The 288358-nt window shown below is 31.9% G+C and overlaps 5 protein-coding genes and 4 long non-coding RNA genes across 9 annotated transcripts; 5 read left to right on the plus strand and 4 right to left on the minus strand.

The window, feature by feature from the left end:
* Positions 1-35862: 35862 nt before the first annotated feature.
* On the minus strand, positions 35863-155791 carry LOC143055282 (uncharacterized). Its single transcript, XM_076228416.1, has 13 exons — positions 155681-155791; positions 152775-152847; positions 151698-151863; positions 150534-150827; positions 149633-149699; positions 148939-148991; positions 148060-148110; positions 147264-147311; positions 56741-56779; positions 55808-56038; positions 49528-50151; positions 48344-48453; positions 35863-37071 (listed from the first exon to the last, which is right to left on the minus strand). The coding sequence occupies exons 2-13, from the start codon at positions 152799-152801 to the stop codon at positions 35863-35865; spliced, it is 2919 nt and encodes a 972-aa protein (XP_076084531.1). The 5' UTR covers positions 152802-152847; positions 155681-155791.
* LOC143055097 (uncharacterized) lies at positions 58691-70174 on the minus strand. The gene is made up of 8 exons (XM_076228245.1): positions 70073-70174; positions 67455-67536; positions 66268-66433; positions 64852-65145; positions 63942-64008; positions 63189-63241; positions 59533-59583; positions 58691-58811 (listed from the first exon to the last, which is right to left on the minus strand). Exons 2-8 carry the CDS (start codon positions 67473-67475, stop codon positions 58726-58728), a joined length of 738 nt encoding a protein of 245 aa, XP_076084360.1. The 5' UTR covers positions 67476-67536; positions 70073-70174; the 3' UTR covers positions 58691-58725.
* LOC143055121 (protocadherin-23-like) lies at positions 89735-93620 on the plus strand. The gene is made up of 4 exons (XM_076228264.1): positions 89735-89822; positions 91663-92229; positions 92723-92877; positions 93470-93620. The coding sequence occupies exons 2-4, from the start codon at positions 91768-91770 to the stop codon at positions 93618-93620; spliced, it is 768 nt and encodes a 255-aa protein (XP_076084379.1). The 5' UTR covers positions 89735-89822; positions 91663-91767.
* On the plus strand, positions 113945-118404 carry LOC143055383 (uncharacterized). Its single transcript, XR_012972011.1, has 3 exons — positions 113945-114052; positions 115146-115241; positions 117928-118404. It is a non-coding gene; the product is annotated as an uncharacterized LOC143055383 (long non-coding RNA).
* Positions 134263-146445, minus strand: LOC143055122 (uncharacterized). The gene is made up of 7 exons (XM_076228265.1): positions 146388-146445; positions 145899-145937; positions 144552-144782; positions 140117-140749; positions 139353-139462; positions 136470-137674; positions 134263-134284 (listed from the first exon to the last, which is right to left on the minus strand). The coding sequence occupies exons 3-7, from the start codon at positions 144667-144669 to the stop codon at positions 134263-134265; spliced, it is 2088 nt and encodes a 695-aa protein (XP_076084380.1). The 5' UTR covers positions 144670-144782; positions 145899-145937; positions 146388-146445.
* Positions 155792-176669: 20878 nt separating the features above from the next.
* Positions 176670-180475, plus strand: LOC143055283 (protocadherin beta-12-like). Its single transcript, XM_076228417.1, has 4 exons — positions 176670-176722; positions 177089-177288; positions 179134-179700; positions 180317-180475. The coding sequence occupies exons 3-4, from the start codon at positions 179239-179241 to the stop codon at positions 180473-180475; spliced, it is 621 nt and encodes a 206-aa protein (XP_076084532.1). The 5' UTR covers positions 176670-176722; positions 177089-177288; positions 179134-179238.
* A 625-nt stretch (positions 180476-181100) lies between these two features.
* Positions 181101-183177, plus strand: LOC143054555 (uncharacterized). Its single transcript, XR_012971730.1, has 3 exons — positions 181101-181193; positions 181908-182052; positions 183042-183177. It is a non-coding gene; the product is annotated as an uncharacterized LOC143054555 (long non-coding RNA).
* A 76701-nt stretch (positions 183178-259878) lies between these two features.
* Positions 259879-277692, minus strand: LOC143055108 (uncharacterized). The gene is made up of 3 exons (XR_012971955.1): positions 277588-277692; positions 264561-264682; positions 259879-261277 (listed from the first exon to the last, which is right to left on the minus strand). It is a non-coding gene; the product is annotated as an uncharacterized LOC143055108 (long non-coding RNA).
* A 9-nt stretch (positions 277693-277701) lies between these two features.
* Positions 277702-286066, plus strand: LOC143055109 (uncharacterized). Its single transcript, XR_012971956.1, has 3 exons — positions 277702-277835; positions 283417-283493; positions 285625-286066. It is a non-coding gene; the product is annotated as an uncharacterized LOC143055109 (long non-coding RNA).
* Positions 286067-288358: the final 2292 nt, after the last annotated feature.

Here is a 288358-nt window from a genome sequence, read left to right on the forward strand (position 1 = left end):
TATGACAGTATAATTAAAAGAAAATGGAAGGAAAGACCTATCAATTATTCAAGAAGAATTGAACTTTAATTTATGCTTATATCTATGCGTTCACAATAATGACAAATTAGGCATTTTAAAATCATGGGTAACGCGTCCTGTAAATTATTACGAGGCTGTAAATCAACATCAAATTGTGTCAAGTGAAACATATTTAATATTGTATGAAATCATTGCAAAGATAATATTTATGCAAGAAACGAGGACATAGTTCAAAGACAGCATTTGAGAAAGTGAAAATTTAAAAAGGATCAAAAAGTAAAATAAAAAAAAACTGAACTCCGGGGAAAATTCAAAATGGAAAGTCACTATTCAAATGTACATGGTACAGGCATTCTCAAATATAGAAAATGGTTGATTAAACGTGGTTTTATAGCGCTAAACCTCTCACTTGTATGAAAGTCGCATCAAATTCAATTGTATTTATAACGATGCGTGAACAAACAAACATAGTAAATGAAATTGTCAAAATAGGGATACATCCATCAATACCATGTCACAATCTCAATCAGAACAAAACAAATAATCATATAACAAAGAAGCACAAAAAATAAAATATCAAATTAAACATCAAAATGCATTAAAGGAATAACAGTACTGTAGTTGACGAGTTGCCACCGTCAATTGTAGATTTGACGGTCGCAAATGCAGTTTTACTGGCGACGCGTAGCGGAGACAGTTAAACGGAGATTTGCGACCGTCAAATCAAAACTGACGGTGGCAACTCTTCAACTACAGTACTGTTATTCCGATTCTAATGCATTACAAAAAGAAATATAACTTGGATAAATGTCTAACATGACAAATAAAAAAAAATCCGCGAAACTTCATAAACGATTTTGGCGCAAAGACGTCATAGGTAAACGTGACGTCATACAAATGAAAACTTACAAACTGGAGGTTATTACGTTATCTGTACGCTTCAAATTCGGATAAATTTACATAAAAACGACGTCGAGGTAGGTGTTGTTTTATTTTCGATTATGTTGTAGTAATCGAACATTTGTTGATTCAATAATTTCAAAATGGTTGTCCCTCCTTAGTTACGCCTGGTCAACTGTGGATTTGACGGCAACTTTTAGCCAATGAAAAGAAATGTTACATACAAATTGCATTAGAATACTACTTATATGTGTATTTGAAATCAACCCAATTGACCGCATGACGAGGTTCCATGTGTTTGATGTTGGAATATTACGTCACAAAGGAAGAAATTTTAAATATGTTGTCGTTCAAAGTATTTCCAATATTAACTAGAACAATAACATTATAAAATTATTATAGATCAAGAACATATATGGTGGGATGTTAAAAGTACGAATCTACGTCATATGTACCATAGAAATACAAAAAGTAGCACGTACAAAGCACACAAGCAAAAATAAAAGATATTACAAACAACACATTGATATAAAATAACCAAGAAACCTATGTTAAGGGACAAGGTATATTGTGGTGCTAATGAGACATATATTGCTTTTGAAAACAGAACAAGGACCCTTAAATATAACCATTGCATTAATACTCAATAAGTTAACATATCATCACAAAAACACTTTACCAATTTCAGGAGTCCGGAGATATCCGCGTCCTTACATTCAGAGATTTGTTACAGTGATATCAGTTTATATTTTTAGATTTTGGCGATAACAGAAAAGCCAGTGACATAATTTAATTAATCAACGTGATAGATCTTCACTCTTGCGAAGGGATATAAGTTTTCGTCATTTGTACAATCTCAATGATTATATTTCTATACGTAATGTTAAGAGTGGTTAGTTTAGTGACTCTAAATACAAGATAAATGTAGAAGATATGTCATACAGAACAATATATATACATGTTTATATCAATTTAACCCCGTTATGTGATACCTCTATCACAGTATGTCTACGGCTGTACTTTTTACATGTGCGAATAACATCACTCTCATTAGTATTTGTTTAGTTCAAAAGGACGTTGAAACAGATACCAGGGAAAACTGAGATAAATTACATTGAGGACAATAGTTTGTGTAACACACTTACCTGAATGAGAAACCAGTACGTTATAGAGAAGTAATACATTAAAAAAAAGGAAAGGGATGGCCTTGCTATGTATAACAATGGAAATGGTATCCGTTTCTATCATTTAGAATATTTCGTCGAATGTTTTAATTCCATTGTCCACTGTAATCGGATTTGTCAATAAAATAACCATGAGCATCGATATTGATATTTATACATTTTGAAAATCGAGACAGATGAAGTTATTTGATAGCAATGTATTATTGACGGAAGTATCCTATCAAGCTAATGTTGATTTCATTTATAAAAGTTTGATACAAATACGTTATGTATTTCAATAAATGTTAATACGGCCAATTATTGTTCACAGTATCAGATTCAAATAATTATTTTTATTACACCTCTATCTCTATGTTTAGATTTTTGGGTTTTGTACACATGTAGGCTAAAATGTTTTACATTGTATCAAGCGGCTTTTATTTTACGATATCAATGTGTATAAAACCCGATTATGAGTTTATCTTTCTATTACTGGTCTCTCGACAGATTTATAATTGACAAAGCTTAGTACCGTCCCCTCAAACATTGTGACGTCGCTGGTAACTTCTCATCAGACATTGTGATGTCGATTGTAATGCAAGCTCTCGTCTTAAAGACATGATACGAGCATTTTGTAACGACTGAGCTTAGAGGGGGAAGATAAATCTCAGTATTTGCATTTAAACTAAGGATTATGGTACGTAATTTGCGAGAACAATTACTGTTTTGTAATAAAAAAAAAAGACCTTAGTTAGACATATCTCTACTGTATTCAGTTGAGTTACAGACCCGCAATGATCTACAATTAATCTTATAATTACATAATTACTTACTGTTCCCATTGCCTGAAATCATGAAACAAATATTACTCTATTAATTATGTTACTTTGGAATATGAAAATTATTCATTACTTAGATTGACAAGTTGGCATATTATGTACACCATTTTGATTCCCTGAACGTTGATACTGAAATGATACTAAAATGATGCAAAGAAAAAGAGAGATGAACTAAGGTAATCGTTATATGGTATGACCACTTAGATTTTGCGTTAACTATTATCACAAAATTAGGCATACTGTATTCCGGGGCAACAATAGCTGTTAATATGGACGTAATTCTGCTGACCCGTATTTTTTTCTATTTATTCTTTTGTAGATTTAGAAAAAAATAACTACAGAGGGTTACATATCTCCCTGTTTCTGATTTTTGTTTAAAGTCTGTAAGCCTATTATCAACTAACAAACCTGAAAAACAACTTCCAACATGAAAATTATCAACTATACTGACATAAACAGCATTGAAAATGTAAACTGTGCAGACCATCGCACTTCAGCGTTTCGCCTAGCGTGACCATCGAGTTTTCGAAGGACCATCACGGTTCAGAGTCATACATATCTATATATTCATTTTACACCGTGATACAACTATCCCGATATGTCTCCAGCTGTACTGGAAGCAGAAGAAACTTAGCAAAGTTGCATTGGGGCCAGTATTTTAGTATGTACATTTGTTAAATTAGAAGCAATTGCTCTATAGAGCAGCAACTACGTTTGGAAAGGAAGGGAAAGATCAAACGTCGTTACGATCAACAATGGAAATAATATCTTTTTTAATTGTTTACATTAGCACGTCGATTGTTCGAATACCAATGCCAATCGTATTCTTACCTCTGTTATAAAAATAATCTTGAGCATCTACATTGATATTCAGACAATTCAACGTTTTCAATGTTGATGGAAATGATTCATCGATAGATAACTTTTGATAATCGCAATACGGTAAAAATATTGAGAATGTATGTTCAACATAAAAAGAAAATTATGCATAATCAAATGAGGGTGAAAAAGGGCTATGCAAATATTGACAACGCTGTCATTATTTATGCTGAGATAATTGCAAAGTTTTGAACATTACCAAAAAATCAAGTGAAACATATTTGATATTATGAGGAATCGTTTCAGAAAATATCGTCAGAAAGGAGGACATAGCTCATGTCCGAGCATTGGTGGAATTCATAACTATAAAAGGTACAAAACACCTCTGTTAAGGGAGAAAGAAATGTTTGGTGCTATCTTAACTTATATTTTTTATTTCTTATAGTGCAGGAACTTAAAATATAACAATTGTTTTTATGTGTAAGACGTTGGCACTTGACCAAAAAATACACATTTAAGAACTATCAAGCGTCACGAGGTGTTGAGGTCCTTACAATCAAAGAGTTATTATGCAGTGCTATTAATTTATGTCTACAGCTTAAGGAGGGTACAGAACAGCCTTAGACATAATGTGATGACTCATCGTGATAAGCGTAAAATGGATAGATCTTTTCATCTGTTGAACAAATCTGTAGCATGATTGCTTTAGTATTATGCATGTTAAGCGTGTTCGATTTGTTGCTCTAGGTATCCAATCAATTTTGAAGATATGTCATATCAGCATATAGAAAAACGAGATATAAATATTCCTAGAATCTCGATAGGTGGTACCCCTATCACGGTATGATTTTGGTTGTACCATATTTTCATGTAAGAATCACGACACTCTTATTAGCATATTAAACTAAATAGCTACTTACTTCCTATATCTCTGAAGCCTGGAATCATAAACAAAATATTGCATGATTTATATTTCATATCACGATATACCATACTTCATATGTACAATTTGATAACAAATAAACGGATAAAAGGATAAACGAAGTAAATTATTCATATGATAGACCAATCATCTTTGTCCTATTATAATATACGGTAAATTCCTTTTGTCTGCATTACTGATAGCCTGTGTATTTTCAAATAAACAATAAGTGTCAACAAGAACTTACTTTAGTAGTCATAATAAAGTATTGGGAAATGTTGCAGCACATCCTGTTTTAATTGTCAACTGCATCATGCTGATTTTAAAGAAATAGTATATACTTGATTGATCACATATATGCGGTATGGATGACAATGCGACATCTATTCCGACGGATCAATTCAGGTAGAAGTATGCAAATATAGGTCACTAATAACGCTCGTTTGCAAACGTTGACAAATTTGATTCCTATTAAAAAACTCCCTACTACAGATCGCCAAGCTTTACTATTTAAGTTTACCTTTTCAAAAGGTTGCACACACATTTAATGACTACTAGAACAACATTAAACTTTTATATTTGAAAAGTCCTAACATTGAGTCATAATAATCATTCTATCAATTTTTAGAGTAGGGTATACAATACTGTTATGCTTAGAGTTTTTTCAGCCCTGTTCAGTAGCAGTTCAGACAATGGTAAGTGTAGACAGGTAACTATATTGCGGAACAATCTATGGCAATCACAACACATCTTTATATTTTAAATCGATAAAACAGATTTAAATTGACAGTAGTCGAATGGTCTGAGCAATGCTGGAAGCTGGAAACACCGCAGAGGATATATCGTGAAATTAAATGAAAGACTATACATGACTTTAATCAGTCTGTATTTTGAACTTTCAAAATGACTGTTTTAGATTAAAATTTGTGTACTAATGGGATCTAAAATAAGTTGTGCATATCGCCTTAGATATGAGCACATATAGGTCAAGGTCCGGTATTACAAAAATTGACAAACCAAAATAATATTTAGGTACAAACGGCCCCGATATGACACAATGATAAACATAGAAAAAATCAGCGGCCTTATTCATGTACTATCTATTACATTTTAATCACACACTATCTTATAGATAATTATAAATATATTAGCTTAGTTTTAACATGTTAGCGCAGATGAAATTGTATATTGATTTCAAAGGAGTAGGTCCGTAAGGACCGGGTTTGGCCTAAAATTTCAGGTTCATCTGACAAAAGATTTTTGACGACTTTTTAAACACTAAAATGTCTATTTCATTTGATTTAATAAGTTTATGTGTAAGATTTTAACTGATTAAGTCATTAAAAACGATCCGATACAAGCTATAATGTGAAAAAAATCTACCAAATATGCCCAAAAATGTAACTTTTCTGATGGTTTTGGTCAAAAAGGAAAGTGGCCTCTTCCGTGTTCATCTTCAACCTTTATATATGTAATATATTATCATCAAATACAACTTACATTTCAATATTATAGAAGAACACGAATGCGGACACTTTCATTTTACACGGAAACCGTCTAAAATTTTGACTAAAATGCTAGAATTGTTAAGATTTCAGTAACTTAGCTAGCATGACTAAATGATGCTAGTTTCCGATATATGTGCATTGTATTGTCAAAAACAGACTATATTTATGTAGCAGAAGCATTCTTCTGTCCAATGATTATTTGTAAGAAAGATGACGTAACGTGCACACTAGATATACTTTGTCACTTTTTGTCGGGCTTTTACATAATTTAGGATGATTCACGAATTCACATTAAAAAAGAATTAAATAAACTCATCATAGATATCAGGAATAAAAATTCGATATTTACGCGTTCGGCGCGTTTTGTCTACAAAAGACTCATCAGTAACACTAGAATAAAAAATGTTATAAACTGACTTCTACAAATTAAACTTTGACAACACGGATATTTCATTTACAATATCACATTTCATGTATTTTTAGTAAACTATTCGAATTAGTTATTTATAGCTTTTAAAGGCTAATAACTTATTTACAATTTTTAGAGATAATACCGCTTGGTTAAATGCACATTTCTGAAAACTAGGGTTTGAAGATATCATGTATCAGTTCTTCAAGTAGAAGTAATATCTTATAAAGCAAAGTTACATTCACAATGGTATTGCTTATTTTGTAATGTGTCATCTTTTTAAGTCATGTTAATTAATAAAAGTGAAGTCATTGTCATTGGTTTTTTCTACATCCTAAATACTTTCCGAAAAATAGGACTATTTGTATAATTCTCTCCCTAAAGCATTTTATATGAACCATCAATCACACATATACATACGAACACTTAGTTTTTTTTTTCTTAAAGGTATTTGCTAAATACTTATTTAACGTGAGGGTACCCAAATTGCACCTATTTTGACAGTTTTTTAACCTACGTTTGCTTCAGACAAAAGGTTTCATTATGTATTTATTGTGTAGATGTATCATAATTTGCTATATGGTTTCACTAATTTGATGTTGAATTCATATGGAATCATAGAAAAATTGGTCTGAACTAACCTCAAAACCATTAATGATTCTGTAATGGGGAGTACCCAAATTGCATCCATGCTTAAATTCGCATCGTCAAAAGTCTAATAGCAGAGCCTTTGTTAAATTTCTTGAAATATTTTAAACAATTGGATACTAGTCCATGATAATTCTTCATTTTTTAGGAAATGAATACTTGTAACATTTTGTATTTGCTTATTTTAAAAAGATGACGTTTTGATGACGTTGTTCATGGTGACGTTTCCATACATTTTGCCTTTTAAGTTTTGTATAAAATTGACACCAAGCATCCACGTATTCCAACATCAGTCTGAATTCCGATAGCAAAAAACCTTACTCGGAAGACTCCATATACAAACTATAAGTATGTTATTGTAATTATATTACAAAATATTGATCACATGATGCTAGTATTACTAGACTTGCAATTGCTTTCCATCAATCCAAAATTTGTATAAAAGTGACACCTAACATCTACGTATTCCAACATCAGTCTGAATTCCGATAGCACAAAATCTTATTCGGAAGACTCCGTATACATACTATAAGTATGTTATTGTAATTTTATTACAAAATATTGATCACATGGTGCTAGTATTACTAGACTTGCAATTGCTTTCCATGAATCCGACATTAATATAATGTTTCGGCGGTTTTTGTATTATATGCGTATGCTTTTAGAAATTTCTCACCTCGTAAAATTTATGAGGAAGTGAAAGGAAACAATGGAAAATAAAACAGTCCTAGCATTCCAAGCCCCAAAAATACTTTGTGGCATGATAATCACTGTCATTCGAATTATTGTACCGAATGAACAACATCACGTTTTTAGAAAGAATGAATAAGCTATCTCTTAATAAGACCAAAAAGGAAGACATTCTTCCAACGCAAGAACAATTTGCTGCCCAACCCTTTGAGCAAGATGAAATAGCCTTGACTTTGTCTGTGACAAACATTAGTAACACAAAGAGGAAGGAGGAGGACAAAACTGTTGGTGATTTTGCCGACACAATCTCGACTCGAGGAATAAGATGGACACACGATTGGCCATAGCAAAAGCCAGAGAGGGTCTTGCCTACGCATTGCAAACAGAGGGCAACATTCCACCATTTTGCCGGATTAATCTCTCCTGCAGACCTGGCGTTAGTAGTAAAACAATTTATAGGGAGTTACAAGAGATGTGGATCACCAAGGAGTCCGCAATAAGTGCAAACCTGCTGACGGAAACAATAGAGTTCGTTGATGCCAAATTGGCTTATGTCACTGGTGAAATAAAAAAACTTTAGACAATGCAAAAGAGGTTATATGAAAAGCCAGCACAAGTGCCGGAGAAGCGCGTAAGGAGCTTCATAAAAGATTCATAGAAATGAAGGATAACCAAGAAAAAAACTTCTTGAGTTAAAAACTAACATTAGATCTCGAACTAATAATACAGAGCCGAAATGGAAAAAGGGTGCCAGCAGAAAGAATTTTAGAAAAAGCAGACCTTATTAGAGAATAAAAACATTTTAGCATACCAAATGACAAGATCCAACTTCACATCTTTTTGGATCTATGTTTTGATGAACGATAAATATTTTATTATTTTCATAAATAATGTATGGAATATAAATTTCAGTCATAATTAAAGGTATGGTAATTTGTATATTATTTTATTTATACTTGTCTTATTGACATATCATTCGGAAATGATCACCAATCAGATTTGTTCTAACACGCCCCGATAATAATATTAAATTTGTTGAGTCTGCGTTAATATCAAGTTAGCCACATTTACTGTGATAATAAAAGTTGCAATGCAATGTTTTAAATTAAAACATAAAATCAAGCAAGCAAAAGAGCATGTCATTAATTTATCGCAAAAAAAATTAACGGACAATGAATATCTTCTTCTGTCCAAAGGTCTGAAATTAATTTCTGCCCCATCCACAAAACGGGCAAAAAAGGATTTACTGACAGACTTTGATGAGTTTACAAGGAAAATGAGATGCAGATTTCTATTTCATCAAAACGAAAAGGGAGACATGCATCCTTTCAAAGAAAAAACAGGTTATACGCCACCCTATAGTTGCAACGCACTTGAAAATTATATTTTCAAAACCAAACATGAAATGTCTTCAATGCAGACTCGAAAATTTAGAGATAATTTGAGTGCTTTGAAAAGGTTAAGCATTTCAACACTTTTGAATGACAAATCGATCATTATTACAAAAAAAACTGACAAGAGCAACAATGTTGTGATTTTAGATAAAAGTATTTACTTATCTGAAGCAAATAGACAGCTTGTTTCTCACCATTACAAAAGTGTTGACCATTTTGATTTCAAGCGTCTTAGAAACAGTTTGAATGAATATCTAATAGGTATGTTCAACAGGAGAATACTTGAAAGTGATACTTTTAATTACCTAATAAATGGTAATAGAATAAAATATGGAGCAGGACATATGCACATACTTCCAAAAATTCATAAATTGAATCAATCTGACATATCTGATATAAAATACAATGGGTTTAATATTCTAAACATAGTTCCACCTGGTCGACCAATAATCTCTCAGATCGGCACGATTACAGAATATATAAGCCGGTATGTCGATTCTTTTCTTGTGCCTATCGTGCAAAACAGCAAACATACATAAAAGACACATCAGATTTTATACACAAATTGGAAACAATTAAACCACATGTTGATTGTCTGCTATGCAGTTTTGATATAAGCCAAATGTTTACAAATTGTCCAAATGATGAAATATTATCTGCAGTGAGAATTACCAATGATGATTTTGACAAATCACAATACAAAATAAAATGCCCACTCACAGAGGATCTTCTACACCTCCTTAGATCTGTCCTCGTAAACAATATCTTTGAATTTAATGGACTTCTATATCAACAATGTCTTGGTGCAGCTATCCGGCGTGCTGTTCCCCAGAATGTTGTAACATTTTAATGTACAATATTATGAAAGAAATTCTTTCTAAATTCCGTAATAGAAATAATATATTCTATTATGTGAGATACATGGATGATGGCTTTATGATATACATTGGCAACAAATAAGAATTGATTGATTTTTTTCGAGTTAGCTAATAGCCACCATAAGTTTCTTAAATTCACATATGACATTTCAAATGCTGAAACTACATTTCTAGATGTTCATTTAATTAAACGGAGAAGATTTCTCAATGAAAACATATTGGATTTGAAAACGCACTTTAAACCCACCAATTCATTTTTATACCTTCATCGGAACAGTTGTCACATTAGACATGTGTTTTCCGGTTTTATCAAGGGTGAGGTTATTCGATACATCAGAAACACATATAATATAGAGATGAATTAGAACAAATTCTGTCACAGTTCAAATTGAACTTGATTAAGAGGGAATACAAGGAGAAAGAGATAGATAATTGTGTAAATGAGGCAAGAACAAGGGATAGAAAATTTCTATTGAGAAAAATTTCTAATAAACAAAAAAAGGAAATTCCTTTAGTTTTATCTACAAAATACAACCCATGCATAAAAAACTGGGAAAATATATCATCAAACATTGGCATGTATTACAAAAATATGTGATTTGCAATAAGATATTCACAGAAAAACCTATTATAGCATATAAAAGGCACAAAAATTTAGCAGATCTGCTAACATCAACTAAAATTCGAAATTAGGAAATATAGGACAGTCCCTGATGATGGCGGGCCTATATCTAAAACCCATTTTAGAATCTATAAAAATGCCGAAACATTATATCAATGTAGGATTGATGCGAACAATTCTATTAATTTATCCATTCATTTCTAGTGATTTTCTAGAATATATTAAAGTATCACCAGGAATGAAATATTTTTATTCCTTAGATAGGTTAAGTAAGCCTGACATGAGTTAAATAAGGATGTTGGAATATGTGGATGTTGGGTTCCATTTTTATTTTCACTATTTTTATAATTCTCTTCCTAAAGCCTTTTATATGAACCATCAAACACACATATACATACGGACACTTAGTTTTTCTTTCTTAAAGGTATTTGCTAAATACTTATTTAACTATACAAGTTGCAAATATTATATAACGTAAGGGTACCCAAATTGCACCTATTTTGACAGTTTTTTAACCTACGTTTACTTCAGACAAAAGGGTTCATTATGTATTTATTGTGTAGATGTATCATAGTTTGCTATATGGTTTCATTAATTTAATGTTGAATTCATATGGAATCATAGAAAAATTGGTCTGAACTATCCTCAAAACCATCAATTATTCTGTAATAAGGAGTACCCAAATTGCATCCATGCTAAAATTCGCATCGTCAAAAGTCTAATAGCAAAGCTTTTGTTAAATTTCTTGAAATATTTTGAACAATTAGATACTAGTCCATGATAATTCTTCATTTTTTAGGAAATGAATACTTGTAACATTTTGAATTTGCTAATTTTAAAACGATGACGTTTTGATGACGTTGTACATGGTGACGTTTCCATACATTTTGCCTTTTAAGTTTGTATGGCGACGTTTCCATACATTTTGCTTTTTAAATCCTTGTATTATTTCCACAGACGATATGACGAGTTGACTGTATGAATGTATGTGTCAGAGCGTCATTAGGAACAAAGTGTTTGCAATTGAAAACATTATAATTATAATTATATACAGTTATAATATAATATGTAGAACCATACATTTTCGCTGCGTTACACTGCTACTTTTGCATTGGTACTGTTTCTGTACAAAATATCTGTAGTACTTGAGATATACCTTTAATATTTAGTAGTATTCCTTTACATTAAAATAATTGTAATATTTAGGTACCTGTATTTTAAAGAACTTGATTTGTACTAAACATTTTGCTACAGAAATAATATCAACAGTGATCGCAATATTTCATGTTTGAAAATCAATTTTTTAGAGATTTGAAATAGACAAACTGCTGAAAATGTAACGGTTTACCAAAATTCTGTAGTACTAAGATTTCAAGTACAAAATCAAGTACTGTAAAATACATGTACCTAAACATTACAATAATTTTAGGTTACAAAACTACTAAATATTAAAAGTAAATTTTCAGTACTACATATTTTTGGTACAGAAATAGTATCTATGCAAAAGTAGCTGTGTATATGTTGTCAAAGCATTGCAAACAAACTAAAACATTATTAATGAGTAAAAAAGGTTGCATTTCATTTTCTGCAGTTTTCGTTAGTTCGTAATATTTCAAAACTACAGAAGAAACATTCATTCACATATATTGTACTGTTAATGAGTTGTGGTGATAATTAATTTTATAAACACGTGTCTGACTAATACAAGAGAATAACATGTGGGCAGTACTTTGTGGTAATATAAGTCAATAGAATCATTTGATAGCTTTATGACCACTGACCAGCAATTAAAATAATAGTTATGAAAAAGAAGTGGATTAGGGATTAAATTGAAAAATGAAGATGTTCCAAATAAAAATACATTTTTATATTGGAGCTGACAGAAGAGAAACTCAAACCAATAATTTGGAGTTACAGAGGGAATCGCAATATAAATGTACAGGTATTTAACAAATGTAATTGTACGACAGTTAATGTTTCTGATGTTTAAACTATAACTTCTTGAGAAGAATTATTAAATATGAGTCCTTCTAAAAGAAATTTCAAATTGAATATTCAATTTTTAAACATCAAAAATGAAAAAAAATACTTTGTGTAAAACACCAAATTGTCATTGTATAAAGTCGAGTGACTTTAACCATAAAATTGAATTTTTAATGCACCCACCTAATACACGGCGAAATTATATATCATTTGAAAGCTACAAATCTGTACTATCTGTTTTGCCCGGTCGTAAAAAATTGTATGGTGCAATTTAGGTCAAATAGAGATCAAAGGTCAAAGACGAATAAGTGCATATATTCTAAGATTTCAGCTTGATTGCATAAAATGACTTTTAAATACTAAATTCACATATGCAAACACTTTAAACTTTTAGCAGAGAGATTAACAGAGATTATAAATTCTATATTTTCAATGATCTGGTTCGCTCATATTTGGCGTGGCCATAGATGGCGCTCGCAGCTTGAATCAGAACTTTTGAATTCCCATATAAGCTTGAATTAGAGTTTTGGAATTCCCGTATCGGGCTCTTGTTAATTTGCTGTCGACCAGAAAGCAAGTGTTACACAAATTAGTTAAACTATTTTAAAGAAAAAGAAAAGATGCCAAACAAGAGAAATGCCATAGGATCGCCATCAAGGACCATGGGAAGGAAGAGAAGAACGGTCAGCAGGACAGAAGGACAGATAGTGCAGAACGTAGAAATCCCCCAAAAGTAGGACGGAGCTGGCCGGAAAAGAACTGCCAAGAAAACACAGGAGGTCGGACACGTGGTGGCAGAAAACCGGAGGAAACTACTGATTTCTCAATAGGTAATGAGTCGGAGGAGGATGCACGGGCATTCCCCTCTATTAGGCACGACCCGTTACACCAAAACTTTGAAATTGCAACTAATTCCATTGATTTCACTCCATCTAAAGAATCTAGCATTTATGATGCAGTGGGGGAACACGTGCCTTTTGAAATTAAGGAAAAAAATTGGGAGGGAAAGTTTAGAGAGCTTCATTCTCTTTTGAGAACGCAAAAAGAAATGAAAGAGGTTTACGAGGGCGATTTGAAATTAAAAAGGGGGAACATTTGCATTTAAAAAATATCGTCGGGTGTTTGTTTGCCCATATATGAATAGACTTCAGCATTCGTGGTTTTTATGAGTGTCTACATTTAGAAATACAGCTCTAGGGCACAAGAATTGTTAAAATATATGCGCGATATAAGATTAGCGGCAACGAGGTCAGGAAACTGGGCAACCTATGACGAGCAACTTAGGCTAAAAATAGAAAAGAATCCAAGTTTATCTTGGGGAAATATACACGGTGAATATTGGCTATTCCACATCACATCTCCCACAGTACAAAACAGTGTGCCAGTGCAATCACAGGGTTGTAGAACAAATACACAACATCCGCTAAGCTGATGATTATAAATTCCTAACTGTCAGTAGTAATTATAAGCCAATTAAACTATAAAAGTGATATTGTATAATGTAAACATAACAATCTTTTCCCTTTTAATTTAGAAGATAAATTCAATTTGCACTCAATTAAACTAATTGGCTACAAGCTTTACTGTCTATGTATTAAATGTTCAATTATGATATCCTAAACCTACAGTTATATCACTAAGTCTCTCTGGGGCTTCTTCTTACTCTTTCTGAGCGGCGCGTAACGATAGTTTCATTAGCATTTTCAACTGTTTTATTTTTGGTTATTTTATTTTGTTCGGATTCATTGTTATTTTCAGAGATTTCGGTATCGCGGTTTGAACTTCATGTTGGTACTGTAGTTGATTCAGTGTCAATATCAGATTTGGTATTTTCAAGTATGTTTGGTATGTCTTGATTTTCCTGCGGTTCAAATTTACGAATCTGATCAATATGTCTCCTCCGTACTAAATCTCCAACTGGGACTTGATAAGTTACTGGTCCAAAAGAGGGACGAAAGATACCAAAGGGACAGTCTACATTTAGAAATACAGCTCTAGGGCACAAGAATTGTTAAAATATATGCGCGATATAAGATTAGCGGCAACGAGGTCAGGAACTGGGCAACCTATAACGAGCAACTTAGGCTAAAAATAGAAAAGAATCTAAGTTTATCTTGGGGAAATATACACGGTGAATATTGACTATTCCACATCACATCTCCCACAGTACAAAACAGTGTGCCAGTGCAATCACAGGGTTGTAGAACAAATACACAACATCCGCTAAGCTGATGATTATAAATTCCTAACTGTCAGTAGTAATTATAAGCCAATTAAACTATAAAAGTGATATTGTATAATGTAAACATAACAATCTTTTCCCTTTTAATTTAGAAGATAAATTCAATTTGCACTCAATTAAACTAAACGGCTACAAGCTTTACTGTCTATGTATTAAATGTTCAATTATGATATCCTAAACCTACAGTTATATCACTAAGTCTCTCTGGTGCTTCTTCTTACTCTTTCTGAGCGGCGCGTAACGATAGTTTCATTAGCATTTTCAACTGTTTTATTTTCGGTTATTTTATTTTGTTCGGATTCATTGTTATTTTCAGAGATTTCGGTATCGCGGTTTGAACTTCATGTTGGTACTGTAATTGATTCAGTGTCAATATCAGATTTGGTATTTTCAAGTATGTTTGGTATGTCTTGATTTTCCTGCGGTTCAAATTTACGAATCTGATCAATATGTCTCCTCCGTACTAAATCTCCAACTGGGACTTGATAAGTTACTGGTCCAAAAGAGGGACGAAAGATACCAAAGGGACAGTCCAACTCATAAATCTAAAACAAACTGACAACGCCATGGCTAAAAATGAAAAAGACAAACAGAAAAACAATAGTACACATGACACAACATAGAAAACTAAAGAATAAACAACACGAACCCCACCAAAAACTAGGGGTGATCTCAGGTGCTCCGGAAGGGTAAGCAGATCCTGCTCCACATGTGGCACCCGTCGTGTTGCTTATGTGATTACAAATCCGGTAAATAGTCTAATTCGGTAGGTCACATTCATGAAAGGGAAGGGGATTGTAGTTACGACGTAAGGAACATATCCGATATCATTTGTGAAACGGTTATTCCATAACGGTCAACCAACTCGTGATGGCGTCCGTAAAATTTACGAAGGGATGATTTCAACTTCACCATTTGGAACTCTTGGTTTAATAGCTTCCTTGTGAGCAGTAACCCTCTATCAAGAAAATCATGATAGGAAATGCAAGCACGGGAATATCGTATCAATTGGGAGATATATACCCCGTATGCAGGTGCTGCTGGAATGTTGCTACTTAGAAATGGAAAGTTCACAATTGTTCCAAGTTTATGAACGATAACTCCTTGTTTCCATAGGTTATTGTCTCTATAGTCTTTAACTAACACAGGTTCTCCTTTTACGCAGATTAAAGATTTGGAATGTTTTACCTTCTCCTCATTTTATTATTATTCAATGTGGAGCTAATGATTTGACCAATTTAGAATTGACAGGAAAGGGTTTAATATAAATTGTAAAATGTTCTATCCTCCGTTATCAGGCTTTATTTAAAATATTTAGTATAATATGGTCTTACAATGCTGCAGCGCAGATAGTGGCATTATGATCCGTTGAATGCGCGTGCAATAATCGAACAGAAGAGAAAAAGAGTGAATTCAATGGCCAAAAACGTTGTAATAGAAAGTGGGGGGAAGCTATATTACATAAGAACATTAGGGCAAGTGAGGTGTCTTTATACAAACAGATGGAACTCATTTGTCACAAACCGGAAATCAAGTTTTCTTGAATAATATACAAGGAGGGGTGAGTCTACGCACAACAAAATCAGCTTTTCCAATGATTCAATAATTAAAATGTTGAGGAGGTGAGATCCAAAGTCAGATTTGGTAGCAGAATTGGGCTCTCATGTGGCGGTCCAGGGAGACTGGTTGTGATTGGGGGATTATTTAACTCGGCCATTGCTCTGGGCCTGACAAGTTCTACAATTTACAGGTTTTGAAAATGTGGTAAGTGGTAACGGTGGGGTCTACAGATGGGTAGCTCTGAGACCTCCTCCACCTCATCTTATAGTAGGGAGGCCTACACCTGCCAACAGGTGGGGCACTGATAACTTGAGCATTGGTAATAGGAGTGTTTTCCCCGGTCACTCCCCATGTTCGGTGGTGGTGTAACTGTGTTTAACTAGGTTTTATGACACTATGTCAACATAGGTCAGCTGATAGCCATTGTGTATGAGTAATTGGAAGTCACCCTGGCGCCTCAACAAAATATTATAGAATACTCTGTGGCAAAAGTAATGCAACAAAGTAAAAATTAATATTCTAGTCAGGAAAATGTAAATACTAGTTGGTGTAATAAAATGTATGTTTAATTCAAAAGATTGTTTTTGTATAAGTTACCAACAGACAAAGAGATACAACTCTATATTAATTTAAATCACTTTGTCATTAAAGGAAGGACTTCAACATAGTTTAGAAAATGCGTCAACAACTCTTTATTGTTGTCCTTCATCTCATTGTTATTCGTTCAGTATTGATATATGGTCTTCTTCTATGAGTATTGCAATTAAGTCAAATGTTTTGTTAAATATTTAAAGCGTGTTTTTGAAAGACAGCACATGTTTCCTGAAATTCTAGTAAAAGTAAACAAAATGTTTGAAAACCGTAAATTTATTTTCTGATGCAACTGCTCATCACTTAAAACTAAGTAAAACCATGTTATCAAAGAAGTTTTTGACATCATGCATTTCCTAAAAGTATGCATATTTCTAATCAAACAGCAAATCATTACTACTCATACATTTGCCCATAATACCGGCATCTACGAATAAAATGCTTTTAATCATTTCGTCCTAATTAAACATTGTATGTAGTCAATATAAGATTTAATACACAAATTCATAAGAATATTTTAAAAATTCCTAAAAAAAGAATATGTGCGTGATTCATACTCTTGGTTCAAATAAGGGGGGCGAAACTAAGAGATTCCATTCTGCTTTGTAACTCCATGTACCAGACACAAATTAACATCTTTCGATTTTTTTAATTGTTTGATTTGTAGCTTCATTGTGAAAATTGATGTTCTAAAAAGATCTTTCATTCATATAATGGGAACAATAAAAAAGAAAGTGAAAATTTAGACAAAAATACATAAAAAAATTATTCGTAAAAATTGATAGAATTAAAAACTAGTAAACACATTATAAAACTTGACTTCTTGATTGCCTAAATTGCAATGTTCATTGTTTAAATGTATCAATTCATTAAATAAGATTAATCTTCATTCTAGTTACAACTAGACTTCCTTAATATCTAGCATGACTAGTTTATTTTTCATACGAGGATGACTTCATGCGAGAGCTTCTGATGACGACTGACATAAGCTACCATTATCTTAAAACTACACTCTCCGCCATATGGATAATGTCATTTCACTGAATAGTGCCATAATTGTGACAATGTTGGACTCGTATTTTCCATTGAAATTAAAAAAAGCCTCAACAGATATAGTTTACTCTATCACGTATCTGAAATTGGCGATGAGATTTGTGTGAGAAGAAGCTTTACGACAAAAGAGATGAGCATAAATCAACCCATAAAACTCTCCTTACTTCCCAATTGTAAACCTTTCATTGCTATGTAGCAACATTATAGCAATGCCTACATATCTATACTACTAAAGAAGAAGATCGATTTCATTGGGCCTCAATTTTTCTGAACCAATAACAAGTCGGAAATATTCATGATATGACGTATAAATGTAGGGTTTTGTATTTCCTAAGTTTGCCTTTGCATGCTCAATTACGTACTGCCCGCGAAATTAGATAAAACTCTTTATTTTAACATTTGCCCAATTGTAACGCGATTTCACGGCATCTTCCTGTTGAATATATATCTCCAAGTTGATACAATATTCCAGAGGTTGTATTTACTTTCATGATTATTGTGATAGTGCGCAACTGCTTATAATGAAGATAATAAATAAAAAATCCAAAATCAGATTAATATTCAATATATTTTCAATGAAAAACAGCATTTTTTTTTATTTAATGGTTTTAACACTGTTACCATGGCAACAATTTATTTGCAGATTTTTTTTAATGATAAATCATACTTTTACACTTAAATAGATAAGTAAACTACATTTCATACTAAATCTTAAAATTTCATTATATCACCATTTGCTTGATTCCTCAGGAAGACCTGTACTTAAAACATTGTTTAACACGGCGAAAATGGTAAATCAAAAAGAAAAAGCAGGCAAAGATATATTTTCATCAAGTATGAACATTGTTTTGTGAATAAACTTTTCTTACATTAAAATATATCCTACATGTTGGCCCCTTTAAACAGTAGTTTAACGTAATAAATAGACAAAAAGAAAGTACAGCTGAAGGTAAACAACATGCATTGATACATGAAGAATAAGACACAGCGTATGCGTATCATGATGTTTGCGTGCGCAAGGACTACTTATATTTTCCACTAATACTTTCCCTGATTACCTTTACACGCGTTTTGTGTTTCAAAATGGACAACGTGATTAAAGTACAGTCTTAATGCTAAAACTAAAGAAATGTCGTTATTAGTGATTGTACTGTTTCAAACTTTAGAATAAAATCAAATGTGTATTCAGAATCTATTTAGATACATTATTGCATTGTGGATTATAAATAGGATATAGTCAAAGCAGCTAATAATGTCAAGTTTTATATATATTATATTTCAAAATGGAGTCCTCTCCTATTAGTTTCTCGATTCTTTTGGGGTTTTATTTTTAACTACGTAAATGAGAAAACAAAGAATAGCATATGAAGAGAGGTTCTTACGGAACCATACCGAGTGCACCGCAGTCGATTTTATTTCAAATATATAATAAATATAAATCAACGAAGAGATAACAGCATGCAATCAGTTGTATTCTTTTATTGGAATTTTCAAGAGACTGTTAGTGTTTGCCCAAACGGGACCACCAAAATTACTTCCCACTTTTCTGTTTTCTTTTCTTTTTGCAAGGTCGTGTCGCTTTTTTGTTTATTATTGTATTGAGTTCATTGTACTTTTTGTATGTTACCGAAACGTAATTTTGTCATGATTTTCGTTAGAAAAATATTTTATAAAACGATCACTGCGAACAAAGTGGGAATCAGACACACGATCTGTTTGTTTGACAGATAAACTACGATAATGGCTTTCTTAACTCTGGTTTCCATATCCATCGTCGTTCATAAGCGATGAGTTGCATTATATTCATATGTGAGCAATAATATCAGACTTTAAAAACAACCCAAAACATGAGAATAAAATGTCTGTGATATAAGTATTGGTAGTGTTAAAAATCAATTTGAAAATAGATTTTTTTCCCTATAGAAACCATTTTGATGGATGACAACATTATTGTATTGGAAGGTGACTTTAATCAAATGGTGTATTTTTTTTAATTGTCATTTGTTATTAGGTTGTAGTTTTGTTAACTTGAAGAAAACAATTTGGGTAATTAAAAAAAAAATCAGTGATTGTACTATCATTTACCTGTAAGAATGAGTTATGCTACCTTTAGCTGTCCATTTTTTTAAGAAGTGGAGGGCTATTCTTATAAACATTGGACAGCTAACGGCAACATATTGGTTTCTTACAGGTAAATGATAGTCCAATCACTGAAATCAAGAACGGTTAAAACAATAGAATGACGCCACAACAATGTTTTAAATTGAAATGATGACGACTAAAGAATAATAGAGGAATGTAGATAATCGTAATATGATATGACCTCACATTGTGCGTTACATATAATCTCAACATTAGACATTCTATAATTCGGGATATCAAGAGCTGTGCATTATGACGAGCCTGTAATTCATTTCGTTCAGATAATTGCACAGTATTGTACACCAACACTTACAAGAGAAACCCTATGCATTGGTGTGTATAATTGTTACAGAATATATCATCTATGTCAGTAAAGAGGACGTAGTTCATCTTTTTTCAGGGACGAGCATTGGTAAATTTATGAATTTATGAATTGTAAAATTGTTACATATACAATTTACAAGAGAACTCTTGTAAGAGACATATTAGTGTACTTATAAGAGCTATCTTGTTTTTCCCAACAATGCACGTACCTAAAGGTTAATCGTTCCTGTAATTATGTAAACGTTGACACGTAGTGAAAAAACAACTAAATGTCAGGAGATGTCAACGTACTTACAATACGAGAATGATTACAGTGATATGAATTTATATTTGTTAATTTTGGAGGTTAGAATACAGCCAATGACAGTATGTGATGACTCAACAGGATAAGGGTATCGCCCACCTAGGGAGATGGCCATTTCTTTTCTTTCTATTATACCCATCTCTATTAATACTTGTGAATTCACCACACAAAACAGGTTGGTTTTATTGCTTTCAATACAATTTAAAAAATTACGAAAAAAGGCCAAATAGGAAAATATATTTATTCATTTTACCCTGAAACGTGAGAAGTCTATCATGGTATGTCTCCATCTATTTCTCCTGTACAGGTAAGTCCCATGTCACTCTAAAAAGTGACTGTTCAGTTCAAAAGACGTCATATTTGACATTAGAAGAAGTGCAAGAAGAAACCTAGCACAACGACATTTTACTTTATTGAGGAACCATTATTTTTTAGAGATTTAAATACACTCTTAAATAGGGAAGTGGTAAGGAATAACCTTGTTTCGAACAAGATGTAAATAATATACATGTCTTTCATTATTAATAGTACGTCTAATCTTTAAATACTAATAACAGGTGTGACTTCTACTTTATACAATAAAAAAATCGTGAATGCCGACATTAATATTTAAAAAAAAATTACAAGTTTCTGTAATCATACAAGATTTGTTTGAAATGGTGAAGTTTTGTAATGATATACTGATAAAGAAAAATTTTTTTTTTTGTTATTGCTCATTGTCCTTGACTACTTGGTTGTTATATTTGGTTCGTTGGCATAATGATATAGAATAATGTAAACACCTTAGAGAGGGACATAACAGAATTATACACCTTTGTTATTTGAAAGCGTCTAATGTATACCTTTGATAACTATGTATAAAATTGGCGTAATGCAACATTTTATTTAGATCTGCGTATACGATACAATATACAATTATATAATCATGGGAATCGTAATCACAATGACTGTCAGAATACTTGTTCATGTGAATTCAAGCAAAAACTTAGCTATCATATCAATATATAGGTTCAATTAACGTGTTGGTTTTTTTTTACTATAGAATGACATTAAAATTCTTGAACATTTCTATTCTCATCCTGATTTTTCAAATCCATTTGATTACTTATGTATTTTTTTTTCTCTAAATATGACTTATTGGCATTGAAATATTCTATATGAAAACGAAAAATTCAAACTAATATGAAAAAAAAACGTTTTGTTCTTTTGTGCGCAGTATCACAAAGATAAATAATTAATATCATTGATAGAATCATAACATATTTCTTGATGGACCAAAATTCCAGAGGATAATAGTTTGCCTTACACACTTACTTAAAGGATAAACCATTTAGAAAGGATGGCATAGTTCATTGTGCAAGTAAGCATTCTGAAAGTTGAAACATAATTTTGTTTAGAGAGTAAGGATATTGTGTTGCTAACCAGACCTATATTGCATTCACAAACAGTGCACGGACTAAAAGTATAATATCTACCATTGTTGGATGCACAACACTTTGACACATTATTACAATATCTATACTATTAAACGAAAAGAACTCATTTTGTGTGTCGCTTCTCTTCCTTCCACAATAAATCAATCATCATGCCTCTGTGTCATATAGGTAACATGCATAGTCGCATTTGTCATCCATTCTTATAATTAATCAGATTAAGTTTTTTTGGGAGAAAAACGACAAAAAAGGAGTCCGGATATGATTCCGTCATCAGACTGACTTTAAGTCATAGATATGATTTCCGGTTTGAAACATGCACTAAAACAACCAATCGTATGATAGATAACAAAAAGGAAAAATAAATAAGCCAATCAGAGCGTTCTCTATATAATGGTGTTTAGATCGCAAGAACCACAACTATTATATCTCCTTAATAGAGGACAATTATTTTTCGCTTTTATCTACATGTAAACCACGATTATACTACTTTAAATAAACTCATCATAGATACCAGGACTAAATTTTGTATATACGCCAGACGCGCGTTTCGTCTACAAAAGACTCATCTGTGACGCTCGAATCCAAAAAGTAAAAAAAGCCAAAAAAAGTACAAAGTTGAAGAGCATTGAGATCCCAAATTCCTTAAAGTGTTACCAAATACAGCTAAGGTAATCTATGTCTGAGGTAGAAAAGCCTTATTATTTCAATCAATTCAAAATTTTGTAAACAGTTAATTTATAAATATAACAATATTAATATATAGATACTCTCTGTGTTCTGTCTACTGTTTTCTAAGAAATGTTTACTATTTAAGGGGTCATACCAGTTGCATATATATTAAAATAAGTAAAACATGTGACACAAGTACAACCAATCGTATGATAGATAACAAAAATGAAAAATAAATAAGCCATTTAGAGCGTTCTCCATATCATGGTGTTTAGATCGCAAGAATCACAACTATTATACCTCCTTAGAAAAGACAATTATTTTTCGCGTTTCATATATATCATGGTATTTGCATCACAAGAACCAAAACTATTATACCTCCTAACAGAGGACGATTATTTTTCGCGTTTATCTACATGTAAACTACGATTATACTACTTTAATATATAGAGACTCTCTGTATTCTGTCAGGGACTTTCTATGTTAGTATAAAAAGTCCCTGATTCTGTCTACTGTTTTCTTTGAAATGATTACTATTTAAGGGGTCATACCACTTGCATATATATTAAAATAAGTAAAACATGCTCAACTTCAACTTAAACTACCTCGACCAAAAACTTTAACCTGAAGCAGGACAGACGGACGGACGGATGACCGAACGCACGGATGCACAGACTAGAAAACATAATGCCCATAAATTGGACAAAACAATTTATTGTTGAAAGGGAAAATAGTGATTTGGCAAAAATGAAAGTAAGGTATAGTTTAGAAGGAGACAGGACCTTTTTCGGTGCGTCGGGATTGGGTGTTTTTAAGCTCGGGATTTGGGGATTGATCCTTACGGGATCAGGGAATATATTTTTCGATTTCAGGATATGAATTTCTTTAAATTCTGCATCTCAGGATTTCATGGTTATAAGCCCGGGATTTTGGGATCAGGACCCCTCCGACCACCCCTCAAATTAGCCTTAGTCGGTCTTAGTCATTTATACATGATTCATATCCTACCAATGGCATGTTAAAAAGGCTCTTAAAAGAAAAAGCACTGATGGATTGTCCTAGAAGCATATTTTTTTAGACTCACTAAAAAACATAATGCCCATAACTGGGACAAAACAATTTATTGTTGTAAGGGAAAATAGTGATTTGGCAAAAATGAAGGTAAGGTAGAGATTAGAAGGAGGCAGGACCTTTTTTGGGGCATCGGGATCGGGTGTTTTTAGGCTCGGGATTTGGGGATTGATCCTTACGGGATCAGGGAATATATTTTTCGATTTCAGGATATGAATATCTTTAAATTCTGCATCTCGGGATCTCATGGTTATAAGCCCAGGATTTTGGGATCAGGACCCCTTCGACCACCCCTCAAATTAGCCATAGTAGGTCTTAGTAACCAATGGCATGTTAATAAGGCTCTTAAAAGAAAAAGCACTGATGGATTGTCCTAGAAGCATATTTTGTTAGACTTATAATGGTTTATATATAAGCAGTTCCATTAATTACATGTTTGAAACGGTGTAATTTTTTAATTTGATTTAACTCTTACCAAACGAAGCATTGTAGCAAAGGAGAAGAATAATTGTGGTCTAAGGCCAAAAACACAAATTGAATTTAACAGAAAGGAAATAAATATCGGACTTTGGAAACAGGGAGAGGGCTTTTGGTACCTTTTATGAAATTCTCCATACATAATATCTTTTACAAAAAATCATCCTACAACAGTTCACAGCTGTATATGCCCGCGATTTCGCGGGTGTGTTCTAGTAACATTGAATTTTTAAATGACAATGTCAAGTGTGAATCTTACTTATCTTGATAAATAACCATGCACATCGCCATTCATTGATATTAATAAAATAAATCATGTCTGAATAATAAAAATAATAGATTGACGAAAGTATAAAGTATGTTGTTAATTGCATTACATAGTGCTATATACATTTGAATAAAAGTGTATTGTATGTCTTTGAAATATCATTATTATTACAATTTATAGTTTTTAAATGTTAGCTTAGATTACACGTTATTAAGATATCTGTTTAGCTATATGTATATCCCGGTATTGACATTTAAACAAAGGTTGAAGGACCGTTATGAGTGAGATTGTTTCTTTATCCTTTCTAAAATGCATATGATTTGTTATAACTCAATGGATAGTTTTCATTATACAACTTTTTTCTGAAGAAAATTCTTTAATTTGTTCATATTTTAAAGAAGTTTACTTATTTTCCGTATGTAAAGTGAACTCAGTGTGACCCATCTTGTAAAAATCCGGTGATAGCAATACACATGAATGTCCTTAAAATAAACTATTATCGGATTGTACATGGTAAACACGTGTTCAATATCAATGCTTTTTGTTGATTTGCTGACAAACAGGTGACAATCGTTAAACTTCGGCTTCAAGACACGAACTTTAATTACCTGCCATATTTTCACAACAACACTGACCAATTGAAAAAAAAAATGACGATTATACGAAATGTATACGAAAATAAATAATAAAATCATGCACAGAAGACTAAGTTTATGATGTTGTATGATTTGGTTCAAGAATTGAAATAACATTATTTTTCACCGGTCACTCGTTTCATATGACTTTAAGACACGGCTCTCCATAATTAAATTGAGTTAAAGAATCAATAGTGAAAATAGAAAATAAACCGTATTCAGTAATCACTACTTACTTAAGTCTAAGTTACAAGAGAGCTCTATTAAAACAGAAAATGAACCGTATCAGTAATCACTACTTACTTAAGTCTAAGTTACAAGAGAGCTCTATTAAAACAGAAAATGAACCGTATCAGTAATCACTACTTACTTAAGTCTAAGTTACAAGAGAGCTCTATTAAAACAAAAAATAAACCGTATTCAGTAATCACTACATACTTAAGGCTAAGTTACAAGAGAGCTCTCTCTATTAAAACAGAAAATAAACCGTATTTAGTAATCACTACTTACTTAAGTCTAAGTTACAAGAGAGCTCTATTAAAACAGAAAATGAACCGTATTCAGTAATCACTACTTACTTAAGTCTAAGTTACAAGAGAGCTCTATTAAAACAGAAAATGAACCGTATCAGTAATCACTACTTACTTAAGTCTAAGTTACAAGAGAGCTCTATTAAAACAGAAAATAAACCGTATTCAGTAATCACTACTTACTTAAGTCTAAGTTACAAGAGAGCTCTATTAAAACAGAAAATGAACCGTATTCAGTAATCACTACTTACTTAAGTCTAAGTTACAAGAGAGCTCTATTAAAACAGAAAATGAACCGTATTCAGTAATCACTACTTACTTAAGTCTAAGTTACAAGAGAGCTCTATTAAAACAGAAAATAAACCGTATTCAGTAATCACTACATACTTAAGGCTAAGTTACAAGAGAGCTCTATTAAAACAGAAAATAAACCGTATCAGTAATCACTACTTACTTAAGTCTAAGTTACAAGAGAGCTCTATTAAAACAGAAAATAAACCGTATTCAGTAATCACTACTTACTTAAGTCTAAGTTACAAGAGAGCTCTATTAAAACAGAAAATGAACCGTATCAGTAATCACTACTTACTTAAGTCTAAGTTACAAGAGAGCTCTATTAAAGAAGTAAGCCATTTTGTTGTGTTCACAAGACCCCTATTGCTTTTTCCAACAGTGCACAGACCGAAAGTATAACAATTGCCTCACTGCTCAATACATTGCGACATAATGCAAAAACGGTTATGCAAATTTCAATGGAACTATGCTACGGGAGTAAGACATATTGCTGTGCCAATGAGACACATTTGTTTTTCCAAACACATGTTCAAAACAGCACACGGACCTAAAATATAAACCAGTGAATACTCGTATAATTATAAAACTATTTACACAATTTCAATCCTGAAATCATAAAACATATCTATCTCTATCAATAATGTTAGGATGGAAGATGGCTGGTTAACATCCAGCGGGAAACTGATACGGGCAAGAAAATGTTAATCTAATATTGATATCACCCTGCTGTTTAGACCGACATTAAACGGACTACAAGGTTCACAAGGTAACAAGAAAGTACGAAGTCAAATCACTTTCACCTGGACACAATGTTCATACTCCGTACTGACAGTCTTTGTTCTTACTCCTTAATAATGAGAGCTTAACGGAGAAGCATTAAATACCAATTATATTTTATTTTATTTCACCCGGCGATGGTTCGAACACCAAACCTCCCACACTTTAAACAAACATACTACCACGACACCACCGCGGCGGTTGTTATTCCCTTTTGATATATTAATGTGATTACGTATATGTGTTAATATAAACACATATTATATATACAACAATATGATTCCTTTAACGTTACTGTTCAAATGATAATGCACAAAGATAAATAGATGAATTTAGGTAGTCGCAATACTGTCACTTTGGTATCTTTTGCCCATTCTTCTTTGAAGACTATTTATTAGTATAATTCAGACTACTTTTGAGTCTTATCAAGTACATGTCAGACCAAATCAGACTGGTTTAGTTAATTTAGTAAAGTCTAGTACAGATATAGACCATTTCAGACTTAACTGGTTTGTAGCGCTTATAGTTTCAATGGTTTACAATATTATGTCAAATGTTTCAATACCAATGTCAAAGTTGAATCCTACTTCTTTCAATAAATTAACCATGAACATCAATATGAATGATTTAACTGTCTGTTATTTTGAAAAATTGGAAAGGCCAAAGCTGTTATTTGATGTCATTGTAAAGAAATAATGAATTAATGAAACCATTGTCTGTAATGTTGATTGCTTTCCATTTGTGATAAAGACGTTTTAAAAATATACATTATATAAATTTGAATAATCCAATCATCACGAAGAAAGATGATAATTATGTGGATATTTATTATGTACAATATTTGTTAATACCATCGTCAAGTGTGAATCTTTCAAAGTAAAATATGAATATCGATAGTTATTTTGAAATGATTAATAGGTTCTGTAATTTTTATAAGTCGAGAACGCAAACGTTATAATTTGAATCATGATAAATTCAAATATAATATTCAAGGAAGTAGTAGCAATCGTTTTGAATTAGTGATACATAGTTTTATAGATATACGTTAACATCATTACTATAGCAGACCTGGTTTACAATATTCGCGAAGAGTAAATGTTATATCGTTATATCACTTTTGATTTATCCTAGTATCGACTTTTTAGCTGAAGTTAAAGGAACAGTATGATGGAAAACATTTACTGTATACAAGAGCACTTATAAAAACACTTCTCATCTTTATTTAATTGAGTTACATAACAATAACAGCAAATAAATCGGATAATTATAGGAATACTTAGTCTATTTTTTTGAGCCGCCTGAAATCATCAATCAAATATTACTCCTTTAATATTGTTAATTCAACAAATACATTTTCTTTATTGAATGTGTTACATGTGATCAACAATCACAAGGTGGAATACATGTCATATTGTGCGGATTCTAAACATGTCAGAACGGAAACATTAGTTTATTATATCGTGGTGCTAACAAGATATATCTTGCTTTTCCAAAACATTGCACGGACCTAGCGTATAACCATTGACTAAATGTCCAGTGAGTAAACATACAACTACGAAGTGTAAGGAAACGTCCTTACAAACAGAAAGTTATTACAGTGTTCAGAATTGATATTTACATATATTGGTGATAACAGACTAGCCGTAGACATTATGTGATTACCTTACGTGGTGATAATATATATTTTCTTCTAATTAACCAATCTTTACGATTACTTTTGTATAAATTATGTTGAAAGTGGTCGGTTTAATCGTTTAAAATACAAAAAAACACATAAGAACCTAAGTCATTCAGTAAAAAGTATATATGATTCTTTTACTCCGTTAGGTGAAACGTCTATATCGGTATGTCTACGGGTAGACTGAATTTGCAAGTAGGCATCACGGCACTCTCATTAGTGAGTGTCTAGTTTTTAAGCAGTCAAAGTCTAAAGTTGGCGCTCGTGTTGGATGAATACAATATGATGTGGGGACCATCTCAAAAAGTAAAAACTATATATTTTTGTTACCTATATGAATAGACGTGTTTAATACCTCTGAGATTAATCTTAAACAATTATAGCTATTAAAGTACGCAGAAGAAGATCAAAATAACATTTTGTATTTTAAGAACCAGTAGATATTAAATAGATATACATGTATTTTAGATCAGTTAATATTAATCTTGTATATAATTTATAAACAAATGGTAAAAGGGTGTATTCGTATATCTAAATGTACGAAAGCCATAATGACGGATTGGTAATCCTGAACTAAATAACTACATGTATGACAATTCAATCACATTTTTATTTGATACAACTTCCATTTACCGAAAGCTAGATCAAAGTCATTGAAACATTTGGATGATGTTGTTATTTACTTTACGCCAGCGTGCGTTCAGTAACTGATATAATTACTTTGTGTCGACTTAAGAAATTAAAATTTTATCACGACATTCTGAAAAAGAGGACAAATAACTTTAGATTTAGTTGACACTGTTTCCCGCAGCTACAATCATTATCCTACAACGGGTTTCATTTATGTAAAAACATGAACCCTTCGTGCCCTTTCCAATCACCCCCACTCCAATTGCCATCATTTTGAATAAAATGTGTCTGCATTTCCGATTCAAATGGTATTTCTCCTCCCGCTAACAAAATTGTAACCTTGGGGATCTTGTAACGATACCGTCTGTCCGACCGTTTGTCAACTTTCGTCCGTAATACCATTGTTAACACTTTATATTCAATCGTTTCAGGATTTTTACCTCATGAATATCTAGAATCTTATAATTTTTTTAGGTCAAAGGTCAAGGTTACTGTTAGACCTAACTTGGAATATCATTTACCCTTATGAATATTTAGACGCAAACTCATTTTCAAGTTCAGCCGTCAAAAGGTCCGAGACCACAATTATTTCGTAGTGCATTTCTTTTAGAACATAAATGAAAATAAAAAAAAATCCCACCTGCGCTTTCTCAAAAAAACTTTTACAGTGTGTTGTACTACTTTTGGGACAAATGATATCAAAATTATAGAAAACTTCATCGGCTCTAACTCAAAATATGGACAATTTTATGTTTAGAGCGTCTTGAAATCTTTTGACAGCTTCCGAAGTGCTAATTTTCAACCTTTTTCACCTGGACCAAATCACTACTTTTCTTTACAATTCTGGACCCAAATTTTTTTAGAGTGTAATTTCACCCACCTTCTTGCAATTTTAGGCATTAAACATGGAAAAATAAATTTGCAAGGGGTATAAAAATTAATGGCAAGTAACCCACTGTCAACACTAGGGACTATATTCGTGAACAACGAACAACGAAAATCAAGGGACGATAATTGTGGTCTCGGACCTAATAGGATAGAAAGAGTTGACAAATCTTAAAACAACTTGGTATGACCAAAGTTTAATAAATTATAACACTGCTTACAAAGTTTCATGACAAGATGATGTATATAATAGACAATAATTTAAAATCTATACTCATCTTTGCGTGTAAAATTTTGACGTTAAAATTAAAAAATTTCAACTATCAACATTTGGGGCTTTAAAAATTAAAATCTTGCAAAAAACTACTTTTTAAATGCCTTAATAAATAACTTGTCATGTACTAAAAGCGATAGAGTACTCATTTGATTCATCAGACTTGGCATAATTGTTCAAAGTCAAATTTATATGAGCCTGCGCCTACAAATTGAGGTTTTTCAATGAAGGGGGGCCTTACATGAAGATGTAATATTTTCAAGCAATTTTAAATTTGTGAAGCTTTTTGGTTATAAATAATCCTTACATATGTATTGAAAGTACTTTAAATGGAAAGAAAAGTTACAAATAACATATCATATTAGTTTAAAAGAGTCTAAGGCCAAGTAAGACTGGAAAAAAATTAGGGTCAATTTAGGCCGTGCCACATATTTACATTAAAAAATGCAAATTGAGGCTATAAGTAATAAGTTTTTTTTAATCATTTCTATACTCATGTGACATGATACAACAAATCTGAGCACAAAAAGACTCTTGCAATTAACTTTTCTTACAAACAGTATGGTCTGATACAAAGATTTTTGCCTTTTTAGGGAAAAACTTGCATGCAATTTACTCTCAACAGGCTTATATTTAAACCACTTGCTATCCTACAGAAGAAAAGAAAGATATTATGTGAAATGGAACAGGTACAATAGACATTGTAAAGTGCTTTTGATACAAATTTAGTGAGGTCTTTATTATGGACTTCAAATTTTATGTACCAAGCTCCCCACTTTTGACTTCATGCAAACAGGGCGTTAGACAAGGGTCATTTACACAACACATTTTGCACATATTGTCTGAGATAATCTTCTTTTCTGTAGATTAAGAGTTCATAAATAAGTAAAAGAACTAGATAAAGGCATAGAAACACAAATATTGACACATGAAAACCTGTCAGATAGAAAGTCAGGATGCCATTTATGCATCAATATTGAAAAAGCTATAAATGCCTATTTTGACCATAAAATGCCAAAATTGGTCATTTTTGCAGAAATTCTATAAAATAAAAGTTTAAATCCTTTAGTTTCATGCTATCTGACAAATTGAAACCATCAAATCATTTAGGGAAGTTGCCAAAGTACAGATTCTATATTTACAGATTTCACCTCTTAGGTCAGAGACCACAATTATTTCGTAGTGCATTTCTTTTAGAACATAAATGAAAATAAAAAAATCCCCCCTGCACTTTCTCAAAGAAACTTTTACAGTGCGTTGTACTACTTTTGGGACAAATGATATCAAAATTATAGAAAACTTCATCGGCTCTAACTCAAAATATGGACAATTTTATGTTAAGGGCGTCTTGAAATCTTTTGACAGCTTCCGAAGTGCTAATTTTCAACCTTTTTCAGCTGGACCAAATCACTTCTTTCCTTTACAATTCTGGACCCAAATTTTTTTACAGTGTAATTTTACTCCCCTTTTTGCAATTTGAGGCATTAAAAAGGAGAAATAAATTTGGAATGGGTACAAAAATTAATGGCAAGTAACCCACTGTCAACATTAGGGACTATATTCGTGAACAACGAAAATCAAGGGACGACAATTGTGGTCTCGGACCAAAAGTCAATTGACCACAAATTGTTAAACCATATAAGTGACATCAATTATGGCGAAAAACGCCGAGCGAAAAACGAAATGTAAAATCGTTAATATTACAGTGTTGTGTGTATGTTGAACACGCAATGAGACGTTTAAGAATAAACAGGGTCGTCTGAAACTTTTGAAAGATAATTATTACAATACATGTAACTAACTTTGTGATTAAAGAATGCAAAATATAATAAAACAATTAAGCTATTGCCTATTGTTGGAAAGTGGGGCGCATGTTCTTCTTTTAGTTTCGAAATCAACAAATTCTTGCTAAAATGAAAGGAACAAGAGTTTGTCCCGCCTTATCGAAAAATAAATATCGTTTTACCATCATTTTGGAACGTTTTAGAAATACGAATAAGAATTTTTGGAATTTTGGAAACTAGTCACAAGTTCCCCAATGCTCGATAATTTATTCTAAAATGCAATATTTGAATTTTGTGATCACGTACCTATAAACATAAGCATTTACATGTGACAAATCACACAATTCACCTATTTCATTTAGTTAGTTCCTTTGACGTATCAGAAAAGTTTCAGACAACCGTGTTTAGTTTTAAACGTCTCATTGCGTGTTCAACATACACTCAACACTGTAATATTAACGATTTTACATTTCTTTTTTCGCACGCGTTTTTCGCCTCATTTGATTTTTGACGGCTGAAACTTACAATGAATTAGGTTCTAGATATACATAAGGGTAAAGGATATCCCATGTTAGGTCTATCAGTAACCTTGACCTTTGATCTCAAAAAATTATAAGATTCTAGATATCAAGGGGTACAATCAAAATCACGTGATGGATATACACACACCGGAAGTTACAGTCGAACTCGCCGCTTGAAAGGTTAGTAGTTGCATTTTATTGATTATATCAATTAAATTTTGATTAATAAGTTGGCATACCGAATGTCGGATAGTATGTAGTTTTAAAATACACAATTGTTTTTGCTAGAAAGTGTGCAGATATTGCAAACACTTCGACACAGTTCCAAGTTTTCGACGAATTTTTGTGTCGAAGTGTTTGCATTAACTGCACGCTTTCCAGCAAGGATAATTGTGTATTTCAAAGCTAGATAGTATCCGACATTCGGTGCACTACCTTATTTATTAAATTTTATTGATATAAACAAGTAAATACGACTACTTACCTTTCAAGCGGTCTGCTCGACTGTTACTTCCGGTGTGTGTATATCCATCACGTGATTTTGATTGTACCCCTTGGATATTCACGAGGTAAAAATCCTGAAACAATTGAATATAAAGTGTTAACAATGGTGTTACGGACGAAAGTTGACAAACGGTATCGTTACAAGATCCCCAAGGTTACAATTTTGTTAGCGAGAGGAGAAATACCATTTGAATCGGAAATGCAGACACATTTTATTTAAAATGATGGCAGTGGGAGTGGTGGTGAGGGAAAGGGGCACAAATGGTTCATGTTTTTACATAAATGAAACCCGTTGTAGGATATACGATTGTAGCTGCGGGAAACAGTGTCAACTAAATCTCAAGTTATTTGTCCTCTTTTTCAGAATGTCTTGATAAATTTTAATTTCTTCAGTCGACACAAAGTATCTATATCAGTTACTGAACGCTGGCGCAAAAGTAAATAACAACATCATCCAAATGTTTAAATGACTTTGATCTAGCTTTCGGTAAATGGAAGTTGTATCAAATAAAAATGTGATTGAATTGTCATACATGTAGTTATTTAGTTCAGGATTACCAATCCGTGATCACAGATTAGTAATTCATATAAACAGATAAGCAATTTATGAACACAGATATTCAATCCAAGATCACGGATTTCAATCCGCGATCACAGATTTTCAATCCGATGTTTACGGAACAATTGTTTGTAGTGTTCCTTTATCATGGCTTTCGTACATTTAGATATACGATTACACCCTTTAACAATTTTTTATAATTATTTACAAGATTATTATTAATTGATCTAAAAATGTATCTATTTAACCTGTACTGGTTCTTAAAATACATAATTTCATTTTGATCATCTTCTGCGTACTTTAATAGCTATAATTGTTTAAGATTCATCGCTTTGGGATACTCCTGTTTCCATATCTACCAACACATATAATCTAAGCTCAAAGTCTGACTTAATTAACTGCCCTAAAAGTTCATTTCCTCGCTATCGTAAATATAATCCGATTCGTCTTCCATTTTGTTTGTTAATAAACGCGTAGGAATATATGTGATACGGCTTCAAATACCCGATGACATGTCAACCCTGGAGTTGATGCTATGCAAATTATGGCATTTACAATGAGAATTAAAAAAAAAACGTTAAGACTGCATTAGAATATGTTTCAACTTTCGTTAGTACTTTACTTTTAATACTCGGTTGTGAAATTTTATAAACGCAATATCAACGGGTTTTCCCATTTAGTCAGAAAACACAATGGGTGACACGTGTAGAGCAGGAACTACTAATTGTTCGTAAGTTGCCTATTTAATGTTTTAAGGATTTGTTCGTCTTTTTTTTTTTTTTTTTTTTGCCATACATGCATGTAGCGTTGTCAGTTTTTTAACCATTGAATTAGTTTAGTAAGTTTCTCTGGTATTTCTATCTTATTTCTTGTTACAGCAACAAGGTTATGGTTTAATAAACGTATTACAATTATTTTCATGTCAATTCTCGTTACTGTAACAGAACAATTTCGTAATATATTTTTTGACTTAACCTGTCTCACAAAAACATTGGAAAGGATAAACAGATATCGAAATGTATCACATAGCAATCAACAATTACATGAATAACACTGCGATACAAACACAAATTAAAATGCTAAAAAAGTCAAAAGCATACTGCTGAATAACAAAACTGAGCAAAACTGACCCAAATAAGAGCCGGCTGTTAAAGGTTTTCTGATTCATAATGGCATCTATGAAACGTTCGAAGAAAAGATGTATTCGTCCATCACAAGGACATGTTATTCATATTCAAGCGCTGCGTATATATTGTTACATAGAACTAACCCGAAATAGTTTTGTCTAGAAGAGAGAGGCGAACGATTCCAGAGGGACATTCAAATCTGAAATCGAAAATAAACTTCAAAGATGTACGTTTCGCGGATTTTTAACTTGCTATAAGACCATTTTCTTAGAAAAATGTATGTACCAACTCAGGAAAGTTTAAGTTGATTTTTCTTGTGCCGTTGATTGATACAATTTGATTTTGTCAGATTTGTAGTGGACTTCATCTTTTGAAATTGTTTTTGTTTCCTCCACATCAGACATATGTGTTCATGAATAATACCATGGTATTGGACATTAGAAAGCACATTTGGCTCAAACAAATATACTAATTAAATGTCTTCAATGTCCACCTTGGTATTTTATTGTAAGTTTATTAAACGAGAGTCTTCCTTTTGTGCGATTGGGTTTAGGAACATTAGTGATGTTGTTAAAATCAGGACACAAAGCAAAATACTTTTAACGGTCAGGACTATGATGGTGGTATTAGATAGTTATAAGAAAATAAGAATAATACTATATTTTTGCACTGTTATATGTTGTCAGGTATGTTGCAATAAATAAATCAATACAAAAGAGTTAATGTTGTACTTACTCTAACTCATCACTTAAATCCCACGGCTTTACTAAATCGTCTGATGAGTGGTTTGTATCATGCTCTAAGCACCGGTAATCCGTAGTGAGTAAATCTCTAAATGTTTTTCGATTGATTGCAAAATTACCATCTTCGCATGTAAATGAATTTGAATATTGTATATGCAGACTGTATCGCTTTCGCAGTGTTTCTACGAATCGAAATAACTCTGAACTCAATTTTCCGTAAGTCTTATTTGACATTCGTGAATCCCATACCTGAAGGGCTATGGTATTAGGGCCTTCACAAACCACAAGTTGTTCACAACCAGACGAATCCAAATCAAAAACACCAACCTGGCGGAACAATGCATTTCTTTTGCGTCGATTTTTTTTATCGAGTATAACACTTACATCATACTGTTTAATGTACCATGCCATTATGTGGTTGAAAAAGGCTGGAGGAAGAAACTCAAATTCTAAACATAACCAACTTGTTTTTTTAGTTGATTGACTTCCATAAGAAAACTGTTTCTTTACTTCAGGGAAAGAGCATGACTTTATCATACATGGCATGTATAATTCAGTTGAATTTTTCAAGTTCATTATAATATCAAACCGCTTCATCACTTCAAGTAAATGTGGTTTGTTTTCCTCAAACTGCAATTCTGGTTCTTTCTTGAACAGGCAAGATAAAAGAGATTCTGTTAGTTGACCAAAGTTTATCAGTTTTTGCCAGTCATCTGAAACTTCTTCAACATTTTTAATTTTATCACTTACAAGACATCTAAATGCATTTACCAACCATTTAGGGTCCAAAATAACATAATCTGCTAATTTTTCCTCATCAAAGTAGACGACTGTTCCAATGTCATGGCAGTATTGCAAGCATCGTTTTACTTCATTATCTTCGCTGATGTTTATATCTGGATGTTTTGCAATTTTAAGCAATGTTTCAGTTGATGAAATTGGTACATTGCTATCTTTTAACTTCAACAAGACTTCTTGAAATAAAAGCCATTTTAACGGACAGTCTTTGCCCCAATCTTCCATATCCATAGCTTGGCGTGAAATATCTTTTCTGATCTCTTCAAATACAATATCAGTATCCTCAGTATTAGAAATAAAATATAAGTTTTTCAAGTGTCCTTTCTTTTTCTGGTCATTCATACTTTGTCCTAAATTTTCTTTAAATTGTTCTTGTCGTTGTTTGCGCTCAAAAGGGTCCTGCAACATGATAAAGGCATACTTTAACATTCATTGTCTTTGATTAAACATTTTTGAATAAGGAAATATAAAATTAATACTGTAATGATTTACAAGACATTGTTTGTTTCTTTTTTATATTTTAATTGTTGCATTGATTGATTAATAAATTGTTAACTGCGTAACGTCCAGTTGAAAATATGGCATGCAAGTTCAAATAGTTATCAAAAGTACCAGGATTATAATTTTATACGCCAGACGCGCGTTTCGTCTACATAAGACTCATCAGTGACGCTCAGATCAAAATAGTTAAAAAGCCAAATAAATACAAAGTTGAAGAGCATTGAGGACTCAAATTCCAAAAAGTTGTGCCAAGTACGGCTTATGTAATCTACTCCGGGGGTAAGAAAATCCTTAGTTTTTCGAAAAATTCAAAGTTTTGTAAACAGAAAATTTATAAAAATGACCATATAATTGATGTTCATGTCAACACCGAAGTGCTGACTACTGGGCTGGTGATACCCTCGGAGACGAAACGTCCACCAGCAGTGGCCTCGACCCAGTGGATAAATAGTTATCAAAAGTACCAAGATTATGATTTTATACGCCAGACGCGCGTTTCGTCTACATAAGACTCATCAGTGACGCTCAGATCAAAATAGTTTAAAAAGCCAAATAAATACAAAGTTGAAGAGCATTGAGGACCCAAAATTCCAAAAAGTTGTGCCAAATACGGCTAAGGTAATCTACTCCTGGGGTAAGAAAATCCTTAGTTTTTCGAAAAATTCAAAGTTTTGAAAACAGAAAATTTATAAAAATGACCATATAATTGATGTTCATGTCAACACCGAAATGCTGACTACTGGGCTGGTGATACCCTCGGGGACGAAACGTCCACCAGCAGTGGCATCGACCTAGTGGTGTAAATAGTTATCAAAAGTACCAGGATTATAATTTTATACGCCAGACGCGCGTTTCGTCTACATAAGACTCATCAGTGACGCTCAGATCAAAATAGTTTAAAAAGCCAAATAAATACAAAGTTGAAGAGCATTGAGGACCCAAAATTCCAAAAAGTTGTGCCAAATACGGCTAAGGTAATCTACTCCTGGGGTAAGAAAATCCTTAGTTTTTCGAAAAATTCAAAGTTTTGTAAACAGAAAATTTATAAAAATGACGTCATTATTGATATTCATGTCAACACTTAAACGCCTAAGTGTTGACTACTGGGCTGGTGATACCCTCGGGTACGAAACGTCTACCAGCAGTGGCATCGACCCAGTCGTGTAAATAGTTATCAAAAGTACCAGGATTATAATTTTATACGCCAGACGCGCGTTTCGTCTACATAAGACTCATCAGTGACGCTCAGATCAAAATAGTTTAAAAAGCCAAATAAATACAAAGTTTAAGAGCATTGAGGACCCAAAATTCCAAAAAGTTGTGCCAAATACGGCTAAGGTAATCTACTCCTGGGGTAAGAAAATCCTTAGTTTTTCGAAAAATTCAAAGTTTTTTAAACAGAAAATTTATAAAAATGACCATATAATTGATGTTCATGTCAACACCGAAGTGCTGACTACTGGGCTGGTGATACCCTCGGGGACGAAACGTCCACAAGCAGTGGCATCGACCCAGTGGTGTAAATAGTTATCAAAAGTACCAGGATTATAATTTTATACGCCAGACGCGCGTTTCGTCTACATAAGACTCATCAGTGACGCTCAGATGAAAATAGTTTAAAAAGCCAAATAAATACAAAGTTGAAGAGCATTGAGGACCCAAAATTCCAAAAAGTTGTGCCAAATACGGCTAAGGTAATCTACTCCTGGGGTAAGAAAATCCTTAGTTTTTCGAAAAATTCAAAGTTTTGTAAACAGAAAATTTATAAAAATGACCATAGAATTGATGTTCATGTCAACACCGAAGTGCTGACTACTGGGCTGGTGATACCCTCGGGGACGAAACGTCCACCAGCAGTGGCATCGACCCAGTGGTGTAAATAGTTATCAAAAGTACCAGGATTATAATTTTATACGCCAGACGCGCGTTTCGTCTACATAAGACTCATCAGTACCAAAACGAGATCATTTCAACAATACATACACTACAAACTCCTCAGAGTCTGAATTGACCAGTTTTTGTGCTCGACCAGTAAAATCGAGCACACATTTTACTCGACTAGTCTCGACATTGTCTCGACTGTACTTAACTGTACTTAAGTGTAATCGACTTTACTTAATAATTCTGATTCAGTACTTGATGATCTTTGTGGAGTCTGAAATGGTCTTGACCAAGGCTCGATCTGTCTCGACCTGTCTTGACTAGTCTCAACCTGTCTCGACTAGTCTCGACTCAGTCTTAACCAGTCTCGACCTGTCTCAACTAGTCTTGACCTTCAAATTTAGTTTTGACTGGTGTAAATCAGCCCATCTAACTAAATTAAATATTGATCTTACAAAATTCAAGCTTATTAGGTAGTTTGATTTATTGCTGTGAAATGAAAGAATTTAATTTTACAATATGTAAAAAAAAAATTATTATATAAAAATTCAGATAGACATCTTTAATTTTTTTTATAACTTTTTTCAAATCAACTTGGATTTTCATCAAACTATGCAGCTATCTTACTTATATATCAAGCTTACTGAATCCCATTTCATTTAGTTTTTTGTTGTATTGCTGTCAAATTTAAGAATTAAAGTAATCTTGGTATAAAAAGCTAGGATTTGCAATTCGGACAAAATAGAGATAGTACACTTTAATTTGTTTATTAACTTTTTCAAATCAACTTGGATTTTCATCAAACTATGCAGCTATCTTACATATATATCAAGCTTACTGAATCCCATTTCATTTAGGTTTTTGTTGTATTGCTGTCAAATTTAAGAATTAAATTAATCTAGGTCAAAAAAGCTAGAATTTGCAGTTTGAACAAAATAGAGATAGTACACTTTAATTTTTTTTATAACTTTTTAAATTCAACTTGGATTTTATTGAAACTATATAGCTACCTTGGTGATGTATTCTTCTTACTGATTCCCAGGTTGTTATAAAGTTTGTTGTATTGCTGTCAAATTTAAGAATTAATTTAATCTAGGCAAAAAAAGCTAGGATTTGCAGTTTTGACAAAATAGAGATGGTACACTTTAATTTTTTTCATAACTTTTTCAAATCAACTTAGATTTTCATCAAACTCTACAAATATCTTTGCAATATATTGATCTTACTGAATCATAGGTTGTTATTTTGTTTGGTGTATTTCTGTCAAATTTAAGAATTTAATTAACCTAGGTCAAAAAGCTACGATATAAGAAATATATCTTTTCTCATAATTTGGGAAAAAGTATATATAAAATATTAATATAATTCCTTTAATGTTTTATTCCTTTTGATATACACTATATAAATATATCAAAAAGGGATGAAACATTAGAAATTATTAAAATACATTTAGTTCTTCTGATTTGTGGTAAATTATAAAGCAATAACTTCTGCTTGGGGCAAACTTATTAAAAAGATCACATCTACCAGAGAGTTTTAAATTCTAAATAACATTTATTCAAAGTTGCAACATCCTGTCAAATCTAAATCGCAGGGCTTTTAATTCACTAGATAAGTAATATACGAGTTTAAGAAAAGAAGGGCTTTCTTTTTACCTGTAAAACTCATGTGTACTGATGTAATTAAATCATGTATAGTGTCATGTCATTAAATTTGACAAAAAAATATTTTAAAACTTCATAACAACCTGGGATTTAGTAAGATCACCAAGGTAGCAATATAGTTTTAATCAAATCCAAGTTGATTTGAAAAAGTTATTAAAAAGCTTAAAGTGTACTATCTCTATTTTGTTCGAACTGCAAATTCTAGCTTTTTTGACCTAGATTAATTTAATTCTTAAATTTTACAGCAATACAACAAAAAACTAAATGAAATGGGATTCAGTAAGCTTGATATATATGTAAGATATCTGCATAGTTTGATGCAAATCCAAGTTGATTTGAAAAAGTTATTAAAAAAATTAAAGTGTACTATAAAATTGAGAATGGACATGGGGAATGTGTCAAAGAGACAACAACCCGACCAAATTAAAAACAACAGCAGAGGGTCACCAACAGGTCTTCAATGTAGCGAGAAATTCCCGCACCCGGGGGCGTCCCTCAGCTGCCCCCTAAACAAATATATACTAGTCCAGTGATAATGAACGCCATACTAATTTCCAAATTGTACACAAGAAACTAAAATTAAAATAATACAAGACTAACAAAGGCCAGAGGCTCCTGACTTGGGACAGGCGCAAAAATGCGGTGGGGTTAAACATGTTTGTGAGATCTCTCTATTTTGTCCGAATTGCAAATCCTAGCTTTTTATACCATTAGATTACTTTAATTCTTAAATTTTACAGCAATACAACAAAAAACTAAATGAAATGGGATTCAGTAAGCTTGATATATATGTAAGATAGCTGCATAGTTTGATGAAAATCCAAGTTGATTTGAAAAAGTTATTACAAAAATTAAAGTGTACTATCTCTATTTTGTCCGAATCGCAAATCCTAGCTTTTTATACCAAGATTACTTTAATTCTTAAATTTTACAGCAATACAACAAAAAACTAAATGAAATGTGATTCAGTAAGCTTGATATATATGTAAGATAGCTGCATAGTTTGATGAAAATCCAAGTTGATTTGAAAAAGTTATTAAAAAAATTAAAGTGTACTATCTCTATTTTGTCCGAATCGCAAATCCTAGCTTTTTATACCAAGATTACTTTAATTCTTAAATTTTACAGCAATACAACAAAAAACTAAATGAAATGTGATTCAGTAAGCTTGATATATATGTTAGATAGCTGCATAGTTTGATGCAAATCCAAGTTGATTTGAAAAAGTTATTAAAAAAATTAAAGTGTACTATCTCTATTTTGTCCGAATTGCAAATCCTAGCTTTTTATACCAAGATTACATTAATTCTTAAATTTTACAGCAATACAACAAAAAAACTAAATGAAATGGGATTCAGTAAGCTTGATATATATGTAAGATAGCTGCATAGTTTGATGAAAATCCAAGTTGATTTGAAAAAGTTATTAAAAAAATTAAAGTGTACTATCTCTATTTTGTCCGAATTGCAAATCCTAGCTTTTTATACCAAGATTACATTAATTCTTAAATTTTACAGCAATACAACAAAAACTAAATGAAATGGGATTCAGTAAGCTTGATATATATGTAAGATAGCTGCATAGTTTGATGCAAATCCAAGTTGATTTGAAAAAGTTATTAAAAAAATTAAAGTGTACTATCTCTATTTTGTCCGAATTGCAAATCCTAGCTTTTTATACCAAGATTACTTTAATTCTTAAATTTTACAGCAATACAACAAAAAACTAAATGAAATGGGATTCAGTAAGCTTGATATATATGTAAGATAGCTACATAGTTTGATGCAAATCCAAGTTGATTTGAAAAAGTTATTAAAAAAATTAAAGTGTACTATCTCTATTTTGTCCGAATTGCAAATCCTAGCTTTTTATACCAAGATTACTTTAATTCTTAAATTTTACAGCAATACAACAAAAAACTAAATGAAATGAGATTCAGTAAGCTTGATATATATGTAAGATAGCTGCATAGTTTGATGAAAATCCAAGTTGATTTGAAAAAGTTATTAAAAAAATTAAAGTGTAATATCTCTATTTTGTCCGAATTGCAAATCCTAGCTTTTTATACCAAGATTACTTTAATTCTTAAATTTTACAGCAATACAACAAAAAACTAAATGAAATTGGATTCAGTAAGCTTGATATATATGTAAGATATCTGCATAGTTTGATGAAAATCCAAGTTGATTTGAAAAAGTTATTAAAAAATTAAAGTGTACTATCTGTCATGGTGTGTTATTTGGCTTATATTTGTGTTAGTGTTATTTTGGATAAAAATATGTTTTATTTTATGAAAGAAAATTTAATGTTTGTATTTTGTAAAAGTTTTAATTAATCTGTTTAATTAATTTTACCTATGCTGTGGCATTAGTACTCAAAATGTCACAGTTTGCTCAAAGCACTTTATTTTGAAATATTAATTGTAATTAGCATATGTCACTTATTAGGATTAGGCTTTGTTAATTAAAGTCTCTTTTTACTAATGAGAGTAATATTAACATCTTGTGTCATGTCGAGTTATTTTGTGTTTTAGTATAAATATCATTGTGAAATTTTGGAAAAGCAGTCACCTTTCGGAAACCTAACCTTTCACTACTAAAGTCTATTATACTGGATCTGTAAGACTGTCGATCAGTCTACTAGTTGACTTTGTAGTGCTTAGACAAAAATGTATTTTGACTCACCTTTTATTTTTGAGAATATTTTTAGAAAAACAGTCAGTGTTTCAGAAGCGTAACCTCACACTACTCATGTCATTATACTGGACCTATAAGACTGTCTACCAGTCTACCAGTTGACTGTGTAGTGTGAGACAAAATTTATCTCTGACTCATAATTTAACTTTGGAAATACTTTTGAGAAACTTTTATTTTTGAGACTTTTATATTTTGAATTGAGATTAAGTACATTTTATGATTTAGTAATTTTGGCATTTATTTTATATTTTACATTTTAAGGAGAAATAGTTTTACTTTGGATTTGTTATTTAGATTTGATACTTTATACTTTAATTAGATTATTATTATTTGGCATTGTTTATTGATTGATTTGTTATCATTCATTTAAATCGTTATCGTTAATTAAACTATGAAAACCTTCCTTGCGTTTTAGCTATGCCTATCAGAACATTAAGTCTAGCGATAGACTGACCCCCTGTCCCTTGGTTCCAGCACATAAGAGTTAGATCCCCCTTATCTAACAGTGCTCTCGAGTGGACCTTGGTGACATATCTCTATTTTGTCCGAATTGCAAATCCTAGCTTTTTATACCATTAGATTACTTTAATTCTTAAATTTTACAGCAATACAACAAAAAACTAAATGAAATGGGATTCAGTAAGCTTGATATATATGTAAGATAGCTGCATAGTTTGATGAAAATCCAAGTTGATTTGAAAAAGTTATTAAAAAATTAAAGTGTAATATCTCTATTTTGTCCGAATTGCAAATCCTAGCTTTTTATACCAAGATTACTTTAATTCTTAAATTTTACAGCAATACAAGAAAAAACTAAATGAAATGGGATTCAGTAAGCTTGATATATATGTAAGATAGCTGCATAGTTTGATGAAAATCCAAGTTGAATTGAAAAAGTTATAAAAAAATTAAAGTGTACTATCTCTATTTTGTCCGAATTGCAAATCCTAGCTTTTTATATCAAGATTACTTTAATTCTTAAATTTTACAGCAATACAACAAAAAACTAAATGAAATGTGACTCAGTAAGCTTGATATATATGTAAGATAGCTGCATAGTTTGATGAAAATCCAAGTTGATTTGAAAAAGTTATTAAAAAAATTAAAGTGTACTATCTCTATTTTGTCCGAATAGCAAATCCTAGCTTTTTATACCAAGATTACATTAATTCTTAAATTTTACAGCAATACAACAAAAAAACTAAATGAAATGGGATTCAGTAAGCTTGATATATATCTAAGATATATCTGCATAGTTTGATGAAAATCCAAGTTGATTTGAAAAAGTTATAAAAAAAATTAAAGATGCCTATCTGAATTTTTATATAATAATTTTTTTTTTACATATTGTAAAATTAAATTCTTTCATTTCACAGCAATAAATCAAACTACCTAATAAGCTTGAATTTTGTAAGATCAATATTTAATTTAGTTAGATGGGCTGATTTACACCAGTCAAAACTAAATTTGAAGGTCAAGACTAGTCGAGACAGGTTGAGACTGGTTGAGACTGAGGTGAGACTAGTCGAGACAGGTCGAGACTAGTCAAGACAGGTCGAGACAGGTCGAGCCTTGGTCAAGACCATTTCAGACTACACAAAGATCATCAAGTACTGAATCAGACTAATTAAGTAAAGTCGAGACCTAGTCGAGTACACTTAAGTACAGTTAAGTACAGTCGAGACAATGTCGAGACTAGTCGAGTAAAATGTGTGCTCGATTTTACTGGTCGAGCACAAAAAATGGTCAATTCAGACTCTGAGGAATTTGTAGTGATATATAGGACTTTAAAGCACGATTGTACTCTACACTAAAGTACGATGGTGTCTCCCGCTAAAGTATGGTTGTGTCTCACGCTAAAGTACGATGGTTGTCTGTTCGCTAAAGTACGATGGTTGTCTGCTCGCTAAAGTACGATGGTTTATCACGCTAAAATGCGATATACCAAAAGGGTAAGATTTGAGGGATTAAGGTAGATCATAAGTATGGACTTTTTGATACAAGAGTTTTCTTAGAATTTGACAAAATAAAGATTTTACTAAGCTTTTTTTTCAACAATGTAATAAAAGTATTGATCGCCGTGCTATATTTCAAGCTATGGGTCGTTAAAAATTGCCTAAAATTTGGTTAGATTGTTCATTAAAAAACACCTTTGTATGCATAAAAAAAATTCTATAAGATAGAATTATGAAATAGATTTTGAGAAGATAGGTTTTTATTATATGTTTTTAGAAAATAAAAATAAAAAATTGTGCCATTAGACTTGTTTTCTTTCTACAAGTAAATATGAAAAAATCCTCATTATAGGTCCTGGTATAATTTTTTTTACTAAAAGAGTTATATCCCCTTAAATGACTCATTTGAAAAAAATGATTCTAAAAACAAAGAAAAAAGATATTTGTTTAAATATTATGAATAATACAATAAATCACCAAGTTTTCTTAATATGAATACAAATGTAAATAGTCTAACTATTAAATTTCAAATCTGTCTAAAAATTCGTAGATTTGGGCAAATTACAAGAGCAATTTTGTACTGTGATAGTAAAATCAAAAATGGGATAAATCATGAATACAACTTTGTTAAAAAATATTCAAAAGATAATTGGTGTAACGAGGTGATGTTCGCTGACTTTTCTTCTTTTTCATAGTGACCACACAAACATGTCATATTTTCCTTCAATATAAAAAAACTAATGTTTTAGACGACTAAATCAAATTATAATTTACGCATGAAAACCAGTACTGACGTTACTTTCCAATAAAATCGACAATATTTAAACGGGAACTGCAAAGTAAACTGCGACGTAAATAATGATTCAAATGTATCTTTTCGCTTCTAACAAAAGCAGGATACATGATATCCATGCGAATACTATTTTTATCTATATACTAGTAGTAAAATGGACGACTGCAGAATACAAGTTCTTCCAGCTAAAAGAAAAAAATACATTTGCCTCAGTCGACAAAGCATGGTTAGGGTAAAATCAATTCAGTCATTGACATTTAGTTTCAAAGGTGTTAATAAAATATTTGAAATTTATCTTCTGGTCTGTTCAATTTATTGGTACATTAATTCGGCCGTTAATTTATCGTTTGATTTATTTTACATTTGTTATTTCGGGGCCTTTTATAGCTGACTATACAGCATGGGATTTGCTCGTTGGTTGAGGCCATGTGGGGACCTTTAACCTTTAAATTTCTGTGTCCTTTTTTCACCAAAATATTTAATTGGGTTTAAAAAAACGCCAGTTAAAAACTGCAAAAAAAAATCGTATACTTTGTTGCCCCAAGATCGCGAAATTTTACATACGCTAAAATAACCCGCTATAAGTTATATTAGATGTGGACACATTAAAGGCATATGTTATCATTCAATGTCTTTGAAAAAATATTCTCAAATTTGAAAATAACCTCAACGCGAATCATTTATTAATAAAGATTTAAAAGAAGTGTTTATTTTCATTATGTAAAGTGACTCATATTTACGTTAGTCTACGACATTGTTTCTGTAAACTAGCCTTAAACTATGAGCTCATGGGTTTAAAGGCGAGATTTTAAACTTAAAACCAATATTTATGAACAGTTTGTTTCTCAGTTTAAACAGCTTGGATGGATAACATTATCGTGAAAGTGGGTTCTTGCTATTAAATGCTATATGTCATATCTGCATTGTAATTTCATTTAGTTTTAAACACATACGTTTGCTTTTACTTGAAATAAAAAAACAACAAAAAGTCCATTTTATGCTGTCACTATTTGTTATTTGAGGTTGAGTATGTAGTTCATATTAAGATGCTATTTGCTTTATTGACACTGTATTCAAAATACGTCGATGCTGTTAGTAATAAGGCTCGGGTTATATATGTGAACTATTAATTTGATGGATGTAAGTTTGATATATTCATGCAACGCTGGTTGTCAACTACTGAATTAATTTTTAAAAACATATCGCTATAATAGTGTCCTTGATCAAACTTGATCGTTGAAATAAAAGTAAAGCTACGAAATATTTATGAAGTGTGCTGTTTTTTGTTTTTGTTTTGTTTTTGTTTTGTTTTTTGTTTTGTTGGTTTTTTTTCTACTTTATGGGGCATTTATGAAATGTATTTGATACATTAAATTGAATGTTCGTCGTAGGTGTAACTGTATTGATTTTAAAAAAGAGGGATGAAAGATAATAAAGGGACAGTCAATATCTTAAATCGAAAATAATCTGACATTTCCATGGCTACAAATGATAGACAAACAGACAAACAATAGTACACAAGACACAACATAGAAAACTAAAGTATAAACAACACGAACCCCACCAAAAACTAGGGGTACTCGCAGGTGCTCCGGAAGGGTGAGCATATCCTGCTCCACATGTGGCACCCGTCGTGTTATACCAATCCGGTAAATTGTCTTATTCGGTAGGTCACATTCATGAAAGGGAAGTGGATTGTAGATACGACGTAAGGAACATATCCGATATCATCTGATTAATAAATTGTAGTTACGACGTTAGGAACATATCAGATATCCGATTTAAAATACACATGAAGGACGCTCATTTAATACAATAAAATCCAAGTGAAGTGCAGAGTTTAAAAAAAATGTGGACCAAAGCACACCAAAACATTTGTCAAATAAAGCTATAATAATCCAATCCTTTGGGTAAACAATTATTGACCTTTGAACTCCTCCTTTAGTAATGGCAGAACAGGAATTAATACCTGCATTCCTATGTTCCATCTTTAATGTTCGGCGTTATGTTTCGTATACTGTTGTTTTGTCCATGTTTTTTTTTTAAATGTTTATACAAACATACTTCTTATTTCAAATAATGGACTCTTATTTGTCCAAAAGACATCGTATTACAATGTATTAATATTTAAAGATATTATCGTTATGTACTAAATTGTTTTACAGGAATTTACAAATTTACCTTAATTTTATCTTCGTGTGTACATACAACAATGATTGGAGGGTGCAGTGTGTCGTTCTTTGTGGTTGACCAGTAGCAGTGAATGGCGTCAAACCAGAAACTTACATATTCTGTAAATATACATTTATGTAAGTCTAAAACTTTGCACACCAAGTCCGACTGGGATAACTATTTTACATCCCAGCTGTTTTAGATAAGACGAAAACCATTTACAATTCATAAAATCTAGTTTAGAACGCCACACAACCATAACAATATACTTTATATATTACTATATGATGTATTCCCATTTTGAACCCCAAACACGATGAGTAGATATCAAACAATGTCAACTCGCCCCACTTGCCAATCGGCCCACACTATATCGCCACTTTTTGAAAATATCGTCCCACTCTTGTTTACCGACTTGCCTCACTTTGAAAAAGTGTAAAATCAAATTCAACAATCAGTCTGAAAACTCACTTATTAACGAAAATGGTTAAAACCCCACTGAATAAAGGTTTGACAACTCGCCCCACTTATAAAAAGATCTTGCTTCCTTTAAGTATGTCTAATTAGTATTATTTCGTATCAAGTCGTCCTGGTGTAGTGGTATGTGTAGTGGCTTGATATGCTAAAGGTCTTGAGTTCGAATCCCAGCATATACACTGGATTTTTTCTACGTGAATTTTAATAGATAGTCGTATAATTAATTATAAGTTTTATAGTGGATTTTACATTCCCGCCAAAATGTTACAGAACAAAGGAAAGCATGCATAACAAAGAAACTCAAACTGGGGTGATCTGGTAGGGGTGATCCGGCTCAGATCACCCCTGTTAGAACAAAGGAGCTGGGATGTAATATACGTGACTGTGTATATTTAATTTAAAAATGAGTGAAAAACAAAACTGTTAGTATATAAGTTCAAAGTTGAAAACAGTAAAGATCAGTTTTTACTATTCGAATCACTAAACATGTGTATTCAACATGCTAAAAATGGATACTTTGCATAAGTTTAATTCAGTTAAGGTTTGATTTAGGTATTCAATTAGGCTTTAAAACTGTATATTATAACCCTATCACAACATTTTGTAGGTGTAAAGTACTTTTTGTCAGTTCATCATGAAGAAACATGAAGAATTTGGAAGCAAACCAACACCATGACAACAGTTTTTATTGTCCATTTCTCTATTCGAGAACTTACGTGCCGAGCCTTCAACATCTAGCCCTTGGTTTGCAACAGCGCTGAACTCTAAATTATCTGTGACAAGCACATAAACTGCACATTTTGACAGAAAAACTTGGTGCGTGGCATAAAAATCCTTCTGACCAGCAAAATCCCACAACCAACAAAACGCTAACATATCATCATGTTTCTCTGTCGGAGATTGAAGATATGAATTCATAATTGTAGAGGTCATTTTGTTTATATTCTCATCGTTAAGAAGATCAGACTCATTTTCCGTTGAATAGTTATTAATTTTTGAGTCGACCATTTTTTCTAATCTACAATTATCCGGTTGCAATTCATATAAACCAGTGTCTACTGTTGCATGATCGTCTTTATCATCAGCTAGGATTAATGTTTGCATGTTTACTACGTCCACATATTCATCACTTTCGGTCTGAGGATCGTCATTAAAGCTATATATGTCATGACTTTTATCGGAAATTGTGTAAAGTTGTATGTCTGATTCTTTTCTTGATTCGTCTTCATTTGAACTTAAAGGTTTATGGTCATCAACAGTTGCAATTGATTTGCGTTCTTTATTAAGCATCTTCCCTTTAAACACTTGTCGAATCAATCTGCGTACATCATCGTCTGTCTCTATTAACATGAACAAAAATTAAGTTATGTAAACAGGTGCATCAAAAGTTAAAATGTTAAATGATTATATGCTTTTTTGTTTCTGTGTCACACAAAGAAGAAACGCACGAGCATATGCTCAATGCATTGTTTTGCTGCTTTGTAAATCTTTAGTATTTGAAAACAATTATAATGTGGACGTTTTCGTAAGTATCATGAACAGTTTCCAATCAAAGCTATGATTGGAACAATGTTTCTGAAGCTATTTGATATACCCTATGGTTTTCATATAGTAAATACGAAAAAGTAAATTCAAAAAGGGAAAATTCAAACGATTAATTTTGTCATACAACGTAGCGAATCAAAACCACCTGTCAAAGAGTACAGGCGTTTTAACAAAAAAGAAATGCGTTAAATATAATGTCAAACTTGCTTATCCGCCCATGTGAATGGTACTTGTTTAAAAGAGGGACGAAAGATACCAAAGGGACAGTCAAACTCATAAATCTAAAACAAACTGACAACGCCATGGCTAAAAATAAAAAAGACAAACAGAAAAACAATAGTACACACGACACAACATAGAAAACTAAAGAATAAACAACACGAACCCCACCAAAAACTAGGGGTGATCTCAGGTGCTCCGGAAGGGTAAGCAGATCCTGCTCCACATGTGGCACCCGTCGTGTTGCTTAAGTGATTACAAATCCGGTAAATAGTCTAATTCGGTAGGTCATATTCATGAAAGGGAAGGGGATTGTAGTTACGACGTAAGGAACATATCCGATATCATTTGTGAAACGGTTATTCCATAACGGTCAACCAACTCGTGATGGCGTCCGTAAAATTTACGAAGGGATGATTTCAACTTCACCATTTGGAACTCTTGGTTTAATAGCTTCCTTGTGAGCAGCAAACCTCATTCAAGAAAATTATGATAGGAAATGCAAGCACGGGAATATCGTATCAATTGGGAGATATATACCCCGTATGCAGGTGCTGCTGGAATGTTGCTACTTAGAAATGGAAAGTTCACAATTTGAAAGCTGAAATCATCTCTTTTGTCGTAAAGTTTTGTATTCAACCGACCCTCATTGTCAATTTCTAGATGTAAGTCAAGATATGAAGCCGACTTAACTGTATCTGTAGTATCCTTTATCTCTAGTTCGATTGGATAGATGCGTTCCACATAGTCACCAAATTTTGAATTGTTTAGTGAAAGAACATCATCTATATAGCGGAAAGTAGAGTTAAAGGATATTGCTAACTTCTTATCTTTCTTCCTAAGAAGTTCCTGCATGAAGTCAGCCTCATAATAATAAAGAAACAAGTCGGCGAGTAGAGAGGCACAGTTTGTTCCCATTGGAATGCCGACAGTCTGTTGAAAAACACGTCCTCCGAACGTAACAAATATGTTGTCAATCAAGAAATCAAGCATCTTGATAATATCAGTTTCAGAGAATTTTTTGTTTGAATCAGAGTGATTCTTTACAAAGTAGGATTTATCCCTCCCTAAGACAAGATACTTGTATCTACGTTGGCCATTCTTTTTTATGAAGCAAAGTAATATCAACTCTTTCAATTTGTCTTTTAGTTTGGAATGTGGAATACTTGTGTACAGGGTAGAAAAGTCAAATGTTTTAATACTGTTACAAGATGAAAGAGAGTTAGATTGTATGTACTCTAAAAGATCTTTTGAATTTTTAAGTATCCACATCTGATTCACGCCACCTCTAGAATAGGCAGTTTCAAAATAACTTTGAAGCCCGTCTTTGATTGCTGATAAAATAGATGTTAATAATTTAGAAAGAGGTTTCGTGGAGCACTTGGAAGACCCAGCAATATACCGTTGTTTGTAAGGACACTTATGTAGTTTAGGTATCCAATACAGTGATGGAAGATCCAGTTCTTCATCTTTGGTTGAAATTCCAAAGGAACATAGAACAGACCTATGATTATCCAGGATTTCCTCTTTGGTAAGTGTCGTGAGGGTATATGTTGAGTTACCAAGTGAATTGTCAATACCTAATTCGTTTATCAAGCAGTTGATGTAGTGACTTTTACACACAAAAACGATGTTATTTGGGGCTTTATCTGCAGGGACAACAACATATTTGTCATGGAGGTCGGATAGGTGTTTTGCAACATTTGGGTCTTTAAAGATTGACGTAGCATGGGCATTGATGGACCCATTCAGTTTCTTAATTCTGATTTGTATCAACGACCTCACTGCCTTAATCCATTCGGAAAGAGTGTCTACGTCTTCCTTCTCGCGCTTAGCCCATTGCCTGGCATCATCCTCGACTGAATCCATCAAAATTTTAAAGTTGTATTTCCAATTGATGGATTTAGGCTCACGATATTTGGGACCTTTCGATAACACATTTCGTAGAGAAGTGTTATTAACAATGTTAAGGTCACCGGTAATAACGTGGCCAGCAGGATTATATGTGAATTTGGAACTAGCACAAGTGCAATCAGGAGGTTTAGACTTGAAGTCGTCAATATCGAGATCCTGCAAAACTCGTTTGTAATTGAAAATTTTAGTTGCAATAGGTTTGGTATAGGTATAAGAAATTATTGGTACAGACTGGTCTTTGAAATAAGGAGGTATTTTCGATTGCACTAATTTATGATGAAGGATATTGCCTAGGTTGACGCCATCGAGACCTTTGTTGGCAAAGGAAAGATTAAGAAAAGATCTTTTCTCTTTTTCATCTTTTCCAATGCGAACTGGCTTGAAAAGTCTGTGACTTGCAATATCCGAAATTATAGCTTCAAGTTTGTATTGGTTTGAATGAGGGTTTGTAACAGTGGATTCCAAACATAAATTGAACAGAGAATGAAGTTTCGAAAGGGGTAATGAATAAAGTTTCGTGCGAATGTGATGAATACCTAACGGCTTTTGTATGAATGGCAGCAAGTCATTAATAGAGACATCATGCAGAGAAGGTGATGTATAATGACGATGACCATGACTGCGTCTACGTCGAGGAGTCGAGTTGAAAATATTCATCACATTCACCGAGTTACACGAAGGACTAGATAGAATACCTATACCATCAATTTTGTCATTGCAACCATAAGGTGTTGCAGTTCCCAATTGTCTAATCCAGTGGTCTTCTTTTTGTCTACGGAGAGTCGTTGAAAGATTAGGATTGTTAGAGCTATGGTATATCTTTTCGATAATGCGAACTGTCATAGAAACGATGGAATGATCGGGCTGATTGAAATGCTGGTACAGAATGTCGTTAGCATTAAGGTTAATGTCTGATCTATGACCGCACATACGTTTGTTAAGCCTTCCTTTCGTTTCACCGACGTATACCAATCCGCAAAGGTTGCACTCTAATCCGTAGACGACATTTATCGATTTACAATTCAGATCATCGTAACTTCTGGTAAAATATGACTTCTTGGTCAAATTGCTAGTGAATTCAGCATCTGTAATTAAAATAGCACAAGTTTTGCAGCCTTCGGTCTCACATTTTGAAATGCGACAGTGTTGTACTGTGTCATCAAACACCAAAATGTCTTTAAGGAGAACTGAACATGGCTGTATATGTGTAATATTGCTATTGTCACTAGGACGATGATCTGAATGAGTCGTGTTTGAGATATTTGTCATGTCTGGTGATGAGGGGACACCTGCCGTATCAGACGACACCGTGTCCATGGTGACGTCTGTTTCGGACCTTTTTATACTGGGCGACGTCCGAGCCAGTTTCCTGTTTAATCTTCGTAAGTTCATGCAATTGTAGTTTTGCTACTGGGCGGATGATGTCCTCGGGGACAAAATGTCCACCAGCAGAGACATCGACCCAGTGGTAATAAAAGAGGGACGAAAGATACCAAAGGGACAGTCAAACTCATAAATCTAAAACAAACTGACAACGCCATGGCTAAAAATAAAAAAGACAAACAGAAAAACAATAGTACACACGACACAACATAGAAAACTAAAGAATAAACAACACGAACCCCACCAAAAACTAGGGGTGATCTCAGGTGCTCCGGAAGGGTAAGCAGATCCTGCTCCACATGTGGCACCCGTCGTGTTGCTTAAGTGATTACAAATCCGGTAAATAGTCTAATTCGGTAGGTCATATTCATGAAAGGGAAGGGGATTGTAGTTACGACGTAAGGAACATATCCGATATCATTTGTGAAACGGTTATTCCATAACGGTCAACCAACTCGTGATGGCGTCCGTAAAATTTACGAAGGGATGATTTCAAGATAGCTTCACACAAAAAAGCTAAGGAACAGCACTTTTATTCCTGTTCTTTATTACGAAGATACAATAATATGAATAAAGATTTCAGCACAGAACACTATATCTCTCATCCCAATGCAATTTAGAGACAACCCTCAACGCCATTATAAGCGATATTCTTTGGAAAATGATTCAGATATACTATACATGCTATATGTGATATGTATACGAGGGTTGTCTCTAAATTGCATTGCTGTTCCTTAGCTTTTTTGTGTGAAGCTATCTATGACGCGGAATTAGTGTCATAAACATCGAATTTAGCATATGCTTTAATCATTTTAGCATATGTTATATTATAATTCAGCATATGCTAAAATGATTTAAGACCCTAGTTCCGCGTCATCGCTATGTGTGCATGTAATGATTTTGACATACTGGATAAAAGGGGCTAAACATACGAAAAGATCTTCGTAATTCGTAAAAAAATGGACTGTTAAAAGAAGGATAAACAACATCATCATCTACTGAAAACACGAGTAGATATGTAAACGTCTTCAAAACTCTAGAGCAAATAAAATCATTAATTTTAGTCCGAAAGTTTTAAATTTTACTGTTGAACTAGTATTAATGGCATTACCAGTATTTAGATCCGATAAGTAATCATCAGGGTATAGATCTGTTCATCAGATCAGACGTTATGCCCTTATTGATTTAATCATGTCCAAATTCACCAAACTATGGTACACGCCATGTTTCGAAAACTTCGCCATGGCATTATACATGTTATGTGCATGTTTTACATTTACCGATTTTAAAAGGCGTGAACTGACAAGACGATTCCTTAAAATACCGAGTTTCAATAAAGAATAATGACTTTATGTTGGGTAATGGGTAGCGAAGTCATCACATGTGTCCTGATGGAAATACCTTAGTATAGTGACCACTCAAGAAAAGAATGGTTAACCTCGCCAAATTCTATGTATGCATGTACCAAGTCAACATCATGTATGTAAGCTGGTTTTTTTTTTTTGTTGCTCGTTTATTTTTGTTAATGTTTGTTTTTAATGTTTTGTTTTTTTATCTTTTGTTATAATAATGTATCTACATCTAGTTCTGTGAAAGGTTTAATGAAGATATAAAAATGCTAGGTGTAACTATAGTTTGTATTATATATCTTTGTTTGCCATAAACCAATGAATTAATTCACTTAAATTCTACTACTGCCGACCTAGTATTGGCTCCCTGCAATTTATGTCAACGGGTTTAAAAAGCAGTTCACAACAACTTTGTTCAGATGCAAGCGGTTTGATGTCATGTGTAATGTAGAAGAAACTAACACAGCTGCGCGTTCTTGAGAGTGTTTCGAAAATGGAACCCAATGTTGTAATAAACAGTAACTATTTGAAAATTCTTTGAATCGACTGACTTTAACTTAAAACTGAATAAACAAAAGCGACTTACCATTACACGGGCTCCATTTCCCATCAGCAATATTGATATTGCATTTCTCGACCTCAATTCCGTCTGTACTCTGTGAAGAAGTGACATCTTTCTTGTTGTGCCATAGTAATCGCTTCATTAAACTCGTTTTTCCTACTCCGTGTTTTCCAATAAATACTAGTCTTGCAAAATGAAGTTTGCCGCATTCACCTTTCAGAAAAAGTTCATGTATAAACTTTTGTCTTTCGTCATCTAAAAGCAAAAAGAAAAAATACATTTCCTTTTAGTCCAAAACATGTACATGCAATTTGTGTATATGCATTTTGGCGTGGTTAGGTACATACCTTACATACAACCATAATGTAATGTTGTAATGGCGTTTTCAGTTTGTTTTTGATTTATGAGTTTTCCTGTCCCTTTGGTATCTTTCGTCCCTCTTTTGTAATGGATAGGTTATGTTTTTTGTCCTTCGTTTCCGATTATCTGCCTTATCTTTGTGTCATTTTGGGTTGCGTTTTGTTGTGTCATATTTTAGTGGGTTTTTTTTTTTTTTGGCTGATTAAGATAAAAAAAAATGTTGACTGCTGTACCACTATGACATTTTTATATATTTTGACTGTTTGGTTTGTCACGCATAGTTTTAAGTATACTATAATTATACACAATTATCATACAAATCAGATGTTTTACTAGCTATAAAAACTAGGTTTACGTCTTTATTTTATACATAAAAAATGCCTGTACCATGTCAGATATATGACAGTTTGTTTTTCAATTCGTTTGATGTGTTTGAGCTTTTGATTTTGCCATTTGATAAGGACCTGTCAAATTCGAATTTTCCTTAGAGTATATTTGTTGTTTAACTTTTGATGATAGTGTTGTTTAGTCTAATTATATTGATGAACTTAATTTTATATTTTTACAAAATTACGATTCATTAAAACTGTTGCATACCTGTGGTTTCATTTCCATTTAATTGCGTGGATATGTCATCTGCAACTATAGATAGACATATCTGATCAGAAAAAGTATGCTTGCTTAAGTGTCTCAAAATGTAATTTGTCTATTAGATGATTATGAAAATAAGGTATAATTGTCAATTAATCAAGGTTTAAATTAAATGGATGCAAGCAGTTATAGTCATCCGTACTGTCTTTTAACAATTAGACAACACCATACCGTATTTTCGGCTATAAAAGACCCAAACATACATAACATTAAACAATTCATTTAAAAAAAACGGTTTAATAGATAACAATACATTTTACTTAAAACAAACATCACAGATATGTACGAACGACAACCATCGAACTTTATCGGATAACAGATAAATTATCACGTTGTGATTGGTTAAACGCCGTCACGTAGTGACCCCCTATGAGACTGTAGGGGGTTCATGACGCGTTAATGGTGACGTCATCTATTGCTGTTGTTGTATTTCATTGTTTATTTTTTAACAAAACGCAGCAGCAAAAGTCCAGCGTCCGATAAATTCGTTATTCGGTTAACTACTGACCCCCTACGGATCCATAGACATGATAGAGGGTGAATAAAATTCACAGGGGATCGGCCTCCGGAGAGACAGCTTAAATACAAATTACGGTTGTATTGATGAAGGACGTATAAACAGCCTGCACAGAGATATCTTTAATCAAACTGAATAAACATTTGTATTTCGGATCTTATAACCTTTATTGGAATCAGTGCTAACTAAATGGATGTCTAACATTTAAATTTAATCTATATAGTTTATCATGTAATGTGTTTTGCTGGTCTCTTTATGTTCTGTAATTGTTCTAATAAAATACTGGTAAAAGAATTGTCAAATGCTCTCTACATAATGCGTGTAAAAAAACAAAACAAAACAAAAAACACAACTGATAAAAAACAAACAAACAAACTATAAAAAATACTTGGTTTTCTTATAGTATTTCTTAATCTTGTGATATCTATGAACTTTATCTTATATTCTAAATTATGAAGATTCAAATTATTTTACTTACCTATTGTTTCATTTTCATCAATGTGTTTGGATATAGCACCTGTAACTTTATATATCAAGATATAGTATGAATATGGCTCAATACATAAATGATTTAATAGATGAGTTTGTTCCAGAAGAAAGATGATTTTAAAAATGTATTTAAAGGCCGGTTGCCAAAGTCACAAATACTTCAAGGCTATATCAGATGTCATTCGAATTGAATATATATGTTTACTTTGAAATTCATTTGGTAGTTAAAAGAAAATATAGTTAAGTTTTTCATAAATCAAGAACAAAGGTCACGTGTCGTTTTCAAGGAAAACAAAGTTGAATATCTCATTATAATTTTAACCTTGTTTTAGCAGTAGAATAATTGAAAACTTGAATTTTCATCAATTACGCATACCGCCAAGTATTTATTTAGATTGGCATGAATCATGATAGACATGAAAGAGACATTGCGTTATACAAATAAACAATGTCATTACTTACTGCATCTTAATACTGGTATTGACATCCGCATCATTGTATTTGCATACAAATAATCATAATATGGCGTAGGAAATTTATCGAATCACTTTAACTAAACTTGTCTATGATTTTATATTTTGTGTTTTGTTTAAAAATTAGACATGCTGATACATGAAATAGCAGATAGCAGATAACTGAATAGACACAAAACAGAGATATGTGCTCTCTACAAATAGATGAATTGCTAACTATGGATACCAATTTCATTCCCCAGGTTATTGTTATCAATTTTTATCACGTTATCTTACTGTTGATTTTTATTTGTAAATAATCAATTTGCCTTAGTCTAGAATTTTAGTATATTGGAGGACTTTTTGTCTTATTCTAAAAATATGCCTTAAATTGTAAAAATAATCGAATTAGCTCTCGCGGCGATATAGCTTTTTTGTGCTAAAGTGGCGTTAAGCAACCAACAATCAATCAATCACTTTTTTCTTCTATATGTTGGGTGTCTTTGTAGCTTACCAAAGTCGCTGACGTTTAACACTACGACAGCAACGACAAAATAAACTAAAAAAAAGAGAAAACGGTGTAATTATAGAAGAATACACTATAAGTTGTATAACAATGTATAACAGGTATAATATCCAGGGAATTCCAAAGACATGATTATTTTTTTTAATTGCATGCCTTCAGTTTAACAACTTCGAAACTATTTCTTTGTATGTTACAAATGACAATTCAAGATGTTCAAAACAAAATCAGTTTAATAGTATTTTTCATAATGTTGGTCCTTTCGCTAAGTTAAAACAAAATGTTTGACCCTCTTTGTTATGATAAAAGGTACATTGATGATTCATTTCCGCTTAAAAATCAAATTTTCTTAGTATTAAAGCAGTACATGATGTGTATTGAAACAAATCTGCCCAAATGAATCTTGATAATTTCAAAAAGAAAAGGTTTAAAAGTAACATCAATGAGGCCTTTTAAGATATAGCGTGATGATTCTAGTCGAGTTCTATGAATATTTTTTTTCTTTAGGCAGCTCTGTTATTGTTGAAGCACGAACTGTTGCCTATGATTTGTTATATCCATTTCATTTGACATGTTTGACTTCTGGTGGATAGTTTTCTCTTTGGCAATCATACTACATCTTCTTATTTTTATGTTTTGCTTACCAAAATAGGTTACTTTGCATGTAATAGATATCACAAATCATTTACAGTCGTCTAGTAAACTATATTTTCCTCTCGATACAAAATTTGTTTTTCGCAGTATACAATGTACTTACCGACTATACTAGCAATGATGAAATATGCAACGTGATGAGCACTGGAGTAGCCTGAAATAATAATATAAACATGTCTTTGTTTAAATAAGATTCGATCTCCGACTTCAAGTAACATGAATAATGTTATATACCAAGTGCACAGTGTAGATACTATTTTGTACGCTATCCGGAAGTCGCGATTTTCGAAGCTAGAACTTTTTGGATCACATTTTAAATTTGATGGGTATACTGAATTAAACGGTAAGTTGATCATCTGTACATTGCTTAATGATTAATTCAGCCGACATCGATATTCTCAAATGGTTTAGAATTAAATTCCGCACATTCATTATTCGTATCTTTGTCTTAATCAAGAGATTTGCAAGTGCATCACTAAGAAAAATCAGTCGGCGAACCTAAAAACAATCTGTTTACCCTCTAAGTGTACAAATTAACGTAAAACCCTGACTTAATTAACTATATGAAGTACATTTCAAGTGTTGGTAAAAGTTTCAACCAGATCTTTAAAGCCAGAAATAAAAAAATTACACTTGTTTGAATTTCTCACTGTACGATCAGTCTCGCTTGTATATTTTAAAACTGTATGATCAGTCTTTATGTCACTGTATTCTAGTGGTGATTTCAAAGTTATTTACGATACATTAGAAAGTGGCATTTTTCTAAATAACACAAATATATTTCAATACATTCACATCCTGAAAACTTATGAAACATGTTTTAGCTTGATAGGGTGAACTCGACTTACTACATTAAGTATAAGGATGTTTAAATGTTGCTAAAATAAGAGGAAAATTTGATGTATACTAGTATATAAGTTTCAGAAATGTCCTCCGTTATTCTTAAAATTGTACAAACACACATATTTAGTTGTTATATAAAAATGCATGTATTTACACACATTCGAGGCCGTACTGTAGCCTATAATTGATCACAGTTCCTTCACTTTGTTTAAGATGTGGAGCTGTCTCTTTGACACTTAATTGTACACCACTTTGTCAAGCGGGGGGTTATAGTGATAAAGAATTCCGTCTTCCCGTTCGTCCGTTGCACCGGTACAATATGTTTCGCCGGTTTTTTAACGCATCTCCTCATAAACCACTTAATATACATTGGGGGTTCCGGCCATTTTTAAATAGAGAGGGGGTCCAATCCAGGAGAAAAGGGGATTCCAAATGTATGTTCCCATACAAATGCATTGATAGTTAAAAAAGGGTTTCAAACTGCCGGATCTCCTTTTTTTGAATCCGTCACTGATATAACTATTAATTAATCTAATTCGGTTTCCTTATCATAAATGATAATGACTGTATTGTGCACTGTCTATTTCGAATTTTAGTAAAAATCTTTTATGGGGTTACTTTATATAAGATACGGACTTGAACACTTTTTTGCATTATATGGCGGCATCCATCAGGTATTTCCAACACCTCCTAAACCAATCATTAAAGTTTTCTGAAATTGCTCCATTTTTACTCGATTAATGCATTATGGACCTTCTATTTCTGTAAAACTTACCAAAATTATATCACATGAATTATCCCACTACGCAAAGCTGTCTTTATTAATTTTTTTGTTATTTTAAAAGAGACAAGCTTGAGTTATGTTATCATCAATTGGTCAACGGTGGACGGTGTAAAAAATCTGTAAACATGTAATAGGCTAGCTAAACAGATAACTGTAAAGTTACACTATTACAAAGTCCACAAGCGAATCATGTATTACTTTTTAGGCATTTGATTTTGAATAAGACTGATGGAACAAAAATACAACTATTTTGCCGTCTAAAAAATTCATCAGAAATATATTTGTATTGTCTGATGAAAGTAATTACACGTTATAGTTCCCTGGATAGTTCATAATATCACATATACACGTATATACCTTCAAATTGCTGTTGTTTTTTCTTCAAAATCACGACTGGTCATACAGTCAAAAAATCTGAAATCGCTTCTAGAATACAGTCATTTCTAGACTGATCGTACTGTAATTTATTTTGGGATCCTCAAGGAAAACATATTTTGTATGGGAAATACGAATATTCTACTTAAATACGAAAAGAATATTGAAACAGTATATATTTAACTGTAAACTGATGCAAATATTTGCAATAAAAGATTATTTGCTTTGTACTACGAGGGCAAAATTGTCCATCGATTTCACTTTTTTGTACCAAGTTGATGTGATGCACAAGTATATTTTATATTCTAATGCATGTTTTTGTTACAGTTACTCATATGTATGATGCTATATATACCTTGAAGATGTTCAAATCACTTTGTAGATATAGGAGTAAACAAATGAGGAGAAAATTTACCGTAGGCAAAACTGTCCTGCTAGCCAGTTGGAAATCATCGCTTCGAAAATCGCGACTTCCGGATAGCGTACAGAATAGTATCTACACTGTGAAGTGTGTATTAGACCGTTGTTTTCTATTCGTTTGATTTGTTAACTTTTGATTTTGCTATTTGATAAGGGATTTTTTGTTCTGAAATTTCCTTAGAGTTGATAATAATAATTGTTAACGGGATGTTCCCTTCCTGTCACAAAGGATGCTAAGCACATTTAAAAAGTCTTGCAAATTGATAGGTCAAACATGCATTTCAGATTCGTATGACCTATAAGAGTTTCCCAATTAAAAACAAAGAAAGAAATTAAACTTCAATACGATTGTGAAGTGCATATAGTAGTTGGCAATAACGACTAGGTCTACCTTTGCGTTGTATTAGAAAACCTTTTAAGTTTTGGGCAACTCATTATTTTATAATTGGTCAATGAACATAAATGAACAAATCAATGTTATCTATGTCAATGCAAAAAAAAAAGACTGGTGATACAATTAAAACGAAATATCCACCCTCAGCGAGGACACTAAATACCGATACCATTATACAATAAGATAATTATTTAACATGTCAACATATTGGCATATACGATGAAGAATGTCGACTAAACGTCATAACCAAACATTGTTGGAAATTTAAAAGGAGATAAAAACTCAAGGTCATAGCTGGTGTTGGTAAACTTCAACAAGGTTAAACGTTTGTTTATCGGTATTATACAATGCCAAAAGTATCTTATTTGTAACCAATCATGGCAAGATAAAGTTTAATATGACAGCAACTGAAAGTTTCGAACAGTGTTTCATTCTGGATCCATCTTCATAGAGTCTAAAGAATCGCCGTTGATGTTTAAGTGGCTTGGTGAAATGTGAAATACAAAGCAATTTGAAACCGAAGCATACGTGGGTATCCTTTACTTTTACTTTTATTTGTTTGTTTTTATAGTAATTCAGATTATAACACAATTTTGACTGCAGTATCCGTATTTGATACATTTTAACCTATTATGTCTGTTTGTTTTGATCACAAATGGTTGTCAATATAATGGAATTTGATGCGACTGTCATATAAGTGAGAGGTTCAGCTTTAAAACCAAGTTTAATGAACCATTTTCTACAGAGGACAATGCCTCTACTAAGTCAGGAATATGGCAGTTGTTGTCCATGCGTTTAACGTGTTTTAGCTTTTGATTTTGCCATTTGATTAGGGAAGTTCCTTTTTAAATTTTCCTCGGAGTTCGTTTTTGGGGGGATTTTGCTTTTGACATGACAAGTTTTTGACCTTTTTTCAGTAAAAATATTATCTTTAAATGATAACCTTTTGTGTTGCTTTCGTTTAACTGGGCTGTATTTTCATCTGTGTTGTATGGTCTGCAAAAGAGTCATGTTAATAGTTCTAACAATTTACTCAATTGCATATATAAAGAGATCATCAATTCGGTTATCAATTTAATTGTTTTTCGTGCCTCACTCACAATTAATAAGATAATAAAAAAAAATATTTCATTATACCACAATTATATATATCTTCCGCAATTTTCTAAAATGTGTATTTTTGAAAACAAATTATTACTCAGTGGTAGGGAAGTGATTAGGCTGTTTCTACTTTTTAACGATTTAACATGATCATGATGATTAAGGTATATATATACAAAAAAAGGTTTACATCCAGATTTTATTCTTAAAGGAAAAAAGTATTAAATCAGCAAAATATTTCTTCAATATGTTTAACAATTCGCCGTTTCAAGTTCTATAATAATCTTTTAAATATATGTGTATGTTATATAATCACAATAAGACCGATTTCAGCCGACTGTATTTGCTTTCTTGACATTTTTCACCTATTGTAAAACATATAAAAAATAAAAAATAAGACATGAAACAATATCTGATCAGATTTAAAAATAATACAGCATAAGTAAATACATAGATATTGGATGTACAAATATACACGTCTTATTTCAATGAAAACTTTACACTCGTCAAAACAGTCATATTTAAAATTAAAAAAAAGATCTAATACAATTACATATCTTAGAGGATATACATTGCCAGCAACGATCTAACTTACATGTTTGGGAGTATTTCCTGACATGTTGAATTCACCATTATATCCCGGTCAGTAACGCATATATAATCTACGGAGAAGACAAATCAATTTATTTAATTATAATTGAACTCATCATAGATACCAATATCAAAACTTTAATTTACCCGAAATTCCGACAGATTTTGCCAAAAAAAGGTTATGTAACCAATGAAACTTCATAGTACTTCACGTTTTACTTAGTAAGTAAAATCCCAAACACACTTAGCTCCGAGGAAAATTCAAAACGGAAGGTTCCTAATCAAATGGCAAAAACAATTGATACTCAAGTCAAACGGATGGACAACAACTGTCATATTCCTGACTTGGTACAGGCATTTTCAAATGTAGAAAACGCGCTTAACCTCTCATTTGTATGACAGTCGCATCATACTCAATTATATTTACAACGATGCGTGATCAAAACAGACATAATCGTTAAAATTTTCAAAATAGGGATACAGCAGTCATCTTTTGTGCCATAATCTCAATTAGAACAAAAACAGACAAATATTTCATTTAGTAAGGGGAAAACATTTTAACCAAAAATGCTTGGATTTTGCTTCTCTTTAACGTTGATGTTAGCTTATTGATATGTATAAATGTGGCCTGACCATCAATGAAACAAATATAAAAACTTGTATCGGCTGCGTTATTGCTGAAATAATTTAAACAATAGCTTGTTTGTTGCATCCTATCAGATGCTTGAACGTCTTGACAACAAACGAATTGAAATCAACAATCAGCTACTTGTATCGGTAGTGATATTTTCGATTTGTTTATTTTACAAGGTCTATACAAGGGTACACATGTAAGAGAACAACACAAGGTATAGATGTTGGTTTTTTTTTTCGTTAACTATACATGTTGATCACTTTTTTTAATAAAAACTCACCTGCAGACAGTTTTGTACACGTAGATCTATAGCATGAGCAATCTGCGTCAGATGGGTTACAGAAACAACGGTTCGTTGGTCTCGTGACAAAAGTATACCCCTGTGTGTAGTCACAGCGACAAGCAGTATCGGCGCTAGAAGAATCATTGCTGAATACCAACTGTCCCTCATCAGCACATTTTGATTTACTGTAGATACAATCACTGTTTCCATGGGTGGTGAACACGATAGGTTGATATCTTCCGGCATCACACACTGCTAGGTTAAACAAGGGTTGGAACACTAGCTTACTTCCTTTAAATGCATAATTAAAATAAATTCATTGTAACACTGGTATCTTCAAGATGTAGTTTCTACTCACAAGAGTGACACATCGGGTGCCATATGTGGAGCAGGATTTGCTTGCCCTTCCATAGCACATGAGATGACGCCGAATTTTTGGTGAGGTTCAACATGTTCAAATTGCACAGAAATATTTTTTCTATGTTATATTTTGTATACTGTTGTTTGTTATTCGTTTGTTTTCGCTTCAGGCGCTTTGGCGTTGCTTTGAATTCTTTCATCTCTTTTTTATAACTAAAACACCATGATTTTTATTTTTTTCTCATTTTGTATTTTGTTTTATTTTTTTAGAAAACAAATCCAACCAATTTGTCGTTAATGTACTTACTAATGTTTTAAAAGAGAAATGCAAAAGTATGATAAATTATAAATTTTGACTCATATTAATAAGTTCCAAGCATGCGTCCAATTGTATATTCGTATATTCTGAACAGAATTCATGATAAGTCTACAGTTATGATTGTTGAACATGTTGACATCAACGTCTTTTTACGTATTAACAGTAAAAAGGAGTTGCATTTTAGCACCTGATTCGAATTCAGAGATTTTGACATCTTACATGTATTAATAGTTTACACTTAGATTACATTGTACTATTATATATGTATATGACAATATTTTATATATATGATGTTAAACGAGATGAGAAAACCGTATGGATATGTATAAACGCCATTTATAACATAATTACCATAGACACTGCATAACATTCAATAACTAAATCATATTTAAAAATGATGTATTCTGTTAGTATCTCACATTAATAACATTTTTATCAGTCGGAATTGTTGGTCCTCAAAGCTCTTAATTTTAGTCATTTAGTTGAAATATCAATTTTCTTGTCAATCCGAGGGTCACTGGTTAGTCTGTTGTAGTTAAAACGCGCGTCGGACCTACACAATTATAGCCCAGGTATCTTTGGTGAAAGTATCTCATTTTTATGATATTCTTCTCTTGAAAATTTAATACATTGCCAAACAGTTGAAAATAAATTAAAAATTATTGCATTTCAGAAGATACCTGACCCATACTCACTTAATCAGCACAAAATAAAATTCAAAAAATCAGTTTTACCTATGCTACTTCGATCTGAACCTGAACAATTTTCCATATATTTCTCTTCCAGTAAGTTGAACAAACATACATATTTGTCCTCCGAAGAACAGGAAATGTTTCCTTTTAATCTCCATTCTGCTTTGGCTGGACATTTTAAGTCGTATCCAGTCGCCGTTCCAATAATCTAAATGAGATAAGTATTAACGATTTTCTTCAATGCAAACCTTGTGAGAAAAATTTGTTTTCTGTAATATGTCATTGTTCAAGAAGTCTTCTTTGACATGCATTTTAGTCAGACTCTTTTACTGGACAACTATGTTAACATATATACTCTCATACAAAGGAAATGATCGTCATTCACGATGTGAAATGCTACAAATTATTTAGACAAGCAATGTATAATATATAAACTGTTTCAACTACTGTTGTGCGATTTACTCTTTGGACATTGTGTCTGCCGCTATTTCAGAATTAAGTAATTTCTAGTTTTGACTTGCGCAGTGGTATATTGAACCTACTGGTAACACTGGAGATATACTGAACTAGTAGTTGTATATCAAAGTTTGTATTTAATTATGATAAGACTATACATTTAAAATATGTTTTATTCGTAAATTCCATTTATTTATGGTAGATAATAAACTCTGTAAGAATGAACATTATTGTGTATTGGCTGTACTGTTACGGTATTGTCTTGGTCTACATGGACCCGGATGTATTTAATCAAAGGCATTCAATATAAAAAAGATCGACTTTAACTGAGATGTATGCATGTTATGTACCCATTATACTTGTTGCATTTAATTTGACTAGCGATGACTATTATATAATAATAATTTCAGACTTGTAAACTAATCAAGTATATTAGTGTGAACATGATACGGTAAAGGGGCAAATGTGACCTAATACATACATACTGTAAACAAATTTATTTCCGCGGATACTTTATTTCGCGTGATACCAAATCTACTCCACTTCGCTGCTTTAAAAATTCGCGATTATCTTATTTTCATGATGTAGATTAATTAAATTTACTCATTCCTTACGATTTGTATTTGCGTTTTTTTTCTACTTGCGATAGTCGCGAAAATAAATCGCTCGCGAAAATAAGTTGGTTTACAAAATATTTTGACTATGCATTTAGAGAAAGGGAGTTAAAGGGTTTACCAGTTGAAAAGTCTTATCACATTATGGTCTATATTTACCAGTATTAGGAGAAAAATCATTTTGCCGCATCACTTATCAATAAAGTAATTTACTATTTTTCTGTGAGATCTCAACATCAAACTACAAAAAAAATATACATTGATATGTTATTTATAAAGTCTCACACTATCCGCTCAACTGGACAGTTCATATTTCACATCAGAATGCGGTTATATATTATAATACCTAAATAAGGCAACAGTAGTATACCGCTGTTTGAAAGTCATAAATTGATTGAGAGAAAACAGAGCCGGATTACAAACTAAGACTGAGGTAACTTTTATGGCAATGTTGAATATAAAGTTAACATGACAACAATACATGACAGGACTACAGTACAAATAAATGCAAGCACATTCAGGACAAAGAATTACACATATAAACATTACAATAGGACATTTCGACATGTTAAAAGTTATCAGGTACCAAGCTTATCAGACATTCAATACACCATACGTGCGTTTCGTCTACATAAGACTCACCAATGATGCTCAGATCGAAATAGTTAAAAAAGCCAAACAATTACAAAGAAGAAGAGCATAAATGACCCAAAATTCTAAAAAGTGGTGCCAAATACGGCTACGGTTATCTTGGCCTGGGATAAGAAAATCCTTAGTATTTAGAATAATTCTAGAATAACTTTAACCCATGTATCTATTCACCGCAATAAACGATTCAATGTATGCATGTACAGTCAAACCTGTTTAAGAGACCACATGTATCAAGGAACGACCTGTGTTATAAGACCATTATTGTAGATTACTTCTGTAGTGCATTTCATATACATTGAACGAATTAAAAAACCATCTGTCTTAAGAGATTACATTTTTGCTCTCCCTTAAGTAGTGTCTTTAACCTGGTTGCACTGTATGTGATTCAAAACTGTGATTTTAACCTGAATGAAAAAATTAAGTAACCATATCCCTTGCTGCTATATTTTATTTAATATGAACTGAACATTTTGTAATCTGGTTGTATCAATTTTGAGGTCAACAATCTTTTTTGCAAGTGAAACTATTGTTTGTTTATCTTATTTCAAATCCTAGATGTAAACTGCATGTGCAGACGCTATGTTAATGTTGCAGTACATTTAAGATTTTGAAGTCAAATCATCTTTCTTGTCGCAATTTGTTCTAACTGACCATTATTTTCACTTTGTAGGTGTCAGTCAGGTATGAGACATACTAAACTACATGTACTGTTTCTCTTATTTAACTTTCAATAAGATAAACGTTTTATAAAATAGTCGCCAAACTAAATAAACTAGTGAGATACTATGCTCTGTATAATGAGACGTGAAGTGAAGGGGAATTGAAAGTGCTAGATTTTTTTCATCCGTTCTTAGAAGATATTGTTTGAATAAACAATGATAAAGGTACCAGTAGTATTCCGATATTCAATAGTCATAAATCGATTAAATTGAAAAAAATCCAGATTAAAATAGAAAACCAAGCGTAACACAGCAATTTTAAGAGGAAATCAAGAGAACAAAATCAATACTGAACTGATACAAAAACAATCGCAAAACACATATAAGTCTGCAATTAAGAAAATATGTATTACGCATCATGAATTGGATAACAGTTCTGCATATGGCTATGTCAATTGTCTGTTTAAAATACTTGTTAGTTCAAGTGTATTACAGTTTCGAATTGTACATGTTCTATTATTTACTTTGAAATCTTATGTTACTGTTAAAGAAGTATATGTCTAATTCATAACGGAAAATTCATACCTTAATTCAATAAATACATTACCACTATGTGACAAATGTTTACACGTTTAAGAAATGTCGTCTTACAAAGAAAAAAAAAACTATTTACATTTTCAATTCACACAAATAGTGTAAAAATATTTAACCGCATCAAGAGTTATAATTGCAATCTATATTTATGAGTTTTAAAACAAACAAAAAAAAAACCCAAAGGTTGACTGATCTATGATTAGCGAACCAATTTACCATCGCCAATCACTTTCAATGAATCAGATAAAAGTATAGTATTTTTCCGCTTATGATCTATTGAAGATACATGTATTTGTCACGAATATCAAAGGAAATAGAGCATGTGCTTCGTAATAAAATCTGTTTATTTACACTGAACATAAAACGAGCGTCCCATGTCAAGGTTGTGTTTAAATATTTAAATGTCCTTTATATAATACGTTCAGGTATTTTCATTGTTTGAATTTTTTCAAAACAACATTTAACCCCATTCTACCTGTAACTGGTAAAACCAAGTGTTTTCATGTATCCTTTAAAAATCTATTTCACAAATTTCTATCAGATTATTTAAGTTTGAAAGATCTAAATTGAAGTTAACGTAATATGAGGTCTTTTGTAGCTGAATATCCGCTCCGCATTCTATATAAACAATGAATCTAGGTTTTTAAAACTGAAAATACAACAAAGAGTTGTGTATTACCGTATCTTACCATGCTGACTGCAAGTTCAGCAAAACAGTCCATAAATCATCAAAAAAATATTGTTAATCGTTTTAGTCAAACAACTCACGTACTTCTATTTGAAGTATGTCATGTATATATCAAATGCTTTGCAAAAAAACGAAAGTGCAATACGATTAAAAGAAATGTTATTGACATATCATTAAATACTTACTATCAGATAGTGCATAAATTTGCATGATTCTGCAACGGTCTTTCGGTTCAATTCATGATTTTTGTACAATTACCATCCTAAAATTAATTCGTGTGTCAACTTCCGTTTTATGTCACAAAACAATATTTGTTATTTCCCTGTGTATGTTCATATTGATTGAATTGTTCCAGATCAGTTAACACATTACTGTGGTTAATACCGTAACCTACGTATTATTTAAATGGTAAAAATATTAGTGAAAATTGTCTAACCGATAATGATGAGTTTGTTTTTTAAAAATTGACATTATCATACTAATGTTGATCGCGGTGTCCTCGTATTAAAAATAAATTGATACCTTGGAGTACATTTTCTGCATTCAGTTGGCTTTTTTAATACAACTTGCTTCTTTTCCATGGTATTTCTAACTACTTGTTGTTGGAGAGTCGAGAGTGTGTACCTTTCGTAGTATGTTGTGCTGTCTAATATCATGTATGTGGTCATTTCCACACCTAAATATGTTAATTATTAATTTCATATGTTGTTGGTCTGATCGTGCATGTTCTTTGCTTTTCCAGTATTAAAGAAATTTCAACATTTGCGAAAAGCTAATCTAACTGTCACAACACTGTTAAGACGGGCCCTTACTCTGGTTGGAGCAGGATTGTTTACAAAACGATTCGAATAAACTTTGTAAAATTGATAACCACCAAATCCTGCCCGGACTTTGTTTTGATGTACAAATTTGTTTCGATTTAATCAGTAGTAGACACCTAAGTTATCCTATTGATGCATTACCCGATGCAGGCAATCGTTATAGCTGCAGATACATGGCCAGAAACCTTACATCGATTGTCTTACATATCACACTATATAACGAAAATGAACGAAAGAAAACTGACGAAAATTAACTAAAGGAAAGGCTACAATTGCTTTATTCTAATTTCTTTCATTTTATTAATTGTACCTCATTCGTGTAAGCTGTTGTGTCCCAACTTGTCACATTTTATAAAAGATGTGCTAAGTGTACTTGTCACAACATCTTAACAAACATTATCCTTATTTTTACAACGTAACAAAATAACTTTTCAACAGGCCATAACATGAAAGATGTATGAACATTATTATTATGTGCGCATCAAGTAGTCTGGTGAAATAGGCTGATGGCGTTTCAAATTAAAAAAACCTTGTATGTTTGATAATTTTACATAAACACTTAGTCATCTCACTGCTGATGATAGATGTGTTCATGAGGCATTCTCCCGTACAGTAATTTTAAAACACTTGTATTTTGAAAATAATATCAAAAATATGTTTCTTTTATGAACATCAACTGTTTATGAAGTGATGAATTTTTCTAAACCTTCATTTTTTTTCACCCATAGCCTTACTGGTGTGACATTTTTTTTGGTAGTTTTTGGATTGAAATCATTTTTAACTTCGAATTTGCTTTGATCTGATAACTACTTTGAGTTTAGCGTTATCAATCATAAATTCTATTATATACTTTAATTCAGTCATGGTCCAGCGATTTCACGCATGTGTTCTAACGTTATTTATGTGTAAACAACTTTGGTCTCGACAATGTATAAATCCATAAAACCTGATGCATACAGTCCACTTCGTTACTCTCTAATTCCGAGATCTATGAAGGGCAAATTTATATATTATTATATTAAAACGAAAGTTTAACGTAATATTTGTGAATGACTTTGAATAATGCTAACATTGGCCATGAATAGCACCGTTTCGATTGAGGTAACTCACATGATATGTATTTTCATCAGAATGGGAGTCAGTGTCATGTGTCATGTCATTAATCTTTTTAAACACGTTTTTCACTGAAGCTTTAAATTTCAAGTTCACTGACAGCATTGTGTTGCTACACAAGTTATTTTGCTCATTGAGGTTTAGACCATATGCTTTTTCATACAGGCATACATCTGGAAATGATATGATACCATATGGTGGAGGATCGACACCAGATAATACATACTATGAGAGTACAAGCGTGTAACTTGATTGGACATATTCCTTAAGTCTAACTATGACAACCTTGTTTATGCCATTGTTGCCGTAGTTACAGCAAGTAAGTTTATTAATCCAATCTCTTTTATAAATTCAACCATACATGCATAGTCAGCGCATAGTTTTATACCAGAGTCTTCAAATATGCTTAAATGTTTTGTTTAGTATTTATGTGTGTATACGGTAATGTGTAAGCATTGGTTCAACTACATGTATATATCTATATACGGCCGTCAACAATAAGCCTATACTATATAGTAATCCATAAAAAAGCATCGAAATGATAAAATGTAATAAAATTGAAAAAAAAAATCAAATGCGATAAACAGTGGCAACCAGCAACCATTAGAATACAGGCTCCCAACGGGCAAAAACAATATATGGAATTGATGAAAGAACACACCTGCATTTAAGAAAAGCTTCAATGTTTATTGTATAGGGAGCGCTGCTGGAGTAATTAATGTCACTTTTCAAAATTATTCAATTAAATTTATATGTAATTATTGATAAACAAATATATAACTGCATTCAAGAAACCGTTCAATGTCATGATATTTCCAATGATCAAAACACTTCAAGAAACCTCAAAAGTCTCAATTTCAAATTTATTTCTTTGTTTTCAGACAAGAAACCTTACTTTAATAATATTCCCTCTCAGATCCATGTGTTTGACCATCTGGCAATCAACGATGTTGTGTGGACACTTGATCCTCAAGATACTGAAAATGATCACATCTCAGTGTCGTTATCACAGACTAATATTTACTTCTCACTAAGTTCAAGTACGTAATTATCGTAATGATTTTCAAAACGCAGCATTAGTTTTTTATTGTCCTTCCCCTTTTTCCAACCCCCTCCCCTCTTCAAAAAAGATAGAGACTAATTTTCTGACATTTTCTACTTTCAGCCCCAGTCCCACTAGACCACGCTCACTGCGATCTTAAATACATTCAGATCGTGTGAGCTCGCAGTATGAGTTGCATGAAAATGTAAATTTTAGTTCCAATCACGTTGCTACTACGTTCTCGGTAGGCTTCTACAACGACCCCGTTACGATTATACCACGCTCTCATCACGCTTATTCTGCAACCTCACGATACCATTGTACAGGTTTGATAATACCGGTAACACTGAAAGCTAGTTCAAAACCAATACCAACTAAATCAACCACACAACGTATCAATCAGCACAAATCCAGTAACATGGATTTACTGCATGTAAACATTGTATCCGCAGTCAGAGAAAAAAGTTCTTGCATAACTGCTTTGACTGCACACCGACAACTTTAGGGAACATAATTTTGATGCAATATTAAAAAGGTATACTGTTTATGTAATATTTGCATCACTGGGAGCTATAACCTACATATGCTTCTATACATGATGTATTACGTCACTTTTTATATGATCGAAACAAATAGACAAAACAATCAAAAGGCATACGAAGAAGCGGTATCAACAAAATGAAGTAGAAAATTGAATAACAACGAAAACAAACAACATTTAAACAAAAATCTACTTCAAAACTAAAAACTTATGTTTTTTTGTGGTGGTTGAGAATTTCCCTTAAAATAAATGTGTATGACAATTTTCCATACAACAGTTTTAACAATCTTTCATGATCTTAAATTTTACCTTATTATACAGCTGTCAAAATTGAAAAATAAGAATAAAGAATGGAAGACATTTCTTATAATGAATCTAGTGTGAATTCAATGTAGGAAGCATGTATACCATAAGATTGTTTGTTTTTTCTTTCAAAACATGGCATGTATAAATGTATTTACAGTTAATAAATTTGACATTTGTTTGTAATAATTGTAGATCAAATAAAAGTAAAGTCCAGTTTGAGTACCACCACTTCATTCCCAACCTCCTTGTATCCACGGATCACAGACTCTTGTGGTGTCTACTCCGAAACAATTACATTCAGAATCATCGTAGAAAACGAGGTAAATCTAAATATAGATAGGCATTTTAACTGAGGATTCAATCATCAATAAAAAGATGAAAACGAATAAACAGAGCAACATACAAAAGAAACATATGATAAAGAACACCCCCTCCAAACAAAAACAAAACACCGATCACGAATGCAAAATTTTAACCTAAGGCAGCAACCATTTGATTTTCTGGGGGGGGGGGGGGGCTATGTTTTTTTTTGGAAAAAAAAGTTTGTTTCCAGGTTTTGGTGAAAAAAATTATTTGTTTTGGACCCTGAGAAAAAAAAAATGTTTGTTTCACCCTCAGCTGTCACTATATGTAATGCTAAAATTGAAAGAAACAAATTGTTTTCGGTTTGTCGCTAAAAAAATAGATTGTTCTTCGCCGAAGGCGAAAAAAAAAGTTTGCACAGAAAAAAAAAACCATAGCCCCCCCCCCCCCCCCCCCCAGAAAATCAAATGGTTGCTGCCTAACATAATTGAACATGGATTAAAATAGATTTCCCATCATCACGATTAGGTTTTATCATTCCAGTATATACCCCATGATCTGCGAAATTAATTGAACATGGAATATAATAGATTTACCAGATGGATAAGTAATCTTTAACCATCTTAGTATTCCCTCCGATTTGCGAAACACAAACCTAAGATAAATCGATCATGGAATTTAATAGATATACCAGATGGACGAGAAATCTACTTTAATTTAAATACACCATATGATCAAAGTTTAGTAATTTAGTAAAAAAAACGGCTTTTTATAAATAGATTAAGGGGTTGTTGCTTCCTTGTCATTCATTGGTTCTACTGCATAATTCTTCAGGATGACAACACAATACATAATGACTCAAAATGATAGATTCTGTGAAGTGTGGAAAGTTACTGCATTGTATCACCTCATAGGCCGGTGACCAAAGTCGGATTTATAAAATTGTAATCGTCAAAAATGGTACACGGCTATATCATATATCATTGGATTCGGAAATATGTGTACTTTGAGATTCTTCTGGTCGTCAAATGAAAATATGGTGCAGTTTTTCAGAAATCTTGATCAAAGGTCATATGTCGTTTTCAAGGAAAATTAAAATGGAATATTTAACTCCAATTTAAATACCCTTTTTACAGTAGAATGATTGAAAAATTAAATCTATTTTCTTCCTTATTCAATTTTTCATCCAAAAAGTTGAAATCCATCATTATATGAGATTTCCGAACACACGTATGCGACTGTACAAAAAGGGGGGTAGTTTTCAATTCTACATGATGTATTTTTTTCAAATAATAAGAACAACGTCTGTCAAAACTTAACAAAATTTATAGAAAATTATGAAAAAATATTTATTTATTCATATAACCAGCTAGTATACATCAATGAAAGTGAAAACTTAAGTTTTTGCCATATACGTTGAACTCGGTTCATGCAAAACAGACAACACAAATTATTTCAAAACATACTTATAGCTGAGTTTTGACAATGTCATGATTTCTATGAAATAAATTTGTATCAATAGGTAAATAAATCATTTTAAGATAAACTTACAACTTTAAAAAGGTATATTTTATGAAAGAATAGCTTTTTATTCGCTTGAAAATGAAGAACGTTTCTGTTATTCAATCCAAAACTAAGTGACGCAAGATCATATTTTTTTTTATGTGGGATATATTGACATAGCACTAAATATACCTAACTTTAATCAGTAATTCAGACCTCAAATGACTTTTGTAATGCGGGGACGTTATTACGACGTTCTGACCATTGGCTGGAATACGTATGTTCGCAAGTGGAAGTTTTAGCACATCTCAAATGTCAGTATTTGTCCGTAGTGTTTAAAGAACACGACAAAATTCTTAAGCCACGAATCCTATAATGATATTGCGAATATCAATGTTAAACTTCGGACATTTAACGTGTTGTGCCTTGCAATAGAGTGGTGGTCAAATTTTTGTGTACCACATATAGCGAGCTTTTATCCATCACCATTGGACATCATCGTCATTGCTAAATACACTTTGGCCATGTCAATCTATTTTATGGGGGACATAAAACAACTGAAACATCAGTGCACCTCTAGGACAAATGTCAAAAGAACCCTGTATTGAAAGAAACGTCTTGTCCTGCTGCTTGAAACGCAAAATATCTCTAAACAAAAGCCAAGAAAAAAACATCTGTGATCCGCATCGACAGTATACACTAGCCATAATCACATGACTGTAGTTTGTGCAATGTCGTTATGCCCTACATTCTGGTCTGTATACGTGATTTGATATCTGAACTAGGGATAGCATTTATATCACACTGCTGATGGTAAAAAAACTTTCTTCTGTGAATGATCTTGTAATTTAGAATACAACAGTTTGACTCCCAGTAAAGGTTCATAGTGGCTATATGACAAATAAGCATTAAACAGCCTTTACTTAAATGTTCTGTTTTAGAGAATGAAATTCCTCGTCTTGCATGGTTGTAGTTTTCTTTACAATAGATGCAAGCATATGAAAGAGAGACAAAAGATACCAAAGGGATATTAAAGTCATAAGTCGAAATAAGCTGAAAACGCCATGGCCAAAAAATGGAGAAAAAAAAAAACCCACAGACAAACAATAGTACACATAGCACAACCTTTGATAGCCGTGACTTCGGTTTCTTGACTTGAGCCGGCTGCCATTTTGTCTGTATGTCTCAAAGAAACACAGGCAATAGTACGTAAGTTACCGATGGTTATGTTCAAAACAAAGCATTAGGAATTCCAGGTAAAACAAAAAATAGTTCAGTTTGGTTGTGTCAACAAGATGTTACCCGTGTCATGTGAATCAAAAGTATCATTATATTACAAACAGGAATGGAACACAAATTAATTGCAAATTTTCAGATCTGATCTGACACAGTAACTCAAAATTGTAAACCGCAAAAAGACGTGCTAGTAAATTGGGCCACGACAGAGCTAAAATGTATCATTATTCGTGCATACGGTAATATAAAAACCTATTTTGTGTCTATTTCAGTCGCAAGTTCTTCATAATTAAGCACATGACACCAAAATTAAATTTCCACGTTCGACACTCAGGTGTTACAATTGAAACAGAATCTTCTAAACTTTCCGGGGCACACAAGATAACCTTGTTTTCAGTATATTTCGTGTTAATCTTTGGTGGTCTATGTAGAGTTTTGCAGAAATTTGTTTGTCATTTACGTCGTTCTCCTAATTTTACCATGCCGTTTTGATATCATCGTCGACTAATATGTTTGAATATCCCTTAAAATTCTGCGGCCTGTTTTAAGTAGTCGGGGTACACCCCTGTCCAAGAAGACTGTATTGACTCAACAGGCACCAGCATAGGGTATCATTTGAGATATGTGCACATTATACGATGGCGCAGAGGAGTGTAGTACATTGAGACCTAGCTTGGGAATTTACATTTGGAAAGTTAAAATCGCCCTCCAAAGTTTGTCATAGATTTTTGTTTGTAGTAGTCAATCCGTCTCAATATCAAAGAAAAAGGCCAAGATATGAAGCTAACATTCTAATTTCTGTAGTATCCTTTATTACAAGCTAACTGGGAAATGTAAGTACTGACTGACTAAAATGTAGGTAAAAAAGAGAAAGGCAATCTTCAATATATCTGAATTTTGAAATCATAGAACTAAGCAAAAAGGTTTACTTTAGGTCTTTAAAAGGTTCTGCATTTCAAATTGCAATGCGAACTGTAGATATCACTATGTCATGTAGACTTATGCATCATTCGTATCTATTTTTATTATAAACAATTTTCAAGCGAATAGAATGAACCCAATGATAGATGTACATCTATGAATTAAAGTCACAATTATATGCGCAATCTTTTGTATATTTTATCATTACACCAATCAACTGTGATTGTCAAAAGACCCCAATTTACTGTACGTTTGTAAAAATAAATCAGTTATTCTACTTCTGCATTTAATAAAATAACACTGTTTAAGGTATTAAAATGAATGTTTGCTTTTTTGAAATGATAACGCAAAGTTTCAACGGACTTTCTAGTTTTGTTATCTTTTTGGGATTTTGTCGGATCCCTATTTCTTAAATAAACCATTGAAAAACTTATTTGGCCTTTTACATAAATAAAATCAAAATAACAACCTTTAAAAAGAATTACGGACACCAAAATAATTCAACGAAACAATAAAACATCAACAAAAACAAAAACAAGTAATATCAAGTCCAAATATTACAGGAAAACTATGTCCCAGCCCAATCATGAACGGGACACAACTATCCGGAATATTTTTAAGTAAATGAATGATGAGAAGAGATTTTTGAAATAAAAAAAAAATAGCATTTTAAACAATATGACCTCATAAAAACATGTGTACATGAAAAGAAAAATTGTAGTTTTATTACTTTATAGTAGATACGATATAATCCATTCATCAGCGCTTTGTTGTATGATGTTGGAATCGGGTAAAACACAAAATTTCCCCGTTAACAGTAGTTTTTACCTTCATAATTTGTCATCAAAAGGCTTTGAGGATTACCCTTTTTGCCTAATGCATAGAACATTATGTTTCACGTTAAAATAAAACAAAAAAGAAAGATATGCGATGGCAGCTTTTGAATAAAAAGCCAAACTGCATGCCACTTATGATCTGCATTTGATGTCAAATTTGCTGACTAAAAGCTGAAATAAAAAAAACTGCACCATACGACTTTTTGACGACCAATCTTAAATTCAAGTAAAATCATTTTTCTAGGACTGTGCCAACTTTTAGCCGTGTACCATGAAGTGAAATTAAACTTCTTTAATAATCGACTTTTTCCTATTCTGTCACTGCACTATCAGTGAAATCAGTAAACTTGTTATATCTGTTTTGGTGGCTACCTAATGTTGTCCATGTAAAAGAACTATAAACAACTGTAAATAAAGGCATATCCAACAGTTTCAGGGGAGGTAATAACAAACGTAAACGTCGTCTTTTGTTTCCCGTAATTTAACGTTGTTTCAACGACGTCATAACGGAATCACCATTGGAATTGCTATGGCCTTCTCTGGAAAGGGCGGGTTCTTTCATCAATACAGTAGAGAACAACGAGAACAAATGCGTAATGATTTATTATTGCATTAGAATGCAAATTGTAATTAATTCTTTACCAAACTTTTCAGAGATTTTGCAATTCAGGATAGAAAACTCAAAGTTTGGTTTTACTTAAGAGAGATGAAAAAACTGTTTTCTTGAGAAAAATACGGCGTAAACTAACATTTATCATGCATCTCTTTATCTTAATAATGTATCAATGATTTACTTCAGATCCACTTTCGCCTCGTCCTAAATATGCGTGATATATTTGCCACTGGAGCACGGGAGTAATCAATTTATCAGTTTTATATAGTGATGCATAATCATCAGTTTTCAATGGATAATTGTCTAAAACAGTTTTCCAGTTTGGGTATTTTATTTTTATTTATATTTTGTTTTTAAACGAAAATTTTAGAATTTCTTTCCGCATCTTTCTCTTTGAATTCATTTGTTTGAATAATCAAAAATAATATACTAAGTAGCCTACATAAGTTGTTACATTGTATGCAGTCAAACTAGGTGGAGGGCAGTAGAACAGAAAACAATCTCCATTGTGTATATGCAGTAACTCGTATATTGAAGCGTAAAACAAGGGCAGTCAGGCTTGTTTTTCGGCCCTTTCGTTTATTCTCAAGCTTTTGTCTTACTGATCTGTTTTTTTTTTAAATAAAGCTGTTTTTTTACCTTCAACTGCAAAAGGCGCAACAAATGTGTTAAAATTAGGCATGTGACCTATTTGAAGATTCATGTGACCTTTGTTGTTGTTTGGAGATTTTATTCGAAGTTCGTATATTCCTTCAACCATTTATTTAGATGCTTTTTTAACGTATAGATAGCGCGAAACTCACTGCACTATGCATCGGATATACAGTACATTTTTATTTCAACTAAACGAGGCTGCAAATTTATACATCCGAGCAGCTAAACGGCCGCACCAAATTTTAGCAAAGATATATTGTCGGATGGGAGAAGTCCAGAGATGTGAATATTTCTATACCCAATCAATCCTTTTGTTTTGAAAAAGATTTTAAAGGTATACATTAATACGACAGCAACCCAACGACCCATATAATTCAAAACACTAAGAGTCAACATACAGATTTTTGTTATAGCTAGAAGCCTATAAAGAATATAAAGCCCGAAACTGCAAAACGAATTAATACGGAGTCAGTGAGTTTTTTAGTAACATTGTCTGCATTGTTATCTCGTCCAGATACTGGTTCATTATAAATAAGAAGATGCGATACGAGTGCTATCGAGACAACTACCCAACAAAGTCAAATTGTATAAATACATTAATTGTCTGCTGACACACCGTCACACTGACTTTGAAAAATTAGCGGGGATATATATCGTTATTTTCCGAAACGTCTTAACTTATGGCGCAATTTGTGAGGCTTATGGGAGGGATTGAGTAAACAGTATTATATTACTGAGTTTTTCTCAAAAACGAGTATGGTGACAAATATTTTTCAAAACGTTATGACGTTACATTTTTTAAAAAGAATAACATATCTTACTTTGGCCAAATCGACACCGTTAGAAATATTTCAAAAAATCAAAAATGTGCATTTCAAATGTTCATTTCTTGCCGTTGTTTGGGTCAACCATAACATTTTTGGCTTTATTTGAGTCAGAACTAATGCTTTAAATGGTAAAGTTAGATTTTTCTTACCATCTTGAATTATTTTGCTTCAATTTGAGCCCAGTTATATAAGTATATGTTGATTAAAAAATCGTATTTTTTTTTTTAATAAAAAACGTTTTGAACTCCAAAATTGCAAAAAAAGTTCAATTTTCAGCAGTAATTTTTGCAAAAACGAAATCGACAACATATATTTGTTTTGGCAAAATTTGATTCTCTGTCAACTGAAGAATGAGATATCTTAAAGGAAAAAATTCTCACCGTCAGAAATAAACTGTTGGATATGCCCTTAAAGGTTAGATTCATGTAGCTATAAAACCAGGTTTAATCCACTATTTTCTCTGAAAAAAATGTCTAAACCAAGTCAGGAATATGAAAATAGTGTTCATTTTATTAGTTTTTATGGAATCCCCTTTTTGAATTGGCCTTGGAGGTCAGTACTTTTATCTTATTTTTTTTTTATATTAGTTAATTAGAATAACATTTGTGTAAGCATCAATCATATTTCTTATTCTAGAAACCCATCATTACCTCGTTGCCAACGTCTGTTGAACTAAGTGAGAACAATAAAGCTGAAACGCTCTTACATACAATAGACGCTGTAGATGGCGAGACTTTGACCTGTGAACTTCACAGTGTTCTTCCATTCAGCAACGATACAGTATTTGAGGTTAAAGAAATAGCAACTTCTGGAGGTGTGTATTTGCTATAGGTAAAAATAAGAAGATGTGGTATTAGTGCCAGTGAGACAACTCACCATCCAAGTCACACTGTGTAAAAGTAAAACGAAGCTTTGAATAACACCGAGCAACTAGCTATATAGGGCCTCCACAGTGCCTAGTGTCTAGTTTTAAACCATTTAAACCGGAAAATCAACGATCTAATCTATATAAAAACGAGAAACGAGAAACACCTATGAACCACATCAGCAAACGACAACCACTGAACTTTAGGTTCCTTACTTATGACATGTGCATAAATGATCTGAATGTTTCAATGTTTGATACAAGATGTATCGGTAAAAGAAAGGGGTAGAGACTATAATATGCACTTAGGCAATGAACCAATCATAGAGTTGAAATAGTACAATAAATGTTTTAAAAAAATAGTTTACATTGTGTTTATTTTCGAATTTGAAATACATTCAATCAACATAAACGCAAGTTATTAACTTAAATTAAACTTTCCATTTATATAAACAGTTTTTTGTATCTAAGGACACTGACTAAATGTTTTGCAGTCTAACCAGAATAGTCGTCACTTCTGTAATTGATCGTATGTGTTCCCGATTGTAACATGTGGATTCGCATTAAGGTTACGCATGTATGCATTTTTGTCAATGTAATGGAATGTTATGCGGCTATCATATAAGTATATATATTTGAAACTTTCTTGAAATCATGTAGTTTAACTAATTTTGTTTTGTCATAGCAGAGGACGCTCGCCCTGTTTACACACTAGACTACGCGTGAACTGGAGTTCATTATATTCTCTCACTATTTATTCGTTATTATATTGATTTTTCTTTTTAATAATAATAAATACTTTATTTAAAGAGGGTAAAATCAGTTAGTACAATACTTATCTCCCCTGATGCCCTCTGAATACTAGTAATTCAAAATATACAATAATATAATCTATACATTTACATACATACTTTTTATCTATTTATTAGTAACTTCTTTTGGCTTAAATGGTTACCTCAATGGGTCCATTTTAACCTTAAGTCTAAGCTGGTCAAGCTTGTTCGGGTTTATTACAATGTGATCGTTAAAACAAAACTAGTATTACATTCCATTCTAATGACAGTTTTTTTTTAAACGAATCGTCTTCAATTAAACAACATAAAATGAAATATTTTGAATGCTACAACTCAAATAGTAATATGATCATTGGTTTTCTTTTGGATTTGCAACGAACTTTAACATGTTTAATGTCATATCCTTTTCTACACGTCTCTCCATTTTGTACACACCCACATTTATAAATAAACCAAGATCGAGAAAGCATTCAATATTGCAATGTACAATATATACAGCAGAATACTTTTTTATCCATTCGCCTTTGTTATGTTGATTTATAAAAATGTACTTGAATATAATCAAATTTGATCACCATTGATGTGTTTTTGTTAAGAATATGGCATATACTATGTATATATACCAAGAAACAGAAGCCTCGATTATGACAATGTAGTGAGATATGACGTCAGTGTCACGTGTACAGACGGGAGGCAACCATCCGATGAAGGACACTTAATGGTTTATGTAACTAAAAACATACCACCTGAATTTACAGACCTTCCACGTAAGTATTTATCTATCGCAACCAGAAACATCCCTTTAATTAAGTAGATATAGGAAGATGTGGTGTGAGTGCCAATGAGACAACTCTCCATACAAATAACAATTTAAAAAGTAAACCATTATAGGTTAAAGTACGGCCTTCAACACGGAGCCTTGGCTCACACCGAACAACAAGCTATAAAGGGCCCCAAAATTACTAGTGTAAAACCATTCAAACGGGAAAACCAACGGTCTAATCTATATAAAGAAAACGAGAAACGAGAAACACGTATATATTACATAAACAAACGACAACTACTGTACATCAGATTCCTGACTTAGGACAGGTGCAAACATTTGCAGCGGGATTAAACGTTTTAATGGATCCAAACCTTCTCCCTTTTTCTGAAACAATAGCATAACATCACAACAAAGAAAAACATACGATAAAATATCAATTGGCAGACTTAACTCAATCAAAAAACGTATGATTAAACAATGAACGAATAAATTTGATCTGCGATATCTGAATACAAATGCACAGTTAATTAAATATTAGAGACAAACATTCATGACCAAAAAGCTAACAAACAAATTCAAACACAGGACATGACTGAGAAATATTTAACCAATCAATGTTCACTTTAGAAAAAAAAAACAGTTTTTTATATAATCTTGAAGTATATACAAATGTTGTAAGAATAAGTGAAAAATTGAAGATATTACAAATAATCAAAGCTGGTGTACAGACAAGATCCATATAAATAAAAAATAACAAAAAAGCATTATACATTTAGGCAAAATTGACCATTTATTTTATACACAGAATAGTCATAATTTATTTTTGGCATACAAGAACATATCGGTGATTGCTTTTTTTTTCATGTTTTTGTAAACCCAAATAATCCAGTCTTTATTTTTCACTCACCTCGATTGCAACATTGGAGGACAATTACCGCATGAACCGTAAGGGGACGCTGTAATTCTTCGAGTTAATGATTTTGATGATTTGAACGAAAGACTACTGTGTCTTCGAAATTGACAGAAAAAAGTCATAAAGTCACTTTTGGAGAAAACCATTTCGAAAGAAAACATGGATATTATTTGAAGGATGTGGTTGATAATAAACTCGTTGTTCTTAATTGCTTGTCAATGAATACATCACTTGCAAAGTTCGTAAAACAAAGTTAAAATGTAACCATTATGCATCGTTTTTATTTGTAAAATATCCATATGATACCACTTTAAATTTAGTCAGACGCAATTCATCTGCAATAACATTTTACCCCGAAAATGGCACCGAATCGGCTTCAAATTCTGAAAGATGTTGAAATATACGACTGGCATGCGATATCATCCTGAAATTGCATAACAGAGATAAAAGAACCAAATGAGAGCTACATTCGGTGTTCCGGCCATTCTGTTTGCGCATGTGATTTCATTGTTATTCAATTTTTTTCTCATAACTGCATTATGAATCAATTTTAATTGGATAGGCAATCAGTAGTACGAGTTAAGTTATTGATAGATTTAAAGGTAACACACTCTCTAAAATAATAAACCTTTTTGTAAGGAATTAGAATTATAGTACTTTCGATCACTATATTTTATAGGTAATAATACATAATGTCTTTGGAAATAATTTCGTATTTACATTTTATATCTAGGTGAAGAGATCCTGCCTCAACAGTCAACAAGTTCCGGTTTTACGATTCCTATTGTTGTGACTGACGCCGATACTACTAGGACGTCACTGTCATATGTAATCACTTGCGAGCCTTCAGCGTCATGTCCTTTCTCCCAGACAACAAGTACGTATTTTAGGAGTGAAATGAAAATTTAAAAAAATCGGTTATTGTTTTAAGTTCTTTTTAGTTATAGAGTTCCATCCGTTATACATTTGGTCACCCACGGTTATTAAATGTTTAGGCTTGAGCGCACCATATGTATTTAAATCCAGAAAGCACGCAAATAATACAACGTTAGTTTCATTTTGCAAACCTAACATGAAATAACACGTGACTTTATAGATGTTTACTATACAATCATTATTCAAATAGAAAACTCTCTAAAATTAGTTTTCTCACATTAATACTCATTTATCAGAATTATAGTCGTAAAGAAATCACTGCATATACTCTAAGTTTTTCTTTACTGTACATTTTATACCCCTCCCCTGTTTCAATTTTTTAATGAATTTGAAAACAAGACTTTAATTATTGCCAGCTTACCCTGTTTGCATATTTTCTGATAAAAAATGCCTAGAACCTGTTTAAAACTATTTTGATAACATATTGAAAGCATATCAGAATACTATAAATGTAATATTTAGCAGTCAATCATTACAACATTCAAGATTATATAAAGTATCCAATCCAGCCTTTGTCTCCAGTCCACATCTTACTGTATGCCTATTTGTCAATTAAAAACTCATTTTCTGCCTCAAATAGTCAATTTAGAATTCCTGTCACAACAGTATCATCTGTAACCATATATCTGACACAATTTAGCTAATATATGTACTAGAAGTGATCAAACATAGCCATATTTGCAATAGTTGTATGTATGCAGATACCAGTCTGAGATATAAATTCACTTAAAATGTTGTAGAGATGACTGCTAACATCTGATTTTTGAATAACTTCCAAGCAAAGTTATTGTTTTATATATCAAGAACTTTAAAATCATAAAATCATAGCATTTACAAGTTAAAGTATTTGTTTTATGACCCAGGGGGTAGGCAATTTTCTATGTTTTTTGCCCCTAGGGCCTCAAATTTCCTGAATCATTCTGCTGTTTCTAGCAATTTGGAATATTTAGTACATATCCAGGATAGAACACACTATTGTTAGTTTTCTTGAGATATTTTTGTTTTTCTAACTTGTATTTATTACATGTATGCCGTGGTGACAAAAAAGCAGATTTAGGTGTTGCGGCTTACTTTTGGGTTATCGAAAGGACACACACTTCCAATAAATAATATTCAGGAAGGATCTATGAGTTTCAATGACTGCGAAGAGTAAATATAAGCACTTCTTAACAATTTAACTTACAAATATGCAAAAATTATGAATTAATTTTGTATCCAGGACTTTAAGTAAACTATGCATACTGTAAACTGTGAATTTATGCTGAGTCATCATATTTAAGGCCCAGGATTCTATCAATCTTCATTAAATATTTATAAAACTTCATATTTGTTTAATTTCTTTAAAATCTGTGAAATTAAACAAATTTGGTTAAATTCTGAATGTTCCCCTTTTTCATCCTATATAGGTTGCATTTCTGTAAATATTGACAATGTAATTTCCCATAGGAACTCCCTTTACGGCTAAAACTGTACCACTTTTACTATGAAGTTTTGAAAAAAAATCTTATTCTAGAATTGAAAGTTCATATGCACCACAATTCTTTTCAAAGGTCAAAATATAGGGTTATGCGGCATATTTTCAACGTTTATATTCCCTGAACTTCTCATAGTTTAAACTAACACTAATTTTCTTAACTACCCCTACCTTGAATGAAAGGTTACCACAGACTTCAATGTAAACAATATGCACATGTATATTTACTGGTAACATTCCCAAGTTATGTCTCTGTGAGATGGAACACAGAGAGCATAACTGGGAACCAGTATGTAAACAAAATTAATTTTCTATGAATATTCAAGATCTCCCAAAAAGAGGCGTGTTTTGAGAAACAGCTGTATTTACAAAGTGCAACCTATAAGATTACTCATTTCTGGGGATAATTTTCGCGTTTGTGTCCTCTGTATCCAGTTTATATGATTTATAATATAAAACATACAAATAAAAACAGATTACGGATAGAAAAAAAGAAAATAGAAGATACAAATGGTAATATTGAATAAATATTAAGTTCCTGCAACACGAGACAAGCAAAAATGCATAACAAAAACGAGAAGTTAAATAAAAAAGGAGAAAGTCCATACAAATGACGAAAGTGGACGTCGGATTTTGTCCGCTACATTAAACGGTCGTCACTAACAAACCTGCAATGGTTAATTCAACTGTCTTGTTTTAAAACAATTAAAATCTATTATAATATACAGACAACGAATTCAAAACACAGGACAACGGATATTTGTTTTTTTAAAACCTTTTTCAAACAATCATATTTTTATTTCAACAAATAATAAACAAACAAAGATTTTGATGTATTCGTTATCTTGTATTTCAAGCATCAACAGGAGCAGATATAAAAACCACTGTTGATTTTTCCACAATACAAGTACCTGCTTTTGATATCCATGTTACAGTGAATGATGGAGACACTACAGTGGGGTCAAACGTTCTTAGCGTTTATGTAGAAAGTAAGACATCTGATTTGAAAATTTTCATAAATAAGATATAATTGGTATGTGTGTGATCGTATGCAACATTGTTTTATAATTGGATAAACTGGAGACGTTTAATGCCATGAAACCTATCGTAAAGGTCATTTATATGAGTTTGGTCCTTCATATATTTATTTTACCGTTTTAAATGAAACATGACAACGGGTTCCACTTTGCTCTCTGGATCAATAACGATTTCATTTATCTTGCTAAATTATAAGATGCATTTTTTTTAAATTACAAACATCATTTTGATCAGTAGGTCACGAAAATATACTTGCACATGGATGACATTATTCTTTGCATAAGGTGTTTGCATTTCAAAGATCTTCAAGATTGTATTGGTTGTTGCTTTCCAACTGTTATAATGCGGGTTACATTTGTGAGTGTTGTTAAGAAAACAACGCGTGGTTTTATTACCAAAGTATGTCTTGCATCTCTGATGAGTTTTTAACTTCAGACTAGAACAAGAATAGTACTAGTATTCATTTGTGTCAGTATCACCTGTATAACACATATCTAAATATATTTTATTTTAAAGATCAACAGAATCCTGATATTAACAATGATTAAAGTTTATAATAAAAATGACTAAAACATTTTTACTTTCTATTTTCAAATAATTTGCGTTTTTTGTTGTTGTTCTATTCCTTCAATACTCACAATTTATCTTAAATGGCTAAGTAGAATGACTTGATGATTGGTCAGCAGCTCAATGGTGATGAGTTGTAATGTGTCTACATTATTCAGATATGTTGGGCACATTCTCCGATATTTCTTATACTTTGAAATACGATTTGGGTATGCTGACTAAAAGAGAGCGTGCATTCGGTTATGGTTTACGTTGATTAAAGCATTCGAGATTTGTCGAATTCACAATTGAGATCATTGTTCAATTTTCAATTCTTCTGAGTATGGTCTTTAACGTTTTCTATTGTCTTTTATTTCAAAAGAATTTATACCCCCGTCGAAATTTTGACGGAACGTATTGTGGTATACAAATGTCGTCCGTATGTTCGTCTGTCTGTACGTCTGTCTGTCCGGCGTAAACATGTCGCACCGTAACTTGAGAACCACTTATCCAAATTTCATGAAACTTAATATAGTTGTTTCTTATGATGATCAAATGATCTGTATTCTTTTTGGTGAAAAAAAACCTTCAACTTTTTGAGATACGGCACTTTATAACTAAAACACTAAAACAGGGGTGTGTTTATGATTTATGACTATTGCTTAAAACTTTACACATTAGTTATATTAATCTGAAGATTTGTATACTTTTTGGTTATGATTCAAAATTTTATTTTAGGTTAATGGAGGGTGTTTTTTTAAAGGGGGTGGGGGTTCACACCGTATATTAAAAACCATAAATGATTATTGCTTTAAAATTTACACACTTCTTACTTAAAGTTATAATAATAATAAGATCTGTTTACTTTTTTGTGATGATTTAAAATTTTATTATACAGTTATTGAGTTTTTTGTAAAAAAAAAAGGGGGGATTTCATGTGTCGCGCCGTTTCTCAGAAACTATTTATGATTATTGCATAAAACTTCAAAACAAGACGACGGGCGTATCATGCGCTCATGGCGCAGCTGTTTATTTTATTTCTAATTAAGTGTTTACCTCAGTGTCTTTTCTCCAATTGGTGCTTAAACAGAGATGGCAATTTTATTTTCTTGTTAGATCACAAGTTTTTCTTTCTTTCAGACATTAATGATATTCCGGTTTTCGCCAATACTGAATCTGACTTAAAAATTGTGGTAGAAGAAAATACCGCTGTAGATACACTTTTATATACATATTTTACAACAGATCTTGATTCGGTAGACGTCGTTACATATTCATGGACACCGACTACAAATAGTTACTTTGATATAGATTCAGCGAGTAAGTAATTCATTTAGTTAATATTATTATTCAAATTCTAGTGAATGTCATTTCATCAATAAAAATCGCCAATTTTAAATCATCTGCACGCGTTTGGCTTACATCCTTTGATACACTGATATTAAATAGTTAATTTATGGCCTTATATATATTCATAAAAAAACATTGACCTCATGAATGAAAAGTGACTCATTTATTACTCATTCTGAAAATGATTTATAGCATGGAATGACTCGTTTGTATTTGACCACAACACCATATTAGGGGAAATTCATCAAGTAAGATCAAAAACTAGGGAACTTCTCACCGTCTCACTGTTTCATTGGTAACTAAATTAACCTTGTGTCATAACATTACTTTTTTTCAGGTGGACAGATTTCAACTATTGCAGAATTTGACTACGACAATCTGTTCTATGTTGGGTTTGCTACCAGCTTCCGGTTCGTGGTGAGAGCCACTGATACTAAAGACACTGCAACAACGACTGTCACTATATCTATTGTAAATGTGAACGATGTTCCAACACTCAGTAATACCCATTACGTTTTAAATGACACAGAGAATGTGGTACGTACGATAATGTTTAATTCATGTCAATACCTTTTTACCATTTAATGCGGTCAAAGTTCTAACCAACAAATATGTAGAAGGTTTTATGTATCTGTTTATACTTTCCAATAATGTATATGGTCTTAAACGCTTGATGTTTTGGTTTGCAATCACTAAAAATGATTTAACACATACACATTTCCTTTATGCAATTCAAAAACATTGTTTTTCATACAGTTATGAGGGTTTGTATGGTGTACTTCATATAAGTTTCTTTTCTTTTATTGTGTAGACCTTTTTTCTTTACTCTTAATTTTTTTGTCAACTTTTCTCTATTCTTAATTCTTTTTTGTCCATTTTTCACTATACTTAATTCTTTGTTTTGTCAATTTTTCTCTGTACCTAATTCTTTTTCTCTATTTTTGTGTATTCGTAATTCTTTTTAGCCAATTTTCTCCATTCCGTATATATAAGCAACTTATTATTTTGTATTCCTAATTTTTTTTTTATGTTTTTCCATTCTTTATATGTTTTGAATTTTCTGTAACCCATCATTTATAGTTGAATCATATTCACCAACAACTGCTGCTTTGTCTTTGTTTGACTGTAATTTGATTAGCAATATTGATTGCATTTTTATAGCCCGAAAACTAGTAAACTCATTATTGAGTTGAAGTCTGATTGGTTTATACAGACAATTAGTATTTATGACTATAAAAGAGAAGATGTGGTATGAATACCAATGCGCTATATGTCACCTTACGGACTTCAACAATGAGCAAATCCAATACCGCATAGTCAACTATAAAAACCCGAAATCACAAATGCAAAACAATTTTTTAGAAGTGCACAATACAAAATATATTATAAGTACATCTACAAGTAACTGTTATCGAAGAAATAATCCATGTACAAAATACACGTAGCCCCAAATTGTGAAAACTAGTCAAAATATCCTTACGCCACTAGGTCGATAATTTTGCTACTTAGGTAAGGTAAGGTTTCAAACATATCACCAGCCAGTAGCCAGACCTTTGGTACTGGCAACACCTTACAAATAGTGTGTAATTTAATTTTTCTTATACACAATTTTGAGAAATTATTTTAAATTCATCAATGTAGACCCTTGCCCGGATTTGGCTATACATTTTGTGTTGGTTAAATAAGCCCTATAAATTTTGTATTTTCAAATATTGTGGCCCCAAGTATCACCAAAGAGATACCAATTGTCGAAATGCAGAACCATTTGTACCTTTAAGGTGTGTCATTGTATTTCAGACACGACAGACCTACATATTTGTAATCCTTTCCTTATTCAATGTTATGTTATTACAAATTTGATACACAGAGAACACGTTCCTTATAAGTTGAGACACACACACACACATACACACACACACACACACACACATTATTTTAATAAACCAATTCTTGATTTTGAAAGAAAAGAAAGGTATGTAATGTTGATTTCAGTTCTTTGTCATTCGAACCTTGCTAAAACAATCATTTTATAAGCAGAAGGTCACAGATTAAGGAAGCTCATAACCTTAATATTGATAGTCTCACGTAGCCTTAAAGCACCCTTAACGGTATCTACATTTTTGATTAAAAGGAAAACATTTTCTTTATAATGTGAATGTCAACATAGATTTCTCATTCGTTTATTACTGCATCATGAGTTTATCCAGCATATTTTTATTTCTATATTAATAGGAGTAATATTTGTGTAATTCAAATCCGATCTGTATTACTATATAAGTTATGTAACGTAGCAGTATATATCAAAAATAATATACGTTATATTGACTGTTAGATTATTATGTTGGTACAATGTATGTTAAAGAAATTTCCCTTTCAGGGAGAAACACTTCTGTCATCACCTAATATTGATGCATCAGATCCAGAAAATGAAACTTTAAGATACACGTTGGACTGTAATGGATATAATACTACATATTTTGAAATGGACGAAAGTGCAGGCGATGTTTATTTTGGCGGCGATTTTGATTCTGATATTGGTCATCCACCGGTCACTGAATGCAATGTCACCGTAACAGATCCAGGAGGTTTGACTGATACAGCATTTTTAACTATAAACATAGCAGACACAAATGACTTTACGCCGATATTTGAGCGAGATTACTACAATGTATTCTTATTTCCAACGGAAGATATTGGAACGATACTAATCAATGTATCGGCATCGGATGGGGACATTACAGAAACTTGGAATACAATAACCTACGGCTTGGATCAATCAGGTTTAGGGAATAGCTATTTCAATATCGATGAAAATGGGACAATAACTGTGGCCATGGATATTTCTGAATCCTTTAATTACGGCCAGACAGTGATCTTGACTTTAAGTGCAACTGATGGTGGAGGACTTGTGGGATATTCTACCTTGTCACTGATTTTCCCAGAGGTAGGGAAAAGGGAAACGTATTGTGTTCTAAACATAGAAACTATCTATACAAGAGGCAATAAATAAAATATGAACTAAAAATAAACTGACAACACCATGGCTAAACAGAAAAAAGACCACCACACAAACAATAGCACACAACACACAAAATAGAAAACAAAAGACTGAACCATCACAACAAGTTGGGATTATCTAAGGTGCTCCGAAGGGTAAGCCTATCCTGATTCACAGTTGGCAACCGCCATGTTGTTCATGTAAGTACAAACGCGGTTATAAGTGTAATTGACAGTCAACCAACTCAACACCAGACATGCGCACAGAGAAAAAAAAATATTTGAAAGTTAAATGCGTTGATTTTCTGCCCACCCAATACCCGTCCACATTATTTTCCTTACGCAAAAGTGAAACAAACAATTCAAATGGTCCGTTGTCACCATTATATATAGCTATTAATTTTTGAAATTCTCTCACATTGATGTGTTATATTTTTTAGACAACTACAACGTCATCAACTACAACTGAACGTCCTTTCAAGACTGAAACGTACCCTGACAATGGGTACTGGTATCTATTAGCAGGGATAGTTCTGATGATGAATGCTGTCCTGATAACAAAGCTGTGCATTAGATATTGCAGACCTTGTGCAGAGTAAGTAATAAGTTCTCTGATGAGACTCTCAAATAACTTTCAAATGGTTGTTAATACTAGTATATATATAACAGACCTCCATTTTGACATACAGAGCACACCGTGAACAAATATATAGAAAATATATAGTATAAGACTAATATAAGTATATACATCTTTCAAAACGTGATCAGGGTGGACTTTATGAAACCTTAGATGAGGTGTACTGTACTGTACATTTGGTTTTAAACAGGAGTCTGATATTACAGTCGTATGGGTGTTTTATTTTTTATTTTTGATGAAAGACTGCTTCCGGTTTGCTAAAAGTTTTGTGTATATCAGCTAATATACATCATATTTAACCGTGACGTCATCAACGTTTTTTTCATGATCAACTCTTTTGAAATGGAATTTAGAATTGAATTATAAGAATTTACTTTACTGTTTTTTTCTGTCCATATGAAATAAACTAAAAAATGTGATGAACACTTTTCAAAACGAGGTAAGCGGGCTTTTTAGTGTGCATCCCAAATTTTGAATTTATTTCTTCAAAAACAGAGAAAAAAAATATCACAGTAATTCATTAAATATCAGTTATGTTTGTCTGTTGTAGGATTGACAAAAGGACAGAAGTCCAGAAGAGAGCTGATAGAATAAAGGCTGCACAGGAAAGAAAAGCTAAAGTCAAATCTGATTTTTTTTCGACAGACGATCCTTGGAGTGTGAATAAGTATCAAAGTAAAAATGTGTCAGAGGTTAGTTAAATAATTTAGTGCTAAAGTATGAGTGTTCCTGGAAAGAGGAATAAGAGTACCGTTTAATGAATATAGACAGAAAGGATTGATTTAAAATGTATTGTAAAGATGGAAAAATTAAAACAATAATTTTAGTTCAGGTGAAGTTTAAAATATTTAAATGTGTCAACTTGGAAATAAGTCGAGTAACATTTTAATGAAGAAGTAGGTATTTCTTTGAATATTGAAATTAGTTATCAGATATCAAAATTAAGTAGACGCAATTGCATAGTAATTTCCGGATGTCCCATTCTGAAACGACATTCATTATTTGCAAGCAAACATAGTTATCAAAGGTATAGGCTTATAATTTGATACGACAGATACGTCTATATAAGACCTATCAGTGACGCTCAGATCAATATAGTTATAAAGCCAAAGAAGTAAAAGGTGGAACATGTGGAAGAGCATTGAGGACACAAAGTTCCAAAGAAGTTAATTCAAATAAGACTAAGGAAATATATACATACTAGAAAATACTGAAAAGAAAGTTGAAGACAAAACATCATTATACGTGTAACAAAATCAAAATGTATTAGTAATTGAAAGATATTAAACATTATTTTTGTTTTTAGTTTTCCTGTAAGTTGAAATCAGATTTATTTTTAAAATTAAACATTTGACCAATAAATGAAACTTTTTTGTAATAACAAGCTCAACTAGTATGGTTTTCGATGTTTTAAAACATTTTTGCAGAAGCAGTTAATCGTTCAGACCAAGGAAGTCAAGGCACTACAAACGCTAACAGATCGTCAATGGACTCATTCGATAGTTTAAGTTCTTCAAAAAGTAAGTAATTAGCGACTTTTTTCTTTCGCTACTAGACATGCATGCTAAAGTTTTAGTATAAACGTATGTTCCCCAACATCTATATATCAAAGAGAAACAACCTTAAGCTTCATCAAACCTTATAAACAAAAAGATGTCAGCTTAGATCTACGCACAGTGGTCAACTCAAAATACACAATACAAATGTTGAATTTGACGGCAGTATTATTAAAAAAAATCTAAATTGCTGTTACAAACATGCCTACTGTTGAATTGATTTTACAGTTTACATATATTTAAATTCCAATAGTAGTATCAAGTGCTGGTATCATAATTTGTAAATGTTAAAGGATAGGATCAACTACGTGCATGTAGTCAGTGATTCGGTATTGATATGATTTACAACAAAAAGTAAAATCACAAAAATACTGAACTCCGAGGAAAATGATAAACAGAAAGTCCCTAATCAAATGGCAAAATCATTTAATAAAACACATCAAACGCATTGCTAACAACTGTCATATTCCTAACTTGGTATGGACATTTTCTTATTTACAAATTAGTGGATTAAATCCTTAAATTATTCGTTGATAAATTAAACAAAAGAATAAAAAAAAATAGCTTTCCAACTACTTCAAGTAAAGTTGTCCTTATAGAAATTTGACTTATGCTTTAGGTCTATTTAGGTTACACAGCAACGCTTGTGTTTTAGTTGTATTTGTTTCCAAATGTTAACGATTGAGAGATATAAGACGAAGTTACGAAGCGACAAGAGTGTCAATTAGACACCTTTCAATCCAAGTCACAATTAGAAAAAAAGAAAAACCATTAAGGTCTTGAGTTTGTAATAAAAAAGGGATAAAGCATGCGAAGAAGGAATTGCATATTGGTGTCTGAATTCGACCTTTAAATTGCTTCTTGACCTTGTAAATATTTTGTGATAACTATCTTGGCTACCGGATGAGTCTACCTTTAAGTTGACTTAAAATATTAGAAAACACATTCTTTTAGCATTTATATGTTTAACGATATACAGAATAACAGAAACACTTGTAATAAAATTCATTGATTTTGATTTCTTTCTTTTAGATCTTTTTCCGTACAATCAACAGTCACATCATATATTTAATCCTGAGACTGGTAGGAAAATAAAAGGAATGTGGACCAAAAGTCTCTATGGTGAAAAATGATGCTACAAACAATGACAAGCTACATATCATTTCACCGACTACGTAATCAATAAAACTGTTACAAAATATCTTAATTGTTGAAGAAAATGAATAAAATATATGTTGTATGACATTCGTCAATTCAAAACAATAAAAGTGAACAAAAACATGTCTAAAGGATAAATATACTTTCTTTAAACATGTGTCTAGACAATTTTTTGTCTTCAAAATCGTTATTATCCAGGTTGAAAAGTAGTTGTGAATGCAATCAATTGAACAAAACTAACGATAAGGTACAATTGCAATGCGACATCTCTCAATCAGAGACAAATAACGTTGGAAATTATAACTTTTAATGATGATGTTAGTTCGTTCTATTTCTTCAATGTACATATTATAGAAATGTGAACTACTGATTGATAAGTAACTTTCCGTCACTTGTGATGTAAAAATATTAGCCAATGGAAACTTGTCTCTGACTTTTTTCATTGTTTCGTTCCCAACTTATTTAAATTGATGAAAATTGAATTATGATCATCTGTTGCGGTTGTTAAAAGTTTCTTCATTAACGGAAAGGTGAGGTTTATTTCAAGGCATAAGAGTTTAACAGATAAAATACATATTTCTCGTGCAACTTTATGAGATGTTTTGGAATGGTGAAAGTTGTCAAGATATAAAAACCATGTGTTTACTGAATTGTTTGTCATTATACAGATAAGTCGATTGTAGGTTGTAATATTTATTTTTAATCATTATGAATATACAAATGATGATGTGGACGTCGTGTTGCTAATTCACAAGAGACCAAATGACACAGAAATTAACAACAGTTGGTCACCATACGGCCTTCAGGTGAACGCAGTAATGGTGGATAAGTTTTCTGTCAAATATGTTTCATGATTCTATTGGCTTTGTATTACATGTACATGTATCATGAATTATAACTCCTTTTTTGTTTGTCCTTTTTGTCGAGATCTTTTACAGTTTGGGGTAATTGTGCAGGTTTTAAATAACAAAACGGGAATAACAATCCTTGTCAATATGTTTGTATACTAGTTTTATCATTTACAAGTACATGTATAATGCATAAGGTTTAGTCATGCAGATGTAGATTAAGCCCATGAATAGAACTACACACATGTAAAAGGACGAGGAGGGTAATTAAGATTGGCCATCAATATCGCACAGCTACTGCATTCAAAAGTGTGTTGCCTAGAAATGGTCATGATCATTATGGTTATGATGATAGTAATTTTAAAACCAGTTTCAATGCACTTTTGAATTATTTATGTAATAAAGAAAAGCACATTTTGTTCTAAATCATGAACGGTTAATAGCAAACACACAACACTCTCACAGCAGGTAAAAGATTTAGGCAGAGTGGTATTTCGGGCTTTCACCTAGAGTGCTTTTGCAAGTAAAATGTAGATTGCATACATCTTATTGAACATTAATCAATGATTTAGCCTTTTGTAATGAGTTAATAAAATCGAAAGATATTAAATGGATGTGACGGTAGATGAGAATAAGCGACGACAAGAATTTTAGTACTTTGCTCTATCAAACGTGGTTGGGAGTGGAACAAAGACTAACCAGGCTGTTAAGAAAGATGTTGAAAACTGCACTGGAAATGTTGCTGTTTAAATGATAAAATAGATGGCGAAAGTGCGTAACAGGTACTAACCTATCAAAAGTAAAACAACACTGACAGAAAAATTAACTAAAAAAAACCCGCATGATAACACTTAAAGCAAATTTAATGTGCTCGAGAATGGGGACGCCTGCCTTGTCACTCTTGTTTAAAGAGATTGATGAGTCATCATCCATACATTCTTCTTAGCTATACTTATCAGGGGCGGGTCCACGTAAGTGCGTTATGCGCGTACGCCCTACTTTAAAAAAAAAATAGATAACAAAAATAACGTAATCTGCTATTGAATATGGCAATTTATCATATTCATTAAATAAACATGTAATCTGATTTCTTTTTATATTTATTCGGAATCACAGGGATATTTAAATAGGGGACATTAAACTCCATAATGAAATTAGCGTGAAATGTTTCTTATGATTCCACTCTACTCTAACCATTCATTGGAAACGAGAGTCCGGCGGCCGTGTCTTGGAGTTTTGCGTTAATGTACATTAATACTTGTAGACAGTTATTAAATGTACCAAAATTATAATTTGTTACGTCAGACGCGCGTTTCGTCTACATAAGACTTCATCAGTGACACTCAGATCAAATTAGTGATAAAGCAAAACAAGTGCAAGGTTGAAAAGCATTGAGGGCCCAAAATTCAAAATAGTTGTGCCAAATACGACTAAGGTAATCTATTCCTGGAATACAAAAATCCTTAGTTTTTCGAAAAAGTTTTGTAGCAGGAAATTTAGAAAATTACCATATAATTGATATTCATGTCAACGACGAAGTGCTGACTACTAGGCTGGTGATACCCTCGGGTACGAAACGTCCACCATCAGTGACATCAACGCAGTGGTTTCAAACGTTATATTAATACTATCAGTTTAATTGAGGGTTGGACCTGGCATGTCAGTTAACTGCTAGTAATCTGTTGTAATTTATGTGGCATTGTCATTTTTTTTAATTTTGTTACATCTTCCGACATTGGAATCGGATTTCTCCTCAACTGAATTTTAATGTGCGTATTGTTATGCGTTTACTTTTCTACATTGGCTAGAGGTATAGGGGGAGGGTTAAGATAAACATGTTAACCCAACCGAAATTTTGCGCCTATCCCAAGTCAAGAGCCTCTGGCCATTGTCGGACTTGTATGATTTTTAATTTCAGTTTCTTGTGTAGAATTTGGAGTTTAGTATGACGTCCATTATCACTGTACTAGTATACACATTTTTTAATGGGTCAACTGAAGGACGCCTACATTGAAGACCCATTGGTGACCTTTGGCTGTTGTCTGCTCTATGGTCGGGTTGTTGTCGCTTTGACATATTCACCTTTTCCTTTCTCAATTTTAGAACATGTACTTATATATTTGGTATAGTATTTTTACCTCCCAATCTGGATAGCTTTTGGTAGTATCATATTGTTTCAATATGCATTAGAGAGTACCTAAGTGCCATCATCGGGTTTACGTTTTGCCATCAAGTTCAAGCACCATATTTATTCATGTACAATATACAATCTATCGGAACTAGACAGTGACATGATTGCTTTAATTCAGTATTGTTGTACACTAACGTCAATTTTTATCTTCAATCATGTATTCCACATTATATATTAAGAACGAACGACCTTTATACTTCAGTGTTTGTTTGTCTTGTATCATATGTGTTGTTCAATGAAACCAAAACCTAATCTAAAATAGAGAGATATTTATTAGTCTGGCTTCTTCATAATTTGATGCTTAATTGTTTTGAAGCATGCTTATTGCTATATTGATTTTTTATTGTATGACAGTTGTCCTAGTTTTTACCACCCTCGATATTAAGTGACTTTTAATCATTTTGTTTCAATAACAACAAAACGATAATTATCAGAACAAATACTTACACTCGTTTTTTTATCGTACCGAACATACATGAACTACCTGCCGCTATGAGACGGACTTCATACAGGAGCCTTTTTGTAAGACAAAAAAGAATTAACCATTATCCTGTAATTTTCTTTTCGCTATATAAAGTATTTACTCTCACTAAATATATAGATCAAAGTGTATTTATGTTGAATGTATTTATCCAATCGAACTTACGGCTAAAGATTCTACAGATACATTTAAGTCTGCCTCAAATCTAGAAATGTTGGGTCAGTTGAAAACAAAACAGTTCGACAACGAGGCTACTAAATGTAGAATATATCTCCCAGTCGATACGGAATTTCAGGACTTTTATCATCTGTCATAATTTCATTGACAGGATTGCTGTTTACAAGGCAGCTGCTGAACCAGGAGTTCCAAGTGGTCAAGTTATAATGATTATTTAGTAAATGATACAGACTACATCACAAGTTGGTTGGCCAATATTTGAAAATATCAAAAATATTTGACGAATATGTACCTATGTCATTGTATGTCGTAAGTACAATCGTGTCCTCTTTCTCAAATGCGACCTATCGAATAAGGTAGCAATACGCAGTGAAAAATATAGTATCACATGTTGCCCATAATGGATTTATCAAACATGAAAGTTATTTTGCAATACATTTCATTTTAGACTGCTGACGATTAGCCTTCAAAGTGGCTTGATAAGAACATCAAGATTAAGTAATGGCCATCAGGTAATAAGTCATTGGATTCAATGCAATTAATAAGCCTACTGACTTCATTTATTTTATAAAAGCTTCAATTACATTATGCCTCATTGTTCTCATACCACTGTCAATCAATCTTCTTTAGCTGGTTCCCTAGCCTTCAAAAATCTTAAAATAGAAAGATAAATAAAGTATAAATATACATAATAGTAGTTTGACTGTATACCTTTAATATATGTTAATAAATTGACGTATTTATTGTTGTAAAGGTCTTTCTGAAAAGTTTTGATATAACTGATATTCATACAAGTTCTAATCAACTGGTTTCATTTCTTATGTTGAGCGCATGCACTGGTTAATCAGATGATTGTTGTATGAGGCCGTTGATTGCACTCGAGCCTATAATGGGTGACAGTTATTATTTGGGTTTGAGTGTGATGTACCATGTCAGGAATATGACAGTTGCTGTCGATTCATTTGATGTCTTTTAGCTTTTGATTTTGCCATTTTACTAGGAACTTTCTGTTTGGAATTAACCTTAGAGGGTTCAGCATTTAAATAATTTTACTTTAATGCATATGAGGTTATGAAGCAAGAAAGTACTATAGATGAAAATGAAATATTCAAAAAAATCATAAAACTTTTGTCCTTCTCGAGACTGCTATTGATAGATGGGGACTTAATATCATTAATTAGAATCATGAAAAAAAAATATTTTGCTTTGTACATTTACTACAATGAGAAAACATTCCATTACATGTAAAAAGCAGCATTTAAAAAAGAGCTGAAACGGCTAGCCTTGTTACGAACAAAGATGAACATGTTTTTTTCATATCAATGTCAAGTGTGAATCTTTTCAAAAAAATTACCATGAACATCGACAGTGGAGTTAACAATAAATGGTTAATATTTACGTTTTTTAAAATTAAATTAAAACAGCTATGTTAATATTAAAATAAATGGAAAATAATATTATAAAGAGTTATAATCTATTTGTTGATATTAATGCAATATTGTAAAGATATGCGTTGTGTATTTAAAAATCGTTATCATATCAACAAACTATTAAATATTCGCTCAAATTAAACGTTAAAAATACATCGCTTTAAATACATGACGAAACAAGAATGTGTAAACTATACACAGATGCCCAATCCGCACTATCATTTTATGTGTTCAGTGGACCGTACAAATCGGGAAAAATCTCTAATTTGAAATTGGCATTCAAATTAAAAAAGATTATATCATAAGGAATATGTGTCCTAAGTTTCAAATTAATTGGAGGTCAAAATAATGAAAAAAACTACCTCGACCAGAAACGTTAACCTGAAGCAAGTAAGTACAAGTAAGTAAATAATTCAAAATTAAAGTTTTTTTAGCTTTTTTTGCGAAAATTGATCCATACTAACTGTTAAAAACGAATTATTATTTCACTATCTGCATTTTATTAATGATTGGACAAAAGTAATTGAAATGTAATTCATTCATTCGAAAATCAATGCAATTGTGATGCAATTAATTACTTTCAAAAATCAATGTATTTAATTTGTAATTAATTAGTAATTATTTAGTAAATGATACAGACTGCATCACAAGTTGGTTGGCCATGTAATGGAATGTTTTCTCATTACTCTGACATTTAATTGATCCCATGACCTGCTATCGCACAACTCAGGAGATTAGTATTTCCTTTTTACTACTAGACAAATCTCTATGTTTCTTATGTATTAACCACGTAAAAAACAGGTTGTTTTTATTGCTTTAAATATAAATCAAAGAAATTAAGAAGATAGGTCATACAGAAAATATCCTCATCATAGATAACAGGATTAAATATTGATTTACGCCAGACGCGCGTTTCTTCTACAAAATACTCACCTGTGACGCTCTAATCCAAAACAATGTTAAATGTGACAAATAAAGTACGAAGTTGAAGAGCATTGAGGGCCAAAATTATCAAAAGTTTTTCCAAATACAGCTAAGATAATCTATTCCTTAGGTAGAAAAGCTTTAAAATTTCAATATATATTCAGTCATTTTACCCCGAAACGTGACGTGTTTGAAAAATGGTTATATGACAAATCATAGTTTACAACATTTAAAATATCTGCTATGATTAAACGTAGTTAAGACAGCAATAATGATTTTTTCGAGTATAAACATTTAAAACTACAGGTAATTGAACTCAATGTGCGAGAACATTTCTTGTTTTTGTAAAATAAAAATACCCCTATTCAGACCGGTCTATGTAAAATCGATTTAAAGATCATTAATTAATGACCGTTAATTAATCAGATAATCATATCTATATTTACTCTTCATGAAACCTGGAATCATCAATCAAAATAATTCTATTAATAATGCAATTTTAATAAATACATGTTATTCATGAAATAATTTACATGTCAACATATTATTATGTAGAACTGTATGATTCGTTATTCTACTATATCCTTGTTATTCATTATGTACAGTACATGATAACATACTATTACATACAGTTTAATTCGCTGAAATTTAATGCTGACATGCTAACGACAAAAGATAGAGAGATGAATATAAACACTCGAAACATGGCACGACCAATAAGGATTTGCGTTAATTAAAATCACAAAAAAGCCATACTTAAATCAGGTTTTACAAAATCTAAGAACTACTCGACAAAAGAAAGATACACAACTTTTAATAATCAACAATTAATGATTCATAATATGGTATGACCACTTAGGTTTTGTGTAACTTATTTTTAAATTTGTTCAATTTGTGTATCACCAATAACAAGGGGGAAATGGTTTGTTGTATCATTACAGAAGTTATTATTTATGTCAAAACGGAGAACATTGTTAATGAACGAGCCTTGGAGAAAAGGTAATAAAAGTGACAAGAAAACTTTGTTACTTCAGCTTTTACGAACAGTGAACGATCTAAAGTATAACTATTGACTTACGATGGTATACCCATATTTTGACTATTTTATCTATTATGTCTGTTTTGTTCACACATCGTTATAAATATAAGTAAATATGACAGTTGTTGTCCATTCGTTAGATGTGTTTTGTCGTTTGATTTTGTCATGTGATTAGCAACTTTCCTATTGAATTTTCCTCGGAGTTCAGTACCTTTGTGATTATACTTTTTTATTACGTGGAAACATGATAAAAAAAACACAACCAAGTGTCTTGATATGTCGACGTCCTTACAATAGGAGAGTTATTACAGTGATATGAATTTATATTTGCAGGTTTTAGGGGGTACAGCACAGCCAATGACATAATGTGATTACTCAAAGATATAAGGGAATCAGCCACCTGTGAGATTGGTATTTCTTTTTGTTACTATAGGACCCATCTCTATCTATATTTGTGTATTAACCACACTAGGAACTGTTGGTTTTATTACTTTAGATACAAATTACAGAAATTGCAAAGATAAGTCATACATGAAAATATTTGTTTTGCCCCGAAACGTGATATGTTTGAAAAATCGTTATTATGGTTAAAATTGTTGACAATTAAATGTTATTAAGCCACCATTATTGATATATCTAGTATAAGCTTTTAAACTAAGATTGATCTAAAGCAATGTATGGGAACATTTCTTGTTTTCGTAATACAAAATGCTGTTATGTATTTATATTCAATTTATTTACATATCTTTAATCAATAACCGTTGATATATCGGTTAATCATATATATATATATATATATATACTTACTCTGCTAACTGCCTATAATGATAAATCAAAATAATCATTTAATGTAATTTTAATTAATGTTATTCATTACATTATTTACAAATCAACATATCATTTTGTACATCAGTTTAATTTCCTGAACGTGACCACCTATCAACATAACAAAATCCATTTCGTAGCATAACCATGTTATACTATATGGAACATTAAAATGCATCCCATTTCGTACGATATGCTACATTATTTTGCATATCATTTCGTACCATATGGAGGATTATAATGATTACCATTATTTGCACAATTTAATGGTGTTTTGTAATACAAATGCCCGTATTAAAACTTATATATTCTTATCAAATTTAGTTATAGATCCGTAATCAATGACATGATATTAATCATATGATTACAAAACTACTTACGGTTCCATATACCCGAAATCATCAATACAAATATTACTTTATTTATTATGTTATTTGATATATAATTCTGTATTAAATGATTAGCATATTAACATGTTTTTCACTACAACAGTATAAATTTCTGAACTTTTATACTAAAATGATGAAGAACAAAGAATAATAAATGAATGTATATAATCGTAATATGATATGACCTCTTAGATTTTACGTTAAATATAATCACAACATTAAGCATTCTATATCCGGGTAACAAGAGCTGTAAATTACACCAAAACTTACAAGGGCAAATCTATATAATGGTGTGTATAATAGTTACAGAATATATCATCTATGTCAGTTTATAGGACGTAGTTCATCATTGTTAGGGACCTAAGTTGGTGAATTTATGGATTGTAAGATTATTACATATAAAAAGAGTTAGCTTGCTTTTCTCAACAGTGCACGGATCTAAAGGTTAACCGTTACCGTAATTATGTAAACGTTGAAACATTTTTTTAGACATTTAGATCTGCATATACGATACAAACAAATATTATAATAATGATAATCACAAACAGAGTGACAGTCAGAAATCTTGTTCATGTGAACTCAAGTAAAACTTAGTTATCATATCAATATATAGGTTCAATTAACGTTTTTATTACTATAAATGACGTTATAAATTTTGAACATTTATATTCACATTCTGACTTTAAAATCCATTTGATTACTTATGTATTTTGTTTTTCTTAATACGACTATTGGGTATGGAAATACTCTATATGAAAACGAACAATTCAAACTAATATTAAAATTCATCAAACGTTTTGTCCTTTTCTGCACAGTCACTCGAAGATAAGTACTTAATATCATTAATAGAATCATAAATGTGTTTTTGTTGGACAACAATTCCAGAGGATAATAGTTTGCCTTACACATTTACTAGAAGGATAATTCATTTAGAAAGGAGGTCATAATTCATTGTGGAAGTAAGAATTCTGAAAGTTGAAACATCTTTTTTGAGATCTTTTTTGCTATATGTATATCCCGGTATTGACATTTAAGCAAAGGTTGAAGGAACGTAATGAGTGAGATTGTTTGTTCTTTATCCTTACTAAAATGCACTTATCAAGACACGGCTCTCCTACATTAAATTGAGTTAAAGAACCGATAGTGAAAACAGAAAATATACTGTATCAGTAATCTAATAACTACTTACTTAAGAGCCAATCCGCTAGAAAACCATGCAAAAATCAGAAAATCGTCTTAATCGACAATCACAACTTGACAAATTTTTATACATCATCTTAATCCTTGACATAAAATAAAAGAATTCGGCAACTTAATTTTTCCCAGAATCGTATCTATTTTTAGTAACAGCCTCATTTGCATAATTCTGTAAATTCATAATAAAACCAAGGAAAAATACAACTTTTTATGCCTTTTAAGAAATACCCAGAAGCATATTAAATGGGGTAGTTGAGTTTTTAGAGTAATGTCAGCTGGAACCCATCCATTTTACTATGTTATGGTCAATACAAATAAAAATTTATACAATTTGGCACATTGCCAGAAGCACGGACACAAAGGCTGGATTTTTCATACATGAATTTACATGATTTTTACTTGCTTCTAACTTGCAAGACCCATTCCGGATATGTTTGTAACTTACATTGGTTTTCATTATGGTGTATTTTTTTTTTATATTTGATCAAAATATTAAGCTTGGCAATGCAAATGACTATTACATTTTAATTTTTGCCTTGGAAGAATGGTGATTTTAGTCCCGAATTTGCAAATTTTGATTTTGATTTTAATTAAATTCTAAATACAATTGTAATAAAAATAGCTCATAAAATCATTCAAAAAAGTAAAAAAAAAATTGGTCTAAAAAATTAAATAAGACGTTTTTGTACTGCAAGTGCTAAAATCAATAAATTGTCTGAAACCAGGGAGTCCATCTTTTATGCTCTTCCATTGACTTATCTCCCTTGGGTAAAATCTCAAACATGATGGGCAGACAAAGTTTACAGCGAAATTTGCAACTTTAATAATCCAGGAGGAGTATTTGGGCTATCCCAGCATTATGCATCTACATATTACAAATAAAGGCAACAGTAGTATACCGCTGTTCATAACTCATAAATCCATGGACAAAAAACAAAATCGGGGTAACAAACTAAAACCGAGGGAAACGCATTAAATATAAGAGGAGAAACTATTTAAGATATCTCAATGCACTAAAGACCAAAATAGCATTTCCAGAAAGTATAATTACTCAAGGATCCTCAATGTTCTTCAACTTTGTATTGATTTGGCTTTTTAACTATTTTAATCTGAGCGTCACTGATGAGTCTTATGTAGACGAAACGCGCGTCTGGCGTATAAAATTATAATCCTGGTACTTTTGATAACTATATACTGCCTATGCAAGAATCTGCCAATCATAACAATAATTTACCTGTTTACCAGACAATTATCATAATTTAGTGAATAAACATGATGAATATTGATTGGAAATATAACTGAAAAGGTGTTTTTACATTTCAACTAGCAAAAACATTTCAAAATCATTTTTAGTAAAATAAAGTGAACAAGTGGAACCACCTTGAAGACATTGCATCTGCTTGCACCAAAATTGAGATTTAGAGTGTTAAAACTGTCTGGCGCATTATAAATAAACACGACACTTTCTCTACCGTTGTATTGAAACCAGCATTGGTAACTAGCATTGGTAACCAAATATATTCGTACAGATACAGACTACCATTCATCTCAGAAGTCTGAAAAATACTGAAAAACTATATATGGTGTAGAATTTCCACCAGGACTCCTTATTTTATATAAGACATGAGTGGTTTATTTTCCTATGGTTTTTATATCATCTTGTCTTAGACATGTTAGAATATGCTTGAAGTACAGGGACTTTTATGGAATTCATTGACATTATAGTCAAGCAAGATGTCAATATGGAACGCCTCAGCTGCCTTATGATAACAATAACCATATCACTAAGGGTAGAGATATATCATGAAGAAAATGTTCTATACAAAATGTCATTTAACTATAATACTCTGTCAATTTGCTATATCACTATATTAAATTTATATACTATAAAGGTATTTGACTATAATACTCTGTCAATTCGCTATATCACCAAGGTAAATGTATATACTAAAACGGTATTTGACTATAATACTCTGTCAATTCGCTATAGGTGTCAGACCACCAATTAAAAGTCCCTATCTGTTCAACCAAATTTTGCAATTTTCATAGCTTTCTAAATTTTTTATCTTAAGTTTAACCTCTTACAAACCAGGTATGTCCTGAATCGTACAGGTATCACCTTTCTTCATGCCAATTTTCAGCATACTTTTAAAGCCATATAAGAAAGAGGAGACCTTCCGAATGAATGTACCACTAAAAATAACCCCTTGTTTTCTTGAAATCTTAAATTAGTATACTATGGAGCGCATTAATCCTCAATTTTTAATGTCAACTCATAGACAGGTAAATTTGGGCTCAAAATGGTCTTAATATATTTCTCTTTCACCAAAAGTTTCATTTCTGCAAATGTGTTGGATAGTTTAAGTAAACAATGACACCAACTGCACTATTTTTTGTCCGAAAAGGCCTACTTTCACATACGTTCTAAATTTGAGGGAGTAATTAGTGGTGTGACACCTAAAGAGACAAAAAAAATGATTGGAAATCTTTTATTTTGCTTATTCTTAATCCTTAGTCAATTTGTAGTTAAAAACAGCCTATCTGAGCATTATGCTACTTATATTAAAAATTTCACAGCTCAATTTAAACTGACTGTTATGTATGACTTTGATAGAAAATACTTGAAAATTTCATTTTGGGCTACAGGAACATAAACTTTCAATATCAAGATCAGTTTTTGCTGATTTTTCCTTGTTTTTTCTACTACTTTAAAGACTTTCCACAATTTTTGCAATGAATTTAGTAAAAAATCCAATGTATTGAAGTGTCAAGGAATATTGACCCCCCTTTTTTTTTCATCTGGTGTCAGTAAAGTACAACAAATTGATCAAAAGTGCAGTCATGGTCATTTAACTGTGTTTATTTACATCAGTTAATAAAATTTAAGATATAAAAATTTCATTTGGAATAACAAATGGTACTTTTGTGAGTTTCTGCAGTGTTTACATTAGGCTATGCTATCTGCCAAGTACATATTATGACGCAATAATATAAGGGGTAAAAATAAAATAATTTCATTAAATCTGCATGACAAAATTTGTTTGGGGGTAGTAAACAACCAATGTTTCAATGTTTAACACCACAGAATAACTTTCTGTGCATTTATAATATTTTTTAGGACATTTTTTTTTTATATAAAAGCATATTGTCAGGGTTGGAAAAGCTAAAAATAGCACAAACTCAAGTTTTAGGCTCTTAATTTGCAATATGTGACATTTTGCCCCCAAAAAGATTGAAATGTGGCTACTATTATCTCAAATGATCAGTTAAGACAAAAAAAAACAACAATTGTTTTCTGATTTTGATGTTTCACCGCATTTTGCTTAAAGGTGTCAGACCACCAATTAAAAGTCCCTATCTGTTCAACCAAAATTTGCAATTTTCATAGCTTTCTAAATTTTTTATCTTAAGTTTAACCTCTTACAAACCAGTTATGTCCTGAATCGTATAGGTATCACCTTTCTTCATGCCAATTTTCAGAATACCTTTAAAGCCATATAAGAAAGAAGAGACCTTCCGAATGGATGTACCACTAAAAATAACCCCTAGTTTTCTTGAAATCTCAAATTAGTATACTATGGAGCGCATTAATCCTCAATTTTTATGTCAACTCATAGACAAGTAAATTTGGGCTCAAAATGGTCAAAATATATTTCTCTTTCACTAAAAGTTTCATTTCTGCAAATTTGTTGGGTAGTTTAAGTAAACAATGACATTAAATGCACTATTTTTTGTCCGAGGAGGCCTACTTTCACTAAATTTGAGGGAGTAATTGGTGGTGTGACACCTATATCACTAAGATAAATTTATATACTATAACGGCATTTGACTATAATACTCTTTCAATTGGCTAAATCACTAAGGTAAATTTATATACTATAACGACATTTGACTATAATACTCTGTCAATTCGCTATATCACTAAGGTACATTTATATACTATAACGGCATTTGACTATAATACTCTGTCAATTCGCTATATCACTAAGGTAAATTCATATACTATAAAGACACTTTGATACAACACGGAGCTACCTTTTCATACTATTCTGTCATATATTTTTAGTTTTTTAAAGAAGATAACTCAAGCCAGGAATTTTGTTACCAAATACGGATAAAAGGTATTTCTTTCTGCAATTAATAAGTGGTCACAGTTTGGGCTTAATTTTTTTTTATTTCTTAATTACATTAACTACTTGTCGAACCTTCATCGAAATTTATGAAAATTTGGAAGAAGATTTTTCTACGATTAATGTCTAAAGCAAAATTTTGAAAGCGTATGTTTTCGTTTATTATTCTGTGGTTTACTGATAGCTGGACTTTTCTTTGCGCAATTAATTGCTAAATTTATAAACCTTCATAAAATGTGATATATGGGCACACGTTAAATTCCAGATCAAGAAAATATAATAAAGAAAATGTTTGATTTTTTTAAAATTCCTGGAAAAGACTGGTAAATTGATTCACTTCTTATGGAAAGAAATCGTGTTCCAGATGTTATATTGCATCTCTAAGAAATATTTTGTTCGTGTTCATTAAAAGATGCTTTTGTCGATTGTATGCTCGCTCACTCACGACTTTAAACAATTTGAAAGTAATATTGGTTTGAAATTTTCTCTACAACCAATGTCCGTTAGCTTCCAATTAACACAATGAATATGTTCTCAAAATTAAACATAAGTATACCATTTAGATTCAAAAGTATCTTACTATCAATGATTTTTTACTGAAAGGAATGGTATGTCATTCTCGATAACTCGATCGCTTCCGGGGGCTCCGTCCCCTTGGACCCACTACCAGCAGGGGGGATGTCATTGAGTGGTTTGTCACCCCCTCAGACCCCTCGCCAAAGTTCGGGCGTACACGTGAATATGACCCAGCTACCCCACTCGTCGCTGTTACACTTTCTCTAATGTTAATTGCTTTGTGCTGTCACCAGAAAAAAAAAATTAATAATCAACTTGAAATGTTACTTATTATATACGTGTCAGTACAGTTAAGCAGGGAAGGCATGTCTGATATGTGTTGGAAAAATGAGCCCTGGAAGGATGAAATGTCGTCTTTGCAGACTGTTTTTTGTGCACTTGAAACGTATAAAATCCTACTATAAAGCATGTATGCCTTGTATGAAACATGCTCATATTCAAACCACCATAACTTACTCCTATTCCGATATGAATGTAATATTTGTTACTGGACCTTAAACACTAGCTCATCATTTTTAATTAACAATCCAGTCTGAAACTTAAAATTCAACGGGATAAAGTATAAATATATTTCGGATCGATGTTTAATATTATATATTTGATTAATTTTTATTTTGTTTCGTTTATTTCGGTTTCTTTCGTTCGTTTCTATTTCGTTTCAACCTTTGCAGGTTCCCGATAGTATTGGTGCGGGAATTATCGTTATGTTTGGGTACGCAAATCAAAGAGTAACACCGGAACACTTCTTTTTTGAAACAACTTCAAATAATAAAAAATAGAAACATAAATGCCTCCGGGTGCGGGGGTTTTTGCATTGAAGACCCATTAGATTCTTTCGGCTGTTGTCTGCTCTATGGTCGGGTTGTTGTCTGACACATTCCCCACGTTCATTCTCAATTTTATTTCAGCTGAAAAAGGTTACATTTTTCAGCTAAATAATATGTGAATAGGTAGATTTTATCAGAAATATAGGATATGACACAAAAAAACTTCCCAGTACTTGTTATTTAAAACGCCTGAATTTTTTTTTCACAGCCGAAATTGCATGGCTATGTTTCTATCCACAAATAGTCCCTCTTTGACACTTTGGTAGTCATTTTTTTTAACACACCAGATGAAACAAACCAAAATTTAAAAAGGTTACACTTTCATATACGCAAATGTTTAAAACCATGATTATACGGAAAGGATAGCGTACATGAACCCCAGCGGCACCCCTTATCAATTGAGTAATTAAGTGCACCCCACCCACTTTCTGGCCCGACGATGTCTTTGTAAAACGCTAGGAAAATTCGTAAAATGTAGATAAAAAAGTAAAGATTATTCGACTTTCAGCATTAATTTGTTAACTTAATTTTACAGATCATTATGATTTCAAAAATAATGTCATTTCAAACATATACCGATCCCAGTGGCGGATCCAGAGGGGGGCATAGAGGGCGTACGCCCCTCCCCTTCTTGCTCTGGCTTTTTTTTGGTAAAATGATTAATCAGACTAGACTTCGTGAACTTTGCCATTTCCCATGTGCTGTAGTATTTCATTTTTACGCGACAATTCTTTACTTATAAAGATATTTTTCGCTGGAATTTACTGATTGTCAAAGTCATGTCATTCTCTATGGTGGAGTTGAACAGTGCGTCGAAAAAAACGTCGGTTAGTCATTTTGAAATTCAAATTACAGTAACACATTGCTTAGGCTGAGGATGACAATCATGACACCTTCAAAGCGACACCGGATTGAGGAACAACGTATTAACTACTATTTCACTATTCCATCAAACAATCTATAGACTATAACACTCACATGAAAAAAAGTTCCACGGCAATATTATTTACCTACGAAAACATGTTTAACCCCAAACGCCGCAGCCAATTTTAAAATAACATAGCTGAATAATGATCCCCAGTCAGTATAAGCTCTAGATATATTTAAAGTCTAAGGTACGAACCATTTCATTTGAGGAGACAGTCTGAGATATTTGGAGAAAAAAAAATAACTCTGATTGTTTACCTTAAACAAAAATTCTGGCTGTATCTGGATTGACAACAATAATCATGTCCACTGTTTTTGCTATTAGAAACAAAAATTGACAACAGAATTATTTAGCATTAAATGAACATGATGAATAAAAACGGGCCTTTTTTGTGGCAGGGGATTGCATGTCTGAACGGAATGTCTGTTTCGCCGAACTGATATATTAAATACTTTTTTCAAGACCAGACTGCAACCTGCGTGCTGGGTGTGGCCTTTATTTCTCCATTTGTCGACCGTCATTCATAAATTTTTTGTCATTTCAGACTCATTCTTAGCCTTTGGTTGATTTGAAACCCCTCACTTCCATTAATTTTGTTGGGTGAAACATATCAACCAAACATTTGGATAAGAAATTGCTTGTTTGTCTTTTTTTTTACTTTTAATTTTTAACGGTGCCGGCCGTATTGTAATTTTCATTGAATACCCCGGCGTATATCTTGTTTACAACAAGAATTCTGTGACGTTTAATATGATAACTTACAACAAAACAGCGGTAATTTTCTATGTCTTTTTTCTATTGACAAGTGCACACATCAAATTTATCAGCTCATTCATACTATCATTTTATGATAGACAATTGATAGAGAGAATACAGCATCGAAAATATCCAACCCTTACACTTTACAGCAACTACAAATTATACATGTCTCAAGCCAGTAACCGTTTGAAAAGTGCATATTACACTTATTTTATGTTTTAGCCCCAAAATTTGTTCGACTCTCTCCGCTCGGCGATCTTTCAAAAATCCTGGACCCCCCTGGATCTGGACTATCTCTCAGCTTTTAGTTAATAATGATATTCAAGAATACGGGTACAGGGAAAATTGGTACAAGTTACGGATAACACATTTTTCATCGCATCTTTCAACATGATTTGATTATGCAAACAAATGCTTTAAGTAAACTTCTAAAAAATAAAGGTTACTCTCATGATAGTTAAAATTTGGCGAAAAGAATATAAGCCTGCATCTTTATGTTTTAAGCTTGTATGTCTTTTAGTTTTTGTTTGTTCATTTTTTAGGGGTACCAACCTATATGCGTTGCCTTTCGTTTTGCACTAAGTCTTTTCAACTCCGTATCGCTGTGGACAAACAGTGACGGATTCACAACTTTTTGTAAGGGGGCCATTTGAGCTAAGGAGATGCCGCTCCACTGAGTTATGCTTCAGTGATTCCCTATATAAGCAACAAATTTTTTTTCTCAACAAAATAGCCACCCCCACTTTTCCAGTCCCCTGGATCCGACTATGGCAAATGCAACAGTAGAGTCGATTAATTCCTTCATTTTAAAAGCGATTCCATATGGTCCGCAAAACGATTTCTTTCATGGTCTTTCTTTTATAATTACAATCGACATAATAGTATGACAAAATTGTTCCATGTTATTTCGAGGTGATTTTATAGTATACAAATGTATTGTTATAATATACTGATGTGACAAAGTAGTATGAAAAAGTTGTTCAATGTTATATTAAAATGTATTTATAGTGTGAAATGTATCTTGATGACGTAACAATATCACATAATAGTTTATTTAAATGACAAATCAACATGAAAATGTAGTTCCATGTTATATCAAGATGTCTTCATAGTATGAAATATTATCTTTATAACAAAGTGAAATGACAGAATAATATGAAAAGCTAACTCCATGTTGTATCAAATGCCGTTATAGTATATAAATATACCTTAGTGATATAGCGAATTGACAGAGTATTATAGTCAAATGCCGTTATAGTATATAAATGTATCTTAGTGATATAGCGAATTGACAGAGTATTATAGTCAAATGCCTTTATAGTATATAAATTTATCTAAGTGATATAGCAAATTGAAAGAGTATTATAGTCAAATGCCGTTATAGTATTTAAATATACCTTAGTGATATAGCGAATTGACAGAATATTATAGTCAAATGCCGTTATATTATATAAATTTACTATAGTGATATAGCAAATTGACAGAGTATTATAGTCAAATGCCGTTATAGTATAGAACATTTTCTTCATGATATAGCTTTACCCTTAATGATATGGTTATTGTTATCATAAGGCAGCTGAGGCTTTCCATATGTCAACATTTGGTCAAAAACATCTTCCAGCAAAGCCAAAGCTGACCAAAGATCTTCACCATTTCGTGACAGGATGTATACAGGACGAGTTATTCCACTAGAAACAGGTACAACTCTAACAATCAATTTTCATTAGTTCCTTATATAGTCAATCTGAAATAAGGGGAACAACATTTGATACATTAGCAAGATTTAAAAAAGGGGGCAGGGGGTTGAATTGGCATGTGAATATTCTTTTACACCTGACCTGTTTCTGGGACATCTTATTTATTTTCTATAGCCAAGTGCAAACAAATAATATACTGTAAATTCAGAAATTATCGCAATGTTTTTATTATTGCGTAAAATGCGAAATGGTTATAATTGCAATAATTAAAACTCACATTTTGAGATTTTTTTTATATGAAATTGAAACAAACAGGATATTTCTGAAAATCGCAAAAGTTAAAATCACATTTCAGTCTTAAATTATAAAATGGCAATAATAAATCCACGCTACAGTTTTTTGAATTTACAGTATATCCCTTTAATATATAAATGTACATGGCATGAGTCTTGGGACCATTTGATTATAAAAAGAAAGGGGGAGGGTTAGAATGGTCAAAATGTTTATGTCCTTGTCAGCTAAGGACATAATTTAAATTGTTAAGCTATTAACAAGGGTACAATATACATGTATTTTAATTTAAAAAGACAATTTATAGACCATAAGCATGATAAGCATGATAATAATCAAAATTTATTTCAACATGTTCAACATTAAGCAGGACAATATGTTTTTATTCCCTTACCCTAAGTTATATTTTAAGTTTTTAGTAGAAGTTGTACACGTTCAGCTCTTTGTTTATTAAGAAAGCTTTTATCTCGTGGCAAAGCCTAATTCCAAAACATGTTTTACATACAACATACTGTACATGCAACACTAGACAACTTTATCTAGAGAATAATCTTCTTTAATGATCTATTATACAATGTAGGCAATGGAGACTAAAAAATCAAAAGCATTGCAAACTTTTGTAAAGTTCTTTTTTAGGACCTTACATGTACATTGATGTATATGTATGTAATATATGTAGATTATTTATAGAGCCCTTTTTAAAAGAAACAAAAAGTACATGCACATTGATGCTACACTACCCTACATTTCCTGTGATACAGAATTGAAGAATTATTTTATAGTTTAACACTTTTCATTTGTAGGGCTACATGTATAATAGATGCAAGCAATGCTGATGATTTTTTGTGAAAGTGACAATAGCCAGGTCAAACTAAATACATGTATAGAACAAGATACTGGTAAGATTTTATTAACTTATATATTAATTTAACTGTTTGTAAAATATTGTAATGATGGTAATCAAACAAAGTATATGTAATCACCTATATAATAATTATACATGTTATACATCAGTTTTATTGAATAACATTAACGGTACCAATTTTACTGCACCAGATGCGCATTTCGACAATACATGTCTCTTCAGTGATGCTCGTTTTATACATCAGTTTTATTGAACATGTCTTTTGTTAACTTTGTTTTCCCACTGAAAAATCACTTTACTGATATAATTTGTAGTACTAATAGTACTATGTAGGGCGGCTTCTATATTTTCCATTCAATAACTAACAATGACTAATGAACTGTTGTTCATACATTGTACATTCCATTTTACATATAAATTTAACCATGTTATCTGTGTTTGATTTTAACAATAAATTTATATATACACATGGAAAAAAGTATTGCAACACCTTGATTTTTTAAAACTTGAAAAATCAATCTCTTATTTTGGATGGAATATGATAAAATATCTGTAAAATAATATTGAAACGTAGTTAATGATAACAATGGCTGTAAAACAAACAAAAAATGTATGAAATTTTTTTTTTTTATCTTACCAAAATTTCTATATCAAAATGAAGTGTTTTTTGTACAAAAACGTGCATTTTACAAGTTTCACTGTAGTCGAATTTTACAATGTCAGAAATTTCAAAATTAATCTTTAGATGATTGTTCACATCATGGTTGATCGTTATACGCCAAAGAATTAGAACTTTGTGCGCAGCCTCCATTCAAACGAATAACCGCATCTTAATATCTTCTGATTCCTGCCATAAGTCGACTAATTTGTTGCTAAGCTAGCAGCAACCATTATTGGCGAAGGGTATTGTTTATTTCATGACTTGTTTGAACTGGGGTGTCCATTCATGCACTTTACGCCCATTTGGGTCCTATATATGCTCGATATGGTTCAAATTCGGGCTACGATTGCGCCAAGGAAGATAAACCGAATTCCATTTGAACAATGGACCTTCCTCCACGACGCTTATTTTCAACTTTGGCGAGCTCTGCACTATATTGGATACGGGCATCTGTGTGTCTGTTCGTAGGCAAAGGTCCCCGAAATGATATTATCGCACGATAACCAGTAGCGATGAGCCGATCTCGAACAGTTCTTGTTTAAAGGCTCCTGTATGGTCATCCTTCTTTTTTAAGGATTGTATTGTTTGCAATGGATTTCTTCCTGACCAACCTTCATTATGCTTTATTTTCCCTAGCAGATGGTATAGGGGTCTTCTTGACCTCGGAAGGTCTTGAACATCGTTTCTTGCCTGATTTTTATTCTTAAAACGACTTATAGTATGGTGATGACCAAAATACGTGCAATTATCACAGCGACATACCTGCTTCCCTCATGCTGAATATCTGCCATATTGCTGCAGTTATGAGTTGTGGATGACCAATTACAAGGTGTCAATAACATAAATTTATAAACTTGGTTATTTTAAGTGTTGAAAACAATGAGGATCAAAACATCTGTTTTAGTGATAACGAGTACAGTAGCTGCGTGTGCAGATGAAAACTGATAGAGTCGATATTTATTGATTATACTCAGGTGATATCTAAATAATGTTTAACTAGTTCTATTTCAACAAATTATTTAACAAAAAGATAAAACGTGTTTTTTTAATTTGAATTTGAATTTGGTGTTGCAATACTTTTTTCCATGTGTAGATATGCTGAATCCAACCTGTATTTAGTTTTTATACCTTACCTACGATAGTAGAGGGGCATTATGTTTTCTGGTATGTGCGTCCGTTCGTCCTTCTGTCCGTCTGTCGTCAGTCTGTCCTTCCGCCCGTTCGTCCCGCTTCAGGTTAAAGTTTTTGGTCAAGGAAGTTTTTGATGAAGTTGAAATCCAATAAACTTGAAACTCAGTACACATGTGCCCTATGATATGATCTTTATAATTTAAATGACAAATTAGAGGTTTTACCCCAATTTCACAGTCCAGTAAACACAGAAAATGATAGTGCGAGTGGGGCATCCGTGTACTATGGACACATTCTTGTTGGGCAATGTTATGAAATTTATTTACATTAAAGTTCAAAGAGTCCAAAATTTAACTTAATTTGAAATCCTAATTTGATTGTATGCTGAATCTATTAAACAATATCTTTATACATGTACCATATTTATTCTGTGTTGGAAACCATATTCTTTTTCAAATATTTAATCCCATTACAAATTCAGAGCTGTATCATGCTTGAATGTTTTGTTCAAACTTGCATTTTTTCTTCATCTTCCACATCTTGTCCTTTACTGAGATAACTGGTGTTATCTTTTTAAATAAAACGTTAATGAAAATATTAGCACAATATGTGGATGATTATCTGATGTCAATCATTTTCAAGATGGCCACAAAGGATGGCAAAAAAAAAGTTGACATCTTTATTTCCTGTCAGTGGTATACATGTAAATGAAAATTAGAAATATGAAAAAAAATGTGGTATGATTGCCAATAGGAACAAATGACATACAAGTAAATCTATATGTCTTCATATGCCATATCTCCTTCAACAATGCACAAGACCAATACTGCATATCTTTTCAGCCATATAAGGCCAAACATTAGAAAATGAAAAAATATGAAAGCTAACAGTCTGATCTATATATATATGTATGTTTTGTGGTTTTCAGATCTAGACTCACAGCTAACTGAACTTTTACAACAGTCAACATCAGATTGGAAGACTGATAATGCTTCTGACAGAAACAATTTCAACCAACCAAACAAGCAACAGAAACTTTGCATCTCTAAAACACCACTTAAATCTTCCATGGGATGATGTCTCAAAAATTAACAGTTCATCATTTATGAATATTTTAATGTTATGGATTTTCTTTTACAAGAAAGATAATGTACACTTGTTTTTATTGTTCTTGCTGTTCAAGTATAGAAAACACATTTAACTTTATTTAAATTTGACGATTCATATGACTTATTTTAATTTTGTTATTTCTCAGGATGTGACGTTACTAGTAGCCTCATAGGTACAGTCATGACAGTAATCTTAACAGTTATCCAATTTCATTCAAAATTCTTTATAAATTTTGCACTAGTATATATAGACTAAGAAATTTGTTTTTCATCTAGTTATGGGATTTTTATGGCGGTGCCATTAGTTTAACCTTGTCAGAAATTCTGTAAATCCGTAATTCCATAATTCCATCATTCCGTCATTCCGAAACAAACTATTATATAGAGTTTTTTTTTATAAATGCCTTCAGATATTGGCCTGATTTTTGCTACGTCAATATTTGCTGTAATTTCTGGCTTTGGACTTTGATAAATTTTTGAAAATCACAGTTATATGGACCTTTTTTCTAAATGCTTTCGAATATTGGGCTGATTTTTTGTATGTGAACTAACCATGATGAGTTACAGATTGAGTTTCGTTCCACTGTGTAATTTTTGCAAAAATTAAGGGTTTACAACTTTGAAAATTGTTGAAAATCACAGTTATATGGACATTTTTCTATATGCCTACATAATTAGAGCTTTTTTTTATATGTGAGACAACCATCATGTTTGTGTCCACATGTTTTATTGAAAATGCAGATTTTCAAACCATTAAACTCGCTTTGACACATCTAGTTTTAAATGCATTTATGATTATCATGTTTGTATTGACCACATTGCAGCAGATGCATTTATTATTTTCATGTTTGTATTGACCACAGTGTAGCAACATAGATACATAGGTACCTGGCAAATATTACCTTGTTAGCATACTAGACTTAAAAGGCCATAAAAAAGTCCATCTCTTAGTGTCTTTTAAAATCATCTCTATATTGCAACTGTTTACAATTTTCTCTTTTAAACCATTATTTTGATAAAATTAAAAGAAGTATCATACATATATGTATATATATTGTAAAAACAATCAAAATGACAAGATCTAACCAGTAACCCAACATTTTTCTGAAAAATTGGGAGGTTACATCTATGATCTATGTCCCTGAAGTGTGAACATTTACAATTTTTCATAGTTTTCTGCTAATATCTGACAGCTATATCAATATAATATAAGAATAAATGGCACAAAATGGTCAGAAAAACTTATTTTTACAGTCTGAACTTATTCTGAATTGTTTAACCGCTTATTCTAAATATATCGCTTTTGAAATATGTGTTTTTTTTTATCGTTTTGAGGTGCACAATTTGTCAATTCAAGCTATTTCTGCTCCTGAGAGCCTCTAGATTTGTAATGAATAATTTGTATTTATGTTTGATCATTTTCTTAATGTATTAAATGAAACATTATTTATTCTTTTCCATTTGTTGTTATACTTATTTATAAGTCCAGATCCTATCATATGTCAGATTTTACAAATGAGACGGCACCTTGAGAAAATTTGAATATGCAGGCTACTCCATTTTGTTGTGGCATATACTAGACACCAACATTATTTGCCGAGCTTAATATTTTTTTTGATTGGGTATATATAGTTATACTTTGTAAGTAGATATGTTGTTTTACAATAATAAACGGGTCTTGGGATATTTTGGCTCTGAAAGATGACCAAAATCAGCCATTTAGGACATGAGGCTTAATAAGACATATTGAAACAGTTAGATTATACATACACTTTATAGACAGCATTGTTATTTTTATGCATTCTTACACTTGAAGTGATGTATTACTAGGAACAACAATCAAAAATTTATAAATGTTGCCATATTTTTTTATTTAAACCATCGACATATGCCAAAAAAGGCTTATTTTTGCTGTTTTCGAGCAATTTCAGCTGTTAAAAAATGGCTCCCCCAAAAAAATCAAGATCGGATCAAAATTTCCCCAAAAAATTTTGTGTGGTTAATTATATTACTAAGGTGCACCAATGTGCCAAATATGAAGTCATTTGGCAAAAGTGGCATTCGAACAGTTTTGGATGGTTTACTGGCAGATTGGCTCTTAAGTCTATTACAGCATCTACAGTGATATGAATTTATATTTGCAGGTTTTGGGGAGTACAGTACAGTCAATGACATAATGTGATTACTCAAAGTGATAAGGGAATCAGCCACCTGTGGAAATGGGTATTTCTTTTTTTTTACTATTAAACCCATCTCTATCTATATTTGTGTATTAAACACACTAGGAACTGTTGGCTTTATTACTCTAAATACAAATTACAGAAATTACAAAGATAAGTCATACATGAAAATATTTGTTTTGCCCCGAAACGTGATGTGTTTGAAAAATCGTTATTATGGTAAAAAATAGTTGACAACGTATACAATACCTGTTAAAATTAAATATTATTAAGCCACCATTAATGTTATATCTAGTATAAGCTTGTAAACTAAGATTGATCTAAAGCAACGTATAATTTATGAATTTCGTAATACAAAATGCTGTTATTTAGACACGTCTATATTCAATTGATTTACATATCTGTAATTAATGACCGTTGATATATCGGTTAATCATATATATATATATATACTTACTCTGCCCTCTTCCTATAATGATAAATCAAAATAATTTAATAATTAATGTAATTTTAATTAATGTTATTCATTACATAATTTACAAATCAAAATATCATTTTGCACATCAGTTTAATTTCCTCAACGTTACCACCTATTAACATAACAAAATCTATTTCGTACCATAACCATTTTATACTATATTGAACATTAAAATGCATCCCATTTCGTACGATATGCAACATTATTTTGCATACCATTTCGTACCATATGGAGGATTATAATGATTACCATTATTTGCACAATTTAATGGTGTTTTGTGATACAAATACCCGTATTAAAACATATATCTTCTGTATCAAATTGAGTTACAGATCCGTAATCAATGAAATGATATTAATCATATGATTACAAAACTACTTACGATTCCATATACCCGAAATCATCAATACAAATATTACTCTATTTATTATGTTATTTGATATAGGATTCTTTATTAGATGATTAGCATAGTAACATGTTTTTAACTACAACAGTATGAATTCCTGAACTTTTATACTAAAATGATGAAGACCATCGATAGTAAATGAATGTATATAATCGTAATATGATGTTGTTTTAAAATATTAATTTGACTTGAATTTATATGAGTATAATAAATATGTATGTATATACCAAGCTAAGTCAGTTTATATCTTGTTTCTCGTCTGACTATACAAAAGGCCAGGAGAGTTATTTTGATAGATCAGGATGACTGATAAACTGTCTCTATAAAGTAATGGGACAATACATGGTATGAAGACATCACCAAAACACCGTATGCAATATTCAAAAAGACAGCCAAAGCTCACCCACCAACAGACCAGGAGCTCTGGGGGGGCTCTTAACACAAATCCAAAAGCACAGCAAAATGGCAAAATATCCAATTCAAACTGGGTGACCTGAGAGGAAAACATTTAAACTTTCCAAAGAAATACAAGCCCCCCCCCCCCCACACACACACACACACCCTCTCAACTTTTTAATAAGGAGATGTGGTATGATTGCAAATGAGTCAACTATTCCCCAAAGTTCAAACGTAGTGGATGCAAGCAATTATATATAGGTAACCATATATTAACATTCAACAATGAGAAAACAAACATACAGCATAGTCGGCTACAATAGTACACAATGTTATTCTTAAATCAGTGTTTTAAAGTCGGGACAGATAATAACGATTTTTTGTAATTGCCAAAAAGAAATCATGTACTTAAGAATATTCAAATAAATGAAATCTTATTTGAATAAGTTTTAGACTCAATAAAATTCATTACGATTTTTGGCATATTTATTCCTATAAAGGGACTATTTGGGTATCGAATTTAAATTTGGGGTCGGGGTTAAAGATTGGAAAGAGAATCGTTGTGTCTGTTTATTTAACATTTTAAATTTATGTACTAACATCTTCCTCGGTTTATCTTCCTCTAAGCATATTATTAAGAAAAGAAAAGAAATAAATCTTTACTCAATAACACCGATTTGAAAGTACAATATCTCCGAGTATTAATCGTCACTGATTGCAAAAAAAAATATATATGAATAAATTTAACAGAAACGATAGAAAAAATTTACAATTAAATCGCAAATAATGTAACAATTTAGGAAGAATCCTAAATATAAAAAAAACATAATTATTTAAAACTTACCAACCTCTTACTACACCAACGCGTGTTTTCACCTTTCTTAACTCTACAAGAAACTTTACTAGGAGCCGTGGATCGCGGAATATCGTTTGCATATTTCTAAAACGTTCACGTTAATCGATGGCGTCATGTGTTAAAACAGTTATTGGCCAATCAAATCGGTATATTGGATTTAATCTGCACGGCTCTTCTGACCCTTTAACCCGAACTCCTACGTCGTTCGGGTTAATCAGGGTCACCCAAGCCGTCTGATTACAATAATTTTCCAAACGTTTATTGGAACCCATTAATTTGGCAAGGTGTTGCAACCTGTAATGTAAAGCATTACAGCCGATTGCATTGAGCGTGTAGGCAAAGGTAGTATCCTTGGTTAGCTTGCTTGCATTACTAGGTTAGGTAAACTACCCTCCTTTAAAAGTAGACTAGTCCGACAGATAACCAATCAATCTGTCTGTATAACTAGGCTACTTCTACAGGAGGGTAGTATACCTTTACTCTTAATTACTTCACGGTTCAGCTACAAGCAAGCTAACCAAAGATATTACGTTTGTCTACACACTCAATGCAATCGGCTGTAATGAAAATGCAGAGTTTGTGAGACCAGGCTCAAGCAGTCAGTCGGAAGCAGCCAGTTTTCAAATATTTATATAAACAAAAATGTTGCAAAGACTCAAACTTACTTCAAATGTTTTTATTAATATATAACCACTATATCATCAGTTTTTAATACATAATTAAGCAGCCAAAGACACTATTCAATGAATTTTGAAATTTCATTTCTGGTTCATTAGTTGTATAAAGGCAATACGAATCGCTTTCAATATATTACACAGCGTGCTGCACGCTTTACATTTTAAATTTTAAACACTTTTGTGGGTTTATAGAATCGTAAATAATTAATGATGACAAAATTGCACTATGTGTGAAATAGCTTTCAATATTCTCGACATTCTGTCAAATAGTTCATGAAAAATAATAATTGTTCTGCATTAGAAGAAAAGAAAGTTGCACTCGTGCATTAACTTTTTTTTGCCACACAAAACATTCGACATCTGAACTAGTAGAATTCTCTTAATTATGATTTGACGAAAGGTTTACTTTTTTGTATTCAAAGTATGGTGGGCAAGGAAAGTATTTATTAGCTTAAAAAAGATTAATCCGTGCTATACATTAACTTGTAATTTTGATCAAGTGGGCCATAAATCTCTAGCTTACGTTTTCACCTGGTGCAGATAAAAGTATTGCCGCAGAATATTTTTTATTAACTGTAACGGTTGGGTTGGGTTGGGTAGGGTATCCGACCTCAACTTTATACCTACTTTAGAAAAAAAACACTAAGTAGAACAACACCCTGTATTTTTTCTACTGTAGACCTCAGCTACCTACCTCAACTTTGGACCTATCTTTAAAAAAAAACCAAAAACAACAGCAATCTTGATTTTTTTCTCCAGTAGACATCAGCTATCTAACCCCCCTTTACACATTTTGCGGACAAAATTAGTGCCGTAGAAATTTGTTTATTTTCTTTTCTGTAATGATGGGATAGGGTGGGTAGCTGAGATCAATTTGAAAAAAAAAATTACATGGACTCCAATGTGGTTTTATGCAGAGCAATTATCGGAAATCTATGGCAGTTTTTTATTATGTGATATATGTTATATGTTGTCAAATAATGAAAGCTCGCATCTTAATTAATAGACATAGAAATGAAGTGAAATCGTATGATAAGCAATATAAATCTCCCAGTGACAAACTAACGTTCATTAAGGCAACTAGTATGATGGTCTGGATTCGGGGTTCTTAATTTCTGTTTTCTTTACTATTTTAGGCCATATTTCTCTTCTTTATACTTTTTGCAAATTATCTTCTTCTCTTTATATTTTATAACACCAATATTCTTGCTATTTTATTTATTTCTTGGTCCATTATTTATATTTTTTGTCCACTATTCTCAATTCCATAATCCCCCATCAACGCTCTAGCTCTAGTTAAAGTCACCATATAGCCTTCACAAATAAGCAAAACTTATACCAAATAGGCTACGAATGGCAAAATAATTGAATGCTTATCCCAGTTTGAATTGTGAAATTGCGGAAATCTGTTTTTTAATCAATTGATCAAGCAAAATTGTTCGTAAAATACTGGCAGATGGACCATGGTCATCAATTCTAATAAACTTAGATCAACCTTTCTAAACTTATAAGTAAAGTTTACGAACCCTTATTATTCAGATTGTTAAAGATTTTTGCATTCGTCGACATTTTCTTCGATTAAAGTAGTAGTGATCTGACAACCGCTGTACATGTATACTTTAACGACCGGGATAGTTTTTTTGTCAGTTTTTTAGTAGTTACCTCCCTTGTTAGTGTGATGTTGTCATCAATCTATTTATTTGTACCATCTTTATATAATATTATATTCACAAGGGAGGGGGGTAGGGGGTTACTTCGATATTTTTTTGGTAGAGGTGTGTCATTTATGCCTCAAAAAACGTACCCATTTTAATATAATATTCACTTAAATTCAGTACCTATAGTTATATAAATATTTAAGAAAGAATGACCTATACTTATATACAATATTTAAAATATGACCCATTTCCGGGGTTCACTTGGGAACTTATTTGAAAGGTGAACTTTCAAATGAATTGACTTAATTTAATATAATAATTGACCAGTAATAATGTAAGATTCTCAATAGCATACTTATATATGATATGTAGATCATACCCCAAATCAATATACAGTTATCAAACGTAAATGCATTTTAATATAGGATGTCATTAAAAAGGAGGGTCATTTTTATATAAAATCTCGCAAAATTATGACCCATATTTTTGGCATATCCGCGGATACCCAATAATAGGAAATAAACCCCCCCCCCCCCCCCCCGTGATTATATTGTACAATTTAAATTTGTGATTCGTTTAATATTTAAATGTAATAATGTAGTCTTTATCAAAGACATAAACAAGGTAATTTGAAAGTCTTTGATTATTTTATCACCGTAGTTCAATTCAGAAGTCATGCAGTCTATTTTGTCTACATTATGTTGAAAGAAAACCGCGGTGTTTACATTGGCAATATATTTACTATTAATGACTATGAAACAAGAAAGTAAAACATTTTACATTACAAATCGAGATATAATTAAAATTCTAATATGACGTGCTTCTTTCGCTTTGTAAACAACACCGTGATAAAATTCTCGATATATCTATACTTAGCGCAGACTCCAAGATGTACACAAATGGCTGTTTAAATATGCCTCCCAAGTAAATCCCCATGTATCGTAACCTATGTGTAAACGGTTGTGGATTTCGCTGTGTCAACAATTACAATTGAATAAAACCCTACAGAACATTTATTCTGATTCTGACGCATAACAAAAAGAATTTACACATTTATTCTGACTCTGACGCATAACAAAAAGAATTTACACATTAGAGAACGGAAAAAAGGACAAAAACAAAATAAATTAAAATTCCGCGAAATTCCAGTAATGATTTTGGCGCATTAACGTCATTTCAAAACATGACGTCATACGAATGAAAACGTCAAAGCTGAAGGTTTTTCTATTGCGTTTACCTTCTAAACTTGGATACAATTGCATTAAAATAAAGTATTGACTCAGAGGTAGGAGTTGCTTGTTTTTTGTTCTTTTGCATTATTCGCACATTTACTAATTTCAGCAAGTCAACATGGCGGCTCCTTGGTTACAACATGTCAACAGTGAATTTAACGGTAGCTTACGATAAAAAATGTAAATTTAAAATTGCAAATGTTGGGTTTACTGAGAAGTAAAAAAAGTAATCACATTTTTTTTCCTAGCGGTTAGTTAAGAAATCATTCATGCAGGTTTATTAGATTTGTATTACATTTATCGAACAGTGGGTAAAATAGAACAGCCACACACACGGTATACCCATCATCGCTTCAGTTTTTTAATGATCGTATTTGTCCTATTAGAATCGAAATAATTCATGGAAGCCATAGATTTGTTGTAAATTTACACATGGCCTGGGCCGTGATATTCGTTAATTTTATCCCTCGCTAACACTCAGTATAAAATTCGAATATCACGGCCCAGGCCATGTGTAAATTTCCAACAAATCTATGGCGTCCATGAATTATTTCTTAATTAAATACAAAACTCTTATTCAGTAAAATCAAAAACGAAAAACGGAAAAACTTTTGATTTTTTAATTTGGTTTTAGAGAAATCAAAAACAAAAAATGAAAACACTTTCGTTTTCCGTTTTTGTTTAAGAGAAATTAAAACGAAAAACGAAAACACTTTTGTTTTTCATTTTGGTTTTCTAGAAATTAAAAACGAAACATGAAAACACTTTTGGTTTTTCATTTTGGTTTTAGAGAAATCAAAAACTAAAAATGAAAACACTTTCTTTTTCCGTTTTTGTTTAAGAGAAATTAAAACGAAAAACGAAAACACTTTTGTTTTTCATTTTGGTTTCTAGAAATTAAAAACGAAAAATGAAAACACTTCCGTTTTTTGTTTTTGATATTTCAAAATGAAAAACGAATGGACGCAAATATACACGGACCGTGATCACATTAAATATAGAAATAGCAGATTTATAAACAGTTTTTATTTGCAAGCGTCTAATGTATGAATAGTTTCTAGACATCATGTGCATTATGCAAAATATAATGTGTAAAACAACATAGTCGGCAAGTATTTGTACTTTGATCTGCGTAATGGTACAAACAACAGGTCATATAATTACAAACATAATGAATGTCAGAATTCTTCTCATATCAATTAAAGAAAAATGAAATGTAGTCATATCAATATATAGGTTAAATTGGCTAGTTTTGTTTTCTGTACCTTTTTTTACTATAAAATTACCTAAAGAGTTAACACATTTATAAACACATTCACATTTTTCAAATCCATTTGATTAATTATGTATTTTTTTCTATATAAGATTTTTGGGCAAGGAAGAACTGTATATGAACACGAAAATTTAAATTTTATATCAAAATTCCTTTTTTGGACAGATGTTCATAGGTAAGTACTTTGTATATATATATATATATATATTAAATCCTGAAATATTTAAGAGATATGATTTGGTTTAGCACATTTACTCAAATGAGTTCCTTTAAAACACATACATTTAAAATTGACGGATTAGGGCAAGGTTTGTTTCATAGAACAATGCATATAATAAGAGCTTTCATCATTTACAATATATATTTTTTTTAAAAGTCAATACCGATGTCAAATGTGAATATTTCAAAACAACTATCATAAGCATCGATGTTTGAATAACTAACTGTTTTTTTTTTTTTTTTATGTTGGTTAATTAGAGACGTCCGAAGTTATTTTTTTAATCAGGATAAATAAAAATATCATATTGACGCAAGTTAAATCTTTAATTTTGATTTCATAGCATTGTAGATTAAAAAGTTTTAAAGATAAACGTCATGTGATTGAATAATCATTATTATAAAAATCATTATTTACACTATAACACGTTATTAAGACATCACTTTTTGATATATTCCAATATTTAGATAACAACGAAGGTTGAAGGGACGTAATCTCAAAGAACTTTTACTGTTTTCGAATTACAAAAACACTTATTTAGACATGTATAACCTTTGTAAAAATGAGTTATAAATCCTTAATCAGTGATAACAAATAAATCATATTAACTCATCACTACTAACTCTTTTTCCAATCTAAAATTAGAAAACAAATACTACTGTATTATTTATGTTATGATGATGATGGTGATGATTAACGTGGTTTTATAGCGCTAAACCTCTCACTTGTATGAGAGTCGCATCAAATTGAATTATATTTATAACTATGCGTGAACAAACAGACATTATAAATGAAATTGTCGAAATAGGGATACATCCATCAATACCATGTGACAATCCCAATCAGAAAAAAACAAACAATCATATAACAAAGAAACACAAACAATAAAATATCAAATTAAACATCAAAATGCATTACTACTTATATGTGGATTTGAAATCAACCCAAATGACCGCATGACGCGGTTCTATGTGTTTGATGTTGGATTGTTACGTCACAAAGGACAGAAATTTAAAATAATGTTGTCGTTCAAAGTATTTCCAATATTATAATAGAACAATAAAATTATTATAGACCAATACCATATATGGTGGGATGTACGTTGCATGTACCACATAAACACAAAGTAGCACGTACAAAGCACACCAGCAAAAATAAAAGATGTTTCAAACAACACATTGATATAAAATAATCAAGAGACCTATGTTAAGTGACAAGGTATATTGTGGTGCTAATAAGACATATATTGTTTTTGCAAACAGAACAAGGACTTTAAATATAACCATAGCATTAATACTCAATAAGTTGACATATCATGACAGAAACACTTTACCAATTTCAGGAGTCAGGAGATATCCGCGTCCTTACATTCAGAGATTTATTACAGCGACATCAGTTTGTATTTTCAGATTTTTGCGAGAACAGAAAAACCAGTGACATAATGTTATGAATCAACGTGATAGATCTTCACCCTTGCGAAGGGATATAAGTTTTCTTCATTTGTACAATCTCAATGATTCTATTTGTATACGTAATGGTTAGAGTGGTTAGTTTAATGACCCTAAATACAATGTAAATGTAGAAGATATGCCAAACAGAACAATATATATACATGTTTATACCAATTTAATCCCGTTAGGTGATACTTCTATCACAGTATGTCTACGGCTGTACTTTTTACATGTTTGAATAATATCACTCTCATTAGTATTTGTCCAGTTCAAAAGGAGTCTAACGTTGAAACAGGTAACAGGGAAAAAACTAAGATACATTACATTGAGGACAATAGTTTGTGTTACACACCAGCCTGAATGAGAAACCAGTACGCTATAGAGAAGTATATTCATTTCAAACAAGGAAAGAGATAGTCTTGCTACGTACAATAATTGAAATGATATCTGTTTCTATCATTTAGAATATTTCGTCGAATGTTTTAATTCCAATGTCCACTGTAAATCGGATTTTTTTTCAAAAGATAACCATGAGCATCGAAATTGATATTTACACATTTTGAAAATCGAGACAAATGAAGTTATTTGATAGCAATATATTATTGACGGAAGTGTCCTATCATGCTAATGTTGATTTCATTTATAAAAGTTTGAAACACATACGTTTTGTATTTCAATAATTGTTAATACGGCCAATTATTGCTCACAGTATCAGATTCAAATAATAATTTTTAATACACCACTATCTCAATATGGTATAAATATTGAGAATGTATGTTCAACATAAAAATAAAATTATGCATAATCAAATGAGGGTGAAAAAGGGCTATGTCACAGTTTTTAGGAAGTAAGAATTTGTTCCCTTACAATTCTACTATTCTTCGTATTCTCTGAAAGATACTACCCTTTACAGTTCCAACTTGCAAATTCTAAATTCAACTTTGAAGACTGGCAATTTTCCTAATTTTTTAATGACCCTACCACCACGAGTTTCTAGACTAGGAATAGTCTTTATAATTTTGTGAATGTTAGCTTCTTGCATACGTTCGTGTCTCGTTTTGTTAGATTCGACGTAGACATGACTGTACATAGGATTGTTTTCTTTTTTTCTGTAGAACGTTTACCCGTTGAGTTTCATTATCAAAGTTCACAAGTACCGTTTTGTTCTGTTGATTGGTGTTCGATCCAACTCATTGTACGGTTGTAACATTAAAATCCAGTACAAGATAGGTAATAATACCGTTAATAAGGGAACAAATTCTTACTTCCTTACACTGTGACATAATTGGAATATGTGAAACTCACCTGCAATCAAATCAATCTATCGATATATTTGGATACGAATGGTTTGGGAACAATGGGAAAAATATACTTGTAAATTTTTGGCGAGGCTCTGGTGGTGTGGGATTTTTAGTATCGAAAAGTATCCTTGAGAAATTCACGTGTAGCGTTTAGAATGATAATTATGAAGACATTCTATGAATATCTCTTTAGTGTAAAAATGACATAAATTTCGTTATTCACCTATGTGTGTGTTATTTGCAACCGGAACGCTCTAGTAGAGGCAACATTGCACAGGAGTATTATGATGTTCTGTTGTCGCAAATTTATTTGTACAGTGGTTGTTCTAATTTATTTGTATGTGGCGATTTTAATGGTAGAATTGGAAATTTACAAGATTTTGATGATAAAATTGATTTCATTCCTGAAAAGTCAAGTATTGACGACGTCCGAAACGCATTTAGAAACTATGTTTTTGGATGTTATCAAAGATGCAAAGCTATGTGTATTAAACGGAAAATTAGAAAAGGATTCCCACAACTATGCGTATGTTTCTAAGACAAGAAAATCAATGGTTGATTATATTGCGGTTCCATATGCTGACTTGAACAAGTATTCAAAGTTTAAAGTTAAACTAATCTCAGACATTCTTTTACTATATGACATAACTCCGGCCGCAAAAAAACAACTATTCCAGATCACTCTATTCTTTCATGTAGTCTTTCAATTAGTGATTATACAAGCAATTACAGTGAAAATGGTTAAGACAGTAATGTATGTTCCAAAAGACGCAAGTATAATGTATGTAATGTTCCGAATGATATTTTCGCAAATCAACGATGCCGTTAGCTATTCTAAGTGTTATTGAACAAATGGAAAATTGTCTAAATGTTAAAAACGAAATCGATAAATTATATGGAAACTTTGTAACTGTACTTCATAGTGAAATGGATAATCATTTACCCTTTAAAGATGCCGGAGAAATGTTACAAAAACGGAGTAAACAAATACAAGAACCATATTGGAATTCTGCGTTAAGAGAACTACTTACTAAGGTTAACCGATCTGAAAAGGATTATCTAAAATATAAAAGGTGTAAACGGACACGGGATTTTCTCAGGCGCAATTTTATCGAAAAAACAAAAACAATTTGACAAACGATTACAGCCGTGTGAACGCACTCATCAGGCATCGATCCGTGACAGAATTAAGAATTTAAATGATTCAAATCCGAAGGAATTTTGAAGAGAAATCGATAAGCTAGGGCCGCAAAAACATAGACCAGATATTGAGTGTCCGTATGGAGGATGGAAGCTTCTCTACTGACCAGGAAACAATCCCCAAAAGAAGGAAAAGCGAATACTACAAACTTTTTAAATTAGAAATTAGACAATACACTGGTAAACTATACATTCATTGACAATTTAAGCGAATTTACTGATCAATTGGAGCGCGAATTCAATAGCGTAACCGATGAAGATGATGAGAGTTTAGCGGTCGAACTTTGTAATGAAAATATGTCAGTTGAAGAAACAGATGGGACAATGAGACTTGTGAAACTAGGTAAAGTAGTAGGTGTTGACGATTTACTAAACAAAATTCTGTGTAACACAATTTTGACTGTCCCGTTACAAAAGTTATTTGATTTGTGCTTTACTCATGGTATAGTTCCTTCACCTTGGTGCCAAAGTATTATGTATCCTATATTAAAATATGGAAAAGACTATCGTGATCCACTTGGATATCTTGGTATAAGCTTAATGTCAACTGTTGCCAAAATGTTTAGCTCTATTCTTAACCGCAGACTTACCTCGGAATAACACTCTCTGTAACGAACGGATTGGATTCAGTAAGATGAGATCCTGTTTAGACAACATGTATACACTGTGCACAGAAAGCTAATGAAACTTGATACACACATATGTTTTATAGACTTTAGCAAGGCTTTCGATTCTGTTTACCATACTTACCTCTGGCATAAACTTGTTAAAGCGGGCATTTATGGAAATATGCTGAGAACGATTAAAAGCATGTATACAAACCTTCAAAGCTGTGTCAGACTTAACGATACTCTTACAGATTGGTTTTTGGTCGAAACTGGTGTTCGACAAGGAGATAATGTGGCTCCCACATTATTCGCACTCTTCATCAACTACAGACATTAATGCTTTGAATTCAGTACATTACTATATGCTGACGATATTGTACTTATGTCGGATACAGAAAATGAACTGCAAAAACAATTAGCAGCACTAGATAACTGGTCTGTGAAATGGAGCTTTAAAGTGAACTGTGATTAAACCAAAGTTATGCACATTAGACAAATTTCATCTCCGTGCTCAGACAGAGTATTTAAGATGGGGAACACAACTATTGAATACACACCAAGATATCGATACCTAGGACTTACACTATCTGAAACTCTTGAATACAACGAGTGCGTGAACGAACTCACCACAGCTAGTAGTAGAGCATTTGGTGCCTTATCATCAAATTATTTTCTGGTGGATGGTTATTATTACGACACAAACAAAACATTATTTACAAGTACAGTTGTTCCAATCATGGAATATGCATCAGGTGTCTGGGGTTAGAAGCCTTACGATAATATTGAAAGACTCCAATACAGAGCAATCAAGACATTTATGGGAGTTGGGAAATGTAGTCCGATTCCGGCTGTTTGTGGTGATATGGGTTGGACGCCTGCATATATCCGTCGCCAGTGTAACATGATAAGACTTTGGCATAGAATAACAAGTATGCACGTAGGTCGAATTCCAAATCGTATTTTCCAATAGGATTCAACTTTATCAGAAAAATATAAGAAAACATGGTACAACGAGCCTGGAACTATTTAACAACAACTACACAAACGGACTAAGTGTAAAATTTATTGCCAACTACTCAGAACTTTTGCTCCGTCAAAAACATCACGATAAATGGAAACTGGATATTGTGAACATGCCAAAATTGCGAACTTTTAGATGTCTAGAAATAAACTTTGAAACACAGCAGTACATTACCACTAATATGACACGACAACAAAGATCGACTTTAGCCAGAATGCGTTGTGGGACTTTTCCGTTGGAATTAGATCTTGGGAGTTACCGTGGTATCCCGTCAAATAGACGTTTTTGTAAAGTTTGTAATGACAATGTATCCGCTGAGTACGAAAAACATTTTTTAGTTAAATGTCCTTTATATTTGTGAGAAAGAAACAATGCCTTTCGGCAACGTAACAACAGACCTTTCCGTTCTTTCTGATGACGACATACTCATGAAATTGATAACTACAGTCTGTAAACTAGTGTCAAACTATATGTTAAATATTTAAAAAATCAGAACTCAGTTACTTTCTCATTGTGATATTTAAACAATCTTGTTTTAAAATGTTCTTGAAGTATTAATTTCATATTTTCTATATTAGCGCAAATTATAGATATTAATTGACAGTGCTTCGAAAGCCTTTGAAACTGGCTGATTGACTTTGTATTAATGTATGTAAATTAAATGTTATATCAGGTTGCACTATAAATAAAATTATATATATATATATATATATATATATATATAAAGTGCAGGAACTCAAAATATAACAATTGTTTTTTATGTCTAAGACGTTGCCACTTGACCAAAAAATATACATTTAAGAACTATCAAGCGTCAATAGGTGTTGATGTCCTTACAATCAAAGAGTTATTATGCAGTGCTATCAATTTATGTCTACAGCTTAAGGAGGGTACAGAACAGTCCTAGACATAATGTGATGACTCATCGTGATCAACGTAAAATGGATAAATATTTTCATCTGTTGAACAAATCTGTAGTATGATTGCTTTAGTATTAAGCATGTTACATGTGTTAAGCGTGTTCGATTTGTTGCTCTAGGTATCAAATAAATTTTGAAGATATGTGATAAAGAAAAACGAGATATAAATATTCCTTGTATCCCGATAGGTAGTACCCCTATCACGGTATGATTTTGGTTCTACCATATTTTCATGTAAGAATCACGACACGCTTATAAGCATATTAAACTAAATAGCTACTTACTTCCTAAATCTATGTCTCCTGAAATCATAAACAAAATATTGCATGATTTATAATTCGTATCACGATATACCATACTTCATGTGTACAATTTGATAACAAATAAACGGATAAAAGGATAAACGAGGTTAATAATTAATATGATAGACATGATAGACCAATTATCTTTGTCCTATAATATACGGTAAATTCTTGTTGTCTGCATTACTGATATCCTGTGTATTTTCAAATAAACAATAAGGGTCAACAAGAAGTTACTTTCGTAGCCATAAAGCATTGGGAAATGTTGCAGTACATCCTGTTTTAATTGTCAACTGCATCATGCTGATTTAAAAAAAATATTACATACTTGATTGATCACATATGTGCGGTATGGATGACAATGCTACATCTATTTCGAGGGACCAATTCAGGTAGATGTATGCAAATATAGGTCACTAATAACGCTCGTTTGCAAACGTTGACGAATTTGATACCTATTAAAACACTCCGTACTCCAGATCGCCAAGCTTTACTATTTTTGTTTACCTTTTCAAAAGGTTGCACAAACATTTAATGACTTCTAGAACAACATTAAACTTTTATATTGAAAAGTCCTAACATTGAGTCATAATAATCATTCTATCAATTTTTAGAGTAGGGTATACAATACTGTTATGCTTAGAGTTTTTTCAGTCCTGTTTAGTAGCAGTTCAGACAATGGTAAGTGTAGACATGTAACTATATTGCGGAACAATATATGGCAATCACAACACATCTTTATATTTTAAATCGATAAAACAGATTTAAATTGACAGTAGTCGAATGGTCTGAGCAATGCTGGAAGCTGGAAACACTGCAGAGGATATATCGTGAAACTAAACGAAAGACTAAAAATGACTTTATTCAGTCTGTAATTAAATTTCAAAATAGCTGTTTCAGATCAAAATCTGTTTACTAATGCATGGGACCTTAAATATATTGTTCATATCGCGTTAAATATGAGCAAATGCAGGTCAAAGTCTGGCACCCAAAAGTTAGAAAACCAAAATAATATTTCGCTACAAACGTCCCCGATATGACAGAATGTTTGAAACCGAGAAGATCAGCGGACTGTTTTGTGTACTATCTTTTACATTTTATATACTCAATATTTTATAGATAATTATAAACTATATAAGCTAAACAAGCATGTTAGAACAGATGGATTTTTTTACTTATTTCAAATTTGATTTATATTCATATTTATTTGTTAGAGAAATGACACTAATGTGTAACTAGAGATACTTCGTCACGATAACTTTTGTTTTCTGTCTTTTACATAATGTAGGATAATTCATGTATTCACATTTAAAAAGAAGCAAATGACTTCTACTAATTAAACATTGACAACAGGGATTCGCAATACAATAACACATTTTATTGATTTGTTGTAAATAATAAGAATTAGGTATCTATAACTCTAAAAGGCGAAAAAATATATTTACATTTTTTAGAGAAAATAACGTGTCACAGACGTTTAGGTAAAAAAACATTTCGGAAAACTAGAGTTTGAGATATCATGTATCAGTAGATAAGTAGAAGTAATATACTATAAAGCAAAGTTGCAAACACAGTGGTATTTCTTGTTATTAAATGTGTCATCTTTTTAAGTCATAAGTTCTCTGTCAAAATCTGCTACTCACTATAATTATGATAATCAATAAAAGTAAAGTCATTGTCATTGTTTTTATCTACATGCCTAATAATTTAAAATTAATAGGACTACTATTGTAATTCTCTTCCTAAAGTATGATTTTTTTCCCAAAGATATGTGAAGATTAATTACAGCAGTTATGAAAATTATCAAGCACAAATATACATACGAACGGTTAGTTTTTTTCCCCTAAAGGTATTTGATAAATACTTATTTTACTCTACAATTATCATTATTATATATAATTCTATGATTTATTTTTACAGACGCTTTTGCGAGTTAGTTGACTGTTTTGAATGTATGTGTCACAATGTCAAAAGAAACATGGCACCAAATAAAGTGTTTGCAGTTGACAACACAATGATTATGATTATGTACAGTTTTGCCGGAAAGTTAACCTCAGTACGTTAATGGTTTTTGTAACGAAAAAAGATGAGAATATGCAAAATCATACATTTTCGCGTCGTTATATGTTGTCAAATTTGTTGCAAACAAAACAAAACATTGTTAATGAGTTAATGATACACTTACCTTAATTGTCCAAGAAAATCCCACGGCTTTACTAAATCGTCTGATCTGTGATTTGTTTTATGCTCAAAGCACCGGTATTCTGGAGTTAATAAATCTTTAATTTTTTTTCGTTGGATTGTAAAATCACCATTGTAACATGTGAATGTTTTTATATACGATATATGTAGTCTATAGCGGTTTTGTAGTGTTTCAACGATTCGAAATAGTTCTGATCCCAAATCTCCGTAAGTTTTTTTTGACATTCGTGAATTCCATACTTGAAGAGCTATGGTATTATGTCCTTTACATACTACAAGTTGTTCACAACCAGACAAATCCAAATCAAATACACCAACCTGGCGATATAATGCATTTCTTTTGCTTCGACATTCTTTATCGATTATATAACTAACATGATACTTTTTGACGTACCAGGCAATAATATGGTTGAAAAAGGCTGGAGGAAGAAATTTAAATTCTAAACATAACCAACTGGTTTTGTGAATTGATTGACTTCCATCAGAACACTGCTTCTGAACTTCAGAGAAAGAGCATGACTTTATCATACATGGCATGTATAATGTTGTTGAATCTTTTAAGTTCACAATAATATCAAATCGTTTCATTACTTCAATTAAATGTGCTTTGTTGTCTTCAAATTTCAAATTAGGTTCTTTCCGAAACAGGCGAGATATAAGCGAATCTGTTAATTGTCCAGTGTCTTTCAATTGTTGCCAATCATCTGAAACTTCTATAAAATTATCAATTTTATCACTAACAAGACATCGAAAGGCCTTTATCAACCATTTCGGGTTCAGAATAACATGATCAGTTAAGTGTTCTTCATCAAAGTAAATAACTGTTCCATTGTCGTTACAGTATTGCAGGCATCGTTTGACTTCATTTTCTTCGCTGATACCAATATCGTCGTGTTTTGCAATTTTTAGCAATGTTTTAGTAGATGAAATTGGTACATTGTTGTCTCTCAACTTTAATAAAACTTGTTGAAATAATAGCCATTTTAAGGGACAGATTTTGCCCCAATCTTCCATTTCACTAGCTTGACGATAAATTTCTTTTCGAATCTCCTCAAACACAATGTCAGCATCCTCAGTATTAGAAATAAAATAAATGTTTCTCAAGTGTCTTTTTTTCTCCTGGTCTTTCAGAACTTGTCCTAAATTGTCTTTAAATTGTCTTTGTCGTTTTTTTCGCTCTGAAGGTTCCTTCAACACAATAAAAGAAATAACTGTTTCAACAAAGGGACACACAAAGGCAGATGAATAGAGAACATCAGTGAAAATAAAAAAACAATAACACAAAATAAAACGGCATAATTGGAAGTAACAAACATACCGTCTGTAGGTAACCATTTAGAAGTAAAAAAATGAAATACAACGACTTCACCACTGGTGCCACTTCCAATCTTACTGATTTTCTTATCGTTTTATGTTGTTTATAAAAGTATTTGTCTAATTTCAAATTATAAATTCTTATTTGTCCTTGTAGCGTTTTACTAGTTAGGGAGGCTCGGGGGGTATAAGATTTTCAGAAAAAAAACTTTAGTCTTTCATTACAAATTTTACTAATTACCTTTAGTAGTTGTTACTTTATCATATGGTACAAACATCATTCCAAAAAATCAATTTGTGTTGGCCCCCGGTGACTTTTAAAATGTATACTGAGCAAAAAAAATTTAGCAACAAAAATATGAAATTTTATTTTATTACAAAATCACAAAAACATATGATTCTGATAATAAGAAAATGGAATTATAACATGTCAGAAGCAACATGAATGTTAATTACTCATATTCATTGGGAATTTCTTTGTACGGAGCGCAGGAGGGTCAAAATGCGGAAAAGATAATAGCGTTGTTCAAAATCAATTTCTCGGCCATGTCCTAAGTGCATCAATGAAAGATTGGCAGGTACACCAGCAGCTGCCCTTATTCAATGCACTACTCGTGTGGGCGGAATAAACTTGTCACACGTTGATGTAAAGCGCAGGCAGCGCTCCTCCCTTGGCGATAGTTTTTTTGTGGTCTACGAGATATCGACCTATCCTGTTCAGTTGCTATTTGTCGATATATGTTCATTAATCTCTAAACTGTTGAGTTATGCACATTAAATCGAGCCACGACGTCAGCAACACTCTTTGCGCCGTCAAACATTCCAAGTCTTTTCTGATAGTCATTTTGGGGATGCCTGGTGACGCCCAATGCAATTTTTTCAAACGCTTACATGTTTTTCTTACCAATGGTGTGTGTCTGAACGTTAGTGAAAAAAGAAATTTTAATTTCGTTTTAAAAGTACAGGTACAAACGGTAAAACATTAATTTCACATGCAATGCTGGAATGGCAAAAATCAATTGACCGGAAAAAAGTACGACTGTCTAAAATTACAGGTAAACCTTAGGATTATATTGATGATGTTTAAATTTTTGGCTCAGTATAGATATCATTGAAAAAGCTCTAAATTATCTCCCTTTGGTGCAAAAATGCCATTTTTTGGCATTAAAATTGAAATATCTTATTTAACTGATCGGTGACCAAATTTTTTATTGTTGTTTTCGAATAAGTTGAACATAAACTAAATAATTGTAAAATTTAAGCGATTTCTGTAATTTTGTTCTTTTTTTTTTCGGTATTACGGCCTTTTCTCTTATTAGATCAACAGAACAAAAGGACATAAACATAAATGCATGCTTCTTTCGAAAGAAGATTGTGAGCGTAAATGAACGGTGACCCTAACTTGTTATTTCATTTTTCTATTAAGTATAAGATAAAGTTCATTTATAGAACAATATAGAGATATCCTATATTAAATTTAAAAAAAATATTTAGACCCGCGAGCCCCCTTAAGTTGGAAAATAATATTGTTTATAGGAATAAACATGTGTACCTTAAAACGATCTTCGTTTGTGCATACAACAATGATTGCAGGGTCTAGTCTGCCTTTCCTTGTAGTCGACCAGTAGCAATGAATGGCGTCAAACCAGAAACAGACATACTCTATCAATAATTTGAAAGTATAAAACGGTCAATATGAATAACACTATCAATTTACTTTAGAAACCCATAAAAATGTGTGTTCAACATATTCGAAGTACATACTTCGCAACACATGTACAACATGTCATTAACAAACCTGACAACCTAAAGCAGGATTATTCCAAACAATATCTTGAGAACAAATTTGGTTTATATGTTCGTCTAAAACACAAGTCGCCGAAAAAATTACCTGGAAAAACTATGTAATATCTTTTGGGTATACATATGACATGCAAACAAATTCAATGCCCTCTTTTTCCTGCCAAAATTTTAGTTTTAACCATTTTGATAATTAACAGAATAACACAACGGTAGGTTTCAAAAATAGCAATGTGTATCTGACTGTTACAAATATGTGTTACTATATTCAGAGGAAAAAAGGTTATACACACATGTTTCAAAACTCATGTTTGTACAATCACGGTAGCTTAACTATTACAAGTACCAAATGTATGATAGAGGTTTTGCTATGAGGTTTTCACACTGTGCATCCTTATTCTATCAGAACAATTTGTAGTTGTAGATTTCTGTCTGTTCCGTCATCATGGAAGAATTTAGAAGCATAACATATTGACAAATGTATTTTTATGTCAGTTTTTTAATTGTAGAACTTACCTGCCGAGCCTTCAAAATCTAGCCCTTGGTTTTCAGCAGTGCTGAACTCTAAACTGTCTGTGACAAGCAAATACACTGCACATTTTGACAGGAAGACTTGGTGTGTGGCATAAAATTCTTTCTGGCCAGCAAAATCCCACAACCAGCAAAACGCTAACTTATCATTCTGTTCCTCTGTCGTAGATTTGAGACATGATTTCATAATTGTAGAGGTCATTTCGTTTATATTTTCATCGTTCACACGGTCCGACACATTTTCATTTAAGTAGTTGTTAAATGTGTGACCATTCGCTTTTTCTGATTTGACATTGTCTTTTTGGATTTCATTTAAATCAATCTCCACTGCTTCATGATTGTTTTTATTGTCGGGTATAACTGAATGAATATCAGGTATTCTAGAATCTATCCATAAGGTGTCATCACTTTCATTTCTAACGCTGGAAGTATCGTCTTTTACGGTATCTTTGTAATCACTATTACTTGCAGTTGTAGAAAGGCTTTTATCTGCTACACGTCCTGATTCGTCTGTTTTGGAACTTGGAGGTTCTTGATCAATAACAGTTTCGGCTGTGGCGTTCAGGAGCTTATCGTTATACACTTGATGTATCAGTCTAGTTAGATCGTCGTCTGTCTCTGTTAGCATATACAAAATGAGATAAATTAACAGATAAACCAAGAGGTTAATATACTTTTTTTGTTTACACGAAGAAGATATTCAATGCATATATTTGCTGATTGATTAATATTTAGGTTTAGATTATATTCCGTTGACATGTATAATTTGATTTTGGATGTAACCCGTTTTCTGATTGGCGGACATTGTTTTGTTTATCAGCTCATACACAAAAATATGTTATATGAACGTGACATCATCAACGTTTTTTCATGGTTTACTGTTTTAAAATGGAATTGACCATTAAATTATAAGAAATGACTGTTGTATTTTTTATGTCTATTCAAATAACATAAAAACAGTGGTGCACACTTTACATAACCTTCTACACGGGTTAATCAGTATGCACCACATTGTATATGTTATTTCGTCATTTTAAATGGGAAAAGTCAAAGAAACTGACGAAATTCAACGATCAATTATATCATCAAATGAGCGAATTGAAAACAAGTCTCACTGATGCAGGGGGTACGTAAAATATGAATATATGAACTAACTACATGTATACCTCCCATAAGAAAGGTGGTTGTTTAAATGTCCCTCATATTGACAAAATTCAGGTAGCAAAACAAACAGACTTAGTTGAGATCTTTTAGCTTAATATAAACATACATAACACACATACGACAGATCTGATTCGGAGATGCAAAAAAACTTTACGATAAATCTGAAACAGACAGTTTGGAAGACGCCAACAAAAAAAAGTGTAGTAATAAGTACATACAGAAAGTAAAACATAATTACAAATGCACTTTCTATAAAAAGTTCAAATTGAGTAAAATATAAAGTAACGGGTGTAATGCAAACACCCGCATCGATTGCGAGATCCATACAACAAAAAGGAACTAAACATGTGTTCTATAAGGATCAATCGACTGTTAACTTTCACTTAAAACCATCATTTCTAAGTATATTCTAAATAGTATGATAATTACAGCTGTGACCATGGTGATTAAAAACTTTTCAGTTTTAAATGTATACTATTTTCAACATGGTCAAGTATGTTTTGTTAAGGCCTAATTTGCTGGTTGTACATCTACACAGTCTATCCGAAAAATTTTACTAAGAATTTCGCTCAAATCGGTGCTAGAGGCAGTTCTTAACTTACAGTAATATGAAAGTGTGGGTTTATTTTCACCTTGTAAGACTCACTAAGACTTTGAACTCATGTACTGGTTTAGTGTCAAAGTGGGATACCCCGTTTCTTTGATTTATAAGATCTTTTATATTACACAGACAAACCCAGAGAAAACTGTACAGTACGTAAACATGATAAACACCAGAACCAAGAAAATATAGCTTAATACAGTCTTTCAACATCTATGACTTTACAGATTGTGTGTATATATTTCAATGACTTCCTGTACATGTGTTTACTAGAAGCTCTTGAATATCATATCAATTGATGAACCTATGCTCCTTGCACGGGGGACATTTGGTTATTAGTGTTCAACTCAAAACAATTGATAATTTGAAAATAAGAAATTTCTAGTTTGTAGTAGAGATGATGGTTCTGAGATGACGGATATGGTCAAATTGGATAATATGACTGAAAAGATGCAGAGTAAGCTGCATATTTTGATTTTTCGTCTTACCTTCAGGAGGATATTATTGGAACTTATTCAGACAAAATCGTATTTGTATCTATATAATTAATATATCAGTATGTGAGATTAAATTATCCAACTTTGTTGATCTTCTGTTTATTTACAAGAGTCTGAAAGAATTTCTTCCCATATCAAAATAAGAAAAGGTCTGCAACGCGAGGCAACGAATTCTAATGGTTTATCGACAGTTTGCTGGGAAATTCTACAGCCAAATTCAACGAATATTTTGCATGTTATATCTACGAGAAACTATAACATTTAAATCACGTGTTTTTTGGTGGAGACAAGTTTTGTAAGGTATCTCTTTAGACAGGATTTTTCAATCGTTCATAGTGGTGTAAAAGTTATTCACGTCAGCGGTTACCGTAGAGTTTTTCATAGAATGACAAAGATACAAAATTATCTAGAGTTTCATTTTAGTTCTTAAAAATCAACATGTAGTTGATGTCGTTATTCGAGTTAATAGTATCAGAGTTTTATCTAACAATGTATAAATGGATTCATTCTTACAGGCTTTAGATGTACTATGCCATGGAAAATTCCGAAAGAACAGGTGTCATGTCAAGGTCATACAGAGGACACTTGAATTTTATATGAAGAGAGACGACCAAAAAATGAAAAAGAAACCGACTGCAATTAAACCTATTTTATTGCTAATTAACAGAAGGTTATTTTGTAAGTAGAATATGTAATATGAATTATACTCATTACGAGTTAAGTTTGTTATAATTCTCTAGTTGGATATAACCTGCAACTTAGAGGCCAATTTCATGAATTTCTTCAATTAGAATCTATCAAATATGCATTAGTCAGCACTGTATTATAAAATTGTCATACATAAACCAATCATACACAGTACCTCGATAGTATGTAGTTTGGATTCAACATTTTAAATAATAGCTTTATTTTAAAATAAATGAAATCAGCACAATTAAAATGTCGTTTACTAAAAGCACATCTTAACACAATAATTTCTTTTTATTTCAAACGTGATTGCAAAATTTTACACTTGACCGATTTGTTATGACTTAGTCACTGGGTCATTATAATAAGAAGGTGAACATCCAAATTAGATTAACCGCACCCCGATCAACTGAAAACACAAGAAAATATGCAACAGTCGTCAAAACACAAGAACAAATCTACCGCTTTGAAAACTAATAAATGATATCATAAATTTTAAAGTATAACATATCACGATTTTTTAACGGCCTCAGAAATGACAAAATTAGTCCTTATCAGGACAATATTGACATTAAAGTTAGTCTTTTATCAGATAATTGCGGCGACATAAGAATTATAGAGTACCGAAGTCCTTACTTCTTTCTTTAAGAAAAAGCCTTCGATAAACCGAACGTTCGCAAAAGTGTTCAATCCCGTCAAATTTTTACCCTGCTTGTCAGAAGCTTATATTCCATTTCATGTCATTGGGTGGTGTTTTTGTTATTGTTTGTCATATCGTCTCTTTTAATAGCTGTCTATGCGGTTTCTATATTCTTATTGATGAAAACTATACGGTGATAAATAGTAGCTTAATTTGTTTCATTTGTGCTGTGTTGGATTGCTGTTTTTATGACAGCTACACATGTGCCCTATCTCTTTGTTTATACCGAGTGGTAATAAGAAAATCAAGTGGATGAACAATCAATGTCAAAGATCATAATGGAAAAATACTCGTTACATAATTGAACTGTTTAGACAGGTGATAAGATAATCATTTTAATAAAAAAAAACACATTATCGAGTGTTAGATGTATTAAACAAAAATTAAACAGAACACTTTAAACCAATTAAAAATAAATTGTGTAACTAGTCCTGTAAAAAGTCTCATGAAGATATTAAAAATATTGGATATAATTAGTTTGTTTTATATATCTTTGTTTTCATTAAACGTGAATTCATTCCCTTAAGTTCTTCTAATGCTGGCCTAGTATTGATTCCTTGTACTCAATTTGAACGGTTTTCAAAAGTAGGTTTCATTCGCTCTACAAGCGTCTAAATATACGTGAAGAGGAGAAAAAACACGACTTTACATTTTTTAAAGTGTTGCGAGGATGAAACGTAATATCGAAAACAAATATTCATCTGACAATCCTTTCCATGCTTTGAATCGAATGATTAAAACTTAAAACTTAACAAACAAATAGCGTCTTACCATTACATGGGCTCCATTTCCCATCAGCGATATTTATATTGCATTTCTCAACTTCAATACCGTCTGTACTCTGTGTAGAAGTGACATCTTCCTTGTTGTGCCACAGTAATCTTTTCATTAAACTGGTTTTTCCTACTCCGTTTTTTCCAATAAAAACAAGTCTTGCAAAATGAAGTTTTCCACATTCACCTTTTAGGAAAAGTTCGTGTATAAACTTTTGTGTTTCATCATCTTATTGAAAAAGACAAAAAAACAAAACAAATACATTTTCTATTAGTTCAAAAAATGTACATTTTTTTTTTGCAATTTGGCGATGTTCGGTTCATATCATACATCTAGCCATTATATTATTGTGTCATGGTCAGGATTTGTTTTCTTGACTTTCATTTTTGCTTGTTTGCCTTATATATTCTTGTTATTTTTGGTGGGGTTTTATGTTGACATATTAGTTTGAGTTTTTTTTTTTTTTTTTATTTGTAATTAAGATTATAACACAATAATGACTTTTTCACATATGTTCTGTGTGTTTAGTTCACACATTCTTTTAAAGATAACAGAATTTTTTGGGACTGTCATACAAATGAGATGTTCAACTAGCTATAAAAAGAGGTTTAATTCACCATTTTCGACACAACGAAATGCTTGTACCAATCAGGAATATTACAGTTGTTTTACATTCGTTAGGTGTATTTGAACCTTTTATTTCTGTCATTTGATAAGGGATTGCCCATTTTGAATTTTACTTGGAGTAATTTTGCTGTTTAGTCTAATGATATTGATTTACTTCATTGTGTATTCTAACAAAATAAATATTCATTAACACTTTAACATACCTGTTGTTTCATTTCCATTTATTTGCGTTGATATGTCATCTGCAACTATATATAGATATATCTGCTCAGTAACGGTATGTTTGATAGCGTGTCTCAAAACATATTTTGTCTAACAGATGATTATACAAATAAGGAGATGTGGTATAATTGTCATTCAACCAAAGTTCAAATCAAATGGATGCAAGCAGCCATAAACCGTACTGCCTTCAATAATCACAGAACACCATACCGTATTTCATCTATAAAAAGCCCCAACATACATAACGCTATATATAATGATATAATTCAATTGAAAAAAAATAGCTTAATTGATAACAATGCAGTTTACCTAAAACAAATTGGACAGCTATAAACTAACGTCAACCATAGAACTGTATGCTCCTGACTTTGGTCAGAAACATAGATAATGTGGCGATGTTAAACATATTTGAAGGCGCAAACCCTTCCTCTAAACTGCGATTGTAGTGTAACGGCAAATTATAAGAACAAAAATGCTCATTGAATGTTTACATACCTGTCGTTTTATTTTCATTAGTTTGTATGGACACGTCATCTGCAATTACATATATGATTGATGTATTCTCTCATAACATATTTTGTTCTGCAAATTAGTTTTTGTCAGAAGATAAAGATTATTTTAAATAAATATAGTAATATTGACAAAATTCCTTATCGAAGATACTTTGAATTAAACAGTATTTAACGTTTGACTAATCGGATCGTTTAACTTTTATTCGAGTTAGCCATACCAAAATGGATGCCCAACATTTGAATTTAATCTAAACTGTTGCTTATGTATTGTGTACTGCTGCGCTGGTAAAGTCCTGCTATTGTTCTAATAAAATTGTCAAAGAATCTCTTATGAGGATTTATATATATATATATATATATATATATATGAAAAAAAAGTACGCGTTTTTCTTATAATGTTTCTAAGTCTAATGCTATTTATGAACTTCTTCTTATAGTCTAAACAATGAAGAATCGGAGATATTTTACTTACCTATCGTTTCATTTCCATCAGTTTTTGTAGATATTTCACCTTTAACTATATATAGAGATATGGTGAACATGTGGCTCAATACAAAAATTATCTAACAGATAAGTTTGATCGAGAAGACAGATTAGGTAAAAAAAAAACAAACTCATCTTTAATCGGATTAATATAAAAAATATCGTCAAAAATACTACTATATGTATCATATATCATTTGAAAATATGTGTACTTTGCAATTAGTTTGGGGGTCAAAAATCAAGATCAAGGTCAGAAATATGACAGTTGTTGTCCATTCGTTTGATGTGTTTTATCGTTTGATTTTGCCATTTTATTAGTGACTTCCCGTTTTGAATTTTTCTCGGAGTTCAGTATTTTTGTGGTTTCACTTTTTTCATTGACATGAAAAAGATATTGCAAAATAAATAAAACATTGTCATCACGTACTGCATCTTTATACGGACATAGACATCGGTATCATTGTGTTTTGCATAAAAATAATTATAAACATAAATCTTGTAAAAATTAGTGTAGCTGGTGATAATAAACACTTACGTTTTACTCTTTTTTGCAATGAAGATTATGTGAAGATTGTAAATATCTGTTTAAGATACAGGATACCTTCTACTTTAAAAATTAGTAATGCTGATACACGGAATATCATATTAACTGCATTTACAGATTTGAAACAAGAAATGTGTGCTCTTTACAAATAGATAAACTTCTAATTTATGGATACAAATTTCATTCTCCAGGTTATTGTGTGCGGGTAAGAAATGTTTGAAGAATCAAATGAACGCTATATCTGCCTATTTGACCGATTTTTCTACTTTTCTTCTATAAGTTAGGTTTCTGCGTAATACTAGTAGAAAAAGTGGAGCTTACCAAAGTCGCCGACCTTACACAACACTATCACAGCAAAGACAAAACAACCTGAAAAAAAAGAAAATAGTGCAATTGATCATTAAATTGTATTTCTCCTTCTCATCATTTTATATAAGTTCTTTTTTTTTACTCAAAGTAATAACTGAACAATATGATTTATGTTTGACGACAAAATGATTAAACCCAGTTTCCGAAAACAAAATATGTAAGTGATCATAGAAGAATACACTATAACCTGTAACTTCTAAACTCGTTCTAGATATGTTACAAATGTATGAAAATTCTGTCTTAAATAAAATCAATTATTAAAAACAAAAACACATTTTAACAAAATATTTGAACCTCTTTGTTTTGTTAAAAGATATATTGATGATTCATGTCCGTTTAACAATCAAATTTTATTTTAAATATTATATTTATTCTAAAAGAATTCAGCTTACTCAGTATTATAACAGTAAATGATATGTATTGGAACACATCTACTCAATGAATCATAATTATATAACAAAGAAAAGGCTTGAAAGCTAAATCAAACAGGCCTTTTTAGCTTTGTTGGTATTAAATGTATTGTAGTTGATTCGTATGGTGGTTTTTTTTAATTACTTAGCGTGTATGATTTGTTAGAATACTTTTCCTTTAAGCAGCTTTGTCATTGTTGAAAGCCATACTGTTTCCATACTTTATTTTATCCTCATAAACTTTTGGTGGATAGATGTTTCAGTGGCACACCTCCTTTTATTTATTTCTAAAATGGGTTACTCTGCGTGTTACATATATATCACAAACGTGTACTTACCAACTATACTAGCAATGATGATATATGCAACGTGATGAGCATTGGAGTTGCCTAAAATGATAATTTAAACATGTCATTTTTAAATAAGATTCGATCTCCATAGAGTTCAAACGGCATGCAAAATATTCTAGTACTAAGTCAAGAATATGACAGTTGTTTTCAATTCGTTTGATGTGTTTTGTTTGAACTTTTGTTTTTGCTGTTTGCATTGGTTTGATTAAATGAAGAATGGCGTCCGAACGTCATTATCAAACATTGTTGAATATTAAAAATGAAATTAAAACTCAAGGCCAATGGAGCTTTTTTATGCCGTATAAGACGTATCTTATTTTAAACCAAACATGTGTATATAGTGCCCATTGACAGGAACCCTATTTTTCATTCTGATCCATTTTCAAAGAGTCTAAAGGATCGTCATTGATGTATCAGTTGCTTTGTCAAATGCAAAAGACAACGTAATTGGAAAACGAAGCAAACTTGTATATCCTTTACTTTTAGTTTTATTTGTTTGTTTTTATAGTGATAGAGATTACAACACAATGTTGACTACAGTATCCGTATTTAACACATTCTAACCTATTATGTCTGTTTGTTTTGATCACAAATGGTTGCCAATATAATAAAGTTTGGTGCGACTGTCACACAAGTGAGAGGTTTAGAGTTAAAACCAGGTTTAATTCACCATTTCTACATACGAAAATGCATCTACCAAGTCAGGAATATGGCAGTTGTTGTCCATGCGTTTAATGTGTTTGAGCTTTTGATTTTACCATTTTTTGATTTTCCTCGGAGTTCATTTTTGGGGGGATTTTGCTTCTGACTTGACAAGTTTTTGACATTGTTTTTTTTTCAGTAAAAATATTATCCTTAAATGATAACCTTTTGTGCTGCTTTCGTTTAACTGGGCTGTATTTTCATCTGTGTTGTATGGTCTGAAAATAGTCATGTTAATAGTTTGCTAACAATTTACTCAATTGCATATATAAAAAGATCATCAATTCGGTTATCATTTAAATTCTTCTTCGTGCCTCACTCACAATTAACAAAAAAAAAATATTTCATTATACCACAATTATATATATCTTCCGCAATTTCTAAAATATGTATTCTTAAAAACAAATCAGTGGTAAGTAAGCGATTATGCTGCTTCTACTTTTTAACGATTTAACATGATCATGATGATTAAGGTAAATATACCAAAAAATGGTCTATATTACTGATTTATAACATTTTTAATTCTTAAAGGAAAAAGTCTTAAATCAGCAAATAAGTAATATATGTTTATGTTATATAATCACAACTTTAAGACCGATTTCAGCCGACTGTATTTGTTTTCTTGACAGTTTTCACCTATTGTAAAATATGAAGAAAGAAAAAATAAGATATAAAACCATATCCAATCAGATTTACAAATTATACAGAATATGTAAATACATGATTGTTATGTGTAAAAATGTACACGTCTTATTTCAATTTATACTCAGCAAAACAGCCATATCTAAGATGTTTTTAAAAAGGTCTAATACAATAACATTTCTTAGAGGATAGATTTTCCAGCAACGATCTTACTTACATGTTTGGAAGTATTTTCTGGCACGTTGAATTCACCAATATATCCCCGTCAGTGACGCATTTATAATCTACGGAGAAGACAAATCAATTTATTTAATTATAATTAAACTCATCATAGATACCAATATTTAAATTTTAATTACCCGAAAATCCGACAAATTTTGACAAAAAAAAGGTTATGTAACCTACAAGTAAAATCCCTAAAATACTGAACTCCGAGGAAAATTCAAAAGTCCCTAATCAAATGGCAAAATCAATTGATACAAAACACCAAACGGATGGACAACAACTGTCATATTCCTGACTTAGTACAGGCATTTTAGAATATAGCAAATGGTGAATTGAACCTGGTTTTAACGCGCTTAACCTCTCACTTGTATGACAGTCGCATCAAACTCAATTATATTTACAACGATGCGTAAACAAAACAGACTTAATAGTTAAAATTGACATAATAGGGATACAGCAGTCATCACGGTGTCTTAATCTCAATTAGAAAAAAAAACAGACAAATATTTAATTTAGTAAGGGGACAACATTTTCCAGAACCAGAAATGCTTGACTTTTGCTTCTCTTTGACGTTGATGTTAGGTTATTGGTATGTTTAAATGTGCCCTGACCATCAATTAAACAACTACAGGCAACTTGTATCGGTCTTGTTATTGCTGAAATAATTTAAACAATAGCTTGTTTGTTGCACCATATCAGATGATTGAATGTCTTGTCAACATACGATTTGAAACCAACAATCAGCTACTAGTGTCGGTAGTGATATCTTCTATTTGTTTAGTTTACAAGGTATATACAAGGGTACACATTTAAGAGAACATTTAAGAGGTATGGGATTTGTTTTTTTCGTTAACTGTACATGTCGATCACTTTTTATTTTAATAAAAACTCACCTGCAGACAGTTTTGTACACGTAGATCTAAAACACGAGCAATCTTCGTCAGATGGGTTACAGAAACAACGGTTCTTTGGTCTTGTGACAAAGGCATATCCCTTTGTGTAGTCACAGCGACAAGCAGTATCGGCGCTAGAAGAATCATTGCTGAATACTAATTGTCCCTCATCAGCACACTTTGATTTACTGTAGATACATTCACTGTTTCCATGGGTTGTGAACACAATAGGTTGATATCTTCCGGCATTACACTTGGCTAGATTAAACAACGGTTGGAACACTAGCTTACTACCTTAAAGAAAATAACGATTTCTGTTCCATATTTAGTTCATCGTAACAGTGTAGATTGAATATTCTAGTTTGTATTTACATGATCAGCACAACGAATGCCACATGTGGAATCGGATTTTCTTCCCTTTCAGAGCACCTGAGATATATCCCAGTTTTAGTGAAATTAATGTTGGTTAGTCTTTGGTTTTCTTCGCTATGTTTTTTGTAATGTTGTTTCTCAACTGATCGTGTATATTTCTGTTTGTTTTTTTAATGCGTTTGGATATTCTTCAAACATCTTTTATCTCAATTTCATAATTAGCAATACATGTATTTGTTATCAAATGTTAGATGAAAAATGACTTTATAAATCCGAAAAATTACTTATAAGATTAACTTTTACTTTAATCTTCATGAACATGATACTATTTCAAATGTTTAAAGCTAAATCAGACATGTCGATGTATTGATATCTTGACTATAGATTAGTTTTATTACTTTGATGAACATAATTACAGCCCATACTGCAACACATTCCATAAATGAGTCATACTAATTTATGGGTATCTTACTTTATGAGTATGTATATTTTGAAATAGAATGATCCTCAAAGGTCCTCATTTTAATATACTGTCTGACATTAATATTTCTTGATCAAATCGTCACTGATGTGTCTTCTCTGCATGGACGAAACTCGCGTCATGCGAACAAACTCATACGGCATGTATCTTTGATTATATAATTAAAATCACTATTATATTCCATTCTAAGATATCTCCTAAAATGTCGAACAATTAAAATTATAATTTTTTTTTTTTTTTTTTCAGAATGTAACTGGGTTTAAAAAATGTTTAACCTTAAAAAGTTGTATCATTTTTTAAATATGTTTTACCTATTCTGCTTAGATCTAAACCTAAACAATTTTCCGTATATTTCATTTCCAGTGAATGGAACAAACAAACATATTTGTCTTCCGAAGAACACGAAATGTTTCCTCTTAGCCTCCATTCAGCTTTGGCCGGACATTTAATGTCATATCCAGTTGCCGTTACAAGTATCTAAAAAAAATATAAGAAATGTGCGGTTTCTGTAGAGCAAAGTGTTTCTTCCCTTAATATGCTAATATTCGAGGTATATTTTGCAATACGTATTAGGTGTATTTTGTAATACATATATGGTGTATTTTGTAATAAGTATTAGGTATATTTTGTAATACGTATTAGGTATATTTTGTAATACGTATAAGGTATATTTTGTAATACGTATTTAACTAGAAATGTATTTTTGGACTTTAAATACACATGTTACATATATAAACTTATAAAGGAAATACTTATTTAGTCACGATGTGAAATAATGCGTTTCAATGTATAATATCTTTAATGTTTTCACTACTTTTGTGAAGTCTACTGTAACGATACATTTCGTCTGTAGTCATCTACTAAATCTAGTTGTCTTGGAGTTTGCAAATTCCGTGTTTTATTAAACTGCAAAGGGTTAAATAAAGCATTCTGACCAAACTTGCACCTATATTTGTAGGTGTAGAAAATAGGTTGTTGATTTCACTATATACAAGTATATAAAATATTCTGTTCCTTAATTACATACAATTACTTATTCAAGGTGAACAACTCTTTAATACTTTCCATAATGGTAAACTAACTGTCTTATTACTGAACTCTGTTGTTTTTTACAGACAGATGGTGAACTAGAACAAATATAATAGTATATAAGAAAAATAATTTACCCTTTTACTGAAGTGTAAGAAGTTTACTCAGCGTAACAAATCTCTTGATGTTATGTTTTATTTGTAATGACTATGACTTACTCTAGAATTTCTTACTACAGAAACTATCATGATTCATAGAATATTCTAGTATAAACATCATAAGGTAAATAAGCATATGATATCTCATATCTAAGCCTGATTATAAATAATTTCAAATGAAGTCAAAGTGATAATATTTACCAATAACAGCAGAATACTAGTAAACATTTTGCCTCATCACTTGTTAAACATCAAGCATTTCATCAACATGAACCTAAAAAGAGAAATACAATTTGCACCCATTGTGTTGTCTTTGTAAGTACAAAAGTGAAAACAATTAAGAATGTTTAAGAATAGTTTGTATTGAAAACTAGTGTTATGATTTTCAATTCAGATGTCCAACCTAGTAGAATCCGTGACAACTGTCTACTAGTGATGGACTACAGCTCATCCAAAAAAACCATGAGGATTTTTCTGAATGTCTGCTTGAACTTCGTTTAGAGAAAATTGTAATTACAAATTTTATAATTCTTTATTGATTTGCATATCTATACATACTGGAAACTGATTGCCAATGGTCAGTTAGAATTTTCCACTTCGATAAACCATGTTTTCGATACTACTTTCGTAATATTCATCTATTCATGTGCGATGTACATGCACGCAGGGATTACGTGATTTTGGACAATTAATTTGAAAAAATCATAACGTTTTATTTCTGTTCAAATGCATCATGTGCATATATAACTAAAATATATAATGCACTAAAGCTTTGAAAATGTATAAAATTTAAAAACGGCAATTAAGTCCATAGTAACAACATGTCAATTGTACATTTCATGGTATAGGCCACTACAAAAAAAGTTAATTAAAATTCACGCGAGTTTCCCTTAAAAAATTCAAGGACAAACACACATTATTTTTTTCGATATATTACTGATGTGCAAACCTTTGTTCCTAACAAATAAATTTCACTTAAAAGTCTTGTGATTTTTATTGAATTTGTGTGTTATTCGCCCAAGCTTACACACCGATAATCTCTAGACAAATGTGCTTAGGCTTATGGTAAACGTAAGCTTAATTGATGTATATGCATTTTAAACTCTTTGTTGAGTAGGTTCCTTGTAACAAGCGACTATTAAGGAAATCATTATTTAAAAAAGGAAACGCTGGAGTGTTGTACCAACTAAGAGATATTAATTCAATATGTAGTCGTTGTTGTAATGTAGCTTCCAAGAATTGGATTATTACCAAATTAGTAAACTGTAAATGTCTATTTTGTCGTTTAATTATATTTCTAACCTACCATAACTGTTTAATTTATAGATGCAAGTCCTGATGTAAAACACGATTGATTATATCTGTTCTTTCCTTTATGTGATGTCCAAGAAGATAGATTTATTTTCAAATCAACACATCTATTAATGGGCGATATGAAATTACCTTATATCACAACGTGAATGTCGATGATAGTGATAGCTATTTTCATTCTCCCTTAACAGCTCCAATATTATGTCTGCACCACAGGAATAAAGGTATAAGGCGACAAGAAAAGCAACACAGTTGGTTCTCATGGCAATACCGATTGCTGTTGAAAATCATTTTTTAGAAAGGAAATCATATAAGTCATAGAACCATTTGCATATACCCTAACCCCCACGAGAACGCATTTATAAATAGAATATCAGCATACACGTGCATGCATGTGCATATTGACTAATTCCACTATTTCCTCATTGTGATATTTGTTAACGAATACAAATGTCTGAATCAGAATTTATATATTTTAACAATATTAAGGACTTCGATGTGCGAACGAAATAGCCTGTCCTGTAACATTGAATAAATTGATTAATAACTATTGGTTATTTTTCAATCTTAATCGGTTAAACATATTTGCATTGCATTTATAGGGGAACGCGTGTGCTTCGTAACTTAAATATGTTTACATACACAAAGTAAAGGATACTTCCATCTTAAGTGATGTTGAACCTCTATGAAAAACAATACGTACAGGTAAATCAATTTATTTAACCCCTTTCCAGCGGCAACTTTTTAATCTTACACTTTAACAAATCTATGTCAGATTTGTTTTGAAAGAGATAACTCGAGGATAATGTTATCTAATGTCTGTTTAGAGTATGTTTACTAAATCACATTCTTTTCAACAATAGCAAGATAATAAGAAACAAATTTTTATATTAATTGGTTTTGAAAATCTTTTGAAGTCACTTTTGAAAAATCATTTGGAGCATTTTTCATTTTTCAATATAAAAAGTCAAAATGAAAAATGCTTCTCGTTAGAGCATTTTTAATTTTCAATATTTAAAATGAAATTGAAAATGCTTATGATCAGCAATTTTGTTATTTGCTTTTTAGAATGAGATTGAAATATGTTTTTTTTTTTAAACAAACAAATGCAAATGTTTTAATTTATTCGAACTGTTGATAGATTAAATCATTTAAAACATAAACTTAATTTATCTTTTATTTTTAATATCCTCGTGAAATAGAAAAAATATACAACGTCTTGAATGTTACAAATTTCACATTTCATTTTTTTTTCATAAAATGTACACGGACGATCGTGCGTCATGAAGTCTTAATACTGTTTTATTTTAGTTTTATTACTACAAAAATTATAATAATCATTACTTCATCAATGTGCATTGTTTAATCAAAGTGTGTAATTCTGAAACGCTTACATATGTTTAAGATTATCAAATGCGTTGGAAAACTGAAATTGTAAAAAAAGGTAGAAACTTATTATTGGCATTTGATAACAAGCGATAAGATTTTTTATGCTTCTTTAAGTCTTTTACATCTCAAATCATGTGATCTGTAAAAATCGGGTATCCATGTATTTGAATGTCACACGACTTTATATATTATTTCCCGTTCTCATGTTTACAATATAGATTTGTTCATTATCAGTAAACATATAACTGGACTCTGTACTACCATCTACGTATATCACTATGTTTACATGGAAATTATGTCATTTTGAAGCGCATACCTCTTTTTTTGAAGTTCACCAAATGCGTTGGATAATTGAAATTGTTACACAAAATATAAACGTATTACTGACATCAAATTTTAATACTTACGATTAGATTGTTCATGATTATTTAAGTCTTTTCCATCTCAAATCATTTGTATCGTAGTAAGTCCCTCATATGGACTTTCATTTATGTCACACGACTACACAGGTTATTTCCGTTATCATATGCACAATGAAATATTTGTTCACTATCAGTTACCACATAACTGGACCCTATACTATTATCTACGTGTAATTTAGATAGTAAAAATAAATGTTGGAAATTGTAATAAAGCACATTGTACTTGAAAAAGAAATCACATGTTTATTTTCATTTTTTACAATGAAACAAACGGTCATTGAAATACCCTAATACTACTAATATGTATATACTTTGAACATGTTGGATTGCAGTGTTTAATAACATTGTTTCTATGTTGTTTTTTTTAACTATTTGTTCCGGAAGAGTCGGTTTCAGTCGTTGACGGTGCTTTCGATTTTATTCCTGTTATGGTTGTCTTGTTAATTTCATATTTTGCTGCTTTCTAATTGGTTTGATTATATTTGTCCCTTTGCTGTTTAAATATTCCAACATCCAACAATTATCGAAACAGAAAAGTCGTTTTGAATTTTAAATTGCTGTGGCGATGAGATGGTATAGTTGTGATCACATCATTAAAGACCATTTGGCAAATGTATTTTGATCTAGAGATATGAAAACAGGTGCTACTTAATATTTTACATATTTGTTAATCCAATCTCTTTCGTTTCTTTGATGGTACATGTTTAGTTTTCCATAAATAACCCTTCTTTAAAATGTGTAAAAGAAGGATTTTTCATCATACTAGAAAAGAGTTCTCAACATATTTTTACGACTGAAAGTCAACTATAAATACACGATAGAGTTTTCTCTTTTGTGACAGATAATAACAAACAGGACAAACAGGTTTATATAATTGAATGCTACGGGATGATCAGAAAAATACAAAATGTAGAGATACACACAGAGGGCTTAGGATATCTAACAATGACAAATTGTGCTACATGGTTTTTATAAGACAAGTGGAGTTAACCGGATTATCAGGAAAAAGTATAGCAGCATTTAATATATCAGAAACCATCTTGAAATATGCTGAAGATTCATGCAATTTTTTTGTCCCTACAAGATGAATGCGAGATAACGGTTTTATTTACATATCTGATTTATTAAAATCTTGAACTGATGTATCTTGATTTGTTAACCCTTTATAAGAGTCCATCTGGTTTGTTTGTTGTAAATATATATATATCTGAAGATTTAATATAGTTCAATATGATATCAGTACATAATAACGAAAATATCAGGTAAACAAATAGCATACTTTCAAACAGTATCATGCTACATTGTATTCTACCGGCTACGTTTACATATGATTCCAAATAAAACTATTAGAAAATTTTTGTAACGAATGAATAAAATAATTTGTATGGGATTCGTCAATTCGAAACAACGAAAATGAACAGACAACAAATACAGATGATAAAACCTACATGTATACATGGTACACTTTAAACCCGTACATGTGTATTTTTCAGGGTCTGCATCATTAATGGTAAAAACTAGTTGTGAACATTAATATATATCTGCTATTATTAGTAATCAGAGATCCCAGGCTTATAATTTACATAAGACTCGTCAGTGACGCTCAGATAAAAATTGGTAAAAAGCCATACAAATATAGAGGTAAAGCGCATTGAAGAAAACAAAATTCAAAATGCGGCTAAACTAATCTATGCCTGGGTAAACAAATCCTTTAATTGGTTCATATGATTGTATGTGATTAAAATTGTATGTGTTTACCTCTTGTTTCAAATGCAAATGTGACAAAGTGTTTTTAAATTAGCATATTGCATTGTTAAATTGAATACCAAAAATTGTAAACGACACTTTGTCCATAAGTATGCCTATAGGAAAACGATCACATGTGTCTCATACTAATATAGATGCAAACACAATCGATACTTTTACAAACATTATTTTTGTAATCTGATTAATTAATGTTTCAACTGTATAGGGCAAGGTTGATCCTACAAAGTATTTTTGTCTCCTTTGGTCTTACATATGTTAAAGGTTTTTTTTTATATACACCCCCGTTTTCACATGTTTATGTTTCAGTTTTCAAGATGGACGTTTTTTCTGAAATGCGCTTAGGTCCAAATAATGATCGGTACGTTTGTTCATTGATGTGTTTTTAACTTCCCTAATCTACTCCTCAAGCTAATACGAATTGAATTGTGGACCAATTTGTAAGATACTTTTACTTGGCAGAAAGGTCAGGTTTATTACATTGCATACTAATTTTTAAAAACAAAATATGTATGTTTGTTATTTGTTCAGATGAGTAGATTTTATGTTGTTATCTCGATTTTTAATCAATATGAAATATACTATGATTTTTATTGTTTGTTCATTTGACAGATAATCCTGCTATAGATGGTATTGTTCATCTGATGAACTACCAAATACAGTACTCCGCCATAAATATTCGTAAAACAATAATGGCGGTCACGTCACGGAAGGGTAAACAAGATTTGACCGTCGTGTCAATGTCATAATCGGGATTGCAATGAATTTGTATATACTAGATGGTCATGTGGAAAAACATGTGGTTGTCATGTGACACGTGCGTGATGACGTCAGAGTCGTCTGCACTTACGTTGTAGCTGATGTAAACAAAATGGGTCGCATGGGAAAATAGCTGACATCTTATCAGAGAAGTCGTCTCGCTGCATTAAATGATGCAGGTTAAAGAAAAAGTGAAATATTCAGATTTATATTGTACCGGTATGAAAGAGAGTACTGTCTACAGTTTTTTAAGAGATATGAGCACCGGGGTGATATCGAAAACATTCGGCGAACAGGCAGACCAATATCATTTCATGAACGAGACATAAAAAACTTTCCGTTGTGTAAAAAAAACATCGTCGTAAATCTTTATCTGAAATTACTAATATTTTTAATGAGAGCATTGGTCGACCTTTCTCTAAACGAACTGTTACATTCTGATGGGTTCCACGTGCACAAGCGGTCAGTAAAGAAACAAATCCGTAACCGTGAGGTCAACAAGAAAAAACGAGTGGCATATTGCAGGGGAAATTTGCATAAAACTGTTAATGCACACTGTAGTAAAGTAATCTCCAGCAATGAGTGCAAGGTAGTAATTGGGCAAGATTCTAGTGTCAGTGTCTGGAGAACGGTCAGAGAAGAGTGGATGACGGATTGTATTTTCCCTCCATCTCAGCGCAAGTATAGTTAACTGATCTTGGGATGCATCACTTACCATGGTGTCGGAACTATTATTGTTGTTGAAGAGAACATAAATGCCTTAAAATACATTGACATTATTGACAATAACTTGTGACCAGTGGTTGTTCGTCATTTTCCAGATGATAACTTCTTCTTTCAGGATGATAATGCCCCCGTCAATCGAGCCCGATCTGTTCAAGATTTTTGTAAGGAAACAGGTCTAAAAAGCATGAACTGACCAGCTCAGAGTCCCGACCTCAATTATATTGAGAATTGTTGGTGGGTATTAAAAAGGAAATTGCAAAAACGAACTCAGAACATAAATAATACCAAAGACCTGGAACGTATAATTCATGACATATGGGACAAATTAATTGTTACTTACCTAAAATCGTTGTATAACAGCATTCCTAGGAGGATTTTACGAGTAATGAGGAACAAAGGAAACATAACTAAGTATTGCAGTAGGATTTTGTTATTTTGTTACTTGTTAAATAGCTCCAAGTTTTTTCAGGTGCAGATTTACATTGACTGGCGGCCATTTTGTTTTTACGAATACTTATGACGGACGACTGTAGTTCATATTTTTGCTTTTGGTGTTTCTACATGAGTAGGATGAACGCAATTATTGTGATTTAGTTGTTGATGATTTGTATTGTGTGTTTTTTTTATCATGAATTAAACCTAAGTTATTGTTTGTACGTTTTTCCAGAAGATGTAAGAATTGCTCAATTATTTGTCAACTTTATTCGATAAATCGTATGTGTTTTTTTTTTTAAATAGTCATGAAGTTTACAATAGGCTATATTTAGTCGTTTGCCTTTTAAACGGATGATAATGATTATGATTGACGTGTTTAACGACCTTGGATGTCTATATAGCTCTCTCACGGTCGGATCAGTGCCCGAACACGTTTTGTGAAGTTTTTTAATGTTTTTGTTGTTGTCAAATTGAAAACGACCTTCAATTATCTTTGGGAAATTAATTTGATTTTTACCTAATATGTACATCTAGTTTGGTTTGTTTACAGTCTACTTTCTTTATAGCGGCTGCTTTCATGGCCAGATTTTTCTGCTGTGCAACCCATAAACCATGACGATGACAAAATACTGGTCAATGAATCTGGAACATAATAATAACGATTACAGGAAGCATTATCAGGACCAAAGACATGTGACAGTGAAATGGCGGTCCATTATCAAACACTTAGGATACAAACCCTTGAACGTCAGACGGAGAAACACTCCCTCCCCTGGAGAGTATGCTGACGCTGGTGTTAACATTGACAACAATGTAGACTGTACAGCCTTGGATTGGTTTTTGTCATCGAAAATGCGTAAGTATGGTTCCGTCTACCAGTTAATCAACATCGTAAATAGCAGAAACAGAGAAGCTGACCCATCACGTCCTTTCAGTTCATATGATTAAGATGTGGAATGGATTGCATTTCAACGAAGTCAGATTATGGTTGCACATGTGAGGTATAGTTCTATTTGTGATCATTTGCATTGTCATGATGTAAACAATGAACTTTTACAATCTAAGATGTCGTACCTTTTGTTGCAGACCACATGTAAACTCTAAGATTACCTATGTTTATAGATAATTATAATATATTATTATGATCGTTCCATGTTGCAAATATATTCATCAGCTTATTTATATATCCAGATTTCTTCTGCATGTACGGTCGAGGAAAAACAAAAGTGCAGTCATTGGACAGTAAAAGACAGTTTTGTTTTGTTTAAAGTCCGTTCGTTTTTTTTTTGCCGAATATTTATATTTAGGATAAGTGTATGCAAATTAATACTAGAAAAAATAAACACTAGAAAATACTATTGGATTTGAGTTGTTGAAATTTATAGACTGACACTCAGATAGTAAATAAGAAAAGTCATAAAAGCATCGTACATTTCAACATCATAAAAGAGTGGCAAAAGATAGCAGAAGCACAGTCAAACTCATTGATCGTAAACAAACTGACAATGCAAGGCCTAAAAAGAAAAAGAAATTGGCAAGTTTGAGTGTTTAGGTCACTATACGTTATGGACCATCCTTGAAATAATAAAATGTAGCTTCACAATAAAAAAAAAAGTACAAGCAGATAATACAGCTGAAGGTAAACAACATGAATTGCTACATGAAGAATAAGACACAGGGTATACGTATCATGATTTTTGCGTGCGCAAGGACTACTCATATTTTCCGCTTATAGTTTCCGTTAATACCTTTACATGCATTTCTTGTTTCAAAATTGATAAGGTGTTGAAAGTATATTCTTAATGCAAAAACGAAAAAGGAGATGTCGTTATTAGTGATTGTGTAGTTTCAAACGTTTGATTAAAATAAAATGTGTATATCAGTGTGGATTACACATAGGATATAGTCAAAGCAGCTAATAATGGCAAAGTTTATATATATTATATTTCAAAATGTAGTCCTCTCCTATTAGTTTCTTGTGTCGTCTCGGGTTTGATATTTTACTAAGTAAATGAGAAAAAAGAAAATAACATATGAAGACACATTCTGCAGAGATCACAATGTGCAAATATTCTGTTGTTGATGATTCAAAGAGACTGTTGTTGTTTGTCAAAACGGTACTACCTGAATATCCCCTACCCCTTCGGTTTTCTTTCTGCAAGGTTTTGTCGCTCTTTTTTTTCGTTTTTTTTTCTGTGTGTTTTGAGTCCATAGTGTTTTTTAAATGTTACCGAAACGTTATTGGGTCTCCATTTTCTTCTGAAAAATATTTTTTTATAAAACGCTCACTGCGAACAAAATGCGAATCGGACACACGATTGATTTGTTTGACAGCTAAAATGCAGAATTGTCTTCCTTTTTTCTGCTATCATATTCATCGTCGTTCATAAGCGAACTGTTGCATTACATTCATATTCAAGCAATAGCAGCAGACTTAAAAACAACAACTTGTAAAACCAATGCTGTAACCTGCAAATGATAAAAACTATTATAAACCCCTATTTCATGACGGAAGTTCTAGACTCGTACTTTGTACACAGGATAAGGTTTAGGTTGTTCATGGCCCTTGTATTGCGGCATGATCTTTCAAATTTTAGAAGCATTACTTTATTGCTTTCTCATTTTGATTGTAGTTGAAAATGATGTAAGGAAGAATAGGAGCAACACCAGAGGTCAATTTTGATATTCCAAAGACGGACGAGGATAAATCTTATGAAATAAGAAATTCATAAAAGCAACAAAAACAAGACTTACAACGAGCAAAATTAACTTATTGATAAAAGAGGTAATCCAAAATCATGAGAAAACTGGCCGTGATATGATAATATTGCTTTAATTAATGCTTAAGATATACTTAAGATTCTGTTATACCATCGAAGTAGTACCTATTTCATAATTATATTTTTATTTAACTTTTTACTTCATAAATGTCGCAGTTTGTTTTATGATATATACAGATTAGATATTTTTTGTTCCAAATTAGACCCCCAGGTGAGAAATCACAGTACACTCTATGATACAAATACGAATTGAAGGGGTGTAAGGGCAGATCCAATCAATTTTAAAAGGAGTATCCCAACCAAGAAGGTAGTGCAAAATGGGGGTTCCAACCATATGTCCCATTCAAATACATTGATCGTCCAAAAAGGGGGCTTCCAACCCACGAAACCCCTCCCCTAGATACCCTTGAGTAGAGACGATTCTGTGAATGGGTGGTGTTTAGGTACGAGGGAATTGAGAGTCGTGCAGGAACCAGATGACGACGGTAAAAAGGAATGATTTCTGCTTCTCCTAAAAAAAGGTAAGGGGAGGCAAGAGGTAATCATTCCATGTTCACCCCTCCATTACAAGGGTCAGTGGATTAAATCACTTAAATAATTGAATAAATCTTAGTTTAGGTTTCCTGTAATAACTTAAAACAGTTTCGTTGAAAGTAGTACTTTTTAACATCACAAAAACTTTACATGATTAAAAATTTCAGCTTTATCTTATTTTTTTACGACTATGATGTAGACGGGACAAATTATGGTATGCCGTTGTTTGACCATCTGTATGTTGTCAACACGCCGTACAATAACTACAACATGTTTTATGAATTTCTGAATATAAAAACAATTGATATTATTACAGAAACCTTCCTTTTAAAATTTGTTCTGAGATAAAAATGTAATAGTACTTCTCTTATGCCCAGATACTACTTCTGCATGAAGCCGCACTGTACCTGCAGTACCATGAACCTCTGATACTTTGTTAAAAAATGTAGTCATCACTGCAATTTATTACTACAAAAGAATGATTTACTTTATAAACAGTGAATTTAACTGATTTGAAAATAAAATAAAATAAAACAAATTGGTCAAGAAACGTCAAATACACGATTGTGTTGTCATATAATTTATTAAGTTGAAGGAAGGCTAATAACTTAGTTTACATGCGGTTTTTTTCTATTAACTATTACTTTTTTTTATTTCAAATCATGTCGAGAAAACCGGTAAATCTTTTATAATAATTTCGATAGGAATAGGGATTTTTTGTACGGGTGACACACAATAGAACAAGATAATTATGAATTGATTTCAAGCTTTTGGTTAATCGTTACACCTAAGATTGCCTTAACCCGAAGGCCCCGTAAGTAAGGTTACGGATTTTTTTTCTAATTTAAGTCCAATGTTGGAATAGGATGACCCCACCACCTCCCAACTTTAAATCATAAAAAATGTCCATTGACAAAGCTTTTATAAACACTAGAAAAACATGATAGCTATAGGCAATTGCCTTAGGTTGCCTGAACCAATGACCCAGGTGGGAAAAGTAACGGAGTTTCAAAATTTAGGTAAGTTGACCCTACAACCTCCCAATTTTAATTCATAGAAAAGACCCTACGGCAAATCTTTTGTCCACACTATGTACCATTGATAGGCAATTGCCTAAGGTGTCCTTGGTTAAAAAAACCCAAGTGGGGAAAGGTACGAATTTTTATTTTATTGAAGTCTAAAGTTAGGGTAGGGTGACCCACCAACCTCCAAACTTCAATTCATAAAGAAGTCCCTACGTAAAAACTGTAGTCCACGTTAGGTACAATTGATAGGCAATTGACTAAGGTTGCCTGGAACCAAAGTCCTAGGTGGGTAAAGTTAAGGATTTTTTATTGAAGTCCAAAGTTGGTGGAGACTGACCCAACCAATCCCAAACTGTAATTCATTATAAAAGTCCCTACACTAGAAACAAATGATAGGCAATTGACTAAGGTTGACTGAACCCAAAGACCCAGTTGGGTAAATTTACGGAATTTTTTGGATTGAGGTCAAACGTTAAGAAAGGATGACCCTACCATCCCCTTTCTTTAATTCATAAAAAATTTCATTGCGGCAAATTTTGTGTCAACACTAGGTACAAGTGATAGGCAATTGTCTACGGTTGACTGGACCCAAATATCTATATCTACAGTTACGTATTTTTGTTGTTATTGAGGTTCAAAATTTGGGTAGTGTAACCCTTCTTTAACTAATAAAAAAAATATACGGCACAGCTTTTAATCACTAGGTCCAAGTGATAGGCAATTGGTTAAGGTGGCCAGGACCCACAGACCCAGGTAGGAAAGGTTAAGGATCTTTTTTCTACTGATGTTCAAAATTCTGGTACACAGCTATTTTTGTATAGGTACTATTTCTGTACCAAAAATTTGAAGTACTGAAAATGTACTTTTGATATTCAGAACTATTTTGTTACTTAATAATAATTGTATTATTTAGGTAAATGCACCACCTGTATTTTGCAGTACTTGATTCGTACTTGAAATTTAAGTACTACGGAGCTCCCTTTCGATTTTAATAAATTTAAGATTTTACTTTTCCGAGTTACAGGGGTTTTGTTATTCATAAAAGAGGTGATTTTCCAGTTTTATGTCACATTACTAAAAAACGCTTTCAGTAGTTCACTTGAAATTTTGGTGAATTGTTTATAGATGTTGATGTAATCTTCCATATTGATTTTCATAAATTTCAAATATGATATTGAGAAGAAATTGAATTTTATTTGTTTATAGTCTGACAACAGATTTACTAAGTATTGTGCAACAGCACAGTGTATTGCACAACAACAATAGATCTTTAATTAGATATAATCTTTTATTCATCAAACCAATTTATTTGACTACATTTATTCAGAAACCGTTAATATGTTAAATATTTTATCACAATCCAAACTCGGACCTATATCAAGCTTGATTAGTGTGTCTTTTTTGTCCCAACTGCAGGGTTGGAGTTCTACGGGCGTATCCAGCTGCTCTCGGCGAAGCAATTTCTTATTTTAATTTTTGACAATTTTTTAAAGTATATGGTGCACCTAAAATTAAAAAAATGCGGATTTAATTGCGGCTACATGTAGTATGTAAATCAAACATCAATGTTCTTACTTCAAAAAGAGGGGCATACAACATATGTAATTAATGTGTGCATGAAGTGACAACAACTTGCTAGAAACTGAAAGTTGTTACCACAACTAAATATGTTTATTTGGAAAACATACAGGAACGTATATTCACGAAGCACTGAAAGCACATTGGCCAATATGAAGATGTTATATTAAAAGCACTGTCTAATAACTAAATAAAATCTATGAATGGTTGGCGCTTATTTAAATTAGTGTCTCCTCCCTCCATGACAATCTTGGAGACATTGAATAAAGGACACTGCTATTTTAGTGTTTTGTACAGTTTTGCTGTCACTGTGCACCACATGTAAAGTTCATCATTGTACCCTAAATGAGAAAAACAGAGACCTCCTCATGTCAGAAAAACCTTCAAACCTCCAAACATACTATCCACATTGATTTGTGTCAACACTTGTTATCAATAAAATAGATATTTCATGAAATAACACAAACCTGGTATATCAATTGAAAGTCTCAATATTTCAAATGTTATATTTTCCCCCGATTTAAAATAAATCAGTTGACACGTTACAAGATTAAATTGATGCACACAATATATGACTAAAATCATTAAAATACCAAACAGCACAGCATATTACATCAATCAGTTTAACCTGACTTCTCCGAATTGTATATCAGACATACAAACAAAGACAAAAAACACAATTGTATATATGATTTCAAAAGATATATGTGTTGATCTTCTGTTCCCAACCCCATTCACTCGATTTCCCTCAATCAAAAGAGAAAACAAATCAATAATCGTATTCTTCCAGCGTTGTATTTAGCTTTCGAATTTAAAAATGCTCTCACTTTGTTGTGTCATATGTTTAAGACAATTACAACGTCTACTACTACTACTGCTCATCATTTCAAGACTGAAACGTACCCTGAGTACTGGTACTTATTCGCAAGGAAAGTTGTTTTGATGAATGCAGTATTGATTATTAACCTGTGCATGAAATATAACAGACAATATGCAGAGTAAGTTATTAAGTTTTTTTTTCTTGTGCAGACTTCAAATTAGCTTTTAAATAATTGTTATTACTGTTATAGGTATAATAGACCTCAACTTTGAAATATAAAAAACTCTGCGATTATATAAAGTAAGATCATCCCAAAGAATTGAATATGGAATGGAGGAAATATAGATTCTAATACTGATATATGATTATGTTAAGGTAACACGATACCGAATGACGTTATATGCGACGAGTTATCGTTCCTGACGATATTGAATAACGTTCACACATACAAGCAGAGTCTAGATTCTGCAATCACAATTGATTAAATAATAACAATCCTTTTTTTTTTTGGTAATTATGTGACATTTTGAACGGTAAATTTCTCAAGATGTAGAGTGCCGAGAGTTTTGATGCAATACGTAACGGTTATTTGACAAAGATTGCTTTATCGCTCTCGGGTAATTCTCCTGCTCATTGTTAATCTTTAAAAAGTGTTATTCTACTTTTTAAATATTCTGTTTCTTTGATATTTAAGAATCTGCACGATTTATCTATATATGTTCTTTTGCATAACAGAGTTTTATCACTTTATGTTATTCTTGGTTTATTTTTGCGATAAAAACTTATTCATGATTGACGTCGTATCCCCATGCAATTTTGATTTTAAAGTAGAATTCTAATTTATAGAAGCTTAAGATGATGTTTGAAAAAACGGGTAATACATACAACTATGAATTCGTTTTAAAATTGTCATAAAAAAATCCACTCGGACAAAATTGAAATTTACCTGGATGAGAATGCGGATATAATTAGGCGAAAAAGAACAAGCAGACGTTGAAAATTGTACAGAAAATATTTCTTCCGACAGGCAGTAAAACGCTTGCCAAAGTGGGTATCCGTTTGGCTGTGCTGGATGTATAACGTTTGCAACCACGTCTTGTCAGACAGGGGTGCGACGCTCTTTGCACTTTAAGGACCCGTAGGGATCCGTAGGTAGCCTGTTTGCAAGACAACATTTCTGTCCCTGTTCAATTTTCCAGTTTCGGTCCAAATGTCCCTGGCCATCATCCCGGATGGCCTGCCTGTATTGCAAAACCTTCCTCTTGTATTTATTGTTAACTTGTTCTCGTCCTGGACATGCATAAAACATTTACCACTGGACGTTAACCAAACAGCAATTCAATCAATCAATCCTACAATTTACACCCGTAGCTTGAAACTTAAAAGTTGTTAAAATTTGAATCATTTCCTCTATTTTTTCAAAGAAATCGACATAGTTTTAAAAACGTAGACCGCGTGATCTCAAGATTTTTTTTGAAAACAATTTTTCACAAACGACAAAATGTTGACTTTGTGAAATTTTGCATACAGTTTGCAAGATGTATCCGACTTGCTGAGCAAACAAGTCACACATTTACACCACACAGAGTACACTATAACAATGTATCTACCAAGTCAGGAAATATGACGGCTGTTTTTCATTCTTTTGATATTTTTGAGCTGATGATTTCGTCATTTGATAAGGGACTTTTTCGCTTTGAATTCTTCTTGGAGTTTTGTTATTCTACTTTTTAGAATGTGTATTTTATCTGTATCGTTTTTTCCCTCATAATTTACGCAAATAACATAATTTTAAACTTTGTTTGACTGGTGAATCAAATGTATTTTCAAAAATGTATTGTATCGTCTCTAAAATTGCATGAACTATATGCCACTGAACGTAAAACAACCATCAAAACGAACAATTAAAAAACTGAATCAAATTGTTTGAAGTGCTCTATTTTTGGATGCAGCGATGATACCTCCATTGTCTAAAACGATGGAGTTAAAAATCAGTAATAAGAATGAATCTCAAGTGAAATTTTTCATGTAATTTTCCTGTAGACTTTACAAAAATCTGAAGGTATTTTTCATGATTTTAATTAAACTTTAGAATAAAGACATTATTTTAATAATTTTATTTAAAAAAAAAACATAACGTGAATTTAACGTGTACAAATTCCTTGATGTATGCATGAACTATTATCATATATAATATTCACGTGGAACCAACCAGTTCAAGCAAGTTTCAAGTATATGCTCGTTTGATGTGAAAATCAGACGAGATTAATGTTATTTCATATGAATAAAATTCCATGTGCAGGACGAAATAAATTATATCTGTAGAATTTTATATTGCACAACTCGAAAATTTACCACGGGTGTTATACAAAAATGAAATATACTCATTCACATCCCGACACATAATTTGTTTATCATTTCTCTGAAAAAGGATAACGCTGTATTATGTATACTATAACGTCACACGTTTTTAGTCACATTCTAGGCCTATCGGTCAACTGTAAAGCCATTTATCTTAAAAACAAGGATGGTGACATATGAGTTTCTATACGTGTATGGATTCAGTATGCAATCCTGGATTTTATGTTAGTTTTTTTTTTTTCTTCGTATATAAGAAAATAGACATCCATTGGAAAATTTTAAAAGGTAAGCCAATAAAAGGCATTTTCCCTATATTATTATATACCTAAGTAAATTGTCGCCAAAATTGACGTTTTCCTATGAAAATTACAAAGAAAACAAAAATGGTAACCCACATTTGTTGTATTACATATTACATATTCCGATGTAACTCGATTCAAAGAACATGTATGCCAAAAAGTTTGGAAATCGGGAGATATGCCATTCGGTATCGGGTTACCTTAAACTGAGATGGTTGAAGTAAAACACAAAAATTATCAAAGCTACCTTGCTTATAATTTTGTACGTCAGGCTCGTGTTTCTACATAAGACTTATCATTGACATTTAAAAAACGAAAATTTAGAGCATGTAAAGAGCCAAATCGAAAATACAAAGGTGAAGAGCATTAAAAGCCGAAAATTCCGAAAAGCTATGACAAATAAGACTATAGTAATTAATGCTTTTCGAATCATTTGATCTTTTATAAACACATGAAACAGTAAACAGACAAATAATATTATATAAAATTCTGATCAGGGGTGGACTTTATGAAACCTCAGTTGAGGTTTACTGTACTTACATTGTTTCACAGGAGTCTGATATTTTAGTCTTATGAGCTTTTTTGTGATTTAACAAGATCACTTTTTTTTTCTCTTTTAGAATTGACAAAAGAACAAAAGCCCAAAAGAGAGCTGACAGAATTATGGCTGCACAAGAAAGAAAAACTAAAGTCAGTTTTGATGTTTTTTTGACAGACGATCCTAAGAGTGTGAACAGGTATCAGAGTACAAATGTGCCAGAGGTTAGTCGAATATTTTGCTACAAAAGAATGAGTATTCCTGAAAAGATGAATAAAAGAGGAACCAGTTGATAAATATATAATGAAATGCTTGATTTAAATTGTATTTTGTTTAGCTCTACTAATGGATGTATTAAAATCAAAGGTACCAGTATTATAATGTAGTACGCCAGACGCGCATTTTGTCTACATAAGACTCATCAGTAACGCTCATATCAAAATATTTATGAAGCCAAACAAGTAAAAAATTGAAGAGCATTGAGGATCCAAAATTTCTTTAAGTTGTGCCAAATAATGCTAAGGTAATCTATGCCTAGGATAAGTAAGTCTTTAGTTTTTTGAAAAATTCAAAGTTTTATAAACAGGAAATTTATAAAACAAAATGACAACATTATTGATATTCATGTCAACACCGAAGTTTTGACTACTAAGCTGGTGTTATCCTCGGGGACGAAACGTCCACCAGCAGTGGCATGGACACAGTAGTGTAAATAGTTATCAAAGGTACCAGAATTATAATTTAGTACGCCAGACGCGCGTTTCGTCTACATAAGACTCATCAGTGACGCTCATATCAAAATATTGATAAAGCCAAACATGTACAAAATGGAAAAGCATTGAGGATCCAAAATTCTTTAAAGTTGTGCCAAATAATGCTAAGGTAAGCTATGCCTGGGATAAGAAAATCCTTAGTATTTTGAAAAAAAATAAAGTTTTATAAACAGGAAATTTATAAAACATGACCTCATTCTTTTTTTAAATGTAATTAAATTGAAATTTTAAAGATTATATAAATATTTCTTAAAATTTGCCCATTCACAAATAAGCAGTAAAATGAAATAAGCTTGAATGATGAAGATGGAAAGTTCTTTTTTCTATGCATTTTGAATATTAGAAAAGATAGTTTAAGAAAAAAAAGATGATTTTGATTTAGTCGTTATCTTTTATTTCAAGCATCAACAGGAGCAGATATAAAACCCACTGTTGATTTTTCCACAATACAAGTACCTGCTTTTGATATCCATGTTACAGTGAATGATGGAGACACTACAGTGGGGTCGAAGGTTCTTAGCGTTTATGTAAAAAGTAAGACATCTGATTTAAAATGATTTTCATGAAAAAGATATCATAAGTATAAACAAATTTTTTATAGTGGATTTAGTAACAAGTTATTGCAACTTAAATTAAACCTTTTCTACTTTGCAGATGCCAGAGCTGCCTTGTAGCATCAATAGCCTGCTCTTTGTCGAAATCTACAAGGGTGTCTTTTACTTGCAAAAGACATCGCTCTCTTTTTTAACGCGAGTCAGACATTTATCGTCCTCTTCCGACTGACAATCATCGCTTCATCAAGACCATAATTGCAAATGGTGTCAAGGGAGAGCCGAAATTCAGTCTCTGAGATTTTTATTTGTATTTCTATGCTCGTATGCAACATTGTTTTTATACTTGGATAAACTCAGGACGTTTTGTGGCATGAAACCTATCCTAAAGGTTATTTATAAGGGTTTGGTTTATCATATATTTTTGTTTACCGTTAATCCCCTTTTAAATGAAACATGACAACGAATTACATATTGTTGCCTGGACAGTGCAATAACGATTTCATTTACTTGCTTAATTATACGATGCATTTTTTTTTAAATTCACAAACAGTCTTTTGATTAGAAGGTAGTGAAAATATACTTACACATGGATGAAATAACTTATTCTTTGCATACGGCTTTTGACTTTCAAACATATTCAAGATTGTATATTAGTTGTTGCTTCCCAACTGTAATAATGTGGGTTCCATTTGTGGGTGTTGTTAAGAATACAACGCGTGGTTTTATTACCAAAGAATGACTTGCATCTCTGATGAGTTTTTAACTTCAGACTAGAAAAAGAATAGTTCTAGTATTCATTTGTGTCAGTATCACCTGTATAACACATATCTAAATATATGTTATTTAAAAGATCAACAGAATCCTGATATTAAAGTTTATAATAAAAATGTCTAAAACATTTTTCTTTCTATTTTCAAATAATTTGTGGTTTTTTGTTGTTGTTATATTCCTTCAATACTCAAAATTTATCTTAAATGGCTAAGTAGAATGACTTGATGATTGGTCAGCAGCTCAATGGTGAGGCGTTGTAATGTGTCTACATTTGCAGATATGTTAGGCACATTCTCATTGATTTCTTATACTTTGAAATACGATTTGGGTATGCTGACTAAGAGAGAGCGTGCGTGCATTCGGTTATGGTTTATGTTGAGTAAAGCATTCGAGATTTGTCGAATTCACAATTGAGATCATTGTTCAATTTTCATTTCTTCTGAGTATGGTCTTTGATTTCTGTTGTCTTTTATTTAATGAGGATGTATACGCCCGTCGAAATTTTGACGAAACGTATTGTGGTATACAAATGTCGTCCGTATGTTCGCCTGTCTGTCTGTCCGGCGTAAACATGTCGCACCTTAACTTGAGAACCACTCATCCAAATTTCACGAAACTTAAGATGGTTGTTTCTTATCATGATCAAATGATCTGTATTCTTTTTGGTGAAAAAAAAGCCTTCAACTTTTTGAGATACGGCACTTTATTCATTTTATTACGGAGCACCGATAGGGACACACAAAGAAAAAAATATATTATGCGCACAAAATAATATAATGTGCGCACAAAATAATATATTGTGCGCACAAAATAATATATTGTGAGCACAACTTAAATATATTGTGCGCACAAGATAATATATTGTGCACACAGTTTAAATATATTGTGCGCACCAAAATAATATACTGTGCGCACAAAATAAGTAGAACATTTTTTCACTTGACCATGACCTCATTTCATGGATAATTGAACAAGGTTAAGTCTTCGTGGTTAAGTCGGAATCTCAGATACAACATGCAATAGTTCTTCTATATTTGGTTGTATGGAACAATTGTAATGTCTACATGTCCACATGGCAAGTGTCATCTGATTTTGAGCTCATTTTCAGGGTTGAGTGGACCGGCAAAGTAAAGTTATTATGCTTGGGTCTATTTCCATGATACTATAAGCATTCAGTTAGATGTATTTGGTGTATGGAATGTTTATTTGGTGTACATGTAATTGTCTTTCTTGCAGTAACAATCTGACCTTGATCTTATATTCATGGTTCATTGGTCCATGCTATTTGATTTTTGTTTGGTCTGTTTTTCAGATACCATAAAGAATAAGTGAACTATATTTGTTTGGTGGAATAATTGTAAGGTATAAATATGTGTGTGGTTGGTATTAACTGACCTTGACCTTTTTATGTATGATTATTTGTCAATGATAAATATCTCAGAATTGGTCTATTTTTTAGATACGAAAGTAAAGGTATATTTTAACTATAATATTTTATGTACAAAATAATTATAAGGCGCGCGTGTCGTAAGAGTTTTTTTCTAAGACTCTATTTGCTATAGGTTAACTAAGTTCGTTGCTTGCAATGATTGTATAGCCTATATTGCTGTCTATAGGCGTTTATCTCGACTTGCCGCCCTGTACATTGGACACTTAATCGTAATGGTCATTCAATGTCATGCTTGGGGTATAAACTTCCTTTTTTACTTTAACAGAAATTCAATTATATATGAACACAAGAACAGACGAGACGTGTCAGTGTGTAAACTCTTGTTTGTTCAGTATATCTATGCAGACTTATATATGAGCAGTCAATTGTATGTGTGTTGTGTGGGATGATATCCTAGACTAAGGAATATGATTTTCATTTTTTTGCAATTGAATTTAAACTAGCTTCCAGTATTCGAACCGCGATACTTTGGTGTTTTGTGTCTTTTCTATTCTTTATTTTATAAATATATACATTTTCAACTATTTTTACACGTTTATCCTTTTTTGTGTGTTGTTTCAGCTTTGTCACAGTTTTGTTAATGATTCTCGTTCATAATCATGTTTAAACAATGACATTTTTTGTTTGCCTGTTTCAAGTCAGGCGTCCGTAATTTAATGCTTGCATCAATACCCGTCTGTCAAATTTGCTTTCGTTGATTGTATAAAATTGAGAATGGAAATGGTGAATATGTCAAACAATCCGCCAAAACAACAACCAACAGCCGAATGCCACCAATGGGTCTTCAATACAGCTAGAAAACCCCGCAACCAAAGGCTTGCTCCAGCTGGCCCATAAACAAAATATGTACCAGTTCAGTGATAATGGACGTCATACTTAACTCCAAAATATATAAAAGAAACTAAAATCTAAAATCATACAAGATTAACAAAGGCCAGACGCTCCTGACTTGGGACAGGCACACAAATGTGGCGGAGTTTAACATGTTTTTGAAGATATTAACCCAGAGGCTCCGTTTATACCACTAGCCAATGCAGAAAAAACAAACACACAGCAATCAGCACAGTAAAACTCTGTTCAAAAGAAGTCCGTGTCCGATGTCAGAATAGGAATAAAACTTGAAAAAAATGATAATGATACATAAATTAACAACGGACTACTATCAGTAACTGAATAGCCAGCACCAGACCTCAATTAAACTGATTAAAAATCTATAGCTATGTCTTAATCATATGAATATCAAGAACAACCCTTCCTGTTAGGTGTTGAGTATCATACCATCATAAAATATATGAAAAGAATTTGTATGAACTATTGTGTATATGTAATTGTCTCATCGGCAATCGCACTAATCATGATCAATCTCGCCACAAGTTTTTGAATAGATGATGCACCAAAACGGACCATATTTGGGAAATATCAATCATAATTGTTTTGTTTGTTTTCAAAATATTCCACTGAAGAATACATTTACATTTAACATTCCTAAATTGCTTTGTAACATTTCTGTTTCATAATGTATACGAACAACATTCTGTAAAATTGTAAAACGAAATCGATTATCATCAAAAATAGATGTTAATGACCTATTGTCCTCTCTTCTATTGATCAGAATGAAACTAAAACTTGACCTGAAACATTTGTACACAACTCTTAAAAAATTTAAATCATAATAAGCATACTGTTCTATGTCGGGAGCTTGTCGTTCAGTGTCTGTCGTTTATTGGTGTGGTTCATATCTGTTTATCGTTTTGTTATAGTCATTTTGGGGCCTTTTATAGTTTGCAGTTTGTTGTGAGCCTATGCTCCGTGATGAAGACCGTACTATAACCTATAATTATTAACTTTTAATAAAAGAGGGGCAAAAGATACCAGAGGAACAGTCAAACTCATAAAATTATAACTTTGATAGCAAGCTGTCTCATTGGCACTCATATTGCATCTTCTGATTTATATATGTACTCAGTTTTATCTTTAAATTATTTGATCACAACTTCATGGTGAATTTCTCATCACACCGTCACATTTCAATAACGAGCAATACATCTTGGATCAAAACCGTACTTAATCATGATCCAACATAGTCATATTTTATAAAGATATTGTACGTGTACGCAGTTTTTAGTGGACTGACTTGACTTACTCTTCACTTTCACAATGATATCTCAAAATTTAGACAAAACCACATAATTCATTTAAATTGATGACACTAAGAACTAATCATAATCTATAACCAAAACATGTACGGACGTAAAAACATTAAGATATAATGACCATCTATATCGTCGACGGGGCATAACAAAATCAAAGTCGTGAATTGAGCAACATGTCAGTCTTGTGCGAATCAACTTAAACAAAATCTTGAGATTTGCAGACATGAAGTATAATGCATAAGTGCCAATAATAGTTTTAAATTTGTTACAAGAAAACACGTAAAACAATATTATCAAAGTCTACATAAGTTCGATAGTGTCCTCGCTCTATTGCGAGGTCTGTTTCAAACCGTTCCAATAAACACTGCCCGATATGATATAATGTGGCAGCTTCCAACACATCTGTTAATAAACCAAGTTTCAGACGAAATACACTTATTAAGTATTCATGTCAGGTGCCGATAAAAAAGCAGTGATGATTTTGGCCAAAAGTTCGAGTATTTCCATGAAATCATGGTAATCTATCCCAATTTAAAAAGAAAATCTTTTGCATTTCTCCATTATGTCATGTTAAAAAGGAGTTATTAAAGCCCCGTTCCATGTATAAGGTCAATGAATTTAACGCACAATATATTTAAGTTGTGCGCACAATATATTTAAGCTGTGCGCACAATATATTTAAGCTGTGCGCACAATATATTTAAACTGTGCGCACAATAAAGTGTTTTTCTTTGCATGTCCCTATCGGGGCTCCGTACGTTATAACTAAAACAGGGGTGTGTTTATGATTTATGAGTATTGCTTAAAACTTTACACACATCTTAGTTATATTAATCTGAAGACCTGTATACTTTTTAGTGATGATTCAAAATTTTATTTTAGAGTAATGGAGGGTTTTTTTAAAAGGTGGAGGGGGGTTCACACCGTATATTAAAAACCATAAATGATTATTGCTTTAAAATTTACACACTTCTTACAGTTTTATTAATATATTTTAGAGATAAGGCACTTTATAACTAATACAGGGGTGTGTTTATGATTTATGATTATTGCTTAAAACTTTACACACATCTTAGTTATATTAATCTGAAGATCTGTATACTTTTTGGTGATGATTCATAATTTTATTTTAGAGTAATGGAGGGTTTTTTTAAAAGGGGGAGTGAGGTTCACACCGTATATTAAAAACCATAAATGATTATTGCTTTAAAATTTACACACTTATACAGTTATATTAATAATAAGATCTGTATACTTTTTTGTGATGATTCAAAATTTTATTTTACAGTTATTGAGTATTTTGTAAAAAAAGGAGGATTTCATGTGTCGCGCCGTATCTCAGAAACCATTTATGATTATTGAATAAAATTTCACATACAAGACGACGGGCGTATCATGCGTTCATGGCGCAGCTGTTTATTTTATTTCTAATTAAGTGTTTACCTCAGTGTCTTTTCTCCAATTGGTGCTTAAACAGAGATGGCAATTTTATTTTCTTGTTAGATCACAAGTTCTTCTTTCTTTCAGACATTAATGATATTCCGGTTTTCGCCAATGCTGAATCTGACTTAAAAATTGGGGTAGAAGAAAATACCGCTGTAGATACACTTTTATATACATATTTTACAACAGATCTTGATTCGGTAGGCGTCGTTACATATTCATGGACACCGACTACAAACAGTTACTGTGATATAGATTCAGCGAGTAAGTATTTCATTTGGTTAATATTATTATTCAAATTGTAGTGAACATCATTTCATCAATAAAAATCACCAATTTTAAATCATCTGCACGCGTTTGGCTTACATGTTTTGATACACTGATATTAAATAGTTAATTTATGGCCTGATATATATTCATAAAAAAACATTGACCTCATGAATGAGAAGTGACTCATTTATTACTCATTCTGAAAATGATTTACAGCATGGAATGACTCGTTTGTATTTGACCACAACACCATATTAGGGGACATTCATTAAGTAAGAACAAAAACAAGGGAATTTCTCCCCGTCTCACTGTTTCATTGGTAACTAAATTAACCTTTTGTCATAACACTACTTTTTTCAGGTGGACAGATTTCAACTATTGCAGAATTTGACTACGACAATCTGTTCTATGTTGGGTTTGCTACCAGCTTCCGGTTCGTTGTGAGAGCCACTGATACTAAAGACACTGCAACAACAACTGTCACAATCTCTATTGTAAATGTGAACGATGTTCCAACACTCAGTAATACCCATTACGTTTTAAATGACACAGAGAATGTGGTACGTACGATAATGTTTAATTCATGTCAATACCTTTTTACCATTTAATGCGGTCAAAGTTCTAACCAACATATATGTAGAAGGTTTTATGGATCTGTTTATACTTTCCAATAATGTATATGGTCTTAAACGCATGATGTTTTGGTTTGCAATCACTAAAAATGATTTAACACATACACATTTCCTTTATGCAATTCAAAAACATTGTTTTTCATACAGTTATGAGGGTTTGTATGGTGTACTTCATATAAGTTTTTTTTTTTATTGTGTAGACTTTTTTTCTTTACTCTTAATTTTTTTGTCAACTTTTCTCTATTCTTAATTCTTTTTTCTCCATTTTACACTATACTTAATTCTTTGTTTTGTCAAGTTTTCTCTGTACCTAATTCTTTTTCTCTATTTTTGTGTATTCGTAATTCTTTTTAGCCAATTTTCTCGATTCCGTATATATAAGCAACTTATTATTTTGTATTCCTAATTTATTTTTTATGTTTTTCCATTCTTTATATGTTTTGAATTTTCTGTAACCCAGCATTTATAGTTGAATCATATTCACCAACAACTGCTGCTTTGTCTTTGTTTGACTGTAATTTGATTAGCAATATTGATTGCATTTTTATAGCCCGAAAACTAGTAAACTCATTATTGAGTTTAAGTCTGATTGGTTTATACAGACAATTAGTATTTATGACTATAAAAGAGAAGATGTGGTATGAATACCAATGAGCTATATGTCACCTTACGGACTTCAACAATGAGCAAATCCAATACCGCATAGTCAACTATAAAAACCCGAAATCACAAATGCAAAACATTTTTTTAGAAGTGCACAATACAAAATATATTATAAGTACACCTACAAGTAACTGTTATCGAAGAAATAATCCATGTACAAAATACACGTAGCCCCAAATTGTGAAAACTAGTCAAAATATCCTTACGCCACTAGGTCGATAATTTTGCTACTTAGGTAAGGTAAGGTTTCAAACATATCACCAGCCAGTAGCCAGACCTTTGGTACTGGCAACACCTTACAAATAGTGTGTAATTTAATTTTTCTTATACACAATTTTGAGAAATTATTTTAAATTCATCAATGTAGACCCTTGCCCGGATTTGGCTATACATTTTGTGTTGGTTAAATAAGCCCTATAAATTTTGTATTTTCAAATATTGTGGCCCCAAGTATCACCAAAGAGATACCAAATTCGAAATGCAGAACCATTTGTACCTTTAAGGTGTGTCATTGTATTTCAGACCCGACAGACCTACATATTTGTAATCCTTTCCTTATGCAATGTTATGTTATTACAAATTTAATACACAGAGAACACGTTCCTTATAAGTTGAGACACACACACACACATACACACACACACACACACACACACACACACATTATTTTAATAAACCAATTCTTGATTTTGAAAGAAAAGAAAGGTATGTAATGTTGATTTCAGTTCTTTGTCATTCGAACCTTGCTAAAACAATCATTTTGTAAGCAGAAGGTCACAGATTAAGGAAGCTCATAACCTTAATATTGATAGTCTCACGTAGCCTTAAAGCACCCTTAACGGTATCTACATTTTTGATTATAAGGAAAACATTTTCTTTATAATGTGAATGTCAACATAGATTTCTCATTCGTTTATTACTGCATCATGAGTTTATCCAGCATATTTTTATTTCTATATTAATAGGAGTAATATTTGTGTAATTCAAATCCGATCTGTATTACTATATAAGTCATGTAACGTAGCAGTATATATCAAAACTAATATACGTTACATTGACTGTTAGATTATTATGTTGGTACAATGCATGTTAAAGAAATTTCCATTCCAGGGAGAAACACTTCTGTCATCACCTAATATTGATGCATCAGATCCAGAAAATGAAACTTTAAGATACACATTGGACTGTAATGGATATAATACAACATATTTTGAAATGGACGAAAGTACAGGCGATGTTTATTTTGGCGGCGATTTTGATTCTGATATTGGTCATCCACCGGTCACTGAATGCAATGTCACCGTAACAGATCCAGGAGGTTTGACAGATACAGCATTTTTAACTATAAACATAGCAGACACAAATGACTTTACACCGATATTTGAGCGAGACTACTACAATGTATTCTTATTTCCAACGGAAGATATTGGAACGATACTAATCAATGTCTCGGTATCGGATGGAGACATTACAGAAACTTGGAATACAATAACCTACGGCTTGGATCAATCAGGTTTAGGGAATAGCTATTTCAATATCGATGAAAATGGGACAATAACTGTGGCCATGGATATTTCTGCATCCTTTAATTACGGCCAGACAGTGATCTTGACTTTAAGTGCAACTGATGGTGGAGGACTTGTGGGATATTCTACCTTGTCACTGATTTTCCCAGAGGTAGGGAAAAGGGAAACGTATTGTTCTAAACATAAAAACTATCTATGCAAGAGGCAATAAATAAAATATAAACTAAAAATAAACTGACAACACCATGGCTAAACAGAAAAAAGACCACCACACAAACAATAGCACACAACACACAAAATAGAAAACAAAAGACTGAACCATTACAACAAGTTGGGATTATCTAAGGTGCTCCGAAGGATAAGCCTATCCTGACTCACAGGTGGCAACCGCCATGTTGCTCATGTTAGTACAAACGCGGTTATAAATGTAATTGACAGTCAACCAACTCAACTTTCATTGAAACCGACATAAAATACGAATATTTAGTTGAAATAGATATTTTATGAAATATAACCAAAAATATTATAAAAGAATAACATATCACATCGAACCCCGACTTCTCCAAAAAATACACCAGACATGCGCACAGAGAAAAAAAACCATATTTGAAAGTTAAATGTGTTGATTTTCTGCCCATCCAATACTCGTCCACATTATTTTCCTTAAACAAAAGAGAAACAAACAATTCAAATGGTCCCTTTTCACCGTTGTATATAGCTATTAATTTTTTTGAAATTCTCTCACATTGATGTGATATATATTTTAGACAACTACAACGTCATCAACAACTACTGAACGTCCTTTCAAAACTGAAACGTACCCTGACAATGGGTACTGGTATCTATTAGCAGGGATAGTTCTGATGATGAATGCTGTCCTGATAACAAAGCTGTGCATAAGATATTGCAGACCTTGTGCAGAGTAAGTAATAAGATCTCTTATGAGACTCTCAAATAACTTTCAAATGGTTGTTAATACTAGTATATATATAACAGACCTCCATTTTGACATACAGAGCACACCGTGATCAAATATATAGAAAATATATAGTATAAGACTAATATAGGTATATACATCTTTCAAAGTGTGATCAGGGTGGACTTTATGAAACCTTAGATGAGGTGTACTGTACATTTGGTTTTAAACAGGAGTCTGATATTACAGTCGTATGTGTTTTTTTTGTATTTTTGATGAAACACTGCTTCCAGTTTGCTAAAAGTTTTGTGTGTATCAGATCATAGACATATTTAACCGTGACGTCATCAACGTTTTTTTCATGATCAACTCTTTTGAAATGGAATTTATAATTGAATTATAAGAATTTACGTTACTGTTTTTTCTGTCCATATGAAATAACTTAAAAAATGTGACGAACACTTTTCAAAACGAGGTAAACGCGCTTTTTAGTGTGCATCCCAAATTTTGAATTTATTTCTTCAAAACAGAAAAAAAAACATACCACAGTAATTCATTATATATCAGTTATTTTTGTCTGTTGTAGGATTGAAACAAGGACAGAAGTCCAAAAGAGAGCTGATAGAATAAAGGCTGCACAGGAAAGAAAGGCTAAAGTCAAATCTGATTTTTTTTCGACAGACGATCCTTGGAGTGTGAATAAGTATCAAAGTAAAAATGTGTCAGAGGTTAGTTAAATAATTTAGTGCTAAAGTATGAGTATTCCTGGAAAGAGAAATAAGGGTACCGTTCAATGAATATAGAAAGAAAGGATTGATTTAGAATGTATTACAAAGATGGAAAAATTAAAACTATTAGTTCAGGTGAAGTTTAAAATATTTAAATATGTCAACTCGGAAATAAGTCGAGTAACATTTTAATAAAGAAGTAGGTATTTCTTTGAATATTGAAATTAGTTATCAGATATCAAAATTAAGTAGACGCAATTGCATAGTAATTTCCGGATGTCCCATTCTGAAACGACATTCATTATTTGCAAGCACACATAGTTATCAAAGGTACAGGCTTATAATTTGATACGACAGATACGTCTATATAAGACCTATCAGTGACGCTCAGATCAATATAGTTATAAAGCCAAAGAAGTAAAAGGTGGACCATGTGGAAGAGCATTGAGGACACAAAGTTCCAAAAAAGTTAAGGAAATATATGCATACAAGAAAATACTGAAAAGAAAGTTGAAGACAAAACAACATTATACGTTTAACAAAATCAAAATGTATAAGTAATTGAAAGATATTAAACATTTCTTTTGTTTTTAATTTTCCTGTAAATTGAAATCAGATTTATTTTTAAATTTAACATTTGACCAATAAATGAAGCTGTTTTGTAATAACAAGCTCAACTAGTATGGTTTTCGATGTTTTAAAACATTTTTGCAGAAGCAAGACCCTGCTCCTGCAATAAACAGAAAAAATAAACGTAGTGATGACAAATCAATCAATAGTTCAGACCAAGGAAGCCAAGGCACTACAAACGCTAACAGATCGTCAATGGACTCATTCGATAGTTTAAGTTCTTCAAAGAGTAAGTAGTTAGCGACTTTTTTTTCTTTCGCTAGTAGACATGCATGCTAAAGTTTTAGTATAAACGTATGTTCGCGAACATCAATATATCAAAGAGAAACAACCTTAAGCTTCATTAAACCTTATAAACAAAAAGATGTCAGCTTTGGATCTACGTACAAACAATGCCTACTGTTGAATTGATTTTACAGTTAACATATATTTAAATTCCAATAGTAGTATCAAGTGCTGGTATCATAATTTGTAAATGTTAAAGAATAGGATCAACTACGTGCATGTAGTCAATGATTCGGTATAGATATATGCTTTACAACAAAAACAGTAAAATCACAAAAATTCTGAACTCCGAGGAAAATGATAAACAGAAAGTCCCTAATGAAATGGCAAAACCATTTAATAAAACTCATCAAACGAATTGCTTACAACTGTCATATTCCTAACTTGGTATGGACATTTTCTTATTTACAAAATAGTGGATTAAATCCTTTAATTATTCGTTGATAAATTAAGCAAAAGAATAAAAAAACTAGCTTTCCAACTACTTCAAGTAAAGTTGTCCTTATGTAAATTTGACTTATGTTTTAGGTCTATTTCGGTTACACAGCGCCGCGTGTGTTTTAGTTGTATTTGTTTCCAAATGTTAACGATTGAGAGATATAAGACGATGGGATAAGAGTGTCAATTAGACAACTTTCAATCCAAGTCACAATTTGAAAAAAGAAAAACCATTAAAGGTTTTAAGCTTGTAATAAAAAAGAGACAAAGCATGCAAAGAAGGAATTGCATATTTGTGTCTGAATTCGACCTTTAAATTGCTTCTTGACCTTGGAAATATCTGGTGATAACTGTCTTGGCTTCCGGATCAGTCTACCTTTAAGTTGACTTAAAATATTAGAAAATACATTCATTTAGCATTTATATGTTAAACGATATACAGAATAACAGAAACATTTGTAATAAAATTCATTAATTTTGATTTCTTTCTTTTAGATCTTTTTCCGTACAATCAACAGTCACATCATATATTTAATCCTGAGACTGGTAGGAAAAATAAAAAGAATGTGGACCAAAAGTTTCTATGGTGAAACATGATGCTACAAACAATAACAAGCTACATATAATTTCAATGACTACGTAATGAATAAAACTGTTACCAAATATCTTAATTGTTGCAGACAATAAATAAAAATATATGTTGTATGTCATTCGTCAATTCAAAACAATAAAAGCGACCAAAAACATATCTAAAAGATAACATTTACCCTCTTTCAACATGTGTCTAGACAATGTTTTGTCTTCAGGATCGTTATTATCCAGATTGAAAAGAAGTTGTGAATGAAATCAATTGAACAAAACTGACAATATGGTATAATTGCAATGCGACATCTCTCAATCAGAGACAAATAACGTTGAAAATAATAACTTTTAACGATTATGTTAGTTCGTTCTATTTCTTAAATGTACATATTACAGAAATGTGAACAACTGATTAATAAGTAACTTTCCGTCACTTGTGATGTAAAAATATTAGCCAATGGAAACTTGTCTCTGAATTTTTTCATTGTTCCGTTCCCAACTTCTTTAAATTGATGAAACTTAAATTATGATCATGTGTTGCGGTTGTTAAACGTTTCTTCATTAACGGAAAGGTGAGGGTTATCTCAAGGCAGAATAAGTTTAACAAATAAAATACATATTTCTCGTGCAACTTTATAAGATGTTTTGGAATTGTGAAAGTTGTCAAGATATATAAACCATGTGTTTACTTGTATGTCATTTATACAGATGAGTCGATTGTAGGTTGTAATATCTATTTTGAATCATTATGAATATAAAAATGATGATGTGGACGTCTTGTTGCTAATTCACAAATGACACAGAAATTAACAACAGTATGTCACCATACGGCCTTCAGGTGAACGCAGTAATGATGGATAAGTTTTCTGTCAAATATTTTTCATGATTCTTATTGGCTTTGTATTACATGTACATGTATCATGAATTATACCTCCTTTTTTGTCCTTTTTGTCCAGATGTTTTACAATTTCGGGTAATTGTGCAGATTTTAAACAATAATACGGGAATAACAATCCTTGTCAATATGTTTGTATACTAGTTTTATCATTAACAAGTATAATGCATTAGGTTTAGTCATGCAGATGTAGATTAAGCCCATGAATAGACTTACGCACTTGTAAAAGGACGAGGAGGGTAATTCAGATTGGCCATCAATATCACACAGCTGCTACATTTAAAAGTGTGTTGCCTATAAATGGCCATGATCATTATGATAGTAATTTTAAAACCTGTTTCAATTCACTTTTGAATTGATATAATGTAATCAAGTAAAGCACATAATGTTCTAAATTATGAACGGTTAATAGCAAACACACAACACTCTCAAAGCAGGTAAAAGCTTTAGGCAGAGTGTTGTTTCGGGCTTCCACCTAGAGTGCTTTTGCAAGTAAAATGTAGATTGCATAAATCTTACTGAACATTAATCAGTGATTTAGCCTTTTGTAATGAGTTAATAAAATCGTCAGATATTAAATGGATGTCACGGTAGATGAGAATAAGCGACGACAAAGAAGTTTAGTACTTTGCTCTTTCAAACGTGGTTTGGAGTGGAACAAAGACTAATCAGGCTGTAAAGAAAGATGTTTAAAACTGCACTGGAAATGTTGCTGTTTAGATGATAGAATAGATGGCGAAAATGCTTAACAGGTACTAACCAATCAAAAGTAAAACAACACTGACAGGAAAATTAATCCAAAATAAAACGCATGATAACACTTACAGCGGAATTAATTTGCTCGAGAATGGGGACGCCTGTCTTGTCACTCTTGTTTAAAGAGATTGATGAGTCATCATCCATAAATTCTTCTTAGCTATACTAATCAGTGGCGGGTCCACGCAAGTGCGTTATGCGCGTACGCCCCCCTTTTAAAAAAAATAGGTAACAAAAATATCGTAATCTGCTATTGAATATGACAATTTATCATATTCATTAAATAAACATATAATCTGATTTCTTTTTATATTTTTCGGAATCACAGGGACATTTAAGGAGGGGGCATTAAACTCCATAATGAAATTAGCGTGAAATTGGTCTAATTATTCCACTCTACTCTAACCATTCATTGGAAACGAGAGTTCAACGGTCGTGTCTCGGAGTTTGGCGTTAATGTACATGAATGCCAGTAAACAGTAATCAAAGGTACCAAGATTATAATTTAGTACGTCAGACTCGCGTTTCGTCTACATAAGATTCATCAGTGACGCTCAGATCAAAATAGTAATAAAGCCAAACAAGTACAAGGTTGAAGAGCATTGAGGACCACATAGTTATGCCAAATACGGCTAAGGTAATCTATTCCTGGAATACGAAAATCCTTGGTTTTTAGAAAAAGTTTTGTAGCAGGAAATTTAGAAAATGACCATATCATTGATATTCATGTCAACGACGAAGTGCTGACTACTGGGCTGGTAATATCCTCGGGTACGAAACGTCCACCAGCAGTGGCATCAACCCAGTGGTTTAAATACGAAAATCCTTGGTTTTTCGAAAAAGTTTTGTAGCAGGAAATTTAGAAAATGACCATATCATTGATATTCATGTCAACGACGAAGTGCTGACTACTGGGCTGGTAATATCCTCGGGTACGAAACGTCCACCAGCAGTGGCATCAACCCAGTGGTTTAAAAAGTTATATTAATACTATCAGTTTAATTGAGGGTTGGGCCTGGCATGTTAGTTAACTGCTAGTAGTCTGTTGTTATTTATGTATTATTGTCATTTTGTTTTTATTTTGTTACATCTTCTGACATCGGACTCGGACTTCTCCTGAACTGAATTTTAATGTGCGTATTGTTATGCGTTTGCTTTTCTACATTGGCTAGATGTATAGGGGGAGGGTTGAGATTTCATTAACATGTTTAACCGTACCGCAATTTTGCGCCAATCTTAAGTTAGGAGCCTTTGGCCTTTTTTAGTCTTGTATGATTTTTAATTTTAGTTTCTTGTGTATAATTCGGCGTTTAGTATGACGTCCATTATCACTGTACTAGTATACATATTTTTAAGGGGCCAGCTGAAGGACGCCTACGAGTGCGGGAGTTTCTCGCTACATTGAAAACTCATTGGTGGCATTCGGCTGTTGTCTGCACTATGGTCGGGTTATTGTCGTTTTGACACATTCCCCATTTCCTTTCTCAATGTTAGTAACATGTACTAGTATATTTGGTATAGTATTTTTACTTCCCAATCTGGATAGCTTTTGGTAGTATCATATTGTTTCAATATGTATTAGTGACTACCTAAGTGACATCATCGGGCCTATATTTTGCCATCAAGTTCAATCACCATATTTATTCATGTACCATATACAACCTATCGGAACTAGACAGTGACATGATTGCTTAAATTTAGTACTGTTGTCCAATAACGTCAATTTTCATATTCAATCATGTATTCCAAATTAAAGCCTACAATATTAAGAACGAAGGACCTTTATACTTCAGTGTTTGTTTGTCTTGTATCATATGTGTTGTTCAATGAAACCAAACCCTAATTTTAAAATAGAGAGATATTTATTAGTCTGGCTTCTTCATAATTTGATGTTTAATTGTTGAAATCCAGGAGCTTCTGAGCTTCCCCGTGGACCCTCTACCAGGGGAAACGTAATTAGAACTCCCGTTCATAAAATTCTGACCTAGGACATTGAAATGTTTAGTAACGCCTTATACCGTAGGATTTTAAATTTCTCATGATTGGTCTTCTGCTATTAAGATCCATCCAATCATCTTAATATACCATAGACAATGAATGGAGAGAATTCGGCATAAAAAAATTCAAACCCTGACATTTTAACTGTATCATATACATGCTCCAAGTCAGGAACCGTTACCTTAGTGCATATTGATTTAATGTTTATTTGCAAAGATTAGGTCCAAAAAAACTTTCGCCTCGCTCATCTCGCCAAAATATTTCATTTCCCGCCCCATCTTTCAAATATCCTGGAAAAAAACCTGCTGATTATTAAAACAGTAAGATGGCAAAATTTGCATAGACATTTTCCAACTTCAGAAAACATCTGACATTAAAAAAAAATCGTTGTGTTGATAGTAGTTTACTTACAACGCATTAAAAATAGTTTCTTACTTCTTTAGAAATGAGTACATACCACAGAGAAACGTTTGTATCAAAATATGATAAGAACAAGTTTTGAAGCATGCTTATTGCCATATTAATTTTTTTATCCTAGTTTTTACCACCCTCGATATTAAGTGACTTTTAATCATTTTGTTTCAATAACAACAAAACGATAATTATCAGAACAGATACTTACACTCTTTTTTTTTTATCGTACCGAACATACATGAACTACCTGCTGCTATGAGACGGTCTTTATACAGGAGCCTTTTTATAATACAGAAAAGAAGTAACCATTATCCTGTAATTTTCTTTTCGCTTTATAAAGTATTTAATCTCACTAAATATATAGATCAAAGTGTATTGACTATGTTGAACGTATCTATCCAATCGAACTTGCGGCTAAAGACTCTATACATGTAGATACAGTTAAGTCTGCCTCAAATATAGAAATTAAGGGTCAGTTGAAAACAAAACAGTTTGACAACGAGGCTACTAAATGTAGAATATATATCCCAGTCGATACGGAATTCCAGGACTGTTATCATCTGTCATCAGGAGTTCCATGTGGTCACGTTATAATCATTATTTAGTAAATGATACAGACTGAATCACAAGTTGGTTGGCCATTATTTGAAAATATCAAAAATAATTGACGAATATGTACCTATGTCGTAAGTACAATCGTGTCCTCTTTCTCAAATGTGACCTATCGAATAAGGTAGCAATACACAGTTAGAAATGTAACATCGCATGTTACCCATAATGGATTTATCAAATATGAAAGTTATTGTATGTTCAATACATTTCATTTTAGACAGCTGACGATTAGTTTTCAAAGTGGCTTGATAAGAACATCAAGATTAATTTAACGTGTTTTATTGGCTATTTTCTGTTTGTCTGTCGGTATTTTCATAGCTAGATCAGCGGACCTCCTTGTAATCGGTGATTGATTATTTTATACCATTATCTAAACAGAAAATTCTATCGTTAACTTAGACTGTATTTATACATAGTTACATTGGCCATGTTTGGCAGAGCTTTGTGGATTTGTAGGTGTATTTCTAGTCAAGTAGTCAGTACTTCGGTATTTACATGAATATCAATTATATGGTCATCATTTATAAATTTCCTGTTTACAAAAGAATGATTTTTTTCGAAATACTAAGAATTTTCTAATCCCAGACATAGATTAACCTCAGTGTATTGTCCTTAATGCTCCCAACCTTTATACTTGTTTGTCTATAGGTACCAGTCTTGTATTACAACTCCAGTTTCCGGTGCATATCAAATCATGGAGGGAAAGAAAATAGTTTTATGCTGAGTTGAAACCAAGTACTAGTATCCAATTGTGTATTCAAATGAACACTACTTTACGTCGTTGATAATTAGAAAAAGGCTTCATACAATTGCACGCTCTGGACTAAGTAGCAAAATTGCGCATATGCTGTATAAGTTTTAGGTTCCACGGATTTGTCAATGTGTAAAATAACACCTTAGAAAAACCTCAAAGTGCAATAAAGTAACAAGAAAACCTTATTGTGCCCTTATTATTATAGGTGTAGACTTAACAGATGCTTTATGTACAAAAGGACAAAATAACATCGAGTTGAAAACATGTGATTTTGCTGGTACACCACTATCCATGGCTATGAATGTATGAACGCTCAAAAACGTTGTTTAAGGAAGCACAATACAAATCAACTAATTGTTTTCAGAATTTCATTTTCAGCTGTTTTTTCCCTTAAATTCCAAAATTACAGGAGCAAAACAAATTTACATATATACAATCTAATTAAAAACCGATCTCTCATCGCTCCTGTTTTCTGATATGTCGCGTGAGAGATCTAAAGAAACCCGCTCTGAGGTCACATTGGCTAGAAGTATATGTATAGGGTAGGGTTAAAATCTCAAAAGCATATTCAATCCCGTCCAATGTTTATCCCTTGTGCCAAGTCAGAAGCCTCTGGCCTTTGTAAGTCTAAATATTGTATGATATTTTTTTAATTTAGTTAATTTATTTGATTTGGAGTTTAGTATGACATAAATTTTCATTTAACTAGTTTACATTTTTACCAAGGGACATCTAATTGCAACCTCTAGGTGCGTGGTTTTCTCGATTTGTTGACGACATATTAGTGGCCTTATCTGCTCTTTGGTCAGGTTGTTGTTGTTATCTCTTTGACATTTCTCCCAATTCTCAATTGTACTGTAATTTGTTTTATTGTAATACCTATGGATTCATTTTGGCAAATAGTTATCAAAAGTACCAGGATTATAATTTAGTACGCCAGACTCGCGTTTCGTTTTCATAAGACTCATCAGTGACGCTCATATCAAAATATTTATAAAGCCAAACAAGTAAAAAGTTGAAGAACATTGAGCATCCAAAATTCCAAAAACATGTGCCAAATACGGCTTAGGTTATCTATGCCTGGGATAAGAAAATCCTTAGGTTTTCGAAAAATTCAAAGTTTTGTAACAGGAAAGAGATAACTTTTTTTTTCAGCGAGGCCGGCTCTTTTTCCATAATAACACTGACAGAGTCTTATTAAAATAAGGTATCTGTTTTCTTTTCCACACTGCACATTGAAACTATTAGAGAGCATATATTTCTTTATTCTAAAATGTATCCCAATATTATTTCGCGTTTATTATATTCCAATCAAACCTTATTAAACACATTATATTAAAAAAAACTTTAATCATGTATTGTTTATAAAGTTTACAAAAATTCGTGTTATCAATACTAAATAAGAATGAATATAATGCAAATGAGACAGAGGATCGACATCAAGTTATAATTCAAGGTCCTTTATATGGTTTACAGATAGAGAATAATAACATAGAAAGAAGGAACAGATAAAAATTAACAAAACATACAAAAAATTGAAAATAATACGCGAAAACATATAAAGAATAGCTGTTGATAATAACATACTTATGTACATTGTAGTACAAGACTAATTAGGGAAATGTGCTAAGTACAGAATAAAGAGATAATAAAATTATATGATCATATTTTTGGAAGTTGCATATACGTTCGAATTATTATTTTTATTGGCCATAATGTATACAATTCTATTTCTATTTAATATACCAACTTCACCTGCATATGAAATATACATTTCCCAACTTATTCGGTATTCAAGAGCTTGCAGCTCCTACTCAGACTTTGTAAAACGTCACCAATGTCTGAGCAGAAAGTTGATGAACCAGGGGTATGTCAAAGAACGTCTCGTCCTTTTTCTAAAAAAAGTTCATCGAAGGTACCCAGAACTTGTTGATAAATATTCCGTATCAACTTCACAAATAATACACGATGGTCTTGAAGTATAGATTTTGCGTACTGACGTTGTTTATCATCTTAATAACGTGTTATACTATTCTTTTATTTGTCTTTATTATTATTACTTTTACTGTTAAGTCTGTTTTTGGAGATATCCTTTTTGACGTAACTCTGTGCTTATGAATCCCATCATACTTGGAACGAGAAAAAATAATTTATGATGGGACTCTGTATCTATGTATCTTGTCATACTTTGAATGACAAAATTATTTTATCTATTAATAGTACTTTTACTGTTAACCCACTTTTTTTGGGATACTCCCAGATCCGGACATCCTGGCATTTAAATTTTCAAGGGGTGATGCAGATAGGATTCCTCTAGATTTGTCATCTATTTGAAGGTGATAACTGATTATTTATATTGTTGATTAGTTTTTTAACCAGAGGATATAGGATCATATAGTATGATAAAAATCAAAATGGAGATATGATATAGTGTCTTTAACAATATTAAGGGGGTAAAATTACTAGATTCAACTGGCGTCAATATATATCAATTAAATTAATTGCATTGAAGTGTATGGAAAATCTAGAGGATTCTTATCCGCATCACCTCTCAGCATTGTTTATATAACACATATGCTAATCATTGATTGGTCAGTTACATGTTGTGATATCACTGCAGATCTGAGAATACATTTGACGTGACCCTGTACTTATGTATCCCGTCATACTTTGAACCACACTACTATTTTATTTATTATTACTTTATACTGTTTAGTCAGTTTTTGTTATATCTATTTTGCGTGACTGTATTTATGCATCCCGTCATACTTTGAACACCAAAATTATTTCATGTCTACCTGTGCGAATTTCAAACGCGCAATTTTACACCAGTACTCAAAACCCTCCTTCATTGATGGGTGCATTTTACATAGACAAATAAAATCGTATAATGTAACCAAAATGAGGATGTTAATTTGATGTATGCCTTTTTGTGCTTCTTCGTTACATTTGTTGTTTTTACAGTGATTAAGATGATAACACAATGTTGACTGCTGTATCCCTATTTTTGACATTTTTAACTATTGTGTCTGTTTGTTTTGTTCACGCATCGGTGACAATATAATGAAATGTGATACGACTGTCATACAAGTGAGAGGTTTAGCTAGCTATAAAACCATTTGAAAATGCCTGTACCAAGTCAGGAATATGACAGTTCTTGTCCATTCGTTTTTGATGCGTTTTGTTATTTGATTTTGCCATGTTATTATGGACTTTCCGAATTGATTTTCCTCTGAGTTCAGTATTTTTGTGATTTTACTTTTTTTCAATATATTGACTGGTCTACCGTGAAAATGTATAAATAGATCATTCGATTCAGTACATGGATTTGAAAGAAATATCGTTTAAGAAGTAATGGCCATCAGAAAATAAGTCATTGGATTGAATGCTATTAATAAGCCTACTGACTTTAATTATTTCATTTATTTTATTAAAGTTTCAATTACATTATTCCTCATTGATCTCAAACCACTGCCAATCAATCATCTTTAGCTGCTTGCCTATCCCTAAACCACCTTAAATAGAAAGATAAATAAAGTAAACATATACATAATAGTAGTTTGACTGTATACCTTTAATATATGTTAATAAATTGACGTATTTACTGTTGTAAAGGTCTTTTTGAAAAGTTTTGATATAACCGATATTCATACAAGTTCTAATCAACTGGTTTCATTTCTTATGTTGAGCTCATGCACTGGTTAATTAAATGATTGTTGTATAAGGCCGTTGATTGCACTCGAGCCTATAATGGGTGACAGTTATTATTTGGCTTTGAGTGTGATGTACCATGTCAGGAATATGACAGTTGCTGTCGATTCATTTGATGTGTTTTGGCTTTTGATTTTGCCATTTGACTAGGGACTTTTTGTTTGGAATTAACCTTAGAGGGTTCAGTATTTAAATGATTTTACTTTAATGCATATGAGGTTATGAAGTTAGGAAGTACTATAGATGAAAATGAAATATTCCAAAAAAATCATAAAACCTTTTGTCCTTCTCGAGACTGCTATTGATAGATGGGGACTTAATATCATTAATTAGAATCATGAAACAAATATGTTGCTTTGTACATTTACTACAATGAGAAACCATTCCACCTATGTATAAAGCAGCATTTAAAAAAGAGCTGAAACGGCTAGCCTTGTTTCGAACAAAGATGAACATATTTTTTTCATATCAATGTCAAGTGTGAATCTTTTCAAAAAAATTACCATGAACATCGACAGTGGAGTTAACAATAAATGGTTAATATGTACGTTTTTTAAAATTAAATTAAAACAGCTATGTTAATATTAAAATAAATGGAAAATAATATTATAAAGAGTTATAATCTATTTGTTGATATTAATGCAATATTGTAAAGATATGTGTTGTGTATTTAAAAATCGTTATCATATCAACAAACTATTAAATATTCGCTCAAATTAAACGTTATAAAATACATCGCTTTAAATACATGACGAAACAAGAATGTGTAAACTATACACAGATACCCAATCCGCACTATCATTTTATGTGTTCAGTGGACCGTACAAATCGGGAAAAATCTCTAATTTGAAATTGGCATTCAAATTAAAAAAGATTATATCATAACGAATATGTATCATAAGTTTCAAACTAATTGGACGTCAAAACCATTTAAAAACTACCTCGACCAGAAACGTTAACCTGAAGCGAGTAAGTACGAGTAAGTAAATAATTCAAAACCAAGTTTCTTTTTAGCTTTTTTTTGTGAAAATTGAACCATACTAACTGGTAAAAGCGAATTAATATTTCACTATCTGCATTTTATAAATGATTGAACAAAAAACAATATATATATATATATATATATTAGATTTGTTTTATATATCTCGTAGCTAGTGCCCCTTTAAGATGGATATTATCTAAACATTGTTCACTAAATTGTAAAAGCAACAATCAAGACATACAAGCATTCAGTTTAATTTACATTTTGTTTGTGCTTGGCAATTTTCACTTGCCAAAAGATTATACTTGATTAAGGCTACCATTACATGTATTCTGTAATACATCGACACTTGACAGTTTCTTCAAATTTCACTTGTGGTTTATAAAAGAGGGACGAAAGATACCAAAGGGACAGTCAAACTCATAAATCTAAAACAAACGGACAACGCCATGGCTAAAAATTAAAAAGACAAAAAAAAAAAACCAGTAAACATGACACAACATAGAAATAAATAAAGAATAAATCACACGACCCTCACCAACAAACTAGGGGTGATTATCCATTTACACCTAGTTAAATTTTTTTCAAAAGAAACTTGAAATTTTCAAGAAAAAGCTTTTTAAGAATTAAAAGTATATTCGTCTCAATATATAGATTATAACACATTCTTCCAATAAAAATATGAAATGCAATCAAATAATTCATCACAGTAAAACTCTTATGGTGATTAAATGTAGCAACAACATTTGTATTTTTACAGATGTTTTTACTGTTAAAAGTGTATGTCAATATAAAAATTTCATTTTATTCTACCCATTGCCATTTTTATAATTTTAATTGTGTAGCTCTTACATTTTTTGGACAAAAGTAATTGAAATGTAATTAATTCATTCGAATATCAATGCAATTGTGATGCAATTAAATACTTTCAAAAATGAATGTTATTAATTTGTAATTAATTTGTAATTAACTACTCTGACATGTAAGTGATCCCATGACTTGCTATCGCACAACTATGGAGATTAGTATTTCCTTTATACTACTAGAGAAATCTCTTTTTTTCTTGTGTATTAACCACGTCAAAAACAGGTTGTTTTTATTGCTTTGAATACAAATCAAAGAAATTAAGAAGATACGCTATACAGAAAATATACTCATCATAGATAACAGGATTAAACGTTGATTTACGCCAGACGCGCGTTTCTTCTACAAAATACTCATCTGTGACGCTCGAATCCATAAAATGTTAAAAGTGACAAATAAAGTACGAAGTTGAAGAGCATCGAGGACCAAAATTATTAAAAGTTTTTGCCAAATACAGCATTACAGCTAAGGTAATCTATTTCTTAGGTAGAAAAGCTTCAAAATTTCACTATATATTCATTTATTTTACCCCGAAACGTGACGTGTTTGAAAAATGATTTTATGACAAATTATAGTTTACAACATTTACAATATCTGCTAGGATTAAACGTAATTAAGACACCAATAATGATTTTTGCGAGTATAAACATTTAAAACTATAGGTAATTGAACTCAATGTGCGATAACATTTCTTGTTTTTGTAAAATAAAAATACCCCTATTCAGACCGGTCTATGTAAAATTGATTAACAGATCATAAATAAATGACCGTTAATTAATCAGATAATCATATCTATATTTACTCTTCATGTAACCTGAAATCATCAATCAAAATAATTATATTTATAATGCAATTTTAATAAATACATGTTATTCATTAAATGATTTACATGTCAACATATTATTATGTATTATTTATTAAAATGTATGATTTTGTTATTCTACTATATCCTTGTTATTCATGATTTACATGATAATATACTATTACATACAGTTTAATTCGCTGAAATTTAATGCTGACATGCTAACGACAAAAGAAAGATAGATGATTATAAATAATCGAAACATGGCACGACCAATAAGGATTTGCGTTAATTAAAATCACAAAAAAGCCATACTTAAATCAGGTGTTACAAAAGCTGAGAACTACTCGACAAAAGAAAGATACGCAACTTTGAATATTCAACAATTAATGATTCATAATATGGTTTGACCACTAAGATTTTGTGTAACTTATTATTAATAACTTATTTTTAAATTTGTTCAATTTGTGTATCACCAATAACCAGGGGGAAATGGTTTGTTGTATCATTACAGAAGATATTATTTATGTCAAAACGGAGGACATTGTTAATGGACGAGCCTCGGAAAAAAAGGAAATAAAAGTGACAAGAAAACTTTGTTACTTCAGCTTCAACAGTGAACGATCTAAAGGTTAACTACTGACTTAAGATTGTATACCCATATTTTGACTATTTTATTTATTATGTCTGTTTTGTTCACACATCGTTATAAATATAACGGAATATGACAGTTGTTGTCCATTCGTTTAATGTGTTTTGTCTTTTGATTTTGTCATGTGATTAGCAACTTTCCGATTGAATATTCCTCGGAGTTCAAAATTTTTGTGATTTTACTTTTTTGTTACTTGGAAACATGATAAAAAAAACACAACCAAATGTCAGGATATGTCGACGTCTTTCCAATAGGAGAGTTACTACAGTGATATGAATTTATATTTGCAGGTTTTGGGGGTACAGCACAGCCAATGACATAATGTGATTACTCAAAGTGATAAGGGAATCAACCACCTGCGGAGATGGGTATTTCTTTTTTTTACTATTAGACCCATCTCTATCTATATTTGTGTATTAACCACATTAGGAACTGTTAGTTTTATTGCTTTAAATACAAATTACAGAAATTTCAAAGATAAGTCATACATGAAAATATTTGTTTTGCCCCGAAAAACGTGATGTGTTTGAAAAATCGTTATTATGGTAAAAATTGTTGACAACGTATACAATACCTGCTAAAATTAAATGTTATTAAGCCACAATTAATGTTATATCTAGTATAAGCTTTTAAACTAAGATTGATCTAAAGCAATGTATAATTTATGAATTTCGTAATACAAAATGCTGTTATTTAGACACGTCTATATTCAATTGATTTACATATCTTTAATCAACGACCGTTGATATATCGGTTAATAATATATATATATACTTACTCTGCATACTTCCTATAATGATAAATCAAAATAATTCAATATTTAATGTAATTTTAATAATGTTAATCATTACATAATTTACAAATCAACATATCATTTTGTACATCAGTTTAATTTCCTGAACGTTACCACCTATAAACATAACAAAATCTATTTCGTAGCATAACCATTTTATACTATATGGAACATTAAAATGCATCCCATTTCGTATGATATACAACATTATTTTGCTTACCATTTCGTACGATATGCAACATTATTTTGCATACCATTTCGTACGATATGCAACCTTTTTTTGCATTCCATTTCGTACGATATGCAACATTATTTTGCATACCATTTCGTACCATATGGAGGATTATAATGATTGCCATTATCTGCACAATTTAATGGTGTTTTGTGATACAAATGCCCGTATTAAAACATATATATTCTGTATCAAATTTAGTTATAGATCCGTAATAAATGACATGATATTCATCATATGATTACAAAACTACTTACGGTTCCATATACCCGAAATCATTAATACAAATATTACTCTATTTATTTTGTTATTTGATATATTATTCTGTATTCAATGATTAGCATATGAACATGTTTGTAACTACAACAGTATGAATTCCTGAACTTTTATACTAAAATGATGAAGACCAACGATAGCAAATGAAAGTATATAATCGTAATATGATATGACCTCTTAGATTTTACGTTAAATATAATCACAACATTAAGCATTCTATAATCTGGCTAACAAGAGCTGTGACTTATGACGAGCCTGTAATTCATTTTGTTTAGATATTTGTACAGTATTGTACATCAAAACTGCCAAGGGCAAATCTATATAATGGTGTGTATAATCGTTACAGAATATATCATCTATGTCAGTTAATAGGACGTAGTTCATCTTTTTCAGGGACCTACATTGGTGAATTTATGGATTGTAAAATTGTTACATATAAAAAGAGTTATCTTGCTTTTCTCAATAGTGCACGGACCTAAAGGTTAACCGTTACCGTAATTATGTAAACGTTGACACATTTGTTCAGACATTTAGATATCTATATACATGTACGATATAAACAAATATTATAATAATGATAATCACAAACACAATGACAGTCAGAAATCTTGTTCATGTGAATTCAAGTAAAACTTAGTTATCACATCAATATATAGGTTCAATTAACGTTTTCATTACTATAAATGACGTTAAAATTTTGAATATTTATATTCACATTCTGACTTTCAAATCCATTTGATTACTTATGTATTTTGTTTTTCTTAATACGACTATTGGGCATAGAAATACTCTATATGAAAACGAAAAATTCAAACTAATATTAAAATTCATCAAACGTTTTGTCCTTTTCTGCGCAGTCACTCGAAGATAAGTACTTAATATCATTAATAGAATCATAAAACAATCATAAAACAATTCCAGAGGATGATAGTTTGCCTTACACATTTACTAAAAGGATAAAGCATTTAGAAAGGAGGTCATAATTCATTGTGGAAGTAAAAATTATGAAAATTGAAACATCTTTTTTGAGTTATTTGTTGCTATATGTATGTCCAGGTATTGACATTTAAACAAAGGTTGAAGGAACGTTATGAGTGAAATTGTTTTTTTCTTTATCATTACTAAAATGCACTTATCAAGACACGGGTCTCCTACATTAAATTGAGTTAAAGAACCGATAGTGAAAACAGAAAATGAACCGTATCAGTAATCACTACTTACTTAAATCTAAGTTTCAAAAGAGCTCTATTGTAAGTAAGCCATTTTGTTGTGTTAACAAGACTATTATTGCTTTTTTCTAAGAGTGCACGGACCGAAAGTATAACAATTGCCTGACTGCTCAATGCATTGAGACAAATTAAAAGAAAACATTTCAAGCGAACTATGCTAAGGGAGTAGGACATGTTGCTGTGCCAATAAGACATATCTTGTTTTTCAAAACAATACACGGACCTAAAATATAACCCAGTGAAAACAAAACATAAATCGTTAATTATACCACTATTTACACAATTTCAATTCTGAAATTGTAAAACAAATCTACATGTATCTCTAGCAATAATATTATGATGATGGATGGCTGTCCAGCAGGAAACTGATACGGGCAATACATTGTTAATGTAATATGAATATTAACCCTGCTGTTTACTAGACAGACACGATGAGCCGGACAGTTAACGGACTGCAAGGTTCACAAGGTAACAAGAAGGTACGAAGTCAAATGACCTTCACCTGGGCACAATGTTCATACTCCGTACTGATAGTCTTTGTTCTTACTCCTGTATAATGAGAGCTTAAAGGAGAAGCATCAAATACCAATTACATTTTATATGATTTCAGCCGGTGATGGTTCGAACACCCAACCTCTCACACTTTAAACAAACATACTACCACGAGACCACAGAGGCGGTTGTTATTCCCTTTTGCTTAATCAATGTGATTATGTATATGTGTTGTATATAAACACATATTATCATATACAACAATATGATTCCTTTAACGTTACTGCTCAAATGATAATGAACAAAGATAAATACATGAATTTAGGTAGTCGTAATACTGTCACTTTGGTATCTTTTGCCCTCCTTCTATGAAGGCTATTTATTAGTAGAATTCAGACTACTTTCGAGTATTATCAAGTACATGTCAGACCAAATCAGACTGGTTGAGTTAATTCAGTAAAGTCTAGTACAGATATAGACCATTTCAGACTGGTTTGTAGCGCTTATAGTTTCAATCGTTTACAATATTACGGCAAATGTTTCATTACCAATGTCAAAGTTGAATCCTACTTCTTTCAATAAATTAACCATAAACATCGATATGAAACTTCAAATGATTTAACTTTCTGTTATTTTGAAAAATCGGAAAGCCCAAAGTTGTTATTTGATGTCATTGTAAAGAAACTGTTGATTGCTTTGCATTTGTGATAAGTACGTTTTCAAAATATACGTTATATAAATTTGAAAAATCAGATCATCACGAAGAAAGATGATAATTATGTGGGTATTTATGATGTACAATATTTGTTAATACCATAGTCAAGTGTGAATCTTTTAAAACAAATATCAATACCGATAGTGATTTTGAAATGATTAATAGGTTCTGTAATTTTTATTAGTCGAGAACGCAAACGTTATAATTTGAATCATGATCAATATAAATATAATATTGAAGGAAGTAGTAGCAATAGTTTTGAATTAGTGATACATATTTTTATAGATATACGTTACAATCATTACTATAGCAGACCTGGTTTACAATATTCGCGAAAAGTAAACGTTATATCGTTATATCCCTTTTGATTTATCCTGGTATCGACTTTTTAGCTGAAGTTAAAGGAAAATTATGATGGAAAACATTTACTGTATACAAGAGCACTTATAAAGACACTTCTCATCTTTATTTAATTGAGTTACTGAACAATGACGGCAAATAAATCGGGTAATTATAGGAATACTTACTCTGAAATCTTAAATCAAATACATGTATTACCCTTTTAATATTGTTAATTCAAAAAATGCATTTTTTTTATTGAATGTGTTACATGTTAACATAGTATTATGTTCAGCAGAATGATGTACTAAACAGTATTACTGAAATGAGGGGGAAAAACATTTTATATTTAATCGTTTCAGGATTTTCACCTCGTGAATATCTAGAATCTTATAAGTTCTTGAGGTCAAAGGTCAAGGTTACCGTTAGACCTAACATGGAATATACTTTACCCTTATGAATATCTAGAACCTAATTCATTTTCAAGTTCAGCCGTCAAAAGTCAATTGACCATAAATTGCTACACCATATAAGAGACATCAATTAAGGCAAAAAACGCCGAGCGAAAAAGGAAATGTTAAATCTTAAATATTTCAGTGGTACATGTATGTGTATGTTGAAAACGCAATGAGACGTTTAAAGATAAACAGGGTGGTCTGAAACTTTTTGAATACGTCAAAGGGACGGACTAAATAAAATAGGTGAAAACCTTTATAAATTACCTACTTAAATAGTAGTATACACTTTTAAAAAGGAAGTGACGGTGACAGCCTTGCAAAGAACAACAATTGAAATGATATCCGTTTCGAAAATTTAGAATACTTCGTCAAATGTTTCAATCTCACCTATTTAAGTAAAATGATCACTAGTATAGACATTCATATTTATACATCTAATTGTGTCTGCTTTAGTGAAAAATCGCAACATTATTTGATATAATGATAAATAAAAAAAAATATAATATTGATGGAAGGATCTTGTGATGATTTCATTGATAAAAGATTAAGAAAGATATGGCTTATGTATTCATATAACCTCAAAGCTAATCATAGTTTACAATATCCTCTCCAAACAATCGTTATTAGCACACCACTATTTAAATATATAGGGTATATGGGATTGTCTATCATATCATTCATATCGTACAATATCGGCTGCAATCCAAAATGTAAACTGTTTTGGCATGGGAGTGTGTTTTACATTACTTATGTGAAAAAAAAACGATTAGGAGTTTATCTTTCAATTACTAGTCTTTTTACTATACCTACAATAGGTGTATGCTTAACGACAGCAACCTTGATAACGTCCCCTCACACATTGTGACGTCGCTGATTACTTCTCCTCAGATATTGTGACGTCACTGATAATGCCCGCTCTTGCCTGAAAGCCGTGATACTAGCATTTTGGCGGCTGGGTAATGTGATGTATAGGCATAGGGAAGGACTATACATCCTGGTATAAGTATAAACTGAGAATTAAAGTACGTAATGTGCAGGAATCATCACTATTTTGTAATAGGAATGACCTTATTTAGACACATCTTTTCTGTTAATATTTGAGTTACAGATTAACAATAACCTAAATTCATTCTTGTAATTACATAATTACTTACAGTTCAAAATCCCTGAAATCATAAAACATACATTACTCTATTAATTATGTTATTTTGCTATATACTTAAGTAAGTGTTTTACATTAAATAATTTACATGTTAACATAGTATGAGTCCTTAACATTGATACTGTAATGATGACGACATAAGAAAGATAGATGAGGTCAGCTTAACCTACATAATCCTTATATGGTTTGATTACTATGATGTTGAGCTAAATATAAGGACAAAATTAGGCATTCTATAATCCGGGATAACAAGAACTGTAAATAAGAGGACTGAAATCCATTTGCACAGTTATGTACACCAATACTTACTAAGGAGGACTTATGTAATGGTCATTAAGGTGGTAGTAATCATTACATATAATATCATCTATGTCAGAAAAGTGGACATAGTTCAGCATATTCATGGACGACCATTGGCTAAAGTATGAATTGTAAGATTTACAAGAGTAAGGGAGTAATACATATTTCTATGCCAATGAGACATATCTTGAATCTCCAAACGGTACACTGACCTAAAATATAAAAATTCTCTTGATATTGTATATCAGCAGACGTCGATGTCCTTACATTTAGAGAGTGATAATAGTGATATGTATTTATATGTACATATTGGGAGAGTACAGTACAGCCAATTCCAGTAGATGATGACTCAACATGATAAGGATATCGCCCACTTAGGGAGATGGGCATTTTCTATTAGACCCATCTCTATTATTTCTTGCGCATAAACCACGTAATACTGGTTGCCTTTTCTTGCTGCTATTGATACATATTAAGGAAATTACGAAGATAGGACAAATAGCAAAATATATTTTTTTCATTTTAAACTGGACGTGAAAAGTCTATCATGGTGAGGACACCTGTTTCTCTTGTACATACAAGCCCCATTTCACTCTCAATAGTGACTGTTCAGTTGAAACGACGTCAGATTTAACGTTAGAAGAAGTAAAAGGAGAAACCTAGCACATTGAATTTTTACTTAAAAATCTTTATTTTTTTAAAGCTGTACATACATTTTAAAATGGGGAGAGTCGGACAATTAACGGGCTAGTTGACAAGGTCACCTTCACCTGAACACATTATACCATACCAGTCGTTCCTCTTATTCCTTAAAGATGAGAGCTTAGCGGAGAAGAATACCAATTATGACGTATTTCATTTAACCCAGAAATAATTCCACGACCTCCCACACTGTAGGTACACATGGTACAACGGGACCACGAAGGCGGTTGTTATCATTACTTTGATTTAACAATGTGCTTACTTTTAACATGCTAGTATATAATTATATAAAACAGTATGATTCCTTTAAAGTTAATACTCTAATGATGATGAGGTACATAGATAAATTTTGACAATCGCAATATGGTATTACCACTGAGATCGTGCGTTCAGTATAATGAAAAACTATGCATATTAAAATCATGGGTAACGCGTCCTGTAAATCATGACGAGGCTGAAAATCAACACAGTTTAAAACATCAAATTGTATCAAGTGAAACATATTCAATAGTGTATGAAATCATTGCAAAGATAACATTTCTGCTAGAAACGAGGACAAATTCAAATGTACATGGTACAGGCATTCTCAAATATAAAAATTGACCGATTGAACGTGTTTTTATAGCACTAAACTTCTCACTTGTATGAATGTCGCATCAAATTCAATTATATTTATAACGATGCGTGAACAACCAGACATTATAAATGAAATGGTCGAAATCCGTGGTGTAGTGGTTAGTGCATCGGACTACTAACACAAAGGTTCCTGGTTCGATTCCCGTCTCGGATCTATCTTGACACCATTTGCGAGTATGGTCTTGAGGCTAAGATGATAGTTGGTCGGAAGGGGACGATAAATGGCTGACCCGTGTTAAGAGAGAGCCATATGTCTTGCACGTTAAAGACACCTTTGTAGATTTCGAAAAAGAGCAGGCTAATGCCGCTACAAAGCAACACTCGCACCCGCAAAGTAGAAAGGGTTTAATATAAGTTAAAAAATCCACTATAATTAAATATGTTTAAACTAATTGTCGAAATAGGGATACATCCATCAATACCATATCACAATCTCAATCAGAACAAAACAAACAATCATATAACAAAGAAGAACAAAAAATAAAATATCGAAATAAACAACCAAATACATTACTACTTATATGTATATTTGAAATCAACACAAATGACCGCATGACGAGGTTCTATGTGATTGATGTTTAAATGTTGCGTCACATGGAAAGAAATTAAAAAATAATGTCGTTCAAAGTATTTCCAATATTATAATAGAACAATAAAATTATTATAGACCAATAACATATATGGATGGATGTTTAAAGTACGAAACTACGTCATATGTACACCAGAAGTAACACAAAAAAATAGCACGTACAGAGCACACCAGCAAAAATAAAAGATATTTCAAACAACAAATTGATATAAAATACCTAGAGAGACCTATATTAAGTGACAAGATATATTGTGGTGCTAATACGACATATATTGCTTTTGCAAACAGAACAAGGACCTTAAATATAACCATTGCATTTGTACTCAATAAGTTGACATATCATGCCCGAAACACTCTACCAATTGCAGGAGTCAGGAGATATCCGCGTCCTTACATTTAGAGATTTATTACAGCGATATCAGTTTATATTTTTCAGATTTTTGCGAGAACATCTTAGCCAGTGTCATAATGTTATGAATCAACGTTTTAGATCTACACCCTTGCGAAGGGATATAAGTTTTCTTCATTTGTGCAATCTCAATGATTCTATTTGTATACGTAATGTTAAGAGTGGTTAGTTTAATGACTCTAAATACAAGACGTAGAAGATATGTCATACAGAACAATACATATACATGTTTATACCAATTTAACCCCGTTAGATGAAACCTCTATCACAGTATGTCTACGGCTGTACTTTTTACATGTTTGAATATCATCACTCTCATTAGTATTTGTCTAATTCAAAAGGAGTCTTACGTTGAAACAGGTAACAGGGAAAAACTGAGATATATTACATTTAGGACAATAGTTTGTGTAACACACCAACCTGAATGAGAAACCAGCACGTTATAGAGAAGTACATATATTTAAAAAAGGAAAGAGAAAGCCTTGCCACGTACAACAATTTCATTTATCTAAAATTGACTTTCTGAAGTTTACCATGAACATGATGAAAGAACGTTATGTGAAAAAACATAAACTGTATCAAAATACACTTATAAAGACACTTCACTTCTTCATTGAATTGAGTTACAGAACAATGACAGCAAATAAACCTTACAAATATAGCAGTACTTACTCATCAGGTTCGTACACCCTGAAATTATTAATAAAATATAATGATAATTATTGTTAATTTAATAAATAAATTTCATTCTTTGAATGTTTAACATGTTAACATTTTATTATGTACAGCAGTATGATTTACTAAACATTATTACTGAAATAAAGGGAAAATACGATAGGTGAATTAAGATATTCGTAATGTAGTGTAATAATTTAGATTGTACGTTGAATATGATCACAAAATATGGAACTCTTGAATCAGGGGAAACTAGAGCTGTGAATTATGACGAGGCTGTACTTATTTTTTTTTTAATTTGAACAGTTTCGGACATCAACACTCACAAGGTGGAATATATGTCATATTGTGTGGATTCTAAACATGTTAGAACGGGGGCCTTCCTTTAGTATATCGTGGTGCTAACAAGATATATCTTGCTTTTCCAAAATGTTACACGGATCTAACGTATAACCATTGACTAAATGTCCAGTATGTAAACATACAACTCAAAAGTGTCAGGAGGTGTCGACGTCCGTACAAACAGAAAGTTATTACAGCTTAGAATTTATATTTACATATATTGGTGATAACAGACTAGCCGTAGACATTATGTGATTACCTTACGTGGTGATAATATATATTTTCTTCTAATTATCCAATCCTTATGATTACTTTTGTATAAATCATGTTGAAAGGGGTCGGTTTAATCGTTTAAAATACAAAAAACACATAACAATCTAGGTCATACAATAAAAAGTATATATATTTCTTTTACTCCATTAGGTGAAACGTCTATCTCGGTATGTCTCTGTGTAGACTGTATTTGCAAGTAGGAATCACGGCACTCTCATTAGTGAGTGTCTAGTTTTGAAGCAGTCAAAGTCTACAGTTTGCGCTCGTGTTTGATGAATACAATAGGATGTGGGGACCATTTCAAAAAGTAAAAACTATATATTTTTGTTACCTGCATTATGGATAGATGTGTTTAATACCTCTGAGATTAATCTCAAACAATTATAGCTATTAAAGTACGCAGAGGAAGATCAAAATAAAATATGTATTTTAAGAACCAGTAAAGGTTAAATAGATAAATGTTTAGATCAATTAATATTAATCTTTTAAAAAATTTATAAACAAATGGTAAAAGGGTGTAGTCGTATATCTAAATGTATGAAAGCCATGATAAAGGAACAATACAAAAATTGTTCCGTGAGTATCGGTTTAAAAATCTGTGATCTCGGATTGAATATCTGTGTTCATGAATTGCTTATCTGTTTACATGAATTACTAGTCTGTGATCACGGATTGGTAATCCTGAACTAAATAACTACATGTATGACAATTCAATCACATTTTTATTTGATACAACTTCCATTTAGAGGACAATTTGTCTGCATTTCCGATTCAAATGGTAGGTGTCCTCTCGCTAAACAAAATTGTAATATTTGGGATCTTGTTACGATACCGTCTGTCCGTCAGTTTGTTAACTTTCGTCCCTAATACCATTGTAAACACTTTATATGCAATCGTTTCAGGATTTTCACCTCGTGATTATCTAGAATCTTATAAGTTTTTGAGGTCAAAGGTCAAGGTTACTCTTAGACCTTACTTGGAATATACTCTTATGAATATCTAGAACCTAATTCATTTTCAAGTTCAGCCGTCAAAAGTCAATTGCCCATAAATTGTTACACCATACAAGAGACATCAATGAAGGCAAAAAACGCCGAGCGAAAAACGAAATGTTAAATCTTAAATAATACAGTGGTATGTTTATGTTGAACACGCAATGAGACGTTTAAAGATAAACAGGGTCGTCTGAAACTTTTTGGATACATCAAAGGGACGAACTAAATGAAATAGGTGAATTGTGTGACGGACTTGTCACACAATGCAACTGAATGCTTATGTTTATAGGCACGTGATCACAAAATTCCAAATTTGCATTTTAGAATAAATCATCGAGCATTGGGAACTTGTATTGTAATAAGTATCTTTAATACTAGTATCCCACATAAACTATTTTCAAATTCGCATTAAGTTATTAATGTTAAATAAAAGAACGGTAAAGTATTTATACTTTTGGAGATGACCCCCACATCATATTGTATTCATATTCTATCCAACACCAGCGCCAGCAGTAGTGTCGATTTTCCTAACACGTTTATTAAATGAAGACAATATATTGTATTTCACACTTAACTAAATAAGAAACCTTTACGTTAAATAGCAGTAACACTTTAAAAAAAGGAAGGGACGGTGACAGCCTTGCAAAGAACAACAATTGAAATGATATCCGTTTCGGAAATTTAGAATATCTCGTCAAATGTTTCAATCTCACTTATTTAAGTAAAATGATCATTAGTATAGACATTGATATTTATACATCTAAACGTGTCTATTTTATTAAAAAATCCAGACATATGAACTTATTTGATATCATGATAAATAAGAAAATTCAAAATTGACGGAAGTATCTTGTGTTGATTTCATTGAAAAATGAGTAAGACAGATATGGCTTATGTATTTGAATAACATCATAGCTAATCATAGTTTACAATAATCGTTATTAACACACCACGATTTAGATGTATAGATTATTGGATTTTCTACACAATCATATCGTACAATATCAACTGCCAGCCGCAATGAGAACCTTTTTGACAAGTGAGTGTTTTATAAAATCAATGTGTATAAAAGCCGATTAGTCTTTGAATTACTGGTAATTTATCCCTGACTAAGACAGTTTTATGCTTAACAACAGCAATCTTGATGACGTCACCTCACTCATTATGACGTCGCTCATTACTTCTTCTAATACATCGTGACGTCACTGATAATAACCGCTCTTATCTAAAAGTCGTGAAACGAGCATTTTAGCGGCCGGGTAAAGCGGCATATAGGCTTAGGAAAGGACGATACATCCTGGTATAAGTATAAACTGAGGGTTAAAGTACGTAACGTGCGGGAACAATTACTATTTTGTAATAGAAATGACTTGCTTTAGACACATCCATTCTGTATATATTTGAGTTACAGATCCACAATGACCTACACTTATTCTTATCATTACATAATTACTTACCGGTGAATCTCCCTGAAATCATAAAACAATCATTACTCTATTAATGATGTTATTTTGACATATGATTATTTTTCATTAAATGATTTATATTTTACCATATGATATACAACATTATGATTCCATGAACTTTGATACTGTAATGATAACGACAAAAGAAAGATAGATGATTTCAGATGAACCTAGATAATCGTTTTATGGCAGGACCACTAAAATGTTGATTTAAATATCATCACAAAATTAGGCATTAAATAATCAGGGTAACAAGAGTTAGTCAAATTGTCAGTTTGAAATACCAACACTAACTAGGGGGACCTTATGTAACATATGTAATGATGTGTGTAATCATTACATAATATATCATCTGAGAGACGAGCACTGGCGTTAGGATGAATTGCAAAATTTACAAGAGAACTCTGTTAATTCTACGGACGCCATCATGAGTTGGTTGACCGTTATGGAACAACCGTTTAAGAAATGATATCGAATGTGTTGCTTACGTCGTAACTACAATCCCTTTCCCTTTCATGAATTTGTGCTAACCCTCCCGGAGCACCTGAGATCATCCCTAGTTTTTTGTGGGGTTCGTGTTGCTTATTCTTTGGTTTTCTATGTTGTGTCATGTGTAATGTTGTTTGTCTGTTTGTGGTTTTCAGTTTTAGCCTTGGCATTGTCAGTTGGTTTTCGATCTATGAGTTTGACTGTCCCTTTGGTATCTTTCGTCCCTCTTTTTTGAAGGAATAAGTCATAATAGTGTGCCAGTGAGACAGTGGATGTATAACCATTGCCTTAATAATGTATACGTTGACACATGATGAAAAAAACTATCAAATGTTAGGATATGTCAAGAGTGATATGAATTGATATTTGAAGATTTTAGAGAGAACAGTACATCCAATGACACAATGTTATTACTCAACGTAATAAGGGTATGACAAATCTTATGTGATGGGACTATGTTTTATTCTATTAGAATTATCTTTATTATTACTTGTGAATTAACCACGTAAAGAACGTTGGTTTGTATTGCTTTGAATACAAATTAAAGAAATTAAGAAGATAGGTCATATAAGAACGAACTCAGTATATATTTGTTAAGGGGCCAGCTGAAGGACGCCTCCGGGTGCGATAATTTCTCGTTGCATTGAAGATCTGTTGGTGACCTTCTGCTGTTGTCTGCTCTATGGTCGGGTTGTTGTCTCTTTGGCACCATTTCCATTCTCAATTTTATCTTATTTATTTCACCCCAAAACGTGAAATATTTGAATAATACATGTAATAATTAGTAGAGCAAATAATAGTTTGCAACATTTACAATATCTGCAAAGACCAAACGTTATTAAGGCACCAATATAAGTATTTAAAACAACGGTTGATTGAATGTAATGTGCAAGGACACGATAACGACAAAAGAAAGCAAGATGAAGTCAGATGAATCTAAAACTCGTTATATGTTATGACCTTTGGGATCTTGCGTTAAATTTAATTACAAAATTAGTTCTATAAATTGTGGTAAGACGAGGCTACAATTCAATTTGCTGTGAATTAACACAGTGTTGTCAACAACACTAACCAGGGGGGAACAATGTTACATATAATATTTACAGAACATATCATCTATGTCAGAAAAGAGGACGTGTCATGCATTTTCAGATGCGATTATTGAAAAAGATATGAATTCTAAAATTTACAAGAGAACTCTGTTAAGAGAGTAACATATATTGTTATGATGATTAGACCTATCTTGCTTTTCCAAACATTGTCCGGACCTAAAATTTAACCATTGCCTTAAAGACACATGATGAAAAGACTTCAAAATGTCAGGAGATGTCGACGTCCTTACATTACAAGAGTGATTACAGTGCAGTGCTATGAATTGACAAATTTTGAAGAGTACAGTACAGCCAATTATATAATGTGATGACTCAACACAGTAAGGGTATCACCCACTTGGGGAGATGAGTATTTCTTTTTTTTTTTCTATTAAACTCATCTCTTTTTATATTCAATTATTAACCACGTGCCGAACGGTTGGTTTTATTGCTTTAATTGCAAGTTACAGAAATCACAAAGATAAGTCATACATGAAAATATTTGTTTTACCCCGAAACATGAAGTGTTTAAAAAATCGTAAGTATGGCAAATTATAGTTGACACCGTATACAATACCTGCTAACTAAACGATTAAATACTGACTTGATTGGTCGTAAAATATGGAAACTGGATTACTCAAAAACTATTCAATGTAAATACACAATTTTGTCACAGAGATATGTTTGATTCTTAAAATTGTAAATTCATTGATATTTTTTACTTGCATCACATGTTTTGGAAATAAGTCCAGAAAGCGAGTTGAATGAGACTGAAACATCAGAAGAATACATCCTTGAGATATATTGTTGTGCTAATGAAACATAAAGTATCACCATTGAATTATTACTTTATGCGTTAACACATGGTGAAAAGACTACCAAATGCCAAGAGTTATAACAGTGATATGAATTGATATCTACATATTTTGGAGAGTACAATACAGCCAATGGAAGAAAGTGATGACCCGACGTGATAAGGGTACTTACTATCTACCTGGAGAGATGTTTTTTTTATTAGCCTGTCCTTAGTATTACGTGTGTATTAAGTCAAACAGGAATATATATTTATTAAGTTTACCCCGAAACGTAAACACTACACGAAAAGGCAGATTTACAACAATTTGGGCAATCATGTAAATGTTTGACAAATGTAACTACTTTTCTGCCAGATATATTTGCGGACCTACTAATGTATATGTAAATGCATTATTCCTTTGGCATTATATATGACGTTCTCAAAGATATGCTAAAGATAATTATTTTATTTCCATATCTATATTCATATTCTAAAGATATGTAAAGATAGGCCTTATATTTGCATGCACTTTCCAGGATAGGAGATCTATGCAAAGTTTAAAATTTACATAAATGTTTTACAGAGGTGTGGGCAGTTTTGAGAGACCGCGGTTTATAAAACATTTACAACCAATGTAAATGCTGTCAAATGTTTATGTTATATTTGCAAACGTTTTTCGATATCGTTCATGCTTGTAAAGAAATGTATTTTATTTACTAATACTTTCCAGTATTATAGTTATTTTGAAAAATATCGATATTTGCAACATATGTTTACAGACGTATGCAAAGTTTTGAGAGACCGCGGTTTATAAAACATTTACAACCAAAGTAAACATGGTAAATGCTGACAAATATTTGCTTATTTTTGCAAACATTTGTCGGATGTATTTATGTACGTAAAGAAATGCATTTTATTTACTTCATATTTAGTATATGAAACATTGATACTGTTAAGTTGTCTTCACACAGGTATAGCTTTGCGAGACTGCAGTTTATATCTCGCATGCACAACAAACGCAAATGAGGGTCTTGATTAGAGCTAAAAGAAGAAAAAAAGAAAATAATTTCCTCCCAAAAAATTAGATAAAAAGGGTCTAATATATATACAGAATAGAAAATAATCATAACAATGGGCATAAAATATAAAAGAAATAGAGAAATATGATCTAAATTATCATAGAATACAGATATGAAAGACCCCATCCAGACCCTAGTAAATGCTGTACGATGTGTCGATTATTTCGCATTTACGGAAAAAATAAACCCATATATTGTATAGTACTTTTTGCAGCAAAGTTCACGTATTGATGGTTTCAGAGAGTCACACCGTGCGAATATTTGAATTGAAGTAGATATTGTTCTTCCCGATTCAAAACAGAACTGCTTGAAGATATAACTAACGATATTAAAAAATGGCAAGGTGCTTTTTATATGTCGGACCGATGATATTTTTTTTCTATTTGAATAAATAAGGAATCTCCAAAGCTTTACTCCAGAACCATGGAAAAAATTTTAAACAGTAATGTGATTTTTTTATTTTTTAAGATCTTGCTTGCATAACAAAACACTGCTTTAAAATGTTCATAACTTTCCTTACAGCAGATTTTACAATTCGCTATGCTTGTATCAGAACGGAAACTTTAACTAAGACGATGAATTGTAACAGTAAACTGATTTTTTTTTTACATCTTATAGCCACATAATAAATGGGTAGATGGATTGTTTGTGTAAACGTCCAGTTGCAAATACTACATGAATCTCAGGTGTAGGAAGAAATGCACTATTATAATAACACTGTACTAAATTGTAAGCAGCTTTTCCTTTTGTACTTCAAAATATGAAAACAACGATGTCATTAAGAATGAACTCTAAACTAGAATAAATAAGATCAAATCGATGAACACGGTACGTTTTCTCAACCCAAGCTTAAGTCTACCAATCTTGATGTGGACTTGGAAAAAGTTAGTTTAGCTTCTTCTTATTTGTGATCTTTTTTTCATTTTAAACAAGAGAATACAAAATAATTATTTCAATATAACTTGATCCAAGGCGTGTGTTTTGTATGATCCTATAAATTGAAAATACACGATTATGCACATACATGTATTTTATCAGAATGTTGTCAGAATGTTTATGTTTACAATAAAAAATGTCTAATAATACAATGAAGAAAGAGATGATGATGATGGGAGTTTTTAACAACCTCGACTGGCTATACTGCGAAGAAAGAGCATGAATTAACTATCCCTTAATAGGTGGTAAATGTGTCACTTGTATGTAAATGAAGGGATGTTCCTGACCGTGAAATGGTCCATCTTTTAACACTACAGGGTACTTTAAAAGGAAAACTGTATGTGTTAATTACCAAAATTGATCAAATACAATGTAACTGTTATTCTGAAGATATATATGGTAGTATTCAATCAATTCAAAATTTTAATAAAATATATTGGTGCCCTTTGGTTTCCCGATCTTGACTTTATCCTATTTAAAGGTATAATGATATAAAAAAAAAATATTAGTACATGTATTTGTTCTAATCGAAGGCTCAAATTTTTAAAAATATTTCTTAGCAATAGCATTTCAAATCAAAATAATGTTATTGCTGAATGATGTACAGTTAATCGTCAATATCGAACTCTTAACCTCTATTTTCTCACCAGTTACAACATATCAAAATTTGAAAACCTTTGGATGAAAGGTTCATAAGTCATCGCACGGAAACGCCTGAAGCAGTCCGCCTGATCGTCCGCAGTACAACAATAAATCAATAACGGGACTGGAAATCCGGTAATAAAAATAGCAAGTCATTAATAAATGTAAAATAAATCTGGTTTATTGTCACATTCTGACATCCTCATTTTTATGTCGTATACTTGTAAAGTTGTGTTTGTCTTTGAGTCGCTTTTTGTTTTTACTCAATGCAATAAGCAGTTAGTCGGCACTGATTTTTGAAACTTGTCAGCAACAAGGCTGATATATACCTGATATATAAGTTTTATAGAAATCTGGCAAGAATTGTACACGTTAGACAGCTAACAAGACCGGATGGAAGGACGGACGCCCGATATTTCAATGTCCACATCAACGCGTCGCGCGGGGGACAAATCTTAAAATCATTGTGAATTTAGATTCATATTAACTTGCACTTTGCTCTTCGGAGATGGGTGTGTTTTTGGTGTTTTGAGTTAGATATGATATACAGGCCTGGTACAGCTGGTAAAAAACGCACCTTTTCACAAAGTGGGGAGACAAAACGACTCACATGCGATTAGCAAAGGTGCCTTTTTGTGGGGGGCATATTGGTCACATGGGCGTCGGGAAAAGCACGAGAGTATTCACAGTCTTATAAGGAGTTTTTCTAACAAGTATACAAGTGTTTATGTAAATTAAAAGGGTTGCTATTTCTTTATTTGCAAAAATGAAAATGTAGGATATACACAGCAACCGGCCAATTAACGACAATCAAACCAAAGACATATAGATAACACGTGACTAATGCAGAATGGACAAGTATTTTTCTACTGCTAATCTGTTACGGTAGTTTTAGTAAAGATTTGTTGGTTTCTCATGAATATGAAAGTTTATAATTATAAAAAAAGAAGATGTGGTATGATTGCCAATGAGACAACTCTCCACAAGAGACCAAAATGACACAGAAATTAACAACTATAGGTCACCGTACGGCCTTCAACAATGAGCAAAGCCCATACCACATAGTCAGCTATAAAAGGTCCCGAAATAAGTATATTTAGTATAGCAAGTATTTAATCTATCAAATTATAACATCACATGTTCACAACAATAGTAAGATTTAAGCTATAACAGCAACATAGTTTATTCTCCTAGTACGTATTTGTTAGTCTTGAAAAAACTCAAACCATTATGACATAAGGAGATGTGATATGATTGCCAATTAAAAAACTTTCCATCAAAGTCAAAATAACGTACATGCTAGTTTGCTATATTTGATATCTCCCAATTACCATCCACTATGAACTGCTTATACAAAAAGATATTTTGTCACCAAATGCTTTATAATAATTTATAAAATAGAACATCATTATATATGCTAATATAAATTGTGTGCCCTTGGCTAAATACTGGGATCATATTGCTTTACCAGTTTCCTTTCGACTGTCCCGCACTTGGTTTACTAGTATAGGATTATACGGCTGATTTCGTAGGATTATGTACAGTTTTTAAGCTTAAACTTTTAAATGATGAACCTGGTGTTAGTACATACACTAACGATTCGCATCTTGTCAATGTTTTCTTTTTTTTATGACAGGTTGCTAAATTTGACATTTTTAAATATATTGCGCCGATATATCTTTTTACCTATATTGAGGGTGCATATATATTTTCGGGATCAGTTTTTTCTTTAATAATTTTTCACGAACGACAGAATGTTGAACTTGGTGTATTTAAGTGCAATTTTCCATACAGTTTGCAAGGTTTGTCCGACCATGGAAGTATATAATACTTCCACTTCCATGGTCCGACTAACTACGCACACAACCCACACGTTTACATCATACAAAGTATGCTATATTAAGATTGTGTATTGTATTAGGATGTTGATTTTCTTTTTAATTTCCACAAATAACAGAATGTTTAACCTTTCTTGACTGCTGCATCAAATGTGTTTTTCAGACACAACAATTCAAATTGCACTGTATCGTCCTGTAAATGCATGAAATATTTGCCACCGGACGTTGGGCAACCATCAATCAATCAATTCAAATTGTACCTCAATATCACTGTTTACCAAATTACTTTATTCTGTAACGTCACACGTTTTCTGTCAAATCCTAAGCGTATCGGTCAACTTTGAAGCAATGTATATAAAACACAAGGATGATGACATATGTGTGTTTCTATATATATAAAAAAAAATAAGAGGATGTGGTATGATTGCCAATGATACAACTCTCCACAAGAGACCAAATGACACTGAAATTTACATATATAGGTCACTGTACTGCCTTCAACAATGAGCAAAGCCATACCGCATAGTCAGCTATAAAAGGCCTCGAAATGACATATGTAAAACAATTCAAACGAGAAAACAAACGACCTAACTTATGTACAAAATAATGAACGAAAAACAAATATGTTACATAGCAACAAACTAAATTACAGACTACTTGACTCGGGACAGGAACATACAGAATGTGGTCAGGTTATAAAACTCGTTTAAAGGCGCCAACCCTCCCTCCCCCTAACCTGGGACATAAACTGGACCCCTGTTGTGTTCCCTTATCGCTACACTAACGGTGCGAAGCTTAAGATGGAATGACGGACCAGTTTAACTTGGGACAGTGGTGTAACAGTACAACATGAGAATAAACTGTAGAAATCAGTTTAAAAAGACTTAACTCATCAGATGGATACAAATAGAATACATCTTACAAAAACAGAGTGGACGTGGAAGGGTACCTATACATCCCAACAACCAAAAGACTTTAAGTACAGAGTACTCGCAGTTACTGACAGCTAGTTGAAAGCTAATAACAACTAATACAAAAAGCATGCATCTGAGAGGCATAATCCGGGATATTATGTTAGTTTTTAGTTTTCTCCGTATATAAGAACAAAGCCATCTATTGAAAAATCTTTAAGAAAAAGAAAAGTTAAAACAAAGCATTTTCCCTGTGTAAATTTGTCGTCAAAATTGACGTTTTCAAATCAAATTTACGAAAAAACAAAAATGGTGACCGCCATTGTTTTTATTACATATTCCGATGTAACTCGATTCAAAGTACAAGTGTGCTAAAAATTTTAAAAAATCGTGAGATATGCCATTCGGTGTCGTGTTATCTTGAAATATAAGTACACAGTTTTGGATTATGAAGAAAAATTGCCCACTTAGAGGGGAACACGAATATGCAATGAAAATGAAAAAAAATCTGGAGCAAAATTAAACATACAAATCTAGGTTAGAAAAAGACACTACTATTAAAAAAGAAATAAAAAAAAATAACATTAAGAGATACAATCATAATAATTTAGTGAAATAGAAAAAGACGTAGATAACTAGAATGGCATCTTCTATAAAGAATAGAAAAGAAAAGGATAGGCCAAAAATTTAAGAATAGAGAATAGTGGGCTTCTAGAATATAAAAAATAGAGAATAATGGGCAAAATTTATATAGAATAGAGAAAAAATGGCGTAAATAATATTAAGAATTGAAGAACACCCAACTTCCTCCTTTTCCAGACCCTCTTTTATCCTATGACTGTTAAAAGAAAGAAGCGCCGTAATTCATAGGAACAAATAGATTTGAAATATATTATTTTTTCTCATAAAGTCTTTTGTATAGTTGGAAACATTGTCAACTAGTTATACTTATTATTACAAATGATATTGATATCTATTCGTTATTTTACGAATCACAGAGTTCAGTTTACTAGTGCATTTTACGAATAAGGGACAAAAAATAAAAGGACAGGAAATCACATGACAAACAAGTCACGATTTACAAAAAAGTTACGTACATATTAAGTTTGATTATCATTATTTACACCTACCCCAAGGGTGACTGGGGTATAGAAATATGGTCACTTGGTCTTCTCCCGACCGGCAGTAAAACGCTTGCTGGAGTGGGGCGTCCGTTTGGCTGTCCGGGATGTATCAAGTTCGCAGTCACGTCCGGTCAGAAGGGGGACGTTAAATCCGATGCCTCGTGTAAAGAGAGTGCCACACTCTTTGCACGTTAAGAACCCTTGCAAAAACTCTCTGAGGGGTCCGTAGGTGGCCTGTTGCAAGGCAAAATTTCTGTCCCTATCCAATATACCCTCATTTTCCAGTGGCAGTCCAAATTTCCCCGACCATCATCCTAGATGGCCTTTATTACAACAACCTACCTATTGTATTAATTGTGAACTTGTTTTCGTCCTGAATATGCATGAAATATTTGCCACTGGACGTTAAGCAACCAACAATCAATCAATCATTATTTACAAATGAACAAGATTTATATTTGGGTAGTTCATTTTATGACTTTCATTTAACATAGTTCTAGTCTTAGGTTATTTTTTACTTTTGTGGGCCATTTCGTTCATTGTATTCATCCGCTGGCGTTGTTGCATGTCTCTTCTCTACTCTGACGTCCTGGGTAGCATTTTTTATTTCTGTACTTTTGTCTTTGTGTTGTAAACGTTCACACTTAATTTTTTGTGTAAATGCATAATGAAACTTGGTTGATAAAAACGAAGCACTCAGTCTGTCATAAATTAGTTTTGGCACAATCTTAGTGCTAAAGATTAATCTCATCTGCTAAGAGTGTATCTAGTAGCAATCTTAGAAGGATTGACAGCCTTTAAACTCATGGTGCGCTTGCAACCCTTAGAGTACCCTTTACCCTTCTCGGAAAGTTCGGTTAATTTTTATTTGCTCTACTTAAATCGTCTTTGAATTCTCATAGCATATGATATTTGTCAACATTTTTTTTTACTGAAAACTTTACAGAAAATTGTAAGAGTGGTTAGGGGCACCCCAATCTTTATCTTAGTTAGTGAAAATAGCAACTGCAGTTGTTTTTTTTTCCAGCGCATAACTGTTGTTCTTACAAACAAGAACATACAAGTTTACGAAACATAACAAGTAGATGCATTACAGGAAAGCAGTATTTCACATACCCCCCACCCCCCCCAAAAAAAACAATAAAAAAAAATTACTGTTTCTAGTACCTGGACTATGACCTGCGACCCCCAATGTTAGTCTATACGGGTGCAGTACTAGTACATATGAACGCTGTAAAATTTTAGGATAAAATAGGCGGTAAATGAGATTTCGAATGACTGATAGTGCGATAACTTGTTTTAAGTTTTGCGTATTTAAAACAACACAATCAAATGACAACGGGAGCATTGTTTTAAGACAATTTATAAATCATAAAGAAATGATAATTATTTGTGCCTTATTATATTGATGGATATTGATACTAGCGGTTGTCTTCTATTGATCTTTTCGGATCAGATCTTTCTGTAAAAGGTGATAATTGTCACACTTAACTGCTGATAAACCCCGTTGATCGGAGGAAGGGCAACATCTCGTCGATGGAATGATATTATCTATCGATTTTGTTTGATTTCATTTGTAAACTGTGTGTCAATTATGACACGTGACTCACTGGTTCTTTGTTTGTAATTTTTAACTTTATCAAGAAAGTTTTTTTCTGAGGACGCTTCATGAAGCACACGGAGTTCAAGATCTCGTGACAGGACTAACGGATGAGGAAAATATTCAATAGATTTAACGTTTATATAATTATGTGTGCAAACTAGCCGATTCTTTAAAAAAAAAAGCATTCTCTCAAGATGTGTTTTGTGTCAAATATTGGCAATATGTGGCAACTTTACTACAGATGAAGGAATATTTCTACACTATTTCAGAAACTTGGACTTTTTATAAAAACTTGATCTTTGAAATCGCTCGATAACCTTCCGAATGCTACCGATTTTAAATTTGTTACTATCTAGTATTGTTTTGGCTTAATTTGTGTATGTGTATTATTTCTACCAGTAACAAGAGACATATATATATAGTATATATGTCTCTGCAGTAACATATAATACATATTGTAGTATATGTCTCTTTTAAAAAATGTAAATTCTATGTTTTATAAACAGAGTGAATTATGACTCGTGCAATTCCAGAAGTTTCAAAGAGATACTCAAAGGAAACGATCGTCTTATGCTACGCGAATGAACCATCATAACTTCCCGAGAGTAGAAGATTTTGATGGATAAAGAAATTCACGCAGTACATCAAGAGATCAAGAACCGATTTTGTAGACCCGATTTTTTTTTTTTTATTAAAACGAAATTATTAAAACACATGTATAATAAATGATATTCCCAATATGCCAAAACTAATCCCAAAGCAGCTATATTTGTCATATCATAGCTTTACTGGTAAAAGCTATGGCAATATTTGTCCATATAATCTGCACCTTTCAAATATATCAGCAAACTAAAAGCAAATATAACTATTTACCATACATTTCTAGCTGTCTTAAATATCTTTCTTTATAATATCTTTGCATACATATTCAAAGTTACATATGCCCAATATATTTACACATGTCATTGATATTATCATTTGGCCACATTTCTTAATTAAACAAATTGTCTGCAAATCTATGTATTTACCATACATTTAGGAATATGCTCAAAGGCTTTTGATATGTTCTGATTTGACATACATTTCAGCCGACTATAAAGACTAACAGAAATATTCCTTTACAAAACATTTGACAGGTCTCTGCAGATTAAAGGAAATGATGCTTTACACCCCTCTATAAAGTTCTCGTTTTCAATTGGTTTACATACCAGGCAAATGTAGATGCACCTTACACTTTATAACCCCTATAAACTTATTTAAATGATGATGCTTTGCTACCTAGACAAAGAAACACATTTGCGGTTTAATTTACATCATAGAAACATACATGAAAAAGATTTCCATTTGTAGAGGTATACAAATACATAAGCAGTCGGGGCACTTAGCGAACTCCATAATATTATGGAATTCCGTAATTTTTGTGGAAAATTAAAGTTGTCTCCCTTTGACTAACAGGCTAAATTTAAGATGGGAGATAACTATATTTTGAAAGTGATTCTCTAAAAAAAAACAAGGGAGACAAATGAAATCTATTTATTGTTTTCTTAACTACAATGGAAAAAAATATATAATAACATGAAGGGATGTTACCTCGGTGAAGAGTACTCGCTCGGTAAAACATTTACAAAATGGAAACACAAAATTATATCCATTTTATGTATTGTGGGTCTTTCATTGTTTTATATATGATCATATATATGTAAACTGTATATTATGTATAATGTTTTAAGCCATTGGCTCATACTGAGGGCTCATATGGGCGTAAAGTGCTTTTCAATAAAGAATTTAAGGACTTATAAACGTAAAACCCTCAACATTATAACAATGGACTAGATAATATGAATTATATACCATATAAATCATAATTAAAAGCTTATTTAATACATGCCATACATGTTCTTATTTTATTATGTAAACTGACAATTATCTAATCCAGTAATAAAGTGATATCTATAGAAAAATTATTACTCAAACAACAGTATTAAGGGACCGTAAAAAACACATTTTTAAAATAATCAACAAAGGGGTGATGTTTGAACTAACTGATGATCACTGATGACTTTAATAATTTTCTGAGGATCGACATAAGGTGCATTGAATTTGTCTGATCTAAAAGTAGTATCTTGACAACTGTGCCTGGGATGAGGCTAATTCTCAACTTTATTTGTAACTAACAGTCCTGCTGATGAAAATATATGCTCTGACGGTATAAATGGAGAGGGAATGACTTAGATTAGCTTAAAGTGTAAGATTTTGAAAACTGATCTTGTTCATGGCATACCTCTGTTTGGGAGAATTTTAAATGAGAGCTAAGCGGAAATATTCGATTCGTATTTTAATTATCGAAAAATATTAGATAGTATAATTGCAGGACATAAATACAACTATTGACAAATTGTTGATGCAATCACATTGACGTATGCGTATCTGTTTCCATATGTGTGCTATAAATACATTATAATCTGCAGAGATATATAAACTGTGTAATTATAAATCGTCTAAGCTACAAAATATTGTGTTTTATCAATGAAGTGAAATACGATACTAATACATCTGTGCACTGTAAGCTACAGTAACAAGGTATTTGATTTTTAATGGTTCAAGTGCATCAGGAAACCTCATTATAACTAATGATAGTTCAACGATTAGACATTTCTCTTAAGCTAGAGGTCACATTGGTACGCTGATCCCTCAAATTGCACTTGCCACTTTAATATATAATATTTTGTGATAAAAGTTTAGAGATTTATAATCGCCAACTTTGAAAACAGACAACGCATCATAATACACAAGCGTAGATATTAGTTAAGGTCTTTCCTCTTCCCGAGGAAAGACTTATTGTTTTTCTAATGTTTTTTTTTCTTTTTTTTTTCCTTCCAGCATTTGTTTGGCACGCCCTCCTACCGCTTCTATTGGAGTTATCAATACCAAATTTGAACCATCGATAGACCTCATCATGAACTTTTACCAGATGAACTTTTGTAGGATTTCATCATCCCCTTTAGAAGTAATCTCCCTTTTATTGATTTTTTTCAACATGGCCCCCCCTAAATGTTTTAAAAGATATCATGACCTTATTTAGACAATAGGTAGATATTATCATGATGTATTACCATATGAGGCTGCATAGGATTTCATCATCCCCTTTGAGAGTTATATCCCCTTGAAGCAATATCTTTTATTTGTATTTTTCTTTAAAAGTATTAGAGATAGAATCGATTTGAAAATGGCAGCATGTACAAGAACAGATGGCAATGTCTATAAACATAAACAATTAATTTGTTACTAAGCCTGATAAGGAGTTATTTCCCTTTAAAAATTATAAATATTTTTTGAAAAGTTCTATTTCGAGAACCAGAAGTCATAGAGACTTGGAACCTTCACCAATAATCTTGAATTCATATGACCTTTAATATGCACCTAAGGTCAAAGGTCACCGAGTGCAAAAAAAAATTACGCTGCAATTTCAAGCTTACATATTAGGAAAACGATAAGACTTTGCTGCATACATACAGCACATAAAATGTTCTTCTCGACGAGCTCTACATTTTATACATTAAGCCCAAAAAAGTCCGACCGTCTGTTCAAAAGTTACAACGGGATGATTCTTAAAAGTATAGTATTGTGTGTATATCTTTTTAAATGTCACAGATATCAACCTACTATAAAGTGCAAAGATGATCAGTAATTCAAGACCTTCAATTTGAGGTCAATGTCAGGTCATGATGAAATTTCACATTGACCTTCACAGTATACAATGACCTTGACCTTGTGATAGTTGAAAGGTTAAGTGGTCTTGAGTTGAATGGTGCTAGTCCCATGTCTCTACGACTTCCGGTTCTTAAGTTTAATATTGCATCATATATTTGATGATTAATTGTGACCTTGGTGAACTTTGAAATTGTCCCACTTCTTTTTTTATAATGTTGTCCTTTAACTGTAGATCATTTATCATTTAACAGATTTGAGATATCTATTGTCGTTTAAGAGATAATGCAGTTTGAAGTTTTGCGAGCGCAGGCGTGTATTTCTGAATCAACAAGAGCTTACCACTTAAAATATTTTAGAAATTGAAGAGGTTTATATAGTTATATGTTTGCCCAAATACCAAAAATATTCCATGGAAAAAAACACCAAAAAATTAATTTGAAATTTTCAAGTTTTGCATTGACTTTGTAAGTTTCATAACTTTTATTTATAGAGTTGATATTGCATCATTATTTGCACTTTGTCAAATGGGGTCATTTGATATATCAAATTGAAGGTCTTAATGAAGTCTACTTAAAAATGAAAATTTTAAACCCACTTTTCATCCCAGGGGGACGGGTGGGGTCATTTAGTGCAAACATTCAAATTTCTCAGATGGTAAGGTTGTCGCATATCAAATGAAAGAACATAAAGCGTAAATTTCAAATTGACGTCTCCCAAAAATGGGTTGGATGGGGTTATTGAGTGCAAAAAAAAAATTCTTTTAAGATAGGGTTGTTGTATATCAAATGAAAGGTCATGATGTGTACATTTGAAATATTAAATTCCTGACCTCCAAAAATTAGTTGGATAGGGTTATTAAGTGCAAAAATCAAACTTTCTAGAACAAGGCGTTGTCGCATATCAAATGAAAGCTCATGTACTCTATGTTACATATATGATACTTCCGATCTTAAAAATGTAGCCGGATGAGGTTATTAAGTGTTAAAAGAGAAAAGTTTCAGAAGGTATGCTTGTCGTATATAAAACGAAAGGTCGTACAAAGTACATTACGAAAACATAAATTTTACAGGAAAGACCTTTCAATTGTTTTACAAACAATTGAGATACTAGTTATAAATTATTATTTTTGTTTTAACTTTAATTGTTAATATGCTTCTGAAGGAAAACAAACTAATCGACGACACAAAATAAAATAAAACTAAATTAATCATTTGAAAAAGTCTATATAATAGAAAAACACTCGCAACAAATTTATGAGTTTGTTTGAATGTTAAATTCGTTTGATTTTTTTTTTCGTATGTTCTAACTTTCACGGACTTCAACGTGAAAGGTTGCTGGAATTTAAATTAAATTTATAATCAATGCTAAAAGCTTGTGAAATACTAGAACTCTTTTCTTCTCGCGTTTGTTTGAATTATATGACTAATGTTATGGCATATTCAACTAAACTGGGAAGCAGCGCTGTATTTTGTTTACGTGCTAATGTACATGTAGATTTAAATAGTCAACAAAACTTAATATGACTCCGCGAGCTCTTTCCTCTGACATATAATACAGGGGAGGATCTAGCCATATTAAAAGCTTTAAGGGGGATCCCAACTCAGGACAAAAGGGGGGGGGTCCAACTATATGTTCCCGTTCAAATGCATTGATCGGCCAAAAAGAGGAGGGTTCAAACACTCGGACCCCTCCCCCTGGATCCGCTAATGTAATAGTTCTTATTAATTGCCTCGAAAAATATCACTCATACGAAAGATGTCTATGCCAGCACGAAACTGACGGGTCGGTTTGAACATGACATGACACATTTAATTATATTGCAATACATGTATTGTAATCTTTCTTTTAACATAAGCAGTATTGTTCATATGTTCAATTAATTTATTAAACTTTTCTAGGAGTTTTTGCTTAATTTCATTCTAATAATACGGTAGAGAATTAATATTTCATGCAGGAAAAAAATGAGTAACAAGTCGACCTTCAATATTATTGCATTCATCACACAAAAGAACTACAAACAAGCTGTCCCAAGTCAGGATCATGTAATTCAGTGGTTGTCGTTTGTTGATGTATTACATATTTGTTTTTCGTTCATTTTTGTACGTAATTTAGGTTTGCATTGTTTTATATTTGTCATTTCGGAACCTATTATAGCTGACTATGTGGTATGGGTTTTGCTCATTGTTGAAGACCGTACGGTGACCTATAATTGTTAGTTTCTATGTCATTTGGTCTCTTGTGGAGAGTTGTCTCATTGGCAATCATACAACATATTTTTTATAAGATAAAGTTTAGTTCATGATTTCTGAAATCTTTCAACATCAAGAATCACTTACACAGTGAAAATTGTTTTTCTTGAACTTCGGGTGAGTGATATTTTCCCCATATCGAAGTCCTAACTAATATTTCATGTCGAGTTTTTAGCATTGCATACTGAAAGAGGAAAAAAGGAATATTGCAGCTAGACAAAGTCTTTCAATTGCAGCTAGACAAAGTCTTTCAATTTTATTTATTCATTCATTGTCTGCACTGTAATGAAAGATTCGAATTACCTCTATTTTCACTACTGTTCCGGAATATTGTGCGAGTTAAAACAACACAAAAAAACGCCAGTTTAATAATAACAAGAGGCTCAAAATAGCCTGTGTTGCTCATCTTGGTCTATATCATATTAGACAAAGACACACTTCAACATTGTAGACGAGAAAAGTATTATTAAATGACAAAAACAGATATGTTTTTTTTTTATCTTATATTGGCGGTCATTAAAGTCTGTTCAGTTTCTCTCATTTATATCTTATTTAGGACTAAATGCTTAAGTTTCAGAGATATAAATCAAACACTGCATCCCCGCTTATTTACTATTTAGCCATCTTGGTTGATGTTTGGTCAATGGATCCTTTTTTTTGAACTAGATACCCTAGGGATTGTTTATGCAAAGTTTGTTTTAATTTGGACAAGTAGTTTCAGAGGAGAATTTTTTGGCAAAGGATTACCGAAATGTAAGACAAATTGTGGGAAATTAACTGTAAAAGGCAATAACTACTTTTTGTAGACCTTGTTTTGCTGAAAAAGTTTGCTGTCATCAGTTTTTCTTCATGCATGGTAATATTCAGGATGATAGCCAAAAACTGCAAAATTTTCTTTCAACTATCAGTTCAAGGGGAAACAACACAACAACGGGTTGTCTACTGCATTGGCAGATAACTTTTGACTGAACGAACATAAGATTTGCTATAAATGCTTTAGTTTCAGAGATTTATACGCTAAAAACTGCATTTTACCCCGATGTTCTGTTTTTAGCGATGACTGCCATCTCGGTGCACAAGCGTGGTCATATGCATCGGAATGAAATTTTATCTACATACCCTAATAATGATTTAGGCCGAAATTGGTTTTATTTGGCCCAGTAGATTCAGAGTGGAATATCTTTGTAAAAGCTATCAGACGACAACGACGGACGAAGGACGACAATTGATGAGAAAAGTTTAATAAATAATCGCACTTTGTCACTTTTGGCCTGGTTAGCTTAAAAGGAGATATTGGCAATTTGTAAATTTTATATACACAGTTATACATATTTTCTTGGAATGAAAAAAAACCAAACTAATCATAATGCATCTCGTTTGAATTGTTTTATCATTTGTAATTTCGGGGCCTTTCATATAGCAGACTATGCTGCACGAATTTTACTCATAGTTGAAAGTCGTATCATGACCTTTATAGATATAAGGAGATAACATATGATTGCCAATGAGACAACTCTCCATTAAAGTCATAATTTTTAAAGATAAACCATTGAAGGTCAAACAATCTAATTAAAATATTGATCTTTGATTACGTTATACTACTCATATGTAGTATAACGTAATCAGAGATCAATATTTTAATTAGATTGAAGGTCAAAGTACAGTCTTGTACATGTATGTACCATTTACTAGTTTTCTGGATCTTGAGTTGATTAAGAGAGCATGAAACTAAAAAGACTCAATGTGTCAGTGGCAACTCAGGTGCGGATCCAGAGGGGGGAGGGGGTCCGGGGGTTTGTTGGACGAACAATGCATTTGAATGGGGACATGTAATTGGACCCCCCCCCCTTTTGTCCTGGGTTAGGACCCCCTCCCCCTTTTTTAAAATGGCTGGATCCGCCCCTGCAACTATTTGATACCCTTTGATAATTTGATTCACTTCATGTCAAACCACCTTTTAAAAAGTCACACTTACAATTTTGTAAATATACACGTGGCTTAAGCATAGTTTTATCAAATTTATACCGTTGGTTTTCCCGTTTGAATGGTTTTACACTAGTAATTTTGGAGCCCTTTATAGCTTGTTGATCGGTGTGAGCCAAGGCTCCGTGTTGAAGGCCGTACATTGACCTATAATGGTTTACTTTTTTTTAAAATTGTTATTTGGATGGAGAGTTGTCTCATTGGCACTGCACACCACATCTTCCTATATCTAAGAGCTGGTCTTGAGAGACTTCCCCTGGAACTACATATTAAATTTCAATCTATATTGTATGGTATACGTTTATATTCTCATGCCATTTATCCTCTTGTAAAGGAATCATTTTTTTTTTGTCTCAAAGCTTAGACTCTGTGCGAATTTATTCTTCAGTTGGTTCTCATTTGTAAAACATGTATCAGAAGAAACTGGTATGGATTTAGACACTTTCAAGAAATATTCCTCTCATAAGATAAATAAAACTATTAGAGAACAAATAAAATTAAAATTGAAGGATTTTTATGAAAAGAGAGTAAATGATAAGATATGAAGGATAACAGCAAACTCACTATTTATAACCTTGTAAGACTAAATAATACAAATGAAAAATATTTAACTTACTCAAAATTTTAATTTAGAAAACTAATAACAAAACTAGAATAAGAGATCATAATTTATTAATAGAAAAAGGAAGATATCGTAGAAATGTAGAATGCCAATATATATAGAAGAAAGATTAACTGCAACCAATTTGAAGATGAAATTCATTTCTTTTCTATTTTGTAATAGTAACAGTAATAATAGAAAAGTGTCTTTTTATTTAAAACCCAATCCAAGATCACACATTCAGGTAAATATAACAGGTGTTTTTGTCTTTCCTGTTATTTTTAGATTTCGGAGATAAAGCCACTGGCTAAAATCAAAACAGCTATAAGTTAAGCTTTACGATGTTTTATATTATATAACTTCCTCAATAGTGCAAAAGAATTACAATGAAAGTTCAATGGTAATGTTCCAAAAAGACAGAATAGATAGTTATTTCAGTAAATGGTCAATACTAAATATACAATGTATACATGTATCAATGTAAATGCACGGCATCTCTTCAGCTTGCCCGCTGTTATTTTATGAACAAGTGTAACACAATTTGTGTTTCATATCATTAATTGTTAAAATTATTACTGGAGTATTAATTAGGAAATTCATTAAAAAGGAATTAATTATAGCATAACCGAACATTCTATGAAATGTACTCTTTGGACACTTAATAACGATCTGTACGAATATTATAGACATATAACCTGCAGCCAATAAATGACAATGTCTACTGTGAAATAACATGTATCCTTCAGGGCCGTTAATTGCATGTTTTGACAATTAACCACATATTACTATTACTCCATAAACAGACGACTATGTAACCGGCCTACAGCTATAGACATTTGTATGGACCACTGGACTATATAAGATCCCTCAACGGACTACAAGGACGGAATTCGATTAGACCAGAATTCGAATAGGACAGCTTGGTACAAGAGATTGGTACCGGAGATTCCGCCAAGGTCTCCCCCCTTGTGGGTAGGCTGCATGGAACTAATGTGCTTACTATCCGAAGTACTCTAACATGAACGAACAGTTATACTATACGATCACGTGCCCGTGTGAGATATTGACCATTCGAACAATTTAACTTTAAAGACAGTTGTGAACATTTGAACTTTAGAAACATTCTTGACTTTGTAATTACGTAATAAAATATTTAATCATTATTGACTTCGTCACATAAGTCACGATTTGATGCCGTTTGACCACGATCGACTTGGATTGTCTAAAATAACGCGAAGGAATACAAAAGGTAAGAACTCAGTTACTTTCATTTTTCTTAATGGAAAATCAAGATATTTCTATGTCAGTACAAAAAGAAGAAAAGGCTTTTCAAGGGATGTTACACATATTAAGTAAAGTTTTTAATTTTAAAGGGATTGAGGCTGTACTTTTAAAAGGCTTAATATCTGATGTTTTTTTCACGAAATGTGGTTGGCACGATTTTTGTTATTAGGTATTTTTAGGTACTATATATATATAGGTCAATTTAAAAATTATGAATACATATTTTTTCATGATAAGAATGAAAGGTTATTTTTTGTGTTATTTTTTATGCTGTACGTGTTGTTTAAGGGATAGGATAGATTAAACTTATGATTCTTCAAAATAAACCGTTTTTTGTGAAGTTCAAGAGAAGCTAGTTTTTCGTTTAAAATAAATTTGTAAAAAGATAAAATGTCTGATACATTAGCATTTTTTGTTCCGTATTTAATGGTGGTTTTTGGTCATATTATGGGTTGTTTTTTTGAAGATACACTCAATTATTCTTGAAAACATATGTTTTACGTAAAATTAGTAGAGCACCGGTGTAAATTAAGGTTGAATTAGAACCTTTGGTAGATGAAGTTAAGGGTACATTGAGGATACATTGTTTGCGTATTTTAGCCATTGATAAGTATGGATTTACGTAGGTTGGTAGTGTGTACGCACATTTGTTTAGAGAAAACAAATAGTCTATAATTTTAGATTCCAACCCCTTCTTCGGTTGATTAACATAAGTGATGTTAGTAATTAAATGGTGCAAGTTTTTTTTATGGTGTTAGATTACGCCATATTTACATATTGTTAATAGGAAAAGAGACGTATCTTCAGAAAATAGCACATAAATATGTTTTGCCCTAAGGGATTTACATACTAGTATTGTTGTGGTAGATTGATATTAAATTAAAAAAAAAGAGAGACATACGAGCGTAACGAGAAAATTTAAGTGAAATAGATAATTGATATTAAAGGAAAACTAGCTTTACAGTAAAATTGAAATTTTTCATGAACACCTTAATATGAGGATTAATATTAGAAATTAAGATAAGAATAAGGAAATAATTAATTAAGGAGTTAAGAAAGAATCTTAACGATGTGTCAGTTTGTTCATAAGTAGGCATAGATTTTTTTTTAATTGTTTTAGTTTTTAAGATGTTAGTTAAGTTTTAAAATCAGATTTCAATTTATACCCTAACGCTGAGCCGTATTGAAATGTATAAATAGGATAGGCAGTAGGTTGGAAATTTTAAAACAAATAAAAAATTTTTTTTATTAGATATATAAAAAAGGAAGGGATCATTATGATAAGGACACTTTATACTATTTTTGAAAACATGTAAAAGATTAAGGAGAACAACATTTTTTTTTGCAACAAGATGTTGTTGGTGTGTTGTTGTCAAATATGAAAAATAGTCAGTAACAAGACGTAGTTGAAATTTTATCAAAGGAATCTTAAAATGGTGTTTTTTTTAAAGAGTGATGAGAATAAATCTTTGGTCTTTACTTAGAGTTAAGATTAAATAATGAGGCACTAAGGTTAAAGAAATAAAAGTATTACAATTGGTAACAAGGTAAAATATATTTTTTTTTATTAAAAAAAATGTTTCATGTGTATCATGTAGGTGTAGGGATTACATTTAATGATTCATTAACTTATTTGATTGTAAATTTATACATAATTGTATATCTTAAGTAATGAATAAATAAACATATCTTGTTTTTATTAGGTAGATTTTCTCAAAATTGTAGACGTTGTATACAAGATTTATTTATTTTTATTTATTTTGTTTTTGTTTTAACCAGATAACTTGATAGTTTTTTTTTTGATTTATACAAAGAAAGTGTTTTATCAAATTTAGCTAGGCTTGAATAATCAAGAGAACTAAAAGATTTACCAGACGATTGATAATAAAAAAAAAGAAACAAAGGGGAAGTTGACAATTTTTAGTTTTCCAAATTGAAATAAGTTTTAATTTATCAGTGGGGTTAAGGTGCGATCTTCATTGGAATAGCCATATTTTTGTACTGTTAATTTATTAAGAATATATCTTGGTTAGCCAAAAAGAAGGGTGCGAGTTCTAGTTCTAATGCCACGAACCGTTGGCACAACATGGTGGCAACGCAATTGGTTAGAACATATGTTACTGCTTCCAGAGAGACTGATGTTTTCCTCTGCGCCATTGCTCAAGGACGAAACTTAACCCAATGACGATGTTATTAACAGCCTCTTAAGAAGGACGAACCAACCAGCTAGATGCACCAACTACTTCGTAATGAAGATGATGATGACTGACACTTGTACAAAGATTTGCGCCCTTTCCAGTAGTTGATGAATATTATACTATGATGGTGACGGAAATAAAACATGAACTATTTATACTGAAATATTGAACTTATGATTCGAATGAACTATGTGTAAATATATCCAGATATTGGACTTGATGAATGTAATGAACTTATTATATCCTGATATTGGACTTATAAAACTTTATAAACTTTAGATGTGTGGTGATGATAACTGGAAACCTTACAATGAACTATTAGATAATCTACAGGAAGAAAAACTACCGTATTTTATTGAACTTTCGTTCTATTTTGGATGGAAGGCATAATATGTAACACAATTTGTGTTTCATATCATTAATTATTAAAATTATTACTGGAGTATTAATTAGGAAATTCATTAAAAAGGAATTAATTATAGCATAACCGAACATTCTATGAAATGTACTCTTTGGACACTTAATAACGATCTGTACGAATATTATAGACATATAACCTGCAGCCAATAAATGACAATGTCTACTGTGAAATAACATGTATCCTTCAGGGCCGTTAATTGCATGTTTTGACAATTAACCACATATTACTATTACTCCATAAACAGACGACTATGTAACCGGCCTACAGCTATAGACATTTGTATGGACCACTGGACTATATAAGATCCCTCAATGGACTACAAGGACGGAATTCGATTAGACCAGAATTCGAATAGGACAGCTTGGTACAAGAGATTGGTACCGGAGATTCCGCCAAGGTCTCCCCCCTTGTGGGTAGGCTGCATGGAACTAATGTGCTTACTATCCGAAGTACTCTAACATGAACGAACAGTTATACTATACGATCACGTGCCCGTGTGAGATATTGACCATTCGAACAATTTAACTTTAAAGACAGTTGTGAACATTTGAACTTTAGAAACATTCTTGACTTTGTAATTACGTAATAAAATATTTAATCATTATTGACTTCGTCACACAAGTCACACTAGACCACGATCGCATCACGCTCAGCACGATCTAAAAAGTATTCAGATCGTGTTGAGGTCGCGGTATGGGCGGCATGAAAATGTAAATTTTGGATGAGTTCACGATGCTACTACGACCTCATTACTTTTCTACAACGATTCCGCCAAGAGTATACCCCGTTTTTACCACGCTTGTTCTGCGACCTCACTACGATAATCACGATCTTGCTACGCTCATCACGTTCTTACTACGATTATATCACACTTTATCCGATTAAAAAACGATTTTAGCACGTTTCTTCTGCGATTAAAGAACGATTTTATCACGATCATTCTACGATCTTACCATGTTCATATGGCGATTTTACTACGCTCTCGGTAATATAATAACGTCAATATCATGTTGTCGGAGTCAATATAAATACTGTTCCATTCCTCCTTATTTTCATTTATACGTAAAATTCTCGATAACAACACAGACAGGCCACCAAAATCTACAATATTTTGTATTTGTGCATGATATGGATAGCGGTAAAGTCAGTGGGGCCTCTGATACGAATCCTGATCCAGATGAGATGTCGGATTAACCTATCACAACGTATATTGCTGATCTATCAAGATCAAATGAAGATATTTTATTGAACAATTAATAGTGGGATGATACAAATGTGTCAAGCATGGCTGAGCTGTTGGAGACTAGCGACATTAGGTCCAAATTATATACAGACGAATAAAACCTGGAGAGCTTTTACATGCTTTATTTGACAATGAGAATGAGCCCGAGCATGGCTATAAGTAAAAATGGTCGTAATATGAACGTAGTAAGGTCGTAAGACGTGCGTGATTAGGACGGCATGAGCGTGCTAGAATCGTTCTATGATCTTTAAAGCGGGGTTTACACAGGGCGATTATTGCTCCCATTTGAGATCAGACTGCGTTTAGACTCGAAAAGTTAAAAAGTCGGATTACTATCCTCAATGATATGGAATGTCCTGTTATTGCCTGAACGCTGTAGTATACGTTCGTAACACTCGGACTCCTACGGATCGGAGAGTTTGGACAAGCACCCCGACAGTAAGGTGCGTGCCTTAACATTCGGGAAGTCTCAATCAATTTTGTCTAGTCGAATTACAATCGTTATTATGTCGTGACAAATTCTCTAGTATCGCGATGATCAAAATCGTAACATTGATCTGTGACTAAGAATTTCATTATCCCAGGAATTGATCACCTTAGCCGTATTTGGCACAACTTTTTGGAATTGTTGGTCCTCAATGCTCTTCTTCTTTGTACTTGTTTGGCTTAATAACTATTTTGGAACTTAACGTCACTGATCAGTCTTATGTAGACGAAACGCGCGTCTGCCTTAAAAAACTATAATCCTTGTGTCTTTGATAACTATTTTCTGGACAGTGTCATGTGGAACGGGCATGATCTAGAAAGATTTACCATTGCTGTTTTTTTGCCGATTGAGTCCAGATTGCATCCCGAATGCGAACAGTCCAAGATACGAATGAGTCCAGCATGCCGTCTTATGACGGCAATTGATATATGAGGTTTGAAAATTTTCAAAACTTTGTACTACAATGACGCACTGGGTCAGTTTATTAAGCGTGCTAGTTCACAAGGCAAATATAGAAAAAAGAAGAAATGGTATGATTGCCAATGCATCAACTCTTCACAAACGACCAAAAATGGCACAGAAATTAATAACTATAGGTCAACATACCGCAATGTCAGCTATAAAAGACCCCAAAATGATAATATAAAACAATTTAAACGAGAAAAATAACGTCCTAATTTATGTACCAAAAATTGAACGAAAAACAAATATGTAACAGAAACAAACGACAGCCACTGAATTACAGGCTCCAGATTTGGGAGAGACACATACATACTGGATGTGGCGGGGTCAAACATGTTTGCGTAATCGCAACCCACTCCCTTACATGAAACAGTGGTGTAATAGTACAACATAAGAACGATCTATAAAAATCAGTTGAAAGTCTTAACTCGACAGATGATTAAAGATACAAATACTACATGAAATTACACGTGGACGTGTCCGGGTACTTGTACATCCCAAACAAAACCAAATAGACACTAAGTACAAATATGAGAGTACTCACAGTAAGCCTAATAAACTCATCGTAGATACAAGGATTTAAATTTTGTATTTGAGCCAGACGCGCGTTTCGTCTACAAAAGGCTCATCAGTGACGATCGAATAAAGTTCGAAATTGCAGAGTTTCTACTCGAATACATTATTCTGACTCCTGGCAGACAAGATTTTCTTTTACACCTGTCAAGCAGCAAATACTGATTTTAAATTTATATGTTTGATCAGGCACACGTCTTAATCCACGATCTTTTTCCCCCAAAAAAATCTATAACTTTCAGAATAAATCATGGTAGAGCTAAACAATAAATATTTTGTGAGAGATGCATTCATCTGTTTACTTTTCTGTTGTTTGTTTTGTAGGTGTTTTGTTACTCAGTATTTAATGTTGTTTTGTGTACTCTTTGTCTTTTTGTAGTTTTGCAACATTTCAGTACTAGGGTTTATTTCCGTTGGGCAGCCTCTTTGTGGGTGTGTCACATGCGATACGTTTTTTCGTGGAGTTTTGCAACATTCAGACATTTGAATGTGTCCCTGTCGAGCTGACACAATCACAATAGCCGCCTTTCGAACGTGTCTTAAAATATTCTTGTGTTACCTATTCTAAGATCGGTTCCGGACTTCTTTTTACTTTGCATATTGCTGTGTGTTTGTTGATTCCACATAGGATAGATGTATACATGGGGGGGGGTAAGATTTCACTAAACAAGTTATATATAAATTGAGGTCTAGCAGGACGGCAACAGTGCAGGCGATTGGGTGTCCCGGCGAGGGAAGAACAAAAAATTTGCGAAAGCAAGTTTACAGATCTAACATTGTTGGGTTGATGTTAAGACGAGTTTTATATATATAATTATATATATTTATACGAGTCTAAATTGAAAACTACGTTCAAACCTATGATTGCGTTGGATAACGCATTTGTGCGGCTATTCTAAGTCGGGATTCTCTGGCCTATGTTAGTTTAGTATGGGTTTTTTTTACTACTTATTTTGGTTCCTTTATATGTTTCGGAGATATTTTTTTTTTATTAAATTTCATTTGTTTGTTTTGTAGGTGTTTTGTTACTCAGTATTTAATGTTGTTTTGTGTACTCTTTGTCTTTTTGTAGTTTTGCAACATTTCAGTACTAGGGTTTATTTCCGTTGGGCAGCCTCTTTGTGGGTGTGTTACATGCGATACGTTTTTCGTGGAGTTTTGCAACATTCAGACATTTGAATGTGTCCCTGTCGAGCTGACACAATCACAATAGCCGCCTTTCGAACGTGTCTTAAAATATTCTTGTGTTACCTATTCTAAGATCGGTTCCGGACTTCTTTTTACTTTGCATATTGCTGTGTGTTTGTTGATTCCACATAGGATAGATGTATACATGGGTGGGGGGTAAGATTTCACTAAACAAGTTATATATAAATTGAGGTCTAGCAGGACGGCAACAGTGCAGGCGATTGGGTGTCCCGGCGAGGGAAGAACAAAAAATTTGCGAAAGCAAGTTTACAGATCTAACATTGTTGGGTTGATGTTAAGACGAGTTTTATATATATAATTATATATATTTATACGAGTCTAAATTGAAAACTACGTTCAAACCTATGATTGCGTTGGATAAAAACCACAATTATTATACTCGTGCATGTAAACCAAATTTCGTTGTAGAAGGGTCTAAAAACAGCACAAACAACATTTTCCAAAAGACCAAAATAGTGAAAAAGTATATTTAAACAAAACGCATTTGACTAACAGGTCGAACAACTGATATTCTTTAACCCTGCTGACTGCCATTATATATATACATGCCGCATTTGTGCGGCTATTCTAAGTCGGGATTCTCTGGCCTATGTTAGTTTAGTATGGGTTTTTTTTACTACTTATTTTGGTTCCTTTATATGTTTCGGAGATATTTTTTTTTTATTAAATTTCATATTTGCTGAACTTGGATACAAACATACTGTTTAGATGCAAGCAAAACCTCACTTGTGGGATTTCCTCACTGTGTCGAACAATTGGTGGCCCTGTGCTGTTTTCTGCTCTTTGGACGGGTTACTGTCTCTTTGACACATTCCCAATTTTCATTCCCAATTTTAAGTTCTAAAGTTTCCAATGAGAATAATGTCATGCTTTATACTATTCTAATATTGATAGACATTATATTTGTCAATATCTAAATGGTCAGAGTCAGAATTATTTCACAACAATTAAAATTGTGATGTTTAAACTCCATACAGTTGCATAAAGGACCTACATGTTGTACTTATGATTTATCTGTTCTTGTCTTGAACATGTTCGAAATATTTGTGACTGGACGTAAAGACAATAACAATCAATTACAGCGAATCAGTTAAAAGTAATATGTAGTAATATAATAATGTTTTAGAAAAAAAATGTATAAAGCTAGTTCTTTATACAGCCTCACCCTACACCTGGCTACACTGGTATTATAATACTAAAATGAAACTCGCATTTTATAACGTCCAACACATGCATTTCTTCTTTATATAGCGGATAATTATTTCGACAGGAAATCTCAATTGTTGACAGTTTAGTTGGAGCGTTTGTCTGAGATTTATTATCGGAACTCCCAGCCTGTTTATTTTAATTAGCAACAAGCCTAACTTTAACATTCCTATCTTGTTTGATAATCACATTTGATTGTTTCAACAACGCGCCTTTTTCTATCTGCGGTAAATATTGGTGAACTTTGATATATATTTTCAAGGTTGTATAAAATATGTTGTTTTAAAATGCTACACAATAAATTTGCAATGAAACCTAACATAACGTATACTTGAGAGGCGGATCCAGCCATTTAAAAAAAGGGGGGTCCAACATATGTCCCAATTCAAATGCAATAATAGTTAAGAAAAAAAAGGGGGGTCCAGCCCCTAGAACCTCACCCACCTCCACTCCGGAATCCCCAAACTGTAGTAAAATTTTAATTTACAAATCTACAAAAGTTACTTGCATGAAAATTGTTTTCCATTTTGTTTATAAAACATGAGGAAGTCATAAAATTGAGAAAGGAAATGGGGAATTTGTCAAAGAGACAACTACCCGACCATAGAAAAGACAACAGCAGAAGGTCACCAACATGTCTTCAACGTAGCGAGAAATTCCCGCACCTGGTCCTGGTCCTGGTCCCTATTAAATAAATATATACTAGTTCAGTGATAATGAACACCATACTAAACTCCAAATTGTACACAAGAAACTAAAATTAAAAATAATACAAGACTAACAAAGGCCAGAGGCAGCTGACTTGGGACAGGCGCAAAAATGTGGCCGGGGTAAACATGTTTATGTTTATAACATACATGTATGTACATGTTTATATAAAATCTGCTATTTTCGGTCGTTAAATTATTTATAAAAAATACGTTTGGCGTTACAGAAAAGAGGGATGATTCCTACTTTCAATTTTCTTAACCCCTATACGAAAATCCGTCAAATCATTTTCACCAGAATATCACATCTTTTACCTCTTCTCTTCATCCAGTTCCTAATCCCTTGACCCCAACTGCCCGCCCGCTAACCCCCGCTTCCCTTCCCATGTTCCTTTATCTCTGTCCGTCTCTCAGGAAATAACGGGTTATGTGGGATCGCTTCATTTTTAAGTGATACATGTATGTGTTTACCATAAATATGTGTCTTTTAAAAGGTGTGTGGGTTCCCTAGATAATTATTTACCAAACTGTAACTTGTACAATGTAAATGTGTTCTTAGTGTAATATTTCTATGTTCCCCTAACAGAACACTTCAATGGTGAAAATTGGCATATTTCACTTGAAGACCATTTAATATAAAATCCTCAAAGAAACATTGTATTCAATGTTAAGTTGATGTGTTTTCCTATATGCAAATTTATATATGTTCCTCCCAATATTGTTTCGCTAAATAATAATTTTATTAGGTGTTCCACATGGAATATTTCACTAAATGATGTATTTGTAATTCTTGTTTGATATTTTTTATTCATCTTGTTTTTGGTAATCAGTTTTTCTATTTATATAGTATACATATATATAGGAAGATGTGGCATGTGCTAGTGCCAATGAGACAACTCTCTATCCAAGTATCAATTTATAAAAGTAAACCATTATAGGTCAAGGTACGACCTTCAACACGGAGCCTTAGCTAACACCGGACAACAAGCTATAAAGTGTCTTAAAAATTACTAGTGTTAAACCATATACAAACAGGAACGGTCTTGTTTTTTTTTTTTTTTTGGGTGGGTGGGGGGGGATTGACAGTCAAATGATAAAATCTGAGTCAAAACGTAGCAGAACTTTAGCCGTGTTTTTATTTACTTGATGTATAGTCAACCCATTGTCCTTTAAACTATCGATTTTCTAGACGAAAAGGAAATATTAAAAAAAAAATTGTCACTCTCTCGTAATATTGTAATTGTAATATTTTCAAAAGTACACAAAGTCATCATGGTCACATGCAGTTGTGATAATACTAATTTGATTGAAAACCTAATACATATTTTTCTTAAAAAAATTACAAGTTGAGAAAATTTAAATAAAAGATGATCTAGTCTTAAGGTGGTATTAGTTTCTTCCTCCATCTTGGATTGTAAAAAACAGAGAACCAAAGATCTAGATTTTCCATCAAGATAGCAAAATTTGATGCAGGAATGCAGATATTTAATGTGAATTTTCATTTATAAGAGCCAATTTATAAGAATAGAACTTATAAATATTGATATTATTGCAAATGTTAACTATTTTGGCTTGTTTTTAGGTTTTTTTAATTGTCATTTTAGGGGGAGGTATCTCTAAAACAGTGCATTTTCTGAAGGATTCATGGAATTTTCCTATTTTGTATTTTAGACGGAAAAAAGTACGGTGACCCTATCTTTTCTTTTGATATTCTCAAAGCAGTGTCTGAAATCTATATGTTCCTGAAGTATTTAATAATTCTATTATTTTGTTTAGTTTCTAATCACAAAATGGTGTTTTTTCCTGTATAATCCATACAAAATGTGTCATTTTGTCCCGTCCTGTAGCTTGAGAAAATGCGCGTTGACTTATCATTTTTATTATATTTTTCAACATGTATCAATAGATACTACGTTTTGGCAAAGTAACGAACAAATTCTATCATTTTTATTTAGACTCCCATACCACCTTAAGTATTTTCTAGACTGATTTAACTCATTTATATACAATAGTTAGTACAATCAGGGAGAATCCATGAAATGTGAAAAGGGAGTGTAAATCCCAAAAAGGCAATTCATACTGGCGAGAGGAGCTAGGTGAAGGACTACTTTATCCTTTAGATACATATAACTGTGAGAACCATACTATTTTCTGTCTATTTCGATGAAAGGAGGGGGTGAACATCTTGCACACGCCCTATCATAGATCGCCACTGGCAATGACAAGACGCGATTCTTTTATGATTAAGTGGTAAAGTTGTTAAAAAAACCTTAAAACATCAATTCTTAAATTTCTACACAAATATATTTGAACAAAAATTTGAAAAAATAAATAAAAAAAGTAAATTGTATTTATATAAAAGTTTAAAGCAAAATTTAGAAATGGAAAACTACTTAAACTGTAAATCTTTTGAAAAGAGAAGTAACATAACAAAAATGAGAATTAGCGATCATAATTTAATGATAGAAAAAGGCAGACATTTAAAAATACCTAGAGAAAAAAGACTATGCACATCCTGTAGTACAATGGAGGATGAAGCCCATTTTATTTTATACTGCAAAAAAATTGCTAAACTAAGAGAGAACTTTATAGGAAATGTAATTAAACATATGCCAGATTTTATGTCCTGGCAAGAAAATGAAAAAAATACATATCTTCTTTGTCCATCAACCTCAAAAGAAGTAGAAAGCTTAGGGTCCTATTTTAAACAGGCATTAGAACTGAGGACAGGGGACTCTTGATTTATTTATAAAATATATATTTATATATCATATAGATAGATTGTTTTGCTTTTTTGCTGTTTTTGTTTTCATGGTTTTGTTTGTTAAATGTATTTTGTGTATGTTTATATTATTTGTCACAAACTTATTGTTCAGAGTTTATATGACAATAAATATTTGAATTGAATTGGTAAAAGATATGACATGGGTATAATCTGTTCTAATCTTCATAAGTAGAGTTTGAATATTGATTATATTTTTTAGTAAGACTAGACATCGTGGTTTCGTCCTTGAATCAAAGTACCTAGTATGCTTATTTTTAGACTGGACTTTAAGTACACGTATTGACGACTAATAAACCCATGCTGATCTTAAGGTGCACAGTTATCTTTGATTTCAAAACCTTTCTGTTTGAACCCGTCTTTGTTTTCTTGATACATTACACTTACAATAAACGAAATTTAACTTTTCAACTTATTAACCAAAATCGAGTGATGTTATGGTGGGAGAGGACTGACATGTAAGAATGGTGTACCAAAGATTAACATAGATATAAAATAACTACTGGAAGAAGTCCATAATTAATAATAAATTACGTCTTGTGTGCATAGAGGAGCTTTGATACTACAGTTTATAAAAAAAATATTACATGTAATTAGTCACTTGATATAAACAAGCTTCAATCGATTTATATATACTAGTCAACAAAGGAAACGATTTGATTGGACTCCAGTGGCAAATAGTTCATGAATGGTTCCGGACGAACACGAGAAACAATACAAGACAATGTATATCATTAAATTGAATACACTGTAATAAGGAAAATAATAGGCCAATTGGTCCTATATTTACAAAGTGTTATGTTCTTATTAAAACTATTGAAGACAAATACGCGATTTCTGTTGTTGCAATAATTGATATTTCAAAAATCTTATTTTCACCAAAAAAATTCATGAATCGATTTTGAACTGAAAACTTCCAACTTAATCAAAGTACTGAAGTACTAAACATCGGATGACTCAAGTTCTTGTGGATGGTCAAAAGCAGATGTCACAGAATAAGATCACAGTCACCTCTGTACATTTGCTATTCCTGAAACTGAGTTTAATGTACAGAGTATATTTTTTTCTGAGACAAGTTCTTGCGTGGATGATGAATAAATGACAGGAAATTCAACCGCATCGTAATAACTATGATATTGTTGAGATACAAATCAGTTTACTTGGTACTATTATACTAATATGGAGACGTAGTCCCCAATAACAGTAGAAATTTCAATAAAAAAAAAAAATACGGGAAAATTTCCCGAATTTTTCATTTTTCTAATGAACTCAAAATCGTTCAAATTTTTTTTTTTGTCGTGTTTTGAAATCCCGGACCTGCGCAGAAATGTACTATGTACTTCCTTTTTCCGGTCTCGTTTGCATGAATCTTTGAGTAAAATATATATTTATCAGTCTAGTATAAAAATAGGAAGGAACGCGCAATACCAATTTCATTTTACATAATTCCTTGATATGAAAAAACGTTACCTGATGATAGCGTTTCTTTGTTTACATTGTATATGACGTCATAATTTAAATAACGTCATAACTAAAATCCCTAACAACAGAACCAAAATCGGAAACGTTACGGTATTTCCGTTTTTTTTTTTTTTTTAACAAATATTTAAGTTACAAAATAATAATTCATACAGACTTCGTCCCCATTTACAGGTAATGCCTGCCTCATATTATAATAAACGTCACAGATTATGTACTGGTTTGTTGTTATTTTATTATTAATATAACAGTTACATGTACAGTCCTTGGATGGTGTAAACTTCCCACTAACACTATACACCATTACACCATACACCTTACAGCATTACACCATACACCTTGTACCATTACACCATACACGTTACACCTTTGCACCATACACCTTACACATTACACCATGCACCATTCCCCATTCTATCTACACGATCCGAAATTACCCATAATGCAATTAAATTTCAAATATTAAGATTATTATTATTGAGTATGTTTACAACTCGAAAAAATAAAATAAAAAGAAATTCGTTTCAACCAATGAGATGTCGTACACCATCATTCACACCATTCCCGATCGCTAGTTACACAATCATACCATTCCTCAAACACCATTACACCATTCCCCTTACACCATACACCACAGCACCATACACCACATCACCATACACCTTACACCATTACACCATTACACCAGTACACTATACATTTTTTTGGAAAGTTAACACCATCCAAGGGCTGTATATATAATTTCCACATTGTTTATGTATATGCCCGTCCCAAGTCAGGAGCCTGTAATTCAGTGGTTGTCGTTTGTTCAAGTGTTACAAATTTGTTTTTCGTTCATTTTTTAAACATGAATAAGGCCGTTAGTTTTCTCGTTTGAATTGTTTTACATTGTCTTAACGGGGCCTTTTATAGCTGACTACGCGGTATGGGTTTTGCTCATTGTTGAAGGCCTTACGGTGACCTATAGTTGTTAATGTTTGTGTCATTTTGGTCTTTTGTGGATAGTTGTCTCATTGGCAATCATACCATGCACATCTTCTTTTTTTATATTTCATCCAATTGTATATCAATATATTCTACTATGCTTTTAATAGTGCAGTGTAAGTGCATGGTGGACACTCTTTTGTAAGAAATCGATTTTTCTCAAAGATTAGATATGAGAAGCCATTCATATTTTCCCGCAAAAAAATACAGAGTTACCGGTCCTTATCGGGAGTGTCGTAAAACGTTTTTGAGATATTCTTCAGCAAGCTTTAACACAATTTACAACTTCAAACGTTTAATGTTTTGCATGTTATTTTCTGTAATAAAGCACTAGCATGCATTTTATTAAATGGCGTGCATATATATTTCCAATTTCCTTACTATTTCCTATACCTTTCCTAAGATTATAAATATAAGGCGATGTTGTATGATTGCCAATGAGACAACTTTCCACCAAAGTTCATATTTAGTAGATGTTAGCAATAAGAGGTAACGGTACGACTTTCAACAATGACAAAAGTCGATACCTTAAAGTCGATTATGAAAGGCCAAGACATAAATAAAAAGTGAAACAGATAAATTGAGAAAAATAACGGCATAATTCACAAATCAATTGGGAAAAACAAAAATTAATGACATGAACCATTACAACCACTAAATTGCAGGTTCTATACAAAAGACAGGCGCATACATAATGTGGCGGGTTTAAACATGTTTGTGAGCGCTCAACCTTCTAACATATGAACAAACTATAGAATCCAGTTGAAAATGGCTTGTCTCATCAGAACGATACAAACAGAAAAAAACTGACTAAAACATAGACCGGACGTGACAGAGTATTTATACATCTCTTACAACAAAATATAAAAAGTAGAGACCTAAGACTATATATATTGATGTTTCAACTCATGATCGGGTTCAACTTGATTTCTTAGACTTAGCCTTTTGAATATATGTTTAGGCTACAACAGTGAACTAATGGAAGAAATAAATGTCTAAAAAAACCGAATGATATAAACATACAACAAAAGTGCCTAACTATATAAGTTTAACATAGAAAAGTATACGACGTATAATTGATTTTAAGACCGAGAAATATTTTCCAGTTAACAAACATATATACATAAGTACGTGTACGTACAATTGAAATTAAAATGAGATTTATAGAATAAATTATCGAAGAATCCAAAAAGAAAAATATTCAACGAGTGACCGAACAACACATGAATTTGCTAATGCGCGCAGCCTATTTGAATTCTTTGATTCGTTATTCTTTTTATTACATTGGCAAATGGCTTTTTTTTTAAGTAAAAAGGGTAAGAAACTAACATGTATATCTAAATGAGATTTAAATTTCACACACATTATTTGATAAGAAGATACCAAGTCAATAGCTGATAAAGAAATTAAGAAAACAAATGGCACACATACAGGTGAACTCGTTTGGACCCTGCAAGATGATTGACCAAAAGGAAAAATGTAAATCCTATAATGCACTGGTCATTAGTCATTTCTCTGCATGTCTTCTGCCATAATCATAACAGACTAAATGCACTGATCCAGGGTTTGGTGTTTGAAGGCTCTACCAATGTTGGGAGTTAAAGAACCATATTTTACCCCCAAAAAATGAATGTAGTCTAATCTATGAAATATATTCATTTCTTAAAAAAAAGAGGGGTGGGGTAAAATTGAAGAAAAGAAAATAATAAGCAACTGCGCATCCAATTTAGGATTTCAAGCATGTCAGTCATTGTGATTACAATTTCTAAAAGATATCATTTATTCATTTTTTTTCTAATATATTTTTCGGTGTTAAAGAAGTTATCTTGTCCTCCCCTGAGTGCTCCGTATAAAAACATTTTGGGGGGAAAACACAGATACATTGGATTTGACAGTTTGACACCACCATTTATTTGTTTTCATGCTGCTACTCGTTACTCGACACGTTACTAGGATAACCTTGGGCTGATATGTATAAAACTACTTATCCGAAAGGACGGATTTTTTTCTACATGTCCTACGATAAATAAATAATACGATAAGATCTGTCCTACTAAAAAGCGCTTGGGAACGCCCGAGAGCGCCCGAGAAAAGAAAAAGCGCCCGAGGAAGAAAAAAAGGCCCGGGAGAATAAGTGATTTCCTGAATGAAAAAAAAAACATTGCGTGTTTCACCCGTATAAATGGGGATATTAACGATGCTAAATCTAAAGTGTTTAGATAGTGTTGTTGCACTTTTACATTTTAGATTTAAAAATTGTATATAAGTTGGTAAATATAAGTATATAGAAGAATCATGAACGATATTGTCCTCGATCAAAACGTATATTTAGTTAGTTTAAAAAAATTCAGTTCCCGAGGTCTAATATTCGCAACTGCATAGTGAACACTTGTTCAATTACTTTTACCGTTCTTAAATAATTTTATAAAATTAATATTTATCTGGGAAATTTGAGAAACGTATCTGTCGGTGTTTAACGATTTATAAATCTTCAGCATAAACTGTGATCCATTATTAGCTTTTCGAAATAGTATTCATATATTATTGTTAAAATTGAAACATTCATCTCTATATATTTTCCCCGGGCGCTAATTTTTTTTCCACGGGCGCTTTTTCTTCATCCGGGCGCTCCCGACGCTTTTTAGTAGGACCCGATTAGATATCTTAACTTAAATAGTTTTAAATTATTGAAAAACAATAGTTAATAGTTTTAAATAGTTTTAAGAAGTATGATTGAATTTAAGTAGATTAGAACTCGTTTTTATAGTTTTACTTATAATTTTGCAAGTTAAATTAATCTAATCGTTATTTTTCAGTACAATATGAATTATGTTGAAACAAAGTCAGTCCTAGATCCATGCACAAGAAAGTGAAAATTTCATATCTTCTCTCAATTATAAAATGGTAAAGTAGTACTATAAATCTGTCATTTCATACTGATAAGGTGACTGATAATATTACTTAACTAACAGATGTTTTAAACACAAAATTGTAAACTTTGAAAGTTTTAGGAAAATGCACAGGCACATTTGGGGTTGACCTTCCCCCTTTTTTTCTAAATTTTAAAAGAAAAATAAATTTGGAAATATTCTTTGATGTATCCTGCCTTTCAAGATTTATTTGAAAACTAATTATTTTTATATATGGTTTTTAAATTATTTTAATCTTGCAATTTATTGAAAAAATTAAATTTTGTATAAAAAATCAAAATCACATATTATATACATGTACTAGTATATAATGAAAAAAAAAGATACTTTTCTTGATTGGTATTGTGTATTTCATTTGCATCCCTTCTTGCAACAATTGTCATCTATAGATTGAGAGAAACCATGTGGTGTCCGTGAACTGACATAATATAATTGATGTGACAGTTTAATTTGAAAATATGGTGTTTTCTAAGTGGTGCAGGAGATAAGTTCACTTTTTATTCAACATCATTTTGATGCAAATTATTGGGCTTAGTTCATAGACTGAAAGTTACAATTTCTTTTAAAAATAACAGTATTTTTTAAATAGCTTATTACAGTGTAGAAAGTTGAACGTTAATCTTTACGGGATTCCTAAATGTTATGACACCTTCAGTAGGTCAGTCTAGTCATTAAGAGTTCAAATAATAGTCGTCTGCAAATACAGCTGGTGGATATTTAATTACATTGTTTTTATCATCTCTGGGAATCAGGTTAACTTAGTGTGAAATTTTCTGTCTAATGTTGCAGACGTAAACAGTTCGCTTTTATTACAGCGAAAACAATGTTGTGAAATTATAATAAATGTTGTAAATATTGGATAAAAAAAATTAGTTATAAGAAAACATTCGATGTCACTGCTTTAGAGGAGATGATACTTTTGCAAATTTAAATGTGAAATTACAAAAAATCCTAATGCAATTGTTATAAAATATATCATATAACAAATACTATGAGAAAAATATAAAAATATTCATAACTGTCATACAAGCGCGGAATATAGTTTCAATTGGGAGATATATTCTCCGTAACACATGCGAATATCAACCAGAATACAGGTGCGCCTATACATGCGATTTCTTTATAATAAATAACTAGAGGCTCTAAAGTACGAAGCCCTGTTGGTCTCACACAGATTATAAAGTGTATTTTAAAGTCCTGCGCTGATGATGTGTAAAGTCTAGCGCTGGAGATATAGAGTCTAGCGCTAGAGATGTAAAGTCTAGCGCTGGATATGTACATCTTCAGCGCTGAAGATGTAATGTCTAGCGCTGGAGATGTAAAGTCCAGCGCTGGAGATCTAAAGTCTAGCGCTGAATATGTAAAGTCAAGCGCTGAAGATGTAAAGTCTAGCGCTGGGGATGTAAAGTCTAGCACTGGAGATGTGTAAAATCTAGCGCTGGAGATATGCAAAGTCTAGCGCTGGAGATGTAAAGTCAAGCGCTGCAGATGTAAAACCAAGCGCTGGAGATGTAAAGTCTAGCGCTGAAGATGTACTATCAAGCGCTTGAGATGTAATGTTAAACGCTGGAGATCTAGATGTAAAGTCAAGCGCTGGAGATATAAAGTATAGCGCTGGAGATGTAAAGTCAAGCGCTGGAAATGTAGACTCCAGCGCTGGAGATGTAAAGTCCAGCGCTGGAGATCTAAAGTCTAGAGCTGGATATGTAAAGTCAAGCGCTGTAGATGTAAAGTCTAGCGTTGGGGATGTAAAGTCTAGCGCTGGAGATGTGTAATATCTAGCGCTAGAGATATGCAAAGTCTAGCGCTCAAGATGTAAAGTTAAGCGCTGGAGATGTAAAATCAAGCGCTGGAGATGTAAAGTCTGGCGCTGAAGATGTAAAATCAAGCGCTGGAGATGTAAAGTTAAGCGCTGGAGATCTAGATGTAAAGTCAAGCGCTGGAGATATAAAGTCTAGCGCTTGAGAAATAAAGTCAAGCGCTGGAAATGTAAAGTCCAGCGCTGAAAATGTAAAGTCTAGCGCTGAAGATATAATAAAATTAACGGTATCAATTTTCTTGCACCAGATGCGCATTTCGACAATACATGTCTCTTCAGTGATGCTCGTGGCCAAAATATTTGAAATCCAAAGCTTATAAAAAAGATTAAGAGCTATAACCCAAAAGGTCCAAAAATTATAGCCAAATCTGTGAAAGGAATCAGAGCTTTGCATGAGGGAGATACATTCCTTTATTTATAACAATTTCTATCATTTTGTAATAGCAAATTTTAATAACACATAAAAAATCCGTATTTTCATGCCAGTACCGAAGTACTGGCTATTGGGCTAGTGATAGCCTCGGGGACTAATAGTCCATCACCAGAGGCATCGACCCAGTGGTAGTAATAAAATTAACGGTATCAATTTTCTTGCACCAGATGCGCAATTCGACAATACATGTCTCTTCAGTGATGCTCGTGGCCAAAATATTTGAAATCCAAAGCTTATAAAAAAAAAGATGAAGAGCTATAATACAAAAGGTCCAAAAAGTATAGCCAAATCCGTATAAAGTGTAGCACTGAAGATGTAAATTCAAGCGCTGTAGATGTAAAGTCTATCGCTAGAAATGTAAAATCGTGTTTTATAGTGTGTTGCAAATAAGGATGCAAGAAAAGCCTCGGTCACATCTTACCGGATATCTCGAACGCACGCCTAACGGAAAACCTTTTTTCCATCCGTTCATGTCCGTTAGACGTCCGTTCTTATTCGTAAGACGTCCGTCCATATCCGTTGCATGTCCGTTAAGCGTACGTTTTATCCGTCGACGTCCGTTCTGTCCGGTCGAAAATTGTGAGCATATTCAAAACGTTGAACGGACGTCCAACGGATAAAATGTCCGTTGAACGTCCGTTGAACGTCCGTTAGGCGTCCATTTTGTACGGTACTCGTCCGTTTCGTTTCCATTTTGTATACGTTACGTGTCCGTTATACATCTGTTGGTGGTCTGGATGATAAACTCACCAACGGACTTCTACCGGACGTATAACGGATAGAACGGATGTTGAACGAATGAGATCGGACTTCTACCGGACGTATAACGGATAAAACGGATGACCAACGGATCTGAAACGGATATATGCCAATTGAAATTTTCGTCAGAAATGCCAATTATTGGTATGTCAGATTTCTTAAGGTTCATGAATTCTTATTATTCATAATCAACCTTAAAGTAAGGGCGATTCTTCACAATCAAGCAGCTCTTATTTCAGACGCTGACCTTATGCGGTATTTTGAAGAATAAACCAAAAACAGTTACACCTAAACATTTTGAATATTTATGCGATGTAAATGTATTATTATTGTTGCCTTTTATTTTTCCATATATATTGTTCATCCGTTTTATCCGGTACGCTTCCGTTAGGTGTGCGTTTTATGCGGTACTCTTCCGTTGGATGTACGTTCGACATCCGTTCTGTCCGGTACGTTTCCGTTTCTCGTACTTTGCATATCCGGTATGTGTCCGTAAGGCATCTGTTACACGTCCGCTGTATTCGGTCAGTACATCAACGGACTCCCAACGGATAACAATTCTGTCAACGGACAACTTTTATTTTCATTCGTTAGACGTCCGTTCGTGCTTCGGTCACACCTTACCGGATAGCACGAACAGACGCCTAAAGGATGAAAAAAAAAAGATGTCCGGACAGAACGGATGTCCAATGTATATACGGATGGTATGCTGCTTTCACGAAAAAATACTTTGGGTAGCACTTTACCAAAGAGAATAAGTCTTCTGCAAATCTCTTCGATCATAAGCTTAAGTTTTATAAAAATGTCCATGAACCAGAGTTTGAATGGTGTCGAAACTTTTATATTGACTGCTTTATTTGAATGAACGAATCACTACATTGCTTTAAAATTAATGCACTTATATAATAGAATCGATAGAGTATGGTTATTAAATTGGGTATGTTGTAAAGGTTAGATGAAATTGTCTACGTTTTTTTATTCTTCTGTAATGTTTACTGTTTTCAGAGTGTTTTTTTGTTTTCTTTTTTAGCCATGGCTTAGTCAGTTTATTTTCGACTTGTGGGTTTTTATGTCCTCTAGGTATCCTTTGCCTGTTTTTTAGTTATGATTTTTTTTTAAAGTAAATGAAATAGCGGATAAATGGTTTATTTTTAAATAAATTGTTACCTATGTCAAATTCAAAACATTGCCAGTGTTTATCTTATGAAAGCACCAAATGTTAGACATGTCTACCGAAACAAAAACATATTCCAATAAAATCGTTATCACGATATGATCGGTTTTTTAATATCTTGATGCATTATAAGCATTTCCAAAATTATTTGATTTCATAATATTAATCCACACATTATGCTATCTTATAATATTATTGATTTTTATAATATATCTTAAATTATGGTGTACCATAATATTCGTTATGGTGTAATGTAACTAGCACTTTACCAAAGAAAATAAGCCTTCTTCAAAACTCTTCAATCATTAGCTTTAGTTTTTCAAAGATGACGAGAGTTTGAATGGTGTCGATAGAGTATGTTTATTAAATGTGGTATTTTGTAGATGATAAATGATAGTTATGGATTAACCGTTTTACAGATGATATCGGATATGTTCCTTATTTCATAACTAAAATCCCCTTTCCTTTTCACGTATATGACATACCGAATTAAAGTATTTACCGGGTTTGTAATAACATGAGCAACACGACGGGTGCCACATGTGGATCAGGATCAGCATACCCTTCCGGAGCACCTGATATCATCCACAGTTTTCGTTGGGGTTCGTGTTGCTCAGTTTTTACCTGTCTGTGTTGTGTATTGGGTTCTATTATTTGAATGTTTGTCTTTTCTTTTTTAGCCATAGCCTTGTCAGTTTATTTTCGATCTATAAGTTTGACTGTCCCTCTGGAATCTGTCGCCCATCTTTCACAGAGAGTGGTTATATTGTTTTAGTATTTTGTAAGCGCGACATTTTTGTAAACTTAATAGGAAGTAACATTCATATATGTAGTATATTATTGTATTAGTTTAAAGCAATTCAATGGGACGTCATATATCTTATATAAATTTACTGGTCTAAACTTAAATTGGAGAAAAACAGCTTCCTTACGACAAATCACGATAATACCATATCAACCCGGCTTTTTACTAGTCTTAAATGTTGACCAGGATTCAAGTCTTGCTAGTTCACAAAGTGTCAGTCTGTTGTCTGCTCTCTGGCTGGAGTGTTTTCTCTTTTACATATATTCCCTATTTCGATCTCAATTTTATGTAATTAGACATGACGTCCTACTCGGACATATTATTGTGAATCCGGAGCAATAAGTCATTACTCTCAATAAAAAAATACTACTTAATTCGGAAATTAAGGAATACAGGTGTTATAGTTTTAGAATATTAGCCGAGATAATAGAACAATTTTTAAACCTTTATACAACATTTCTCGTAGCTTTTATATTATATTTTATTGTTTGAATCAACTGATTTACCATTCAATGAATTGTGATTAACACGTAGTGATTGATATTTGTTTGGAGTGTTCAAATCTCTATATTATAAATATTTAATATATTTATTTATATTATTCTATATTATATTTTGACTAACAAACTTCGTGTTTTGACTAGTATGATGTGCAAAGAAGTCAACGAATAAATTTGGATAAATAGAAATAGAATTTTTTTTTCGATTTTAATATTATATATTAACAAACAAAAATAAAAGTCTTATTATAAATGTCGTCATGCATAAGTCATCATCCACATTTCATACAGTACTTATATATTTATTTCCAAAAGATTATTTTGACAGGTTGCACTCCCATTAGTATGTTGTGATATAATTTCAACTAGGCATTAATATTATGAGTTCATTCTGCAATGTGTATACATTTTCATATCAAACGTAAATTATGTCATCTGTTTCTTACCAATTAATCATACTGCTGAACTAAATAATATTGTATTACATGACCTTGCTTCGCTTTGAAATAGTTTAATATTTACAATTTATTTCTTCTGCTGTTTTTATACTTGTATATAAATTAATTTTGTGGTTCTCAAGAACCAATATGTTATCTTAATTTTTTAAGAATTTTTTTCTGCAGATATATAGAAGTCAAATGGACAATAACTGAATTTTGATATGCAACGTGTTATGTAGGAAAATAACAATCATACATGTCATAGTGCTGTTTTAAATACTCAGGTGTATCTATATCAAATATTGACCGACGTCGAAATAAATATGTATTGGTAATACATCAAAATGAATATCTATTTTCTACCTGCCTATGTTTATAGATTATGATTTTTTTTTAAATTCTGTCTTGATGTCTCGATTTTTATTCTAAGATGTAATTTTTATTTACATGTAAGACAACACAAGAGACTTTTCTTTTACAGACACAATTTTAATTTTAAAGGGTTTGAAAAGAAACATTTCAAATTTGATGGTGACAGAAAAAATACGTTGTATGCATGTGTATTCGAATTAATGTACCCACCTTACCCAATATACACAAATACACATAAGCAACATTAAAACGGTCTGCAACATAAACTGAATTTGAAACAATAACAATTGCATGTAATGAGTTTTTGTGGATCTGACCATTAATTAAATTTCGTCAAATCAAGACATATAAACACGTGAAAGTAATGTGTTTCTATACCTATTGTGTACATAGTCATTTATAATTTATAAAGACGTCTGAAGGATGTGTACTATTTTTTTGTAACATTTCCCCTTGATAAAACTAATGTATTGAAAACGAGGTCAACTGACACACTTATTTTCTACATTTATTTTCTAAAACACGATTTATTCATTGTTTAAGGAACGATAATACATTTAAGAAAAATATGGCTTATAAGACGACACGATTTGTCTCCCTTGTACAAAATACTGTCCTAGATAAAAGACATTGAAGACGAAAGCATTTTAAATATGACGCGAGAAAGGCGACGATTGTCGGATGAATATAATCAATAGATGATCATAAAAATAGCATTTTAAGATTAATAAATTACGGAACTTGTTAGCAGTACCCAAAACATTGTTTTTCGGACACATCAAATTTAATTTTTTCATGCATAATTATGAAATTCAATAATATTCAAAATTATGGATACGCATAATATAACTGGAAATATTATTTAATCTCATAATATTATGGATTTTCATAAAGCAGTCAAATTTAGCCAATTCCATAATATTATGGAGTTCGCTAAGTGCCCCGACTGATAAGTTTGCGAAAGTTTTGAGATGGTTATAAATATATGCAAATTCTAAACTTTAAAATGGTTTGATTAGGTGTTAATATATTTTATAAACCGCGGTCTCTCATAACCGCCCATAGGAGGGTATAACACAAGAAATGTTGATATTTACTACATGTAAAGACAAGATAAACTAAATGCAGCGGTTTGTAAATATATGTCAATGTAGGTCTCTGAATACATTTACATAACATTTGCACACCTCTTCAAATCCGGGATTTCGTGTAGTGAAAGTATTTGAAAAATCAATAATACGGGAAAATGATATACAACATGTACAATATCTGCTGGAACTAAACGTTATTAATACACCAATTATGATATAATCAAGTCTAACCATTTAAACTTAAGTTGAAGAAACATGACGTGCGAGAACATTTCTTGTTTAATCGGTAATGTGTAAATATATATATATATTTACTCATGCGACCTCCGTAAATAATAAATCGAAATTATTTAATTACGTAATATGTAATTTGATTAATGTTATTCATTAAATAATTTATATGTCTACAGATAATTATGCACCTCAGTTGAATTGCCTGAACGTTGATACTGAAATGATGACGACAAAACAATGATAGATGAATCAAGATAATCGTAGTACGGTATGACGACTAAGATTTTGCGGTAAATATGATCACAAAATTATGCATACTTTAATCAAGGTTAACACGAGCTGTGAATTATGACAAGGCTGCATTTTTTTGTTTGTTGAAAAATTTGCACAGTTTTGTTTATTAAAATTTATTAGTAAGAACGATGGTGAGTGTATTCATTATAGAGTATTTCATCTGCTTAGTACAAATGTAGTATGTCAAAAAAGAGGACGTGGTTAAGAATGTTCAGATACGAGCATACGATAAAGTATGAATTGTTAAAACAGGCGAACTATGTTATGATATTTTGTTGTGCTCATTAGACCTATCTTGCTCTTCTCAACAGTGCAGGGACCTAAACTATAACCATTGATATAATACTGTTCAAGTTTAAAACATGATGAATACACACACCGAGTGTCAGGAGATGTCGATGTCCTTACAACGTGATAAGGGTTTCATACAACTGGGGAAATGGGCATTTTTGTTTTTTATTAGACCTATCTCTATAATATAACTTGCATATTATCTACGTCGAAAACGGTTGTTTTTATTGCTTTAAATACAATCCAAAGAAATTAAAAAGATAAGCCATATCGGAAAATGCATGTATTAATTTTACCAGGAAACTTGAAAAAAGAGAGACGAAAGATACCAAAGAGACTCAATTCTAGTATTACTTGTGTATTAACTACGTTAGGAACGGTGGGTTTTATTGCTTTAAATACAAATTACAAAAATAAAGGAGGTAGGTAAAATAAACTAGAGGCTCTAAAGAGCCTGTCTATCTCACATTGGTCTATGTGCATATTAAACAACGGACACAAATGGATTCATGACAAAATTGTGTTTTGGTGATGGTGGTGTGTTTGTATATCTTACTTTACTGAACATTGTTGAAACTTATATTTGTTTTCTATCTAAACTTGGCTCATTAGATACAGAGGAATATATTTTGCAAAAATTTACAAAAAAATTACCAAATTAATGAAAAAAGTTAAAAATTGACTATGAAGGGCAATAACTTCTTAAGAGATCAACTGACCATTTGGATCATGTTGACTTATTCTTAAATCTTAACTTGCTGAACATTATTGCTGTTTACAGTTTATCTCTATCCATAATAGTATTCAAGATAATAATCAAAAACAGCAAAATTCCTTTAAAAATTACCAATAAGGCGGCAGTAACCCAACAACCAGTTGTCTTATTCATCTCAATATTTCTGGGCAGATAGATAGTGACTTGATCAACAATTTAACACTGTCAGATTTGCTCTAAATGTTTTGGTTTCAGAGTTATAAGCCAAAATCTACATTTTACCCCTATATTCTATTTTTAGCTATGACAGCCATCGTGATTAGTTAGCTGGGTCACCGCACATATTTTTTAAACTAGATATCCTAATAATAATAATAACGAAGTTTGGTTAAATTTGACCCATGAGTTTCAGAGGAGAAGATTTTTGTAAAAGATTTTAAAAATATTACGAAAAATTTGCTAAAAATGACTTTAAAGGGCAATTTCTCGTTAAGGTGTCAACTGACCATTTCGGTCATGTTGACTAAATTGTAGATCTTACTTTGCTGAATATTATTGCTTCTAACAGTTTATCCTATCTATAATAGTATTCAAGATAAAAACAAAAACAACGACAAAATTGCCTGAAAATTACCAATTCAGGGGCAGAAACCCAACAACCGATTGTCCAATTCATCTTAAAATTTCAGGGCAGATACATTTTGACTTGATAAACAATTAAACCCACATCAGATTTGCTCTAAATGCTTTGGTTTCAGAGTTATAAGCCAAAATCTGCATTTTACCCCTATGTTCTATTTTTAGCTATGGTGGCCATTGTCGTTGGTTGGTCGGGTTACCGGACATATTTTTAAAACAACTTACCATTATGATGATTGTGGCTAAGTTTGGTTAAATTTGGCCAAGTGGTTTTCAGAGGAGACTATTTTTGTAAAGTTAACGACGACGGACAACAACGACGAAGGACAACGACGACGACGGACGACGGACACAAAGTAATGAGAAAAGCTCACTTGGCCCTTCGGGCAAGGTGAGCAATAAAAGGAAATACATTTTTATTTTAATTTTACAACGAAACGTAAAAAGTCTATTATGGTATGTCTCCAACTGTACTTCTTTTACAGGCAAGCCCCATGTCACTCTCATTAGAAACCGTTCAATTCAAAAGAAGTCAGAGTCTCACGTTATAATAGGTCACAAAAGAAGCACAATGACTTTTTACTTAAATGAGAAACCATTACTTTAAAGACCTAGTGCATTATATTTTTACTTATATCTGCGTTACAATACAAACAGAAAGTAATATTACTACAAACACAAAGAATGTAATGATTCTTTTACATATTAAGCCAAGTTAAATTGAATTGTAGTTATCATATTAATTTATTAGTTTAATTGAAATTGTTTTCTTTGTTTGTGTTTTTTTTTTTCTCATGAAATGAACTTAAAGAGTTTTCACATTTATACACATTCTAACTTTTCAAATCCATTTGCTTACTGATGTATTATTCTTTATTCATAATATTATGGGACATGGAAGTACTGTATATAAAAACGAAACATTTAAACTAATATCAAAGTTGTCCTTGTATTGCATAAGTACTTAATATCATTAATAGATTTCTGAAATATGTTCTTGGCGGACAATATTCCAAAGAATAATAGTTTGCCTTACACATTTACTATAACAAGAAACCATTCCCTCATAGAGCATCACATATATTTGAAAAGTAAAAAAAAATAATAAGCCTTGTTGCAAACAACGATCGTTTATATAAGCTCCCATCATTTACTATACTGCTCCAAAAAATGTCAATACCAATGTCAAGTAAGAATCTTTCAATAATATGTCCATGAGCATCGACAATGATGTTTAAATAACTAACCATTTTTCTAATTGTGTTAAATTAAATCGCCGAAGGTGTTTATCAAAATCTTGAGAAATACAAAGTATATCTGAACTGAAGTATTATGTACTGTTAATATCATTGCATTATTGATAAAAATGTTATAAAGATGTGCGTTGTGTATTTGAATAATCATTCTCATGCAAATAATAGTTTGTTATTTTAGCTTTATTTTACATGTTTTAACGTTATAAATACACCACTTTTGATATATGACAGTTTTGTCATTTAAACTGAGGTTGAAGGAAAGTGATATGCGAAAACATTTACTGGTTTCGTAATAAAAACACTTATTTATACATGTACAGTAAATTGTCTGTTTATGTAGTTAATAAGTTTCTCGTTTCTCGTTTTTATATATATTAGATCGTTGGTTTTCCTGTTTGAATGGATTTACAATAGTAATTTTGGGGGCCATTTATATAGCTTGCTGTTCGATGTGAGCCCAGGCTCCGTGTTGAAGGCCGTACCTTGACCTACAATGGTTTATAGATTGTAAGTTTGAGGGAGAGTTAGCACTCATACCACATCTTTTTATATTATATCGAGTTACATATCAATGATCAATGACAGCAAAAAAAACGTTTAATTAAAAATAAAAATGTTACTACTCACCTTTGGAAGTCCCTGAAATTATGAAAACAGTTATTACGCTAATTAAGTCATTTTATATAACAACAGTATCGATTCAGGTGGTAGTAAAAAATTATAGAACTTGTACACAATTTACCAAAACGTAGTTAGTATATGTTGTGATAAGTTCAAAAAAATTATAAAAATGATAGGTCACAGGACATTTTCTCAAACAACAGGTGGTGACAAAATGGCACATTTTGTTTCGATTATACAGAAAAAAACATCATGTGAAAGGAAGCTAAGCTATCTCATAGAATTGTAAAAAAAAATACGAGAAAATAGCTTTTCGTAAATGCTTTGATAAAACCAAAAGAAAAGATAGGGTCACTGTGCAGGTAATTTTTTTTCGGGTAAAATATACAACATTAACCAGGGGAACACATGTTACGTGCATATTGTGTAGAATCATTACTGTAACAGAATATATCACTTATGTAAGAATGGAGGTCATAGTGCATGAACGATCAATGGAGGAAGTTAGATTTCTGGAATTTTAAACAGAACTTTGTTTAGAGAGTTAGGAATAATGTGTTGCTAACAACACCTGTTTTGCTTTCTCAAATAGTTTATGGTCTAAAAGTATTATACCAAGCATTATCGTAAGTAATGCTCAAAACTTGGCCACATTATAACAATATTACAATATTACGAAAACTTTTCAATGATATTTGTCAATTGTGGATGTTACTTCTTTTAATAAAATAACCATACACATCTACATACATTGATCTTAATACAATTAAACATATCTGTAATAATGAAAATAATGTATTAACGAAAATAGTATGTACACTATTAATTTTATTGCATTAGTAAAAAATGAATTTAAAAAATGTATTTCATGTGTTTGAATTATCAATATCATGACCAATTTTAGTTTATAATATTAGCTTAGATTTCACGTTATTAAGAGATCTCTTTTGCTATATGTATATCCCGGTATTGACATTTAAACGAAGGTTGGAGGAACGTTATATGTAAGATTGTTTACTGTTCCCGCAACAAAATGGACATATTCACACACGCGTCTCCTGTATTAAATTGAGTTGTAAATACATAATAAAGACAGAAAATAAATCCTATAATTATATCATTACTTAATGAAGTATATTCCTGATATCATAACAAATATATATGAACGAAATTTACCTAATGAAAAAGTAAAATCACAAAAATACTAAACTCAGAGGAAAATCAATTCGGAAAGTCCATAATCACATGGCAAAATAAAAAAACAAAACGCATCAAAAAACAAAACGCATCGAAAACAAATGGACAAGAACTGTCATATTCCTGACTTGCTACAGGCATTTTCAAATGGAGAAAATGGTGGATTTAACCTTGTTTTATAGCGCTAAGCCTTTCACTTTGATGAAAGTCTCATCAAATTCCGTTATGTTTACAATGATACGTTAACTAAACAGACACAATAAATAAAAAAGTCAAAATATGGGTACAGCAGTCATTATCGTGTAACAATTTTAAATGGAACAATTTAACAGAACACAAAAAAATCTATCTACAAACACATCCATTGATGTGCGTGTCTGACGTCAGAATATTTTATACGTCACATATATTTGTCGTTCAATGAACACACAAACAATTTAAAAATTTTACATAGGCAATGTTAGAATACAGGGTTAAATAAACAAAAGTCAGAAATAGACCGAGATTTAAAATAGTCCAAAAGTTATATAGAATTTATAAGAACCCATGATTTATAGTATGATTCCTTGGACGTTAATATTATAATGATGATAACAAAAAATATAGATAGATGAATTTAGATGATCGTAATATTTTATGACCAGTAAGATTTGTCCTTACTTAAATCATAAAATGAATCACACTTTAATCAGAGGTATCTCGAACTATCTATTATGACAAAGCTGTCATGTTGAAAGAGGTCGGTTTAATCATTTGAAATACAAAAATATAGGTGAAACAGAACAAATATATATATATAAATATATATTTCTTTTACCCCTTTAGGTTAAATATATATATATATATATACGTCTGAGTCAGTGACAACTCTACAACAGATGAATCCATCGGATCGCCATCAATGATGGTGATACATGGCTGTGTACATTTTGTATATACAACTCGTCCAAACATCAGACGGCTGCAGTGCAGGCGATATGGTGTCATGATATCACAGTAGCATGGGTTCGAATCCCGGGGAGGGAAGAACCAAAAATTTGCGAAAGCAAATTTACAGATCTAACATTGTTGGGTTGATGTTTAGACGAGTTATATATATATATATATATATATTAGTATACCCCTTTGATTGATATTATGTGGTATATGCTTTGTTCATTGTTGAAGGCCGTATGGTGACCTACAATTTCGTATCATATGGAAGATCATTATTTATACCATTTCTAGCCACATGGAAATTTCTAATGTTTATCATAGTTTGTACTATTTACTGCTGTTTTGTAATAAAATGTCCATATTGAGACACATCTCTTCTGTATTAAATTGGGTTACAGATTCGTTATCAATGACCGAAAATAATTCGTACAATTACACAATTACTTACCGTTGCCATAATATTGTATACGTTGATACATGATGAAAAAAAAATGTGGGGAGGTGTCGACATCCTTAGAATAAGACAGTACAGTACAGCCAATGAAATAATGTGATTAATCAACATGATTAGGGTATCATCCATCTGGGGAGATATGCATTTCTTTTGTTCTATTGAACCCATCTCTATTGCAACTTCTGTATTAACCTCGTACCAAACGGTTGATTTTATTGCTTTAAATTCAAATAATAGAAATTAGGAAGATAGGTAATACGGGCATATATATTCATTCATTTTACCCTGACACGTGAAAAATCTATCATGGTATGTTTCCACATGTATCGTTTTTTACAGGCAAACACCATGTCACTTTCAATGGTGACTGTTCAGTTCAAAAGACGTTCTAGTTAGACGTTAGATTAAGTAACAAAAGAAACTTGAATGCACAATGACAGTTTAACTTGCATGAAAAACCATTATTTTATAGAGCTGTATATACACTTTTAAAGGGGGAGAGGGATAGTCTTGTTCCATACAAGATGTAAATAATATACGTGTTCATCATTATCAATATTACGTCAAATGATTAAATACCAAAGACAAGCGCGAATTTCACTTATAATAAAATATTAATGAACATTGACATTGATATTTGAAAAAATTGAAAATTTCTGCAGTTGTACAGGATTTGTTTGATATGGACTTGGGTGTGATATACTGATAAAAAGAAACTCCTTTTTATTTCGTTATTGCTAGTTGTCCTTGCCTCTTTTGTTTTTATGTTTGGTTCGTTGGCATTAAGATATATTATTATGGAAACACCTTAGAAGGAGAAATAACAGACATATTAAAGGTTGTCATTTGCAAGCGTCTTATGTATAATCGTGGATAAAATGTGAGTTATGCAAAATTAAATGTTCAAAATGACATAGTCGGCAAATGTCTTTTTTATATCTGCGTAACGGTACACACAAAACGTCATATAAATACAAACTCAATGAATGTCAGAATTATTTTCCATATCAATTCAAGTAAAACTGAACTATATTTATCATATCAATATAAAGGTTCAATTGACGTAGTATCGTTTTTTTTTTTTTTTTGTTTTTTTTTTTAATAAACTTACCTTAAAGAGTTTGAACATTTATATTCTGACTTTTCAAATCCATTTGATTTCTTCTGTAACAGACTCTATTTTAAAAGAGTAAAATCCATTTTATTCCTTTTTATAATCTTTTTCAATGTTTACTATAAATGAATGCAGATTTCATAAAGAAATACACAAATTTTACAATATTCCATGTTTTTATTCTTATATTTGATAAAACTTACATTAAATGTTCGGGAAATTTCCTAAAATATATGAAAGTAATGAAATATTTGTTGTAAAAAAATGTATATGACAACTATTTATTCGGGAAATGTCCCGAACTCATTTTCAACATTAAATTTTAGGACATATATGTTGGCAAAGCGTTTAAAAAAAAAATCTGAAACAATTTTCGGGAAATATCCCGACAAAAATAAACTAAGTACAAAATGTATAACACAGATGTCTGCAAATATTTTTGGGATTTATCCCGAAAAGTTCATTGTATATGCTCGATCTCATGACTAATAATTTCTTTTCACATTTCGGGAAAAATCCCGAAAATATAAACTAAGTACAAAATGTATAATACAGATGTCTGCAAATATTTTCGGGATTTATCCCGAAATTCAATGTATATGCTAGATCTCATGACTAATAATTTCTTTTCACATTTCGGGAAAAAATCCCGAAAATATAAATCTAATATCATGTACACACTTTATTTATTTTGGTGCATAGATTTGTTTTTCCCATTTCGGGAAAAATCCCGAAATAAAATCTACAAGCCAAAATTTAGAATTTTGATTTCTTAAACATATTGGGAAATATCCTGAAAAAACAAAATCTTTAAGATTTTTATACAACACAGAATTTTGATACACAAGAAAGTTTTTATGTAAATTTGTTTCTAATATTTGTTAAAATATTATGATTCATAGAAAATAAGTCTCACTTACAAAAAAAGTATTTTAAGTATATAACCATACTTTTCATTACAGTTCAGAAAAAAAGTATTTTCTAAGAAATATAAAGGTTGCTCTCTATTGCACCACATTTGCAACATATTTGCTATATTTGACAAAGTGCATATAATAGGTTAGTCTGATTAGAATAACTTGTTTTAAAAATTTCTTCTGAATAAAAAGACTAAGATTGATGATAAGTATGATATATAATAATGCATGTATATATGCAATTACTACAGTCAATGACAGTCTAGTTAACTAATATGCTCACATATAGAACTATAATCACAACAATGTTACTAAATAGTGGTTGCATTTAAGGAGCTAAAAGGCATCAACAAGATTTACAGGATGTATGCCTATACAAATAAGATGATATTGCATTATTACATTTATACCAAAAGAACAGTTTGAAAGATATCAGGAAGTCTTCAGTCCTTTAAACTATGTTTGTCATTCTTTTTCTCTCGCTTATCTTCAAATCTGTGTCTTTTTAGACTCACGCCAATTTGTCCTCCAAAAATTTCTATGCATCCTACAAAGAAAAGTCAATTCAAGTTCAATATTTTAAAGTCCTTCAGGCATATTATTCATGATTTTTTTTCCAGCATATTTTGTTCTGTCTTATAATCATGATAATAAATGAATTTGTTAACACATGTCTTTCATGGCTTAATGTATGTCATTTGTTTTGTTCAATAATTGAAGACTTACCACACTAATGATATTTAAATTTTGTTTCTTATTATGGCGGTTGTTTCCTTAAAGCAATCATACTGAATCTTTTTTTTTCTAATCTGGTGTTTTAATTTTTTGATATATATATATATATGTGTGTGTTACTTTACCGATTCTTCATGTTTTTACTTACAAACAAATGGGCATTTATTGGCTCCGACACCAAAAAAATCAAAATAATAACAAAAAATTAAATAGGGAATGTATCAATGGATCACAGATTATGCCCCTGCTTGTATATCATATAAAGTTATAAAAGGACATAACTGAAGAACGGTAAAAGTGACTCCACCAAAAACACTTAATCTGATTTAGTGGTAATAGGTATTGTGTACAAGTTCCATAAAATATGGTTTATGCAAACTTAATTTAGAGAACGGAAACAAAAATTCAGTAATTTTTCCATTTTCAAAGGCGCATAACTAATGTCCTAAAATTTAGTGACAATCTTTAAAGTCAAACTTGATCTGTATTTTGTGGTGATAAGTATTGTGTACAATAGCATAGGATCAGATTCCCCTAGTTTATACGTCATCTAATAAGATGCAGATTTTATAGATATTCTTATCTCTGAAAACCCGGATGTTGCGGACAAACACTCAGCATGATTGTATTACTTATGACATGTACAGCAGCAATGTATATCAATTTCTAAAATTGGAAAGTAAACATTTACATTGTGTTTAACATGTTAACTATATTGATATATTATAATAAATAAATCAACAAAACATCTAACAAAATGTACAGTTAAATAGATTTTTAGTGTTTTATATTAATTAAGCGTTATATTATCAATCTTAACAAATTTTTCCTTATTCTAAATTTTCCCTTCAGAGAACGGATTTTACTTTATTTTTTGTTGTTGTATTTTTACCTGCTGGAAATGTAAACAATTATAAGTCCATACTTTAATGAATAAGTTTCACAATAATCCTACTAAAAGAGTCTATATCATATACTTGAAACATTTGTCAACAATTTTTGTATTTTGGTATGTTGAAAATGTTATCCAGCGCTATTAGGTGCTGTTAAAACCATTTTGATATGATATTGCGAATGTTTTTGTACAATATTTCATCAATAGATATTTCAAACCAAAATCAAATTAATTTCTATCCGGAAAAAAAATTTAAAACTAAAACTTCCAACACATTGTTGTTTTGGTTGAAAAGGCCCTTCTCATACAGTTTTGGGATGAATTTTTCAAAATTGCGGTTTTCTGTTGTCTTTAGTCTATTATTTATTTTTATTGAAAATGTCATTTTATTGCAAGACTCTTAAAGTACATAAATGGAGCTGTAAAACTGTCAATTTGATTATAAAGAATAAAAAACTATTTGAAAAAGACTCTTGTGTGAATTAGATTCAGAGTAAATTGATTCTGCATTCATACAGTGCAAGATGCATATTTTCTTTATGAGTCTTATTTATAAAATAGTATACAAATATGTAATTTTCTATAAGATGCTGTCCTTTTTTTTTTTGGCTCTAAAACTGTAAATATTCATCTATAATATTCTTCCAGGCTAAGTTAAAATAGACTCTTATAGAAAATTTAAAAAGAGTTTGTAGAAGATTTTGTTGCAAAGGGTACCTTTATTCTTCTTTTTATAGGGAATTATGTAAGAGGACTTTGTGTGGGTTTCTTTTCAAAGAGTACTTTCCATTACTATTTTAAACTAATATTTAAACCAAGAAAGAATATTCTTCAATACTTTTTTTCCTATAGACAAGAAGGGATGGCCTTTAAGTGTATATTTGTTTTATAAACATTCAGAAATGTTACTAGTTATAAAAGAATGTTGCATCAGTCTTTACTGAATCATAATATAAATAAAAGACCAAAAGTTACTATTTCATATTTCCTAGTAATTGTTTGTTTAATACACTACTGGTATGGGAACAAGTTTGTCCGCAAGTGAGACTGATTAATCAGTGAGTAGATAAGGTTAACTATAAATACAACAATCAGATAATCTGAACCTATGCTATATCATAGCATTTGGTTGAGGCAAGCTAACATTAGAGAATTGAAATGAAAATTCCAGCAATCATTCAATTTGTGAAGGGGCATAATTCTAGAACAGTTAAAGTGACCCCCTTAAAATTCAAACTTGATCTGTATTATGTGGTAACAATCATTGTGTATAAGTTTCATTGCATTTAGTTGAGGCAGACTAAAGTTAGAGAACAGAAACTATAAATATAAGCATCTTTTTCATTTGTTAAGGGACATAACTGCAGAACAGTTAAGTGACGCCACCCCCTTAATTCATACTTGATCTGTATTTTGTGGTAATAAGCATTGCTGTGTATTAGTTTCACAGCATTTGGTTTAGAGGCAAACTAAAGTGAGAACATTGAAATAAAGTTTCAGCATTTTTGTTTGTTTGTAAAGGGGCATAACTCTAGAATGGTTAAAGTACATGACACCACCAAAATTCAAACTTGATCTGTGTTTTTTGGTATATAAGCATTATGTATCAGTATCATAACATTTGGTTGAAGGCAAACTGAAGTTTGAGAACAGTAACCAACTTTGGGAGGTATGGAAGGATGTACAGTCATACAGAAGGTCAAGGGTAAAACTACTGCGGGGGCATTAAAAGGTCGTCCTTAGCATGTCCCTTAATTGCACAAATAGTTATTTGTGAACATGGATGCTAATAAACAATTGGCCAGCTAATGTGTGATTGCAATACGTATATATATATATCAAATGCAACATTCAAATGTCATATAAAAAAGAAGATGTGGTATAATTGCCAATGAGACAACTATCCACAAGAACCAAAATGACACAGAAATTAACAACTACCAAGCCTGCTTTACTTATGATTGAAAGTTTGATGCTTTTTTCAATAATATTACATAAACTAGATCCATAAAAGATCCATGAAAATGACAGCATGGTCAGTTTAACCGGTCAGGCAAATACAGCTTACAATCATTTCATACACCAATATAGTGGCCATATTGCTACATAAGTGTCTAAGAGACAGAGTATTTTATTTGTGAAACAGCACATTTTGTTAGAAATAACATATTTTTGAACACTTACAAACTTTAAAACTTACCTTTCACATCTTCCCATTATAATTTAGATTAAAAAAGACCTTGAACTTCAAAGAGAACTGAATCAGAGACCTTTCTCTTCCTGTTTGTCTAGACTAACTGCATGTTCTATGGATATGTCAATCTGAAAAAAGAACAGAATGTCATAAAACTTCATCATTCATGCTGAAAATGTTTACTGTGGAATCATTATTCATGGGATACCAATTTTCTTGGTTTTCATTGAAACAGATGAACCATAATTTTAAATGTTAAACGAATTACAAATGTGCCATCAGGTTGTATACAGACTTTGACAAAACCATAAAACAAATATCCGTGAAATATACAAAATCTCTTTAATCTACGAAAATTGATACCCTCGAAAATAAATGAATCCACAGTATCATCCTTAGTATTTTTTTTTACACATGAACTGCTTGAAGGCACATCATTAAAATTGTGATTTGCACTAATGGATATAGATATTAGATTAATTTCTATGAAATTCTGTCTATGAAATTATGATTTTCACCTAAATAGGTGATCTTGGATCAATTTCTATGAAATTAGGATAGAGTTATGATTTTCACCTAAATAGGTGGATCTTGGATCAATTTCTATGAATTTGTGTCTAGAAAAAGAACACAGTTGAAAATAGATATATAATATATCATTCATTACGAGTAATCAATCGAATTCTTAAGCAGAAAAATTCAAACAGTATTCAGCAAATACTGGAATCGTATATCAAAATAGATTCTAAAAATGTTAGTAAAAATTTACAAATTTTATGAAAATTATTATAAAAATTGACTTTAGAAGACAATAACTCCTTAGGGGGCCAATTGATCATTTTGGTCATGTTGACTTATTTTAAGGTCTTACTTTGCTGTACACTATTGCTGTTTACAGTTTATCTCTATCTATAATAATATTCAAAATAATAACTAAAAGCGGCACCATTTCCTTAAAATTACCAATTTAGGGACAGCAAACCTAACAACCGGTTGTCCGATCAATCTGAAAATTTCAGGGCAGATAGATTTTGACCTGATAAACAATTTACCCCCCCCCCCCCCTCCGTTGTCAGATTTGCTCTAAATGCTTTGGTTTTTGAGTTATAAGCCAAAAACTGCATTTTACCCCTATGTTCTAGTTTTAGCCGTGGCAGCCATCTTGGTTAGAAAACTAGATACCCCAAAGATGATTGTGGCCAAGTTTGGCTTAATTTGGCCCAGTAGTTTCAGAGGAGAAGATTTTTGTAAAAGATTACTAAGATTTAGGAAAATTGGTTAAAAATTGACTATAAAGGGCAATAACTCCTAAAGGGGTCAACTGACCATTTCAGTCATGTTGACTTATTTGTAAATCTTACTGTGTTGAACATTTATTAATTTCTGTTTACAGTTTCTCTCTATCTATAATAATATTCAAGATATTAAATAACCAAAAACAGCAAAATTTCCCTAAAATTACCGATTCAGGGGCAGCAAACCAACAACAGGTTGTCTGATTCATCTGAAAATTTCAGGGCAGATAGATCTTGACCTGATAAACAATTTTACTCTGTCAGATTTGATCTAAATGCTTTGGGTTTTGAGTTATAAGCCAAAAACTGCATTTTACCCCTATGTTCTATTTTTAGCTGTGGTGGCCATTTTGGTTGGTTGGCTGGGTCACGCCACATATATTTGAAACTAGATACCCCAATGATGATTGTGGCCAAGTTTGCTTTAATTTGGCCCAGCAGTTTCAGAGAAAAGATTTTTGTAAAAGCTAACGACGACAGATGACGCTGACGCCGGACGCCAAGTGATGAGAAAAGCTCACTTGGCCCTTAGGGCCAGGTGAGCTAAAAATAAATTTCTTTCTATCTATCGTGATCATTACAGACATTTTTTGGTAAAATAATTTCTAAAGGACAAACCAATACTACAATGTACCATAAAGGATCAATTAACTATTTTGGTCATAATGTAAGCTTATTCGCAGATCTTTAACTTAGTTGAACATAAATAAAGTGTCTCTACATCTATCATATTTTCTGCATGAAACTTGAAATTCTGCTAAAATTTCGTCTTTCAAGGGCAATAACTCATATAAGGATCCACACTACTGTTTTACCGTTTTGCTGTTTTAAATTTATCTTTAAGATATCTATAATTGTTTTCAATATGACAATCATTGTTAACAAAAACATATATAGCATGTAAAATTTGTGGGAACTTGCTTTTCAGGGGCAATAACTTCAAATAGCCAAGGGTTGTCAAGATTAGTCTTAATAATTAAGGCAGATTAATCTTAAAATATTAAAGTTTGTTTACCAAACTATGCAGTGTTTCTTAATTAAAGGACAAGATAACAAGATGCTCTCAAGAGCCTGAATCGCTCACCTGTATTTTAGAGGAAAAGATTTTTAAATGTTATAGCAAACTTGATCAACACATTGTGCATGTTGTGTAAAATTGACTTAAAAGGGCAAGAACTCGTTAAGAGGTCAATTAACAATTTTGGTCACATTAACTTTTTTGTAGATCTTACTTTGCCGAACATTATTGCTGTTTTATTTATTTTGTAACAGTTTATATCTATCTATAAATTATAATAATAACAAAAAACAAGATACCCTAAGGAACATTTAGTTAAAGTTTGAAGGTATTTGGCCCAGTCGTTTCAGAGGAGAAGATTTTAAAAATAGTTTACGATGTGATGGCGTAAGATCACAATTAGGGCCTTTCGGGCCGCCATGAGCTAACCAGATGCTCCGCAGGGCGCAGCTTTATATGACCACAGAGGTCGAACCCTGAACAGTTGGGGCAAGTATGGACACAACATTTAAGCTTGATACAGCTCTGAATTTGGATTGTGATTAAATAGTTGACACAACATAGGTTTCTGACACAGAATGAATGTGGTCTATAAGAACTTAAACTTAAAAACTTAAAAATTTTTAATTGGACATTTACCTATTATGGTCCAATATCAGGCCTAAAAAAAAAAAGATTGTGTTTCCGGTAACATCATTTTGAAAAATAGGGTCGGTAGGTCGGAATTCTTTTTTTTTTTTTATTTTTTTTTTTTTTGACATTGTAAATGAAATCCGGAAAATTATCATGGTTTTTCCAAGTCCGGATCCGTAATTAGCTTCAAAAACCGGAAGTGTGCCATTTGCAATGTTTTTGAAGCACCTGCTGTGCAAATTTCTTGGATTTTAACCTATTTGGAATACCTTTTGACATTAATAAAATGTTTTACTGGCTTTCTATGCAAGTAGAAGCAAGAGAGAAAAAATATTATGTCATCTATCAGAAGCCTGTGTCAAAAACGGGGTCGGTTGATACAATTTTTTTTTTTTTTTTGAAGATCCAATAAAAAAAGTTAGGGTCGGGGCTAAAAAACAGGGTCGGTCGCGTTACCGGAAACATCGATCTTTTTTTTTCTCAGCCTCATGAATATCAAAAATCTAAATACATGGTTAGATTCAGCATATCATAGAACCCCAAGAATTCAATTTTTGATGAAATCAAATAATGTTCAATTTTAGAACCTTTAGACCTCAATGTGGACCAATTTGATAACTGGGCTCAAATATTAAAAATCTAAATACATGGTTAGATTCAGCATATTGAAGAACCCCATATATTCAATTTTTGTTGAAATCAAACAAAGTTTAATTTTGGACCCTTTAATTTGGACCTTAATGAAGACCAATTTGAAAACCGGACAATACTGTGCAATTAAATATTTCTTGCTATTGCGCAAAACTGTGCAATTGAAAATTTCTTGCTATTGCGCATTATTATGCAATTAGATATTTCTTGCTATTGCACAATACTGTGCAATTGAAGATTTCTTGCTATTGCACAATACTGTGCAATTGAAGATTTCTTGCTATTGCACAATACTGTGCAATTGAAGATTAATTTCTTGCTATTGCTGAATACTGTGCAATTGAAAATTTCTTGCTATTGCACAATACTTAATATAATAATTTTGGACCCCGATTTGGACCAACTTAAAAACTGGGCCCATAATCAAAAATGTAAGTACATGTTTAGATTAGCAGACCAAAGAACCCCAAGAATTCAATTTTTGTTAAAATCAAGCAAAGTTTAATTTTGGACCCTTTGGACCTTAATGTAGACCAATTTGAAAACAGGACCAAAAATTAAGAATCTGAATACACGGTTAGATTTGGTATATCAAAGAACCCCAATAATTCATTTTTTGATGTTCATGAAATCAAACAAAGTTTAATTTTGGACCCTTTTGGCCCCTAATTCGTTGGGACCAAGACTCCCAAAATCAATCCAAACCTTCCTTTTGTGGTCATTAACCTTGTGTTAAAATTTCATAGACTTCTATTAACTTATACTAAAGTTATTGTGCAAAAACCAAGAAAAATGCTTATTTGGGACCTGTTTTTGGCCCCTAATTTCTAAACTGTTGGGACCTAAACTCCCAAAATCAATCCTAATTTTCCTTTTGTGGTCATAGACCTTATGTTAATATTTCATAGATTTCTGTTTACTTATACTAGTTATTGTGCGAAAACCAAGAAAAATGCTTATTTGGGCCTTTTAGGCCCCTAATTCCTAAACTGTCAATTGGAACCAAAACACCCAAAATCAATCCCAACCTTCCTTTTATGGTCATAAACCTTGTGTTTAAATTCATAGATTGCTATTTACTTTTACTAAAGTTAGAGTGCGAACACCAAATGTCTTCCCACGACGACGACGCCAACGGGATACCAATATACGACCAAAAAATGTTTGCGGTCGTATAAAAATTACAAAACATATACTAGATACCCTAAGGATCATTTAGCCTAAGTTTGGTTAAAATTAATTAATTCAGTAGTTTTAAAAGAGAAGATCTATGAAAAAGTGTACACCAGACAATGGATGTTCCAAGGGATGGCAAAAGCTCACATGGACTTTAAGGTCAGCTGAGCTAAATAGAAAATAAAACTTTTGACAAACAGAAAAAAAATCATAAGTCAGGGGCATTATTTAAACAAGTCACATTTGAAATTACCTAATCCTATATAAGATATGTTGAAAACAAGGCTATTTTAAATATTATTTTAATAGTCTTATATAGGTAACTTTTCTAAATATCATTTTTATAGGTGTCCATGAATAATGCAGATTTTACTAGCTTTAACAAGTTTTCACAGTCATCTGGTTATTTTCCCCATGAAATGTAACACTAATCAACTTACTGATGCACTTATCCCTTATCTTTCATAGGATGCTTCTTGGTTAAAGATTGGTCTCTAGGGACTATAAAATTATCATTTTCCTCCTAAATCTTGAAGATAGACTGATATAAATAGAAACATACTTGTGAATTAATAAAGATTTCAAGTTATTTATAACTGCTAACCCAAATCAACTACATGTGTTCCTTCAATAAGTGTTATTATTATTTTTTTCAGAAATATATAAAATAACTTATTTAAGTAATATTTTTGTCATGATTTTTAACTTAAACCTTTATCTCCATTCTCTTCCAAAATTTATCTAATAAAATCTTTATTTCATGATATAAAATGATAAAAAAAAACTCATTCAAACTACATTTAATCTATGATTCTTGTAGAATTTAAAAGAACTCTATTAAGTAATTTTATCATTTTTAAAAACAAAAATTACTTATATATAAATATATTTTTAAGTAACTCATAAAAAACTACTGGTTTAAGTAACGCCCCTGACTGGTTATAACTTTTTGATTTGAGATTTTAAATTTTGTATTTTATGTATGAATCATGTCTTTCTCAGTTTTTTTTTCAGTTTTTCTTTTTTTATTGGAGAGTTACTAGTCTTTTGCAGACAAACTCCTGTCTGACCTAAACACAATTATCAGAGTATTTGTAATTTATGTGTTTATATGGCTTGATTTATTTAAGGTCTATAGATAGGGGTTCTGTATACATGTATCTTTATTCTTTAAATTATTTTTTTAAATCTCTATTTTTTATATTTCATTTCAGCACCCTAGCTGTTATTCTGTAATAATCTAATTTTGGATGTAACGCATCTTCTGATTGGCTGACATTATTTTGTTATCAGCCCATAGACATAGTTCAGTCATGTGACTGAGATGTCATCAACCTTGTTTAATGGATTTCTACCGTTTAAAATGGAATTTAGAATTAAATTATAAGAAATGACTGTAATATTTTTTCTGTTTATTCAAAATAATTAACATAAAAGAAGTGGTGCACACTGCAAAATAACCTGCTACACGTGTTATTCAGTGTGCACCAAATTTTTTATGTTATTTCGTCATAGACAGAAAAAATATTACAGTCATTCCTTAAATATTTATTTAGTTTTAGTTTTCCTTCTTTTCCCCCCTTTTTCCCCCCTTTATTCTGTACATTTTGCCTCTTATTCCCTATTTTGTAAACCCAATCTAAACTCTCATTCATGTCAAATATTCTTTCAAATGACATACTTGTACAAAATTCTGAAATTTTATATTGTAGGCAATTATCAATTAACTGGTGAAATTCAGAAACTATTATTCTTAATACTTTGCATTTAAATCAATAACAATAATGTGTCCTTTAAGTGAACTAGCATTATCATTTTTGTATGTTAAGTGGACCATGAAATTGGGGGCAAAAAACTAATTGGATAATAAAATAAGAAAGATCATATCATATAGGGAACAATAATTATTGTCCTAGTTTCAAGTTGATTGGACTTGAACTTCATCAAAAACTTAAACTTGAAGCCGGACAGACAGATAGGAACAGACGCATACTTATGACTCATCAGAAAGCATAATGCCTAAAGGTAGGACATAATATCCTTAGGTGACAGATTATTAAATTTATCACTAATGCTTATATCAATATAAATATTTTTTAATTGATATATATATCTATCATAGAATTTCTTAGAATTATAAAACATACTTAATTTCTGTATGTCTGTGGCGGATCAAGAATTTTTTTAAAAAGGACCCGCTCAAAAAATCACTAATGATTTGATCCCTAAATAAATTAATCAAACAAAATTTTATCAAAAGGGGTGCCCGGGCCCATTAGCCCCACCCCCCTTAATCCTCCTAAAAATAAAACTTTAAAGAGACAATACACAATACAAAAAAATAAACAATTATTGGCACTAAGTATGAAATTATTACTTACAATAAATTTTTCAAAATTCTATCCTTGTATGCATGTCATTGTGCACATATACAATACTGTGTATTCTAATCCTTCTCTAATTATTTCACTTTTATTCACATTAATACATGCATAGATGTAATGTAATAGATCTCTTCCCATTATACTTAATTAAGTCCATTGAATGAATGACATTGAATGTGGTGAGAGTATATTATATGTATAACATTTACTTGTGTTTTTATATTTAAGTACAATACACACAACATGTACAGGTAAATGTGACCTGTTTTTATCCAAAGATTTTAGGAAGACATTAAATAAATTTCTCTTTTGTCTCATTGGTTACTATATGGATTTATATTGATGTCATGACCTCATTACTGGACAACATAAAATGTGAAGAGCAACATAAATGTATGTTGAAAATCACACATAGTTGTGCTACTCTTATATCTCTTCAATTTATTACAATATTGTTTTTGTGGTAATTTTGTGAAGAACCATGCAGTGGAAGAAAACAGTTCAAAGAAGAAAATGGCAAGTTAATTAATTTCACTTTGAAGTTTAGTTACAGTAATATAAAATTAAAAGATAATGTCAACAATTCTCTATGAAATATTTCTTTAAAAGTTTAACAACAGTGGGTTTGAAGTTTAACAGTAACTCACCATTCCCTAATTAATGCATATTATGACTATATATATATATACAATACAATACATGTACATGTACATGTATATATATACAAATATTATTGCGAATCCTATCATAGTTTTCCATAGATTCACCTGCAAGTTACCTGTCCATTTAAACTTTTGTAAGTTCTATTGTCCCATTGAACAAATACAACAGGTATTGTGCTCTGTATAGTTTATTTGATGGGACCTTTAAATTTCTTCCAAGAAAAATCTATCACTCATTGATTAATTTGCCTGACCAAAAAAATATCTTCTTTGTTCACTGAAATACATGTATAAACTCACATAAACTGCATGTGATACAGTATTTATTCAATATCAATAATATATTTTCAATCTGTTCAATATAAGCACTGATTTAATTATAAAAAGTTTATTTCTGATTTTTTTTAACTACTGCATGCATTTATGTTTTAAAGAATTTGCATGTTTTTTTGTGGTTGTTCAGTTATAAAGAATACATTTATGAAGACCTTTATTTAAACATTATCAATTCAAGTTTTTACTTATGAACAGACTAAAAAAAAAAGCAAATTTTAATAGGTAAAATGTTGAAATTTGATCAGAAATCAACTTTTAATTTTTAAATCAGTGTTTATATCAAACAAATTGAAAATGTGTTATTGATTGAATGAATACAACATCACATGCAGTTTTATAATGACTTATTTGTACATGTATTTCCATCATTGACAGTTCAATTTTTTGTTCAGGTAAATTAATCAGTGAGTGATAGATTTCTCTTGCAAGAAATTTAAAGGTCCCATTGAATAAACTAAACAGAGAACAATAGCTGTTGTATTTGTTAGATGGGACAATAGGACTTACAAAAGTTTAAATGGACAGGTAACTTGCAGGTGAATCTGTGGAAAACTATGATAGGATTCGCAATAATTGAAAACTACGTTCAAACCAATGATTGTTTTGAATAAAAAACGCAATTTTTATATGTGTGCAATGTGAAACAAATTTCGTTGTAGAAGGGTCTAAATACAGCACAAACAACATTTTCCAAAAGACCCAAAAAGTGAAAAAGTATATTTTAACAAAACCCATTTAACTAACAGATCGTACAAATATATATCCCATGTTCATGCCTTATATATCATGTACTGTATTACAATGTTAAATAAAAACTGTGGAGAAAAGGTAACACAGGGACCCGGCCACCGAAAAACTTTATTTTTGTGAAGCCTAGGTGGTCAAGTGGTCAAGTGGTCTAGCGCCTCAGATAAACATGATAAAGTGCAGGGGCCAGTTTCCCAAAGCTGTCTTAGGGCTTAGACATGTCTTAGGATGGTCTTACGACATATCTTAGTCCTAAGTGGGTTTCACAAGGCGGTCCTAAATTAGGACATCTCTTTATATTGGTCATAAAGTTAAGACTACACGAGAGGTGTCTTATGATCATGTGTTAGGATAGTGGTACGTTTATTTATACAACTTTCACTCATTTTTATATCAATTTTGCCAATTTTCTAATATTATTTTATTTCTCTTTTCCTTTTCCTGCTCAGTATACCTAAATATTTATAGGTTGACAGATCAAATATAACGATTTGTCAACATTGAACATTCAATTTATTGATATCAAGAATGCATGATTTTATCCTTTAACTTTTTTATAACCGATACAGTGTTGGGTTAAATTTAGAGGAGTTGTATATACATTTGCATACCTTCTCTTGATGATTTAAATTATCTTACAATATATATGTGTATGTTTTTAATAGATCTTTAATAAAAAAAAAATTGTATCGTAAATATATTGCTGATCAATAACGTCTGTTTAGTTTCTCTCTATCTTCATGATCTTATTTAGCTCTTGATCCAAACGTAAGAGTTTTTTTTCTGATCATTTTTGCATTTTAAAGTTTCCCTTTATCTTTCTTAGTTTTCAAGATAATAGGCAAAATTCAATCGAAAAAAAAATGACCTTTATTGCCCCTACTCCTTTGATTCCATATTGTATAAATATTATATATTGTATTGTAATGTATTGTATTGTATTTCATGTATTTGGACCAGTAGTTTCAGATTACAAAAATTTACCAAAAAATTATTTAAATAGACTATAACTCCGGTCATGTTGATCTAATTGTAGATCTTACTTTGCTGAACCTTATTGCTGTTAAAATTTTTATCTCTATCCATAATGATATTCAAGGTAACCAATGTTGTTTTAGTAAATCAGCTGATTATGTGCTTACCAGCTGCACATGGTCAATCAATTAAAAGCAATAAATTTCTTCAGTTTAAGTGACCACAAATAATTGCTCCCAATCAAGCATGAAATTTGTCTGACCCTAAAATGTTGTGGAACACTGTATCATTATAAATCACAGCTTTATTCTGTTAAGCTCCTGTGCATTTAGCATGTCAGTTAATACATGATATTGAATTATGCTGGCTGAAATTGAAGTTATCAGAATAAACATAATGTTGGAAGAAAATATTTTAGAGGATGTAGGAACTTTTCTACAAAAACATCACAGACACTGGACAAAAACTATAAAAAAATCCCTTGAAAACACATAGAGAAAATATAATAAACCGCATCAAAAACTAGTGCAAAGAATAAATAAAGGTAGTTTTGTTACTCAAATATTAAATAGTTGTTTCCAGATTATTAGGGTTGGTGATAAGATGATATATTTCACTTTATTCATCTAATTGTCATAATATTAATTTTTGTGTTTATATATTCAATAACAGATTTTGATAAAAAAAAAAAAAAAGGGCCAGTTAGTCCTAACTAGACTGTATGAGTACACTCATTAATATTGGTCTGACCGTACACATATATATGGTCTGACCGCACGAATATAGGTGTACGGTCCAAATACTCATATGGTCTGGAACATATATACAATATGAAGTTTAGGATAAAGATTGAGGTTTTATTAATAATAACATTATGCAAAAAGACTATAACATAAAAAAATCAGGATGAAAGGAGTAGGGGCATTAAGGCCTGGTTTTGGCCCAAGAAAACAAAATGTCTGATAACTTTCTCAAATTGGCACATACTGTTGAGAAATGCATATGGTCAAGAAATATCAATGAAAAACATTAAGATTTTTATGTAATGACATCATAATTACGTCATAATATAAACTGTTTTCACAAAAATGAATTTATGCAGTTTTCTATCTTTAATTCTGTTGTAGAAACATTGTGCACAGCCAAGAAACAACAAAATAATTTAACAGAAACTTAATTATAACTATCAACATAATCTCACTAGTATAAAGTTGTTTCTTGGGTGCGCACATATATTTACTTTTTCAATCTAAAATATACTTAAAAAGTTGATGAAAAACAAAGAAAATCACGAAATTTAACAAAATATGGTAACTTGTTTAATGTCCAAAATTGTTTTGTTTTTCTGAATACTTCTAGTAGTCTACCTAGTAGATATTGTACAGTAATTTAAAAATATGTATGATAACTTTTAAATTTGCAGAAATTTTTGGACCAAAAAAGAAGCCTGGGGAAAGGAGTTTGGAGAAATAAAATAGGGGATGAGACACTTTGCCAAAAAAAAGGCAGGATGACTTATTAAGATCTATTTACATGCATGTAAAAAAGGGGAGGATAAACTAATGAACTAGACAGCACTAGTACACATTTTTGTTTTGGGGCTAGCTGAAGCACGCCTCCTGGTGTGGGATTTTTTTGTTATGTTGAAGACCCATTAGTTGCCTTCTGCTGGTTTCTGCTCTTCTGGTAGCCGGGTTGCTGTCTTTTTTACACATTCCCCATTTCCATTCTCTATTTTAGTACAAAAAAGGCAGGACCGAAAAGAGTGAAAAATACATAACAACTAATAGAATGCAGGACAAAATTTTTCATCCTAGACCCCCATAAAAACCAATTGGTGGGTCCCTTATCTATACCTTTCAGAGACAGAGGGTGGATAATGGGTTATTTTTGTGCGACATGATTGCCGTGTTTTTATTTTACTTTCTATGTGTTTTAACTTTTTAATTTGACTTTCTGTCTTTAATACAAGACTGGTGCCTCGTGCAACATATTCTGCTTATTTAATTTTATGAGCATCTTGATTTTCAAATGCTTATTTTGCATGCTCACTATAGTTCAAATAAAATTCAAACGCTTAAATTGGCAGGGATCGTCAAGAAATACTTTTTTTTAAAAGCTGTAAACCAAATTGAATTATATCATAAATGTGTATTATACTTAATCGAGGGTGGTAAAGGGTTATTTTCGTGCAACGTGATCGCCGTTTTTTATTTCACGTTCAACATGTTTTTACTTTTTTATTTGACGTTCAGTCGTGCAAGAAGGGTGCCTCGTTCAACGTGTTCTGCTTATTTAAATTTACGTGCATCGTGATTTTCAAAGTCTTATTTTGCGTGCTCGGTATTTTTCAAATAAAATTCAAACACTTGGCAGGGATTGTCAAGAAATACTTTTTTAAAAGCCGTAAACCAATTATATATCATAAATGTGTACACTAAATCGGGAATATCAAGTAAAACAAAGAGTTAATATATACAAGACAGTGACTCAGTCACAAAAGGTTCAAATAAAAGTATTTATTTTTCGTGCAACGTTCATTACAGAAATTATTTCACGTTCAACGTGAAATTTTGTCTTATTTCACGTTTTTTTCGTGCAAGCACCCCCCCTTTACCACCCTCTTAATCGAGAATATCAAACGTAAAGTTAATACAAGTGGGTCTCATTGGGGTCTAAGCGTGACGCGAGATTGCCGATTTTTTGTAAGCATGACACGTGAAAGTCAAATTATTGTGGCGTGAAAACGGGAAATTAGGTCTTACGGGACCCGGGAAATGACAAAAAAATGAGAATTGCTTATGTACATAGTGTAAGCGGGATACGGGAATCTGACAAAAAAGTAAGTGGGATCCGGGATCGGAACCCCCCAATGAGACCCCCATACAAGGAGGCAGCAATTTCTCAGTCAGAAAAAGGTTCAAACCAAAGCATTTATTTTTCGTGCAACGTTCATGACAGAAAACGTTCAACATACACATATGTCTTATTTCATTTTTATTCCGTGCAAAAAAACCACCACTCTTACCACTACACTGCACTGTAGTGACCTACCCTTAACCCCCCCCCCCCCCCCCAAAAAAAAGAAACAAAACAAGAAACCTAGCTCTTTAAACGTAAATTATACTCTCACACTTGTTTTAACTAAATGTTTACCATATAGGACCATATTGAAATAATTTCAACAACAGGCTACCGCCGTACTGTCAAGTTTTCATTCAGAAAAGCTCTGCATCTTCAAGTTCAAGGTCACAACAAGTTTGTCTTGTACCTGAACTGGTTCCCTGATTGCATTTGGATAACAGACGTTCTTCTATCTCACTGCTGATGGGGTCTTGAGAAATAAAAAGTTTCAAGCATGTCTGGACTGTTAGTAGTAGAAGTTGAACTTTACCAGTTTGAAGGTGAGGATGTTTGTTTCGTTCACAGACCTGTTACCCGTCACCTATTCTGTAAATTCCAACTTTTTCAGACGAACCACTTCGGTTTGGAAATCCTCAGGTTACCTGACAGTGACAGGTATATGAGGAAAATCTGAATTCAGAATATTATTTTTGTCATTTGCTTGACCACAATAATTTCAACTGGTCAATGCTTATTAGATAGAGCAATGATTTCTCTTACACAGTTTAAAAAAAAAAACAATTTAAAATTCAGAAATAAAGTTATTCATTAAAACAATACTACCAAATTTTATATAGACCAATTCAAGTACACCTTTGGCTTTGGGTCCAGGGTTTTCTTGACTTTTAATTGTATTTAATTTCAAGTTCTGTAGACTCTTTGTAAACAATAAATGCTGGCATTAACATATAAATACTTGTTTTAGTGACTTAATCACAATGAAAATCTGCAATAAAATATTACTCTGGACTTACTATTATTATTGTATAGCAATATAATATTTCCCACAGAAAGCAGTGGTGTAGCTTGCCTTCAGTTTATACCGAGGCAAGGGGCCAGGGGGCGCAGCCTCCCATAAACTATTGAGGTTTTTACAATTTGAACAGGAAAGAATCGTTCAAAATAGTTGCTGTTCAATGTTATTTCATCATAATAATGTTAATTATATGCCTTACTGTCTATACTCAAAGCTATAAAAATAACAAAATACGTGAAGGTATCACTCTTTTTCATTCACGATGAACATGACAACCGGCGAATAACTAACATTTACTTAATTCTGAAGTTTTCATTATAAATAAACAGTATTTGGTTGATTTTTTTTTTATAAATAAACTGACATTATGTATTAACTAACAGACATATTTCTCTGGAATTAGTGATTCCTTTAAATATTTTAAATTCCCTGCTTGTGAAAACGTACTATGAATTTAAAATAGCGAGAATAAAACTTTAGAACCACAACATATAAATTATTTTCTGTGCACTATGATATATATTAATGCATATTTTGTTTTGTTTGGTACCAGAGTCAATGAACATGCATGCATAGTCGTAGGGGAACAAATTGTCAACGGTTATAAATGAGGGTTTTAATGCTTAGAGTGGGATTATCAAATATTTATTTTTTAATCATTGTCGCCCATAATTTGATTTTCCTTTATTTTATAATTAAGCACCATTTTAAATCCATATTCTTTTAAATTTAAATTAATTTCAGGGCCGATTTTTCTGTTTTCTTAAAACCTCACCAGGCCCTCATATACTAGAAATTATTCTGACGTAATCAACGACAAGATCTTAGTTTTAACCAATTTTTACTTAAGAATATTTTTACTCGCAGAACATATATTGCACTAGCAAGGTTGTGCAATATATATATAATTCTACTCGGGACAATATTCCCTAATATTCATGCAATAACCCTTATTATTGCATCTATAGCAATATAATATTTCCCACAGATAGTAACCAAAAATAATAAAATTGAGAATGGAAATGAGAATGGAAATGAGGAATGTGTCAAAGAGACAACAACCCGTCCGTAGAAAAAACAACAGCAGAAGGTCACCAACAGGTCTTCAGTGTGGCGAGAAATTCCTGCACCCAGAGGCGTCCTTCAGCTGGCCCCTAAACAAATATATACTAGTTCAGTGATAATGAACGCCATACTAATTTCCAAATTGTACACAAGAAACTAAAATTAAAATAATACAAGACTAACAAAGGCCAGAGGCTTCTGACTTGGGACAGGCGCAAAAATGTGGCGGGGTTAAACATGTTTATATGATCTCAACCCTCCCCCTATACCTCTAGCCAATGTAGAAAAGTAAACGCATAACAATACGCAAATTTAAAATTCAATTCAGGAGAAGTCCGAGTCTGATGTCAGAAGATGTAAGTTAACCAAAGAAAAATAAACAAAATGACAATAATACATAAATAACAACAGACTACATGGACTACTAGCAGTTAACTGACATGCCCGCTCCAGACTTCAATTAAACTGAATGAAAGATTATGATTTCATCATATGAATATCAGGAATAACAGTAATTAAGCGTGCAATGCAATAAAAGGGTTATTGCATGAATATTGGGGAATATTATCCCATGTAGAACATATTCGATTGCACTCGCAAGCTCGTGCAATATTAAATTCTACTCTGGACAATATTCCCCATTATTCCATATTGGTAATATTTTAGTAGGCTTTTCTATATGAATTGGATTTTGAATAAAAAAGCATATTCACCTGTGAAAGTGTTATTCACCGCGCTAAACGTCACGCGCTTTTACATGCAACGTCATGGTAAAATTTCATGTAAAAAAAAAATTGGTATATGTTTGTCATTAGATACATTTTCTTCTCTCGGACTATGGAACAAAACAATTACTGTCTTTTGTTTCGGTAAATATGGGGTTTTATTGACTTTTGAAAAACTGATATTCACTTCGGCCGTCGGCCTCAGTGAATATCATTTTTTCAAAAGTCAATAAAACCGCATATTTACCTCATCAAAAGACAGTAATTGTATAATATTCATGCAATAACCCTTTTATTATTAACCCTATAATATTATTTTAATTTATCGGATGCTGTGAAAAAGTGTCCTTTAATTGGACATTATTTCATGATAAAGTACATTTGTACTATTAAATTCAAGGTTGACTAAATTCAATAAGAGGACTTTTTCACAGTGAAAGGTGTCCTTTAAAGGGAGATAATAAAAAATTCACTGATTCAATGAATCACAGCTTATTGTGAGCTGTCGACAAGCACCAAATCTGAAGAAACTTCTTACATGAGCAAAATTCAGTACACAGAAGGTGGCAGAAATTTACAAAAATGCAAGGATCCCAGGTTTGGAATGTGTGAAATGCTAGAAGTGAGACAAAGTAAAACTCTGAAATCAAGCACAGCAATTAAACAGTATAAAAGCATGAACAGGGCTTTTTATAGCTGACTTTAGGTATGGGCTTTGCTCTTTGTTGAAAGTCGTACAGTGACCTATAGTTGTTAATGTCTGTGTCATTTTGGTCTTGTGTGGACAGTTGTCTCATTGGCAATCATACCACATCTTTTTTTTTTTATATGAACTGTAAATCATAAAAAAATATTTATTGTGCAACCTGTCCCTGGTGACTTGTAATCATAAGTACATAGGTCAAACCAATAGACTAATTGATAGAGAGAGAGTTCACAAAGTGACAGCAGATAAAGGACCTGTCAATTAGAAACTCACCATGTTTAGGAACACTTTGACCAATGTGGAAAGAGAAAATTTGAAATATATCTAGCTCACCTGACCTGAAAGTTCAAGTGAGCTTTTTTGCAGTTTTTGGTTATTATCTTGAATATTATTATTGATAGAGATAAACTGTAAACAGCAATAATGTCCAGCAAAGTAAGACCTACAAAAAAGTCTGCATGACCAAATCGCATTAACGTCGAGTGATTGCCCTTTATGCTTTATAGTCAATTTTTTCGTAAATTTTTGTAATTTAGATTCTTGGGTTCTTTATCACAGTGTATCATCGTACAGCGGATATATGTACTAACCAAGCGGGCGTGAGCGATTTTGATCTTATACGGTAACAAAAACTTTGTTTTGTTCACATGATATCAATGTGTACTTCAATCTAAACATAATTGCTGTTTATAGAAATGATGGTTGGAGATGTCTCATTAGTTTCCCAAAACAAGAGGGATTACTAAAACATTGTAAAAGCATGTGCAAATACTTGTCAAAGAAGTTGGCCCTCGTCTCATTCGATATGATTCTATATTCATTGCAACTCTTTTTCTGATAGAAGGTCAATGTGTGTGTGTAATAAGTATAGCTGTTTCAATAATTGGCATTGAAATCTTTCATACATATTTGATTTTTCCATATTTTATCCCTAAAAAAGTGTTGTGTACGGTGTTTAGCTGCATGACCACAGAAATCCTTATGTACGGTGCATAGTTATGTTGCGCTTGTACAAGTTAATTGTTCTTATTAGAATAACAAATTTGTTTTATGAATAGGAAAAAATCGATGCAAAAATTATTTGGGAGCAGGAATTTCAAATGTTGAGAAATGTACATTGAATATTGATCAAGCAAAACAAAGATTTTCGTTACCGTGTAAGGTCAAAATCGATCATGCCCGCTTGCTTAGTACCTATATCCTAAGATAGATCTACAAACGCATCACCATCATCAAAACACTTTTTGTCATGAATCCATCTGTGTCCTACGTTTATAATGATATGCACATATACCAAGGTGACCTCCCCAGCTCTTTAAAGTCTCTAGTTTAAGATGTGGACCGAAGATAAAATTCCACGTAAAGCCAAGGAACACTATTTTCTTGAACTGTATATATAAGCTGACTTTAAATAGGAAATGAAATTCGGTCCGTGAATAAGATTCCGTAATATACACAAACTACCGAATGACATTACTATAAGGTAACGTCACAAGTTGTTACTAGTAACCATAACAATTCTGTCTGATGAACTGTAGGTGATGCGGTGAAAGTGCTTACAGAAACAATGTTCGATTTATAATGTGTTTTTTTGTGCTTTTTATTTTTAAACTATATATATATATATATGTTCTTTGAAAATTTGAAGCAATTTCTAGACACGCTTCTACATGTATCATCAGGGTAAAAAGCCTTGTGACCTCAATATTGATAAATCAGTTAAGGTAATTCTTTTGTTTTCATTAATAACAAAATCTACAGATGATTAAGTATAAAATAATGATATATTTCAAGCAAACTATAAGAATGTTTAAAATTTTAAAAAATCACAGAATCTAAATAAAAAAATTTAACTTTGCATTATTTGTTAAAGGGACACTCAGTGACAGTATGGACTTAGTTCATCATTATGATAGGAGCACATGTCCTGTGCATGCTGTGTATATAGTATAATAGATGTATTATGTCTTGTCTATCTTAAGTTTGGTTAAACTGCCTACTGGGAAAACATTATTACATGTTTACATTCCCAATTACTAAGTACTATTAGTCAATTATGTGTAAAAATTTCAATTTCATGGGTTTTAATCCCCCAGGATAAATGAAGAGATATGAAAATTTTATTTTCAGTACTGTCTCAGTTACTTAATTAAAGACAATAAAAATATTAAATTAGGGTAATATAATATTCCCCCAAAAAATGAACATTGAAAAGTTCTCACTCTGATACACATTTCAATGATCAATAAAATCATCTTTTATAAATTAGATGTGAGGACATGATGGGTAGCTAGTTTATAAACTCTTTCCTTACTTAGAAAAAGCACCTGGTTTCCTTAAGAGCACAAAATTTCAGTGGGAGGGTACAAAGCCTCTATATTTACAGTTCTCCTGGATACTGATTTGTGAACATGTAAAAATAAGGCAGATAAATCACTCATGTGACCTCAACAACAATAGCGACAAATGTATAATTTTATTTACTTTTTTCAATTTCTCATTGATGTGATGTAAATTTTCTGTTAGAAACTCACACGACTGTATGATCTAAATTATTGTGACAGTTGCACAAGACTGTTTTATCTTAATTTTGCAGATTTTTTTTCTAGGTGTGCAACTGTGCAAGTATTGAACATCAGCTTGAAATGCAATGTGAACCTAAAAGAAAGCATAATAATGGACAGATGTAAGTAATGATAAAATAGTCAATGATATGGGAAATGTATGAAATTATAAGAAAAAAGTTGACAGACATATTGTTTTACACCTGTCCCTCCGTCGGTCAGTTAGCTACAAGTCAAATTACAGCCTTCAACAATGAGCAAAGCTCATAAGTACTGCATAGTCATATATATAGGCCCTGAAATTACAATTGTAAAACATTCAGAACTAATGACCTTAATATTAATATACAAATAAAATAACTAAAAACAAATATATGCAACACAGCAACATACAACAACCACTGATTGTCCAGGTTCCTGACTTGGGACAGGCACAGAAGATGGCAGGATTAAACATGTCAGCGGGATCCAAGCCCTCATAAAATCATGTATTTTAGATATTCTCCTCAAGAAAATCTGATATATATCAGAAATGTAATTAACATCAACCATTGTCAACACTTATAAATGTTGTATTTAACTTTATTTGATTTATGCTTATACAAAGAAGATGTGGTATGATTGCCCATACCACATAGTCAGCTATAAAAGCCCCCAAAATGACAAATGTAAAACAAGAAAACAAAAAAAACTAACTATCTAATTTATGTACAAAAAATGAACAAAAAAACAAATATATGTAACACATCAACAAATGACAACCACTGCATTATAGGCTCCTGACTTGGAACAGGGCACATACATTACATTGTACCTTAATATTTTAATTCACATATTGGTATAAAATCTATTATGTTTTTATACGACCCCAATTTTTTTTGGGGATTGTATTATGGAATGATGTCGTGGTCGTGGTCGTCCGAAGACACATTGTTTTCCGGATAATAACTTTAGTTTTTAAAACTGAATAGATCTTTATGAAATTTTCTCAGAAGGTTCAAAGTACCGCAAAAGGAAGGTTGGTATCAATTTTGTGGATGATGGTCCCAACCGTTTAGTAAAAGGGGCCCAAAACAAGCATTTTTCTAGTTTCAGGATAATAACTTAATATACAATAAAATTGTGAATGGAAATGGGGAATGTATTAAAGAGACAACAACCCGACCATAGAAAAAAACAACAGCAGAAGGTCACCAACAGGTCTTCAATGTAACAAGAAATTCCCGCACCCGGAGGCGTCCTTCATATTTAAATTGCTCTGAAATTATACCTCAATGTTGAGACCACAAGTAGAAGGTTATGATTCATTTGAGGGGTTATGGGGCCAAAGTTTAGGAATTAAGGGCCAAAAAGGGGCCAAAACAAGCATTTTTATAGAAGCTTCCCTTCTGTTAAGGGGTATTTTAAGGGGCATAAAGAGGGGAGGGGTTACACTATGGGATTTTATTTAAAAAAAAATTCAAATGACTTGAAAACTGTAAGTGATAAACACCATGCAGTCTTCAGAAATGATCACAGGACAATAAAACAAATCAAATCAAATATAGGGTGAGTCCCTGGGGGAAACCCCCACCCTCTTCAATTTGAGAATGTGCTATTATCTTGTAAACTGTCCAGATCCCCACCCCTAAACCATATATATTCTTGTATGGGACAATAAAACAAATCAAATGAAAGAAATGGAATTTCTTTGGGGTTCACCCCCACCCCCTCTTGTTTGAAAACTTGTTAACCATCCAGAACCCCACCCCTAAACCATATATATTCTCGTATGGGACAATTAAACAAATCAAATGAAATAAAAGGGAAGTCCTTCGGGTTTACCCCCACCCCCTCTTATTTGAGAACTTGTAAATGGTTCAGATCCCTACCCCTAAACCATATATATTCTTGAATGGGACAATTTAACCAACTAAACTAAATATAGGGGGAGTCTATGGGGTTACCCGACACCCTTTTGTTAGAATACTTGTAAACAGTAGAGATCCCCACCTCTAAACCTTATATATTCTTGTATGGGATAATATAACAAATCTAATAAAATATGGGACCATGGAAATGGCTAATTATGGGAGCTTTGTTTTGGAGACTTCGTAACAGCATCCTGTTACAATTACTTCTTGTTTATTACATATTTTAGTGTATTAAAGTAATTATACTGCTTCCACCTTTCAAAATTCTAATAAAGCTCTATCTCTTTAATAGATAAATAAATGAAACTAGTCAAGAACTCAACAGATAATTTTTTTTCAGGTTCTCTGATTGTAAGTACCTGTTGGCCACACACATGAATATTCTCATTGATCCTGCATTCAGCTAAATATCAGAAAAATTAAGAACAAAGGAAAATATGCTGAAACTGTACAGTCACTAGTCAGGATTATTTCAGAAGTGCAATTATAATACAATATATGTTACTGGTTAATTCCTATGATTTGTAAATTTAAACAACACACAGAGGCTTTGCATTATTGTTTTACAAGAAAGACACCAAAAGATGGAGTCAACATTTATCATTTTTATCAAAATACGCCCAGGACAAATCATGGGTACACTTAGCTTGAAAGATGGTGCTTTCATACCAAAATTTCCTGGAAGTAAAAGAAATAAAGAACCAAAATTCATGTCAGCAATCAGGGGATAAGATGAAAGAATACAGAATAAGGTACTGTCATGTTCAGTCTTTATAAGAGTCCTGATGCTCTATATATATACAAATGTATATGTATTTTGTTATGCCCCGTCATAGCGGTGGGGGCATTTAGTTTTATCCTTGTATGTTTATACATAATATTAGATTTAAGAAGATGTGGTATGACTACCAATGAGACAACTCTCCATCCAAGTCACAATTTGTAAAAGAAAAACCATTATAAATAGGTCAAAGTACAGTCTTCAACATGTTCAACACATGTACAGAGCCTTGGATCACATCCAACAGTAAGCTATTATTAATTTAAGGACCCAAACAATTACTGTGTGCAACCAGCTTTCAAACATTAAACCAAAGGTTTATTCTATATGAAAAAAAAAGAAAAGAGAAACACTTATAGTGCATGATTTTCTCACTGTGTTGAAGACCCATTGGTGGACTTTGGTTGTTGTCTGCACTTTGGTCGGGTTGTTGACATATTCCCTGCATTTCCATTTTCAATTTTATTAAGAAGTTATTGAACTTTATTCTTTGAAAATATGATGGAGTTATCATGTGCACATGGCACATCTGTTTATTTGCTTTAGTTCACTATAAACTTAAGTTTGCTTAACCAAATGTATTGAAACTTATACACAATGCTTATAACCACAAAACTCAGATCAAGTACTTATTTGGGTACTGTGTGTCACTTTTACCATTCTTGATTTATGACCCCTTAAAATGTTATATGCAAGCAGGGGCATAATCTGTGTCCCATGGACCCATTCACCATTTATTTATTCACAGAATTTTGAAAGGAATAAATAATCTATGATGTTCATATAGAAAAAAACATATTGTTTCAAGAATTTTATCTGTTTATTACAGATGAAATGAAACTCTAACAACACAAAAAATAACTAAATAGCATAGATCTATGCAGTTTTGACCTATATCATGTATATTTATATAAAAATAATGATGATTGCCAATGAGACAACTATCCACCAAAGTTTGAATAAAGTGGATATATAAGCAGTTTTAGGTAACTGTACACCCTTATGAATGATAAAAACCTGTACTGTATATATTGTCCGCTATAAAAGGTCCCTACAAGAAAAAAAATGAACAAAAACATTTGAGAAAACTAACAGCCTTATTTATATAATTTATAACAAAACAAGTAGGGAAAATCAAATGTATAACATAAGTAAACCAACGACTTCTATGGAATTACTGGCTCCTGACTTGGGACAGGCACACAAAGAATGTGGCAGGTTAAACAAATTTTTGGTTGCTCTTGAAACCCTCCCATAACCTGGGACAATGGTGTTACAGCACAACATAAGAACAAACTATAAAAATCAGTTGAAAATGTTTTATCATATTTGTATAGGTCAACTGTCTTGAAATGATCAACAAGTGATTGTAGAATTGAATATCCAAAAACACACAAACAAGCAGGCATAAAACAATTTTTGTTTTTAAAAATAGAATTTTGCTATTTTTTTTCTAGAAATAAACTTTATATATATATGTAACACTCATAAACGTGTCCTTCCCCCCAAACGTGTCCGATTCCCCCAAACGTGTCCACATCGACGTCACTGAACTGCACAACATATATGGGCGCCCAAACGTGTCCATTTTTCAACTAACCCCTAAACGTGTCCAATCTCCCAAACGTGTCCATATCAAGCGTTATTTGGCTATTGCTATTTCATTAATGATAATAATTTTACCATTTCATTAAAAATAAAGATAAAGTCGTAAGGTCTTTTTTAAACCGGCAGTACAAGCTGAGTAAAAGTGGGGGCGTCATTTCGTCTATGTCGTATGTAAATTATAAGCAAACATGTTTATATTAACTGAACATATACCTGGTCAAAATGTCCCTTTCTCTGCGCATTAGAACATTTATTTTCTCTCTAAATATGCATGAAACAATTGGACAATACGCAATCAACAGTCTAAAGTTAATTTATACACTAGAAATGTAAAATCATTAAAACTTGTATATTCTCTCTAAATATGCATGAAATACTTGCAACTGGACAATACGCAATCAACAGTTTAAACTTAATTTATACACTACAACTGTAAAAACATTTAAACATTAAAACTTGTATGTTCTCTCTTAATATGGATGAAATACTTGCAACTTGAAATACGCAATCAACAGTCTAAAGTTAATAGATACAGTACAAATTTAATTTGCAATTAGTAAAAACGTGACATTTTTATTTTGCCATTCTCATCTAGTGTCTGTTTATTTGAAAACAGAAGTCTGTTATATCATCTTATAAAATGTGCCTCGTCTAGGACACTTATCTATTTGTATTACTACTTCTC

This window comes from Mytilus galloprovincialis, chromosome 12, assembly GCF_965363235.1.
Source record: "Mytilus galloprovincialis chromosome 12, xbMytGall1.hap1.1, whole genome shotgun sequence".
Taxonomy (NCBI): Eukaryota; Metazoa; Mollusca; class Bivalvia; order Mytilida; family Mytilidae; genus Mytilus; species Mytilus galloprovincialis.

Coding starts and splice junctions, on each gene's coding strand:
- LOC143055282 (XM_076228416.1), bottom strand. CDS start 152,801: ATGTTTACTAGTATTCTGCTGTTATTG. Junction 151,864..152,774: donor CTAGTATTCTGCTGTTATTG/GTAAATATTATC, acceptor TATTTTTTTTAG/ATACTTGTAACGGCAACTGG. Junction 37,072..48,343: donor CACACGAAGATAAAATTAAG/GTAAATTTGTAA, acceptor ATCATGTTGCAG/GACCCTTTTGAGCGCAAACA.
- LOC143055097 (XM_076228245.1), bottom strand. CDS start 67,475: ATGATTTTTCTCCTAATACTG. Junction 63,242..63,941: donor CAGGAAATACTCCCAAACAT/GTAAGTTAGATC, acceptor ACTCTTTTGCAG/ACCATACAACACAGATGAAA. Junction 59,584..63,188: donor AAACGAAAGCAACACAAAAG/GTTATCATTTAA, acceptor TTATTATTTCAG/GCTACTCCAGTGCTCATCAC.
- LOC143055283 (XM_076228417.1), top strand. CDS start 179,239: ATGGACGAAAGTACAGGCGATGTTTATTTTGGCGGCGATTTTGATTCT. Junction 179,701..180,316: donor TGTCACTGATTTTCCCAGAG/GTAGGGAAAAGG, acceptor TATATATTTTAG/ACAACTACAACGTCATCAAC.
- LOC143055122 (XM_076228265.1), bottom strand. CDS start 144,669: ATGAAAAGATTACTGTGGCACAACAAGGAAGATGTCACTTCTACACAG. Junction 140,750..144,551: donor GAAATGGAGCCCATGTAATG/GTAAGACGCTAT, acceptor ATATGCTAACAG/AGACAGACGACGATCTAACT. Junction 137,675..139,352: donor CAAACGAAGATCGTTTTAAG/GTACACATGTTT, acceptor ATTGTGTTGAAG/GAACCTTCAGAGCGAAAAAA.
- LOC143055121 (XM_076228264.1), top strand. CDS start 91,768: ATGGACGAAAGTGCAGGCGATGTTTATTTTGGCGGCGATTTTGATTCT. Junction 92,230..92,722: donor TGTCACTGATTTTCCCAGAG/GTAGGGAAAAGG, acceptor TATATTTTTTAG/ACAACTACAACGTCATCAAC. Junction 92,878..93,469: donor TATTGCAGACCTTGTGCAGA/GTAAGTAATAAG, acceptor TGTCTGTTGTAG/GATTGACAAAAGGACAGAAG.